Here is a 288,358-nt window from a genome sequence, read left to right on the forward strand (position 1 = left end):
AAGTTTTTAATTAAAATTAAATTGAACGCATAATTTTATTTCGATTTCAAGAGGTGATCGGTTTCGATCTGTGTGAGGAGCGATCACCTTTTAAAATAAAGAAAATAAATTATTTTATGCGGTGAACACTGTTTTTAATGAAAATTTTTCAAAAGGACTTTGACCACAAAGGTCAAATGTGAGTAATTACGAACATTAACTGGTAAATGACACGCTTGGATTACAATTTGTAGTTTAAGGCTTGACAGCGATAATTACCAAAGGTAATTCACTATTCAGGAACGAAGTGGACTGACTGAACTGTAACGTTTAACCCTTATTAAAAAATTTAAGATGAAACAGTAATGTCATAACGTAAATACAGTGGTTGTTAAGGTATATTCTGTGTCCACCTTTGCATGAACATGACACATCGATTTTACTTCAGGATGCTATTTTTGGCGTAAACACGTGTCCACAACCACTGTTTATGTAGAGACTAGACGAAATTTTAATCGTCCAGCCACAACTGTGTGTTCTTTGAGTGCTCTGGGAGATTTTTAACTACAACAGATGAAATGTTAATTCACTTTATTGCATGAATGTATAAAAACATTTACATAACTTGAGACTGTTGTTTATCACGGGGCAGCGCAGAATATTCACAACTCTCATCGTCTATGAAAGCATCGCCTGATGCATACAATCACAAACTGTTCTCTTGAGGTAGAGTAGTCGACATTTACAGCAGTGCAATTTCCTCTGAAACATTAACAACCCGTTGGTCATTCACTATGATGCTGATTGCCGTATCCGAGTAATCGAAGTGTCCTAAGCTCTTGTATGCTCGACACTCTATTGAACTTAAGTGCGAGAGCGTTGCTACGTTCCGAGGTGAGGAGTGTCTCTCATTGCAGCGATTCTATAACACTATAGTGCGTCACGTGTTATATTAACATACAGTTTATTACCAATTATGGTATTACGACGCAGTTAATGTTACCCTCTGGGAGGATTTTTGTAAATTGACCGTGAATTACCTAATGTGTTAGGCTTAGCGAACCTGTATTTAGTGCTACAGAAGATACCAGAAAGCTAAAGATTGAAATTTGGAAAATGTTTTAAGTAACCAAGTTCACTTAAATGAAATAAAAACGGTCGCCTGCCTAATTAGGCACAGTAATGTGAAACATTACTTTTATATAATTTGCATATAGTTATGATAAAGGAAAGCTACCATTATTTCTTTCTCAAAGAAGTGCAATGAACCCTACCATAATCAGACAAGTGGTACAGTTATGCTAGCAGTTATAAATAGTACATGCAAGTTCTCACAGAAACAGTTAACAGCTTTATCTCTTCTCAACAGTAATACTTTGTCATATATAAATTATCTCATCGTCAAATGTTGTGAAGGACATTACTAAACCAAAAATAAACATGGACATAGTCCTGTTTCAATAGTTACTATTCATACAATACAAATATAATTAAACGCCACTTGCAATAGGGTTTTATACTCATTAAGAATAATATTGTTTCTATTTTTATGGATAAAGCAATTAGAGTAACTTTATTTTCAATGAGCAAAACTGTTGGTGGGGGCTCTCAAACTGACTTTCCAATTTTCATCACACAAGGTACACAAAACTCTAGTTTTACTTCAACTGCAATTAATATATTTATTATTCAAGTAGGTTTATTCATTTTAAGCAACTCAAAATTGGGGGCCATTCAACTGTCCATTACTATAAAGCAAACTAAAAACACTTTTCTGAGACAGTTTGTAAGATGTAATTTTCGGTATTATTCTTACACTAATTTCACTCACCTTGCATGGCTTTTAAAACAGTTAATGCCGGCAATTTTCTCTGTATAATTTTAAGTAAGACTTCAAGTGCATTTACACTCTAACTTCAAGACAACGTGATGTCTTATTGCCTTTAATACAACCAGTAGTTTTCACTAACAGAATTTAATGCAGTTAATCTCTAGAGCACAAACACTATGAAATGAAGCAAATCAATCTCTATAGAGGTTTTCATAAATGCAACACTAACTTCCTCCCTTAACTTCAATTGAAGCCACAGCATCTCTAGATATCTTTTTGAATTCAGAATTATGCAAATAAACAAATATTCATTTTCATCAGTTTTTAATACACACAGTATTTATGTGGAGTGGATCCTAAGAGGTATCTTGAGAGGAACCAAATCAAGGATCGGACCCAAGTTTGACAAAATGTGCCTCATTACTTCCAATTAAATAACACTTACATGTACTGGTTCATACTTTGACATAAATCTGACCGCTTAGATTTGCTGAAGTGATGGCGCAATATTGGTGGCGAGTACCTTGAAACGTCCCCTTTGAACAATTATACAAGACTATGCTTAAACTGACACACAATATTTTTAGCGCAACGCAATCTGACTTTCAAAGATCCCTACAAAAGAATGGCCCTGACTAACATTAACCTATACCTTTCACAAATCACTTACCTCACCAAAAATCTTCGTTACTCGAACTACTGCAATACAGCGAGCGCCACTACTGCCAGCGAAATAAAAGATTCAAACTACTGAAGGCACTAACTACTGATAGGCATAGTTAGCAAATGAAAGATTGTAATAGAGAACAAACAATGTATTTACCTTAATAATCATAATATATATAGCAGTTCATGCCATCCAATCTTACAAATTTCAAATCTCCGCCATTTCTCTCCCCACATCCGCCACTGCTGGCGGCTCACCTCCAACTGCGCAACGCTACGTGCTGTTCACATCCAGCTGCCGCTGCCCAACACTACAATGGCAGACAACAATGCAAACTAGCCACAGGCTGCACACAGCACAGCCAGTGATTTTCATACAGAGCGCTACGTAACGTTGCCAATAAGAAAACATAAACAGCCTACTTACAACCTGGTGGTAACCTCGTCTTTCCTCTGGATGTAATGTGCTCTACTATCTTCTACTTGGTGACGATACTTCCAACATTAGAGCGTTTTTTCATTAACAGAGCACCATTTTATAGCCGTACACACATCCGAGGCCTTTCCATATTACTCCAGGTACTGGATGCCTCCCTTGACACTTGCCCTGTTCACTCACTTGCTGCTCAGACCAGATTGTCCAGTAGCTAGCTGCCGACTGACCCCTATTCCACCTTTTATCCCGCGCCAACCACATTTTGGCGCTCGCTAGCTCACTTCCGTTGCAAATGGGAACTGCTGTTGCTTTCCATTTTATACAACGTAAGTCCCTAGGTATGAACCAACTTATACATAGTTGTAAACAAACATCTTTTAAAAGATCTTAATATTTAAATATATTAACGGGTCGACACAAAAGCGACATAATTATATAAAATTTTCCTCCAATTAATACAAAGAATTGAAATAGTAAAGAGAAAACATTTTACACAACTTTCCACTTCATTACAATAGGTCAAAGACATTACATAGTGAAAAATACATACTTGACATTGAACAGAATTAATCAGTACAAAATATTTTCAGTATTAATTATTGTGTTAAAGTCCTCGCTAGTGTCTGTGGTATCGATTCAAAAAAAAATGGTTCAAATGGCTCTGAGCACTATGGGACTCAACTGCTGAGGTCATTAGTCCCCTAGAACTTAGAACTAGTTAAACCTAACTAACCTAAGGACATCACAAACATCCATGCCCGAGGCAGGATTCGAACCTGCGACCGTAGCGGTCTTGCGGTTCCAGACTGCAGCGCCTTTAACCGCACGGCCACTTCGGCCGGCAGGTATCGATTCATCTTGCCCGCCTGTGGTGTGGTACCTCGATCTCTGCACGACACCACAGTCTGTGGTTTTGTTGTAATATTACGGTCATTTCCATTCTGTAGACATTTATTATCTTAACAGTTTGTTGTTATTACCTTACAGGTGCATTTGTTGCCGGATAGTAGTGCAGGGTAAAGCATTCACTCCAGGTGAACAGTCCTAGTGGTTATAGTTTCGTCATTTATTCAGCTTACCGAGACAGTGGTGCCCAGCAAGAACAAATCGAAAATGACGCAGCAACTTGAGACACGCATTTCATTTAGTAGCAGTTTGTTGAAGTATCGGTACTATAGAAATCAATGAATGCGGCCACAACAAAAGTAGAATCTTCAGAATGTCGTAATCTTTTCCCCTGGTAGAAAAATATACTTTATGGTTCGCATAGTCTAGAAACAGTAGTCTCGCACAGTAGTAAAGAGAGGAAATGCTTGTGCAGTTGCTGAGAAGCGGCTCTTAGAGACCCAGGGCTCATGCATAAGTGATTGGTTTTCCGGCAGAACGAATTTCAAAGGAAGTTTACGGGAGACGCGTCTGGCGGGAGCGGTGGGCGTTCCCACTCGAACGGAGGGCAACTTTTGCGGAGGCGGACTGAGCGGCCCGGCTGCAGCTGCGGCTCGCTGCGGGTTCCCGAGTTTAAACTGTGCAGCGGAACAAATCCAATCTGCGGCGCCGCCTCTCAGTCTGGGCGGGCCAGCCGCGCGCCCGCTACACGAGATTCCGTGCGCGCGCCACCTCGCTCAGCACACCTGACGCTTTTGTCTGGTAGCAGAGGAGGCGCCAGCTACTGGACGGCCTATCGTGCATCTGCACAGAAAAAAAAGAAAAACAAAGACAACCAGAAATATCCGAATTACAAGCGTAAACTTAAAAACTTGTCTCGTCCAGTTGATATTATCGTTTTAATGAAAGAATTGCCCGCCCTCCATAGCTGAGTGGTCAGCGCGACAGACTGTCATTCCTCATGGTCCGGATTCGATTCCCGACTGGGTCGCATATTTTCTCTGTTGTGAATTGGCAGGAGCCAATTCACGGGGTTTGGAGGAAGCCGAAAGGCACGCGTTTAAACTCACGCAGGCTGGCGTGAGGTCTGGAACAGGTCACAGAAATAAGACTAGCAAAACAGGAGGTAACTGGTAGAATACTTAACTTTAATCCACAATTGGTGAACATCTCTCTTGACTGTACATGCTTCACAAGATAAATATCAATTGAATACGGCGCCTTGCTAGGTCGTAGCAAATGACGTAGCTGAAGGCTATGCTAACTATCGTCTCGGCAAATGAGAGCGTAATTTGTCAGTGAACCACTGCTATGAACGTCGGCTGTACAACTGGGGCGAGTGCTAGGAAGTCTCTCTAGACCTGCCGTGTGGGGGCGCTCGGTCTGCGATCACTGACAGTGGCGACACGCGGGTCCGACGTATACTAATGGACCGCGGCCGATTTAAAGGCTACCACCTAGCAAGTGTGGTGTCTGGCGGTGACACCACATTCTCCGCTCAGGGAGTGGCTGTTGTGTTGTCCTAATCATCATCATTTTCATCCCCATCGACGAGCAAGTGGCCGAAGTGGCGTCGAATCGAAAGGCACCCGGCGAACGATGTACCCGACGGGAGGCCCTTGTCATACGACATTTACATTTACGAAAGAAATAATCTTTTCATAGAAGTGCACGCCTGGGTGACCGAGCGGTTCTAGGCGCTACAGTCTGGAACAGCGCGACCATTACGGTCACAGGTTCGAATCCTGCCTGGGGCATGGATGTGTGTGATGTCTTTAGGTTAGTTAGGTTTAAGTATTTCTAAATTCAAGGGACTGATGACCTTAGAAGTTAAGTCCCATAGTGCTCAGAGCCATTTTTCATAGAAGTGTTTACTGACGGGAGTAAAACTGAACGAGGAGTGGGGTTTGGAATAGCAATTTTCATCAACAAGACGCCAACATACCTGGTGAAATACAGTGGTCAAAGTACATGGTTATTCTAAATGGTGGACCCATTTTCAAAAATTCGTACGTATTCAAGTACAAATCCAAAATGAACAAGCTTTATACTAATGAAAAGAATAAGTTTCAAAGCTTTTGGCGGGCGGCGGCGGGCGGGCGGTGATGGTTTCAGAAGCGGCCGGTAGAGTTCGCGCGTCAATAGGGCCGTCATTCCGCTTCACTGTCAGTTGTGAGTAAGGTGGCGACTGTCGAGCACAAGGTTTTCTGCGTTCTTGAGTTTGCGAAATGTGAGTCGGAAATTGCAGTGCAGCGGGCATTTCCTAGCAAATTCGGTATTCAACCACCCACTCTCAAAAGCATTAGCGGTTGGTTTAAGCAATTTAAACAGATTGGGAGTGTGTGCAAAGGAAAAAGCACAGACGGCCGGTGTGGTCGAGCGGTTCTAGGCGCTTCAGTCCGGAATCGCGCAACTGCTACGGTCGCAAGTTCGAATCCTGCATCGGACAAGGATGTGTGTGATGTCCTTAGGTTAGTTAGGTTTAAGTAGTTCTAAGTTCTAGGAGACTGATGACCTCAGATGTTAAGTCCCATAGTGCTCAGAGCCATTTCAACCATTTGAAAAAGCACAGGCCACCGCGTGTGTCAGAGGATGATGTCCGGCGGATTCAAGAAAGTTTTTCGCGCAGTCCTAGTAAATCTACCAATAGAGCCAGTCGAGAACTTTGAGTACCCCAACCAATTGCATGGAAAGTTCTGAGATGGCGTTTGCTGTGCAAGCCCTACCGATTACAGCTTGTGTATGCCCTCAACCCCAATGACAAAGAGAAGCGTCTCGCATTTTGTGGTTATGTGCTAGCAAAGATGGAGGATGACGCATTTCTACAGCGTATAATTTTTAATGTTGAGGCGACGTTCCATCTTAGTGGAAATGTGAACAGACTCAATATTTGCATATGGAGTTTGCAAAATCCACATTCACCATTGCAACACGAAAGAGACTCCCCGAAGATCAACGTGCTCTGTGCTGTATCCCGTAGAAAAGTTTTGGACCATTTTTCTTTGCGTAAAGAACTGTAACGGGAATCACGTACCTGTACATGTTGGACCAATGGCTGTTAACTGAAATTATGGAAGGTTCCCACGACTTCATTTTCCAACAGGGTGGAGCTCCGCCCCATTGGCACCGTGATGTAGGAGGCTTTGTGAATGACTCCCTTCCACAGCTCTGGATCGGTCGCAGGGGACTTGAGGACCTCGCTCTGCACTTCTGGCCGACGATATCTCCTGATCTCACATCCTGCGACTATTTCTTATCGTGTTGTAAGAAGGAAGCTCTTTACGTCCCACAGCTACCAACCACTCTGAACGATCTGCGGAACCAGGTCACTGCTCCCATGCACTCAGTAACTGCAGATACGCTTTCTAGTGTGTGTGACGAGTTTGGCTACCACGTCGATGTTTTCTGAGCAACCAACAGTGGCCACATTGAACATTTATAATGTTATCACGTTTCTAAGTATTAAATAATTATTAAAAACTAATTAAGTACAAATTACTAACTTTACTTTGAAACTTCCTCTTTTCATTGGTATAAAGCTTGTTCATTTTGGGTTTGTCCTTGAATAAATACGAAGTTTTCAGAATGGGTCCATCATTTAGGATAACCGTGCATTTGTTACACATTGCCAAAATTTTGAAACTGAACGTATTCGTCCAGAAACGCTTTGTGGTATCAGTGCATTGGTTTGTTTGTAATGTAATTATAGTGGAAACAGTCCATATTCCTGCCGTCATGGGGCATTACGTGCAGCCTTTGGCAACCGTGTCATCTGCAAACATTGCAGTACTTGTGCTGTGTATCATCATGAGGTGATTCTTGAGTTTCTCCCGGCGTATTTGATAATCAAAATATTCACGAGTGTACTGCCGGTCTACAGTGTCCAACGGGCACAATATTTCGGCGATCATACATGTCGCCATCATCAGGTGAACTGACGGACTGAGCTCCTGTGAACGTGCCGGCACGGAGATCCGTACACTATGGCTGCTCAGGGGGAACTGGGTTCGGTCGCGGCGGCGGCCGATTTAAATACCCTCCGCCCGCGGCGCGCTCACTCCGCCGTCCGCGCCCCGCGCCACGGTCACGCGGTGGAACAGATTGCGACGGCGTCTGAGATGACGTCAGTGTGATGGCTATGTCCGCCGTGGTCGTCACAACTATACATTTGCTCGATTTACTCTTGATTAACCCAATCGCTGGTACCCAAGCCTTGCTAATATTATAGCCACAGTCACGGTTTATGAGGTCGTCATTGGTGCGAATTTCGATGGCCTCTCTAACAACGCTGTCCCAGTATCTTGACGTCTGTACCAGAATCCTCGTGCGTTCATACTCCATAGCGTGATTTTCCGACAAACAATGTTCAGCGACCGCTGACTTGCTCGGATACATCAGTCGAGTGTGCCTCTGGTGTTCACGGCATCGATCCTCGACGGTACGCATCGTCTGACCAATATACGACTTGCCACATTGACACGGAATCTGGTACACGCCGGCCTTCCTCAAACCGAGGTCATCTTTGGCGCTCCCCACCAGTGCACGAGTTTTTTTTTGGAGGACAAAACACAGTTCCGACCCGGTGTTTCTTCAAAATGCGGGCGATTTTCCCTGAGAGTGCGCCTGTATATGGGATAAACGCAGTGCCTACCTCCTCCCTCGTGATTTCATCCATCTCCCACCCCCCAAGTACACTCCGGTCGCAGAAATTGTTAGTGCTGTTGAATAGGTTGCAGCTCGACTCCCGCCTGAATCAGCTGAGGAAATACGTCATGAAGCTTGTCGTGCGTTGACGAAATCCAAGCCGATGAAGTCAAATAGCACTAGCAAAGAGAGGGCGGCCATTCGTGATCTGAGGGAGCGCTCTGTAATTGTTGTCTTACCGGCTGACAAAGGCAATGCTACAGTTGTCTCCCATGAGGACTACACTGATAAGATGCACAGCCTGCTGAATGACGATTCCTACCGGAAGATCAGCGTTGACCCTACAAAGAAGGTGGACAACAAGACGAGGTCGCTTCTCAAGGACGCAGATTTACCGGAGGGTGACGCTAAGAAATTGTTACCCCAAGGTCCGGTACCGCCTAGACTATATGGACTCCCGAAGGTTCACAAAGAGGGGGTACCATTACGCCCCATTGTCAGCAACATCAGGGCACCTACATATTTGTTGGCCAAATACCTGACGGGAATATTAAGTCCTTATGTGGGTAAATGCCCTCATCACATCTGTAATTCCGTGGATTTTGTTAAACGCCTTGATAGCTTCACGTTGGGAGAGTCAGATATCATGGTGAGTTTTGACGTCGTTTCCTTGTTCACGAGGGTACCCCTGCGAGAGTCATTAGAATTGATTAGTCAGAAGTTTGACGAGAAGACCAATGAACTTTTTAGGCATGTCTTGACTTCCACGTATTTTCTTTTTAATGGAGAATACTACGAACAAACGGAGGGAGTCGCCATGGGTAGCCCACTCTCACCGGTGGTAGCGAATTTGTACATGGAGAACTTCGAGGAGGAAGCCCTGTCGTCATCCGAATGGAAACCTACTTGCTTTTTCCGTTACGTGGACGACACGTTCGTCATCTGGCCACATGGTATGGATAAACTCCTTGACTTCCTTACACATCTAAACTCCATACACCCCAACATCAAATTCACTATGGAGACTGAAACGGAGGGTAAACTGCCTTTCCTTGACGTCTTGGTCAAGAGAAGGCCTGACGGCACCCTAGGCCATGGGGTGTATCGGAGGACAACGCACACTGATCTGTATTTGCACGCAGACAGCTGCCATCACCCTTCACAGAGGAAAGGGGTGCTTAAAACTCTAGTACATAGGGCGCGCACTTATCTCTGTCGCAGAGAGTCTACCCCAGGAATTGGAACATCTGAGAACTGTATTTCGAAAAAATGGGTACTCAGAGTGGTAGATTCAACGTGCTCTCCGCCCACCAACTACAGCACAACCTGTGGAGATTGATGAAATCACGAGGGAGGAGGTAGGCACTGCGTTTATCCCATATACAGGCGCACTCTCAGGGAAAATCGCCCGCATTTTGAAGAAACACCGGGTCGGAACTGTGTTTTGTCCTCCGAATAAAACTTGTGCACTAGTGGGGAGCGCCAAAGATGACCTCAGTTTGAGGAAGGCCGGCGTGTACCAGATTCCGTGTCAATGTGGCAAGTCGTATATTGGTCAGACGATGCGTACCGTCGAGGATCGATGCCGTGAACACCAGAGGCACACTCGACTGATGTACCCGAGCAAGTCGGCGGTCGCTGAACATTGTTTGTCGGAAAATCACGCTATGGAGTATGAACGCACGAGGATGCTGGTACAGACGTCGAGATACTGGGACAGCGTTGTTAGAGAGGCCATCGAAATTCGCACCAATGACGACCTCATAAACCGTGACTGTGGCTATAATATTAGCAAGGCTTGGGAACCAGCGATTGGGTTAATCAAGAGTAAATCGAGCAAATGTATAGTTGTGACGATCACGGCGGACAGAGCCATCACACTGACGTCATCTCAGACGCCGTCGCAATCTGTTCCACCGCGCGACCGTGGCGCGGGGCGCGGACGGCGGAGTGAGCGCTCCGCGGGCGGAGGGTATTTAAATCGGCCGCCGCCGTAACCGAACCCAGTTCCCCCTGAGCAGCCATAGTGTACGGATCTCCGTGCCGGCACGTTCACAGGAGCTCAGTCCGTCAGTTCACCTGATGATGGCGACATGTATGATCGCCGAAATATTGTGCCCGTTGGACACTGTAGATCGTCAGTACACCCGTGGATATTTTGATTACCATCATGAGGTTTGTGTTGCTTCGCGATGGTTTGCACAACAATAACGTCAACCAGAAGCTCCGTGTAGTCACAAAAGGGGCAGCGACTGAGATAGGCTGACTTCCTAATGTATGTAGCTGTGACTCAAAGTAATGTCGCTAGAATTTGGAACAAGTTGAGTACCGTCACGTAAGTGACCGAGGAAGAAAAACAATAGACCTTCAGGACCGATATCTGTGTATAACAACAAGTAGACACCCTCAATATAATGCGACACGTCTACAGCGGCAGTTCCAAATAGCTACGGGAGTGCAGGTATCAACACAAATGATACAAAATAGGTTCTGTGAGCAGGTATTACGTGCCAAAAGACCTCTCAGGGCTCCTCTTCTAAATCGGGTTCGAGAGGGGCTTGTGTTGCATGAGCACAAAACGACTATTTTTGGGCTGGCAGCTGTGAGACACAACGCTCTTTTCTGATGAAACCTGCATCAGTCTCCATCCTGACAGTACCGATATTCGTGGTGGAGGCAACGAGGACAACTTTTCCCTCACACCTGTATCGAAGACTGCCAGTCATGTTATGAGGTCGAATCGTGTATGGCCGCAGAAGACTCCATGTGCCAATATATTGCAAGATGACTATTGTGAAGTATCGGGACGACACCCTTGCCACGCACTGTGGCTCCATTGGGTGAACATACTGGGGAGGGATTCACACTGACGGACGACAATCCACGTCCCCATCGTCACAATCGTGTGAACGCCTCTTTTAGTGGTGCATACTAACAGTCGAACTGCATGGCCCCCATATTATCAGACCTTGGGTGCACTGACAATGCGTGGGCGATGCTAAAATGAACAGTTCGCAACAGTCCTGTCACACCAGGGACCGCATAGAGGTCAGAGTGGAGGAATGAGACTGATATCTCACAACTAGGGTTGGGATAGCTTTAAGGAAAACACATGAAAGGGGGACCCATATATTTCGTCATTTGTTGTTTCATGTAGCTCACTTTATTTCTTAACAAAAGTATTATCACTACTATTAGAAAACTTGTCAAAAGAATCAGAATTCTCACAATCAAAACTCGAATAGGCTCAATTCATTAAAAACAAATTTTAACAATTATATCATTAAGAGCAGGGCTTGAAACCAGAAGTATACAGTTCCAAAAACAGGAGAAGGTCACACCAACTGTGCGTGGCTGCAAGAAGGTTCAACAAACAATTTTATCAACCAAATGAATTATAATTACAGCCATTAAATGAACTAATAATTTCCAAGCTTAGCTAACTGTTGCGCAGTTGGACAACATTCATCCAAGTACTGGAAGGACCACAAGTCACGCCACTGGCTGTAGCTGTTGGAAGGCCGTTTAGCAATGTACAAGTCTTCATAAAGGAATCCCTTAAGCAATAAAATACACAGTCCCCCAAAACAGACAAACTGGGAATATATAAAATTTATACATAGATCCTAGCCGGTTCACTCCAACTAAACCTTGAAAATGGCCTTTAATAAATACACAGTTACCCACAATTCAAGATAAGTTGAGACTACATGCATCTAAAACGTACTTCCAACTATTACAAACCAGCAGAAATGTCGACAATAACTTACTGACGGGGAGTCGTTCAATAGGTAATGCCCCAAATCTTTTTCTAGAAACATGTTTATTGTTAAGAGTCAGAATTTTGTGACAATATAAATCAACGTGTCCTGTCAATGTCCAATTTTTCTATGTAGTCTCCATCACATTTTATGGCCGTACGCCAACTTCGTGCAAGAGCATGTATTCCCTACTGGTAAAAGCTCTTGTCCTGCACCTGTAGGGATTTTTTCACTGTATGACTGACACTCCCGTCATCTTCCAGGTGTTTGGGCGTGCAATATCGAGTTGAATCAAGATATCTGCTGGATTAGTGTCCGATCGAACACATCAGAAACGGTTCTTGAGTTCATTCAGAGTCTTCACGTATGCCTCTGAATTGACAGTTGACCCTCTTGGCATCACATCCACGAGAATGACGCCATCACAATCGTAGAAGACTGTCCTTTCAGAAGACTGGCCTTTCTTTGGATCTTGTGGTCCGCTGTGAGCATTCGTGGAACCCACCGTGAACATCTCTTTGAATACCCGAGAGTCTCGATCTCGAGTCGCATGTAGACGCCGTTTTGACGGTGCACTACGGCTCTACCATCTGCCAGAACAGTTCGAAATTTCACCGGCGCACAGAAGAAACTCAGATGTGAAGCATCAACAAGGACATTTGTCTATGTGTGTTAGTGGCTTTTTTTAAAAAATGGGCATTCCTTATTCAACGACCCTAGCACAATTGCCCAAAATTCAAAATAAGTTGAGAGTACATGCAATTGAAATGTATTTCCAACTAATAAAGAAACATTGACAATAACATCTAATAAATATACAAGTGACCAAATTCGAAGTAAGCTGAGAACTAGAGCAGACAGCTATCACAGCTAACAACGGAACGAGTTTCACAATAAGTTTAGTTAGCTAATGATTGTGCACCAAGGTAAACTTCGACAGTTTGCATTGATAAGAAACAGGTCTTAAATTTAACGCTCTAAGAGATACTAATACGAGTGCAACGTTTAAATGACTAGTTAAAGAGATATAATGAAGAAGAACTTCGGGCTTGGCAAACACACCTTAAACCTCCTGAGTTTATTAAAGTCACCTAAGAGAGCAAATTACTGGTTCCCATTTAATTGGCGACGCTCCGCTGTGGCGCGCGTCAAACGATCAACTTGCGTAACTTGACCCACCACGACCAGACTGCTGGCCAACCCAGACGGCGTGCGGCGACGGAAGCGCCGCCGCGGCAAAAAGCAAACACGCCTTTGGTCCGGGCCCAGGGAAGAGGAACGCGTGGTTTGCCGGCAAAGCTACTCTGCCAACACACATCAAAATGGAACAATAATCTGCGCAAATAAGGTTACACACAAATATGCCTAAGGAGTAAAATGTCAACTAATGGCACAAGCGGCTGCCGATACAGGTTACCAGTTTAACAATACTTAAAATTACTATTACTCAGGAGCGAAAATATCGGCGCCTGTTGCTGCAATAACTCACACATACACAAGTACCAGGATTGCTTTGTCTCTCACACAGATTATGTTACAAAATAATTCCTTTCATGGAACTTTCAACAGGAAATACTTGTGCACTTGCACGACACATGGCCTCGAACACAAATTGCGAATAGTAAAACTGACCAACAAGTCCAATTCCATATAACACAGACATGGCCTTACAGTATCAAGCACTCACAGTAAGAAAACAACTCTTAAGTCCACTCAGGTGTGATGGAGCCTTGACTTGCAGGATTCCAGCTGGGATGTTATTGCCTCCAATTCTCACAGGCGACTGTCGAGGTGCCGTTAACATTTAAGCTTACAGAGTGGGCCAGGAACTTGCCGACCAGATTGCACGAAAAGTCCGTAGCTCTTCCCGCAGATGTTGTTGTTGTTGTTGTTGTTGTGGTCTTCAGTCCTGAGACTGGTTTGATGCAGCTCTCCATGCTACTCTATCCTGTGCAAGCTTCTTCATCTCCCAGTACCTACTGCAACCTACATCCTTCTGAATCTGCTTAGTGTATTGATCTCTTGGTCTCCCTCTACGATTTTTACCCTCCACGCTGCCCCCCCAATGCTAAATTTGTGATCCCTTGATGCCTCAAAACATGTCCTACCAACCGATCCTTTCTTCTAGTCAAGTTGTGCCACAAACTTCTCTTCTCCCCAATCTTATTCAATACCTCCTCATTAGTTACGTGATCTACCCACCTTATCTTCAGCATTCTTCTGTAGCACCACATTTCGAAAGCTTCTATTCTCTTCTTGTCCAAACTGGTTGTTGTGTCCAGGTCCTACCGTCCAGACACAACGAGGTAGCTAGGTGCACGCTAACTAACGCAGACGGGCTTGAAGTTCTCGAACATGAGACTTATTAATGAATAAGAAGAAAAGTACATATAGGTTTGTTACTTAACTTTTAATGAGTCCTTGGAATACATCTCTCTTGAATATTAGTACGCTATAAGCACTGATACAAATGGCGCCTTGCTAAGTAGTAGCTATGGACTAAGCTGAAGGCTATTCAATCTGTCTCTCGGCAAATGAGAGGAAAGCTTCGTACGTCTGGTCGCAAGCTATGTAGTCCGTACAACTGGGCGAGGTCTAGTCCGTGTCTTGTGACCTGCCATGTGGTGGCGCTAGGTTTGCGATTACACAGTGGCGACACGCGGGTCCGACATGTACTACAGGACCGCGGCCGATTTAAGTTACCACCTAGCAAGTGTGGTGTCTGGCGGTGACACCACATTCCTCCCCCGCAAATCGGCGAACGGTCGTGAGATAAGGCTTCCGCCCGCCGTGGGGAGGACCCCATGTTGACGTATGCGATGAGGTGGGGAGCCTAACAACAGGCGAGGCTGTGCCACCCGCACCCGGCCATTCGGTCCGAGGGGAGCTAGGAAACGCCTGCAAACCTAGTCCAGGGTGCACGTCAACATGAGGTGTACGCGCACGTAATGAGACAAGAGGGGCCGAAGGGTCGACCTCCATGTGGTCGGAGCACCCGACGGGCGAAGACGACATCTGGTCCGGAGCGGGCAAGAGGTCCATGGCGGAGGACGGCTGGTCACGGGAAGCGAGCGGCGGCGCGTGACCCAGGGAGGCGCCATGCGGTTGCAGCGACGCGTCCACTGCGGGCGGCGCCGACGGCGGCTGCGGCGGCTGCTGCGGCTGCTGCGGCGGCGGCGCGACGCCATGGGGCAAAATGGAAGGCAGCGTCGGTAACACCTGGGGATGAGGCGAGCCAGTAGATGGGTCCCCAAGGCGCTGACCTGACGGCTCCGTCGCTGAAAGCAGACGGGGAGCGGCAGAACCCAGGCGACGACAGAGGCGCAGCTGATTGAGATGCCGATGCACCTCACCAGAGGCCCCCAAAACCAAATACATCGCGCGGCCGAGGCAGCGAAGAATGCGCCCTGCGAGCCAACGCCGTGAACCGCGATAGTTGCGATAATAGACAACGTCGCCAGGAGCAAAAACCGGAGTCTGCCGCTGCACAGGAACCTGATGCGGCGGATGCAGCAAAGACATCAGGGTGCGATGAGATCGACCATGGAGCAATTCAGCCGGCGAGCGACCATCGCGGGGCTGAGAGCGATACGAAGACAAAAAGAGCAATAATGCGTCCTCCCGAGAATGCGACTCTCAATTTCAACATCTGGGACTCGAAAGTCCGGACCAATCGTTCAGCGGCACCGTTTGACTGAGGCGAAAACGGCGCGGATGTCAGATGTTGAATACCATTGGCCTTGCAGAATGACTGAAATTCTGCGGACATGAATTGTGGGCCATTGTCGGAAACAATAGTCTGCGGAAGACCCTCAATGCAAAAGATAGCAGACAAGGCTTGGATTGCGGCAGAAGACGTCGTGGAAGACATCCGGACAACAAAAGGAAAATTACTGAAAGCATCGACCACAACCAACCATCGAGCATTCCAGAATGGACCAGCAAAATCAATGTGCAAGCATAGCCAAGGGGAAGTGGCTTTCGGCCATGCAAAGAATTTCCGCGGCGGTGCGGATTGTTGTTCGGCACACGCCACGCAAGAGGAGCACATATTCGTAATCGCAGCATCGATTCCGAACCAAGTACAGTGCTGACGAGCAAGTTGTTTCGTTCGCACTATACCCCAATGTCCTTGGTGAAGAAGCTTTAAGACAGAGGACTGTAACGATCGTGGGACCACGACTCGGGATTGATCATTATCGGAACGCAACAACAAAACACCACGTCGTACAAAAAGTCTCTCCTTGTGAGCAAAAAAACGGCGAACCAAAGGATCCTCGATCCGTGACTTTGACAAGGGCCAATGCGTAGCAACAAAACGCAAAACAGTAGCAAGGACAGGGTCAGCAGCTGTGGCTGTAGCGACACGACGAAAATCAATCGGAAACGATTCGACCACGTCATCGGTTTCCGAATCAATGAACATGCAAGCAAGTTCGGAAGAATCGAATGCTTTATCCTCAGCAACAGGCAAACGGGACAACGCATCAGCGTTTCCGTGCTGAGCAGTGGACCGATACAAGATCTCGTAGCGGTACTGCGAGAGAAAAAGTGACCAGCGAATGAATTTCTGCGCTGTACGTGGAGGTACAGGCTTGTTCGGATGAAAAAGCGATGTCAACGGTTTGTGGTCTGTGATGATGGTAAAGTGACGACCATACAAGAAATCATGGAACTTGGTAACACCAAACACAAGAGCTAAAGCTTCTTTCTCTATTTGTGAATAATTTCTTTGCGCAGATGAGAGCAATTTTGACGCAAAGGCAATAGGGCGATCATGCGAGCCATCTTTGTGCGCAAGCACAGCACCGATCCCGAAATCCGATGCATCTACCATCAACAAAAGGGGTTTTCGGGGATCGAATGGCGTAAGGCAAGTATTTGAAAGTAACGCCGATTTCAACTGGCGAAAGGCGCGTTCGCATCCCGTCGTCCAGACGAACGGAACACCTTTACGGCGTAAGCGATGAAGCGGAGCTGAAATGGAAGAAGCATTTCGCAGAAATTTGTTATAATAATTAATTTTACCCAGCACACTCTGTAGCTGTTTCAAATTCTGCGGAGCAGGTAATTCCTGTATGGCACGGAGGTGCTCTGGACTCGGATGTATACCTTGGGCATTTATGACATGCCCCAGGTAGGGTAAGTCACGAGCAAAAAACACACATTTGTCCTTCCTCAAGCGAAGACCATTCTGACGCAAGACCTGAAATAATGTTCGGAGATTTTGCAAATGTTCTGCTTCCGTCTGTCCTGAGATCACAATATCGTCCAGATAGTTCGCAGCAGTAGGGACCGACGCACACACAGTTTGTAAATATTGCTGAAACAAAGCAGGGGCGGATGCACACCCGAATGGCAGTCTTTTGAAGCGATACAAGCCAAGATGCGTGTTTACCACTAAGACGCGCTGGGATTCTTCGTCCACAGGTAGTTGCAAGTACGCAGCTGCTAGGTCCAATTTTGAAAAATATTTTCCCGGGCACAGTTTGTCAAAAAGATCTTCCGGGTGGGGCAAAGGAAAAGTAGCAGTCACAAGTTGAGGATTCACAGTTGCCTTGAAGTCCACACAAAGTCTCAGTTTACCGGAAGGTTTTGGCAAAATTACTAAGGGTGAGGCCCAGAGAGAAGCCTGCACTCGTTCAATTACACCTTGAGATTCTAAATCGTGTAATGTTCTGGCGACCTCATCACGCAATGCGTGGGGAACATTGCGTGCTCTGAAAAATTTCGGTTGCGCGTTGTCTTTCAGTTCCAAATGTGCTGCATAGTTCTTAGCGCAACCAAGGCCCGGTGCAAAAATGTCTGCAAATTCTTCACAAAGACTGGAAACACTGGCGGAAGGCACAGTCTGATTCACTGATAGGACCGGATTTACTATAGACAAATTAAACAATTGAAACAAATCTAAACCAAATAAGTTCACTGCACTAGAAGTAGAACGAAGAACGTAAAATGACACAAGTTTCGTTTGTCCCTTGTATGTGGCAAGAAGGCTGCACTGTCCTAACACAGGGATCGGCTGTCCTGAGTAACTAGTTAACTTAACATTTGCGGCACGCAATGGCGGTTGGCCCAGTTGTTTGTACGTGTCGTGATGAAGCAATGAAACTGCAGCTCCGGTATCGAGCTGGAATGGTATCACTTTGCCTGCAAAGTCTAAGTCCACAAAAAGTTTATTGTCCTGCTGACGACAAGAGCGACTGTCACGTGCAATTTGAACTGATACAGGTACAGAAGCACTTGCGACTTTACGGGATTTCCGGCGACGTCGACGCACACTTTCGGTGGGACGAACACAGTCACTGATAGCTAAAGTGTCACTGGACGGGTGGGAATGAACTACATGAATGTCCATGGGTGAAGGTCCACGAGCCTGATTGTCCTGGGTTCGATTCCGGCGCGAAGCAAAAGGCCTGGAATTTGTGTGATTGTCTGATCTAAGCTTTTTCTGGCAAACACTTTGAACATGTCCTGTCTTTCGACAGTAAAAGCAAATAGCTTGGCGTGACGGGCAATTTTCACGCGAATGTCTAGTTGCACACCGCGGGCATGATTTCACTGCATTTGCTGGCTTACGCGGCGCACGTGTTTGCAAGGTAGGCTGCCGCTGCTGTGCGGACGGGCGCGAGGGCCGCCTAGCGTCCCGTGCAGCGGGCCCGGCGGGCCGGTGAATGTGACACACTGCTGGCGAAGTTTCAAAAGATGCCTGAGCAAAGTCAAGTGTGTCTTGCCTATCCAATATGTCTATCACTTGTTGAAGGGAGGGATTAACTAGTTTCAAAATCTGTTCCCTTATGCGAACATCAGAAACGTTCTGTGCTATTGCATCACGCACCATAGTGTCTGAATACGGGAGGCCACAGTCACATTCAAAGGCACACTCCCTAGTAAGTCCTTGCAAAGTTGCTACCCACTCCCTATTAGTCTGACCGGCCATACGTTTTGTACGAAAGAACGTATACCGTTTTGCAACCACATTAACTGTTTCTTTGAAATAGGCATCTAAAGCAGACAAAATTTCTTCGTAGGACAGAGTGGCTACGTCGCGTCGGGGAAACAATTTCACTATCACACGGTAGGTAGACACACCGACACAAGAAAGCAAAAACAGCTGCCGCTCATTACCTTGAATTCTGTAGGCTGCGAGATGAAAGTTGAACTGGCGAGACCACTCTTGCCAGGTCTCGTCGGCCGCCACGTATGGCCGAAAGGGAGGTGCAACAGCGTTTTGTGGCAGCGGTAGCGAAGAAGCGGCGGCTGCCGCATCGTTTTGCAGCGCACGTTGACCCTGGACGAGCTGTCCAAGGGCTTCCAATAAAGCCTGCGTCTGCTGATTCTGCAAGCGAAAAAATTCGGACAGTACATCTGGAGATTGTGGCGAAGCCATGACACAAACGAATTAATACATCCCATCCTCGTTGCCAAATAATGTTGTGTCCAGGTCCTACCGTCCAGACACAACGAGGTAGCTAGGTGCACGCTAACTAACGCAGACGGGCTTGAAGTTCTGGAACATGAGACTTATTAATGAATAAGAAGAAAAGTACATATAGGTTTGTTACTTAACTTTTAATGAGTCCTTGGAATACATCTCTCTTGAATATTAGTACGCTATAAGCACTGATACAAATGGCGCCTTGCTAAGTAGTAGCTATGGACTAAGCTGAAGGCTATTCAATCTGTCTCTCGGCAAATGAGAGGAAAGCTTCGTACGTCTGGTCGCAAGCTATGTAGTCCGTACAACTGGGCGAGGTCTAGTCCGTGTCTTGTGACCTGCCATGTGGTGGCGCTAGGTTTGCGATTACACAGTGGCGACACGCGGGTCCGACATGTACTACAGGACCGCGGCCGATTTAAGTTACCACCTAGCAAGTGTGGTGTCTGGCGGTGACACCACACTGGTTATCGTCCATGTTTACTTCCATACATGGCTACACTCCATACAAATACTTTCAGAAACGACTTCCTGACACTTAAATCTATACTCGATGTTAACAAATTTCTCTTCTTCAGAAACGATTTCCTTGCATTGCCTGTCTACATTTTATATCCTCTCTAGTTCGACCATCATCAGTTATTTTACTCCCTAAATAGCAAAACTCCTTTACTACTTTAAGTGTCTCATTTCCTAATCTAATCCCCTCAGCATCACCCGATTTAATTTGACTACATTCCATTATCCTCGTTTTGCTTTTGTTGATGTTCATCTTACATCCTCCTTTCAAGACACTGTCCATTCCGTTCAACTGCTCTTCCAAGTCCTTTGCTGTCTCTGACAGAATTACAATGTCATCGGCGAACCTCAAAGTTTTTACTTCTTCTCCATGAATTTTAATACCTACTCCGAATTTTTCTTTTGTTTCCTTTACTGCTTGCTCAATATACAGATTGAATAACATCGGGGAGAGGCTACAACCCTGTCTCACTCCTTTCCCAACCACTGCTTCCCTTTCATGCCCCTCGACTCTTATAACTGCCATCTGGTTTCTGTACAAATTGTAAATAGCCTTTCGCTCCCTGTATTTTACCCCTGCCACCTTCAGAATTTGAAAGAGAGTATTCCAGTTAACGTTGTCGAAAGCTTTCTCTAAGTCTACAAATGCTAGAAACGTAGGTTTGCCTTTTCTTAATCTTTCTTCTAAGATAAGTCGTAAGGTTAGTATTGCCTCACGTGTTCCAACATTTCTACGGAATCCAAACTGATCTTCCCCGAGGTCCGCTTCTACCAGTTTTTCCATTCGTCTGTAAAGAATTCGCGTTAGTATTTTGCAGCTGTGACTTATTAAACTGATAGTTCGGTAATTTTCACATCTGTCAACACCTGCTTTCTTTGGGATTGGAATTATTATATTCTTCTTGAAGTCTGTGGGTATTTCGCCTGTCTCATACATCTTGCTCACCAGATGGTAGAGTTTTGTCATGACTGGCTCTCCCAAGGCCGTCAGTAGTTCTAATGGAATGTTGTCTACTCCCGGGGCCTTGTTTCGACTGGGGTCTTTCAGTGCTCTGTCAAACTCTTCACACAGTATCGTATCTCCCATTTCATCTTCATCTACATCCTCTTCCATTTCCATAATATTGTCCTCAAGTACATCGCCCTTGTATAAACCCTCTATATACTCCTTCCACCTCTCTGCCTTCCCTTCTTTGCTTAGAACTGGGTTGCCATCTGAGCTCTTGATATTCATACAAGTGGTTCTCTTCTCTCCAAAGGTCTCTTTAATTTTCCTGTAGGCAGTATCTATCTTACCCCTAGTGAGACAAGCCTCTACATCCTTACATTTGTCCTCTAGCCATCCATGCTTAGCCATTTTGCACTTCCTGTCGATCTCATTTTTGAGACGTTTGTATTCCTTTTTGCCTGCTTCATTTACTGCATTTTTATATTTTCTCCTTTCATCAATTAAATTCAACATTTCTTCTGTTACCCAAGGATTTCTATTAGTCCTCGCATTTTTACCTACTTGATCCTCTGCTGCCTTCACTACTTCATCCCTCAGAGCTACCCATTCTTCTTCTACTGTATTTCTTCCCCCATTCCTGTCAATTGTTCCCTTGTGCTCTCCCTGAAACTCTCTACAACCTCTGGTTCTTTCAGTTTATCCATGTCCCATCTCCTTAAATTCCCACCTTTTTGCAGTTTCTTCAGTTTCAATCTGCAGTTCATAACCAATAGATTGTGGTCAGAATCCACATCTGCCCCTGGAAATGTCTTACAATTTAAAACCTGGTTCCTAAATCTCTGTCTTACCATTATATAATCTATCTGATACCTTTTAGTATCTCCAGGATTCTTCCAGGTATACAACCTTCGTTTATGATTCTTGAAACAAGTGTTAGCTATGATTAAGTTATGCTCTGTGCAAAATTCTACAAGGCGGCTTCCTCTTTCATTTCTTCCCCCCAATCCATATTCACCTACTATGTTTCCTTCTCTCCCTTTTCCTACTGACGAATTCCAGTCACCCATGACTATTAAATTTTCGTCTCCCTTCACTACCTGAATAATTTCTTTTATCTCGTCATACATTTCATCAATTTCTTCATCATCTGCAGAGCTAGTTGGCATATAAACTTGTACTACTGTGGTAGGCATGGGCTTTGTGTCTATCTTGACCACAATAATGCGTTCACTATGCTGTTTGTAGTAGCTAACCTGCACTCCTATTTTTTTTATTCATTATTAAACCTACTCCTACGAATCCTTGAACGACCCGGTAAGGACTGCCCCCCTACCGATATAACCTTTCGCGGCTTCTCGAGACCCGCGCCGGATAGCCGGAGTCCCCCAACAGCAACAACTTCCCATCCAAGTTACCTCCAGCCCCATATCCCTTTTCAGGCCCCGCCAAACCAACTACGCACACACACACACACACACACACACACACACACACACACACGCACGCACACACTCAAAAACACCTCGACCAAAGACCTTAACTCGCGACAAACTATCGAATCGATATCGGCAACCAGAGCAGTTAGTGGCGCCAGTGGAACGTCATACAGACAAGATTAGAGCAGCTGAATAAATAATGTACCCAACCGCTTTCCAATGTAACCAGTTGCACACAGACACACACTCGCAAACACGTCTACCAAAGACCTTAACTCGCGACACACTATCGAATCGATATTGGCAACCAGAGCAGTCAGTGGCGCCAGTGGAACGCCATACAGACAATATTAGAGCAGCTGAGTAAATAATGTACCCAACCGCTTTCCAATGTAACCAGTTGCACACAGACACACACTCGCAAACACATCTACCAAAGACCTTAACTCGCGACACACTATCGAATCGATATCGGCAACCAGAGCAGTTAGTGGCACCAGTGGAACGCCTTACAGACAAGTTTAGAACCTCACAAGTTAGGGAATACATCCCACAAGCTTATCTCGGTAGCTGAGTAAAGAATGTACCCAACCGCTTTCCAATGTAACCAGTTGCAAGCAGAGCCAATTGGTTCATAAATAATGTGTTATATAAAACGACAGTGAGGAGAAACTGTAAGAGAGATCTTTTGTAAGGTTTTGTTTTATGTGCATGTCCTCGGTTTCTCGTGGCCGTATCTGACAGAACGAAACCAGTTTTGTTTCCTATTATGTTCAGTATTGACAAAAAAGCAATAAGCAACATATATTTTGACCACTGTATGAACTGGGAAACAAACAGTTTGAGTGCTCTTCTCGAAAAGTTAAACACATTAGAACGCTTAAAAAATGGCACTAATACACAAAGAAAATGAAACGACATATTTTGAAATTTATCTGTCTCAATTCTTATAGCTTCGAGGTATTCTTTCATTCATCCATTACTTGACCGAGTCGTCGATTTAGGTGTTGGAACAGCGTTGCTGATATACTGCACTACCGCTTTGCTTCACCCTCTGGTTAATCTCTATTACTGGTGTCAACTCTTCGTCCCTAAAATGCTTTCCACTGACGGCAAGGTAAATATACAAGCACTGAAGAGAAATTACAGACGAGGCTATGTACATTATACACTATAAGCTACTATCAAAATGGGCGTAGGATGTAGCGTAAACGCTCAATCCATCCAAAATCCAAGTGGTCCTGGTTGGTCATTCCAGATTCATTAGCCCAAGAAATCGGGAATCCATACAATCTTTAACCCGAAAAGGGACAAATATCAACTTCTCTCTCAGCAAATATTCGAGGAGTAATAATAAAAAAAAATTAAATTGGACCAACCCATAATTGGAATGCGCAAGAAAGTATGAACATACCTCTATGACGTACAAAAATATAAAAAGCTATTCCCTCTGAACCTGAAGAAGAAACTTGTACAAATACTTCTAGTTATTGATTACAGCAATAATATCCTGCAAGGACTTTTTCAGGAAAGCTTATGGCGCCTGGAGCTGTTTATGAATGCCTCTATTCGTTGTATCTGTGATGTTCGACTCTTTGATCACATTTTACCATCATATGCGCAGCTATCCTGGCTGCGTGCAGACAAGCGCAGATATTAACATACGTTCTGTCCTCTCCTGTCTTATCAACGAACATTGTCCCTCAAATCTCTCATCGACCTTAATGCTATCATCTGAACAATGTGTCAGAAACAGCCGTTCGCATCAGAGCAAAATCCTTTTGTCACTCTTCATCGTTCAGCCATTTTCTCTAAATCCTTCTCAGTAACATGAATCAGACTCGGGATGACCTCCCGCATCATATTAGAGAACTGAATAACATTCGCAGCTTCAGAAGATAGCTAATGATAAATATGCTGAAATAACAATAATGACTGCCGTTGCCCCTTTATATCCTAAATCAAATGCGTCAAATGGCTCTAAGCACTATGGGACTTAACATCTGAGATCATCAGTCCCCTAGACTTAGAACTACTTAAACCTAACTAACCCAAGGACATCACAAACATCCATGCCCGAGGCACGATTCGAACCTGCTACCGCAGCAGCAGCGCGGTTCCAAACTGAAGCGCCTAGAACCTCTCGGCCACAGCAGCCGGTCTTTATACCCTACTTTCCAACCACATCTTCCTCTTCTCCCAGTATTCTTAGCCGGTGTAGTCTTCTTAAATTTCATTTTCCTAGAACTCGCTACATCAGAATACATCTTTTGTACACCATCATATTCGTCTTATATCTGCCACTATCATTATTGTTATTATTATTATTATCATTATTATTATTACTACTATTAGTGGCAGCGGCAGTAGTAGGACAAGTACTGCCAGTATTATCTCTGTTAGTTCATAATCAGTATTATTCACTCACTCTATTACTTCAGACACTCAACTCATTTTAATACTGTTTGTCACAGTCAAACCTTTATTTTTTAGTAAACCATGATGTAAAATGCTATTGTCTGCGTGAAATCCTAGTCCGATGTAAGAGAGTGCCTGATGGACCTAATCAGATCAGGTTAAATAAATAAAAACTTATAGTCTGAAGTTGTCAACAACAAAAATAGAAACAACGAACTTTTTAGGAAAATAGCCCATAAGGACCAAGATAATGATAATAATAGAACAGGTGTCTCATTTATGTTACCTAGGACGTGACGCAGCTTTTGAAGAAGAGAAACCCATAAATAAAACAGGGTATAACGAGAAAAGAACCCAAATGAAATTTTACGAAGTCGTGGCGCTACCAGTAGTATTACGAGGAGAAAGTTGGATGTTAAGATCGAGAGACCTAAGACAATCTGAAACATCAGAAACGAAGTCCCCACATCAGTGAAAGGCTTCACAACGGAAGACAAAATAAGAAATGAAGATAGAAGAAAGAATTGGGGTTAGCCATTAACTGGAAACGTAACCCAAGGAAAGCAGAATTGGAAAGAGTATGTACTACGTATGTCGTCTCAGAAAATCCGTCGAGATGCGATGAAATAGAATCCCATTTGGAATAAGGTGTGTGGAGAGGCCGAGAAAAGGATGCTGAGGCGAGAAGGCCATAAGACCTAATCTTGGACTGTTAGTAGAAGAATCCAAACCATTACAACAGCGTAATTGAAGAAACAGGAAATAACATTAGAATATTGCCATAGAGGAGCTGGATTTTAGATGTTACATGGATTAAAGCTCACACCAGCAGCCGGCCGTTGTGGCCGTGCGGTTAAAGGCGCTTCAGTCTGGAACCGCGTGACCGCTACGGTCGCAGGTTCGAATCCTGCCTCGGGCATGGATGTGTGTGATGTCCTTAGGTTAGTTAGGTTTAAGTAGTTCTAAGTTCTAGGCGACTGATGATTTCAGAAGTTAAGTCGCATAGTGCTCAGAGCCATTTGAACCATTTTCACACCAGCATTCATGGGAAGGCATTTTCAGATCATATCAGACCAGCTGGCCAAAGAGGCATCCTGATCACGAGAGGAAGGTCAGTCTTCAGATTGATTTGATACGGCGCATCGCGAATTCCTCTTCTTCACCACCCTCTTCATTTTAGAGTAGCGCTTGCAACTTACGTCCTTAATTGTGTGTTGGATTTATTCCTATCTCTGTCTTTCCCTACAGTTTTTAACATCTATGGTTCCTTCTAGTACCATGGAGATGGTGTTCCTATCATCCTGTCCCTTCTTCTTGTCAGTGTTTTCCATATGTTCCTTTCTTCGCCGATTTTGCGGAGAAAATTTTCATTCTCTATCTTGTCCACAAAATTTTCCACATTCTACAGTAGCACCTCATCTCAAATGGTTAGATTCCCTTCTGTTCTGGTTTCCCATTGTCCATGATTCACTACCGTACAATGCTGTTCTCTAAACGTAAACTCTCAGAAATTTCTTCGTCAAATTTGCTTCCAAGGTAGCAGAATTCCTTACCTTTGATGCTAATATCGCGAGTCTTATTTCTGCTACTTCTCATTACTTTTGTCTTTTTCTAGTTTACTCTCAATCCACATTCTGTATTCAAACAGTTCATTCCATTCAACAGATCCTGAAATTCTTACTCACTTTCACTGAGGATAGCAATGTCATTAGCGAATCTTATCATTGGTATCCTTTCACCTCGAATTTTAATTTCACCTTGAATCTTTTTTTTATTTCCGTCATTGCTTCTTCGGTGTATAGACTGAACAGTAGGGGCGATAGATTTCATCCCTGTTTTAATCCCGTTTTAATCCAAGCCATTCGTTCTTGGTATTCCAGTATTATTTTTTCCTCTCGGTTCTTGTACATATTGCATATCAGCCATCTTGTTCTACACTCCGTCCGAACAGACCTGGAAAGGCCCAACGGTACTGACGGACCTCCGTGTCATCCTCAGCCCACAGGCGTCACCGGATGCGGATATGGAGGGGAATGTGTTCAGCACACGGCTCTCCCGGCCCAATGTCAGTTTACGGAACCGGAGCCGCTGCTTCTCAGTGAAGTAGCTCCTCAGTATGCCTCACAAGGGCTGAGTGCACCCTACTTGCCAACAGCGCTCGGCAGACCGCATGGTCACCCATCCAAGTGCCAACCCAGCCCGACAGCCCGTATCTTCGGTGATCTGACGGGAACCGGTGTTACCACTGCGGCAAGGCTCTTGGCCGTCTTTTTCTATACCTTACTCCTATTTTCCTCGAAATTTCGAACATCTTGAACCATTCCATACTGTCAAACTCTTTTTCTAGACCGGAAAATCCTATGAGCTTATCTTGATTTTTCATAAATCTTCCTTCCATTACCAAGTCCAATGACGAAACTACCTTTCTGGTACCACTGCCTTTCCTAAAGCCAAACTGACCGTCATCTAGCAGATCATCAATTTTCTTTTCCATTCTTCTGTATATAACTCTTGCCAGCAGCATGGATGCTTGAGCTGCTGAGAATTCTCCCGGGTTGTATGGCCGTGTCCATGGAATTCTTCCATCCCTGACGTTTCGTCCAAGGCTACGTTGGACATCTTCGGAGGTGCTTCTGGTTGTGCAAGACTCAGCACAACCAGGAGCACCTCCGAAGATGTCCAACGTAGCCTTGGACGAAACGTCAGGGATAGAAGAATTCCATGGACACGGCCATACAACCCAGAAGAATTCTCAGCAGCTGAAACATTCGGTCATGAAAGCCTTCATTGTATGATTGGATGCATGAAATGTGAAGCTGGGGTGTGATATTTTTCACACATATCTGTGCTTGCTATCTTCGAAATTGTGTGGAATATATTTTTCTGGATGTCTGATGGTACTTCGCCAGTTTTGTGGATTCTACACACCAACTTGAATGGTATCGTTGTTATTTGCCATAATAATTTTAGAAATTCCGTTGGGCTGTTATCAGTCCCTTCTGCTACACTTGATCTCAAGTTCTCTAGAGCTCTTTTAAATTCTGATTTTAATAATGGATCCCCTATGTTTTCCTTATTGACTCCAATTTCTTCTCCCACCAAGTCATCAGACAAGTCTTCCCCCCCCCCCCCCCCTCATTGAGGCCTTCTGTGTCCTCTTTTCACATTTCCGCTCTTTCCTTTGCGTTTAACAGTGGAACTAACCTTTCACTCTTAATGTTACCAATCTTGCTTTTAATTTCACCAAAGGTTTTTCTCATTTTTCTATATACTGAGTTAATCCTTCCAGTGATCATTTCCTTTCCGATCTCTTCGCGTCTTTCCTGCAGCCATTTCACTTTGGCTGCCCTGCACTTCCTGTTTCTTTTACTCCTAAGCAATTTGTATTGCTGTATTCCTATATTCCCTTCAACTTTTATGTGCTTCCTTCTTTCGTAGATCAATTGAAGTATTTCTTCCGTTACCCAAGGTTTCTTCCTTTTACCTCGGTCTGACTGCCTAACATCTGTGATTGGCCTTTTTAGAGATCATCCCTCTTCAAATTAACTGCCTACTCTTCTATTTCTTACTGTAATATCCACATTCTTAGCGAACTACAAACGTTTCTCATGATTCCTAAGTGCATCACCAACCCACTTCCTTCTACATTGATTCTTCCCTCCGATTCTTTTAAACTTCAGTCTTCTCTTCATCTTTACTATATTACGATCTATGTCTACATCTACACCTCAGTACGCCTTACAGTGCATTATTAAATTTTAGAATCTCTGTCTGACCATGATGTAATCCACCTTGGATCTTCCTGTGTTTCTAGACCTTTTCCTAGCACACTTCTCCCTCTTGTGAGTCTTGAAAAGACTTCTAACGTCTAGACGATATTCTCCTGTAGCCCTTTCTTCTGTTCCTTCCCGTATAACTGCGTTCCAATCCCACATGATTATTAGATTTTCATCTCCCTTACATACTGAATTACCCATTTAATATTCTCATATATTTTCTCTAAGCCTACATCTTCTGCTCGTGATGTCACTATGTACACCTGAACCATCGTTGTCGGCGTTGGTTTACTGTCGAATCTGATGAAAATAGCCCTGTTACTGAACTGTCCACAGTGGCTCACTCTCTGCTCTGCTTCCCTGTTCATAATGAATCCTACTCCCGTTATGCAATTTTATGCTACTGCCGGTATTACCCTGTATTTTTCTCATCAGAAATCCTTGTCTTATTCCCATTTCACTTTGGCATATCTACTTTGAACCTCTGCAGTCCCTTATCTGATTTTCTGACAATTCATTCTGCTACTCGTAGAATGTTGTCCCTTCAATGGTTATTCCCTCTTTTCTCACGGTAACCTCCCCCTTGGCATTCACCTGTCAGAGATCCGAATGGAGGACTAACAGGAATCTTTCGTCAATGGAGAGATCATCATAACGCTTTATCAATTACAGGCCCTGTGGATACACGTCATGTCTCTTTAATACATTTATTTCCATTTCCTTCCTTATATCGTTGATTATTGGTGATTCTTCCGCGTGTTATGGGAAATTGCCCACGCCAAGGGCAGGGGAGTGCCCTGAACATCTGTCTGTTCCTCGCCCTCTTTGACAAGGCCGTTGGCAGAGCGAGGGCCATTTCTCATGCTGAAAGTCTTTGGCCGCCATTGCTGACGATTTTTATTCAAAATGTAAGGAGTGACCGAGTTCGGACCCTGGGCCCATGGCTTTTTGATCACTACTTAAAAATGCTATTCCTGTACCAAGGTCTTAGATTAGTACTTGCTGCATAAAAGGTCTTAAAACCGTCGTAAAGCAAATGTCACGAAAAACAGCTCTGAAGGAAGAAATAATGGCAACAAATTACAAAAGGAATAATTACAGAAGAATTTTTTCAATGGTACGCCAAAGGCTGGTGATCGGATTACCAATATCCCCTAATTCCGCAGCGATATTAACCGGACATAAAAAACTGAAGACTTGCCTCAATCTATTCGAACCAATCTATGTGTCCATACTTGGACAGGCACAGAAATGTACTGCCGAAAAGTGTAATAGTGAATGGTGGAAAATGGCCATCTAATAAGAATGATCTGGGAAAACTCCGTTTAAAAGACGTCTATAAATTCTGTAATTCAGTAGAATTTCCGAAAGTGTGAATTGCACTCATAAATTCCAAAACAAATACTGTACTAAATTTAAGGCAGTAACCATTGAAAGGGAAATCAAGCAATATTTAATAAGGCTTTTTCAGGTCTACTTACTTCAAGACACAACAATCGTTACACTGAATGTCGCCAATTTTCTGTAGTATATATACTAATATCTACTTTTCCCTGCAGTTTTGCTCCGTCTTCCATCATGGAAGTTTTGCTCCCTATAGCGCCATGGAAGTTATTACGTAATGTCATGACACCTGTTCTACTGTGATGTCTCCACCTATGAGTGCGGTTGGTGGGTAGAGGAAGAGAGGAGAATGACGTAAGGCAATCAGTCCAGGTACATGTAACATGTTCGCTACCATCCTAGTGGAATCTTTTCCATTTCATGACTCTTTGGCAGGTTGCATGTCACTTTCGCTGCTTATTTTATCAGTTATCTTCTCGTTTTGGCTCATGAGGTGAGTGGGCATCTGTCCAGACCATATATACCACAGAAAAATCAGAGGTGGTCATCAGGACTCAATCTCTGGTCCTCCTATTAACCTGCAAGTGAAGCTGATTACTAGACTGTGAAGGATATCTTGTTTTCCTAGTTTTGTTGTGGACATCCTGTAAGGATTGTAAACTATTCTCGATCAAAAACATTTTAAAAAACAACTGGATAAATGCTTCTGCTCTGACTGTGTCACTGCATGGACGCAAAAATGATGGAAAACGTGCCATTTCTGTACTTAGAAGAATAAAATTACTTTGATGAGTTATTTAGCTAATGTGATGATTTTTATTGAAATGTCATTTAATTATTACCTGCATTTTAGAGGATTTTCAGTTAGCGCCGATTTCTGGAGACCTTTATCACCCAGCCACTGACAAGGGAAAAAAATTTTTTTTGCCTTGTAAGAGACATCAAACTATCATGCTATCCCTTCTAGCTGTTATTATTTTTCATATCTTCATTTCCTCAGAAATTCTGTGGAGAACCCATTTCTTACCTTTACATTCTACATAATGGTCAACAGCCTTCTGTGACACTTGCAAGGTGACAGTCCATTTCTATCACCTTCCATGAGCCACAGATAAAGTGATAGTGCAGTTTACCATCTTCCACGGTCATCTCCTCGACGAGACGATTCGAATGATATGTCACGTCCCATACTTTGGGCATAACAGACTTAATTTGCGTATCAAATGGCAATGAAAGTGTACTTGGCTGACAGGAATACGTTAGTAAGTAATCGCTTTTCCCATTTGGAGGAACATACATTTTGATAGCAACGCAGACCTGCAACGGAGAGTAGGCGACGAGCCCCTGCACAACATTTTCCTTTAAAAGCCACTTTGCAAACCCGTCTTGAAGGATAGGGATGGGTCATAAATATCACGGCCGCAACGGATGCATTGTGGGTCTCGACAGATTCGCCTAGCTTATTTCGCCACAGGGGACCAAAGGCGCGTTTACTTCCTCAGGTATCCCAAGGGAGAGGCGACTGTGCAGTTAAAACTAATTGAATGGGCTCCATTTTCAGAGACAGAGAAGGAAATATGTAGCTAAAACAGCAAGCGGAACTCACGTGAACAGTTCATGATATCTACATAGGGAAGGGAAACTGCACCCTCTACGTCATTTCCCTACAGAGGTGGAGTTAGAGGATAGGACGACTGAAAGTAATATTTTGAGAGTGAGAGAAATAATTCCTGTACACAGCAGTTTGGTTGGTAGACTCCAGTTTCGGAGGAAGCCAATGTTCTTCACAGGAATAGGAGACGTAGCTCGATATACGCAATTTGCAGACAAGAAAGGAATCTTTCTCCGAAACGTTGTGTTGACACATGGGGTGCTTAACTCTCCGTGGGATGTGGCGAGAGATTTATTCTGTGGTGACTTTGATCGAAATGGACTCTAAATAGATCAGCGTTAAACATGCTGAGAGTATTGTATATTCTCCAAGTGGAGAGATCGAGAAGAGTCGTGTTAGTTAATAAGTCCTTGCAAGAACTGCTCGGGCACCATTGTGTATGTTACCCCACCAACCAGGCGAGTGTACACAGCCGTTATAGACATACGAGGGACAAACAGTCTTCTGCTTCACGGAAGAACTCGGTTAGAGTATACAACTGACACTTCAGTCCAGAACAAGCAGTTTTATAGGTTGACAGGCAGCACGGGACAGATGCAGTCACCTGACGTCTTGCACATCCACGACACACCATGCAGCAAAGGTAAATGAAGCATTGCAGTCGTGCAGGAAGAACATCAAATACAAGTATGATACTGTCACAAGCGTGCCTCCCCGTCCAGTTTGATTTGGAGTATTACACTAAACCCTCCTTCGTGTTATTTATAGCCATGTAAGATCGTAATGTAGAACGCCAGTTAGGAACGGTTGTCCAACTACATTAATTGACATTCTTGAAGTATAATATATTGCAGAATCGATTTCTGCAGAGTTTCCTTTATTCTTACGTGTTTGTTTTAACTTATCGGGTAGCACAGCGTCGTCATCTACACTGAAGGACCAAATAAACTGGTACAACTGCCTAATATCGAGTAAGGCCCCGCAAGCACACAGAAGTGCCACAGTATGACGTGGCATGGACTCAACTAATCTCTGAAGTAGTGCTGGGAGGAACTGACACCATGAATCCTACAGGGCAGTCCATAAATCCATAAGACTACGAAGGGGGTGGAGATCTCTTCTGTCGTGTCCTAACATAGGTGGGAGAGGGAGAAGGGGTTACTGGTCAGTCTGCGCTCCAGAGCGGTACAGAGCAGAAGGCAGAAGGAAAATTCACAGTGAAGGCATTTGATTGTTTTCTTCTATCTGAGCCAACACTGGTACAGGCATTTACTAGAAATGCAGTTGGTGAGACTTGGTAGGGAACTCGTTGTGGAGACTCTTGGACAAACAGGGTTCTGAAATAGTTGTTTATTCCAGCAGCAACACTGAAGGCTAGTTCTAGGGTTATAAAAAGCATGAATAACACTGTTACAACAGAAGCCAGTGCAGAAGTCTCAGGGGTGGATGATAACCACAGTAGCAAACACTAGCAGCATCTTAAGGCAACAACTTAGTTGCAAAACAAAACATACTGAATGTGACACTGTTCAAACAGGCACTCCAAGTGAGAGAGCAGACTTACGTGGAGCTGGACCGAGGCTGGAGTCGACGGACGTGAATTCGGCGCCCAGATCGTCTGACTGAGAACTCCGCCAAAATGCGGAATCTAGGGGTTTTAAAGAGTCGCGTGGGGGCACTGTTTTTCCCACATAAAGCCACCTAGCCAATCCCGCAGGTCTCTTGAAGGCACCTGCCAATCACGGTTTAGTTAGGTCCCCTATACTGCTCCTAAGGCAGTTGCACTAACTAAGTCAGTATTTGGTATCAACACTGTTCAGCTGAAAGCTAAACTTAACTGTTCTGCCAAATAAGGCTTACAAAATTATTGTTATACGTCATTTAGCCCCCCCTTCTCAGGCTCCCCGGAGTAGGGACTGCTAGGTCAACAGTTTTTTGGCGTTTTCGCTCTCTTTCTAACCATTGTGAGCCTACTCACGTCACTGTTCTCAGGGCTGGTATCAAGTTGGCTTTATACGCTAATACGTGCCTGCTGGTTACAAAGTTATGCGGTGACAACCTACCACAGCGTCTAGACGACATATGAAGTTACATGCTAATTCCTTGAAGAGTAACTAGCGCCCTGGGACCGCGTCTGGAGGTGTCTGCATTTTCGCAAGGCTCTCCCCTTACGGTTTACTTCATGTAACAATATCTCTCCTAGTTTCGTCTGCCCTCAGCATCGTCTCTGCTTCCGTGCCTTGGAGCGCCTGTCCTCCTTTCTCACAGCTTCAAGATAACACTATAGTAGCAAGGAACAATTAATATATTACACTTATGAACAGCGCGTTGCAAGGCATCCCAGACATGCTCAATAATGTTCACGTCTGGGGAGTTTGGTGGCCAGCGGAAGTGTTTACATTCAGAAGAGTGTTGCTGGAGCCACTCTGTAGCAATTCTGGACGTGTGGTGTGTCGCATTGTCCTCCTGGAACTGCTGAAGTCCGTCGGAATGCACAATGGACATGGATGGAAGCAGGTGATCAGACACCTGGCAGAGTCGTTTCTAGACGTGTCAGGGGTCCCATATCACTCCAGCTGCACACGTCCCACACCATTACAGAGCCTCCACCAGCTGACATGCAAGGTCCATGTATTCGTGAGGTTGTCTCCATAACCATACACGCCCTTCCGCTCGATACTCGCCCGACCAGGCAACTTGTTTCCAGTCATCAACAGTCCAATGTCGGTGTTGACGGGCCCAGCCGAGACGTAAATCTTTGTGTTGTGCAGTCAGCAAGAGTACACAAGTGGACCTTCTGCTCCGAAAACCTATATCGATGATGTTTCGTTGAATGGTTCTCACGCTAACACTTGTTGATGGCCCAGCACTGAAATCTGCAGCAATTTGCGGAAGGGTGTCACTTCTGCCAGGTTGAACGATTCCCTTCAGTCGTCGCTGGTCCCGTTCTTGAACGATCTTTTTCCGGCCGCAGGGATGTCGGAGATTTGGTGTTTCAGCGGATTCCTGATATTCACGGTACACTCGTGAAATGGTCGTATGAGAAAATCCCCACTTCATCGCTACCTCGGAGATGCTGTGTCCCATCGCTCGTGCGCCAACTATAATAGCACGTTCAAACTCACTTAAATATTGATAACCTGCCATTGTAGCAGCAGTAACCGATCTAACAACTGCGCCAGACAGTTGTTGTCTTGTATAAGTGGTGCAGATCGCAGCACCGTATGCTGCCAGTTTACATATCTCTGTATTTGAATACGCATGCCTATACCAGTTTGTTTGGCGTTTCAGTGTATAACTATCTGATACTTGCATCAAGATTCGTGTGTCCTTTTCTCAGTTTAATTATCAGTAAACCATTTCTATTCTGAATCATTTTGGAAACAACCTGATAATAAAAACAGTATTTCACAATATAAAACAGTAGGAAACAGGTTATTTGTCCTAAAAGTGGGTTACCTACTCTCGTTAAATTAAATTCCGTGATCGAGGAACTCTTTCAGGAATCCACAGGTAACAGTTCTTCTGATGTCTAATCAGTTCCGCGATTCATGCTCCCTACCTGGAAGGACCAGAACAGAAACACTTCTATATACACTCAAAGCGATCCTTGCATGTCAGGTGGTGGGGAGCAGACTGTAAGAATCGCCAGTACGATTACACTGTATTGCAAACACTTGGATGTTCTTATTTTCCAGTTTTCTGAAGTCCATGATTCACTTCCAAACACTGCGGTGCTACAGACGCACATTCTTAGAAACATGATTCTCAACCTTAAGTCTTACGTTTGTTATTAGTAACTTCTTTCGGCAAGGAGTTTCCCTGTGTGTGCATTGACCAAATATTCAAGGTTAAAGCACAGCAGTCAGTCGCAAAATCAATCATTTATTGAAGCAGATCTACATTTCGTCTACTATGTAGTCATCATCAGTGTAATTACTTATATACATATACCTCCAGAACAAATAGTATCAACTATACGTTGCAACTGCTACTCTGTTTGAGGTGCTAAACTGTTAGATATAAGAGAACATAATATTTGAATCCAGTTCCCCCTTCTATATGCGAAAGCAAGACTAGTGTTATATTAGCAGAGTATTTTTCAAAGAATGTACGCGAATGCTATTCTGAAATGTATTTTAGAAGTAGTGTTTGAATGGTATCCCAGACTCTGGAGAACCAAGAAGCTCTTAACACATTCCATCATAAGACGTACAAACTTTCATCTGAGCTACTCATCGCGTGGACTGGCAGAATACTATGACGGACGCGGTGTATGATGGAAGTTGCGGGTAGACCATACTGTTTTTCCTTTCGTAAAACTAAACAACATTTTACCTTACAGGAGTAAACACTAGATGTGTACCAGATATCAGTGAAACTGAGTGACAGCGATGACAAGCATGTACCGTCTCATCAAAACAACTCAACATATCCTTCACAGAAATCTGGAGAATGTTTTTTCTTGCGTTTCTAGAAAGCGAAGTTTTTTTCACAATAAGTGCCTTGAACAAAGTCTCAAGTTGGTGAATTTTTAAGATACCTGCAATACTGAAAAAAGAACTAATACAAATTTGACAGTTTTCCTGGCAGACAAATGGAAAGAATACACCGAAAATTCATTCAAAATGGTATGTTTTATTCATATTTTGTTCTGTATTCAGTCACCAAAATATTCATAATGATGAAAAGTGCGATTTAAACAACAATAATTGGTGTACAGAACCACAAATTGTCACTGACGGCAGGTTGTTAAAAAGGGATATTTTTCCTCCAGAAATCCATACGCTTCTTTGCCGGGTCAAGTTTCAAGGAGAATCTGCTGCCCATGTGGAGGTAGTTGTGCATCCAACGCGTGTATGGCATCCAGAGTGTCGGGAATCCAAGCGTGGAAGGTCGTCTGAAACAATGAAGGACAATAGTTTTCAACAGGTGCTGCCCCACAGCTCGTAAGTATTTGAAAAAAAAAATATTTATTTCAGAACAGCCAAGAGCTGCTGATAAAATAATTCTTTAATAAATATCGGTTTCTAACATCCGATAACCCTCAGGTAACACAAAATTATTTATAACAGACTACATGGCTACGCCATTACTGTAGCGTCCTACTGGGAAAAAAAACTTCCTGCGTCACTTTTGTCAACAGTGAAATGCTGTTTATAGTGTCATTATATTTTACTGAATTTTTGCCCTGCTTTTCTTTAAATCTTGTCTACTTTTTATTCATCCTATATGGTATAGGTCCCGGACTAGGGAACAGTACCCAAGTTTCACCAAATGATGTACGAGTGGTGTTCAGTAAGCAATGAAACACATTTTTTTTTCTCAAATCAGGTTATTTTATTCCGGATTTCAATACATCATCTTATTCCTCACTCTTTTGGTTACAAAACGCTGTTTTCAACGCAATTTCTGTTCAATGCGATGGCTTTCGCCACTCTACTTGTCAATGGCTTGCTGTATCAGCAACCTCATCAGCATCCACGTACTGTTTCCTGCGGAGTGCATCGCTCATTGGGCCAAACAAATGGAAGTCGAAAGGTGCTAGATACGGCTACACACATTTGAGTACCCCATCTGGTGTTTGAGCGTTACCAACACAGACTTCCATTTGTGCAGCGAGTTGTGATCAGCTGGAATGTGTGTACACACATTGTAACACTGCAGGCTTCACAGCTGTGTGCGGCCAGCTGGCACGCTGGAGATCGAAAAGGTTTCCGCAACCTTGTTGCTGTGATGACAGACGCATCTCTCAACGACTCGCCGTGTTTTTGTTCACTGCCAGGTCTCTGTGTGCATTCTGCATGCGCGTATGAATATCTGTGAGGCTGTGGTTTCCTGCCAAAAGATACTCAATGGCAGTTCTGTGCTTGGAACGCATCTCTGTCACAGACGCCATTTTGAAGGCAACGTGCAGCGCCGCCACCTGTCGGAACTTATTGAAACTACAGGGGCTCAATCGCGAATATTCCATGATGTCTCACAACGAATTCTGCGTTTCTTCAACCGAAATCGACCGAGAAAAAAAAGTGTTTCATGTCGTGTGGCTTCCTGAGATGTAAGGGGCAACAATTAATATGATAATATTTCTGGAATCTACGCTCTTGGAATTTTAATAGAAAACATCTCTGTGATGTACAGTCCCTCCCTTCTATCACATGTCATTATTATTTATTATTTATTCGAGGCAGAAACAAATACAATATAAAATCTAGTAGGCGCTCTATGGTCAACGCTTCTCAACACTCACAGTTGATAGTATCCACAGGGAAGTGTCATTTCTGGAAATTATTCCTCAATCTTCCATGTCCAGAACGAAGACACTTGGGTGAACTCCACACAATCAAACTCTGTTCTGTCTAGGTAGGACGGTTTCCGAAGGAGTTGGCCAGGTAGAGTTACTCGCAAGTCGAGAAACCCACAAGTGTTTCCCAGCTGTAGCTGCTCTTCTTTGAAAGACTCAAGTGGTCTTAAGGAAACTTCTTTTGGACCTCATCATTGGGGCTGCCGGAAAGTGCCATGTAATGGATGGTTTTCCTGATGAGCTTAATTTGTTCTCTCCGCGTTGACAGCTACTTCGTAACGAATATCTGGTGGAGCCATCTCCACCAAATGGTAGAGTTTTACAAGTGCTGTAGATTTCATACAACCTGTAACAAGCCTACGCGCTTCGTTGAGTGAATTATTAACTAAGTTTGGGTGGGTTCATTTGTAGCACAAGGAGCACACATTCTCTGCACCACTGTAACATGTTGTTATGCCATCGTTCTCAGAGCTTGAGGGCGAGATCTCCAAGTGCTAACAGTGAGCTTACAAGGATATTATTTCTGGGTTCGTCCTTCATTCTCGTATTCTCGCAGTGCTATTTGTACGTCAGAGTACGTTCCAGAAATGACGCCCAGATGTTTACTAATTGTATCCTTTGGCGTATGATGTTAAGTTTGCAACATGCCTCATTGTGCTAAAGATAAAACCTATGTATAAAACCTATATACGTGGGTTTTAGCTGGGTTTGCACGAAGCTGATAGAGAAAGACACTCAACTCTCTGAATCCATCTGTCGGGTGAACTTCAACTTCTGCAAAAGATTTGCCCTTAACACACTAATGCCATATCACTGGTATCTAGGAAATTCCTTGTGTTCGCTGAAAGTGGTAGATCAGTAGTACAGATGTTAACACTGGTGAAAAATCTCTTCCTTGGACAAGTCATTTCTTTGAAATCTCCATCGATAACGCTGACCCTGGAAGTTCCATGAAATCTGTTTTGCAGTGAACTTTCATTAACTATGGTAAAACCATACTCCTTCGTTACCCCGTAGATCCTTGATGACAATGCGCGGTGATTCACAGTGCCATAAGCAGCCGTCACGCCGATAAAAGCTAGTTCTATAATTTAGTGGGATTAAAAGCTTCCTCAGTAAATTGCGTGAAACTGACGACCTGAGAGGTACAGCTCTTCTCTGGTCTGAAACCTGCTTCTCCTTGTATTAGAACTGGGTCTATAGCGAGCATCAAATGATTGAACAACATTCGCTCGAAGATTTTGTGCATATGGCACATCAAGGATATAATCACACGTTGTTGAAAAGTGCCAAAATCCACTTTCTCACTTGACCGTCGAAATATCTGATCTGCTCCGTGGTGAAAATCGATAACCATTTTCATGAGACTAGTTTATTTAGTAAACATGAACAAAATGCTCTGCTCTCCTTTCGATCTTCCCTGTTCCTCAATCGATGCTGTCTGATAAGGTCCCAGACTGCCGAGCAGTATCCAAGAACTGGTCGAACTACGATTTCGTTAGCTACTTTCATCTACATCTACATCTACATGATTACTCTGCTATTCACAATAAAGTGCCTGGGAGGGAGTTCAATGAACCACCTTCATGCTGTCTCTCTACCGTTCCACCCTCGAACGGCACGCGGGAAAAACGAGCACTTAAATTTTTCCGTGCGAGCCCTGATTTATCTTATTTTATCGTGATGATCATTTCTCCCTATGCAGGTGGGTGCCAACAGAATGTTTTCGCAATCGGAGGAGAAAACTGGTGATTGAAATTTCATGAGAAGATCCCGTAGCAACGAAAAACGCCTTTGTTTTAATGATTGCCACTCCAATTCACGTATCATGTCTGTGACACCATCTCCCCTATTTCACGATAATACAAAACGAGCTGCCCTTCTTTGTACTTTTTCGATGTCATCCGTCAGTCCCACCTGATGCGGATTCCACACCGCACACCAGTACTCCAGAATAGGGCGGACAAGCGTAGTGTAAGCAGTCTCTTTCTTCGTGGGAGACTTACATTTCCTTAGGAGTGTTTCAATGAATCCCTGAATCCCATCTTTGTGTCTGTCTGTACAGCTAGTTCTATTTGGTAGCTGTTTCCAGTGACTGACCGCTAAACGTGTTAACAAACAATGGCAAGTCTTCCCATCACAACACGTGTCATTTGCCTATGTAGAGAGTTAACTGCCAGCCCCTCCACCGAGCAGTGACGTTCTGCAGATCGCCCAGTATTTCGCTACAATTTTCTAACTTTACGACTCCTGTACATACAACCGCTTCATTCGTGAACAGTCCATGGAGCTTCTGATGATATCCGTTATGTATTTTTGTACACTGTGGATATTAACGAATCTAAAGTAATAATTTCAGACAATATGGCCCCGATAAGAAATAAGTGCTGCTCACACACCAAACCATTCAGCACAGAATCCTCAAAAATTTCTGCAGGTTTGTCAATGGACTTAATATTCGCCATCTGTAAATTTTATTGCGTTCGACTGAACAAATATCAGAATTCTCGGCCCCACAAAACAAATCGCACTTCAAGGAGAAGCTTGTTCTGGGACTATGAAGATGTGAACATTAATAAAAATCGACAAACTGCAAGGACGTATTCCTGACTGCAGATGAAAGAAAAAAGATCCTACGAACATGCGTCCGGAAATGCATCGTTGCCACGGTAGGTGGATCTGATGAATGTCAGTTCCTCTGACCACATGCCGTGTGCTGCAGGCTGTGTGACTGATGCAGCGTATGTAAGCAGCAGAATGGTCCGGCGTTCATGCCGCGAACAAGCCAAGATCGTGTTTGTGTATGGCCAAGCAGATGGAAAAAGTCGCGAGATAGCACGGCTATAATAAAACAAGCACCCTCACAGACGCCAACTGCGTCACTCAACATTTCGAGTGCTTTTTGGGCATTTGTGTGATCATGGGTCCTCTCAGACAGACGAACGAGCAGGGAGGACCCGGACTGTGTGTACGCCAGATCTGGATGACCGGATTCTACAGGATATCGACACGAACCCAAATACAAGCACTGGGCAGGTGGTACGCCAACATGATGTAAGGCAGAGTACGGTTATGTGTGTCTTGCATGACAACGGCTACTATCCCTATTACCTGCAATCCCGTGGAGGCCACTTTGAACATCGGTTGCCACATGGATGCGATGTGACTCTGTACTTCGTCGCGAGAGGATTTATTGTCGTTGCACGCACACCGTCCACTTCCAGAGACAAGTTCATAGGACGTTATTTGCTCCATTTACAGTCAGGAATCCGTCCCTGCAGTTCGTCGGTGTTATTAATGTTCACCCTGCGTAAGAAAGTTTATTACCCCTTTCGAAAATTTTCGCTATGAAGAAAATTCAGTACCCAGATTTTGCGAAGTTTGTCCAGAGTTTCACCAGCAGTTGCCTCGTCCTGCCGTCCTTCGTCTTGATGTCCCAGCTGGGGCCAGTGTAGTTGGCGTTGAACAGGTAGTAAATTTCAATGCAGTGAGGTGCACCTGAAACATACGATAAGTTAGCAGCTTACAGAAAGACAGTATATAAACACGCATATATCTTTTCTGTTAACTTCAGTTTTCAGTCTCATTTATTTATTTCCGAAATACATTTATTGACCAGTGATTAATGATATGGGATATCTGAAAACTCTCAAGTCAGTTGTATATTTGTGGAAATTCTTCAACATGATAAACCAATGTACACTGACGGAAAAAAATCGCATCACCAAAAAGTAATTAATGTAGAGTAATGAAATTTCTGGAAAACATTTGTCTAGGTAATATACTCCAGTGATTAACATTGCAGGATGATAGGTTAATGTAAGCGCGCAATAAGCCATTACAAATGTGAAATGCTTGTACATGAATAACCGGCGAATGACATACTGTAGACGATGTTTGTTTACAACAGCGGTATGTGGGCGAGTGTTATCCAGTTGAAAAAAAAAATTCTGGAATTCTGTCCATGATTGGCAGCACATCAGGTCGAAACACCAGACTTACGTACAAATTCGCAGTAAGTGTGAGTGGGATAGCCAAGAGGGAACTCCGGCTGTCATACGAAATCGCACCCCAGACCATAACTCCAGTTGTCGGTCCAGCGTGTTTAGCACGCAGACAGGTTGGTTGCGAGCCATCAACTGTCTTCTTTCTAACTCACACTCGACCATCACTGGCACCGAGACAGAACCAGCTTTCAACAGAAAACACAATAGACTTCCACCCTGCCCACAAAGAGCTCTCGGTTCACTTCACTGAAGTCGCAGAAGGCGGTGATTTGGGGTCAGCGGAATGGGAGTTGCAGGGCCTCTGGCATGGAGCTGTCCCAAAAGTAACCTATTTGTAGCAGTTCTTTATGTCACTGTCGTGGCAATTGCTTCTGCAGATAATATAGTACAATGCGCCAGAGTCATACGCCGAACACAATAGTTTTGCTTCCAGGTAGTGCGACGTGGCTGTCCGGAGCGCAGTCTTCTTGCCACCGTACATTATCGTGGCTGCATCTGCCAGCGATCATATACAGTGACTATATTCCTGCCAAGTCTCTCTGCTGTATCGCAAAGCCGGCCGGTGTGGCCGAGCGGTTCTAGGCACTTCAGTCTGGAACCGCGCGACCGCTATGGTGTCAGGTTCGAATCCTGCCTCGGGCATGGATGTGTGTGATGTCCTTAGGTTAGTTAGGTTTAAGTTGTTCTAAGTTCTAGGGGACTGATGACCTCAGATGTTAAGTCCCATAGTGCTCAGAGCCATTTGAACCATTTTGTATCGCAAAAGGAACATCCAGCTTCTCGTATCCCTATTACCGAACTCGTGCAAATTTAGTGAGGTGCTGATAGAGGCGTCTTTGTTGCTTTAAAGACATTCTTGACTAACATCAACTCACCACGTCCAGACTCAACGTAACTAACGCTCACGACCTTTACAGCGTGCATTTAAAGCAAACCTGATTCGGATCCCCATTTCTGAGCTACTAGCCACACTCTTATACGAATGGTGCGAAATTTGAATAAACATCATCTTTCAGTTGTAGAAACACGCCCACCAACTTCGCACAACCCCTTCTTGGTGTTGCGATTTTTTCCCATCAGTGTATAAATTATGCATAAAATGTGCCACATATTTTAGTGCAAGCTTTTGCATGTAGATACATTTAGGCGTATGACAGGGCCATGACTAAAACGTTTGACGACCACTGCAATTTCCCTTCATCTGGAGGACCATAACCTCGTAACTATGACAGAGGTCGCCCAGAGTACTGCATGAACGAACGCACTTTATAAATTATTCTCCAATGGCTCTACTTCATCTAGCAATACGCCTGAAAGTACTACCCTAAAGAGCACTTACTTGGATTGTTATTCTCTTTCTTAGAGTGATAGATTCCATGACCCTGTTTGATGTTTCATCCCTTCCAAACTTAGTAGCATATTGACGAGCTAGAAACTTTCGGTTGTTAAAGAGCTTCCATAAGATGGGTGCAACTTTATGTAGTTGGGTCACTAGCAGCCTTCTCCAATTAGATGCAAAAATCCCTATTTTATAATCCGTTGGTCGAAGGTTTCTTAAATAAGCGTCTTCAATGGCGTAATTCAGATGGCAGAATCCAGGTGTATCAGGTACAAATTCTGAGTCCATGTTTCTCTGACACGCACTCTGAATTTAAAGACAACTTGCATGAATATTTTAATAGGAGCCGCTTCAGTGTCAACGACATTTATCAGTATTGGCCGAAGATATATGACGTTATATTGTTACAAGTGTGTGAACTGCAGTTTTAAGGTCATCGACTTTTGCTTGTCGTTTAGCATTTAGCAACGTTTCAGAGAACTTGAACGGTCAAAATCAACGGTTCCAGTGTGCGCGAGCAACTCCATATTGTCCCAGTTTATTATTCATCAGATTATTATTCTATAATTTGAATGAGACTTTAGATGTCAAAAATAGCCTTCGATGAGAATATGTCATCAAACTGCTATGTTCAAGAATCATAGGGAAGATTACTCATAGTGTTTTTGCTTCGTCACTCAGTTCCCGCAAGCACACATCAAAGCATAACCAGGAATATAATTAAATGTAAAAATGTATAAAATTTTTGAAGTGTCTGTTCTACCAGTCGTATATTTATACTTTTATTTACTTATTTAAATTTTGTAAACTTAAAAAGAAATTACAATTATTGTTGCACTGGAGGACATAAGATTTGTAAGTATTCATACATTGAAGAGCCAAAGAAACTGCTACACCTACCTAATATGGTGTAAGACCCACGTTAGCAAGCGGAACTGTCGCAACACGACGTGGCATGGACTCGATTCATGTCTGAAGTAGTGCTGGAGGTAACTGACATCGTGAATCCTGTATGGCTGTCCATTAATCCGTAAGAGTACGAGGGGGTGGTGGTCTCTTCTGAACAGAACTTCGCAAGGCATCCCAGATATGCTCAGTAATGTTCCTCTCTGGGGAGTTTCGGCGCCAGCGGAAATGTTTAAACTCAGAAGCCACCCTGTAGCAATTCTGGACATGTGGAGTGTCGCTTTGTCCTGCTGGAATTGCCCACGTCCGTCGGATTGCACAATGGATAATGAATGGACGCAGGTGATCAGACAGGAAGTTTACGTACATGTCACCCGTCGTCAGAATCGTATCTAGACGTGTCAGGGGTCCCATATCACTCCCACTGCACACGCCCCACACCATTACAGAGCCTCCACCAGCTTGAACAGTCCCCTGCTGCCACGCAGGGTCCATGGATTCATGAGGTTGTCTCCATACCCGTACATGTCCATCCGCTCGATACAGTTTGAAACGAGACTCGTCCGACCAGGTAACATGTTTCCAGTCATCAAGAGTCCAATGTCGGAACTGGCGGGCCCAGGTGAGGCGTAAAGCTTTGAGTCGAGCAGTCATCAAGAGCACACGAGTGGGCCTTCGGCTCCTAAAGCCCATATCGATGATGTTACGTTGAATGGTTCGCACGCTGACACTTTTTGATGGCCTAGCGTTGAAATATGCAGCATTTTGCGGAAGGTTTGCTCTTTTGTCTGTTCAGTCGTCGCTGGTCCCGTTCTTGCAGGATATTTTTCTGGCCGCAGCGATGTCGGAGATTTTATGTTTTGGCGGATTTCTGATATTCACGTTACACTCGTGAAATGGTTGTGTGGGAAAATCCCCACTTCATCGTTACCTCGGAGGTGCTGTGTCCCATCGCTCGTGCGCCGACTATAACACCACGTCCAAACTCACTTAATTCATGATAACCTAACATTGTAGCAGCAGTAATCGATCTACCATCTGCACCAGACACTTGTTGTCCTACATAGGAGGATGCCAATCGCAGCGCCGTATTCTGCCTATTTACATATCTCTGTATTTTATTACGCATGACTTTATCAGTTTCTTTGGTGTTTCAGTGAATATTCCATATTACTACAAACTGCAAGGCTTGACAGGAGTAAAAACATATTTGATAACTGTGTATTGTTACTAATAATTATACATTCTGAAGATGGGCAATGTCGGGTGATATTGGTTACGATTAAAACCTTGTTATGTGATTGTGTCTAAAATGAATAAAAAGGAAGAGTCATTGACTTTTGTCTTCCAAAAACAAGATACGTATTAGGTCAAGCAATTAGTCGGTTGAAAACAAAACAATACATACCGTATTCTGTGTATCCCCAGCCGTCGTAGTCGTAATGGTAGTAGTAGACAGGCGCTGAGCTCACCTTCACCAAAGCCTGGACGAAGGCTTCGCAGGGCTCGATGTAGTAGATGTCCGATATCATCTGCAAAAACAATATCCAGTAGTAGTGCGTCAGTCTACTAAAGCTTCATCACTGGAACGCTGTAAAACTGTACAACTTAGCAGGCCGGAGTGGCCGAGCGGCTCTAGGCGCTACAGTCTGGAACCGCGCTGCTGCTACGGTCGCAGGTTCGAATCCTGCCTCGGGCATGGATGTGTGTGATGTCCTTAGGTTAATTACGTTTAAGTAGTTCTAAGTTCTAGGGGACTGATGACCTCAGAAGTTAAGTCCCATAGTGCTCAGAGCCATTTGAACCATTTTTGTACAACTTACACTGAGATGATAACAGTCATGGGGTAGCTCTTTGCACTTACACGGATGCCGACAGTATCACGTACGCAAGGTATACAATGGTAGTGCTATGGCGGAGCTGTCATTTGTACACAGGTGATTCATATGAAAAAGTTTCCGGCGTAATTACAGCCGTACTACGGGAATTAACAGATTTTGAATTCAGAATGATAATTGGAGCAAGACTCATGGGACATCCCATTTCGAAAATTTTTATGGAACACAATATTCCGAGATTCACGATGTCAAGAGTATGCCGAGAATATCAAATTTCAGGCATTACCTCTCACTATGGATAATGCAGTCGCCGCCGGCCTCCACTTAACGACCAAGAACAGCACCAGCTGGGCAGAGTTGTCAGTGCTAATAGACGAGCAGCACTGCTTGTAATAACCGCAGAAGTCACTGTGAGCGTACGACGAACTTTTGTCAGCTCAGTGTATATTACGTGTGAACCGTGTCGGCTCCGTTTCCTTTCTCTAATTGCCCGCCTCGTCCACATGAGTTCGCAGCCGCGGAATAGAGCGCGCTGTTCATATAGGGAGGGCGCGGGTGGGGTGGTGGTGTCGCCATAGGGGAAGCGAGGCGTGGCCACGGCGAGTAGTAAGCTGGGAATGGTGGTGGTTGTGCGGCAACGTCCTCCTCCCTCGGTGCCAAGGAGGTCACAGGGTTCGAATTTGTGCTAATCGTACTGACTTTGTGCATTGCGAAGTTCGTGTGTGTACAACGATTTTCTGAGGTCAGGCCCTTTCTTAGTGTATAGCTCACTCAAGTCTTCCTGAATTGATTAATTTGCCGGGTGGTAATCTACTTGCGCTTGGTAGCTGATCCGTGGCTGCGGACTTAAGCCAGTTTACTGATTGTTCGCCTAGAGTGAATTTTGGCTCCGAGAAACCCACTTCTTGAAACTTCCTGGCAGATTAAAACTGTGTGCCGGACCGAGACTCGAACTCGGGACCTCGCCTTTCGCGGACAAGTGCTCTACCAACTGAGCTACCCAAGCATTCTGAAACCCACTTCTTGTCTGAAAGGGTAGATAGAACTTTTACAAGTGAGCCTGATAGTTCCGGCAGCGTAAGAGTCTTACTGCCCCGCCCCTCTCTTTCCTGGTGCCTTCGTGAAAAAGCGAGGAGCCGAGTTGAGCTGCAAATTTCTGGCTTTTTAGGTTTCTCAGTTCATGTACGGCAGTACCTCTGGAATTATTTTTCTATTCTACCATCTTGTTTTGTGATATCCGAGGTGTGTGTGTAATATAACACGTTATCCTTTTCGTTGAGCGCTTGTAGCTGCGGCAGTGTTGAGCGTGCAGTGATGGCCCGGACTTAGACTGCTCATTCTTTTGGCTTAGTAGTTTATTTAATCTGGCAGACCTCCCCCCCCCCTCCCCCATCCTTTCTTTTAGTCCCGGGGACTGTAACGGGACTGGCTTTTGGGGACCTCGTGCTTGGTTTGGCACAGCTGGCTGTATTTTTCCTTATTTTGTCAGGTCATCGTCCTATTGGGTTCTATTTATTTTGTTTGTCGTTACCAGTCAAATCTTGTAAGGGGAAAAGCATATAATCCGTATGGCGTAGCTTAAACCTCTTGCTTAAGGGATTAATCTCCGCCTCATTCTTCACTATGACCGAATTTAAAAAGAAAATTAAATTTTTTCTTCACTCATTTAATTTCAAGGTTAGATATGACGCCAGAATTTGCCTTTGTTTCTTGCTGGAGATATAGAGGCAGCGCCTAGTTCTATTTCATATTTGTTTTTGTTTCTTTATTTTTTTTTTATTCTAAAATTCAGGTCGTTTAGTATCATGGTTGTTTAAATGTTGAGTCAGCTCACTGGGGCAAGTTTGTGATGATCTTATCATGGGATAAAGAAAATTGTTGTCAACCTTCTCGTATTTGCGCCCGTTCCTGTTCTCCAAAGCCTTGCCCTCTGTTAAAATACGACTCTGCAGTTTGAATGTTAATAACATTTGGTTGCAATTTGACATTAAAGTTTTCCAGTTTATGGGCTTTTTCCCTTTTTAGTTTCTGTTTTATGTAATTGTTGCTGATGTCAGAAATTGTATCTATTAGTGTATATAGTGTTTTTGTTAATGGTAATATAGTTTGTCAAATGGTGAAAGATGTCTACTTAAAACCCTGGTCCAGCCCTTTCATGTCTCCGATTTTGGTAAAGCCGCACTGTGAAAGATGACAATCCAACTTGCAAACATCTAGTCCTTAACAAACACTGCGTTTATGAAGTTCATGGCGAAACATATAACATATAATTGCGACTTGCAAGAATCGAAGCCGTACACTGTACCTGTTTGTACAAATGCCTAATTTTTTTTTTAAAAATCTGTATGTGGCCCGTACGCGGACTGTACTAACTAAAATAACCTGCTGCATCGGTCCCCCTTTAAGTCGATCCACAAAGTGTTGACACGATTACATATGCCGATACCAAGTGTATTTCTCAGTCTTTTACCTCGGGAATAATATTACTGTGATGCATATGAAGTGACCCAGTCTTTTATACCACTAGAAAGTGAGACAGGATTTGACATAAAGTCTACGATGGGATCACTAGAAATAGGGTATTGGTTCAGCCGAATAAAGCTGGAGCGGAAAAATCAGACGCAGCCTTTTCAAAGAGCTCGCCCACCATTTGCCGTTATTAACGGTATTCTATATGAGTGTGGCCTGATGGGGATTTCAAACCCGCTCTTCCCGAATATGTTTCAATCACCGCTCCACTTCGCTCGGTTCGTTGACTGCCAAAGAACTTATCACGTACATTGTCTGGTAGGGCGCCCGCCAGAGGAGATGGGCTTAGAAGGCTGTTAGAGGGCACTAGGGCCCCCCTGCACAGCGCATTACTCGCACGGCGAGAGCGTCGCTGTCTTGGGCCACGTGAATACGGCGGCCAATAGCGTTCCACGGCTGTATAAGTGGCCGCCCATCGCACAGGTGGTCAGTTCGGTGTTCACCATTGATATTGTTGGATGTATCTTCGCTATACTATGACTGCTTGATAACTACCTTGCCTGTCCCCGTTTACTTTGTTTGGTCGCATCTTGGATTTGTGTCTCCGCCGCACCTCGCTTTTCTGTCACGGTTGTGACGTAGGTTTCTATTAGCGCCTCGTTGTCTTATAGGTTGTTTGTTCTTATCCTGGTCTGTTGTCTTCTCTGCAATCTGTCTGTCGCGTTTTGGTTCAAATGGCTCTGAGCACTATGGGACTTAACATCTGAGGTCATCAGTCCCCTAGAACTTAGAACTACTTAAACCTAACTAACCTAAGAACATCACACACATCCATGCCCGAGGCAGGATTCGAACCTGCGACCGTAGCAGCAGCGCGGCTCCAGACTGAAGCGCCTAGAACCGCTCGGCCACTGTCGCGTTTTGCTCGTCTAATGTTAATCTGGGTTACTCTTCACAGGCAGATGTCCCGCCTGGCTGCTTCCTCTGTTTCTCTATTTTCTTCTGGAGCTCCGGCGTGCGCACCGATAACCAGCTATCCGTGGGTACAACAAATTGCGTTTACACGTTTCGTGGGTTAAGACAAATAAGTGTGAGTGATACACAGTTCTTTTTTCCACCAGTCCTCTAACTGGTTTGACGAGGACCGAGAAAACTTCCTGTCCTGTGCCAAGTATTGCGAGGTATCGTCTAAGATTAGCAGTTTTACCCAACGGCCTCAGTTTTATTGTTGGAAGTCTCCCTAGTGTACCATGAGTATTCATCCCTGACTTAACACATGTCCTGTCATCCTGCCCCAAATTTTGGCTACGTTTCCCACATACTTATATCCTTTCCTGTTTCGCAGACAGAACCTCCCCATTTCTTATCAGTTCACCTAGTTTTCAGCAACCTTATATTGCTCCACATCTAGAACACTTCGGTTCTTTCCTTTTCTGCTTTCCCCCGCAGTCGATGATTCATTTCCGTCTTATGGGTAACACGCAATTCTGTGCTCTACACACACTGTTCCAGAAATACATGGGGGTCCGGGCTAGAGGCAATCAAAAACACTTGTTTATATTTCAGTAGGCGTACCTCTTAAGGTCTATAACAGTATTTATCCAACATTGTACACAGGGGCTCAAACATTTTTATGCACGTTGGTATAGTTCACTGTGGGCACCATTTGTAGCTCAACAGATTTCGAAACGGTATTCCACTTGTAGCCACACGTTCATACGCATGGCAAGTCTCATGACCTTCTACTGCGGCATAGATCCGTTCCCTCAGAGCTGCCAGATCTCGAACCCTTGTTCTGTAACTAATGTCCTCGATAAGTCTCCATGCACTGAAATCCAGTGGAGTCAGATCGAGGCCAGACAATACGACCCCTACTTCCGATCCACCTCGCAGGAAACGTCTCTTGGAGAAATGAGGTAACATCCCCATGATAGTAGTGTGGGCCACCATCCTCGAGGAAAATGGCCTACAGAGGTACGTATGAAATTGCATAGTTCGCCAACATGTCGAGAGAGGTAAGTTGTGTCACTGTAGACTCCTCAAAAACTAGTCTAGTGATATACCATCAAACTTTCGGGAAAACATCCACACAGTTCCCAAGACTGCAAGAGTCTAGAAGTGCGAAAATTATCACACAATCAGCTCATGCAACCAGATTGCTGACAAGAATAACAACAGAAAAATGGAAAACAAAATTGAGGTGATCAGGTTGGCTTTGGGAAACGTAAAGGCACCAGAGAGGCAGTTGTGGTTGATAACGGAAGCAAGACTGAAGAAAAATCAAGACACTTCACATAATATGTCGACTTGGAAAAACTGTTCGACAGTGTAAAATGTGCAAAATGTTTGCAATTCTGAGAAAAATAGGGGTAAGGTATAGGGAAAGACGATAATATGCAATTTATACAAGAACCAAGAAGGAACAGTATGAGTGGAAGACCAACGAGAAAATGCTCGGATTAAATAGGGTGTTAGACAGGGATGCAGTCTTTCTCCCATGCTGTTCAATCTATCCGTCGAAGAAGCAATGGCGGAAATAAAAGAAAAGTTCAAGAGTGGCATTAAAATTCACAGTAAAGGGTATGAATACTAAGATTCGCTGAAGTTATTGCTATACTCAGGGAAAGTGAAAAAGAATGAAATGAACAGTGTAATAATTACAGAATATGTATTGACAGTAAATCGAAGAAAGACGGAAGTAATGAGAAGTAGCAGAAATGAGAACCACTAAAAAATTAACATCAGGATTGGTGGTAACGAAATAGACGAATTTAAGGAATTCTTCTACCTCGGCGTAGAATAACACATGACGGTCGGGGCAACGAGAACATAAAAATGAGATTAGCACTGACAAATGGAGCACTCCTAGCCAAGAAAAGTCTACTATTATCAAACATACGTCTTAATTTTAGGCAGAAATGTTCGAGAGTAGCACAACATTGTATAGCAGTGAGTCCTGGACTGTGGGAAAACCTGAACTGAAGGGAATAGAAGCATCTGAGGTGTGCCACTACAGAATAATCTTGATAATTATATATGAACTAAGGTAAGGAATGAGGAGGTTCTCCGCAGAATCTGTGAGGAAAGGAATACATGGGAAACACTGACTAGAGGAAGAGACAGGATCATACATCAGGGAATGACTTCCATGGTACTAGAGGGAGCTGTAGAGGGTAAAAACTGTAGAGACAGATAGAGACCGCGATACGTCCAGCAAATAAATGAGGACATTGGTTGCAACTGCTACTCTTGAGATGAGGAGACTGGCTAATGAGAGGAATACGTTGCGAGGTGCATCAAACAAGTAAGAATATTGATGACTCAAAAAAAAAAAAAAAGTAAGGAAACAAAAGTAAAAGCGTCCGTGTGTGGCGTGCCGGCCGAGCTTGTTTGTGTCCCAGCATAGCTGGTCAAGGGTCTGTGCGGTGATAGCGACCCTTTGTAGACAGAGGATGGGGTGGCCGCTGTCGTCATCAGAGGGAGCCACGGCAGAGCAAAGGCAGTTGGAAGATAGCGAGCTAGGAGCAACAAATCTATTAACTTCTCTGGAGAACAGCCGGCTTCATGTAGCCAAGCAGGAATTCTTAAAGCAAAGCAATGTTGCAGTTTGATGAACTTGCATTCACATCACTCTTTTGTGGAGCAGTGGATGGTACTCGGCTTCGAGGACGCAGGGAACACAGAATGACCAGGAGTGTAGTGTTGTTAGCTGCAGTAGGCTTCCACCTGTCAAAGTGAAAAGAAAATTTACTGCTTGTGATCAGTGCAGTCTCCTAGAACAGAATAATGTGGTTGGTTGGACAAATAAAAATAGCAAGAGATTACAGTTTTCAGCTACAGTGGGGCTGCTGTGCGCCTAGTGTATTAAGGCTGGAAGCTGTTATGTTATTGTTGTTGTGTTCAACGCAATTGTAATCTCTTCTTGCTGCTGGTGTTCACTGTTCTGTTGTTCTCACTGATTGTGCCCAAAAGTGGTTTCGTATTGGTTAGCGTGTCATCTTTGTTGGGTATACTTTAGTCTTTGGTATTCTGGGCTAAGATTTATTATTGTTTTGTTTTCTTGTTCTTCTTTTACTGTTGTGTAATTACTTTTGGTATAATATTGTATCCTTTGTTATAAAGGTGGTGAAATACAAAGAGGCAGATTATTATTATTGTGTGTCTATTGTATCAGACATTAATTTGTACAGTTTGGTATACTGAACACTGAATACCTTACTTGTGTCATCTTGTGTATGCACTCACAGTTGTTGAATTTGATTAATAAATATATTTAAGTATTTTTATGCGCTTACACTCACACAGTCCCTAGCCTCTTTACACTCCCACCATTTTTTGCGCTGCAGTTGGTAGCAGAATGTGGTTGTGTGTTGTGTTGGCATGGTGTTAGTAGGTAAGTGCTGTGCCCTTGCAGCCTTTTGCTGTCATGTTGTAGGAATGGTGGCTAGGGACGTTACTGATATGAACCGGTTCAGGAAGGACGACTTGGCCTAAGAGGCTCTCATTTGTAGGCAGCCATTTGAGTTGAGCAGCAGCTTCGCAAGGTAGTGGTGGATCAGGCAGTAGAAGGATGAGAGCAGCGGATCTGCTCCTATCCAGTCAGCTTTGATTGATATCAAAATGTTACGAAATTTATGTGAGATGAGGCGTGCTCCCACTCATAGCTAAAACGGTTTCAGGCTAGGATAACTCAGTACTTGAAACGGTTGAATTATTTGTCAAATAGGGACGGGGTAAACCTTGACATGTTAGCAGGGTTACAAGCAAAGTCTGAGCGGGTAGAACAGACACTAAATGATATGCTCTTAGCTATTTCGGTGTACGGCAGCTGGATGAATTTAGATGTGGTGCACGTGGCAATAGGGAGATCATCATGACACTTTTTTTGTCAGTTACAGGCTACACGTTAAGTGCCTTTAATGCAGTGATTCATTACCTTCTGCATTCTGATGCCGTTGATCATTGCTGATTCTACCTCTACACATAGGTGAAAGACAATATAATGTAGGAATATTTACGCTAATCTTTGATTACAAGGGCCTTTTTATTTCATTTGATAGTTTAAATCGACAATGTTCGTTCAGATCAGTCTAGAATACATAAAAAGAATGGGTATCTAATTGTAAGTGAATATAGTGAAACGATTAGAAATTATTGACAGTGAAATCTAAATACAACTCCTCCGTAGCTGGCCCCAAGATCAGTTCATAAAGGATGATGATGTTTGGTTTGTGGGGAGCTCAACTGCACAATTATCAGCGCCCGTACAAATTCCCAACCTTTGCTCAGTCCAATCTCGTCACTTTCAAGGATGATGATGAAAGGACGAGTACAAAATAAACAGCCAGTCATCTCGAGGCAGGTGAAAAACCCTGACCCCGCTGGGAACCGAACCCAGGACTCAGTGCTCGGGAAGCGAGAATGCGACCACGAGACCACGAGCTTCGGTCAGTTGATAAAGGAGTGGGAGGAGTGACACATCGTTAAAAAAACAAAGGTTCCCTTGCCCGGGATGAAAGTACTTTGTGAGTAAATAATCTCGTTCATGTTGAGCACTACTGTTGACACTAATGTTAACGATTAATGAAAACCATATCGACTATATTATTATAAATTTATTGTGTTACAGCCGATTTCGTTGGTTGAACACCTTCCAGTTGCCGAATTGTGCTACAGCCAAGACACAACCAGAAAATCTGTATCATGACTTTAGCAAAAATCGGCAGCCTGAAGATTGCCAACGAATGAAACCGCGTGTAACCCAGTAAAAGTGTAACAATACAGCTGAGGTGGTTTTCATTAATCATTTCCATGTGAGAATGTATCATTAATGTCTATACTAAAATTAAGTCTACAACCACAGAAAACACAAGATCCGTCAACGAGAGCGTGAGCAGCAACACTCTTCACTGGAATGCGATTCTTCTTGTCTCCAGATGTTGTGGCGAACTCGATGTTCTCGATCGTTTTATAAACTGTCTTTTTAAAAACGGCGACGAAATCTCCTGTAAGGCATCGTGGCGGCATTCAGTGCTAATGGGATTTGACCCACTTACATGTAAATTTAAATGAGTTACCGTTTCAGCAGCTGATTTTCATATGATTTTATAGTGTTGTGTGTTAAGAAATAAATACATATTCGCATATTCTAATACTACTCAAAATGGTTCAAATGGCTCTGAGCACTATGGGACTTAACATCTGAGGTCATCAGTCCCCTATACTTAGAACTACTTAAACCTAACTACCCTAAGGACATCACACACATCCATGCCCGAGGCAGGATTTGAACCTGCGACCGCAGCAGCAGCGCGGTTCCGGACTGAAGCGTCTAGAACCGCTCTTCCACAGCGGCCGGCTGTAAACGTTAAGCATCAAATAAATCTTGTTTTCGAGAAAACAAACGTTGTCATCAACCTAGCTTTGCGTAGTTTTCCACAGGCTTCACTAGACCCTGACGTTAGACTTCGATGCAATAGATACCATGAACTGGAACTTCAAACTAGTGCAAGTGCCTACTGTAGCAAGAAACGAAGTGTAAGACCTAACTTTCTTGCCACTAGTATAGCTTCTCTTTGTTTTCTAATTTTCATCGCAATCAGTTGCTCAAGAAGGTGAAACATTACTTGAAAATAATGAGTACAGTCATTAAAAAGAATACTTCTGGCCACTTCTAGCTTTTCCACTGCGGTCATAAATACATTATACAAAAGGTATTAATTATCGAAGTACTCGGGCTTCTTCCTACAACTTCGTCTTTGTCTCAAAATATACCTATGGCAGCTACATGTGCTGCTAGTAGTGGACACCTTAACCATTGGAATAGCTTGCGCGGTTCTTTGCAGGTGTCAACGAAATCACACATGTCCACTTGTTCCCAAAGAGACACCCACTTACAAGCATGCCTCTTCTTGCGTGTGAGGCATGGCGACTAGGCGCAAGGCGGATAGGTACAATGGCATCTTTAAGCAGTATGCCTGGTCTATGTAGGCTAATTAATGTTTACTCGAACCTTGACGGATACAAAACGCTTTTTCAGTGAGATACCGTGGTTCAGTTTCTCTTTTTTTATTGCTTTATAATCGCTCACGTCTTTGGCTCCAAACTTCACCTACCTTAGAGCAACCATGGTGGATAATCATAACATCTTTTCAAGTAATTGCAGTAACTTCTGCACTCACATCATAGACTGCTTGCGGGTCCTCGAGACTGAAGCCTTTGCCTTTGAAGTAGAAGTCCTGCAGCTTGGCGGCCGCTTCGGCCCTCTGCTGCTCTGTCGGCAGGTGCAGGTGCTGGCCCACCAGAGTCGTGAAGTTCTCCCGCACGTCCGCCACCAGCTTTGGGTTGTTGAAGAGATCGGTCGCTGTGAAGGAACGAAACAGCGGTAAAAATATCGTCTGTGCTAATTCGATATACAGGGAAGTACGGGAACGCAAACACTATAACTTGCAATGTGGTACCAAGCAATATGCTGCAAGATAATAAAACAACCATACAAACAATTCTCTAGTCAGACCTTTCACAACAATGAAAATCTCGATTTTCATTTCACCCTCCTCTAGTTTGACCAATGGACTGGTTCCGCCAGAGTGGAACAAGTAACTAAAAACAAGTTTGACCATATTTTTAGTGTTTTGCGTGTCTGGTGATCACTTCGTGATATATTCTGTGAAAGACAAAAAAACAGATCGGGCCATTTTTTGTAACAGAAAGCCCTAATAAACAACTTTACAGCGCTTCAGTGTTCTGTCGGTACACAAAAAATACTGTCCATATTGGAAGAGCAAGTTTTGTCAGACAGCAAACGTCTTCGATTATTTCAATAGTTATTCCGCGAATTCATCTTGACTTTGTTGTTAGAATACTTAGCCTCCGCTACATATTTTCAAAGAAGTTCATAAGCACGTTAAACATACTGTAAATAGTGAAATAGCGCTTCAGGAAAGCTGAGTAACAGACAAAACTGAACAAGTGTATTAACCTAACCTAACAGTTACTGTGGCGAATTCTAAGCGATCCAAGACGGTGTAGAGTCATCGCAAGTTCATTATCCGTTTTTACCACAAATACACGATTTGCCACAGTCCGGCTCTGACGTCATTCGAGGCAGAGCGCGAGCCGACGTTTAACAGACGTGGATCTTACAGTCGCTGAGTGCGAAGTGAACATTCTTACTGCCTCTCGGGCTGTATTTATATAGGTGCCGCAGGGGACGACCGAGGGAAAATCTGTTTTCTACTGCTTTAACACACGGCAGCAGCCTCAGAAGGACTGCTTTCTCGGACACATAATCTTTAATATCATAGTTATTAATTAATTCAGAAGCTTATTAATTTTTAGATGTATTCAGATAGGTTATTTGAAAGCCCAGAAAAAGTTTCAGCACGCTTGAATAAAATGTTTACCTTCTAGAATTTTTATAGTGGAACTAACGGTAGATCGTTACACAATTACAGGTACTTAATCTACTATAATTACGTATATTTTAATTCCAAATCTGGTTTTTACTTAATTACTCAAAAATTATAAGAGGTAGCTTAATGCGGTCTCTTAGTTATGATTTTCAGGATCAACTGAAGCATAAATCAAGTTTTTACGTTTCTAAGTCCCATATTTAGCGTCTTCCATTTTTCCTAAAAACGTGGATTCCGGTGTTAATTTTTGTTTTTTAGCTTTGAAACTTGCACCACTTGTTTAAGATCTCCATAGGCACATTCTGATCAAATTCTGGCTTTCTAGTTTTATTATTTAGCGCCACTAATTTTTCTCTTAAAACTGTATTTTTACGGAAACTAACAAATCTAGGTACATAAAGACTTGATATTTGTAACATTATTATACTAAACTATTTTTTAAGAAAGTTTCAAACATAAATTTTGACTTTTAATTTTATATTCAATTGTGGTGCTACTGTGTACATAGTTCCGCGTAGTCAGCACGTACACAACTTTCCCACTAGAGCGCGCCCCGCTAAGCACAACAGCGCAGGCGCAGCGCTCGTTCGTCTCCACACTACGAGATGGCGATGCCATAGAGACGGACCAAATTCTGCTTCCGCCGATCCGCGTATTAATATGTAACGCAGCCAATGAGATTGCTGCTAACGTAGAACCTTTTCTCCTCGCGGATCACATTCGCGCAGTGATACATGAACGTGCGAGGTATTATAACGAGTGTACAGACCTCCGATTACTGAGTCAGCATTTGTCTACACCAGTTTGTACCAGTCTATAGTCAAATTTCAGTCTGCGCCCAACAAGATTACCATATTCCGTACATAGCCATGAAGATAAATGTATAGACACTTTTGTCAAGTATCAGAGGTATATGTGAGAATAAGATTAACGTACCAGTACCAAAGGAACTTCAGATTGTCAATTGTAAATAGCATCCGGAACCAAGTTAAGTAATTTTTATGCTTGTTATTATTTTAATAATTGTGTGTGAAAATTAATCAAGTTCTGTTTAAAGTTAGTCACCGTCAATCTGCTACTCTAAGCGTGCAAGTGGCATTTCTATCGTCTGACCTAACGGCAGAAGATAAACGCGCCACGATAAGACCACGAGACATATTGCTGACACTCGTCTACTTCGTTAGAGCGACAAGTCAAATAATCTGATGGTGTGTGTACTGAAGGTCTTACAGTACGCACACAACAGGTGCAATACTTGTGCGCTACGCACAGACGCGTATTGTGAACTGGTGCAAGTCCAGCAGACTCGCTCGCCTCTGTATCTCACAAACGATACAGCGCTTGTTTTACTTCACTCACTAAAGTGAATAGGAAGGGCGCGTCCAGTCAACCGAGGGGTGGCGTCAGACAGTGTCGTTAGCCGGATTCCAGCATTGGAGAAAACTATAATAAATCTTTGCTGTCGGATCCCGCGTCACCGGTATAACCCCCAACATACAGCTGTGCTCCACGAAAAACGCCCTAATATGTGATAGCGAGGGCGATAAACGTCCAACGAGTACCGTTGGTCACAGCGTGTGTGGCGCCACCTCTGCTACCAGGATGACAGGAAGATTGTCTGTTACTGAAAGCCAGAGTCGGCGCATTGAGCGAAGGTGCAGCGTCAACGCTCTGTGCTTGACGTGAGTGAGTCCAACATCTCCTTTGTGGAAGGGTAAAGTAAGAGTATAAATACGGATCTTAAAAACTGCACCAGCGTTCACCACGTGTTCGAACACTGCCCGTATCCTGGAAGCCATCGCGTCTGTCATCAGTAATACGAGGGCGTAATGGTTAAGTTGAGAAGTCATGTACTCATTGAGGTACTGAGCGCGTTGCGAAACGTTCAACGATCTCAATTTGTTGAGGCGAGCCTCTATGCGGAGTCGCCGTAAGACCGTGGATACGTAAGGGCCGCCGTACGTAGTATTTGTCGATGGAGCGTCCTAAACATTTGAGCATTGGGACCTTTGTCAGGGGTGCATCTAGTTCTGTAGGCATGCCTTGTTCCACCTCCACGTAGCGTGATTCCGGAGGTTGATCACACTGCCTGCCACCGCCCACACTGTTGGAGCCAGGGAAGCGCCGTTGGTATTTCGTCACCAGTTTGTGCTAAAAACATCACATCATCGGCGTATGCGCCACATCGAAAGGTCACAGAGCGGAGGCTAAGACCTTCCAAGTGTCTCCGCAGTCCGTGAAGAGCTGGTTCGAGGGCAATGGGGAATAACATGTCAAAAAGAGGACAAACCTGTCTGACGAACCTGTCGATACGGACGGGGGCGGACAAATAGCCGTTTACCATAAATCTCGTCACCGCGCCATGGATCAAACGAAGCACAACAGATGTCGTCATGCGTGGGATGCGATGTGTTCCATTACTACACGCAGAAAACCATGTTCGGCGCAATCGAAAGCGTGGTCAAAATCGAGCGCAATAAGAGCGCCGTGGAGGCGGCATGTTTGCATCAGAGCCACCATGCCTCTATACGTGCTCAAATTCGTAAACACATTAGTGTTGCAAAAATGGTTCAAACGGCTCTGAGCACTATGGGACTTAACTTCTGAGGTCATCAGTCCCCTAAACTTCGAACTACTTAAACCTAAGTAACCAAAGGGCATCACACACATCCATGCCCGAGGCAGGATTCGAACCTGCGACGGCATTAGTGTTGCCTCCGAGGCAGGTTTGATCAGTGTGAATGGCCGCCATTACCGTAGATCTGAGCCTCTCGCGGAGGATGCGTGTCAACTGTTTGCAGTCGGTGTTTAGCATTGTCAATGGTCGAAAATCAGGTGGGCTACAGCCTCATCCGGGTTTGGGCACCGGAATGAAGAGGCCCTCAGTGCATTCAGATGGTGCTTGAAAATCGGGGTTCAGGAGTTCTCTGTACATTTTGACCCACATTGGGTCCATGAGATCAAAAATCTTTTGTAAAATTCAAGAGAAAGTTCGTCAGGGCCTGCCGTTGTGTTGGGAACACCGCGCAATACAGCCTGTCGTAGTTCTTCCAAAGTCACCACCGACAAGAGCGTAGCATCATCTTGCGGGTTCCGAGAGACTGGTAGGTCGAATAGGACTTCCATGACTACTACATCCATGTTGTATTCTCGCTCGGAGAGAAGTGAGCTGGCTCTTGCGTCTTCTCCTATCTTGAATTATTTGATGGAGGGAAGGTCGTTCTCCTCCAACATCATCATTACTTGTCCTCGCCCGTACCCGCACACCCGCGAGACGTACGGGGGAGATACGTAGCAACTGTGCCTTGACGTGGTGTTCTGCCGATTGTCGTTCCGGCAACGGCGATTGTGCAGCCAATTTGCGGAGCGCAGTGTAGTAGAAATCAGTGGTCGCGGTATACCAGCGCGCTCTATCTCGTCCATAGCTGGCCAATGTTCGGCACAAGGTGGGCTTGACACACCGTAACCACCGTTCAAATATGGAACCTTAGGCGGGTAATCGCCGGTGGCATCTGCTCCATGTGGACTCAACTTTGCGTTTGCAATTTACGTCATCAGGAAGGGCTACATTGAGGCTCCACGAACATCTACTTCGTCGGACCCGTTAGAGGGAGAGGGTGAGAGTACACACATACGCTAAGTGTTCCGTGAATGCAGCCGGTCGCATCTCAGCGTCGACAACTGCCGATCGCAGGCGAGTGGGCCGTAAGCTCGATTCAAACGGCTCGCGGAATGACTAGTAAAGTAGGTGTATGCCTTTCGGTCGCCGTGTTGTATGACCCATGTGTCGGACAAAGTTAAGTCCTTCAAAAGCGCCTGCAGTGCTGGGCCGGATGGTATATTGCGGCATCTGGTTGGATGGTCTGCGCACACAATTGAAATCTCCGCCTACTTCCAAGTGGTCGGCATTGCCCTGGAAGAGCTGTCGTATGTCTTCAGCAAGAAAGGTGCGGCGTTCTCTCCTTCTGTCTGTGCCTGCAGGAGCATAGAGGTTTACCAGACGAACTGTACCAACCGTGAGTGTGACCCCCCGGGCCGACGGTAAATAGGATAAATCCGTTGCCATAATCCCTTCCCTCAGCAGAATAGCCTTACCTCCTCCGCCAGCATCTGACGGCATAGCGTAGGTGTCATACCCGTCGGTATCAATCGGACTTCTTGAAGGAAAACACCATCCAGATCCGCAGCTTGTAACGTATGTTGCAACATGAGAACAGAAGTAACGCCGTTGACATTGTTCGAGGCGAGGCGGCATGCCTGTTCCATCAAGTCGTGGGGGCTGTCCTTGGCATTACAGGTGGGCAGTAGCCGCGGTGTGGAGCGTCTTCAGGGCGTAGAGATAGGAAGCGACGTGTGTGTGTTATGCCGACCTAGGCGTCTGTCGCCGTCAACGTAGACGTTGCCAACGGCATCGGTCTATCGTCAGGGTCCTTAAATGCATCCTGAATCCATCGCCTGCGCCCAGTCTCCGAGGGAGGTCGACACCGCTGTATCTCGAAAGACATAGTCGTGGGTGCATCCCCGGGGGCAGGGCTTCGGTGATCTGCATCCCCACAGTGCGCGGTCCCACTGGTAGTGGGAGAAGACAGCGAACCGAGTGATACTTTGGTTTCGGCCGTGTCGGATCTGTTTATCTTCCGACGCACCTCATCATCCATCATTGCTTCCTCAGGCCGTTCTACTGCGTCTGTCGTTATGCGCCGTTTCTTAAGGCGCTTCGACGATTTCTGATTATTCTGTCTCGCCTCTGTATCCGGCGCAGGGCAGGGGGTGGACGCGCCATCCTGTTCTTCAACTTCCACCGCACCATCGGCTTGTAGCGATCCGCCTGGGTTCGACGAGAGGGCAACAGAGGCATCGGCGCTGGAAGGCGCAGCGGGCACCTCAGGAACTGTTGCAGGGGCCTCCAAGGCTTGCACCAATATAGAAGGGTCGTCATAAACAGCTGGCGTCTCCTGCCTCGCCGCTGCAACATACGTAATCGACGTAGAGGTTGCTATCGATGGTCGAATCTGATCGGCTGAGGGCCTCTGCACGAGACAGCGTTGCAGGCATTCGGTACGAACATGTCCTGCCTGTCCACATCCGGAACAGGTCCTCGGCTGACCGTCGTAAATAATTAAGATATTGCAGTGCCTATGTTATCGCATTGACAAGTCCAAAAGTAAACTCGAGACCTTCGTTATACGTGAAGCATATGTATATAATACTTCAGTACGAAAGAACTGTCTTCAGGGACAGACTACGAACGAAAATAACACCGACTATCTTTAGGGACAGGTTCCTCACACCAAATTAAAAAAAAAAAAGGTCCAGGAAACATATGGTCTGAAATGCATACTTTAAGAGCTATAAGCACTTGTTCATCTTCGCTAGTGTCAAACACACCTCTTCTACTGAATAAACACACATTGCTTTCAAGGTATGTGGTTCAGAGTCCATATTTACTAGACAACTGTTCTGGTTTCAGTTCATGCTACTTCATCCCAAAATGTGGAAAGCAAAGAGCATATATATAAGTTCTAGGGGTTTTCTTTATGCTGGTATATATCGAATCGTGTCATTTATAGTGAGTGGAGCTGTGGACGCTAGAAAATGGAGTGCCAAGTGGAGAAATCGTAACGTTTTCGACATATTCTTCTGTTTGAGTTCAATATAGGGCTTATAGCAGCGGAGACAGCCAGAAATATTTGCGCCGTGTATGAGAATAGTGATAGTGGACAGAGCACAGCAAGAAAATATTTTTGTCGTTTTGAAAAGCATCGTTTTGACATTAGTGATTCTCAACGTTCAGGAAGACCTTCGTAGTTTGACGAAGATCATTTAGACACTTAATCCACAATTATGCACGTCAGTATATTCGAGAACTGGGAAATGTGATGAACTATGATCTTTCCACCATAGTGCATTTGTTCGCAATATGGGAGGCTCAAAAATCGGGTGTATGCTACCGCATGCTCTAAGCCAAAATCATAAAAATCAGCGACTGGCCATATATTCATCTCTGCTTGATCGTCATTGATTGGCTCGTGAACAACACAGACTGTTCCTATCCCGTATCGTTACTGGTGACGTGTAATGTTGTCCTTATGCTAATATACGGAAAAGAAGGGAGTGGTTGAGCCCAAACAAAGAAGTAACTCCCCGTAAAATGACCTACAAGAACTAATGCTGTGCGTCTGGAGGAACAGCGACGGTGTGATGTACTACGAATTGTTTCCCCGAGGTGCAACCATCACTGCTGACATTTATTGCCAACAGCTGAGACGTGCTGCAGACGCAGTCCAAGAACAACGACCAGGAAGACAGCGTGTAGCGATGCTACTCCAGGATAACGCCCGCCTGCATTCTGCAAGACTGACAATGGACACTATACAGGCGTTGGTTTGGGAAGTTATCCCACATCCATCTTATTCACTTGATCATGCGCCAGCTCTCTATTGTACAACTTTTAAGGGATTTCCTTTCCAGGTGAAAATGCGCTGCGAATATGGCTCGTCGACTTCTTCGCTTCAAAACCACGTGATTTCTACGGTCGCGGAATCGAAACGTTACTACAGCGTTGGCAGACTCTTGTAAAGTGAGGGAAAATATGTTACTGATGGATAAAGTAGCCGTTGTGCGTATCTGTTGTGTTTATTACACTTACGGAAAATCTCTACGGTCTTATACACCAACCCAATATCTGTGTGTGTGTGTGTGTGTGTGTGTGTGTGTGTGTGTGTGTGAGTGTGTGTCAGAACAGCAAGTGAGAGAGCTGTCAAAAAACATCTGCCAGTACTTACTCTGCACGAGGACGGAGCCATCAGCGGAGTCCACGCCAGTCATGACGGGCACTTGGTGGAAGCGACCTTCCTTCAGCACCAGAGCTGGATCCTCGACAATTATGGCCGTTGGCGAAGGTGGTTCTACCACCGGCACGAATGCCAGTGCGTTCAAACTCCGTAGCTCCTGTAAGATCCAATCACTCTCTTCGTGACCCAAGGTCGTGGTAACAGAGCACCAGCACACACCTCAGCAGTTGTGGTCGCAAAATTATTGGAAATAGGATTCCAACTCATTTCTCATGCCCCCTATTCCCCAAATTTGGGTCCCTCGGACTACTATTTGTTACCCAATTTGAAGAAATGGCTGGAGAGACAAAGATTTTATTCAAACGAGGAGGTGATTGCAGAAACTAATAGCTATTTTCCAGACTTGGACAGTTCCTATTATTCGAAAGGGATCAACAAATTGGAACAGCGTTGGTTGAATTATGTAAGTCTTAAAGGAGACTATGTCGAAAAATAAAAAAGTTTTACCCCATACACGTAAGTAGTTTTTATTTTTGCACGGATTTTTCAAACGACCCTCGTAATGGTGAGCCGTCAAGGATCTTACAATGGTTCTCTACTTCACAAGATTCAAGAACGGCAGACTGTTACTCGTTCCACAAACACGTGGGAAGTTCCCGTAAGTGAACGCGGCTTTAAAAGGGCTTGTAAGATCCGGGATTATGTCATTGATTGTCGGGGTAAACTAAATATAGGAGATTAAGGATAACGTCACTTTACGTGCATGTGGTGGAGTTATTCAGCCACCTAGAACTGGTAGAATGTGAATCTGCATGTGCGACTGACTGCTAGCCAGTAGGCCGAGGGAAGGCCGCGGCCGGTCCAGCAAAGGCCCAGGTACAAAGGCCCAGGGACAAAGACCAACAGCTCAAATGGCTCAAATGGCTCTGAGCACTATCGGACTTAACTTCTGAGGTCATCAGTCCCCTAGAACTTAGAACTACTTAAACCTAACTAACCTAAGGACATCACACACAGCCATGCCCGAGGCAGGATTCGAACCTGCAACCGTAGCGGTCGCGCGGTTCCAGACTGTAGCGCCTAGAACCGCTCGGCCACCCAGGCCGGCAAAGGCCAACAGCGCTTAGCCGAAAATGGGTAAAACCCAACGCAGGGAATTTTTATGACAGTTGCTCGCTTGGCTGGAGAACAGACAATGCAGCAGAAATGACAGAGTGTAAGACAGTCCGGAAAATAGCTACTTACGGCTCTTCGAAAATCTGTAAGAAATCTTTGTTAAATAAAAGAGCAAATTTAAATACATCGGCAATATCAGGAAAATGAGGTGGATCACAGAAACAATAATAACTTCAGTAAGTATGTACACTGAATCGCCAAAGAAATAGGTATACGCATACGTATTAAAATACAGGGATATGTAAACAGGCAGAATACGACGCTGCTGTCGGAAATGCCTATGTATGACAAATAGTGTATGGCGCAGTTGTTAGATCGGTTACTGCAGCTACAATGGTTGTCAAAATTTAAGTGAGGTTGAACGTGGTGTTATAGTCGGCGCACGAGCGATGGGACACAGCATCTTCGAGGTAGCGATGTAGTGACGATTTTCCCTTACGGTCACTTCACAACTGTATCGTGAATATCAGGAATCAGGTAAAACATCAAATCTCCGACATCGCTGTGGCTGGAAAAAGATCCTGCAAGAACGGGACTGATGACGACTGAAGAAAATCGTTCAGCGCGACAGAAGTGTAACCCTTCCGCACATCGCTGCAAATTTCAGTGCTGCGCCACCAAAAAGTGTCAGCGTGCGAACCATTCAACGAAACATCATCGATGTGGGCTATAGGAGGCGAAGGCCCTCTCGCGTGCCCTTAATGACTGCACGACAAAAAGCTTTACGCCTCGCCTGGGCCCGTCAATTCCGACATTGGACTGTTGATGACTGGAAACATGTTGCCCGCTCGGACAAGTCCCGTTTCAAATTGTATCGAGCGGATGGACGCGTACGGCTATGGTGACAACCTCATGAATCCATGGACCCTACATGTCAGCAGGGAACTGATCAAGCTTGTGGAGGCTCTGTAAGGGTGTGGGGCGTGTGCAGTTGGTGTGATATGGGACCACTCATACGTCTAGATATGACTCCGACAGGTGACATGTACGTAAGCACCCTTTCTGATCACCTGCGTCCATCCAAGTCCATTGTGCATTCCGACGGACTTGGGCAATTCCAGCAGGACAATGCGACACCACACACGTCCAGAATTGCTGCAGGGTGGCTCCAGGAACACTCTTCTGAGTTTAAACACTCCGCTGGCTACCAAACTCCCCAGACGTGAACATTATTGAGCATATCTGGTATGCCTTGCAACGTGCTGTTCAGAAGAGACCACCACCTCCTCGTATTCTTACGGATGAATGGACAGCCCTGCAGGATTCATGTTGTCAGTTAGCTCCAGCACTACTTCAGACTTTAATCGAGTCCATGCTGCATCGTTCTGCGGCACTTCTGCATGCTCTCGGGGGCGCTACATGATTTTAGGCTGATGTAATAGTTTCTTTAGCTCTTCAGTGTATAATAAATCCCAGTTAAATAATAGAGCGAATTTAAATACATCGGCAATCTCAGGAAAATGAGGTGCATCAAAGAAACAATAATAGCCTCAGTAACTTGTAAAATTTGGTGATTAATGTTTTGCAGTAACTATATATTTTTACATTGAACCTTAGAATTAAGAACTTTTAAATATTTCATATTATTTCAACAAATGATACCTCAGAGGATAGCGTTGCACTACAGCTATCGTCTCTGAAAGCTACAAAACTGTACCTATTTCATTTATTGATTTATTACATTTTATATCTTTTTCATAATGCAAACATTTGTAAGAACATCATATCCTCCACAACAACACAGCAAGAGAGTGCAGCATGAATGCTTCATATCTTCTCATATTTGTTTAATTATTTAAGGAGTATGTTACTATGTTTAGCAACAATTTTATTTATACATCATGACAATCGATACTCCAGAACCATGGTAGTTCAATAAGTGGTCAATTACATATGTTAGCTGACATTACCATCGAAAAGAGTGCCAAAAGACGCTTCTATCAAGCAAACATAAATATTTGTTTAAAGAATATTTAACGACATTTTACTGTAATTTAACCTGAGCACACTTGTACAAAAATACTAGCTTCTTCACTTATGAATAAATTATTGTTTATATTTATTGTAAATGATCTGAGTGTGACAGAATCTTTATAACATTCTTTATTTAAATATTGTTATAATATATTAGATCAGCGTGGAAAGCGATCACGTTGAGTCGAATCGTGTCTGTAGGACATCGACACGAAATATTTTTGGTGGGGATGATCTTCAGCCAATTAGAGTTCGACAGCGGCGGAACACTGCTGGAGTCAAGTTGAGACTGGAACTTTTGAGTGGTGTGCTCAGGGAACGATCCTGGATACTTTTATGTTAGAGTTGGTGGAGGGCGGACCAGGCTGTGGTAACGAGTGTTACTTGGTCCTGTAAGTGATTGGTTCTGTGTGGTGAATGGTTGTTGAAGTACTTTAACTTCTGAAGGGTCGACTACTTTTGCCATGACTGGGTGGGCTCCAGTTCAGAAATTTGACTTTCCGCTTGCATTCTGGCATTGACAATAGACAGATTATCAGTTTCCACTCGTCATCTCTCGAGTGTTATTGTGTAAGTTTCTATACCGAACTCTGAATTAGTGTGAGCTGACGAAAATTTCGTGTCTTGTGATCAAGAAGTGGACTCATTTTTCGAGCTTCACTGATGACTATTAAGCTTTGGTACTTTGCTAGTATTCTAGTAATGCTCTGAGCGGAACTTTACTCAGTTTAATTAGGTTATTCTCTGTCTGTATAACTGAGATATACCTCCTTGAATTAATATTATTCAAAAAGTTCTCTGGTATGATTTACATCAAATACTGAGGTTAAAATATAACTTCTTTGATTGATTCTTCATTTATCTTTTATTCAATATTTCTGTTTATTTTATTAATTCACGATTCTAGCCAATGCACAGACTATATGACTGCAGGGTCACAGCTTCAGGTTATTATTTGAAGCAAGTTAGCTGCTTGGCGACAAGCAGGTGTCGCTGCTTGACTCTACGATATTACCGAGATAGTCCTTTTAAACACAGCCGTGCATAGTCCTGTTACAAGCTACATTAGGTAAAGACGCCGTTGGTTTGCTCGTATGGGATGCTGGTCAGATTGAAAGGGTACAGTACCGCCCGACATTGAAAATAGGTACAACATACGTCATTATTTTTGTCAGAACAACACATATTTTTTGTAAAATAACTCAGTTTCAATTAATACAGCGAAGCCGGATACCAGCGTGGGAAAGAATGACAATTTATTTATTTAATTGATCACATGTGCACTCCCACAAAGTAAATCCCTACATAGAGTTTGGTGAGATCTGTGAAATGAATGAATGTATGGTCGTTTGCTAACCGCAGATAGTTCAAAAATGGCTCTGAGCACTATGGGACTCAACTGCTGTGGTTATCAGTCCCCTAGAACTTAGAACTACTTAAACCTAACTAACCTATGGACATCACACACATCCATGCCCGAGGCAGGATTCGAACCTGCGACCGTAGCAGTCCCACGGTTCCGGACTGCGCGCCTAGAACCGCGAGACCACCGCGGCCGGCCCGCAGATAGTGAATGTGAATATATGATCATCTTTGAGACGATCCTTTGGCCAAGAACGTGCTTGGTAGTTGCAAATTGTGCCAGAAGGCAAAATCGTTAACTGTCTCATGCAAAGCACCGCTTTTTCCGATAGTGCCAGGTAGATTGAGGGAATTCGGAGAAACAGATTTGTTTGGCCCGCTACCTAAGTCAGTGCAGGGATATAGATATGTTTTAGTAGCAGTGGAACTGGTGTCAAAGTATGTGACTTTTACCGCATTGAAACGTGCGACGGGAAGGACAGTGGCAGCAGCGATCGTTAAAAACTTTTTGCGAGAAGTAGGAACTGTAGAAAAGTTCATAGCTGACAATGGACCACAATATAGATCCAGACAATGGCTAACCACACTGAAGAGAAGAAGGATAAAACCGATGTTCATATCCCGATACTATGCTGCAAGTAACCCCAGTGAAAGAGTGGTAAAAGAACTGGGAAAATTGTGTAAGATCTATTGCCATAGGCAACACAGAAGTTGGAGTATTTTTCTCAAAGATTTTCAGGACATCCTCAATGAGCTACCACATGGAGCAACTGGTTTATCACCAATTACGGTACTAAAGAATGAACCACCACCAGATCGGGTCAGGGAGCTGGTAGATTTTCCGCGATCAGGAAAGCAGAGGCACACAGAAATTGTCAAGGTTGCGATAGAGCGTAATTAGAGAGCAGCTAAGGATAGGCAGGAGAAGCAGAAAGGAAAGATCCGTAAGATCGAATTGGCAGTAGGAGACAAGGTTCTAATTAAAAACTCATCGATTATCAAAGAAGCACAGATTCCTAACTAACAAATTCTTTACGGGGTATAGTGGACCATTCAGAGTGAGGCGGATTGTCCATGAAAATGCTGTACTGATTGAGACGATCAAGGGAAAACAATCTCGTGGGCTTCATCACATTTCTAACATCAAATTATGGAAAAGTTAAGGATAGATCGAAAGTAGGCAATTTATGGTAGATAGTCAGTGTATTTATTTGTGGTGTGTAACGTTGTGCAGGGTCAAATCCAACATAACAATTTTCAGGCGGGATGTCAGGAAGTATGACGGAATAGACTGGTCGAATGAGTCATGAACAGGAGTCGACAGAGTGGTGTATGTACGTATTTTTTGTCATATGAATAAGGATCAAGCAGAAACGACGTGATGATTAATGAGAGGATAAAGATGGTAGATAGAGAAGCGACGTGATAAATAGTAGTGGACAAAGGTAATATTTAAGGAGAGAAGCGACGAGAAGCAGTGTGATTAATAAAGAGAGATTCGACGTGATGAAACAGTGGTAAATAAAGGTGAGTAGAATTAATAATGTGGAGATGTCTTAGATGTATGTTACAGAGAGGCCGGTGTATGCTGCAACCGAGATAGATGCGAATGGCGAAGGAAGACCAGGAAATGATGGAGTAATGGACGGACGGAGAGCCGAAATACGAATGAAGAGATGAGGACAACTGCACAACGTGAAAGGACATCAAGGGAGTATGAGATCCAGATGGTGAACGTTGTGGAATACTGACGTAAGATGTAATATAAGTGTAAATCTAATTCTTACCATAACAGTTGCTATGTGAAAAAAATAATTTTTGTTGTTGTTGTTGTTGAAGCCTGGTACCAGTATAACTAACCAAAACGGTACCAAGAATGTGTACAGTTATTTTGCAGGATGAATAATTTGTGTATTTTTTGTTCTTAGATGAAATGTCGCAATTCTAAGTTGATATTTAGCAGGATGAATAGTCGGTAAAGTGAATGCAGAGGTAAGCCGAAAGAGAGAGGTGTCAGAGTGAAAGGACGAATTCGGAGACTGGAAAGCTATCTCCGAAACAGCTTTATGTGTTATGTGGTTGAGTATAAGGGACCAAAGGTATGGTATGTTGTCGTGAGTGTGGTGGTGTTAAGGTTAGCTGACTTCTAGACCTATTCTGTTAGTGTATTAATGGGTTGAATGAGAAGGATGGTCTCGCGGTAGCGTTCTCGCTTCCCGAGCACGGGGTCCCGGGTTCGATTCCCGGCGGGGTCAGGGATTTTCTCTGCCTCGTGATGACTGGGTGTTGTGTGTTGTCCTTAGGTTAGTTAGGTTTAAGTAGTTCTAAGTTCTAGGGAACTGATGACCATAGCTGTTAAGTCCCATAGTGCTCAGAGCCATTTGAGAAGGAAAATGTGATGTCTGGTGAGTGAGAGTCGTAGAGTAGTGTGATCAATGCGCACACTCCTGTAAAGGGGATGCTACCGATCCATAACGAAAACATTATTGTGTTATTGTTTGATTTGGATGAACCTCGATGGCAGGTCAGGATCTGACATCATGTGGATGGTTCATACATGTCCTAGAAATGTTGTTATATATAATAAAAAGGTAAAATATATAAAAAGATACTAATTTCAGTCTGTCACAAGCACAAAGGTGCATTGTACGTTGTAGATTTAGAGTCAACAGTTTCTAAAATGTTTATTGTGTTAGGATGTTAAAGTAGTTTACTATTTAACAACATGTGGTAGGTAATTGTGAGCTGTGGAGATTATTTCTTATTTTTTTGTTAGAACACTTTCAAGGGGTATTAATTTCAGTCTGTCACAAGCACAAAGGTTCACTGTATATTGTAGTTTTAGAATAAACAGTTTCTAATATTTTCACTGTGATAGGATGTTAGAGTAGCCTACTATTTGATATTGTAATTATGAGCTGTATAGATTGTTTATTATTCCTTTTGTTTTTTTTTATACTTTCATTTTTTGTATGAGGGACGACAGGTACAATCAATAGCACAAGTGTGGGCTGTATATAGAAAAGGGGTAAGTGTTGATGTTGTATGTGTAGAAAACTAGGGCGTATGATTTTATGTTTTTTTTAGAACACAGATTCTTTTATTACCAATGTATCTAATAGATCATACATGTAATCAATGAGTATTTAAATACTGTAAGAATATCCTTTTGTCTGTAATGTTGCGAGATGCACAGAAGGGTCTGACTGATTCGGTGTCGTAGCGCTGAAGGGCTACGCCGAACGCGCCCGTACCACATAAGCCAAGCAGACGTCGGCAACAGAGCCGGTGCACTCCCCACTCCACTGCCGGTCGGGGTACACTCCACACGCCCGCTACAGCAGGTCAACGGCCTGGGGCGACACGCACGTACCACTGGCCATTCATAAGTTCCGCCACCCTTACGACTGGGGAAAGTATACCGCGGAGGCAACAGCGGGTGGTTTCTTCTGCTCAACGGCGGAGCGATGGCAGAATGAACGACGCGCGGCAGAGTCCGGCGGGCATTTTTTACCAGCAGCTATTAACTAGTACTGGACTGTGGAGCCGTGAAACAAGATGACTGCTCGTATGTCTCCATAAGGTGGAAAGTGAAGGACTGGTGTTTCCACGTTGTAAGTGGTGGAAAAGATTTTGTCTTTAGCAGCCAGGACGATCGTTTTGTTTTGTCTTGACCACTGAATGGTGGGATCAATAAACTTTTGGCAGTGACTTGTTAAGTGTGCTTTGTGAATTGCATGTGGGACGCTTGGTATACTTAAAGAGGACAGTTGTCGTTTGGTGACTAATTATTGTATGAATGCAAGAAACTAAAGTGGGACGTTGACATTTGCGTCTGTAGTAGGAGACATTTCTTGAATTGGTGCGGGAATAAGTGCTGTTTGTTGGAACTTACGACTTTTAATTACACCATGAACTGAAAGGACAGAACCGTGGGTAATAGTAGTTGTAGGGCCATTTCTGGACGACCAGATTCGTGTGGATGGTACGCTGAGAGTGACTATGACATTTGTGTTTAATGTGAGATACAGTTTACTGTTCAGTGCGTGTTCAAAATGCCGATTTGAGTGACTTAAAGACTTTCGTCCGGGTAACCATGGGAGAGCTTTGACACCGAGACAGTGTTTCTAGGGAACATGTCAGCAACTTTTTAGACCCCAAGAAAATCACAGAATGAAATGATTCCGTGTGACTCGCAAGATAGGGAATAATGTATTTGTACTTGTAATTGTGTAAATTTTTTTATATATTTCATTCCTGAAGGGACAGCAAGTGTGATTGTATTTCATTAACATTTGTGTTTAGAATAGTTAGTGTTTTTTTTTGTTTGTTTGTTCTGGGTTATCAAGTTCACGTAGCATGTTTATTAGAATATTTGGTACAATGATGCTTTAATTATTAGCCGGTGGCGTAATGCTAACGTAGCGGCTCTTGTTGCATTGGTCAGTAAGGTTGTCACAGGGGACAAGAGTTTGCATTGCACAACAAATATCGGAATTAATTGATGCATTTTGATGTCGTGGACAGCAATGATCTTGTTGGTGTGTTGACTGAAGCCACTTATTTTCATAATCACAGTGGTGATATTTCACATTAAAGTGTAACGAAGGCTAGTCGAAATGCAAGTTCTTGTCGTCTAAATGTGTAACAACAGAGAAATGAGCAGTAGAGTAAGATACGAGAGCTACTGGTGGATTCAAGCACTTATTGCTAAACTATTTACTGCGTGTATTGATCAAAGTTGATGGACTGACTGGCTCAGCAGCAGGTATTTGTACTGGTGGACAAGGATAAGGTTAAACTCACAGTCGAGTAGTGGTGGCAATTGCTTAGGTGATGATAGTTAATGAGGTATGACATGATGTCTTAGACGAACTATATTACGTAACCAGTATGTAACTTGTGGTATATTTCATTGTTTTTCTTCTCAGTTTTATTTCTCTGTAGGTTTGATGTATATTTTAGAGTAATGGTATGGAGCCTGACATTCTACATGTAACTAGTGTACACAATGTTTTTCTTTTGTTGATTTTGTTTTGTATTTAGACTTTGCTGTGTAAAGGGTTTTACCCTGCAATTTATGAATGTCAGATTACTTGCTCTGTGTTTGGACGGTGAGCTATTTAAAATTTCATGAGTACAATTAGTATTTTTTATTTGTTTTAGAATTATTGAAGTTAGGATTACTCCTAAAAATAACGGAGATCCCGGTAACTAAGCCAATTTTTATCTCACCATTATTTTTTATTTGTATGATGTGATGTTTTATTTGTCATTTGGATTGTTGTAAATATGTATGTGTACATTACTCCGGATTGTGGAGAGTACAATAATGCAACAACTGTGTCAATAATTTGGTAAAGTAACAGCATTTGGTCGTCTATTTGAGGTCACCAGGGGCTAAGGTCGCCTCCTGGTTATTTTGATGACTTGCTACGTTTGTTCTAATACAGTTTTCTTAAAAAAAATGTTCGGAACTACCCTCGCATTGCAAGGATAGTACCGTGCCATTTTTTTCTGCATGGGTAGCCGGTGGTGAAAGGGTACAGTACCGCCCGACATTGAAAATAGGCTCAACATACGTCATTATTTTTGTCAGAACACATTTTTTTTGTAAAATAACTCAATTTCAATTAATGCAGCGAAGCCGGATACCAGTGTGGGAAAGAATGACAATTTATTTATTTAATTGATCACATGTGCACTCCCACAAAGTAAATCCCTACATCCAGTTTGGTGAGATCTGTGAAATGAATGAATGTATGGTCGTCTGCTAACTGCAGATAGTGAATGTGAATATATGATCATCTTTGAGACGATCCTTGGCCACCTTTGGTGGGACCAAAGAGATGAAATTTACCTGAGCTTTGAGCGCCTGAAATGTGGCTGACCAATACGGTAGCAAGGTGCTCCCCCACTTCGACAGAGGTGTGAGAGGACCTCGAGAACGGCCATGTTTCAGCACTCTGCCGCTGGACCTTGTGCTGTTAAGACCTTTTTTAGTTGTGCTCCGTAATGACAAAAGAGTGGAGATATGGTATGCATGTGGAATATTTAAGAGTAGTTTGAAATAATAATTTCTCTATTTCAGGAACTTTTGTGGGGAGAATTAAATGTCAGGCAGGTAATATTAATGGGATTGTAGTAATCTTCGGAAGTGACCAACGGTCACAATGAAACCACGTGTAGCAATAAGTTGAAATACTTCCGTGTGCTTAAGTTAAGCTGAATTACTAGCGTGTGTACAATAAGTTGAAATATTTAAGAAATAGCGTGTGTACCATAAGTTGAAATATTTAAGAAATGGCGTGTGCAGGACTTGAAATTAGAGACGAGTACTTCCACGTGGTGAGTACTGTGTGAGTCTCAATCTGTGTATGAGACAAAGGATAAAGAGAAGTACTCGTCCATAGTATCAGTTGAGGACTCGCGTGTGTGATGAATATGTTCTTAATATTACTTTGCGTGATATGATTCTGTGTGACGCTAGATTCAAACTCTGAGAGAGAAGCAAGGTGAGTCGGCCATCTATACAGCAACGCCACTTGGCTTGCATTGCACAGGAAGACGTGCAAATATCTCCAGAGTTCATAGTAGGAAAGTAGAATTACAAAGTGGGGCAGTGTCGTGTGAAACTGGGATAAATACTAATTGAAGTGGGAAAGCTGAAAGTGATAGTGTTGTGACTATTTAGTGTTTTGTATTCCATGTCGTAGTGTGGTGTATGTCATGTAATTTGAGTATGTGTGGTTTGCATGGGAGAGTAGCAAGATAGTTTCAAAAGATTAGTGGGTTTGCTTGTTCCTTCTGTACCGCTCGATCTGGAGGAAAGTTTCGTGATGATGATTGTGAGAGTCGAAGTGTGAGGTATAATAAAAGATCCACCATCCTATCCAGAAAGTGCACTGTAACGTTAAATAATTACGACACCATGATATAGAGTTTCACCAATGTAAAGCCATGCCCACTGGGCGGAATTTCTCATGTGTTATTGTTGTAGGTTATAGAATTTGTGTGTTTAGGTTAGAGAATTTATCGGAATAAATAAGATAGTCAAAAGAAAAAGATTGGTGGACTTTTCCTTCGAATTGCATGTTGTCATGATGTCCCGAATTTATAATGTGTGCGCCATTCATATTCAGTGCGGTGGCCACGTGTTGATAAAAGCCGTTAAATAAAAGACAAAAAAGAAAATGTGGTATTGCCAGTGCGTAGTGAACAGTCAGAGTTCTGTAAATCACTGATAGTCAGATGTGCGTTTCCGTTGCGTATTATTCATACAGGAGGTTGATTAGTGACTTAATTGTGAATACGAGAGTTCATGTTACTCGATAAATTAAGAATGAATCCACTCGCTTGGCAGACCACTCATCTTGCAGGCCTGACTGCTTGATGCCACAGTATGAGCAAGGCATGTGGGTGCCTCCCAAGATAAGCTGCTACAAAGCAGCATATCGATTATGTAACATCACAGTAGTCTCTAAAATGTTAACAGCCGCAGCTCCAAGTATTCCAGATGGGACATGTTGACGTAAATTGAATGCCACTGAAAGAATTACTTAATGTAAAATACACCATATTTATTGCACTTGCAAGACGTTCGACCAAGATGAACGCCCAGGGAGAGGTTTGCTGAATATTAATGGACGAGAGTGCTAAACATCAGTGACTAGCTGATTTTTGAAGTTTAGTAATCGTGCTATCCAAATCGCCTAGGTTTCCTATTCTGAGCACTCGTCTCGAGCCAGCGCAGTGTCTATATCTTCGCTGCTTCAATAGCGGCCAATTTGGCTGCCACCACTCGACGTATGTTAATCGGTTCCAGTCGTTAAGAATCCAGCCAGTGTAACAGAACTGAAGTAACTAGGCACAGCAGACCACAAATATTCAAATACTAGAGACATATTAGCCAGACTGCAGGATATTTTAAATGCAGTTTTATTATCCTTGCATCGTTCATAAATGTTGTTTATGTTCAAGTTCACCTACTGATCTACTGATATTGCATTAAGTCTAGCATCAGAAATAAACTATAACGTTCCCTCAGTTTAGACTCAGTCATAATCAGTACATCAGTAAAGATGGTGATTCGCATTCTTTCCACCTTAACACATTTTTCTATTTAATTTAAGGGGACATTTCAATTGATTTAATGATTAAAAATGGCACTGAATGCCTACTTGTGTTGCCGTTATGTGATGTGGCAAATTATTTACAGGACAATTACAATCTGTACACAGATATCTATTCTGAGGCCAGAACATTACCCCGATCTAAGGTCCGCTGTCAACGAATTCTGTAATCTCTGTCAAGTGTATCATTATTATTTTCTTTTATCTGACATTCGCCATTGTTAGTAAACGGAAGATTTTTAAATATTATGCAAACGCATTCCGGTTCATTTATTTTCGAACCACGCTTAGCTACCTGTAATACGTGCCTGAAATGAATATGTACATGCATAGAGTGCTTCTGGTATTACAGTTGTATTGTAGTGCCTAAATTTGGTCTGTCTTGAACTATTTCTTTTATTGTATTGTCTCCACGTCAGTTCATCCGCTTTCTGAAGTTTTTCTGTTGTTTCTGTGTTAAATGTCTTATTTGATCCCCGTATTTGTATCCTTCCTCAAGATATTTCAATTTTTTCACTCTCTTACCCTTTCCGTATTTTGTTTACGTGGCTTGGTTGTTGTTATTCTTTCTTTCCATGTATTTAGTTTTCTCATATGATATCTGTAGACCTATTTTGGCAGAGACTTCATGTAAGTATTTCAGTGCTTCTTGTGCTACTTGTCTATTGTTGCTGAGTATTGCCAAGTCATCTGCAAACGTTAGACACTTAGATCGTGTTGTTTGCACATGTTATTCCTAAATGAATTCCTTTTGCTCTTACTTTTTCTTCCCATTATTTGATAATTTTGTCCGAGATCATGTTAATAAAAGCGGTGAGAGATGATCTTCTTGTCTGACCCCTGTATGTATCTCGAAAGGTCTGAGATTTCTTCCATAAATTTTATTTTGTTTGTGGTCTGTGTAAGTGTCTGTTGTACGAGTGTCCTAGTTTCTTCTAGTGTGTCAAAGAGAGTCTGCCTGTCTATGGAGTCACAGACCTTCTTAAAGTCCACGAGAGTGACTACAGTGTCGTTCGTCTGTCTGACTTTCAGGAGCGTTCGCAGATTCCAAATCTGGTCAATACAGGACCTTCCTTTTCTGAAACCTGCCTGGTATTCACCTATCTTTTTACCAGCTTGTGGTTCTAGTCTGTTGAGTAACGCCTTGGAAAGAATTTTGATAGGTTGATAGGTTTGGAGGTTGATAACCCTTTATATTTCCATAAATATTCTGTAGAAATTTCTCGTGTTATTTCTCTGTATCTCTCTCTCTCTCTCTCTCTCTATATATATATATATATATATATATATATATATATATATATATAGCCATTATCGGATTCTCGGAAACGAAAATCTCAATGATTTTTGCCTGTTTTCGATCTAGTTACTGGCAAGGTATCGGTCCTTGGAATTCCAAGACAATATCAAAATATCAACAGTAGTTCCTCATACTGGACCGGTCACTAAAACATAGGCGAACAGGGGACGTAAGTTTATATATGTAGATATAGAAGATTTAATAAAACATTTTATTTACTTACTAAAACGTGACTATATCTTAAATTTTATGTTTTCATGTATCGATGTTCGTCTATTATACTTTTGACGGATGATAAATGCAATGTATGTTCTAATCGCAAAAAGAGATTTTTATGTGATATGACTACAATTTAATAATTTTCAATTTTTTTTACTTGTACTACGAAACCTTTCTTCTTGCCAAGTTTCATGATTCTACGTCAACTTGAAGTACCCTATTGGTTTTGATAACGAATTTTCAAGTATCAAAATAATGACATAAATGACCAAATCTGTTGATTGCATTGACTTAGAAGTTTAAATTTCATACACCACCAAGGGAGCATAGACTTCAGTATCAGATGTAAATTTGAACTTGATACGCCAATCTGTTCATGAAAAAAAGGGTCGTAGCCAACGGAGAGAAAAACGAACTGACAGATAACAAATAACAAAAGCGCTATATCTATGTGCAGCACTCGCTCCTGGATACCTGATGACGGATAAATTCCAAAACACATCGTCTGAGCAATAAGTTCATTCCTAGCCTGATGTTTGACTTATATTATTGTGGTCCAGTCAACCTGAACGCACAACTACTGACTGTTTTAATTTCAAGCTTGACATCGTGTTATATAACTGTAAATTTTCTATTTTTTTTCCTTTGCTGTACTGTGAAACGTTGCTTCTTGCCAGTTTTCATTGATTCGAGGTCAACTGGAAGCACCCCATAGGTTTTGATGCGTGAGTTTTCGAGCATCAAAATGTGACATTAATGCCCATATCTTGACTTAGTAGCTTAAAATTTTTGTACTACCAAGGGACTATCGACCTTAATATGTTACATAAATTAGAACTCGATACTTTTACCCTTTCCTGACAGTCAGACAGACAGGTAGAAAGACAGACAATAAACCGATCTTATAAGGGTTCCGTTTTTACAGCCAAACACACGGAATACTAAAAATGCTAGTAATCTCAACTACCGATCTTCCGAAACCACAAATAAAAATCGCTCTGCACTGCTGGCTTCGACATTTATTATTTGTGTGTTAATTCTGGGCATGGATGGGAAACCAGTCATATTCATCTAAATGCGTGAGGGCAATCCCACAAAAACCACGACTTTGCTGGCAGTAATACTAGATCAATAATCCTTAATTCGACGCATGGATTCCATCATAGTGTAGCCCACATCCTTGTTTTGTAGGTTACAGCTCCACTCATTATGTTGCACTAGCAACACAGTAGTACTAACAGTTAAATTAGTATAAATATTCACCCTCGAGTGCCCCCGCCGTAGCAAGCATTGTGTTAATCTAATTTTTCGGAGTTCTGGTACTGATAATAGCAACAGAAAGACGAATGAAGAACTCACAATGTCAGAAAGACCGCGCGAGTCATTCGCGGTGAGCTCCAACGCGTCGGCCGCCTTGAGGAACTGCGTCAGCTCCTGCAGGTCGTCCGTCTCGAAGCCCATGGAAGCGGCCAAGCGGAAGGCCTTCTCTCGTGGGTTCCTCTCCAGCCCCCAGGGAGCTATGGCCTCGCCGCTCTGGATGATAACTTGCTGGAACAGCCCTGTGTGAGAACCACAGGTCGTAGACAGGTGTTGTTAAGGTCGCATTGATGTCAGAACACAACCTGCTTGTTGAAGCTCAAGATATGTTTTGACACAAAAGGCCAGCTGATTTGATTATTTTCCGTACGTCATCATTCCTGCTGTATTTTACAAACGGCATTTTCCGCCTGACTTGTTAGTAAAGATACACTGATCAGCCAGAACATTATGACCACCTATCTAATTGCCGGTATGTCCATCTTTGGCACGGATAACAGCAGCGATGCGAAGTGACACGGAAACAATGAGGCCTTGGCAGGTCGCTGGAGGAAGCTGGCACCACATCTTCAGACACAAGTCACCTATTCTAGAAAATTACTGGAAGGGGGGCGATGAGCTCTGACCGTTCAGTCACATCCAGATGTGTTCGATTGGGTTCTGATCAGGCCTATTGGGAGGCCAGCACATCAAATGGAACTCGCCGCTGTGTTCCTCTAACCACTCCATCATATTCCTAGTGTTGCGACATGGCGCGTTATCTTGTTGAAAAATGCCGCTGCCGTCAGGAAGCACGATAGTCACGAAGGGGTGTACGTGGTCTGCAACCAGTACGATACTCCTTGGCTGTTATGGTGCCTTGCACGAGCTCCACTGGACCCATAGATGGCCAAGCGAATGGTTTCCAGAGGATAATGGATCCGCTGCCAGCATGGCTCTGTCCCACAGTACAGGTATCAAGGAGCTGTTCGCCTGGAAGACGAGGGACTCGCGCACTCCCTTCGTGTGATGAAGAAGGTATTGGGATTCATTCGACCACGCAACGCTCTGTCACTGCGTCAACGTACAATGCCCATTTCAGTCGTATTTGCTATGTTGTGATGTTAACATTGGCACATGCATGAGTCGTCAGCTGACGAGGACCATCGTTAAGGGCGTTCGGTGCGCTGTATGTTCATTCATTTGTACTCTGCCAAGCATTAAAGCCTGATGTTAGTTCTACCACAGTTCGTCGCCTGTCCTGTTTACAGTCTGACCAGCCTACGACGTCCGACGTCCGTAACGAGGAGTGGCCGCCTAACCCCACGACGTCTGGACGTGGTTTAGCCTTGGTTTCGCCACGTGTTGAAGACAGTCGTCACAGCACTCCTCGAACATCCTAAAAGTCGTGCAGTCTCTGAAAAGCTCGTGCAAAGCCGCTGGCGCATCACAAACTGCCCTCGTTGAAACACAGATAGAACGCGCGCCTTCCCTAATCCATATACACAGACAGCACGCTCGCTAATACTGTATGCACCGTGCGTGTGTCTGACTAGCAGTCGTTCCTCATCAGGTGAGCTGCTATCGACTGGAGGGGTTTATATCGATACTATATCGGTGGTCGTAATATTCTGATTGATCAGTGAATTTATTTACGATCGTGATTTCGGCTGTTGTGTCACTCTCAAGTAATAGCTGTAACAACACTGTAAGCGCCATTTTAATCCTCCAACAACTTACACAAACAATCTTTGACGAGGTAATTTTAAGTGGATGTAAGACCCTCCCCGTGGGTATCACGACGATGTCAGAGATGGAGTCAGGATGTCGATCATTATATGTAACATGAAAGAAAACACACGGCACTTGTGAAATATTCTAGAATATTTATTACTTAACTAACTCGTTACTGGCTGTTAGACCATCATCAAGTTGAACGACAAATACGTGTGAATGTGGATTTTGTGAGATCAATGACTTTAAACCAGGTGCATCCAAAGAGACTCTCAATTGCCTGTCAATGGTGACTTTTGTTAATGTGGTGTATAAGACCAAAGCGAGAAGAATTATTTTGAAAAAAATGTGAAGGCTGTTCAGCTTGGACAAATACATGAAACGTTGAGTTTAACTAACAACACGACAAATGACAAAATTGTTCAGAGAAGAAAAAACCGGGCAAAACACAATAAACATAAGTGACATGTTTCAAGGGTATGACTCAACAACGTAGTATTATCTTAAACAAGTTGATATTATAAACAAGTACGATAGTATTAATACTAGTGACACACTTGATGTGCTTATCTGTTAATGAAGCATTTGTAATCGTTATGTAAATAATAGGGCAAGTGAAACCCCAGTAACTGAAATAACGCAAAAGATAGGGCACATAAGTAGAAGTGGTAATTTACAAAGTAGTCTGGATGGGTTTATTTGTAGAGTCTGCTTTTAGAAGTGATGAATAAGTGATATGTGTCTAATGACACAGACCTATATCATTGACGTCGGTTTGCAGTAGGGTTTTTGAGCATATACTGTATTCAAACATTATGAATCACCTCGAAGGGAACGATCTATTGATACGTAATCAGCATGGTTTCAGAAAACATCGTTCTTGTGCAACACAGCTAGCTCTTTATTCGCACGAAGTAATGGCCGCTATCGACAGGGGATCTCAAGTTGATTCCGTATTTCTACATTTCCGGAAAGCTTTTGACACTGTTCCCCACAAGCGACTTCTAATCAAGCTGCGGGCCTGTGGGGTATCGTCGCAGTTGTGCGATTGGATTCGTCATTTCCTGTCAGGAAGGTCGCAGTTCATAGTAATAGACGGCAAATCATCGAGTAAAATTGAAGTGACATCAGGTTTTCCCCAGGGAAGCGTCCTGGGACCTCTGCTGTTCCTGATCTATATAAATGACCTGGGTGACAATCTGAGCAGTTCTATTAGGTTGTTCGCAGATGATGCTGTAATTCACCGTCTAGTAAGGTCATCCGAAGACCACTATCAGTTGCAAAGCGATTTAGAAAAGATTGCTGTATGGTGTGGCAGGTGGAAGTTGACGCTGTATAACGAAAAGTGTGAGGTGATGCACATGAGTTCCAAAAGAAATGCGTTGGAATTCGATTACGCGATAAATAGTACAGTTCTCAAGGCTGTCAATTCAACTAAGTACCTGGGTGTTAAAATTACGAACAACTTCAGTTGGAAAGACCACATAGATAATATTGTGGGGAAAGCGAGCCAAAGGTTGCGTTTCATTGGCAGGACACGTAGAAGATGCAATAAGTCCACTAAAGAGACAGCTTCACTACACTCGCTCATCCTCTGTTAGAATATTGCTGCGCGGTGTGGGATCCTTACCAGGTGAGATTGACGGAGGACATCGAAAGGGTGCAAAAAAGGACAGCTCGTTTTGTATTATCACGTAGTAGGGGAGAGAGTGTGGCAGATATGATACGCGAGTTGGGATGGAAGTCATTAAATCAAAGACGTTTTTCGTCGCGGCGAGATCTATTTACGAAATTTCAGTCACCAACTTTCTCTTCCGAATGCGAAAATAATTTGTTGAGCCCAACCTACATAGGTAGGAATGATCATAACAATAAAATAAGAGAAATCAGAGCTCGAACAGTAAGGTTTAGGTGTTCGTTTTTCCCGCGCGTTGTTCGGGAGTGGAATGGTAGAGAGATAGTATGATTTTGGTTCGATGAACACTCTGCCAAGCACTTAAATGTGAACTGCAGAGTAATCACGTAGATGTAGATGTAGATGACTCAGTACCAAGTTTGGGAAAATAGCATATTTTTATCAATTTTCATTATTTTCGAGATGGTTCATCTTCCTCTCTTAGTGGATGTCGTATAGGACTTCATGTTGCACCTTGTAGCTGTGGCCTTCATAAAGGACTGATGACCTTAGCAGTTAAGTCCCATAAGATTTCACACACATTTCACACCTTCATAAAGCAGGTGCTCATTCTTCTCTGAACAATAGTTATAATTTGTAATGTAGTCGATGAAGTCAGTGTGCCACATACTTTATCCAAGCTAACAAGTTTTTTCTTCATATTTTACCATAATACGTCTTCTCGCTTAATCTTATACCAAATATTAATAATAGTCATTTTTGACAACCAGTTTAGAAACTCTTTAGATGCATCTAATTAAAATTCACAGCTACATATATTTTTGAACGTAATTATGATCCAACAGCTGAAAACTGGTTCGTTAAATAATAAAGATTCTAGAATTTTAACAATAAACAAGTGTTGTGCGCTTTTAATTCATGACGTATTACATGTTCTACCATGAACCAACGTACAGTCAATTAAAGCAATTACTTCATTTAATACTAGGCTGACACTCTGAGTAATGTGTTGCTTGATTTCCAGTATTTCCAGTAGAATACCGATTTTAAATCTAAGTTTGGTATCAAAAATTCTAGGCTCTTGTTGATAAAATTAAAGTTATGCAACTCCCACACAGTTCTAAAGCAATATGGTTCAATGTCACTAGCTTATTTACAAATAATGCTACTGATGAATCTATAAACACAGTAACATATCTCTCGCAAATCCAGAGTAAATCGTATAGAATTATATGACATACTCGACACAACTCAAATGAGTTTAAAACTGAGTTATTTCCAGTTTCAGAATGAGTATTATAGTCAGTCTGATGGCCTAGCTATGGGTTTGTAAGAAGCCTGTTTATGTGTCTGTATGTTGGCAGTGCGATAGACTGCACTGATAACTCTGACAGTGCTGTGCGCACTCTGTAAGAGACTCTGTGGCTGGCTGGACTTGCAGTTGGAAGTTAACAGACAGCGGTGATGGCACTTGGAGGTAAACAGCCAGCAGTGACGGAGGTTGGAGGTGAGTAGTTAGCGTTGATGGAGGTTAGATGTTTGAAGTGTTAGCGAAAGCGGACGATCTGGGCGTGTCCGACTTGGAGATTCAGTATTATTCGTGATTACATAATTTTTGGAACTGGATGTCACGGACGATTGTATGTTTTCTTGTCCTGGATGTCACATTATTAAGGTAAAAATACATTATTTGCTCTGCAACAAAATCTTTCCTTTGCTAACCACATGCCTATTAGTAGTTAGAGCCTTCAGTAGTTACAATCTTTTATTTAGCTGGCTGTATTGGCACTTGCTGTTTCGCAGTAGCTCGTGTAATGAAAATTTTTGTGGGGTAGGTGACTTACGAAATGAATAGCCTTGTCTCACTAAGGGTAAGATAGATACTGCCTACAGGAAAATTAAAGAGACCTTTGGAGAGAAGAGAACCACTTGTATGAATATGAAGAGCTCAGATGGCAACCCAGTTCTAAGCAAAGAAGGGAAGGCAGAAAGGTGGAAGGAGTATATAGAGGGTTTATACAAGGGCGATGAACTTGAAGACAATATTATGGAAATGGAAGAGGATGTAGATGAAGATGAAATGGGAGATACGATACTGCGTGAAGAGTTTGACAGAGCACTGAAAGACCTGAGTCGAAACAAGGCCCCGGGAGTAGACAACATTCCATTAGAACTACTGACAGCTTTGGGAGAGCCAGTCCTGACAAAACTCTACCATCTGGTGAGCAAGATGTATGAGACAGGCGAAATACCCACAGACTTCAAGAAGAATACAATAATTCCAATCCCAAAGAAAGCAGGTGTTGACAGATGTGAAAATTACCGAACTATCAGTTTAATAAGTCACAGCTGCAAAATACTAACGCGAATTCTTTACGGACGAATGGAAAAACTGGTAGAAGCGGACCTCGGGGAAGATCAGTTTGGATTCCGTAGAAATGTTGGAACACGTGAGGCAAACCTACGTTTCTAGCATTTGTAGACTTAGAGAAAGCTTTTGACAATGTTAACTGGAATACTCTCTTTCAAATTCTGAAGTTGACAGGGGTAAAATACAGGGAGCGAAAGGCTATTTACAATTTGTACAGAAACCAGATGGCAGTTATAAGAGTCGAGGGGCATGAAAGGGAAGCAGTGGTTGGGAAAGGAGTGAGACAGGGTTGTAGCCTCTCCCCGATGTTATTCAATCTGTATATTGAGCAAGCAGTAAAGGAAACAAAAGAAAAATTCGGAGTAGGTATTAAAATTCATGGAGTAGAAGTAAAAACTTTGAGGTTCGCCGATGACATTGTAATTCTGTCAGAGACAGCAAAGGACTTGGAATAGCAGTTGAACGGAATGGACAGTGTCTTGAAAGGAGGATATAAGATGAACATCAACAAAAGCAAAACGAGGATAATGGAATGTAGTCAAATTAAATCGGGTGATGCTGAGGGAATTAGGAAATGAGACACTTAAAGTAGTAAAGGAGTTTTGCTATTTAGGGAGTAAAATAACTGATGATGGTCGAAGTAGAGAGCATATAAAATGTAGACTGGCAATGGCAAGGAAATCGTTTCTGAAGAAGAGAAATTTGTTAACATCGAGTATAGATTTAAGTGTCAGGAAGTCGTTTCTGAAAGCATTTGTATGGAGTGTAGCCATGTATGGAAGTGAAACATGGACGATAACCAGTTTGGACAAGAAGAGAATAGAAGCTTTCGAAATGTGGTGCTACAGAAGAATGCTGAAGATAAGGTGGGTAGATCACGTAACTAATGAGGAGGTATTGAATAGGATTGGGGAGAAGGGATCGGTTGGTAGGACATGTTTTGAGGCATCAAGGGATCACAAATTTAGCATTGAAGGGCAGCGTGGAGGGTAAAAATCGTAGAGGGAGACCAAGAGATGAATACACTAAGCAGATTCAGAAGGATGTAGGTTGCAGTAGGTACTGGGAGATGAAGAAGCTTGCACAGGATAGAGTAGCATGGAGAGCTGCATCAAACCAGTCTCAGGACTGAAGACCACAACAACAACAACAGGTTATTGTTAGGATTTCTGCTAATTCAGGGCCATTCTTTTTTATTAATTATTTGAAGTCAGGTTATCATTTTTGAGCAGTCAGATTGCGTTGCGCTAGGATATTGTGGGTCAGTGTTGAAACGATGAAATATGAAAGAGACAGTATGGACAATTTCACTCAGCAATGTAAGTAAAAATTGTATAAAGAAGTTTCTGGGTCACTTCTTAGTCCCAAGCTATGCGAAATTTTCATGGACAGTTTCGAACAAATTTTCCTACAGAAAGAAGCACTGGGCTGCTGAATCAAGTATTGGTTTAGATATATCGATGATATGCTGTGTTTGTGGACCGGTACCACGTTAGTACAGTATATCGCTGCTCATCGGAGCTGAATTCGAAGCGGCACTTATCACTGAAGACAGTTCTACTCCAGCCAATGAATTCCAGGCTGAAGACGTGTCTGGAGATGCCCAGGACACCGGTGGGATACCAACTTCACTGTCGCCCGTCATACGGACTGACACTCAGGAGTGAGTGTATAACGGTACTTTGCGGGCAGGCGTGTCAATTAGCGTCATATTAATTAAAATCGGGGAAGAATTAAAAAGGTGAAAGTAATACGAAACTTCAATAACTGAACAGTATTACTAAGAAGCAATATAATGAAAAGTAATAAAAAGCAAAGTAGCAAAGACCAAGCGGGACAGAAAGATATAGGGGCGCGTTTTTTTTAAATGCATATATGAGTAAAAGAACATGTAACACATTATTGAGCTCTCTACCTTCAGTTATCGCGATCGGGCTAGTCGATGAAAAAGTGGTACGCGACTGCGAAATTCGTTAAGGAGATTATTTAAACACTCTTCAAGCATGTTTAAAATACATTACATGTGACGAAGTGATCAGAGGCGTTTACTGTCGGGTGAGGTGAAAATGATTCCGACAACATAATTCGAACTTTGTGTTAGCTGGAAAAAATACTCTTGGGAAGCTATTATGGTTGTGGAATCCACGAAAGTTGTACGCAACGGAAAGCTATGGTTTACGTAATTCTGCATTTTTTAAAATTTGAAACGCGTGTGCGCGGAACATTAATAGAAACTTATCCTTGGACGGTTGCGGGGGTAACTGATACATACAATGCGCCAGCATGAAAATAGTTCGCTTATTTATTACCAGATATTAATTACCGGGAACCTAAAATACTAAAAACAGTGCATACACCGTTAAATTGAACCCTGCGTGTGAAAGACAATCACATCGAATATTTCGAGAGCGAAGAATAGGCAGTTAAGTGCCGAATTGATAGCCTGGGTCGTGTCGATATTTGGACATTATATGACATGCGTTATTCAGAACACGATATCGACCATTTTAATACTGGAAAGAAGGATAGGATCATCACCCCCAATCCCGATTCATATTTCATATTTAGTTAGTGAGAAGAAAACTACGTTTCAATTTTATCCACGATTTTGGCTTCATTAGGGCAACGGCCTTGCCGCAGTGGCTACACCGGTTCCCGTGAGATCACCGAAGTTAAGCGCTGTCGGGCGTGGCCGGCGCTTGGATGGGTCACCATCCTGCCGCCATGTGCTGTTGCCATTTTTCGGGGTGCACTCAGCCTCGTGATGCCAATTGAGGAGCTACTCGACCGATTAGTAGCGGCTTCGGTCAAAGAATACCGTCCTAACGGTCGGGAGTGCGGTGTGCTGACCACACGCCCCTCCTTATCCGCATCCTCCTCGGAAGATGACACGGCGGCCGGACGGTCCCGGAAGGGCCACTTGTGGCCTAAAGACGGAGCTTACATTTTGGCTTCATTACGTAGTCTTGAATACATGATAAACAATATCTGTGGAAGTTGTATACAACGTATCGTCATAATATTTAGCCAGCCAATATTGTGGGACACCAAAAATGTAAATGCATGAAATTTTTCTTACAGCGGATGTATAATGTGTGAGTGCGACGAACTATATTGAGAAACTGAACATCCATTACGTACTTGCATGTTTATCTGCGAAAATGATCATTGTCGGTACATCAGCACAGAGTTCGAATAGAATCGCTGGAACATTGCAAACCATTCAGATTAATCGAACATCTAAATACGCATAATGCTGGTATCACCAGGATGTGTTCTTTCTCCTCACCCCCGTGGCAGTAATTGAATTAAGAGTCAGCCGGGAATAACATTTAAATCAATTGACGACCATTGAGCTAGCGTCACGAATTTTCAAACGTCCACTGCCATGTATGAAGGCGAGTGACACCACGAGTGCTAACGTCGATCGAGGGGTGTCGTCGTGATCGTATTCAATGACATTGAGCGGTCGCAAGTGTCAGGGGTGCCATTTCTTTCCGTAGTAAGACCCCTTTTGTTGTCAGCCACGTCACGCATAGAGCACAGGCATACGTCGACGATATTCTACGCCCTGTTTTGTTTCCCTTCATTGAAAGCCCACACACAGAGAGAGTTTCTATTACTTGTCTTTGTGCTTGCCAAACCATACACCGACCAGCAAGGTCGCCGGACCTGTCCCCAATTCACAACGCTTGGAGAATTATGGGCTGGGCCATCCAAAGAGCGCGTCGCCCCAGTTAGACAGAATTTGGCACGATATCCCTCAGCAATGCATAGAACAATTCTTATCAATTACTGCCGAGACGAGTAATTGCTTGCATAAGGGTCAGAGGTGAATCAACGCATTATTGGCTTCCTCAATTTGTAAAGCTCTTTCTCTTGAATGAATCACGCAATTTTTCTGAAACTGTAATCGTTTGTCTGTCTGTACATGATGTACATCACTGATCTACTGATTTCCGTCCCATTTGGATAGTTCCTTTGTGGTGGTTTTTTTTTTCTGCCGGTAAGGGTATACAGGGTGAAAAGTATTTAAACCGACTAACTCTGGGAGGTTGTAGGGGACATCAAAACAAATATTTTCCCCTAATGTCATTTTTTCCTATGAGGAGTATTTAAACCGGTAGAGGAAGATTTCTCTGGCGGGAAATTAACTAAACCAACAAACACTTTTCCATATTTTATGACCAAGAGACAACACATTAACACAGCCCACTTTCAATTACAATAGATTTTCAAAAGTGCCTCCATTGACACGGAAACAAAGGTTACACTGTCGGATCATGTTCTGTCTGACACGGGCAAAAACCCCAGGAATATCCTGAATTGTTCCTGCTGCTGCTACTATCCGGGCAACCAGATCCTCTCCTGATGCAACAAGAGTTGCGTAAACAAGGTTGCGCATCTCTCCCCACACAAAAAAGTCCAGAGGGGACATATCTTGGGATCGAGCAGGCCATGGAACAGGACCACCTCTGCCAATCCACGTTTTTGGGAACCGTCGGTCCAGGAATCGACGCACACGGCGACTGAAATGTGCCGGCGCCCCGTCATGTTGAAACCACATGCGTTGTCTTGTAGGGAGCGGGACGTCTTCCAGCAATTCTGGCAATGCTCTGGCGAGAAAATTGTAATAGTTCCTGCCATTATATGGCCTAGGTAGCAGATACGGCCCAATTAAACAGTCCCCAACAGCACCGACCCACACATTAACGAAGAAACGCACTGGATGAGCGCTAGCAACTGTAGAATGTGGGTTATCTTCACTCCAAACAGGCGAATTGTGCATGTTGAAGACTCCATCACGCCCGAACATTGCTTCATCGGTAAAAAACACAGAGGATGGAAATGTAGGATGGATTTCACACTGTCGTAGGTACCACTGCGGAAACTGTGCTCTGGGTTCAATCTGGTTCCAGGTTGTAGGCACGCTGTAAGTGAAATGGACGTGACAATTGCTCTCGAAGGACTGTTCTTGCATTCGTCTGATTCGTCCCCATGTTACGTGCAATTCCACGAGTGCGGACTGAAGGCTCCCGCTCCACATGCTGCAAGACAGCTTCCTCAAATTGCAGCGTTCTTACCGTGCGACGGCGTCCCTGTCCAGGTAATCTGCTAAATGACCCGGTCTCACGTAGACTTTGGTACACAGCAGCAAAGGTCGTATGATGCTGGATACGGCGATTAGGATATTGTTGTTGATAAACCTGCTGTGCAGCACGTCCGTTGTGGTGCGCTACGTAGTACACACCAACCATATCAGTGTACTCACTCCAGACGTATCGCTCCATTAGTAAACAGAGACAATGCGCTACTACACTGGTGGACAGCCAACAACTGAAGATCGTAATACGGCCTCTAACAAATGAAGAGCGTAATACGGCCTCCACCGTTTTAAATAATCCTCATAGGAAAAAATGACATTAGGGGAAAATATTTGTTTAGATGTCCCCTACAACCTCCCAGAGTTTGTCGGTTTTAATACTTTTCACCCTGTATAATACTCTTGCTTCCTTGACATTTCTTTTTGATGACGATTGCGAGATTCGGGTTGTCAATGTTTCAAGAGTATTACGTATTTTTGATAAACACACATAAACTACTGCTACAAAAGCCTCTGTTCTTAATCGATGTTATCGCACAAAATACGGATAATCGCGCTGCTGCCGTGGCCCCGGGCAAACAAGAGAGTGCTAATCTGGCGCGATGACACGCGCCGAGTGATTTACGCCGCTGTCTGTGGAAGGTGCGCGGGATTAGCAGAGAGGGGCGTGGCCCGCAGCCTACCTGGCGTGGCCGGCGACAGCAGCAGGTGGGACACGGAGCAGCCGCCGGAGCTGGCGCCGAACAGCGTGACGCGGCGCGCGTCGCCCCCGAAGGCCGCGCCGTTGCGCTGCACCCAGCGCAGGGCGGCCACCGCGTCCTTGAGGCCCGCGTTGCCGGGGATCTCCTCCGTCTGCAGGCTCAGGTACCCTGCAACCACCAGCAAGCAGCTCCCGAAGTCTAGAGCCGGCAAGGGAAACTGTTCCTTACGGATACACATCATTCTGATCATTTCGTAGTATCTACAGGTAAACACAGTTTATAGCGTGTACAGTAACTAGGTTACTAGACGAACTGAAAGTTGCGACAGCACAATTTTATTGGCTCCATCCGAGGACTGATTTCCTACACAGGATCTGTCACATAAATGTAAAGTACACTTATCCCAGATTTATTTATTTATTCTTTTTTTTAATGAGCGACGTGGCTCAGTGGTTAGCACACTGGACTCGCATTCTGGAGGACGGACGACTATTCAAACCCCGTCCGGCCATCTTGATTTAAGATTTCCGTGATTTCCCTAAATCGCTTCAGGCAAATTCTGGGATGGTGCCTTTGAAAGGGCACGGCCGACTTCCTTCCTCATCCATCCCCATCCCTATGGGACCGATGACCTAGCTGTTTGGACCCTTCTCCCAAATCAACCAACCAAAGCAACCAGATTCTTTTTACTACTTAGATTTCTCATTAATTGATTATTTCTCAACTCTTTGAGATTAGGGAACCTCTTCGATATCCAACTTCAGGCGCTAGAGCAGGGCTGGGATGATGGTGCCGAATTTTGTGACAGGTACATCTGTAACGTGCTCAACAAAGTTGCGTGGGGGGCACCGAAATGGGTGCTCTTCGCCATTTTATTCACGCACGTGTTAATGGTGCACTCCAACGTGATCACGACACAGGAGGGCGCAAAACAGCAGGATTGGAAAAGGGTAAGTACCCTTTGATGCTTCGGATCACGTTCAGATTTCGTTAGATGGTTTTGAACGGTCCTTAGTGGTTTCAGCGTGCACACGAGAGCAAAAATTGAGGTGACGCTGCACTTCAAAGGGATTCTGTCGCGTCCAATGAGAATGCATCCCCACAAAGTCCTTGAAGCGTCTCTGATCAAAGATTGCCCGGAACATCTTCCTGTTGCTCACCGCAATGCCAAGCGTCCTTTTCGATCGTGAAATTTGTGGGAATCAACGCCTCATGAGAAGGGGCGGTTTCATTGACACCCTTTATACCACCCTCTGAGGCCTTTACGTGGCGATTCTCAGCGGCAGCGAGTGTGCAGTGCTTTTTCGATCAACCACAAGAAAACCGCGTGATTTCAGCGCTGCGTGTCGCGGTTCTGACCTCCATCGCAGAGACGTCCAAAGAAGGGGCGAAATGTGGGTAAGAGGAGGTGTGACAACCATCTCATAGTGTGCCATGGTCTGCGATGGCGGTGGGCAGAACTGTGGTGGAATTTGGTGGCAATGTGGTTCACATGAACTGTTAAGCTGTGGCCTTTCTTTCGCATGCGTTGACACCTTGCAGTTTGAAACGTCGCCGACCGCGCAGATGGGCGTTGCAGGGCACCATGCTTTTGCACCATTACAGAGGAAGTTTTAGCCAAATTTCAAACTTCTGCGTCGCAATAGGGAAAACCTACGGGGTTTCGCAGAAGTGATTCTTTAATTCTCTTATTCGCTGTGTTTATGAATTTTCGCTTTGCTAATTGTACACAAATGTAATCGCTATACTAGTTAATGTGTCTCCATGTCTCGAATTCTGTAAGTAGTATTGGTCATTGTTTCACACCAAGATGATGGTTTGTAAACGAAACCAGTAGTAATAATAAATGAATACAGTACATCTTTGTGTCACATATTTTTCAAAACAATTTTAAAGTTAGTAAAAAACAGTCTCGATTTCATAGTCATTTATTACAAATATAATAGGTTTCGACCTCTAGTAGGCCATCTTCAGATAACGCACCATCCGACAGACGATGATGTCGCTTGGAACAGTTGTGCTGACCCCAGTGGCGAAACTCTTGCGACTGGGGTCAGAACAGCTGTTCCAAGTGTCATCGTCAGTCGGATGGTGCTTTATCTGAAGGTGGTCAACTTCTAGAGGTCCAAACCGGTCATATTTTTAATAAAAGACTGTGCAATCCAGACTATTTTTTACTGATTTTACGTGACTGATAGACCGCTGTTAAATCCCAATAATGTTATCTAAGATAATTTTAAACATAGGGTCTATGGAACCTCGAACTGATCAAGAGAAAACAATATTGACACAATTGACACACACTAATTTTCCTTTCTCAGTTCTGGTTAAACATTGTCAAGGTCCCAAAGTGATAAGCCAGTGCTGGAAGCAGAGTTGCAGCCTTGGTTTTTTTTTTTTTTTGTTTTTGTTTTTGTTTTTGTTTTTTTCTATCAGTCTTCAGACTGGTTTGACGCGACACGGCACGAACTTCTCTCTTGTGCCAACCTTTCCATCTCAGAGTAGTACTTACAACATTCGTCCTCAATTATTTGCTGAGTGTGTTCCATTCTCTATTCCACCCAAACTTTTTATCCTCTACAGCATCTTATAGTACCGTCGAAGTTGTTCCCCGATGTCTAAACACATGTCCTGTCATCCCGTCCCTTCTTCTTGCCCATATTTTCCTTTCCTTCTGTAATAGGTTTTTCTCGGCTAGTGCTCTCTTCATTTGTGCTGTTCTGCTATTCATGTCCTTACTTCGTCTATCACGCGTTATTTTCTTTCCAAGGTAGTAGAATTCCTTAACTTGTCTTCTTTGTGGTCATCTAGTTTTATGTTGTCACTAATCTCATTTCTGCTGCTCCTCATTACTTTCGCTTTCTTCGGTTTCCCCCCAATCCATATTCTATACTTATTGGTCTGTTCATTCCATTCAGCAGGTCCTGCAATTCTTCGTGATTTTAACAGAAAACAGCAATTCCATCACCGAAACTTATCCTTTCCACTCCAGAAACTTTCTTTTACTTCCGTGACTGCTTCTTCACTGTATAAACCGATATGTAGTGGGGAAAGCTACTTCCCTTTCTGATTCGCGCACTTCGTTCTTAGTCCTTTTTGTCTTTTTTTTGTTTTTGTTTACCCTGCATATTAGCAGTCTTTCACAACATCCTACTGTTTTCTCCTCAGAATTTTGACTTACACCATCATACATTGTCCAAAACTTTTTCTGCTCCATAAATCCTATAGACGTGTCTTGATTGTTCTTAACTCTGGATTTTATTACCAAGCGCGACGTCAAAACTGTCTCCTCTGGTGCCTTTGCCTTCCCGAAAGCCTAAAAGATCGTCATTTAAGAGATTCTCAATTTTCTTTCCGTTTCTTCTGTGTATTGATCTTGTCATGAGCCGTTAAGATGATTGTGCGAAAGTTCTCGCACTTATTTGCCTTTGTTATGTTCGGGATATGTGGTTGGTGCTTCTCCAGAAGTCTGGTAGTATCTCCAGATACGTAGATTCTACGTACCAAGTTCAATAATCGTTTGTTTGCCACTTTTCCCAATTACATTAGAAATTTCGAACGAATTTTGTGAAGGGCGTTTAGTAATGCAGCACATTTTTTTTCTGAAAGCAGATTGGTTTTATTCAAGATTCCAATACACCACATTATTCCCACTCTTTTGTTTATAAAACCGTATTTTTACACACAATCTTGGTTCAATGCGGCGGCCTTTCGCCACCTTACTGGAAGTGCCATGGAGAAGGAGAAGTTTTAAACAGGACGTTAACTATTTCATTATCTGCAAAATCGATATCAAAACAAAACTGTATGATTGTAGATTGCACTGTATATGCCTTAAAGTAAAAGCCAAAACGAGTCTGGAACAAATAGAATATAGTGCAGCAAGAAAATGGCACTTGTGGTCTTCACTCCTGAGACTGGTTGGATGCAGAATGCATGCCCTCGGGAAAAATTACGGCCGTAGTTTCCCCTTACTTTCAGCTGTTCGCAGCACCAGCACAGCAAGGCCGGTTTGGTTATTGTTACAAGGCCAGATCAGTCAATCATCCAGACTGTTGCCCCTGCAACTACTGAAAAGGCTGCTGCCCCTCTTCAGGAACCACACGTTTGTCTGGCCTCTCAACAGATACCCCTCCGTTGTGGTTGTACCTACGGTACGGCTATCTGTATCGCTGAGGCACGCAAGCCTCCCCACCAACGGCAAGGTCCATGGTTCATGGGGGGACTTTGTACGTACAAAACAAATATTTCTGTGCTGCTTGTGGATGACGGCCGTACAAACAAACTTCTTAAGGAGTTCGTTCAAGTTTTTGTGGCGACGAACACTCTGAACTCGTTTCTTTCGTTTCCTGAGGGTAACGCAATACGCTTCAGAGATGATCGTTGCACCATGGGGGAGGACATCAAACAGAATAACCCCTTCAGACTCTCAGAAGTTCGTCGCCATGACTTTACTGGCTGAGAGTGCGTCTCTGAACGTCTTCTTCGGAGGAGAGGTGGTGTGGCGCCAATCCGTGGCAATGCCGTTTTGTTTCCGGCTAGTAGTGATGAACCTGTAGTTCATCGCCAGAGACGATGTTCGACAAAAAACTGTCACGATCAGCCTCGTATTGCGCAAGCAATTTCGAACAGATGGTGCTTCGTTGCTCTTTATGGTCTTTCGTTAGGCAGCAAAGAACCCAGAAAGCACTCACCTCCTTTTTGAGTACACCACCAACTGGTGGACGAGCGTGTCAGCACCGCCACCAGGGACGTCCAGTAGGGCATCATGGGGATACAGATGTATTAAGCAGGAATGGTTTTTCCCTTCTCTCTTCTCTCTCTTCTTTTTCTTTTTTTTTTTTTTTTTAATCATCATTCCCTGATGTCTTAACAATACTTCTAAGCAGGAACAATAGCAGTGCTGAAAATTCTTGATCATGGTCTTGTGGAATGGCAGACAGCACAGTGCGCTAACAGTGACTGTAAACAGTATAAGATGCAGTCATGGTATGGTACATGTGACAGGGTGTTGTGCAAGAAAATGAGGTTAGGGCCACAGGTAGCAGTACCAGTGAAGTTTAAGGAGGATATTCTAAATGAAGCACATGGTCAGAGTATCTAATCATGAGGGGTGCGGAGCAACAAACTGTACAGTGGCTGACAGATATGGGTGGAGAGGAAGGCAAGCGGCTGTGGATCAATATGTGAGGAACTGCGTACGGAGTGCCCTGTGAGCTGATCTGAATCGTAAGCGAGTGCCATTGTAGAGGCTACTGGAAGCATCAAAACCATTTGAAATGCGTGTAATTGACGTATTAGGACCGTTCGCTCGTACGCTTGTGGGAAACGGATTCATATTAAAAATAATAGATAGCTTTTCGCCGACCGCTGTGACCGAGCTGTTCAAGACGCTTCAGTCCGGCACCGCGCTACTGCTACGGTCACAGGTTCGAATCCTGCCTCGGGCATGGATGTGTGTGATGTCCTTAGGTTAGTAAGGTTTAAGTAGTTCTAAGTTCTAGGGACTGATGACCACAGATGTTAATTGCCATAGTGCTTAGAGCCATATGAACCATTATTATTTGATAACTTTTCGCCGTACATGGAGATGGTTGCTATGTCGAACCAAGAGGCAGCGACAGTCGCACAGGCTATGGTTAGCAGCTGTTAGATACGATAATTACGGAGCAGCATACGAACTTATGTTGGACATTTTGAAGGAACTGTGTCAGATGTTGCAAGTGACACATCTAAGAACTAATCTTCTTCATCCACAGGCCAGTGGCAAAACGGAACGCGTACATAGAAGAATTGGGAAAATGTTAAGTTATGATGTGAATGCACGTCACAGTCACTATGACTCATATCTAATGTTTGTTATGTCAGTGTGTAATTCAAGAGTACTCACGAATGCTGGGTTATGAGGTGGTGTATGGTCGGAAAATGCCATAACCATTCGATATGATACAGGCAAAGAAAGGTGAAGTATGGAAACGAGTACAGAAGGTGAACATTAAGGATTTAGAGACGCAGGAGGAATCAGAGTGCACCATACGCAAGTTTACCACAGTATACATTACCGCAATGTATAATGTTATCGAGTCCTTACACATCAAAAGGGAAGTTCATCGCAAGGGATCAGGGACCCTATCAGGTAGTGGAGATTACTTTCCCAGTCAACATGAAGCTTCAGTTGCCAACAAGAACGACGACAGTACACGTTGGGCATCTAAGACTTTTCGAGGCAGTCTGGAGTCGATTCCAGGAGTTTGAAACGTGGAGCCAGAGAAGAAAACAGGAAGAAGAAAACGGGAAGATCAAGAAGATGAGGAGTGTCTGTCAAGGATTTTCTGTATATATTCGCGTTTGTACAGAATTGTAGTGAATAAGTTACATTAGTGTGGATATCTTTTCTTTTATTTAGTATTACTTTTGCCACCTGAACAGTACTGGTTGGAGTTACAGGAAGCATAGAGAGAGTTACCACCTGATTTAAGCCTGATTGTGGAACCCAGCATGACAAAACCTGCCCTTCTACGAGAATACAGTACCAGTGGAAGTAAAAACTGACTGAACACCATTGGATATTCTAATTTGATTCCAAGTAACAGGAAGACATGCACAGTTAGAGTGTAACGCCATTCACATATACCCAGTGAAATGGGGATCCGTGGGATATTACATTCGGAGGATGGTAGCAGGCATGCAACAATGACGGAGAAGGAGTTAATGTCAAAGGGGGAATGTCGCAGTGTGTCCAATCAGGTTTATACCAACCAGCCAGAAGACATGTGCGGTACAGTTGTTCGTACCCACACAGAAGGGACTAGTTTGTTCGAGAGACATCGTTGAATTTCTAGCAAGCATGGTTTCATTGAATTTACTCCACTTATAATGGTATGGTAGTACTGGTGAGTTGTTGCAACCAGGGGAAGTTCATGGAGGCCAGACTGATTGAACTGAATGAAAGTGGGTTATTAATCAGCAGGACCGCATGCAACACAACAGGACCAACCTTCCATCTACCAGCCACGATTACTGGAGTCACGCAACTGAACATCTCACAACTGCAGTTATATTGGCCATAATGTACCTTTTAAATCATTGAAAGAGCCGAATATAACATTTCTAAACAAAAGTTTAGAAACCGGTCTAATTCATTTCCTGGATCGATTCATTACCACGTATGATGGATGCATTTAAGCCGAGCAGTTAATGCAGCTTTTAGAGCAGTTCAGATTAGAACGACGATCCATGATGGTGACTTTGAGTGTCGTAATATCATATGCCACAGTGCCTCTCATTCTGCTGTGCGTGGCTTTGATGTGGAGGCCTGAACATCAGCACAAACCACCGATAGTCCAGATTCCATTAGACCAGATCCCTAGAGCATAAGATACAGAGTGTAACGTTGTGGTGCGGAATAGACGTAAATTTAAGGTTAAGAGAAAAGGATGCAGTGGGACAAGCCATGAAGGTTACAACTGCCAGATGCGCAAGTATGATGAATAGACTCATAAGTAAGGTGGTCCAAGATGCTACTCCAGGCGGGTGTAAAATGACTGTGCGCAATGGAAAATAATAAACACTAAAATGATGATTTGGACCTGTCTGACGACCCCCTGAAGCAGATCTTAGGATCTCTTCATTCTCTTTTTATATATAAATTACAATCTAAACATAAATGTATGATGAAGGCACCTAATACTACTAAATGATAAACGTTGTTGTTCAATATATATTTATTATAGATTAAAATAAACCCTTTAAGTACAATTGTCTATATTTCCTAAATAAAATTATTAATCAATTGCCCAACTCTGCCCCTAATAACAATAACGCGAAATGACTGACATCATCTACGTACTAAACACTAGAAGACACTACTTTCAAAGATGATCTACGGTGGTGTGGAACCTCCGTGGAAATGAACTAGCGTGATCACAGCTGTTTAGCTTTTATAGCCCTAATAAGCCGAAGCAGTTGGCGATATCACTGTATGCACTGCGTCCACTGAGTCGAAGTGATGGTTCTCGTACTCGTCTGCGACGATGGAAGAGCTCCAGCCAAAAATAAAATCTTTCAAACAGTAGGACGGCAGAAGGCGGTCCTCTGACTAATATACTCTAATACTGTCTTCCCCTCTCTGTGTTCTACAGACGAGAAACGCGAACTCCTAGCCACAACGATGGAGCTCAGATAACGTCTCAATGTACTCGTAAGTATAGGCAGAGGAAGTGCTCTCAGTTACTGAACACTGCGTACTCAACGACGACTTCCAACCCGGAGGTGAAGTCTAGAATCGTATTTGTTCGCAACAGTACAGTTCCTAACTGTTCTAACTATAAACTCTCCTGAGAGCAAAGAGAGCAAGTCCGTCTGTACCAACAAAGTTGATACCGAGCGACTGTCACACACGGGCGCTCACAATGGAAGACTTCGTATCTCCACCACTGGCTTCCCAGCAAGGCACGGCTCCACGCCCTTGTAATTTCGAAAACGAATCATATTCCCGAAACCACGGAAAATTCTCCCTCTCTACGGATTCTTCCGAACGCCGGCCAACCATATTTTAGTCTTTTGTCGTCCAGCGCAGAAAGTTTGCGAGGAAAAACCTATACTTGTACAATGGTACACTTCTGAGTAAAAATCCTTGGAAATAACCCAGCCTGCGTGGTTTCCGAGGTGCCACTTCTTCGTTCCTCTCACCTGCGTCCAAGATTTGCAGAGTTCCCGGTTATCCTTCCGGTCCTGCTACAGTAGCGGCCGGCCATCACCCTATTGTGCTCGAGGGCTCAGGTGCCATGACATCAATCTAGCTACTTCTTGTTTTTAAGCAGGACCAACACCTGTGCGGGCCTTCCACCCAGAGCTTGAGTTCTGCCTGCCGTTTCATCTCCACTGGCGTTGCAACCTCTACCAGTATAGGCAATCATTCATTACGCAAATTCTGTTAGCACAGACACTCCGTCACCTTTAATACAATAAGCGTTAACAATTATTTACAAGGCGAATGTGACAATGTCAGTCTCCTCTATATATTCATATATGAGATGTACAACCTATCAAATGACACCTGATTGTGGTTGTAGTTCACGGCAAAGTATGTGGATGAGTTCTTGTAAGGTGCGAAATCATAGCCACCTTACTGTGGCAATAAGCATTATAGTTGGAAGCCTGGACTCGGTACCTAATCATGTGGGCAAGCCGCTAGTTGTTTTAACCATAATTTTTCCCTGTATTTTGCACGAACTTGTAGTATAAGATGAAACTGGTTTCAATGTAGATCTGGGGGACTGGGCCTTTTTCATAGAGCGGGTAATGTGGTGTGCGCCAGAACAGTGTATTGTAGCAGAACTGGCAGCAGGCAAGCGCAGGATGTTGCCACTGTAATAATTCAACAAGGCTGACGCAATGTTGCGAGGCAGTGCTGAAACAGCAAACTCAGCGGTACTACACAGACTCATTCACCAAGGGGCAAGGCACATTTGCGCACGAACAGCGGCAGTGGTCTGTTAGGATACGTGACTGGTAATGGCGCCCATGCTCAATTAGTGTGCTGCGGCCGACTAAAACCTCTGGAATTTTGTAACGAAACTATTCTCAAGACGATAGGGCTGTGCCAGGTGAGGTCGTCACATCCATCTTCCAGCAGAAGACATCGGCTCAGGGTCATGGTAGGGCAACAGCTCTATGCTCTAAGCCTCTCCCAGAATTAGTGCCACAGCCATCTCAGATCTGCTTCAGCAGCATGACGAACTTGTGCCCAGTGGGCAGTGGATTACTCATCGTGTACAATAGCCGTCTACCGTCATCGAACGAGGGTGCCTCATCCCTGTGGGCACCCCCCGCCGTGACGCAGCTGAGTTGTAGTATATATGGCATCATTGAGGATTTACGCCATTGGAAAGGGAGTCACATGGCTGGCTTACATAATCTGATGCTGCCGCACCATAGACACACCGCGTCAGCATCATACGTTGTGCATGGTGCCATCCCAGCCGAATCCAGTGGCCAGTTGTCTACTGACTCGGTGTACTACAAGACGCAGATGTTTCAATAATGAACCTGTTACCTTTACAGGAGCCTTCCTCTGGAGCCTTCTAGATTCCCACCTCGTTTCCCACGTCCTCTCGCACCGTCCTGACTCATAGTCGCCCCTCCCTGCACTGGGTCCACTACAATCTCTACAGTTTATACCGGCAGATGATCAAGGGACCAAAAAAGAAAAGATATAATTAAAAACGGAGAGTAAGTGTAAGGATAGAATCTATATCAACACCAGGACTAGTTCAGTTGAGAGCAGATTCAAAAGAGAAGCTGAGTGTGAACTCGCTTGCATTGTGTATCACATACCCAGGACGCCGCTGCGGTAGTTAAAGGTGACGAGTATAACCCCGTGGTCGACGATGAAATCTGGACCATACAGATTGGTGGAACTGGAGCCGCCCTGGAAGGCGCCACCGTAAATCATGAGCATGATGGGCAGATCGACACCGCCGGCGGGCGCATACACGTTGAGGTACAGGCAGTCCTCCGAGCTCTCCCCTGGCCACATCTGTGGGCACTGCAGTGGCTCCGACAGCGCGTCGCGCACGCCGCTCCAGTTGGATGGTGGCTGAGGCGCCTGCAACAGCGGCAACCCACGTCTGCTTGATGCGTCCAAACGCTACACTACACTTATCCTCACCCCAATCAAGATCTTTCATCACATCAATGTGCAAAACTAAATTATCGATTCTTCACTCATAACTTTTGGGCTGATAGGTCGTGGTCGATGTATGAAACTCTCCCCCGACGTTTCGGGAGGCATCCTTCGAGGTAAAGCGCTTTACCTCGGAGTATGTCTCCCGCAGTCGGAGACGAAACGTCAGGGGAGAGTTTTATACATCGACTACGACCTATCAGCCCAAAAGCTGTAAGTGAAGATAATACCGGCCGTGAAAGCCTACATTGTATGATTAAATTATCAAAAAAAATGGTTCAAATGGCTCTGAACACTATGGGACTTAACATCTATGGTCATCAGTCCCCTAGAACTTAGAACTACTTAAACCTAACTAACCTAAGGACATCACACACATCGATGCCCGAGGCAGGATTCGAACCTGCGACCGTAGCGGTCGCGCGGTTCCAGACTGAAGCGCCTAGAACCGCTCGGCCAATCCGACCGGCTATCGACTGCCAACTTTAGAACCATCATCACCACGGCAGAAAGAGGACGCCTGTTAGATGCCTCCACATCCGGGCCTCTTACATACTGTCGATCAAAACTTGGCAGCCCGTGTTGTCAGTAACCAAAAGTTGGAGCAAACGGTTGTAGGAGACCAGTGGAACTTCCAGTGAGCAGTACTCCACTCTCAGCAGAGCACGCATTTCTTGTACAGCTAATAACAAAAAGGCGAGAAACACGAGCTGAACACACTCTAGGAAACGATCATAACATTAAGTTTAACGACCCTTCTGTGTAGCTCGTATTAACGGCTTATGGGATAATGTAATTTAAGAAGTTATTGAAATAAAGATTACTGTTAACACTCTCAGCATAGGCAGAGGCCTCCAGCTCAGTGTGATGTGGGGATCCAGAGGTTGCGAAATTGAAACAGGCACATTGAACACGGGGTCAATGTATGGCTATATATGATAACACTGCTGGCGCCAGTGACGTCACAACCGGCATCTAGTGTATAAGGCCGTACCAGCAGCCCACCAGCAACCAACTCAGTTGACAATGGCTAGTGAGGACGTGGTCTAAATTTCGTGACATTTTAAGCACTTGACACCACTGGAAGCCTGAGACCTTTTTATTCAAAGTATATGGTGCACCCTGTACAGTAAGAACGAAGCAGTAAGGATATGTTCAGAGTGTAATGATTTTGACTGTACCTCGAATGTGGCTATGCATTTGCCATTGTTTGTGGCTTTATCTTAACGACACGCTTAACACAGTTACGCTGATAGAGTTCCTTTCAAAGTGTGGCGGTCTCTTCATTTTATGTGGAGGCAGTTCATCGATAAGTTCAGTCAAATAACTACAGATTTATTTTTGAAGTAAAATTTGTATAGACAGCTATTATACGTGTAGCATCTCGTAGCATCCAAAGGCCAGTAATTGCTGATTTTTAATTACTTTTTTATATTACTAATTTTATAAAATTAGTTTCGATAAATCCAAATTATTGTAATAATTATATAAAAAAGAAGACTTGAAACGAACATTATTTTACTTACCGACTCACGGAAATGGGACTGAATTATATTTGTACATAAATTATATATTTTATTTACTGTGTACCGATAGTTTTGGAGGGAGAGGTTGTATTACAGTTGTACAAGGGAAAGTGATAACGTAAAGTTGTGACTGAGCAAGCAGAGTGCAAGGATGTGCTACAATTAAGTTATACAATTTCTGGTGTTATTTGCCAAAAAAATTCAGAATAAATGGAAGTACTATTATAAATCACTGGTGCCACAATTTATATACAAAATCCAAAGAATCAAGGTATATATCGGATCAAAAATCGTACAGAGCATCGATCCAAAAAGATAAGTAAAAGATGGGTTTCACTTCCAGCTCTTGTGTAACTATAAACACTCTACAACGAACTCGTTATTTTGGAGTAAGCTGAAAACACAGTTAAAATCTGCGTAGGTTCTGTAGTCGAGAACTATGAGAGAAGAAGCGCTAACGCGACACCCTATCATTATTTCTAATTGGACCTTTTTAATTATACATATGACGGAATGAAATTTTCACTCTGTAGCCGAGTTTGTGCTAATATGAAACAATCAGGCAGACTTATGAATTCTTCTCGGGTTATCAGCCGAGTGGTGGCGTCGTCTTGTCGCAACGTTTCAATGAGTTTCGTATCCATCATCTTCTGGCGAAATGTCGGGATGCTGTGTTCTGCTACTTGGCCGTCATCCGCTACTGTAGGCCGGCCAGTCACGTTTCTCCGGAAGGGGCTACCGCGTCGGTAGTGGGGGACCGGCGTCGAGACCCGGTGGCTATCCAACCTGTCTACGGACGCCGCTGCCTTCAGATCGGAGCGTTCCTGACGCAGATTAAAACTGTGTGGCGACCGAGACTCGAACTCGGGACGCTTGTATTTCGAGGGCAAGTGCTCTACCACGGCATTTTAACCACTTGACACCGCTGGAAGCCTGACAAGGGTGCAATACGTGAGCCCGTGTATAGGAAGTTGTTTACGCAGTGCTTGTCTCCTTCAGTTCCCACCCTCCAACCACTGGCGCTATGCAGTGAACTCACAGTTAGCCAATGTCAGCCAGTGTACAGTTGTCTCCCTATTGTGCATTACATAATGTTGTTAAGTTATGACGACATAGAAATCTTGCTGATATTCATCTGTATTGTGACGTAGCTCGCGGGAATGCCAATGGAACTCGTTGGTCGTACACAGGAAGGTACCCGACCAGACGACTTTCTAGTATTCCATGCTCTCTTAGTCGTGTGGTGGCTCGCCGCCGGATGCAAGTCTTTTCACGTGACGGCATTTAGGTGACTTGCTCATCGTTGATCATGAAATGATGATGAGGAAAACACTGTACTCAATCTCAGAGTGGAGAAAATCTCGAACCCGGACGTCAATCGAACCCGAGCCCCTTCGGTTGGCATTCAGCCAAGCTGACCGTGGAGCCACCGAAGCGGAGAGCGTCCCATTACTCATCAACGTTTGTGTGGGCGAATTCCTAAGGGATCAAACTGCTGACGTCATCGGTCCCTAGACTTACACACTGCTTAAACTAACCAAAACTGACATGCTAAGAACAACACACACACACCTATGCCCGAGGGAGGACTCGAATCTCCGGCGGGAGGGGCCGCGCAGTCTGTGACATGGCGCGTCAAACAGTGCAGCCATTCCACACAGTTATTCATCAATGTCGACCGTGGAACCATGCCCGCTGATACACATTCTTCAGGTGCAAGCAGGAGGACATGAACCCCTGAATTTAAAGAAGACGTGGAAATGTGGTTGCCAATCCAAGAAAAAGCACGCGTCCAATTGCTCACTCAGCGCTCGTAAATAACCTGAGTGTCTAGCGGGTTTTGTGCGGTGGGCGCTTACATCCATTTCATGATCAACAGTTAAGACTATGGGTCAGCCTGATTTTGAACCACGACAACAATTCCCAGAGCCATTTCTTCGTCAACTTGCTGCTGTCCCCAATTTTCCAGACCTAGTGCTGTTTACTGATGAGTCAGCTTTTACAGGGGAGGGTACTTTAAACTCCCTCAATAGTCACTAATGGGCTGTTGAAATCCACGCACTATTCTGTAAGAAGTTACCGGGTGATATTCAAAGTAAACATTTCGGGTAAAATTCTTGCAGATCATCTTATTGGATCACACATCTTACCAGATCATTTTGAAAGATGCATGGTATTTGAACTTTCTGGAGAACGCCTTTCCTGAACTTGTGGGGTCGTTTGCTTGCAATTGTGCGCTAGTTTGTGATTTCAGCACGACGTTGCTCCGGCGCAATTAAATCGTTGGACCAGGGCATGTCTCACAGACAACTTTGAGACAGAGAGTAATTGAAGGGAGATATCCAGTCCATTGGTCTGCATGCTCCCCTGACTCTCACTACTTGACTTTTTCCTCTGGGGTTCATTGTGTGCTGAACAACCGTAGGAACAGTACTTGAGCTTAGTGAGCGCATCTTTACATCATTTGGTACCATCAAAGGAGAGTGTGAAACGTTACAGAGAATCAGACAAAACATGGTCTGTCATTGCACATTATGCAACAAAGATGGTGGTCGTCACACTGAACATCTATTATAAAGTAGCGATGCTACAGCCTAGTTTTAGAGTATTTGAAACTCTATTCCATTTTTCAATAAGTTTTCCAAATTACAGTACTCTGATGTTTCATTTAGCCTTACCGAACGATTAGAAAATGCATAGTGTTCTAGAAAATTTGTTTCACATATCCGGCTGTAGCTATACCCTCCTTATTGCAAAATGTTACGAATTACATCCTCTACAATTCATATATTTTAAAGTCATTGTACCGAACGAGGTGGCGCAGTGGCTAGCACACTGGACTCGCATTCGGTAGGACGGTTCAATCCTGCGTCCGGCCATCCTGATTTAGGTTTTCCGTTATTTCCCTGAATCGCTCCAGGCAAATGCCGGGGTGGTTCCTTTGAAAGGACACGGCCGACTTCCTTCCCCGTCCTTCCCTAATCCGATGAGACCGATGACCTCGCTGTCTGGTCTCCTCCCCCAAACAACCCAACCAACCCAACCAAAAGTCATTGTGCAACATCCCCCATTTGTTTTCATAGAATTTTGACAGCCCAGCAGCCATTGACTAGTACTTGAAAATAGCCTAGCGTTTAAATTGTACAGCAGTGCATCAAAAATCCAAAACTGAGCAGCTGAAAGTGGCATACATTCTAGATTTTCTATGATGATCTAAGTAATAAACTGAGTTTTTCAATTATATAAGAATGTCAGTAAGATCACTCAGGTTCAAGACACAAATGTCAGCCATTCATTGACCGATTGACTATCCAGTAATAAATGACAATAAAACATCTGGAATTACAGCACAGGGTAATTTTGACAGGAATTTTTTTGCTGTTTTCATCATGGAAGAAGGTAGACTATAATGGCAACAAATTGCTGGATAAAGTAATTTCATCTTCTCCCACTGGTACCAATATAGCACGTCGTATTTTTCAGTTAATTTGTTAAAACTGTATTATTCGGCAGATGTTGTCAGTTTTAATATTTTATCAGAACTGTTGTAGAGAGGTGAAACAGTGAAGACTATTACAAGGAGAATGTTGTCATGAAACAGCAAAGAAGTGTTACTAACAGTTTAAGGTAAAGTAGTTACGCTATTTGTAGTGGATGAATCAGAAAAAAATTAGGTGTAACTATTGAACAAAAATTTATTCTAAATCGAAGTCGTTGTTTACCTACTTCTCTTTTCTCTTTATCGCTCAGTTCTTTAGGCTCAAAGATATCATATATTTCCATCAACTGACGTTTACTCACCTCGCGAATTGAAAGTTCGGTGGAGCAGACGTCCCATACTGGCTAATGATGTCCAGTTCCGGTGACAGAGCTGTCTGTATCAAACTTAATGTCCTGAAAACAACTCACAAACACTCGGGTCGTGTTCTGGTCGCTAAACTCACACTAGGGTTGCTTCCCGGCACCCCATTTATGGCCAGGCTCCAGTTCCTTGGTCATAGCGACTAGCTGATTTCGGAAATCAGGTGCTTACACCAAGCGTTCGTCCCTTCATGTCTCCTGGTTGCTGTTGACTTGGTAGCTGGCAATCTGTCCACAGTGCGTGGTCAGAAGAAAAAGGTGCACTTCGAACTTTGTCAGTTAGCAGTATTTTACCGACCACACTTGAGTGGATTCCAAACAGCTATTAACATTTCAGTGGACCATGTTTTATGAAACCATCTACAGTCTACAAACCAGTGTGAGGAGCGGGACTCAGTGCGCTTGTAAAGCCCCTCTCTCGTTACTGAAGTCTTTTTATACTCATTCTGGGGCTGTCGGACCATCGGGCTCAAGTACGGTAGCTTTACGCAAGGAACACGTTTCGTCACGAAATGAAGATCACCATGTGCCTAATACAAATAAGTGCCTCTCTTACCTTTCAAATATTAAAGTTACTCTGCTAAAGAATGAAACATGTCCCTCTGAAATAATAACAGTACAAGTGAAACTTCTTTATTTTATTGTCCCTTTTGGCTGCAACACACTTTTCTAAAATGCCAACGCTCATCCAGTCTCGTTTAGCAGTTGTGTTTGATTCATGTTCAACTGAAGTAATCATTGCCACGTTGCGTTTCCACTGAGCCATATCGGCTAGTTTTCCGAGCTATTACACACTATGTGATCAAAAGTAACCGGACACATGGCTGAAAATGACTTACAAGTTCGTGGCGCCCTCCATCGGTAATGCTGGAATTAAATATGGTGTTGGCCCACGCTTAGCCTCGATGACAGCTTTGTCTCTCGCACGCATACGTTCCGTCAGGCGCTTGAAGGTTTCTTGGGGAATGGCAGCCCATTCTTCACGGACTGCTGCACTGAGGAGAGGGTATCTACGTCGGTCGGTGAGGCCTCGCACGAAGTCGGCGTTCCAAAACATCCCAAAGGAGTTCTATAGGATTCAGGTCACGACTCTGTGTAGGCCATTCCATTACAGGGATGTTATTGTCATGTAACTAGTCCGCCAAAGGCCGTACATTATGAACAGGTGCTCGATCGTTTTGAAAGATGCACTCGCCATCCGCGAATTGTTCTTCAGCTGTGGGAAGCAAGAAGGTGCTTAAAACATCAATGTAGGACTGTGCTGTGATATTGCCACGCAAAACAAAAGGAGTGTAAGCCCCTCCATGGAAAACACGACCACACCATAACACCACCATCTCCGAATTTTACTGTTGGCACTGCGCACGCTGGCAGATTACGTTCACCGGGCATTCGCCATACCCACACCCTGCCATCTGATCGCCACATTGTGTAGCGTGATTCGTCATGCCACACAACGTTTTTCAACTGTTCAATAGTCCAATGTTCACGCTCCTTACACCAAGCGAGGTGTCGTTTGGCATTTACCGACATGATGTGTAGCTTATGAGCAGCCGCTCGACCGTGAAATCCAAGTTTCTCACCTTCCGCCTAACTGTCGTAGTACTTGTAGTGGATCCTGATGCACTTTGGAATTCCTGTGTGATGGTCTGGATAGATGTTTGCCTATTACACATTACGACCCTCTTCAACTGTCGGCGTCCGCAGCTCGTGGTCGTGTGGTAGCGTTCTCGCTTCCCGCGCCCGGGTTCCCGGGTTCGATTCCCGGCGGGGTCAGGGATTTTCTCTGCCTCGTGATGACTGGGTGTTGTGTGATGTCCTTAGGTTAGTTAGGTTTAAGTAGTTCCAAGTTCTAGGGACTGATGACCATAGATGTTAAGTCCCATAGTGCTCAGAGCCATTTGAACCATTTGAACTGTCGGCGGTATCTGTCAGTCAACAGACGATGTCGGCCTGTACGCTTTTCTGCTGTACGTGTCCCTTCACGTTTCCACTTCACTATCACATCGGAAACAGTGGACCTAGGGATGTTTAGGAGCGTGGAGATCTCGCGTACAGACGTATGACACAAGTGACACCCAATCACCTGACCACGTTCTAAGTCCGTGAGTTCCGCGGTGCGCCCCATTCTGCTGTCTCATGGTGTCTAGTGTTTAGTGGGGTCGCTAGTATGGAGTACCTGGCAGTAGGTGGCAGCACGATGTACGTAATATGAAAAACGTATGTTTTTGGAGGGTGTCCGGATACTTTTGATCACATAGTGTATCTTTGCTTACTGGCGTAATCCTTTTTCCTGTCACGCCACCGGGTGGCACTTCGATCTTCTTGTAGTTGGCTCTTTGATTAGAGGGGATTGGAAGCTTGTTGCCGGCCGCTGTGGCCGAGCGGTTATAGGCGCTTCAATCCGGAAGCGCGCGACTGCTACGGTCGCAGGTTCGAGTCCTGCCTCGGACGTGGATGTGTGTGATGTCATTAGGTTAGTTAGGTTTAAGTAGTTGTAAGTTCTAGGGGACTGATGACCTCAGATGTTAAGTCCCATAGTGCTCAGAGCCATTTGAACCATTTGAAGCAGGTTGTTGGCAAACAATGGGGCAGTGAGAGAGAGGAATGTGTGACCAACGGTGAAGCGTGCGATTACGGTGCCTTATCAGCGATCGCTCGTGCAACTGGCGGCTACTTCTACAGGGCCGTGTTGGTGTGGAGTGTTGGATTCTACGCTGTAGCGCCCGAGTGACTATCTGGATTTGGCAGTGACCGTGGGCATCGTGATCATGTCGATTTTCTCTGGTAATCGCCCGTCCTACTCTACTTTTAGCTGAGATATGTTTATGGATTTTGGAACACGTGCTCTGGTGCTAGACTTGCTCGCGTCAGGCTGGTTTGCCCGCTGTTCTCCGTCACTCGGTACTGAGGCGACAAAATTCGCTCCCCTCTCTGTGTGAACTCATCTTATGGTTCACATACTTGAGCGTATTTAAACTGTTTTCCTTTTTATTGCAAATAGTTCAGCATTTCGGTGATCTTAGTCATTATTGCTTGGGTGCGAAGTTAGTTTGGTTGTAATATGTAATATGATCTAGGGCATCACATATATTAGTGACCACTGAGGTCGAATATCAAGCCTCACCTTCAAGGTGGCAAGTTCTTACTTGCCCGACTTATGAATCAATTGTAACATCGTGAGCCACCCCGGGCCGAGCGGTTCTAGGCGCTTCGGTCCGTAACCGCGCGACTGCTACGTTCGCAGGTTCGAATCCTGCTTCGGGCATGGATGTGTGTGCTGTATTTAGGTGAATTAGGTTTAAGTAGATCTAGGGGACTGATGACCTCAGATGTTAAGTCCCATAGTGCTCAGAGCCATATGAACCATAAACATTCGGCCGATTCAGTGGTCTTCCTTTACAGAAATGCCCATCATACTATTCCGTCACGAATGCGAAACAGGCCGCGAGAATTTTCTAAGTTAAACCAGAATATTTCACACGCGGTTATGTTTCACATGGAAGCGCATAAAATTACCAAACGTCCACTAAATTGCGTCCCACTCAAGGCGTTTTCTGTTAGCGACAACCGAAACTAATTTACGTCTCCAATTCTTCATTTACATACTATTTGCGAAGAGTGAACTAAGGTGTGTGCGGTACAATGGTTCGGAAGCGACTCTGTTACGCAGTGTTCTCGCTCAAATAGCACCCCTCTCTGCACACGAGAGCCTCTCACTTCTGACTGGCTGTTGATATGAATGACCAGTCAGAACCATTCTTCCCAGATGATTCAAGGGGCAAAATCCTCTTCCAAGCCTTCAGTATATTACATTAGATTTAATTATAAACCAAATAAAGTATGAAATAATTCGAAAATTAAATAACAAACTTATTCCGTTCTTAATTTCTTTTCTGGCTGCCTTTTACAAAATCATGCTCAGTCAGACATATGCCACATGACTCGTGGTTCTTCCCCGGAATTTTTCCCACGGTTTAGATTTCATATAGATCTTCACAAAATAAAATATTTCGAATATTCGAATGTCCCTCATTCTCTCTCTCAATCACTCCCACGCACTTACACAGCAAAATGTAACTGAATATTAATTTTTAAAAGGTTCCATTAATACGTCATTATACGTTGTGAAATGAAAGACTGTAGTTAGTTGATTTCTAGGAGCTGAAATTTTCGTACCAGCTCCATATGATATTGAAAGTTAATCTCTTGCGGTTACTAGATCAGTTCTGAAGTACCAGAATGTTTTTTTTTGTGGTTTCAGGTAAAATTATCATCTTTGAAACAATGGTAAGAAACTAAATGAGATTTGAACACTGTCATTTTAGAAATAACAGAAGCAATGTGTTAAGTCTGAAAAAATAGGAGAATAACTGATGTAGTTTATACAGATTAATAGGGAGTATAAATATTCATAGCGTTCTACTGGCAGGCTGTCACTGCCACAGGCGGCATCTGATGTATTCGTATATGTGTCAGCTGCATTCTAACTGAAGAAAAGAAAACGAACGAAACTGCTGCAGCTACTGGACAGGAGGCGCACAAGGCTCCATACTTTACCGCAGCTATGATAGCACGGAATAACTTGCTATGTTACACACTATTTCAACCACAAAAAATGGTTCAAATGGCTCTGAGCATTATGGGACTTAACTTCTGAAGTCATCAGTCCCTTAGAACTTAGAACTACCTAACCTAACTAACCTCAGGACATCACACACATCCATGCCCGAGGCAGGATTCGAACCTGCGACCGTAGCGCCTAGAACCGCTCGGCTACTTCGACCGGCTTTCAACCACAAATTTCATAATTAATCCAGTGCGCATCTCTGCGAAATCACCGAATTACTAAAATATGTTTCTTTTACGAACCGACGGCAACACTTTCAGCTATTAATTCCACCTTTTACCAAATTCTTTCTTCTACTTATCCTTGACACGACTGCGAGTGACCGCTCCGTGCGGGAGACCAACGCCGGCCGTTCTTCACACATCGAGACGGCGCGTGACGACTAGTCCAGGGGCACTTTTGTTGTTATACGAAAGACAGTTCCCTCAGACAAGAGGCGCGGTGGGCTCCTAAAGTTCTAGAGTCCTGGAATAAGCAAGGAGTACAATACCGATACGTTGTAACATCAACTGCTTGCACACTTCGCAATTAATCTTGCCCTCGTGGTCCCTATGGGAATGATACGTAGAGCACTAAAACTGATTCCTGAAACTCTGTAAGTAGACTTTAAAGAAATAGCTGGCGTTTGTCTTGAAGTGTCGGCCAGTTCGGTGTTTTCAGCATTTCCTAGACGCTTTCCCTTGGGCCAAACAAACCTGTGTCCATTCGTGCTGTCCTTATTTACAAGTTCAGTATGTTAATATCTCCTTGTTGTCCTATCTGGTATGAGCCTCACTCACTCGAGTGTTCTATGAAATCTCGCACGACTGTTGAGGAATCGATCTCTTTTGTACACTGATTGTATTCAACATCGCGTTGCCTGCCAGCCGCTTTACCTGTAGGACAGCTCATCAGTTACAGCGTCATACATACTGGGCAGTCACTACTCTAACACCAAGTTTGCAAGGATAAATACATGTCGATCACTGACCCCTACCAATCACCCCCACCCCTCTCACTGCTCGTGTTCCTGCCAGGGAAAATAAGTTCCTAGTTATACTGGTTCGTCCATAGTAGCTGACTCTTGCGGCTCATCCAGAGTCTTTCTGTTGCCAGTTGTTTGTGAGGTTACTGCTGAGCCATCGGCATACCCACATGTGATTTATACCTGGTGACCTTACCGATAAACTGATCGCTACCCACAGGGTCACGTCAATTTAATTATAAGCCTCGAGTGAAAGATAATTTGATGAATTACTGGACTTCAAATTGAGCAGACGTGCACAAAGACAGGAAGCCGTTATGTCCATTGAATAGTAACACGGTGTACAATGGAATTAAAATAACAATACCTTGGCTAAGATTGGCTAATGAGATTGAGGTAAATACGTTAAAGTCAACGCAACGTTTGGGAAAACAACTAAGTTCGCGAAAATTGTATCGTGATTTGCCGAATGTTAATCAGAGAGGAACGAAAGAACTATAGAAAGAATCATGCATACACCCACTATCCTGACAGAGTACATACTGAGCCGCGAGCAGTGACCGCGCGGGTTTGACGCGACATGTCACGGACTGTGCGGCCCCTCCCGCCGGAGATTCAAGTCCTCCCTCGGGTATGGGTGTGTGTGTTGTTCTTAGCATAAGTTAGTTTAAGTAGTGTGTAAGACTAGGGAGCGATGACCTCAGCAGTTTGGTCCCTTAGGAATTCACACACATTTGAATATTTTTAGCACATATTGAGCTCAAGATTTCTAATAAATATACTTGATTAATGAGAAAGTCCTAATGCCAGTCGAAAATCTTCACACATCACGTAACTCGGTTTGTGAACTTTGCAGTTGCTCACCATACTTAGTATTACCGGCGCCCACGAGAAGCTGTTGCAGTGACTGAAAAATTCGACACGTGACCTGCACCGAAGGCTGCTCTCCCTCGGACTCCGGAATTGAAGTCGGTCTTTTGGTTGAAGCACTCCCTCGCGAATCTCGGATGGAAGTAGTTCTACAGAGCGGTCCCAACAAGAAGTGAACTTTTATCTTTTTGAGTGTGAGACATTTGCATGACTTATATCATCAATGACAGTGATTCTTAGGAGTTTCAACCAATCAGATACATTCTAACGAGGCAACAGTCCCCCTTCCACACTCAGTTTGAACGCGGTTCATCAGTCACGCGGGTTTTTAGTGCTGAAGCTCAGAAACAGGTAACTTCAGACTCCCACTATCCGTCCTATTTTGCGTTTCAGCCAGTAAGGGCATCTCCAAGTGTGTACACGTGAGTTCTGTTCCGCCACTCCAGAATTTGTGTTAGCCAATGGTAGCTCCTCTTGCTTTTCTTAGCAGAGTCAACAACAATGCAATTAACTTGGCACAAGCCTGACAGCTGCAGGTGCCGTGTTTTTAAGTACAGAACAACCGGATGGTCTCTCCTCTCTCTTCTCTCTCCATTTTGCAGATCTTATCTTCGCACCAGTCTGGGCCTAGCGGTTCCATAATACGGGCGTCCTCCAGGGCACTGGGCATAACGATACTGCGCTCCCCATCGCTGTTACCTCGCGACATTCTCCCTTGGCGCTTGTGGACACGCCGCGTTAAGAACAGTACACAATGGCCAGTACACAATGGCTTTCCGTTGTTTAGGATGCAAACAAGATGGCGTCCACCTGGCGGAGCTTGGCCTACTCGCAATATGCCAGCCACAGTGCTTCTACCTCACTTCCCCTTCTCCCCCGTCATCATGGCGGTGCCTGTCTTTTGAATGGCCCGACACTGCCTTGTTCTCCCTTGTTTGCTGGCCTGTGCTGAACATCTGTTCCATAGGATTCAAAAAATATACATTGAAACAATCCTCAAAAATAAGAAATTAATGTGGAAATTAAATAGTTTGATATGTCAGTCACTAACTTTAACCATATTAGTACTCTCACTTATAGCTGAGAATGGATTTAGAGTAGACAAGTTTATCTAGGTAATAGAGTTTTATTATGCTACATGGCAGTTTTGACAAACACGATCACTTACTATACCCTTTTAGAGGTTTCCAATTCCCTTTTGATTTATTGTTGCAGCCGTGCATATGGAACACACGAAATGATTACACTTACATATCGACAGCAGAAGCAGTTCTGAGGTACCAAGTATCGACCCATTTTGAAACACCCACGCACAAACTGCTATCATTTGTGTGCAGACAGAATTTGCTTTCATTGTTTAAAACCATGGCACGCCATTCCAAGTGATCCTTTGACGGCACCAGTCGAGCCGTGCACAACGATGCAGTGGTGTGTGTGAAAATGGTATAGAGCTGCGCGTTCCAGTAGCCCCACTGCTGATAACCGGTTCGCAACGGTTCGTATTGGCACGTCCGGGTTCAAAAGCCATTTTATCTGTACTCTCATGACTGCATGATCTGCCACTGCTGCCCTTACAATACAACGATCCCGAGGCATGTCTGTGTTGCACGGACGTCCAGAACCTCATCTGCAGGTGTGTGGGTATGTGTGTGTTCTCCGTGACCACTCATACTAGCATCGTTGTACAACCGGCGCGATATGTCTAACTTAGGTGACGATTCTCCAAAAGAACCATCCCGTCACTCAGAAGGCCACAATTTGACCACTTTGTAACTCACTCAGGTGGCTGTAGGAAGCACGAGTGCGTCTCCGTGAGATGGTTGCCTGCTTGTTTCACATGTTTCCACCACAATGAGCATTCTGACTGTGAGCATTCCCCATTAAACGGTAGACACAGATGACACTCTAGCAGCTACGCCACCACGCTATCTGTTGGCAGACGACATTGAAACTATTATCAGTAGATTTACTATCCCCCCATGTGGAATTTGCCATCATCGGATCAAAACTGACGCCATCACTCCCGGTATACTAGTTTTTTCTCGCAGTATGTATAATCCAACTCTTTTATGAAGATGGTTATTGTACAGGGAAGCATGTCAAGATATACACAGTTACTTACACATTATTATAACTGTGTGCTAGCCACAACTGTAAAAATCGTAGAGAAAAGTTGCTAGTGTGTCAGTCACCTTAGTCACATACCCACTAACTTTTATCTGTATTTGTTCTCATAATAGTAGCACAAAAGCTTCCGACTGTTCTCCAACATGTGTAACTGCCAACAGGCAGGTTGGTAGAGTTGATATCTATCGTCTACTAACCATATATTTTCAGCTCACTCTCATTCAATTCATTCATAATGTAATGACTAGCAAAAGTATGTTACAGTCACTCCCACTGCCCACGACTGGATGCCGCTGCATGCTGAAACCTGCATCTCAAAACATAACTACAGCTCCCATCTTAGTTATTTGTTTCTGAAGTATTATGAGGTATATCTCAAGTCACTATCCTGTAGAAACGATTCTCTGCTGCATAACTGTCTTAACTAAGTCATCAGCACTCAATACACGTCTGGATCTGCGTCGCTTTTCCTCGTTAAATTCCACATGAGTGTTCTGTTTCATTCTGTGCCGATGCTGGTTTTCAAGCTTTAACTTTCTAGGCAAACATTGACAACTGCTCTCAATAATCTGAAGAAATTAACCTATCAGTTAATCTGGAATTACGAATATTTACAGTGTTCTGGTAAATTGCAGTCTTATCGTACCAGTTCGCATCAAACCTGTGAGATATTTACCATCTGTTTATACTCTTCCAGACGCATTCTCCTCCCAGGGGGCTCGCCACTCTTTGGCGAGTTCGTGCTTGGCTACCGCAGGCCTCCAGCTTCTCCAGCGTTTTTTCCCTTCTGTGCTGCACGTGTATCCTCTTGCTATCCTTTTCCCCTCACTTGGGGAACATGTCTGGGATGTTATTGGAAATATTCTGGATTGTCTGTCGCTAACATAAGAACAGTCTCACCTTTACCTTTGGCTCCCTTTTCCTTTCTTTGTTTCCCTTCTCCTCTCGTTCCTCCGCTTTGGCGTTTGAGGTTCCTCTTCTTCTTCTTCTTCTTCTTCCTCTCTGTGCGCTCCTGAAGGCCGGTCCATGAGTCTGACGTCTAACAGTTGACTGGGTAACGCATAATTCCCAGCCCCGGGTCGACAGGTAGGGTTCGCACGTACCCCATGGTACATGCCAGGCCCAGGAAGGAATGATTGCCTGAGCTGCAACCTTCCCAAATTGCCGATTGGTCCCTCTGTCAGGTGTTCGGGAGGTGTGACCTGAGGTGTGAACAGTCACCTAAGGTACGTGCACACCCTTGTGAAGGGGGCCCCCAGTTGGGAGGAGCGCGGCATCGGAGACGCTGGCAATCATGGGGTATTTTCTCGCAATGAGTCAATCATCTTCCCAATCAACGTCTACGAAACGTAAAAGTAATGAGGCTAATGATTCAAAGACCCTTCCCGCTGCACCACGGTTCCTCGTGGTTTCACGTACTGAAGACGGTCAGTCCTTCACCACGGTAAATCCGTTTATTATTCAGAAAGGTGTTGATGCAAAATTGCCGGCCCTATGAAATCCTGCTGTCGTTTACGGAATGACACTTCTCATTCTCAAGCACAACAGCTGCTTGCTGCCTCGCATCTCCACTGCTACCCTGTTCGTGTCGAGGGCCGTAGAACTTTGAATTCTTCCCGTGGTATAATTTACAACAGACTGGTCGACGATCTAACCAAGGCCGAAATCCAATCTTACGTCTCTGATCAGGACGTCATTGCCGTCCCTCGTGTAATGAAAAAGGTAGATTCCACTCTTTTTCTCACCTTTGATACAGTGGTGCTTCCGTTCAAGATCAAAGCAGGCTATGAAATTATCACGGTCCGGCCGCATATTTTGAACCCGATGCGCTACTATCAGTGTCATCGTTTCAACTACACAAGAACGTCTTGTCGACACCCAGCCAAATGTGTCATCTGTGGTAGGGATGCGCACGAGGGCGATTGTCCACCTCCTTCTCCCCACTGTATCAACTGCAATGGCGGCCATGCCGCCTCCTCTCTGGATTGTCCTGTGTATCTTCATGAGCAGGCTGTCCAAGACATCAGGGTAAAAGGAAAAGTGCCTTACCCAATAGCTCGCAAGTTACTGGCTAATCGCAAACCCGGCATTCTCCCTTCTGGCAGCTATACTTTTGTTCTTGTTAGCCATCGCTCCATGAAGGACATAGCCACGCAGACGTGCGACCTCAAATTCAGCTCTGAGTTTGTGAAAGCGCCCAGTGTCAAGGTAGAAACGCCATCCCCCGTCCAGCTGTGCAGCAAGCCGGCAGACTCTCGCCTCAAGGGGTGAAGCCACCAGCTACACAACCGGTAGGCCGAAGGACAGAACGAGTACTTCCGTGAAGACTTCCTCTGTCCCTCCACCCAAGCAACACCCGAGTCTTCCTCTAACCGGAAAGGCTCGAAGAAGTCCACCAAAAGGGAAACGGTCTTCTCCTTCACCAACTCGAAGAGCCTCTTCGACCATGTCGCCACGTGCTACTTTATCCCGTCCAGCCTCCGTGTCGCCAGTGCACACCATCAACCGTTTTTTATCGTTGGACTCCACAACCCGACCGCACAAGCAAGCTGATGCTTCTGTGGACCCCATGGAGCAGGATCCTCCTGCTTCTGTGTCCTATAGTTGTGACTCTTCACCGGATGTCACTCGGCAGCTGCCGAGGTGACACCCCTACATCTCTTTCTCATTGTGACTCTCCTCCAATGGAGCGTTCACAGCCTTTGGTCCCACAAAGAGGATTTATGGCTGCTTTTAGCATCGCAGCATCCCCTTGTACTCTGCCTTCACGAAACGAAACTACGGCCTCACGACTGCTCTGAGCTTTCACGTTTCCTGCCGATTCATTTTGACTTTCCCCCTGAGGTCGGCGTTCTATCTCATGGGGCCGTCATGCTGCTCATACGGGATGACATTCACAGTCAGCACATCTCCCAGAGTACCCATCTTCCAGCTGTTGCAGTTCGCCTTTTCCTTCCCCACCTGACTTTTTTCCTCTGTACCATTTATGTCCCTCCATCATTTGATGTCAGAAGAGGAGGCTTCCTTCAGCTTATTGTGACTTAAATGCACATCATCCCCTTTGGTATTTTTCCAGGACTGTCAGAGAGGTGCCCTCTTGGCTGATTTTCTTAAACAAGTTAACCTCTTCTGCCTTAACACTGGATATCCACTTTCCTTTCCGACTCCTCGCATACATATTCCCGTCTGGACCTATCCTTCTGCACTGCCCAGCTTACATATCTTCTTGAGTGGTCCGTTCCTTCTGACACCTACTCGATTGACCATTTCCCATGTGCTATCCATTTGCTGACTCCTACCCCATCCCCCAAATGGCAGTTTACTAAGGCTGACTGGAAGCTTTACTCCTACCTGGTGACTTTCAAAGAAGAAGATTTCCCCAGCTGTGATAACCAGATAGAATATCTCACAAACATTATCCTTACTGCTGCAGAACGTTCCATTCCTCGCACTTCCTCTTTACCACGTCGTGTCCCAGTCCCTTGGTGGACTGAGGCATGCCACGACGCAATTCGCGCACGGAGACGTGCTCTCCGCGTTTTTAACTGTCATCCTACGATGGCGAACTGCATTCAATATAAACAGATGCGTGCAAAGTGTCGTCGCGTTCTTCTAGACAGCAAAAAAGCTAGCTGGATTTCATTCACTGTTTGTTTTAACAGTTCAACCCCTTCCTCTATCGTGTGGGCCAACCTCCGGCGGCTCTCTGGGACCAAGATCCATTCCCCAATTTCCGGCCTGACAGTAGCGGAAATTGTCCTCATGGACCCTATCGCTATCTGCAACACCTTGGGCCGCCATTTTGCGGGAGTTTCGAGCTCTTCGCACTATCACCCAGCCTTTCTCCATTGGAAACTAGCAGAGGAGGCTCGGGCGATACCCTTCTCCGAATCGTGAGGGCTACAATGCCGCCTTTACTATGAGGGAGCTACATCAAGCTCTCAGTGCATCCCAATCCTCCGCCCCTGGGCCAGACGCCATCCACATTCAGATGTTGCAGCACCTTTCTCTTGCAGGCGAGCACTTTCTGCTTAACACGTACAACTGCCACATCTGGGCAGAGGCCACATTTCCCAGATGCTGGCGTGAAGCCGCCGTCATACCCAAACCTAAGCCCAGTAAGGACAAAAGCCTTCCTCCTAGCTACCGCCCCCCCCTCTCTTACCAGATGGTTCAAATGGCTCTGAGCACTATGGGACTTAACTTCTGAGGTCATCAGTCCCCTAGAACTTAGAACTACTTAAACCTAATTAACCTAAGGACATCACACACATCCATGCCCGAGGCAGGATTCGAACCTGCGACCGTAGCGGTCGCGCGGTTCCAGACTGAAGCGCCTAGAACCGCTCGGCCACCAGCGACCGGCGTTAAGTAGTGTGTAAGCTTAGGGACTGATGACCTTAGCAGTTAAGTCCCATAAGATTTCACACATTGGAACATTTTTGAAACTCGACTATGGGTGCTTTGTTTATGTGTCTGCACATCCATCCATCTTACGCCGTCTCAACACTATCCACCATCGTGCCATCTGTTTGGTCATGGGTGCCTTTTACACTAACACGGTTGACAGTCTGTATGCTGAAGCTGCTGAACTACCACTGTCCTACCGCCGTGATTTTCTTCTCAGCAGGTATGCATGCCGTTTGTCCGCCATGCGTGGCCACCCACCCTATGCCTCCTTATTCGATGATTCCTTTGATCGCCAGTATGGGGCGCGTCCCTCTTCTCTGTTACTTCCTGGAGTCCACTTTCAGCAATTGATACGGCGGCTTAACTTCACACTACCTGCAACTTTCCCGGTGGGTGTGAACCCTTCACGACCTTGAATTTGTGAAGCGGCCATGTTAATCTTTTCCTTCATTCTTTCCTAAGAACACTACTACAGCCTCGGTCTGTCGCCTTCAGTTCCACGACCTTCGCACGGAACTTCGCGATAGTACCTCTGGATACACTGATGGCTCTCGGACTGTGGGGTCGGGTGTGCCTTCGTCATTGGCACTTGTGTCCTTCGATATCGGCTTCCAGCACACTGCTCAGTATTTACAGCCGAGCTCTTCGCCATGTATCAGGCCACGGAGTATATCCGGCGACACAGCCTTTTCGATTGTGTCCTCTTCCTATACTCACTCGGCGCCCTTCAAAGCCTATGTGCGTTGTACACCGCTCATCCTTTAGTGCGGCGGGTCCAGGAAAATTATCACTTGCTCACTCTTGGTGGAGCCAGTGTGATGTTTCTGTGGGTTACTGGCCATGTTGGTCTGCCAGGAAACGAGGCTGCTGACGCTGCTGCCGAGCCTGCAGTCCTCGTACCTCAGCCCGCGAGCTCCTGTATTCCCTCTGACGATCTCTGTGTTGCCGTCAGTCAGGAGGTGGTGTCCTTTTGGCATCGCCAATGGTCCTCGCTTCACAGGAATAAGCTCCGGCTTATTAAGCCTCTCCCAGTGACTTGTACGATCTCCTCTCTGCCCTCCCGCCAGGATGAGGTCATTTTATGTAGGCTGCGTATTGGGCACTGCATTTTTAGCCATCGTCATTTAATAAGTGGCGCTATCCTACCACTTTGCACACATTGCGCCCAAGTTTTAACTGTGCGCCACTTGCTGACGGACAGCCCATAAAAAGGGCTCTGAGCACTATGGGACTCAACATTTTAGGTCATAAGTCCCCTAGAACTTAGAACTACTTAAACCTAACTAACCTAAGGACATCACACACACCCATGCCCGAGGCAGGATTCGAACCTGCGACAGCCCATATTTTTACCGTTTACGTTCCCGCTTGGGTTTGCCGTCTGAGTTATCGACCGTTTCAGCAAATGACGCTCGGGCTGTCGACCGCGTTTTACTCTTTATCCGCCAAAGTAATATGGCGAAGGCTATTTAATTTTTAGTTTTGGATCTCCGTTTCTGTATGGTGTTCTTTTTCGTAGCCTTTTTTCCATGCCGTATTTTTAGCCGTCTTCTATTATGTCCATTGGGATTAACGTATAGTCGTTTTCTAACTCCTCTCTGTCAGTTAGACCGTCAGCGAGAGCGCATCGCTAGCTCCTGCTACTACTAAGGCGAGTACACCGTTTGCTTCTTACATATTTTACAAACAGCAGCGACTTATTTTCAGTTATCTGTGTAATTACTAGTTTATTTTTGTAATTTCTTGCGTGTTCGAGTGCTTACTAGGTAGAACCTTTTATTTCAATAACAGTGTTTTTGTACTTATTTGCTGCGCTTAGCTTTTAAATAGTTTTTCTGGGAAAACCTAGCGTAGTTTTCGCGTCTCGTATTTCAGTGAGTGTTTCTTGATTATCAGAGTAGCTCATCAGAAGATTATCTTGGGAATTTGTCACCGTATAGAGTAGGGTAAACATAGTCATGTGTAGGGACTGTGGTTGTTGTGAGCGGACGCAAGGAGAATTGGCCACTCTTCGGGGACAGGTGGACGCTTTGTCTGTTAGGCTCATCGAGCTCGAGGCGCAGGCGTCGGCTCGTAGTGGCGTTGGGGCAACTGTGGTGAGACCTATGCCTACTTCGGTGGCCTTGGAATCACATGGAACCCCTGATGTCGCTGCGTCTTCCGGCAGTGAGCATCTTACCGGTCAGCCATCACTCCAGGGTGAATGGCGGACAGTGGTGGGCTCGCGCGTGCCTGGCCGAAAGGCGAAGGTGGGATCTGGCCGCGTGGCGGCTGCCTTACCCCTTTCCAACAGGTACGGGGTGCTTCCTAGTGGTGATGACATCGTTTCCGAGCCACCACAGGATGCCTCGCCTGTTGGGCCAGTGGCCGATTCTCCGGCAAGGTCCCGACAGTCACAGAGGGCGGGCCTATTAGTTATAGGGAGCTCCAACGTTAGGCGGGTTATGGAGCCCCTCAGGAAAATAGCGGGTAGGTCGGGGAAGAATGCCAGTGTGCACTCGGTGTGCTTGCCGGGGGGTCTCGTCCGTAATGTGGAGGAGGCCCTTCCGGCAGCTATTGAACGCACTGGGTGTGACCGGCTGCAGATAGTAGCACATGTCGGAACGAATGACGCCTGCCGCTTGGGTTCTGAGGCCATCCTTGGTTCCTTCCGGCGGCTGGCTGATTTGGTGAAGACAACCAGCATCGCACGCGGAGTGCAAGCTGAGCTTAATATCTGCAGCATAGTGCCCAGAGTCGATCGCGGTCCTCTGGTTTGGAGCCGTGTGGAGGGTCTAAACCAGAGGCTCAGACGACTCTGCGACTATAATGGTTCCAAATTCATCGACCTCCGTTATTGGGTGGAGAACTGTAGGGCCCCCCTAGACAGGTCAGGCGTGCACTACACACCGGAAGCAGCTACTAGGGTAGCAGAGTACGTGTGGCGTGCACACGGGGGTTTTTTAGGTTAGAGGGACCCCCCCTTGGGCGAAACGATAAAATACCTGACGGCTTACCAGAGAGAACATTATCATCGTTGATAAAGAACGTCCGTCCTCAGAGACCAAAAACAGGAAAAGTTAACGTAATATTGGTAAACTGCAGGAGTATCCAGGGCAAGGTTCCTGAATTAGTATCTCTTATTGAAGGAAATAGTGCGCATATAGTATTAGGAACGGAAAGTTGGTTAAAACCGGAAGTGAACAGTAACGAAATCCTAGACACAGAATGGAATATATACCGCAAGGATAGGATAAACGCCAATGGTGGAGGAGTATTTATAGCAGTAAAGAATTCAATAATATCCAGTGAAGTTATTAGCGAATGCGAATGTGAAATAATCTGGGTTAAGTTAAGTATCAAAGGTGGGTCAGATATGATAGTCGGATGCTTCTATAGGCCACCTGCATCAGCAACCGTAGTAGTTGAGCGCCTCAGAGAGAACCTGCAGAACGTCGTGAAGAAGTTTCGTGATCATACTATTGTAATAGGGGGAGACTTCAATCTACCAGGTATAGAATGGGATAGTCACACAATCAGAACTGGAGCCAGGGACAGAGACTCTTGTGACATTATCCTGACTGCCTTGTCCGAGAATTACTTCGAGCAGATAGTTAGAGAACCAACTCGTGAAGCTAACGTTTTAGACCTCATAGCAACAAATAGACCGGAACTTTTCGACTCCGTGAATGTAGAAGAGGGTATCAGTGATCATAAGTCAGTGGTTGCATCAATGACTACAAGTGTAATAAGAAATGCCAAGAAAGGAAGGAAAATCTATTTGCTTAACAAGAGTGATAGGGCACAAATCGCAGAATATCTGAGTGACCACCATCAAACGTTCATTTCTGAGGAAGAGGATGTGGAACAAAAATGGAAAAAATTCAGAAACATCGTCCAGTACGCCTTAGATAAGTTCGTACCGACTAAGGTCCAAAGCGAGGGGAAAGATCCACCGTGGTATAACAATCATGTACGAAAGGTACTACGGAAACAAAGAAAGCTTCACCATAGGTTTAAGAGTAGTCGAATCATAGCTGATAAGGAAAAGCTGAACGAAGCGAAAAAGAGCGTAAAGAGAGCAATGAGAGAAGCATTCAACGAATTCGAACATAAAACATTGGCAAACAATCTAAACAAGAACCCTAAAAAGTTTTGGTCATATGTAAAATCGGTAAGCGGATCTAAATCCCCTATTCAGTCACTCGTTGACCACGATGGCACCGAAACAGAGGACGACCGAAGAAAGGCAGAAATACTGAATTCAGTGTTCCGAAACTGTTTCACTGCGGAAAATCGTAACACGGTCCCTGACTTCAGCCGTCGCACGGACGCCAAAATGGAAAATATTGAAATAAACGATATCGGAATTGAAAAACAACTGCTATCACTTAGTAGCGGAAAAGCATCCGGACCAGACGAGATACCCTTAAGATTCTACAGTGATTATGCTAAAGAACTTGCCCCCTTTCTATCAGCAATTTATCGTAGATCTCTGGAAGAACGTAAAGTACCTAGCGACTGGAAGAAAGCACAGGTCGTTCCCATTTTCAAGAAGGGTCATAAATCAGATGCGAATAATTATAGGCCTATTTCACTTACGTCAATCTGTTGTAGAATAATGGAACATGTTTTGTGTTCTCGTATTATGACGTTCTTAGATAATACAAATCTCCTTCATCATAACCAACATGGATTCCGCAAACAGAGATCATGTGAAACCCAGCTCGCCCTATTTGCCCAAGAAATTCACAGTGCCGTAGACACTGGCGAGCAGATTGATGCCGTATTCCTGGACTTCAGGAAGGCATTTGATACGGTTCCGCACTTACGTTTAGTGAAAAAAATACGTGCTTACGGAATATCGGACCAGGTTTGTGATTGGATTCAGGATTTCCTAGAAGAAAGAACACAACATGTCATTCTTAACGGTTCAAAATCTGCAGATGTAGAGGTAATTTCGGGAGTACCGCAAGGAAGCGTGATAGGACCTTTATTGTTTACAATATACATAAATGACTTAGTTGACAACATCGGTAGCTCCGTGAGGCTATTTGCAGATGACACGGTTGTCTACAAGAAAGTAGCAACATCAGAAGACTCGTACGTACTCCAGGAAGACCTGCAGAGGATTAATGAATGGTGCGACAGCTGGCAGCTTTCCCTAAATGTAGATAAATGTAATATAATGCGCATACATAGGGGCAGAAATCCATTCCAGTACGATTATGCCATAGGTGGTAAATCATTGGAAGCGGTAACGACCGTAAAATACTTAGGAGTTACTATCCGGAGCGATCTGAAGTGGAATGATCACATAAAACAAATAGTGGGAAAAGCAGGCGCCAGGTTGAGATTCATAGGAAGAATTCTAAGAAAATGTGACTCATCGACGAAAGAAGTAGCTTACAAAACGCTTGTTCGTCCGATTCTTGAGTATTGCTCATCAGTATGGGACCCTTACCAGGTTGGATTAATAGAAGAGATAGACATGATCCAGCGAAAAGCAGCGCGATTCGTCATGGGGACATTTAGTCAGCGCGAGAGCGTTACGGAGATGCTGAACAAGCTCCAGTGGCGGACACTTCAAGAAAGGCGTTACGCAATACGGAGAGGTTTATTATCGAAATTACGAGAGAGCACATTCCGGGAAGAGATGGGCAACATATTACTACCGCCCACATATATCTCGCGTAATGATCACAACGAAAAGATCCGAGAAATTAGAGCAAATACGGAGACTTACAAGCAGTCGTTCTTCCCACGCACAATTCGTGAATGGAACAGGGAAGGGGGGATCAGATAGTGGTACAATAAGTACCCTCCGCCACACACCGTAAGGTGGCTGGCGGAGTATAGATGTAGATGTAGATGTCTTCGTGCTCTGTAGTTTTGACTTGGGCGCGTATGACCCCAGTTGTTTTTTGCTCCCTAAAGCAAATCGAAACCAAACCAGCCGCATTCTGTACCGATTGTTAATCTACAAAAATGATAGGTAATAAAAACCCAGTTGGTATTACAAATCTATCTGCATACGATATCAGTTACTATATGAAAAGTCTTCAATGTCAAAGACGCTTTGGTGGTATGTGCTCTTGTGTTGTCTCACTGAAACATCCAAAAGTTTTTTCGTTAGCCATTACTTCTCTGAAGAAAGGTTGCAGAATTTTGAAGTAAATTCGTAACTTCTACGGGCGATGTCAGTCTCATTAAATTTTTTAAGTGTACTTCAGCGTTTTCTCATAAAATACCAACATTCCAAAATAATAAAAACAACCGACGTGTCGATCGGGTTGCAGCTGCCGTCCTGAGGGTGTAAACTCGTAATCCGCAGTATAATTCACAGTGTAATTACGACTCATAGTGGTTGCGTCCAGTGCTGCGAGATGTAGTGCGATGGTGGTGAGTGAAGCCGGTTAGACTTGGGTGGTGGCAGGGGAGGGTAAGGCAGTATCGGACACCGGACTGTATTGGACAAAAGCCGTTTCCAAGCTCTAGCACTAATGACAGCACCTGTTGCGCCACTGCAGTATCACTTGTGGAGTCACAAGACCTCACGCGATTTTGAATCAAAATAACAATGCATTTCGGAGTGACAATATGTTATCTATTCCTAGTGAATTTTTCGGTGCATTAACTTAAATTTGCAGAGTTGTTTTTTATTCACAAGTATGTAATATTACATTTTTAACTTAAATTTTCAGTGTTGTTTATTGTTCACAAGTATGTAATATTACATTTTTATTGCATCTTTAGGTACAACTCATATTCTTTATATTGCAGACTAAGGCACTGTCTAGTCCAGGGTCGACCAAGAATTCCGCTCACGAGCCACACCCTGCCATGCGTGCCATAATGTGCGACCTCATTGCACACTGCCCCAATTCACACGCCACACAGTCTGAGCGTAAAGAAGAGAGAGGGGGGAGGGAGACTGCAAACGCGTCGCATTTAAAGGGCAGTGCAGTCATATATTCCCCATTTCTCAACAACATAAATGACAAACAAAACAAAGTTTCACTATTATTTAATTATTTTGGCCCGCTAAAGACGTAATATACTTTTTCTCCGGTACAAACTGTCATAAGGACAGACGCAGACAAACCCGCAGACTCTCTCACTCAGGTTGCCACGTAATCCGTGCTTCACACAGATATATCGATAGGCATATTATATTACTTTTGCTTCCTCATTATGGAGACGTGAAAACTCTTCCTGTAGGCGTCCTGGACAGTTTAAAAGTAAAAGGATTTGTCATTAAAATGGGAATTACTTTGCAGATCAGTCTGCTCCATGCACAGGGGCGCTTTCAACTGAAACGGCAAATAGTCTCGAAAACAGACGTAAGGCAGTGTCCCCAAAATGTTTAGAGGACTATTCTCGCAATTCTTTAAAGGCCACTTAAAATGGTCAAGTCCACTTAAAATGCAAGGTCTACAATCCATTGCAGGTGTTCTATGTTTCGTACTTCTACTCCTTTTTCCTTCATAGATTTGACAATAGCGAGTTCTAAATCGAAAAATCGTTTCAGGCATGCCCTTTGACTTAAACACCGTGCATTGCAGTAATACATAGGGGTCCAAAAAAATTTATCCACTGTTTAAAAGTTCATAACTGGCAAACTAATTGACGGAGTTGTCTCATCTTTGGTAGTGTAATAGTTTGTAATTCCGGCAATCGCCACACAAGCGTTGATTTGCGTTGTTTTGTTTTGTCAGATGACAGTCGCCAGATAGTCAGTGTTTTGTTCTTAGTTGCACCTAGTTACTCGAGTAAACATGGCTGGCGCAAGACTTACATTCGATGAAAGGAAGTCAGTTTTGAAGTGGAATTTTAAGTACGAAAACATTAATGATGTTTAACGGCAATGACGAAATGAGTATCAAACCGAGCCACCGACACGTTTAACGATTCGTCGCATTCGAGACAAATTTGAAGCCGAAGGCTGTGTTAAAGATGTACACAAACAACGACCTACACGATCTGTAACGGTAACAAGTCCAGATAACTCCCGTCGTGTGTTGCAACAATTGACTCGCTAACCGCAGAAGTCTGTGAGACAGTGTGCCCGTGAAACTGGAATGAGTCGCTCAAGTGTTCGGCGAATTTTGAAGACAGCAAAGTGGAAGTGCTACATCCCACGATTGCTACACGCAATGAACAAGGACGACCCAGAACGTAGAATGGAGTATTGCGAGTGGTTTACTAACATGGTGCGCAACGATGAAGAGTTTGCAGAGATGATTGTGTGGTCTGATGAGGCACAGTTCAAACTTAATGGTACAGTAAATCGCCACAATTGCATCTACTGTGCCGTCGAAAATCCAAACGTCCATGTAGACAAAGCCGTGAATTTGTTGTGTGGGTTGTCTTACCGGGGCTTCATTGGGCCATTCTTCTTTGACGGCACAGTTACCGGCGAGGTGTACCTTCAGAAGCTTCAGACATCCATTTTACCTGCCATCTGAGACTTGTATGGAGACGGAAGAGTTTACTTTCAACAAGATGGTGCCTCGGCCCACTACCAAAATCGTGTTAGGGCGTATCTTGACGAAAATCTACCAGGAAGATGGATAGGCTGTAGAGGTGCTGTGGAGTATCCACCACGTTCCCCAGACCTAGCTCCTCTGGACTTTTACCTGAGGGGAACACTAAAGGACGTCTTTTATCGACAAAAGCCACGCACATTGGATGAACTTCGAGAATCCATCGTACATTCATGTGCAAATATCCAACTGAACACGTTGCAGTCAGTAGTTCGTGCTGCAGTTCAGCGGCATCGTTTGTGTGTGGATGTTAATGGTGACCTTTTCGAACACCTACAGTGATATCTTTAAGCTGGACTTAAAGCTACACGTTCACCACAAATGAGACACCTCCGTCAATTAGTTTGCAAGTTATGGACTTTTAAACAGTGGATACCTTGTTTTGGACCCCTCCGTATATAAGGTCTCCAGTTCTTCACTAACTGCATGCCTGTAACTTCAGCACAAAGCCCTTCATGATGTTTAGAACAACTAATCAAATGGCTCTGAGCACTATGGGACTTAACATCTATGGTCATCAGTCCCCTAGAACTTAGAATTACTTAAACCTAACTAACCTAAGGACATCACACAACACCCAGCCATCACGAGGCAGAGAAAATCCCTGACCCCGCCGGGAATCGAACCCGGGAACCCGGGCGTGGGAAGCGAGAACGCTACCGCACGGCCACGAGATGCGGGCCAACTAATCCCGACTGTCGCTCGTTGTAATTTTTTGGGCTTTCACTGTCAACTAAATCTTGTCATTCCCAATCATTTCTAAAGTTTTGTGACGATAAATCGCTAGACTGCCTGTTTTTGTTGACACAGCCTCTGAACCTGTGAGTGACCTTCATACCACAAACAAAAAGCGAAGGCTAAACACCACCCACATCACGATTCTGCCGAACTGAAGAGAGTTGTGCAGACCAAAAAGTGTCTGCACCGCAATAGTATATAAGATGCCGCGCTGTATCGAGTTGGCTACTTGCAGGAAGGAACAAGCAAAGCACACACAGGCCGAACCATGGTCGGCACGTAGCCCGCACACCTGGCGTGCATGAAATTCGGCACGCGTGTGGTTGGCCCTGTTCTAGCCCATATAAGAACACTGAGAATGACAACTACCAGCGGTTATCTCTGCTTTTATAGGATGATTTCGTGCTGTACTAGACAGAACAAATAGTACAAAAAAGTTAAATTTTTACGCTTCCTCCCTACCAAGCAGAGGGGGAGAAATAAGGACATAAATGGGATGAATTAACTTGAAAGAAGTCGTAGGAAAAGCCTGATTTACCATTTCTTAAAACGAGAATCAGAATTGTGAGTGTGGAGTATTCAGAACCAATACTCAGTTCCAAGATGTTTTAATGGAAAACAAACATGTGACCATGAAACCTGATGAGAAGAAAACAATATTGTCCGATCGTGTTAAAAATTTAGGTAGTCATCTTTCCTAAATCTAGTGTAAAAATTTGCAGAGCAACTGAAAATAAGGTCTCGGTTAAGCAAGTCAAAAATGAAATGAGGTAAAGACTTTCACTATGATTTTATGGAAAGATGTAGTGAAATTACGTGTTTATGGAATATCGTCTCAATTATGCGACTGGATTTGTGATTTCCTGTCAGAGAGGTCACAGTTCGTAGTAATTGACGGAAAGTCATCGAGTAAAACAGAAGTGATTCCTGGCGTTCCCCAAGGTAGTGTTATAGGTCCTTTGCTGTTCCTTATCTATATAAACGATTTTGGAGACAATCTGAGCAGCCGTCTTCGGTTGTTTGCAGATGACGCTGTCGTTTATCGACTAATAAAGTCATCAGAAGATCAAAACAAACTGCAAAACGATTTAGAAAAGTGGCAGTTAACCCTAAATAACGAAAAGTGTGAGGACATCCACTTGAGTGCTAAAAGGAACTCGTTAAACTTCGGTTACACGATAAATCAGTCTAATCTAAAAGCTATAAACTGAACTAAATACCTAGGTATTACAATTTCGAACAACTTCAGTTGGAAGGAACACATACAAAATGTTGTGGGGAAGGCGAACCAAAGACTGCGTTTTATTGAAAGGACACTTAGAAAATGTAACAGACCTACTAAGGAGACTGCCTACACTACGCTTGTCCGTCCTCTTTTTAGAATACTGCTGCGCGGTGTGGGATCCTTACCAGATAGGACTGGCGGAGTACATGGAAAAAGTTCAAAGAAAGGCAGCACGTTTTGCATTATCGCGAAATATGGGAGAGAGTGTCACAGAAATGATACAGGATTTGGGCTGGATATCATTAAAAGAAAGGCGTTTTTCGTTGCGACGGAATCTTCTTACGTAATTCCAATCACCAACTTTCTTCTCCGAATGCGAAAATATTTTGTTGACACCGACCTACATAGGGAGGAACGATCACCAAGATAAAATAAGGGAAATCAGAGATCGTACGGAAAGATATAGGTGTTCATTCTTTCCGCGCGCTATACGAGAATTGTGAAGGTGGTTCGATGAACCCTCTGCCAGGCACTTAAATGTGATTTGCAGAGTATCCATGTAGATGTAGATGTAACACTTACTTTAGAATGGGTAAGCAATATTCGCAATATGGTGCAATAAGTGAAGGAAACGAATCTCCACAGTCGTATCATTAACAAACTTTATTTCGAACAACTAGTTTCAGCGCAATACTCACGCCATCTTCAGGTTCATTATAATCAAAAGAATGGTTTAATTCCTTGGCCCGGGTATCGTATAACCCATATAATGCTAATTCTTGTGAACTGCATACACTAAGTGTGTATACACGGGCCAAAATCAAAGTACTCTTTTGTTTTATAGTGGACCTGAAGATGGCGTAAGTGTTGCGCGTAAACTAAACATTTGAAATAAATTTCTTTGATTATACGGCTGTGGTGGTTCGTTTTCTTGTGGCGTTTCGCTGACGTATCGCAGTGTCACCCACCTGGTAACAGCGTCCTCGTTTGCTATTTGCTAATTAGAGCTTCACCATATATAGCAGCAAGAAATTTCCTTTGTTGTGATTGGCTAAAACACTCGTGCTGGAAGCTACCTTGCATCGCTAGAGAACTCCAGTTTCATTGATAGTACTCCCAATCTAATGGAGATAGCCACGGTGATGGGTGTGTATGACTACTCACGGTGTAGAAATTAACAATTGTGAAGTAAATTAATTGTTTATTAAAGAGGACATCGGGTGACGCACGAAGTAATCGACTACGATTGTGATGGCAGTGGCCATTTGTTACGGAAAATCATATTATTAAACGTGTCGTGATCGGACGCGAATGTGACTACGAAGCTAATTTGAGCCGCGCAGAATAAATTTTAAGCACTGCCACGGACGTTCAAATTTCTGTATAAACCTGGTGATAAGTGTGACTGTAATCAAAGAGAGCAGAAATAATTTTGTTTGAACGCGGTGCTGTGGCAAGATTTACAGGTCGTAATAAAACATGGGATCCCAGAAAATACATGATGTTTTCTTTTCTGCATTTAAATCCTCACTTTCCAACTGTTTTCATCGAACAGCGCTACAATAACTCCGAGGCCACCATCCGGTGCCATCGTCTGCTGCGTCTTGAGAAGATACCAGGTAGAAGTCGTCTAAAGAAACTTTGTGTGAGGTGTGACAGGCTTGCGAATCTCCAGTCACAGTCCTCGCGTGTGCGATCTGTCTGTTACAGCCAGACAACAGGAGCACGTAACTTGTTAATACAAGGGGAGTGTTGAGAAATCGTGAAGACTTAATGTCGAACACAACTGAATCGACGAGTTTGCAGCGAGACGCAGGTTTCAGCAAGGAATAATCTGACAGATCTTTTGATATATTAGGTGAGGTGATGGCGAAGTTCAAGTATATAATCATTTACGATCCACGCAAAACATTTTTGCAACGAAAATAGCTCTTCTACACATTACTAAAGTTTTAAACGACCAAAAAGAAATGGTGAAGAAAATATAAATAAAGCAACGAACATATACTCTTAAGACACCGAATTTTATAATCTTATTAAATAACGTATAAAAATAATATAATTTCGAAATCTTTCGTGCCTGGAACTACTCGATCTTCCTCTAAGTGGCGGGTTGAAGTTTGGGATCGAATATCTCTAAGATGTTATACACTGTGATTGGAGATGTGACAAAATCTGCTGAATCCTAATGAGTACTCAGCTGTCTGAAGCTGATTTCTACTTCCTCTTCCAGCAAGGTTTCTGATGCGTAAAGCATCCTTTACATGATCCAGATCGTGATGAAATTCGAACTGGAGATTTGCTGATTAGTGCATATTTACTGGACGACACTAGTTCAATCAAGCCTAGACGTTCAATACCGCGGTTCGATCGCTTCCGCTTTGTTACTTTGTGCCAGGAAAGGCTCTCAACAAGGGAAGTGTCCAGGCGTCTCGGAGTGAACCAAAGCGATGTTGTTCGGACATGGAGGAGATATGGAGAGACAGGAACTGTCGATTACATGCCTCGCTCAGGCCGCCCAAGGGCTACTACTGCAATGGATGACAGCTACCAACGGATTATGGCTCGGAGGAACCCAGACAGCAACGCCACCATGTTGAGTAATGCTTTTCGTGCTGTACAGGACGTCGTGTCACGACTCAAACTGTGTGCAATAAGCTGCATGATGCGCAACTTCACTCCCGACGTCCATGGCGATGAGTGTCGCATATGCCTTCAACCAGACAATCGTCAGAGACGTGTTTGGAGGCAACCCGGTCAGGCTGAACGCCTTAGACACACTGTCCAGCGAGTGCAGCAAGGTGGAGGTTCTCTGCTGTTTTGGGGTGGCATTATGTGGGGCCGACGTACGCCGCTGGCCATGGAAGGCGTCGTAGCGGCTGTACTATACGTGAATGACATTACCGACGGATAGCGCAACCATATCGGCAGCATATTGGCGAGGCATTCCTCATGGACGACAATTCGCACCCCCATCGTGCACATCTTATGAAAGACTTCCTTCAGGGTGACGACATCGCTCGGCTAGAGTGGCCAGCGTGTTCTCCTGGCATGAAGCCTATCGAACATCCCTGTGATAGATTGAAAATAGCAGTTTATGGACGACGTTACCACCAACCACTCTGAGGAATCTACGCTGAATCGCCGTTGAGGGCCGCGCAGGGTAGTTGCGCGGTCTACGGCGCCTTGTCACGGTCCGTGTGGCTCCCCCCCCCCCTCCCCCCGTCGGAGGTTCGAGTCCTCCCTCGGGCATGGGTGTATGTGTGTCGTCCTTAGCGTAAGTTAGTTTAAGTTAGATTGAATAGAGCGTAAGCTTAGCGACCGATGAACTCCGCAGTTTGGTCTCATAAGACCTTACCACAAATTTCCAATTTCGCCGTTGAGGAGTGGGACAATCTGGACCAACAGTGCCTTGATGAGCTTGTGGATAGTATGCCACAATGAATATAGGCATGCATCAATGCAAGAGGACGTGCCACTGGGTATTAGAGATACTGGTGTGTACAGCAATCTGGACTGCCACCTCTGAAGGTCTCGCTGTATGGTGGTACAACATGAAATGTGAGGTTTTCATGAGCAATAAAAATGATTTTTATGTTGATCTCTATTCCAATTTTCTGTAGAGGTTCCGAAACTCTCGGAACCTAGGTGATGCAAAAATTTATTTTATGTGTGTTATGTAACGTGAAAGTAAGAAAAAACTCGTAAGACGACTACAGAATAAACGAACTAATGGTTATCCTGAGCTGTCGTTCTTGAACCCTCGTGAAGGTCCTGCGCCGCACCAAGACAGATTCTCTTGTTTCACGAAACTTCGGGTGAAATGCTTCGGAACTTCGGGCGATGCGCTGTCCTGGCTTTTTAAGCAAAACCCCTCGTCAATCGATTGCTCTCTGTATGCTGAGATGACGTAATCTTCTCTACGTCAACAAACTATCACTGTGGCTTAAAACGGCTCCTCTGAGCGCGAATATAAGCCGTATGTTAGCTTAAACATTGACCTAAGGCACTTCTTTCACGCTTCCATTCATTCTGCGCGTAAATAAATTAAACATACTGCATATGTAATAATCTGTCGTGATTGCTCTTGTAATGTATAAAATTTACAATTTTATGCGTTTCGGCTACTGAGTCACGGACACTGGCTGTGTATTGATGTCCTCGTAAAATGATTCTGAAGATGGTTTGATGCTGAGAGCGCAAAAAATAATAAAATTTATGTAATTAAAAAGCGATCAGGACGTAGTATCGCATTATCTAGAGCAATTATTATCGCAGACACATTTAATTATTATATGCCATTGATTGACAAAATATAGACATATAAGTTTCAGCCGTATTTCAGAACGACGCCTGTCACAGATTATGCATTCATTAATCATTCAGTTTTCCAAGTATTTTCAAATACCTAAGACTAAACAGTTAAATTACTTTTGCAGTACTCACCCGAAAGCGGAGGTCTCCGACCGGTGGCGCAGCATAAGGCACCCCGAAGAATCTGTTGTACTCTGTTCCTAGGATACTAGTAGTACGGACACCTCTCAGGAGACCTTGTTCCACCTTTGCAAACACATCTGTCGCCTGAGAAACAACATAAAGGGCTGTTATTATCTATTGTCTGTTTGCTCAGCTATAATGAATACGTTTTACTTGGTGACTAAACGACTGAATCAGTTTCATCACTTAATTACTACGTACACGAAGATTTTGCCTCAACTCTGCTGTTCAGTGGTTTACAAAAAAAAGCATTAACGTCACACATTTCCTGCGTTCCCTACGAGTACTATTTCTTTCAGCGTCCGATCGGTCACGAAATTAAAACCATAGTGAAAATTCAGCGAAGCCATGTGCATTTGTGTTGCACGATGCCTCTATTATGCTTGTCTATCGCGTCACGTCGCGTATTTCAGTTCTGATCACACACGTACGTGAAGATGGCCAGCGTCTCCTGCCAAGTGTGAAGTTCTCCGAAGGGTTTCGCCTGATTTCAAGCAGTCTGTTTAATAAGTGTCATACGTTTCCCTCATCACGACAAATCTGCAAACTGCAAGTGCAGCAAAGATGCTCTTGCAGCGTTTCCGATGAGAAGTTTTTGATAACCCGCCGAAAAATCTGGACTTGGATCCCTCTGATTTTCATCTCTTCGCTCACATGGACAGCACACATGAGGACAGCATTTACGCACAGACACCGAGCTCCAGACCAGCGCAGGGAATCGAGTAAAATCACAGGCGACTGCTTTCTATGGCGAGGATATTGGAAAGTTGGAACCATGCTACGAAAAGTGTCTAGGTCTGAGCAGCGACTATGGAAGGTGTAGTTAAAACTTTTTTTTTTTATTTTCACTGTGGTTTCCATTTCGTGACGGATCGGAAGTTGAAAAAAAAAAAAGATAGCCCTCGTATTTCGTGCGTAGGGTCGTTTGGATACATGATGCGACTATTATCAGTCGTCATCGATGCAAAAACTTCCTGGCAGATTAAAACGGTGTGCCGGACCGAGACTCGAACTCGGGACCTTTGCCTTTCGGGGACAAGTGCTCTACCAACTGAGCTACCCAAGCACGACTCACGCCCCGTCCTCACAGCTTTAATTCCGCCAGAGAATTTCTAGAACCATCATCGATGCATTTTTCTAACCGATACATGGGCATGTATCGGTTCGAAAATTGCACCGATGAGACTGATATCAGTCGAAACCGATTTGCAACAAGATAAATAAATTATTTTTCTGCGACTGATTGCTGCATTATTTATAATTTTAAGCCGTTATTTTGGTTTTACTTGTTAGGCAGCCAGTTTCGGCATTAAATTATGTCGTCTTCAGGCCTGCGTATATCGAGTAACCCTTGTATTAGAAACCAATTCAGCACTGTTAACTGGTATCGTGAACTATTTGACAGTTGCTGACAGCTGTCCAAGGAGCGCACTTGCCCGTGGGACAAAAATCTTCACGATTCCAGTTGACAGTGCTGCATTGGTTTCTAACTCGAGGGTTACTCGATATACGCAGGCCTGAAGATGGTATAACGTAATGTCGAAACTGGTTGCCTAACAAATAAAACAAAAATAACGGCTGTTGGTATTTTCTTATTGGAAATCGACCAGCCGAAGCCTCGCACTCCAGACATGGGATGGAGTTACATTTACAGAATATTTTTCTTCCAGTGCAGTGCTTCGGTGATTTTTTTTCCCTATAAGACTTTCACCATTCTGTAATGTATGTCTTAAAATGTATGTATTGTCCACCTTTAATTTTTTTAAATTTAAAATAGTTAATCACTCCTCATGTTCCTTATCTCATTCTTGTTATATTTTTAAAAATCCTCTTTGCTTAAGAGCGGAGTATTGTACCGGTGACATTCCCCCCGCCCAATATGGGTCGACGGAGATGAAATTAACAATAAGGAAATAAATCTTCGTACCATACTGCAGACGCACGTTATCCATCATGATGGTACAATTGTCATTAGTAGTAGTGTAAATTCCTAAGAGAAACCTCATTCTTCAGTTTCTTTTTTTCTTGTAAAAAAATATTCCAAAATGTATAACGGTTCAAAAGAAAAATGTGGGTACTCAGGTTTCACTTTGCTGAAAAAAAAATCTACATAATGCGTAAGTTCTATGAGGAAAGGATTTGGCAGTGCTTTTACATAAGTATATTTGAGAGCAGAGGTATAGATTTCATCGACAGAAACCTGTGCTCATTAACTTAAATCTGCGATCGAGGAGTAGAATAAAAAACCTTTCCAGTAGTTTATATGTACTATGTGTATTGTGTCGCTGTCTGCGATGGAGTGTTGCTAGTATTGATGCCGATGTGGTTGGAAACCAAGAAACTTATGAATGGCGTCACCATGACGTTTATCGATTGAGTATTACATATTAAGGACCACTAACTGATGAATGTGTTTGAGAATATTTTTTATCGAAAATTGTGTTCTTTACTACGAAACTTTGTTACTGAGAATTGGTGGCACAATTTTTCTATTTTTGGTAGTTACAGTCATGTAGAATAGTCTGAAACGTAACACTTTCGCCATTTCATTGTTCTTGTACATGCTTTCGACACTTTCTACAGCCATTTTCAAGTGCTACGTTATATCCTACGGCAATTCGCCGCATTACATGCTGTAGCACGGCATTCAGTATGGCTATTTACAGTAGGATAGTAATGAAACCCTTGAGAGCTATTACTGGTAGCTGAATCTTAAACACTGTCCAACGAAATGTAAGAGGTCAAGTGGCAGAATCGTTGTCATTTAGAAAAATGTGGAATTCTGCGTGGGAGAACGCAATTGGTACCCCTTTTTGTCCCTCGCCCCACCATTTGACATCATTAACACGCAGCGTGGTTCACTACATCACATTATAACAGCGCCAAGCATCCGCGGTGCAAAAGAGTAGAGAGGAATGGTGTATGTTATTACAGGGTCCAGTGAGACCACCGCCCATTTTCGACATCGACGTGCAATAAACACTCACAGACTGCAGTTTGCAGCACTAGCCACTAGCAGTGGAGGATATACAATATAATGCGTGTCGGGGATGCGGAAAATGGTACTGTCGTTGTCGTAATGCGAAAACGGAGCGATTTATCTTACGTCCAAAAGGTTATGAACAATGGCTTTCGGACCAAGTATGGAAGCATTTCCGAAAACAGCCCAGACTGTAAACTTTTCGCGTGCCGCAGTGATCAAAGTACACCGTGCGTAGCAAAATCACGCTACCCAAATCCGGCGCCGAGGCAACTGTACCGCACCACGGGCCATAGATGACTGGGGTGAGCGACGGCTGATGTGTGAGGGCGAATAGACATGAAACTATATGTCAATTGAAGGTGGAGAAGGGAAGAAAGGAAAGGGAATGGGAGAGATAACTGCTGTCAGCTGCACTGGGACATTACGCGGAATCAGCGGCGACGAGTGAAAATGTGTATCGGTTGGGGATTCGAACCCGCGATCTCCTGTTTTCTAGGCAGGTGCGGTAACCACTGGGCCATCCGGGACACAGTGTTATCGCAACTGCACGGACTACCTTGGCTCACATCACGGGTGACCCACACTCCCTCTGAGCGCCACCTATCGCAGCCCCTGTCCATTTCCTCCATATTCGCTCTTCCGAGACTCCCACCGGAGGTCGGACGTGTTTGTGCATCTGCGCTGAAGATGATGGATTCATTCCCCAGCTAGGCCTATCACATTATATGAATGAGTGGTGTCTGTTCTTTCGGGCATGTGCGAAAGAACAGACACCACACATTCGTGTAAGACGTGCAGTTGTTGAGCAACTGATCGTCCAGATGAACCAAGGTGTAGCCAACGTTCGTTCAGCGAACGATACTGCGTGTATGCTACGCAGTAGGTGCCTGCTTCATGCACCCATGCTGACTGTTGTTCACCGGCGACGGAGACTGGAATTTGCACGTACCAGTACCGGAAATGGAAGCCACTGAGGGCGACAGATGTCCTTTTCGGATGAATCGTACACGTGTGCGTTGTCGTGTACGGCGTGAAACTTCTGAAAGCACACCCTGGAACAGAATTCGGAAGGTTCCAGGCCGGAGCAGTGAGCATTATGGTCTGAGGAATATTTTAGTGGTTTCGTCATTCTGGAAAGCACGGTGGATCAACACAAGTGTCCATCTATCCTCGCGGACCGTGTTCATATCTACAAGGAGTTTTTTTTCCTCTGCACGATGGCATCTACCGCCGGCCGAAGTGGCCGTGCGGTTAAAGGCGCTGCAGTCTGGAACCGCAAGACCGCTACGGTTGCAGGTTCGAATCCTGCCTCGGGCATGGATGTTTGTGATGTCCTTAGGTTAGTTAGGTTTAACTAGTTCTAAGTTCTAGGGGACTAATGACCTCAGCAGTTGAGTCCCATAGTGCTCAGAGCCATTTTTTTGATGGCATCTACCAACAGCACAATGCAACGTGTCAAACAGAATTCGGAAGGTTCCAGGCCGGAGCAGTGAGCATTATGGTCTGAGGAATATTTTAGTGGTTTCGTCATTCTGGAAAGCACGGTGGATCAACACAAGTGTCCATCTATCCTCGCGGACCGTGTTCATATCTACAGGCAGTTTTTTATTCCTCTGCACGATGGCATCTACCAACAGCACAATGCAACGTGTCAAACAGAATTCGGAAGGTTCCAGGCCGGAGCAGTGAGCATTATGGTCTGAGGAATATTTTAGTGGTTTCGTCATTCTGGAAAGCACGGTGGATCAACACAAGTGTCCATCTATCCTCGCGGACCGTGTTCATATCTACAAGCAGTTTTTTTTCCTCTGCACGATGGCATCTACCAACAGCACAATGCAACGTGTCAAACAGAATTTGGAAGGTTCCAGTCCGGAGCAGTGAGCATTATGGTCTGAGGAATATTTTAGTGGTTTCGTCATTCTGGAAAGCACGGTGGATCAACACAAGTGTCCATCTATCCTTGCGGACCGTGTTCATATCTACAAGCAGTTTTTTTTTTTCCTCTGCACGATGGCATCTACCAACATCACAATGCAACGTGTCATAAGTCTCGCTGTGTATGTCTGTGATTCGAAGAGAACTAGGACGAGTTTACTGTACTCCCCTGACTACCAAACTCACCGGATATTAACCCAATCGAGAATCTGTGGGACTGGCTCCATCTCACTGTTCACCCCATGGATCCTCAGGCGAGAAACCTAGTGCAGCTAGCTACGTCACCGGAGCCGGCACAGCTCCACATCGCTGTCGGTACCCAACAGAACCTGACTGACTCTCTTACAGCGCGTCTCGCAGCGTTGTGCGCTACAGAAGGTGATTATTAAGCCTTTTGGCAGGAGTCACATTAATGTGACTGGACAGTATATGTACCTGGTCATAATTTAGTGATCGTGCGGTGGAATTATTTACCTTTCTACGATAAATAATGAGCGCCTTGTATAGCAGAAACATCGCGCTGATTCGCGGGCATGCAGATAAATAAGCCGGCCAGGGTGGCCGAGCGGTTCTAAGCGCTTCAGTCTGGAACCACGCGACCGCAACGGTCGCAGGTTCGAAACCTGCGACCGCTACGGTCGCAGTTTCGAAGCCTGCCTCGGGTATGGATGTGTGTGATGTCCTTAGGTTAGTTAGGTTTAATTAGTTCTAAGTTCTAGGGGACTGATGACCTCAGATGTTAGGTCCCATAGTGCTCAGAGCCATTTGAACCATTTTGCAGATAAATAACATGTTTCAGGTAGTGTAGCTAGAGTTTGATGGTCCACTGAATTAAGTAAGTGTAGACCAGATATGGCTCAAATTCAAAGATATGGTATCGACAGCAATAGATAGATTCACACCGCATAAGTTAATAAGCGACGGGACTGATCCACCACGGTACACAAAACGCGTCAGAACACTGTTGCAGAAGCAACGAAAAAAGCATGCCAAATTCAGAAGAACGCAAAATCTCCAAGACTGCGTAAGTTTCACGGAAGCACGAAATTTAGTGCGGACGTCAATGCGACATGCTTTTAATGGTTTCCACAATGAAACATTGTCTCAAAATACGGTAGAAAACCCAAAGAGATTCTGGTCGTATGTAAAGTACACCAGTGGCAAAAAACAGTCAATACCGTCACTGCGCGATATCGATGGAAATGTTAGCGATGATGGTGCCACTGAAGCGGAGTTACTGAATACAGTTTTCCGTAGTTCCTTCACGAAAGAAAACGAAGTAAATATTCCAAAATTCGAAACCAGAACAGCTGTTAGCATGAGTGACATAAAAGTAGGTATCTTATGTGTTGCGAATCAACTCAAATTACTTAAGAAAGGCAAGTCTTCCGGTCCAGATGGTATAACAATCAGGTTCCTCTCAGAGTATGCAGACACAATAGCGCCTTTCTTAGCGATCATATACAACTGCTCACTTGGCGAAACATCTGTTCCTAAAGACTGGAAAGTAGCACAGGCCACACCAATATTCGAGAAAGGAAATAGGAGTAACCCATTGAATTACATATCCATATCACTGACCTCAATTTGCAGTAGCATTTTGGAGCATATACTGTACTAGAACATTATGTATCACCTTGAAGAAAATGACTTATTGATACATGACCAACACGGATTCAGAAAATATCGTTCTTGTGCAACGCAGCTAGCTCTTTATTCCCATGAAGTAATGAGTGCTGTCGACAAGGGATCTCAGATCGATTCCATATTCCTAGATTTCCAGAAGGCTTTTGATACCGTTCCTCACAAGCGACTGTTAATCAATGTGCGTGCATATCGTCTCAGTTGTGTGACTGGATTCGCGATTTCCTCTCAGAGAGGTCAGAGTTCGTTGTGAAAGACGGTAAATCGTCGAGTAGAACAGAAGTGATATCTGACGTTCCGCAAGGTAGCATCATAGGCCCTCTGCTGTTCCTCATTTACGTAAACGATCTAGGTGATAATCTGAGCAGCCCCCTTAGATTGTTTGCAGATGACGCTGTAATTTACCGTCTAGTAAAATCATCAGACGATCAATTCCAATTACAAAATGATCTAGAGAGAATTTCTGTATGGTGTGGAAAGTGGCAGTTGGCACAAAACAAAGAAAAGTGCGGGGTCATCCACATGGGTACTAAAAGAAATCCGATAAATTTAGGGTATACGATAAATCGCACAAATCTAAGGGCTGTCAATTCGACTAAATACCTAGGAATTACAATTACGAGCAACTCAAATGGAAAAGACCACATAGATAATATCGTGGTGAAGGCGAAACAAATACTGCGTTTTGTTGGCAGAACACTTAGAAGATGCGACAAACCAACTAAAGAGACAGTCTACATTACACTTGTCCGTCCTCTACTGGAATATTGCTGCGCAGTGTGGGATGCTTACCAGGTAGGATTGACGGAGGACATCGGAACAGTGCAAAGGAGGGCAGCTCGTTTCGTGTTATTGTGCAATAGGGGTGAGAATGTCACTGATATGATACGCGAGTTGGGGTGGCAGTCACTGAAACCTAGTGCAGTTGGCCATGTGGCCCGAATCGGCGAGATCTATGTACGAAATTTCAATCACCAACTTTCTCTTCCGAATGCGAAAATATTTTGTTGATACCCACCTACGTAGGGAGAAATGATCATCATAATGAAATAAGAGAAATCAGAGCTCGAACGGAAAGATTTAGGTGTTCCTTTTTCCCACGCGCCATTCGAGAGTGGAATGGTAGAGAAGTAGTATGAAAATGATTCGATGAACCCTCTGCCAGACACTTAAGTGTGATTTGCATAGTAACCATGTAGATGTAGATGTAGATGTGGATAATTTTTGGTCTAACAGTTCAGCTTCATTCCATGTTGCTTAAGTCAATTTTTTTCCACCTTCCAAATTCAATTTTCCTGTGATTTCACAAAATCTCTTAAGGTGGGTGCTGGAAAAATGTCACAGCCAAATCTCTTTCTTAGCTTCGTGCTGCGAAAAAATTCTTAATGAAAAGCAATTTGGCTCTATAAAGGGTAAGTGAAACGGAGAACCACTTCTCACGTTCCACTTATTAATGGAAGGAAGAATACAGTAAAAACCGTAGATCTTAACGCCAACTAACAATTCCTTCAACAATGAGTTGAGAAATGAAGTGTCTGAATTCCTCAAACTAATGATAATAAAATGCAAAAAGACGTCAAGCAGTAATTATAATAAAATTGGAAAAACATTAAAGACAAATTCCTGTGAAGAAAGATGAGGCAGGCTTGGAGCTTATCACTGCACTCTTTCAACTTAGGCAAGCTGGGCAAAGTAATGGATATGTAAGCAGTTGACTGGCACAGCTGAAGATGCAGTTTTCAACAACAATATTATACTGCTATGGAGGACGAAAGGTGTAACAGATATGTAGAGACGAAAAAAGTAGGATAAGATGTAACGGCATGGAGAACGGCATAAAAGCAGTGGAAAGAAAAGAAGTCTTACAAATATCTACACTACTTAACGGAATGATGCCTAGACTACCAAACGCTAAAAATACGTTGCTCATGATACCGTGTCAGGGCTGGTCCTTTGTTAGTTGTTGTCATGTGTACAAACATAAACATAAACATGTGTAAGTTTGACGCTTAATAAGACAGGCAAAATACGACACATGTAAGAGAATTTCTCGTGGGCTGCGGTTGTTAACATACCTCACTTGTTGAAACGAGAGCCACACAGATTAGTAGCCCAAAAAAGTAGGAAGGGCTTTCCATGGTAAGTCCACAGGGTAGACTGTCGCTAGCCTTAGGGTGCAGCCGTCTGCTGCAAGACTGACACTCACAGATCGAACCTTGGGGATATAAATGACGATCGGTGTACGGCAGATAATGAGTCTCCAACGCGCTAACTTGGAAAAGCATGACTATGTGAAAAAAGCACTGTTCTGACTTGCTCCGTTTCGTGACTGCTTATCGTAATCCTAGTATTATGAGTCCTCATTGATATACAACGGGCCATAATCCATCGATAATGCTACCTCCACGAACTACGGCCTTGTCTGGGTGGGATGACTGGCTTGCCTCTGCGATGTGGATAGCCTTAATGTAGGTGCAATTACTTCCGAGGGCTACCTGTGGAGAGGGCAGACGAACACGTAGTTCCTGAAGCAGCAGCCGCAGCATTTTCATTAGTTGGTGCAACAGCCTGCATGATGTAACATCAGGAAAGAAATGCTTCTTTTGTTAGCACTGCGAGCGGCTACAGTCGTTATTTTTCCTGAGAACATACAATTCCACTGTATGACAATTGTGTTGCTAGCCTCTTGCGTAAAATATTCCAGGGATAAGAGTCCTCCATTTGAAAAGAGAAATTCGTATGTTGAAGTTACATATAGTGGGTATTAGTGAAATCTCCTGCAGGAAGAAATTAATTTCTAGTCAGGTGAGTACAGGATTAACTACACAAATGCTGGATTAGGATTAATAATGAATAAAACAGGAAAGTGTAGGAACGCATGTGAGGTGCAATGAACAACACAGTAAATGCTTTAAGCTAGTGAAGACAGATGTAAGGCAGACACCCACTACAGAATTACATATTTATATGCCGAATAACTCGACAGATGGTCGAGGGATGAGATGATGTATGATAAGATAAAACAACCGAATGAGATAACTGAGGGAGACGAAAATTTAATTGTGTTGGGAGACTAGAACAGTCGGAGAATATGGATTGGGATAAAGGGGATGGCGCCTGATAGAATTTTTCGCACAGCCCAATTTAACCATTGCTATTGTAATACTTTAAGATTCGTGAAAGAAAGGTGTATACGTGGAAGAGCCATGAAGACGCCGGAAGGTTTCAAATAGATTATATAATGGTAGGACGTCATATTGTTAAAGTTCAAAAATTTCCAGATGCAGATGTCGATTCTGACCATACTTTATCAGTTATAAAATGCGGAGTAAAATTGTAGAGAGGTGGGAAGTTTAGGAGATGAGATCTCGATAAACTGAAAGAACCTCGAGTTCTTACGACTTCAAAAAGGAGCGTTAGAAATAACTGATTGAAACAGGGGAAAAGAGTAAAGAGAAGACGAATGGGTAGCTTTCAGTGGTGGAACAGTGAAGGCGACAGAGGATGAAATAGGCAGAAAGAGAGAGCCCAGAAAAAAGCCTGGATAATACACGAGATATTAAATTTAATTCGTAAAAGGAGAAAACATTAAAATACAGCAAGTGAAGTAGTCAAGAAAGAATGCAGAAAAAATTAGATCGACAGAAAGTGAGGAATTGTGAAGCAGGAATTACTTGGAAGAAAAATTAGTCTACAAAAGCATAAATGACTATGAGAAAGATAGAGGTCGCCCATAGGCAGATTAAAGACATATTTGGAGAAAAGAGAAACGTCGGTATCGGTACTAAGAACCAATAATAAGGAAGGGATGCAGAAAAGTGGAAGGAATATGTAAAATGGCCGTACAAAGGAAACGAATTAACGTTATGGAAAGTGAAGCAAGTAGATGAAGATGAGAGGGGATGTATGATACTGCAAGAAGAATTTGATGGAGCGCTGGAAGACCTAAATCGAAACAATACACCTGAAGTAGACGTCGTTCTCTCAGAACCGTTGGGTCACCGTGAAATTCCCTCAACATCAATAATAATGTAATCAGTCTAGTAAGATCCCTACACTAACAAAAACTTACCAAGACTCTGTTCAATAACCGTTTTATTGCTACATCCACCTTGACTGAGTTGTAGTTTCTTTGGATTCTCTAACGAACCTCCCTAGCGTCTGTCTTACTTACAATCTGTTTTACGTGATCATACAGCTTTACTACATTCCAAATGCATACGCTGATATATTGAACGGTTTTTGCTGTTTCCTGTGGCTTATCGCCAATAATATAATGTAAAAGTAACGGAAATTTCCGTCACTTTATGTGTAATACATTACCTTTTTACGGTGAGGTTTGGCTGCAAATCTCTGTATGTCTTCCTAAAAGTCGCTGCTGTTTTATGTTGACCTCATATAACCTGGAGCAGTTTCAGATATCGTAATTCCGCTTTTGTGGAGATGAGTTGAAATAAAGTTCTCACTAAACGGCCGACATACTCTTGTAGTATCTCTAATAATGACAGAGATATTCGAGTCAGTTCTTTCCTTCGAAAGGAACTACAGTAATTAATTAAATTATGTTGTGGATGGGGCACCGTGATACAGAGGAAATTCAGGACACTGTGTTCCACTAAAAGTTTTAAAGCACGCGCCTGACAAATTTTTAAGCTAAGCCATTTAACAATTTTAAAGTATTGGACTGTACAGTTTTTATAATGGCAATAGGTCCTTTTTCCTCGAGAAACTTTTTTAAATCTAATTGACTTTGTAATATTTCTGGCTTAGTCAGCCATCATATTAGGCTCCAAGAAGCTGTCCCCAGAGCAGTGGAGATGCAATAAGTATGTAGATGAGAAAATGTGGTGTGAGGTACCTGTGACGGATGTTAGATTCGGTACCATTCCCGTGAGAAAGACCGCCTGCATAATGCTACTGCTCTGTGACTGGCTGCTGTGTTCGGGGCAAGGGCGCCAAAACGTTAAAGTATAGTTATTATTATTAGTTAAACTACTGATTGGAATGACTTCACTTTTTTAATATAAATATCTCTCAACAGCTGACTATCAATCAGTCATTTTAAAATTATTAAAAACAATTTAAATCAAAAACAAAAGACTGACGAAATTGCAGACGAAGCACTTCGGAAGCGTTCGGGTCACGCCTTTTCTGGTGTGGCGCGCGAAGTGTTTCGGGCTGTTCGTCACTCTGGATTAGGCAGTCGAGAAGAACAGATATGTTGTCTATCGTAGGATTTGTTTCCAATTTTTAATTAAGTTGCTGTTCGTCACTCTGGATTATGCACTCGAGAAGAACAGACATGTTGTCTGTCGTAGGATGTGTTTCCAATTTTTATTTAATTTCCTGTTCGTCTCTCTGGATTAGGCAGTCGAGAAGAACAGACATGTTGTCTATCGTAGATGTGTTTGCCAGTATTCAGTATTAAAAGATTCGCTCCGGTAGTCATGAGGCACAGACACGTGCCACAAATAGTGCAAAGATATATTTTCGTAAACATTGTGTTTGATCATGTACTTTGCTGTATCAGAAGGTTTTGTGTTAAGATCATGTAGTCTTCTCGTGTGGCTATATTAAAATACGCGAGTGACATCCCAAAGAACCTCGCTAAAAGTCAGTTTCAGCCTCAAGACACAGAACCTACGACCTGCGTGCTGTTTTCTGCGCTGGGGACATCAACTTTAAGACAGCAGGTTAGTGAACTATAACAGAACCTTCGTATTCCACACAGTGCAGTGGAAACAACTAGGCGCCTCACGTGTACTGCATGCACGGAACAAATGTGCTCAGTGACACGTCATTTGCAGCAATGCAGATGAGGTAAAGGAGGATGATCGTTATTAAAACCTACAATCCAATCATTCTTCCTTTCTTGACGTAACTTCTACTGTTTTTATCATTTGAAGTTGCTTTTCTACAGCATAACGTAAGTCTTTTATCACTTCTGCACTTCTGCTATACATATATAAGCTTTATCTCTCATCTCCTGTTACACCAAAAAAAAAAACACACAAATACCTGTATGCCCATCACATTATGTATTAACATTTGGCAGATTCAGATGCAATTCCTCCTTCTCCATGACAACGGAGGGCCTAACACAAGTCTGTGCACTCGGGAGGAGCTCACAAAACTTCATTGGGCTCTTCTCACTCTTCCTGCAGCCCGGACCTCGCACTCTCCGGCTTCCATCTGTTTGGTCCAATGAAGTTCACACTCCGCGGGGAAAAGTATGTGGATGATGGGGAGGTTATTGATGATGGTGGGGTGGTAACTGAAGCAGCAAGGCGTTGGCCTCAGCGTCAACCAGCATAGAGTGGTACCACGAGGGCATACATGCCTTCCCAGTAAGGTGGTGTATAGCCGTCGCACTGAAAGCAGATGATGTTGAAAAATGGGGTTTTGTACCCGACAGAGTGAGAAATAATATGATGTACTGAAATCCTGAAGAAACCTAGTTTCAGAAAAAAACGTTACACTAGTTAATTAACGTCCCTCATAACCTGTCTCGCGCGCTGCACATCAAGACGGTGTCCTACGTGAGCGAACAGTTGCGAACGTGGCGCGACGACGCGACTTCACGACGATATCAAACATTCTCGATCAGTGCTGTCCAAGAATGTTGTTCACATCTACATCCATACTCTTCAATCTATTGTGAAGTGCATGACAGAGGGTACGTTCCACTGTACCATTTATTAGGGATTTTGCGTTCCACTCACGTATTTCGTGCAGGGTAGCTTTATCTGCTAACTTCAAATATCATGCAAGCATATACAGGCCGATCGGAGGGGGCGCTAAGTTCATACGAAACTATTTTTAACTGTTATCTGTCCCTGGAATGGAAGTTAATCAATAGTATATTTTGTATTTTGACAACTAAGTGGTGAATCTAGCAATGTTTCATCACAACTGAAGTAGCACGTTAAAACCAATTACGACTCGACAAACTACTAATCAGTCTTTCATCAGTATCTGTATAGTTCCACAGGGCGTGGGAATTCTGAATATTTTAACAGGCAGTTACACCTGGTACTTGGCATCTGTGCTTCCGCCTAAAGACCAAAAAAATGGTTCAAATGGCTCTGAGCAGTATGGGACTCAACTTCTTAGGTCATTAGTCCCCTAGAACTAGTTAAACCTAACTAACCTAAGGACATCACACACATCCATGCCCGAGGCAGGATTCGAACCTGCGTCCGTAGCGGCCTTGCGGTTCCAGACTGCAGCGCCTAGAACCGCACGGCCACTTCGGCCGGCCCTAAAGACCATTTCACTAGCAATGTTGTGGAGAGTACTTGCCCAACTGATATCATGACATATAGTTTTAAAGCATTTTGAATGTTATAAATAAAGAAAAGATGTTGACGCAAACTGAAATAATTAAAATATGTAGTTATTTAGCGATTACATCTTGTGACATAACAACAAACAAGTTCTGATTAAAGCCAAGTAGCGCACATTGGATATCATAGACAATAAATTAACGTGTCCAATGCCACAGTTTACTTTTTGACGAGATACTGATTTCTGTTAAAGAAAGTGAACCGGTAGGAAGCTAGAATCTGGGAGTAGTAGGGTACTGAGAGTAAACAAAATGATTTTGAAATATTATTTATCTAGCCGGCCGGGGTGGCCGAGCGGTTCTAGGCGCTACGGTCTGGAACCGCGCTGCTGCTACGGTCGCAGGTTCAAATCCTGCCTCGGGCATGGATGTGTGTGATGTCCTTAGGTTAGTTAGGTTTAAGTAGTTCTAAGTTCTAGGGGACTGATGACCTCAGATGTTAAGTGCCATAGTGCTCAGAGCGATTTGAACTAAATTATTTATTTACCACAGAGGGCTATCTTTCAGGTATCAAAAGAAGTAAAATAGGGTGGCCAGAATGTGCAAACGTTTGATCGAAGGAATCAGCAAATTGAAAACAAATCTTTAGATTCTGATAAATCTAAAATAATTTGAGAACGATTTTAGTAATTGTACCTGTAGTAAACAGTAACAGATAGCTGATATTTGAAGTGCTTGAATCAGACTGTAAAACTATAAATGAAAAATAATTTTTAAAGACAACAAATTGCACATGTCTGTGAAGCAGACGAAACAGTACGTTCAAAATTTGTCAAAGCAAATGAGTGAAACTCTTAAACGTTTTTAAAGGAGGACATTCTGTACAAGTTTGTGAAGCAAGGTAGAATGTTTTGTGTTCAATATTAAAACAAACCCGTAATAGAGTCAAACGTTTAAAAAGAAAACAAACATACACGTATCTGAAGCAGACGGAGCAGAATGTTGGTTAAAATATTTTAAAGCAAACTAAGTTACACATGTCCTTGAAGCAGGCTGAGCAAAAAACTGTAATTATTAACAAGAGCTTTACTTTCAGTAATCTAGGTGGTTGTTCGATTGAGAACAGATACTAGAACTACAGAACACGATTTAGATTTACATGGCACGCAAATGGCATACACTAGACGGGCCCTTTAGACACAACAGTGGCATGCGAACATGCAGCAGAAGCATTTTTCCACATTTACTAATCCAGAACTTAAAATCAGTGAAGATGATTTTTAAATTACAAAATACATGCACTAATGGCTCAAATTTCAGTGAAACAAAATTCTGACTTGTTGTAAATAGCCAGAAGAGATTGTTACACTAGATTATAAACTTGCGAATTACTAAAAGGCCTTACTGCCTGCTTTCATCAACAAAGTACAGAACCAGTACGTATTACAAAACATATATTCAGAAAGCAAATCAGAGAGCATACGTAAGATTCCAAAGGCCTCCTCCTAAACATTACGGAAATAGAGCACAAGTGATAAAATTGAGAACGAGTGCTTAACTTCAGGAATACAAAGTACTTAAATTTACAAATGCAACCGACAGTGAGTTTTGTTGTCAGTCAGTTGCAACAGACACACAGTCTAAGATCAGAGAGGGTACTTGTTGTCCACATTATATTTTGCTGCACAGAAGCTGAGCGTGCCTTGAGGTACCATATTGTATGGATAATAACAATAGCACGGTCTGCGGTTTGAGAATGGGCGTGCCAGCCCGAATCCGGTAACCACTGCAGCAGAATTTTACATCTATGCACATGAGTCAGATGGACGATGAAGGTAGCCGCAACCAACAGCCAAGGCAGCAGGGAACTCGCTAAAACGAACTGCACTGTGTGGCGTCGTCGCCTCAAACACAGAGTAAGCCTCAACTTTTCGGTAGGCAAAGGCATGATGCGCAAAGTAAACACCAGCAATCTAAAGAAAGGAGCAACCCACCAGGAAACCATGGCAGAAGCTACGATTCCAACACGACTCCAACCAGCACCCAACTCCCCACTGGCCTCCAGCAGAGGGGGCCCCCTGAGTAGACAGCCAAGTGACGAGCTTTTCACGTGCTTAAATCATCCTCTTGTTGCTGCAAGAGGAGACGCCCAAAAAGCCACTACTTAGCAATGCGACCAAAGAGGTTCAACGAGTACCAGAACCAGTACTGTGGCGTGTGCACGGTTCAAAAGGTTCATTTTTCCATCAAACAGAACTATAGTTACTTCCATATTTCGATAGCTAAAAAAGTTTCGAGTGCTAATCGTATATGGAAAAACACGAATCTCTTTACATGTTGACATTTGAAAAAAAAAAAAACTTTCTTCGATATGTTGAACCACTTATGAAATATGACATACGTTACTACCACATGATTCATGTTGTGCACAGTCAGACCTGGGTTCATTCCCTGTGACCGTCATGTAGACTTGAGAGCAGGGATATATATCGATGTGCTCTCAATTTTAAATACAATTTCGACATGTATATTGCTTACACAGCAATGTATGATCTACAATGAACCATATGCAAAGTCTAAACAATATGCTTTGCCTCCGAAAACTATTAAAATTTCATGTAGTACATTTCTTAATTTAATCCAGCACATTAACAATGATGAGTAATTGAAATAAATTCTGTTCTTCTTCAAACTAAGGTAAGAGGCACCCCTAAAATGTAGAAGAATTAAATTTTTTCACAAAATAATTTTCTTAAAATTGGACGATAAGTATTCTATAGCCGCTGTTACACTGCACACGCAGGACAAAGTAACATCACACCGCTTCACATCGGACTGCTTGGATATTCGCGCCGTCCTGCAGTGTGGTGTGTCCGCATTGGATCACTCATGTAGGATGAGGTGCGTTTCGGAACACCTTCAACAACACACAGTCCACCGTAAGTTTTGTTCAGCACCATCACCAGCTAAAAATCGACTGGGATGTTCATGCGAGGCATGTTGTTGCTCACAGACTTCCTCCGAAAGTATCTGTTGCAGCAAAAGTGACTTTATATGAACACAGTAGTTCACTTTCTATGGAAACGAAAGATGGCTTCATTAACAGCTCCACACACTGCTGTGTGTTGTGACGCCTCGTACTGATTCTTCTTGCAGAGTATGTAATGCCACAACGAAACATAGCCAAGGCGCAGCAGTTGAATAAGTGAACGCTCATGCCATCTGTTGGATAGTTGCGCAAGGAAAAGCACAGGTGCTTCCGCCTGGTGGCAGTCAAATGAAATAGCGTTACGAGTAAGACAGTATCTGAATAGCGCTGCGCTCGGACGACGAAATAAAGAAGCATTAAACTAGGATAATATTATTACATATAGTAAAAATATAAATTTAATATTAGTTTAATATATATATATAATGATTGTAATTGAATATGGTAATGTTATGTTATGTCCATTTGTAAATAGAGAACTTGGCATAGTGTAAATTAATGTTTAAATGTGAGGGAAATCCCCGAGAACGCGGACAATGCAGGTTGGCACGTGAGTTTGGCAGTAGAGAGAGATGTGTTCTGGAACTGTTCAGATGCAGAAAAGAGATACGCGGCGCGAAAGTGACGGTTTAAGTACGGTATGGTAACGTTGCTTATAGACAGTTAAAAGTGAGCTTACAACAAACAAGAACTGGATTTATGGTGTGTCAGCAAGTAAAATGGACAATAAGGCTCACAGGATGCAACATTTCGACGGAGACGGCTCGTGAGCGATACAGTCGCTGTTCCCACTCAAAAAGCACATGGCACGCCTTGTGGAAGTCTGCGTAATTTACGACGGACTGCAGCGACCAGCAGCAACGTATGAAGTGACCAGTGTCTGTAGCTAATGTTGCAATGTGATCTTACTACCATATGAGATCCATTGATGGAATCACGCCAGCACAAACAATGAACTAGTAGTTATCGTACGACAGTATTTTTATGAATAGTGCATTTTATACCGTCGCCATACCAAGTACATTTATCCGTAGCGAACCAGTTTATGTATTTATCAAGTCAAGTTCTCTACAGTGTAATGTTTGAGTGAAATAATAAGTTTGTGATTCAAAGTGCATTCCACGAGTGTCATCAATTATTTACAGAAAATAGTTCATTATTATCCCAAATCCGTCACTGTGTGTGCATCAATACCAGTAAAAAGGCTATATTATGTGAGTATCGGCGTATTAATGCAACAAGAGGATATAATCGGAGTTAACGCCGAAAATTTCCAACAAACGCCGGATTATACAACTGACAGAAGACGCCAGGTACTGTGCCACATTAATTACAGTTCAACTCGATGTGGTGGCTTTTCAGTATATTATCAACGTAAAAACTAATTCAGTTTCATTAGAACGAAATGATTCTAAATTAATGTTTTTAACATCTCTAGTAACCATCAGTTCTGTAGTGTTCATTGATTATTCAATTACAGAATTTATTGCCACCACAGTACTCATTGTACCTTCAGTACAATGCAAATTCAGTAACATTAAAATCGTTACTGACAGTTGGTGTAGATCAATCTAACTTACAGCAAGTTCAAGTGTTTATCATATGTGTGTGTTTATTGTGTTATGTAAATGTTGTTTGCCTGCTAGGCGTGATTAACGTACACCAGTTAGTGCATTCTGTTCAGTCACTTCAAAGAGGTTATTTTTGTTAATGAAAATCAGAATTCATTTAACATTCGATTTCTTGTACGCCATCGCCAATATTTATTCAGTAATTCCGTGTAGTAGTCCGAACTACATAGCAAAGCTATTCAGGCTTATTACACGCGATAGCCGCTTTCTAGATGTCCGATGCCGCATGGTCTAAAAAATATTACAGTACATTCGGATAGTGGCATCGCAAGTACCAGACTGACAATTCTAAGTACTAACACGAATCGTTTGTTTCTACAAGCAATCCCGTAGCCTGTGGCTAAGGAATTTCTCCGCAACACGCTTGCTTCCAAAAGTGCTAATCTCCCAAAGTATGCAGGAAAGCTCGTATGGAGTTTGGAAGGTAGGCGGAGAGGTACCGACAGAAGTAAGGCTGTGAGGGGAGGCAACCATTTCAGCACTTGTCTGTGAAAAGCAAAACGTTCTCGGTTTGTACCCAGTCTTACATGCAGTTTTAATTTGCCAATCTCTCAAGTAGTTTCGTAAACCATTTGCTACCCCACCAAGAACCATGGACCTTGCCGTTGGTGGGGAGGCTTGCGTGCCTCAGCGATGCAGATAGCCGTACCGTAGGTGCAACCACAACGGAGGGGTATCTGTTGTGAGGCCAGACAAACGTGTGGTTCCTGAAGAGGGGCAGCAGCCTTTTCAGCAGTTGCAGGGGCAACGGTCTGGATGATTGACTGATCTGGCCTTGCAACACTAATCAAAACGGCCTTGCTGTGCTGGTACTGCGAACGGCTGAAAGCAAGGGGAAACTACAGCCGTAATTTTTCCCGAGGTCATACAGCTTTAGTGTATGATTAAATGATGATGGCGTCCTCTTGGGTAAAATATTCCGGAGGTAAAATAGTCCCCATTCGGATCTCCGGGCGGGGACTACTCAAGAGAATGTCGTTATCAGGAGAAAGAAAACTGGCGTTCTACGGATCGGAGCGTACAATGTCAGATCCCTTAATCGGGCAGGTAGGTTAGAAAATTTAAAAAGGGAAATGGATAGGTTAAAGTTAGATATAGTGGGAATTAGTGAAGTTCGGTGGCAGCAGGAACAAGACTTCTGATCAGGTGAATACAGAGTTATAAATACTAAATCAAATAGGGGTCATGCAGGAGTCGGTTTAATAATGAATAACAAAATAGGAGTGCGGGTAAGCTACAACAAACAGCATAGTGAATACATTATTCTGGCCAACATAGACACGAAGCCAACGCCTACTACAGTAGTACAAGTTTATATGCCAACTAGCTCTGCAGATGACGAAGAAATTGAAGAAATGTATGATGAGATAAAAGAAATTATTCAGATAGTGAAGGGAGACGAACATTTAATAGTCATGGGTGATTGGAATTCGACAGTAGGAAAAGGGAGAGAAGGAAACGTAGTAGGTGAATATGGCTTGGGGCTAAGAAATGAAAGAGGAAGCCGCCTGATAGAATTTTGCACAAAGCACAACTTAATCATAGCTAACACTTGGTTCAAGAATCATAAAAGAAGCCTGGAGATACTGACAGTTTTCAGATAGATTACATAACGGTAAGACAGAGATTTAGGATCCAGGTTTTAAATTGTAAGACATTTCCAGGGGCAGATGTGGTCTCTGATCACAATCTATTGGTTATGAACTGTACATTAAAACTGAAGAAACTGCAAAAAGGTGGGAATTTAAGGAGATGGGACCTGGATAAACTGACTAAACCAGAGGTAGTACAGAGTTTCAGGGAGAGCATAAGGGCACAATTAACAGGAATGGGGGAAAGAAATACAGTAGAAGAAGAATAGGTAGCTTTGAGAGATGAAGTAGTGAAGGCAGCAGAGGACCTAGTAGGTAAAAAGACAAGGGCTAGTAGAAACCCTTGGGTAACAGAAGAAATACTGAATTTAATTGATGAAAGGAGAAAATATAAAAATGCAGTAAATGAAGCAGGCAAAAAGGAATACAAACGTCTCAAAAACGAGATCGACAGGAAGTGCAAAATGGCTAAGCAGGGATGGCTAGAGGACAAATGTAAGGATGTAGAGGGTTATCTCACTAGGGGTAAGATAGATACTGCCTACAGGAAAATTAAAGAGACCTTTGGAGAAAAGAGAACCACTTGTATGAATATCAAGAGCTCAGATGGCAACCCATTTGTAAGCAATGAAGGGAAATCAGAAAGGTGGAGGGAGTATAAAGAGGGCCTATACAAGGGCAATGTACTTGAGGGCAATATTATGGAAATGGAAGAGGAGGTAGATGACGATGAAATGGGAGATAAGATACTGCGTGAAGAGTTTGACAGAGCACTGAAAGACCTGAGTCGAAACAAGGCCCCGGGAGTAGACAACATTCCATTAAAACTACTAACGGCCTTGGGAGAGCCAGTCCTGACAAAACTCTACCATCTGGTGAGCAAGATGTATGAGACAGGCGAAATACCCTCAGACTTCAAGAAGAATATAATAATTCCGATCCCAAAAAAAGCAGGTGTTGACAGATGTGAAAACTACCGAACAATCAGTTTAATAAGTCACGGATGCAAAATACTAACGCGTATTCTCTACAGACGAATGGAAAAACTGGTAGAAGCTGATCTCGGGGAAGACCAGTTTGGATTCCGTAGAAATATTGGAACACGTGAGACAATACTGACCCTACGACTTATCTTAGAAGCTAGATTAAGGAAAGGCAAACCTACGTCTAGCATTTGTAGACTTAGAGAAAGCTTTTGACAATGTTGACTGGAATACTGTCCTTCAAATTCTGAAGGTGGCAGGGGTAAAATACAGGGAGCGAAAGGCCATTTACAATTTGTACAGAAACCAGATGGCAGTTATAAGAGTCGAGGGGCATGAAAGGGAAGCAGTGGTTGGGAAAGGAGTGAGACAGGGTTGTAGCCTCTCCCCGATGTTATTCAATCTGTATATTGAGCAAGCAGTAAAGGAAACAAAAGAAAAATTCAGAGTAGGTATTAAAATCCATGGAGAAGATATAAAAACTTTGAGGTTCGCCGATGACATTGTAATTCTGTCAGAGACAGCAAAGGACTTGGAAGAGCAGTTGAACGGAATGGACAGTGTCTTGAAAGGAGGGTATAAAATGAACATCAACAAAATCAAAACGAGGATAATGGAATGTAGTCGAATTAAGTTGGGTGATGCTGAGGGAATTAGATTAGGAAATGAGACACTTAAAGTAGTAAAGGAGTTTTGCTATTTGGGGAGCAAAATAACTGATGATGGTCGAAGTGGAGAGGATATAAAATGTAGACTGGCAATGGCAAGGAAAGCGTTTCTGAAGAAGAGAAATTTGTTAACATCGAGTATTGATTTAAGTGTCAGGAAGTCGTTTCTGAAAGTATTTGTATGGAGCGTAGCCATGTATGGAAGTGAAACATGGTCGATAACTAGTTTGGACAAGAAGAGAATAGAAAAAATGGTTCAAATGGCTCTGAGCACTATGGGACTCAACATCTGAGGTCATAAGTCCCCTAGAACTTAGAACTACTTAAACCTAACTAACCTAAGGACATCACACACACCCATGCCCGAGGCAGGATTCGAACCTGCGACCGTAGCAGTCCCGCGGTTCCGGAATGCAGCGCCAGAACCGCTAGACCACCGCGGCCGGCCGAAGAGAATAGAAGCTTTCGAAATGTGGTGCTACAGAAGAATGCTGAAGATTAGATGGGTAGATCATATAACTAATGAGGAGGTATTGAATAGGATTGGGGAGAAGAGAAATTTGTGGCACAACTTAAGTAGAAGAAGGGATCGGTTGGTACGACTCGTTCTGAGGCATCAAGGAGGGCAGCGTGGAGGGTAAAAATCGTAGAGGGAGACCAAGAGATGAATACACTAAACAGATTCAGAAGGATGTAGGTTGCAGTAGGTACTGGGAGATGAAGAAGCTTGCACAGGATAGAGTAGCATGGAGAGCTGCATCAAACCAGTCTCAGGACTGAAGACCACAACAACAACATTGCTACTGACCAGATATTTTACTTATGTCCGATGCTGTAGTCTACAAGTTGGGTTACCTTCATAATTTTCGACGTACCATGTTTTCAGTAATGGTAATTTATGTGAATTTTCTTTATTATATGGTAATCAGTGTACATAGTTTAAATTTTTAGTCCAATCCTGCATTTAGTAATAATCTAATCTTATGCCTAGGTGTAAAATTAGCTGTACGTTAAAAGTACAAATATGTTCGAAGTAATGTAAGCAGCACCAACAGTAGAAATGTTTTGGAAGAAAACATGTTCTTGCGCCCTCAACAGTGAGTGCTGGTTTCACCTGCTGAAGCGAGGAAAGTCTGCATTTGCATCTACATCTAGATACAAATTCTACAAACCACAGTACAATGCACGGCGGAGGATACCTCGTACCACTACTGCATTTCCTTTTCTGTTCCATTCGCAAATAAAGCGAGGGCAAAATGACTTTCTATAAACCTCCGTACGTGCCTCAATTTCTCACATCTTATCTCCGTGGTACTTTCACGAAATGTACACAGGTTCGAATCCTGCCTTGGGCATGGATGTGTGTGATGTCCTTAGGTTAGTTAGGTTTAAGTAGTTCTAAGTCTAGGGGACTGATGATCTCAGATGTTGTAGTTCTAAGTCTAGGGGACTGATGATCTCAGATGTCAAGTCCCATAGTGCTCATAGGCATTTGAACCATTCTAAATGTACGTTGGCGGCAGTAGAAGCCATCTGCTGTCGGCCTCAGATGCCAGTTCTCTAAATTTCCTCAATAGTGTCTTGCGAAAAGAGCGTCGCCTTTCCTTAGGGGATTCCCACTTCAGTTCATGAAGCATTTCGATAATACCTGCAAGCTCATAAAATCTACCGGTAACAAATATAGCAACACGATTGTGAACTGATTCGATGTCTACTACAGCTACATCTATACGATTGCTGTGTAAACCACAATTGTCAGGCAAAGGCTTCGTCGAATCATCTCCGAGCTATTTCTCTACTGTTCCACTCTCGAACAGCGCGCGGGAAAAACGCACACTTAAATCTTCACGTGCTTCTTTTATTCTGATGATCATTTCTCCCTATGTAGGTGACGTCACCAAAATACGTTTACACTCAGAGGAGAAAGTTCCTGATCATAGTTTCGTGAGAACATCCTGCGGCAACGAAAGGCGCCTTTGTTTAATGACTGCCACTCCAATTCGTGTATCATATTCGTAGCACTGTTTTCCTTATTTTGCGGTGATACAAAACAAGCTCTCCCTCCCCGAACTTTTTTGATGTCCTCCGTCAATCCTATCTGATGCGGATCCCACACCGCATAGAGCAATACTCCAGAAGAGAGCGGACAAGAGTACTGAAAACAGTCTCCTTTATCCTTTAACCCGAATAGGTAGGGATCCCAAACACTCGATAAGTACTCAGTAATGGGTCGCACAAGCACTCGATACGCCATCTCCTTTATACACTCCTGGAAATTGAAATAAGAACACCGTGAATTCATTGTCCCAGGAAGGGGAAACTTTATTGACATATTCCTGGGGTCAGATACATCACATGATCACACTGACAGAACCACAGGCACATAGACACAAGCAACAGAGCATGCACAATGTCGGCACTAGTACAGTGTATATCCACCTTTCGCAGCAATGCAGGCTGCTATTCTCCCATGGAGACGATCGTAGAGATGCTGGATGTAGTCCTGTGGAACGGCTTGCCATGCCATTTCCACCTGGCGCCTCAGTTGGACCAGCGTTCGTGCTGGACGTGCAGACCGCGTGAGACGACGCTTCATCCAGTCCCAAACATGCTCAATGGGGGACAGATCCGGAGATCTTGCTGGCCAGGGTAGTTGACTTACACCTTCTAGAGCACGTTGGGTGGCACGGGATACATGCGGACGTGCATTGTCCTGTTGGAACAGCAAGTTCCATTGCCGGTCTAGGAATGGTAGAACGATGGGTTCGATGACGGTTTGGATGTACCGTGCACTACTCAGTGTCCCCTCGACGATCACCAGTGGTGTACGGCCAGTGTAGGAGATCGCTCCCCACACCATGATGCCGGGTGTTGGCCCTGTGTGCCTCGGTCGTATGCAGTCCTGATTGTGGCGCTCACCTGCACGGCGCCAAACACGCATACGACCATCATTGGCACCAAGGCAGAAGCGACTCTCATCGCTGAAGACGACACGTCTCCATTCGTCCCTCCATTCACGCCTGTCGCGACACCACTGGAGGCGGGCTGCACGATGTTGGGGTGTGAGCGGAAGACGGCCTAACGGTGTGCGGGACCGTAGCCCAGCTTCATGGAGACGGTTGCGAATGGTCCTCGCCGATACCCCAGGAGCAACAGTGTCCTTAATTTGCTGGGAAGTGGCGGTGCGGTCCCCTACGGCACTGCGTAGGATCCTACGGTCTTTGCGTGCATCCGTGCGTCGCTGCGGTCCGGTCCCAGGTCGACGGGCACGTGCACCTTCCGCCGACCACTGGCGACAACATCGATGTACTGTGGAGACCTCACGCCCCACGTGTTGAGCAATTCGGCGGTACGTCCACCCGGCCTCCCGCATGCCCACTATACGCCCTCGCTCAAAGTCCGTCAACTGCACATACGGTTCACGTCCACGCTGTCGCGGCATGCTACCAGTGTTAAAGACTGCGATGAGCTCCGTATGCCACGGCAAACTGGCTGACACTGACGGTGGCGGTGCACAAATGCTGCGCAGCTAGCGCCATTCGACGGCCAACACCGCGGTTCCTGGTGTGTCCGCTGTGCCGTGCGTGTGATCATTGCTTGTACAGCCCTCTCGCAGTGTCCGGAGCAAGTATGGTGGGTCTGACACACCGGTGTCAATGTGTTCTTTTTTCCATTTCCAGGAGTGTAGATGAGCTGCATTTTCCCAGAATTCTCCCCATAAAACGAAATCGATCATACGCCTCCCCTACCAACACCCAGAAGTGCTCATTCCATTTTTTGTTACGCTACGCCTGTATATTTAACCGACGCGACTCTCTCAAGCAGGACACTGATACTGCTATATTCGAACGTTAAAGGATTGTATCCCTACTCACTTACAATTTTCTACATTTAGAGCTAGCTGCCTTTCATCACACCAACTATAAATTCTGTCTAAGTCACCTTGTATCATCCTATAATCACTCAACGACGTCACTTTCCCGTACACCACAGTGTCATCGGCAAACAGCCGCAAATTGATATTCACCCTTTCCGTCAGATCATTTACGTATATAGAGAATAACAGGTTTCCAATCACACTTCTGTGGGGCACTCATGACGACAACCTTGTTGTAATGAGCACTGGTCGTCGGGGAAACATGCTGTATTCTGCTACTTAAAAAGTCTTCGAGCCACAGACTTGTTTGGGAACCTGATATGTATGCTCAGACAATCGTCAACAGTATTTAGTGGGGCACCATATCAAACAATTTCAGGCAATCTAGGAATATGGAATCTGGCTTTTGCCTTCCATCCATGGTTTGTAGGACGTCATGCGAGAAAGGGGCAAGCTGAGTTTCGCACGAGCGAAGGTTTCTAAATCCTCGGTGATCTGTGGACAGAAGCTTTACATAAAATACCAACTGCACGTGCAGAGCATGTAATTTCAGCTTTATTAAGTACAGTTATATGAATACTAGAGGAATAAGAACATGGTACGTGAGGAACTGATTGTAGTACCCGTAACAGTCATCCAACTCAGTTCGACTCGATTCCGATTCAGGTAAGAGCCGTAGGTGTTGCCAAAATAAAACTTTTATTTGTCCTTCCTGGAGTTGTAATTTCAGTGGCTAGCTGTGTGTATGAATCAGTGTATACGAAACAGCAAATATTAACTGCGCTGTTGCGTTTTTCGAATCACTGTTTGCACCCACAGAGGTATGCAGGGTTTTCTTGATAACAGTGACAAAGGAAATTGTTTGAGAAAGGCTTCACTTGAATTGCAATAGTGGAAAGTTATTAGAATGGAATATTGTGTGTCTATTGAATCTCTCGACGTCCTTCCATGCCCCTCTCTCGGTTTACCACGGAATTACAATGCGGTCTGTGTCTGCTGCGAAATTCCCTCTCGAATGATTCTGTTATCAAATAGCATAGTGTTGTTTACGACTTCGATAATTTTCTCTTTACATTCAGGGTGGCGACTGTAGATGCATTATTACGAAAGCGAACGTAGCGGAACGAGTTTGAATCTAATTCAATGTTGCCTCGTTCGCGCTGCACTCGCTTCTTAATTGGAATTGCAGACGTGTTGTTCCCCTCCTGGCGGGTCTACATGAAAATCCCGGCCAACTGCGCGGTATTTGAGCGCCAGCCGAGTCTGCTCTTCGTACAATCAGAAACTGTTTGTCTTTGTTCCTAACGGAATATACCTGCATACCACACAGACACTTCCGCTATCTCCTTCAGAAATCATGTTTGAGAATTTGCTTGAAGAAATTAACTGCTAGGAAGACTGAACATGTAACGAGGCACGACGAAGACAAGCCGTAAAAGATTCAGTCCGTGAGCCTTCTCCATTTGAGTTTCTAAAACTCGTTCAGTTTAGAAAACTACGAAAGGAATGCATTTTTACAAATTCGCTGGGCTCTGAACAACAAAATCATATCAGTTTGTAAGTACAACATAGAAATTGGTGTGTTATACTCATCCCTTTCTTGAAGGTCACAGTTCCGAAATTAATGATTTCAGTAGTTACTGTGAAAAAGTAAATGCAGAAACAAAAGAGTTTGTTTAAGATTGGAATAACAACAGATAGAAACTGTAATTTCTCGAAGTACATCTTCAAGATGCCTTACTTAAAGCGAACTATCATAAACTTCCTGAATTGTTAATGTATCAAAACTATGTTTCCATTAAATACTAATTTACTCAATATGATTAGCGTTTGTATGGATGGATGAATAGATCCAAACAAGTACTGTAATGGCATGGTATATTGTTATCATCAGTGTATGGGAATGTCTGAATACATAAATGGACTTACGTCACACTGGCCAGTATTCTCAAAGAAGAGATTCACGACGAAGTTTTTAAGCCGATTTATTAACTTTAGATAGAATTATTATACTACTATTTTATAGATTTGTTAGTCTGAAGACAAGGAGAACAGTAAATATAATTCACTTAATGCGGATACATGTACACCGTCTTGGGAAACCTAGTGAGGTGGCACTATGGCAAGACACTCGACTCGTCTTCGGGAGGGCACCTGTTCAAATCATCAGGCCATCCAGATGTATGCTTCCATTGGTTTCCCTATGCGGGCTTTCAGAAAAAAAATATGAACTGGTGGTGTCGGTGGCCCTCACCTACGTACCCTCCTACTCAGTTGCAATCCTTAAAGTTTTGGCTGCTTTCGTTCTCTAGGGGCTGGGATACATAGTTGCCGCATTACAGGCCAAATACTGCTGAGGCTACAGTATACGACAAGAATACACACATGATTCGAATGGTGGAAGGTTTCTATCACTCGGCAATTGCGAATTATGAATGTAACATATAAATTTATAAATGAAAGATTGCAATTAAATAAAATCTGCAGGTACTATCTTACCGATTTTGAATGCTGAGTAGAATAGTAGAAGTACTTTTGAGAATGAAGTATATTTCTGCAAAACACTTATTGGTGTCGATGGTCCAGCAGTTAAATAAAATATAAGTTGCATAACAGGGAAACAATAGATTCCAACTGCGTGTAATTAGTTATGAACGACAACATAGCTCGCGAGATATTCACTTCTAAACGCATACTACATCTTCACTGTAGAAACCTCGGAAATCTCACAAGTTCACAAGTCCGCACGCTGAAGTATTTCTGTCTCTCGCGACCACGCGCAAACCGCTCCACACTCCCCGCCTCTCTCGCGACCGTGCGTCCCTCGCGCCGTACTGTCCCAGACTCCCGTGTCCTCTCCCGTACTCTCCAGAACTTCCACTTCCATTCACGAGCGCTGTGATTGGCTAGAGAAGCCGGCCGGAGTGGCCGAGCGGTCCTAGACGCATCAGTCTGGAACCGCTCGACCGCTACGGTCGCAGGTTCCATTCCTGCCTCGGGCATGGATGTGTGTGATTCCTTAGGTTAGTTAGGTTTAAGTAGTTCTAAGTTCTAGGGGACTGATGACCTCAGAAGTTAAGTCCCATAGTGCTCAGAGCCATTGGCTAGAGCGCTCTCGCCATGTCATCAAGCCAACGCACACTCACAAACATAAAACACTTTCGAAATACTGGATTTACATTTAAATACCTTGAAATTAAATAAATATTCCTACGGATGGACCATAAACACGCTCTAACACCTGCTAGCAGCAGGAAAAAAGCAGTTTTATTCACAAAACAAGTATTTATATGCTTGCTGCGGAGGACGGCCACACAAACAAACTTGTTATATATCAAAGAAATAGCAAGCAAAAGTAGGCCAGTAGCCTAATATCTCTGTGCTTTCTAAAACATAGTAAATATTTAACCAATTTCGTCATGAATAGGATATATCGGATATAAACAAAGACATAGAAGTGTGCTACTACCGTTTTTTCGTGTGACTGTAGAGTACTTATGGCCTGTCGCGATCGATAGTAATTGGCCACTTTTACCTCCAGTAACTCATGTACTATTGAAGTTACATGCCTGTAATTCATACCAATTTTGGTTTACACTAATAGCTTTCTAAAGACATGTCGATCGACGAAATTGGATGAAGCGTTTAAATTTTGGAAATTCGTTGCTGGGTGTTACTTGCATAATTTAGTCAGATACTAAACTTTAAACTAATAAAGATATTGAAACTCTGATTACACCATCAGAATCGTCGTGCTGATGAACCACGTGGTTCGGCCGTGGTGCAGCCGCCAGCGAGCTTCGACGCGCCGAGAGGCCCCAGCGCAGCCACGCCAACACCGAACTTAGAATATTTCCAGAGTGCCACAGATCACCCGTTATCTCACACCTACACCGCTCAAGGGGAACATCAATGAAAAACACAATCTATTTAAATTACGCACCAAATCCGCAATTTTGGAGATACAGCAATTAAATTTTGTGCCATGCTTAACATGAAATCCATTTACTGTTGAGTTCATTGGATTATACACTGAAGCGCCAAAGAAAACGGTATAGGAATGCGTATTCAAATACAGTGATATGTAAACTGCGGTCGGCATTGCCTGTATGAGACAATAAGTGTCTGGTGCTGTTGTTAGCTCGGTTACTGCTGCTACAGTAGCAGGTTTTTTTTTTTTTTTTTTTTTTTTTTTTTTTTGTCATGAGTCTACTGACTGGTTTGATGCGGCCCGCCACGAATTCCTTTCCTCTGCTAACCTCTTCATCTCAGAGTAGCACTTGCAACCTACGTCTTCAATTATTTGCTTGACGTATTCCAATCTATGCCTTCCTCTACAGTTTTTGCCCTCTACAGCTCCCTCTAGTACCATGGAAGTCATTCCCTCATGTCTTAGCAGATGTCCTATCATCCTGTCCCTTCTCCTTATCAGTGTTTTCCACATATTCCTTTCCTCTCCGATTCTGTGTAGAACCTCCTCATTCCTTACCTCATCAGTCCACCTAATTTTCAACATTCGTCTACAGCACCACATCTCAAATGCTTCGATTCTATTCTGTTCCGGTTTTCCCACAGTCCATATTTCACTACCATACAATGCTGTACTCCAGACGTACATCCTCAGAAATTTCTTCCTCAAATTAAGGCCGGTATTTGATATTAGTAGACTTCTCTTGTCCAGAAATGCCTTTTTTGCCATAGCGAGGTCTGCTTTTGATGTCCTCCTTGCTCCGTCCGTCATTGGTTATTTTACTGCCTAGGTAGCAGAATTCCTTAACTTCATTGACTTCGTGACCATCAATCCTGATGTTAATTTTCTCGCGGTTCTCATTTCTACTACTTCTCATTACCTTCGTCTTTCTCCGATTTACTCTCAAACCATACTGTGTACTCATTAGACTGTTCATTCCGTTCAGCAGATCATTTAATTCTTCTTCACTTTCACTCAGGATAGCAATGTCATCAGCGAATCGAATCATTGATATCCTTTCACCTTGTATTTTAATTCCACTCCTGAACCTTTCTTTTATTTCCATCATTGCTTCCTCGATGTACAGATTGAAGAGTAGGGGCGAAAGGCTACAGCCTTGTCTTACACCCTTCTTAATACGAGCACTTCGTTCTTGATCGTCCACTCTTCTTATTCCCTCTTGGTTGTTGTACATATTGTATATGACCCGTCTCTCCCTATAGCTTACCCCTACTTTTTTCAGAATCTCGAACAGCTTGCACCATTTTATATTGTCGAACGCTTTTTCCAGGTCGACAAATCCCATGAAAGTGTCTTGATTTTTCTTTAGCCTTGCTTCCATTATTAGCCGTAACGTCAGTAGCAGGTTATCAAGATTTAAATGAGTTTCAACGTGGTATTAGGGTCGGCGCACCACACAGTATCTCCCGTACGATGATTTCACGAGTGTATCGTGAATATCAGGAATCTGGTAAGATATCATATCTCCAACATCGTTGTGGCCGGAAAAAGATCATGCAAGTACGGGACCAACGACGATTGAAGAGAATCGTTCAGCGTGACAGAACTGCAACCCTTCCGCGAATTGCTGCTGATTTCAACGCTGGGCCATCAACAAGTGTCAGCGTGCGAACCATTCAACGGATCATTGTCGAAAGTGACTATGGCGCCGAAGGCCCACTCGTGTACCCTTGATGATTGCGCGGCACAAAGCTTTACGCCTCGCCTGGGCCCGTCAACAACAACATTGGACTGTTGTACCAGTTTCTTTCGATCTTCAGTGTGTATATATAACTTTTCTATGGAATTTAAAAACTTTATTTAAAAAAAATAATATATGTACCTTTATCTCAGAAATTGTTAAAGAGATTTCTAAAAAATTTTCTCTGTTTAATCTCTTTGCATACAGAAAGCTTCTCTTAAGAGATTTTTTGAATGTATCGAATAGGAAAATATTAATAATTTTTAATTGTAATTCTATAAGTATACTGCAAAATTAATGTGATAAAATCTAACTTTTTGCCTCATACCTCAGCTTACACTCAGAATTTCAAAATTTTCTCTTTAGACAACATTTATTAGGTATATAGAAATAAGTGCACAAAATTTCATAATTCTAGCCGTTATAAATTCTCAGAAAAAGTTACATAAGCTTTAAAAAGATAATTTTCAGGAAATGCAATTTAAAGTTAAATCAAACGTTTTTTTATTATGTCGCTTCTTCAGACGACCCCAGATTTGTACTCAGGTCCTCTTTTCTTTCAAGGCGTCTCTTCTGATTTCTTCTTTTCCGCCTTCTCTCCTTTACCAGAGCATCAACTGACTTTCCAGATGCAGAGAGGCGCTGTAAATATATTTTTCTCGAGATGTCTTGAATAAAATTTCCTGTCTTAAAGCCCGTTCTCTCTAAAGCCTTCATTCTCCCTACGTTCCCATAATTACATAGAAGAACTGAATCATAAGTTACTATTCTGACAACTATAGCGAATGAAAATGTGCTTTTAGGGCGTTGTTCTCATAGGAGAGAATTTAGAGTCTCTTTTGGATTCTGAGTTTCGCCATAAACACACTGTTTTAATAGTTCAGGATAGCCAGAAACCTGTTAGTGAGCTTTAGCAACGAGGATACAATTTGGAATCCTCTCTTTGTGGATGTAGGGGCTGTTATCCCTCTGAACCGTAGATATTAGAGTGCTGATTCAAAAAAGTGGACGTGGCAGCAAGGTCGCGTCACACATTTAATTTCTTTTCAGGCTCTTCGGATGCGGTTTCATCACTGTAACTTTGGAAACTTATTGTCCATGAGCTCTACAAATAAATAAAAACTAAAACTGAAAGTTGATATTTGCGGTTGTCCAAGGTCCAACAGCGGCCTGCGGCTGCAACTGGGCAGTCCGCAGCTACAGTGGCTGCCTGGTCGCGCATGCGCAGTTTGAGTTTGTGCTGCAACGTGCGTCTGGTGCGGCTGCAGCCGCATCACTGCACCAGCTGCGACGGAAGTTCTACGACGGAGACCTTCTAGGTCAGAGATCGGCAACAGGCGGAGGTCGAACCTCGGACCGCCAACTATTCTTAAATACAGTCCGACTTCCAACTAAGAATCCCGGCGCCTCGTTCGAACTAGGCTAGTAATTTAGTCGAGTACTGAGTAATTTAGTAACTAAAAAATAAAAATTTTGTCGAGTAAATTAGCAAATCATTTAGTCGAGTCGATCCATTTTATTCTATTTTTCTCGGCGAGTAGCGCCTCCCACCACGCGTCACTGCTTACTCGTTCATTTGTTAAACAAGGCCGAACCTGTCGTTTTAGTCAAAGAGAGTACAGTGGGCGGTCGGTCTTCGTTTCGTCAGTCGTACGCAGGCCGAAGAGCAATTATTCATTTGTTTTACAATTTCTCGTGTGAAAAACCTTTTGGGTACAAACATACCTACGTTAATAATGGGTTTTAAAAAGCGAAAAGTGGACACTGAAAATAGGAGATTTTTGACTGAATGGACTGAACAATATTGTTTTACGATAAAATTTAAATTTAAACTACAGGAATATCTCACTTCTTGCGAAAAAAGCACGAAATTGCTGGTTCGCTGCATGAGTGAGCATTAGAAATCGGCAGAAGCAGCGTTATGTGTGTGCTGGACACTTAGTAAACACCGAAAACCATTTTCAGATTCTGAAATAATGAAAGAATGTATGTTGGAAGTAGCCTCGGCACTTTTTGAAGAAAAAAAGGATGTTGTCGCTGCAATTGAAAGTATTCCAATGTCGGCAAGAAGTAATACAAGAAGAACGGAAATTTTAGCTACTAATATCAAATGCACTCTGCTTGAACTTTTGGAAACGGCACCATACTACGCCATTGCACTTGGCGAATCGTGTGACATTGTTGATGATGAACAAATATCTATTTTCGTGAGATTTTTCGACATTGAAAATAAGATATTCAGGGAAGAATTGCTCGCAATATTGCCTTTGAAAGGTAACACTCGAGGAGAAGATTTATTCAAAGCTATTGACGATTTATTAATAATTCCAACATTCGTTATGATAAAATAGTGTCGCTTTCAACTGACGGCGCACCAGAGATGATTGGCAAAGAAAAAGGTGTAGTAAAGAAAATCAGGAATCAGAATCCAGGTCTAATATCGTATCAGTGTATAATTCATCAGACTGCCCTTTGTGGAAAACTCAGTGCTACATTGAAAGAAGTAATGGACAGCTTGGTGCAGTTGATTACTTTTATGTGATCTCATTCTTCTCTTCAACACCGAAAGTTCAAGAAGTTTCTTTCAGAATGTGATGCAGCGTATTCCGACTTATTGCAATAGAACAATGTACGTTGGTTAAGTAAAGGTGAAGTTGTTGAACGTTTCTGGCTAATAAAGGAAGAAGTAACCTCCTTCTTGCAAATCTTGGATACGCAGGGAGCAAAGAAGCACTTAGAGTTCATTCTGAAATATTTAAATGTGCTCAACATAGAATTATAAGGGAATGGGAAATTAATATGTGATCTGATACAAAGAGTGCCTGCTTTTCGTCGTAAGCTGGATATTTTTGAAAAAGATATTGCAAGGCACGAATTTATTCATTTCCAACAATTCTTGAGCATAAAAAACAGAACTCTGAAGAAGACATTGCAGTGTTTGTAAGATTTCTGTCCGATCTAAGGGACGAATTTGCTACAAGATTTTAAGACTTTCCAGAAATTGGAAAGCTGTCTCAATTCCTAAAATTTCCTTATGAAGTTGATGCATCGGCAGAATGGACTGATGTGGCTGCCAAGTTGTTCAGCGTTTCAGAGTCTTCACTTCAAGTGGAGATAATCGACTTGCAAGAAGATATTTCTTCGCAAATTGTAAGTAGGCTGTTTAGGTTTTTTATTGGTAACGCCACCTCTGTATGAAAATCACTGGCTGTGCTGTGTGCAGTCTGTGGCTGCTTTGCATTGTTGTAATACTCGCCATTGTAGTGTTAGGCAGCTGGCTGTGAACAGCGCGTAGCGTTGCGCAGTTGGAGGTGAGCCGCCAGCAGTGGTGGATGTGGGGAGAGAGATGGCGGAGTTTTGAAATTTGTCATGAACTGCTACATATATTATGACTATTGAGGTAAATACATTGGTTGTTCTCTATCAAAATCTTTCATTTGCTAACTATGCCTATCAGTAGTTAGTGCCTTCAGTAGTTTGAATCTTTTATTTAGCTAGCAGTAGTGGCGCTCGCTGTATTGCAGTAGCTTGAGTAGCGAAGATTTTTGTGAGGTAAGTAATTTGTGAAAGGCATAGGGATTTTTTTGAAAGTCAGATTGCGTTGCGCTAAAAATATTGTGTGTCAGTTTAAGCACAGTCGTGTATAAATTGCTAAAAAGGGGACTTTCATATGGCGACCCTGCCAGGATACCTCACTGGAATCTTCTGATTTTTTTCTTGTAGTTTGTGTAATTAGTGTAGCTTTTGTTTATTGCTACCGCATAATTATAGAGAGAATTTCCTTTGTAGTTGCAGCCTTTCATTGTTGTACAGTAAAACAGTTGTGGCATGCATGTAGATTTGCACCAAGTATTTCGCAGCTGCAATTAACTAGATATTATTTTCAGTGCTATGTTAATATGTTCTCTTATTTTTGCTCTTCAAATTGTGCTTTTCTGTGTTATCGTGTGAAATATTGTGACAATAATGGCGTGTGAAAAACGTAACACTAGGCTCCAAAGTAAACTGAGAAATAATAGTGACGACGTGTGTAACTTGCCAGCACCACTGTGTAATGAAGTAACAGACGTTCAAAGTAGTAATTTGGTAACTGTGCATAGGGAAATGGAGCGGGCTGCAAACAATGGCGTAGACAGTGAAACAATTAGTGAAGAGGGAAGCATTATCGATCGATCGGTCGGCAACAGCTCGTCTCAGGAATCGGGAATGACAGAACACAATATTGCAACTACTGTAGACTCAGGTTTTGGGTTCTCACCGTTTTCACAAATGAGTCAAGACACATTTTCCGCTTGTCAAAATGTGAATGTTGCCGGTGCAAATTCACTGCCGAAAAGCACTGAGGAACATGTTTCAGACACCAGTGCATTGTTATTACAGTTAATGCAACAAATGGGACAAAAGCTTGAAAAGTTAGACACAATGGAACAAAATCAGAGGCAAACACAGCAACAGTTAGACACAATGGAACAAAATCAGAGACAAACACAGCAAAAGCTTCAAAAGTTAGACACCACACTTGAACAAACACGTGAAGATTTAACTACTGAGTTACGTAACATTGAATCGAAATGTCAAAAAGTCTGTAATGACGTAAAAACACAAATTTGTGAGCATTTTCAACCCATTTTTTCGCGGCATGAAAATGCATTACAACCATGCACATGCGGAAAAGTTTATGTCGGGATGACTGGACGATCCATTAACACCAGGATCAAGGAGCATAAGCGACATTGGAGGTTGGGGCAGGTGGAGAAATCGGCCGTGGCAGAACACGCACTGAATGAGACCGACCACGTAATAAAATTCGCCGACACGGAAGTTCTGGCTGTAGAGAACCACTATCACACGCGCTTGTTCAGAGAAGCTGTAGAAATACAAAAACACGCGAACAGTTTGAACAAGAAAGAGGAAAGCCTTAAGGTCAACGGATCCTGGCTTCCCGTACTGCAGCGAACGACCGTCGCAGGTAGCAAGAGGAGAACCGCACCGGAAATGACCGCGGAGAAGCCCTCGGACGTTGGCGCGCCAGGTACATATAGTCTGCGCCCGCGAGCTCGGCTCCAGTTCACCACCGGCAATGGAGGGTGAAGCTTTGACAATGCCAGCCACTCGTGCTGGCGAAACGTCAGAAAAATCATTAGATGAACGTCGGCCGAAGAACCCGAGACAGAAGCCAATAGGCAGTTTGTCAACAAGTGGCCACGAAAGCCTCAACAATTGTGTATTACGCCTCTACGGGGAGGAGATTTGCAGATTGTACCGACGCCTTGACCAACGACGGAAGAAGAAAGCGCGACTGATGTCCTCTCTCGCCTTTCTGTCACGGTGCCGAGATGAATGTGCTACAGCGAAGTTCTTGAGATGCAAGCGCCTCTTCACCACCGCCCAAGCACATCGTATCTACGACAGAATGGAACGAGCTTTTCTTCGTGAGCGAATACATACAACACGAAGAGACTTGGCAAGAACGGATCAGGAACTTCTGGACATTTTCTATCAACTAAGTAGCAGAATGCATCGAGACGACTGGGACAAGATCGACAGCATCACTCACAGGAGCATGCAGAACGAACTCGAGCGCTGCACCGAGCGACAGAAGAAAAAGTTTGAAAGATGCCGGAAGCAGACCGACAAGGCGACTCCCGACATGTCACACACAGTGGTCAACCTCACTGAACGACAATTGACCGAAGCGGAAGTGTCTGTTCTTCAAAAAGGAGGGAATTTCGCTATCATCCCGAGAACCATACCTATGGAGGACATCATTGCCAACACCGAAGCAGCCATTCGTGCCCTTCCTTGTGAAAGGGCAGAGGAAATACGCACGGAAACAGCCAGGATACTGCGCCGAGCAAAACCGCCAGCTTGCAACCTGAAGAAAGAAGAGGTACAAGCCATTAAGAATCTCAACGCCGACAAGAGTATATTGGTACTGCCTGCCGATAAGGGGAATGCGACCGTCGTAATGAAGACCGAAGATCATGAGCAAAAGATCCGAGACCTATTAGATCCGACGACGTACCGAAAACTAAGCGCAGATCCGACGCAACGTATCACACGGAATACGAATCGATTGATCAAGGCGTCTTCTCATCCGGCGGACATACAGAGAAACCTGCGCAACACAGAAGCCCTACCACCTCGGCTGTATGGATTACCCAAGATCCATAAGAACAACGTTCCACTGAGACCGATCGTTAGCGCTCCTGGATCACCGACATATAAGCTGGCAAAACACTTGGCCTCTCTGCTCCAACCACACGTGGGGAAGACCGACACATACATTAAGGACTCAGGACATTTCATTGAGAAGCTGAAGAAACTGAAACTTGCACCAAACGACATCCTGGTCAGCTTTGATGTTGTTTCGTTATTTACGAAAGTGCCACTCAGTGACGCTCTGGAGCACATCGGTTCCATTTTCCCGCTAGACATCAGAAAGCTCTTCCATGCATGTCTCACCACGAGCTATTTCACGTGGAATGGCGACTTCTACGAACAGCTGGAAGGCGTCGCCATGGGTAGTCCTCTCAGTCCAGTGGTGGCCAACTTCTTCATGGAACAATTCGAAGCACAGGCACTGGACTCGGCCACTTGCAAACCTAAGGTGTGGTACAGGTACGTCGATGATACTTTCGTGGTGTGGAGCCATAGTGAAGAACAGCTCGGTGACTTCCTAAGACACTTGAACAGCCTCCATGCCAACATAACATTTACCATGGAAGTAGAAAAGGACATGAAACTGCCATTTCTAGATGTGCTGGTCACAAGGGACGGCGAAAACCTGGGACACAGCGTGTATCGAAAACCGACTCACACGGACCGATACCTGCACAAACTGTCAAACCACCACCCGAGCCAGAAAAGGGGCATGATTAGTACGCTCGTAACGAGAGCAGGACGAATATGTGAGCCGCAACACCTCAAACGAGAAATGCAACACCTGGAAACAGTCCTGAGGAGCAATGGGTACTCCACAAATTATATTAGAAGTGTAACTGAGCCAAACACTCGGCGAAGTAAGGAACCAGAAAAAGAAATGTCGGGTACGGCCTTTCTGCCATACATTCCCAGAGTGACGGACAGAATCGGCCGTATATTGCGCAAACATGGCGTAAAGTCGATCTTCAAACCGACAAGGAAGATCAAAGAGTGTCTTAGATCGGCGAAGGAGAAAAGAGACCCACTTTCAATGTCGGGAATATACCGCATACCATGCACATGAGGAAAAGTTTATGTCGGGATGACTGGACGATCCATTAACACCAGGATCAAGGAGCACAAGCGACATTGCTGGTTGGGGCAGGTGGAGAAATCGGCCGTGGCAGAACACGCACTGAATGAGACCGACCACGTAATAAAATTCGCCGACACGGAAGTTCTGGCTGTAGAGAACCACTATCACACGCGCTTGTTCAGAGAAGCTGTAGAAATACAAAAACACGCGAACAGTTTGAACAAGAAAGAGGAAAGCCTTAAGGTCAACGGATCCTGGCTTCCCGTACTGCAGCGAACGACCGTCGCAGGTAGCAAGAGGAGAACCGCACCGGAAATGACCGCGGAGAAGCCCTCGAACGTTGGCGCGCCAGGTACATATAGTCTGCGCCCGCGAGCTCGGCTCCAGTTCACCACCGGCAATGGAGGGTGAAGCTTTGACAATGCCAGCCACTCGTGCTGGCGAAACGTCAGAAAAATCATTAGATGAACGTCGGCCGAAGAACCCGAGACAGAAGCCAATAGGCAGTTTGTCAACAAGTGGCCACGAAAGCCTCAACAATTGTGTAAATACGGAAAAGCCGCAAAATAATAACACAGGGCATTTCGGAAGTTATGAAAGAAATTGGCAATGTGCACCGAATTTTGAGATGGAATGGCCGACATGATGATTTTGACTATAAGCTGTTCATTACTACACGTAAATTCAAAACATTTAAGAATTCTGGCAACGACATTCATCCACAAGCGTGGCTTCATCAATTCTCTCATTGTTTTGCTCCCAACTGGTCATTGCAGCACAGATTAGAATTTATGTGTGGCTACTTGGAGAATGAACCAGCTGTAAGAATGCGATCGGTCATTCACGATTGCCACAGTGAAGGAGAATTTTACCATGCCTTCCTCTCAGCATATTGGTCTCAAGCCACACAAGACCGAGTAAAACATGGCATCATAATGATGAAACATTTCGAACAATCTGATTTCTCCAGTCTTGTGAAATATTTTGAAGACATGTTGCATAAGAATCAGTATCTTTCAAACCCATACAGCCCCTCAGAACTCATCCGCATTTGCTTAATCAAATTACCTGAACATTTACGACATATTATTTTAGCAGGACGTTGCAAAGACGACATTGAAGCTTTTCAGGGACTGTTACAAGAACTGGAAATTGACACTGACAATCGCGGAACGCGAGAACAGGAGCACAACAATTACAGGTCACATCTGTCACAATTCCGCGATGACAGAAATAATACACGACAAGGCTATTCTTATAACGTAAATCGTGACCAAAACAGACACCACCCGTATGACAACCGTTGGCAGAGTAATAATAGTTACAGAGAAAGATCACATTTCCGTAGCAATGAATATGACAGAGATTACCATAGAAACAGACAATATGGGTACCAAAACAATTATTATCAAGGGAGACAGAATAACGTTAGACGCAACAGTCCAGCGCGCAGTTACGATTCAGGGAGAAATTCTCCACCACGTGACCGACAAGGAAGAAACTATGGAAACTACCGACATGAGGACAGACGATATATTCGTAACGACAGACCTGAATTGCATCAGAACTGGCGGGATTTAAACAGGGCAGGGCCTTCTCGGCAAGGTGAATTTGTAGAAGTTAGGTCTCCTAATCCCAATAACGACGCGCGCCAACAAAGGGACAGACAATGACTCGCACCGCAGGCAGCGGCGTGCGCCAGCTGGCTCAGAGAAAAATAACATAGACGCTAACCTTGAGAAAAATTCCAGTATTCTTTACCAAGGTATACCACTTGACAATTGCGTTAAAGTTGAAACTGTGCACTAGGGAGAGTAAAGGGTTACACCACATTTCACATGTAAAACCGTTTATTGAAAAATAATCTGCTTTTTAACTTTGTCATTGCCATAAAACTTTTCACTTCACATTTCTAGTATGCATTGTCAGACTTAGAAACCGTTACCATGCAACAATGTTTGAAGTTAAATATCCAATCAAGAACCAAGAGAACTTATTTAAACAGAAATTACGAATTCATTGTTATAGTGAACAGACGACACAGTGTTATTGTGTGTGTGCATTCTTGCTTGTTTGTTGCACGATTACGTAACGACTATAAGGCTCACATACTTAGGACATTTACCAGTACTGCTAATGAGATTTTAATGCAACATTTTGGTTTATTTGAAAATACATTCCGAATTTAAAGTGCTTTCTGAGAGATACCAGATGACACAGAGGTTAGTTTATGTGACAGCTACACGATTTTTACCACGACGCTACTAATGAGTGACAATTTACAATGTTGCTTTTGCGGTGTATCTGTTTTATATCTGCACAGTTTTCTGAATTCTTCTGGAAAGAAAAACATGTTTTAGTAGTAACTTTTGTTTTATAGCTACAATGAGACAGCCTTTTCCATAGCACAACAATATGTTACAGCACAGTACTTTCTTCATCATGGCAATAAGCGTAATAACTAAGATATCTATTCGCAAAGCATTTCATTTTTGTGTATCGTGAGGTAAGTACATTGACTTCTGCAGAACTTAGCTTTCGGAGGACGATAACTACGACACTTCCACAGAGATTATCTTACAACAAGACCCACAGTTTAGCGCTACAGTACACGCATTTGAGTGATTAATTTTGTACTTAAAACATTTATTTTTAAAGATATTTGAAGTACAATGATACAAAGGTATTCCGTGATACATTTCATTCCATTGCTGTAATCTGTAACACCTGAGGGTATTATTCATTTATCCTCAGGGGGGTACACGCTTACTTTGTGTATCATGTGTTTGGCAAGCACAAGGAGCCCTAGCTAATATGGTATTTGCTTACACAACTTTACACATCGGTACCATATTTCTCTAACACAGAATTACACAGCTATCTGATTATTTAACAGAGAAACAAACATTTCTTTACTACATCAGTGACAGATGTTTACGTAATTACACAGTTGTATAACTTCACACATATGAAATTGTATTTTGTCAGTACTTTGTGAACTCTTCATTTTTTTTTCAGAACCATTGTGATACTATGAGAGCTTTGAATGATGTATTTGGTATGGGATCATGATTTTTAAGGTACGTTTCAGGCAGATGACACTTTTGACATGAGCAGAGAATTTTTTTTAGGTTTTGAAATTATTGGAGGAAGCTACGACGATTTTGAGAGTTGACTGAGGTGTTATGATGTTATTATTACGATGACTATGTGTATTATGCTGTTGCGGTATGTTTTATGATCAGTAAGCTGATGCTATATGAGTTATTTGAGTATGTTACGTATCTGTTATCATAAAATATTGAAGAAGTGTCGAAGAATAAGGTAAGGAATAATGAGTAGTGGTTAGGGACGCTGATTTGTGAAAAAGGTTGTTGGAAACCAAGAATCGTACTTTAAGAGTTATGAAATGTATGTAAATGCGTGAATGTATTACAATGCCGACGAAAACTTTTTGGACACTGTTATATCAATAGGATTTTGTTTCTACAGATTTGTAACGCAAATTCTTGATCTGTGAAATATTTTTATATGAGACTGCCACTGTAGCGGAAACTGTTGTCGTAAATATTTCGGTATGAAAGGTAAGTGACCTTGACGTAATGCGTCTTGAGCGGCCACCTGTGCCAGCCACCTGGAGAAACAGCCATTAGGTGAAAAAAAAAGAGGCCATTAACCTCGCTATTGACATTCCTTTGTAGAAAGCATCGCAAATACGACACGCTCATTACTTGGAAACATATGATTACTCGTATTTTGTGCTACTTATTGAAATGCTTATGAATTGATGGGAAATATTCGTACAACTGCACACCTGATTAGGACAAGTGTCTTTCTACGAGAGTTGAAAGAATTTCTGCTAACTTATGAAATGTCACATGACTATTGAATGATATTTTTATGCTTTGCTTTTCATAGTTGCTTATTTCATTTGATATCTAGTTTCCAGCTGTGTTGCAGCATTAGTTTTATAAAATAAACTTAGATGCATTTGCTAATGTGAACACTTTCTGTCAACAGATCTATTAAATAATTATTTTATGATCCACATTCTTCGAAAAAGGAGCTCTTGGAATGGAAAGAACAATAAGAAGGGACTGATAACAATAACTGCATATATAATTTTCTTTTCAAGTACTTGGTAATTTTTTGTAGAATTAGTTTTTGTGGTGCACCACTTTAATTACATAGACGTTAATATGTGAATAGATATTTCCCTTGTCTGCATTGTTGTCTTTAGTGTAATATTTTTTCTGCTTGATCTTTGCCATGCATAGTGCTACTAAATTTCACTTTGTATTACTCTGTGAAGCTGGTTTTACTACTGATTTATTTTTCTTGTTTGCTGCACATTGCCTTATATTAGTGTAATATTGCAATTGGTTGGCCTATTTAAATTTTTTGTCATTGATGTTTGTGTTAATTGTTTTGTGCTGCTGCATTGCCTCGTCCCTTAGTTTAGCATCTGAGCTCAGTAGATTTAAGTCAGCTTAAGAGGGGGTAGCCTATAAGAGAATGAGTTGCGATGAATTTGAAGAAATGCACTGAGAGGCTATACGAGAAAAGTACAGAAAGCAGGTATTGATAGGACTTTTGGAAATAATGAGGAACGAAGGGAGATCTCCGAGAAGTAAATAAAGTTTTGTTTGCAAAATACTGCAGTAAAAGAAACCCTGTCCTTTCCTTGTGTTATCCCAATATGTGTTTGTGTTCCCTTGTGTATTTATGTTCTTCCTGTCTTTATATGTTTATCTGATAAGACTTACGTTGTAGAATTTTCTAATACTCAGCTACATGAATAGTGAGGAATACTGTTATCCTCAAATATAATTGGCACTAATAATATGTTATTTACCTTGTAAATATGCTTAGACATTATTTATTCTGTTTTGTTTTAATGCTCATGTGTGACGTTGATGTTTCGAAAGTTATTCTGATGTTTTATGTATTTCCTTATGTCATAATTCCTGTGACACTGATGTATATGTTTATTTCTATTCTTTTGTAAAGCCCCTATTACTACAAATGTTATCTGTATTGTTATTTTCTTTAATAATGTATTTTGTACCTTTGTAATTGTATTATTATGTTGTAAATTTATAATTGTATAGACACCAGTTCATCATATTATTAACTTGTAAGTTACATTTCACTGCACACGTTTTTGTTGGTCATAATATATGCACAGTAGGTGAGCAGTTGGGACTGTTAGTGTTTGCACGTGTGTTAATAATTCAGCAAGGGACTGCATAACAGCATTGCTGGTTCTAAGGACAATTCCAAAAACTTTGTGAGTGCACAAGCGGTGATTATGGACTTGCTATATTGTCTGCAAGACTCTTCGATGCTGATTGTGCACCTGCACAGTCGCAGCAGATGGCTGCTGGCCATCTCTACAAGGACTACAGTGGGTCTACACCTTTGATGATCCACCAATACCATTATTTCTACAAGGACTACAGTGGGTCTACACCTTTGATGATCCACCAATACCATTATTTCTACAAGGACTGCAGTGGGTCTGCACCTCTGGTGGCCCACCAATACCGTAATCTCTACCAGGACTACAGTGGGTCTGCTCTGTGATGACCTACCTACCAATAATCTTCAACACTTCGACTGACTCTGCTGTGGGTTTGCTCTGTTGTGGCCCATTACTTGTCTGCATGTCAAGAGTCAGCATTGTCTTTTCGTTGGAAGGACAACACTACTTCTTCAAGACTGCATGGAAATCCACTACTTCGTGTGCATTTTCTTTTACTGCTCAGACTTTGAGAAAAACACTGATATTTTACTGTGATAAACGATTAGGACTGTCTTTATGGACTGTGAGAAAGTTTAGCTTTTGACCAACATTGTATCAATAAGTGTGTGCATTTGATTTCTTTGTTATTGTAATTGTGAAAAAAATTTTAACAAATACGAGGGCTATTCCGAAAGTAAGGTCCGATCGGTCACGAAATGGAAACGACTATGAAAATCCGATAAAGCTTTGCACAGATGTGTTGGGTAGTGTCTCTAGTATAACCCCAGTTAGCATCACGTCGCTCTTCTCATTTCTGAGCTCGCAGTGAGTGCGTAAAGATGTCTAGAAAATAGTGTCTGCCGCCAAGTACGGGGGCCTGGTGAGAAATTTCCCCTGAAGCTATGCAGCTAACATTACATAACTGTCGTGCTGTTTCGTCTTCAAGACAATTCTCAGCCGCATTCTGCAGGGGCAATGAAGATGCTCCTGCATCGTTTTCAAATGGAAATGTGAGAGTACCCACAATACAGCCCGTAATTGTCTCCCTCTGAGTTTCAGCTCTGGTCACATGAACCGCTGGTTATGAAGACAACATTTCGGCACAAGACAACGAGCCGTAGGCCAGCGTAGAGAATTGGCGGAGAGCAGTGGCGGCTGCCTTCTATAGCGAGGGTATGGGAAAGTTGGTACAACGCTACGATACACGTCTAAGTCGGGTCGGCGACTATGGAGATAAGTAGCTGCAAGGTGTATCTAACTGTTGCAAATAAAACATTTTTGATTTTTACCGTGGTTTCCATTTCGCGACCTATCGGACCTTACTTTCGGAATAGCCCTCGTATGTATTGGCCTGTGCCCAAAAAAATTTGTAAAATTTTTTGTGGGTAGCATGGGGGCTATGTAAGTAGGCTGTTTAGGTTTTTTATTGGTAACGCCACCTCTGTATGAAAATCACTGGCTGTGCTGTGTGCAGTCTGTGGCTGCTTTGCATTGTTGTAATACTCGCCATTGTAGTGTTAGGCAGCTGGCTGTGAACAGCGCGTAGCGTTGCGCAGTTGGAGGTGAGCCGCCAGCAGTGGTGGATGTGGGGAGAGAGATGGCGGAGTTTTGAAATTTGTCATGAACTGCTACATATATTATGACTATTGAGGTAAATACATTAGTTGTTCTCCATCAAAATCTTTCATTTGCTAACTATGCCTATCAGTAGTTAGTGCCTTCAGTAGTTTGAATCTTTTATTTAGCTGGCAGTAGTGGCGCTCGCTGTATTGCAGTAGCTTGAGTAGCGAAGATTTTTGTGAGGTAAGTGATTTGTGAAAGGTATAGGTTAATGTTAGTCAGGGCCATTCTTTCGTAGGGATTTTTTTGAAAGTCAGATTGCGTTGCGCTAAAAATATTGTGTGTCAGTTTAAGCACAGTCGTGTATAAATTGCTAAAAAGGGGACTTTCAAAATGTATAAAACTGTATCCACTGAAGAATTTTGGGGTAAACATGTTTCAGAAAAATATGAAAATTGTAAGAAAGTAGCTATCAATCTGTCATTCTCGAAAATGAATTTTTCGAAGAAGATACATCGGTCAAGGCTGACGGACGCCCACCTCGAAGACATACTTCGCATTTGCTGTACCCCTCGTACACCGATCTTAAAAAAACTGGCTCAAGACCGTCGATGTAATTTCGCACATTGAATATATTACAATATTAACTGAAAACTACTTGTTTTACTTGGTTTACCCTTTTTTTGGAAAGAAACTCGGCTTGAAAACAAAATAAAAAACCGTGCCTTTTAATTATTAGTTTTTTTCTGGACCTCCATAAAAACTTTTACACCGAAACCGGACCCCACTGAAAACTACTTGCCGATCCCTGTTCTAGGTAGTGCTGTTGCATGACGTCCAGCCAAAGAAAACTAAAAGGAGACAACCATAGGAAGTAATACTCAGTGAGTCAGTCTCTCAACATCGCTGTCTCGATGATTCAAAACATCATCTGTACTAGGAAATTTTTTCCAGCACCGTCATAGTTGAATAACTGCCGTTTCGTCGTAAATCTCAATTGTGTTCCAAAGGTTTTCTACCGAGTGAACTGATAAATAAATCTGAGAAAGTTTGTAGACAAATGCAATCAGTACTTCTTAAACACTTCTACAGACGTGTCCTGTAGAGATTCGGAATGAAAATACTAGAGTTGCAAAGAACCTGTGTGGCGCCTCTTTATAAACCACTTAATATTTTAAGAAAGAGTTCCGTTTTTTAAAGTAAATCTACGTGTGTATCGTGAAAATGAATGTAGCCTGAAGAGATATGATTTTTACAGGGTGCTCTAAAAATCCCCTTACAAACTTCTAGAACCTATAACGGGGACTGGGTAGTCAATATTTTGAATTAGAACCAATGTCCGGCTACGTACCATTTCCGTGCTACAGCCGTTTGTAAAAATGTTTGTTAGGTAGGTATGCAGCGAGGTAGTCATGGTGGCGGGTGCTTACGTCGGATCGGCTGGTGTCATTTGACGCCTAACCTACCTTTCTGACCTGGTTCGAGCCTCATTCACGTTCCGTGAATCTTAGAGCAGCACGACTGAATACTCGTTTGCAGAATACACCGACATGATCCTTCTGTATGCCGATGTTCACGTCCGCAGCTCGTGGTCGTGCGGTAGCGTTCTCGCTTCCCACGCCCGGGTTCCCGGGTTCGATTCCCGGCGGAGTCAGGGATTTTCTCTGCCTCGTGATGACTGGGTGTTGTGTGATGTCCTTCGGTTAGTTAGGTTTAAGTAGTTCTAATTTCTAGGGGATTGATGACCATAGATGTTAAGTCCCAGAGTGCTCATAGCCATTTGAACCATTTTGAACCGATGTTCACAGCAACGGAAGAACTGCTCGTCGCGGTTATCAAGATCGTTCTCCACAACGTCCGATTCCATCGCATACCCTTTTCGCCAAAATTATGCACCGGCTTCAAGAAAGGGTACCTTCACCTTCATCAGGAGTGACGATGACACTCCAAGGAGACACCGCGCACCCAAACTGGAAAAGGCCGTACTGCATCACGTTGAAGAGAATCCGCCAACGACTGCACAACCAATTGTGCGTGCAAAGGATGTGGTTCCCAGCACCGTCTGGTATGTTCTGCGTAATCAACAACTATATCAGAATGCTAACTCTCCTCTGAAAATGGCAAAAACGGTTAAAATGTAACTGTGAACAAATGTTTCTGAAAACTGATTAAGTTTCCTTTTCGTTTCTTTGGTTATTAATGGACGGAATTGTGAAACAAGTTATGTACTAAGTCACGCCTAATTAATTACTTGTAAAACCTATCGCTTTACCAAATCGTTTTAAATGGTTGTAGCACGGAAACGGTACTTACCCGCACAGGGGTACCAGTTAAAAATATATCTACTCAGTCCCATCTACAAGTCCTAGAAGCTATTTAAGGGGAATTTCAGAGTATTCTGTATACAGCTCCATTTTCGTCTAAGAGTAACAACACAGTAAGGATCAGCAGTCCTGGTTTCTTTCATTTTTCATCCTGTGTATAACTAGTTACGACAATGAATCGTTCACTGCTGCCTTTTTTCTGATCGAGATTACATATGAAAGCATTTATGTATTACTGGATGTAAATTTATTGTTCTAATTGGAACAATAATAATCAAAAGAAACTTATTTAGCCTTCTTTACGTAGTTTCCCGCCCTTTCATTATCCTACAGAATTGAAGTTAAGTGTGGCCACTGTAATTGTTCTAGTGGAAGCCAAAGTGGATTTAGTGTTAAATTATTTATACTTTAATAGCAATTTCGTGTGTCTGCTGTTTACCAGAACCTGTACATAGTTTTCTTGCTTTGAAGTACGATGTTTTTATTTGGTAACGTGGTCTAAATTAATTTTCGATAAATATATTTTGCAGACACAACCACACAGGCCGAAGCTACTCAGCAACTTTATCACGAGCTGAAAAGCAGTGCGCTTTCAGAAAGGGAAGTATTACATCAATATAAGAGTGAACAAATTTCTTATATGCAGTCTTTGCTAATAATTCATTGCTTAAGTCAGAGATATCATTTAATTCAGGCAATCATTATCTCAGCTGCAACTAATTTATAACTGATTCTCACGAAGTATTACGGCAACCAAATAAAACAACAATTTCGTTACCTTCTTGTTGGAAAAAGTCAAATATCGACACAGGTCATTTGTTCCTGGAAAAAATGTGATTAAGCAAGTATGCTTTTATTTTTAATGAACTCATAGTGAAGTTTTCAAGACCATGTGGAGAAACAATCGGAAAACGGAATCGAAAGGAAGTTTGCAACAGGATCAAATGTCTCAGCGAAACCAAAGAAATGTGTTCTGTATGATAATTTGGCTTCCCGGGCTAGACTTCAACACCAAAGGCAATAAGTAAATTTTACTCCGTTGCTGATATATTTAACGTATTACAACCAGAAATATTTTGTCGCAGATCTGTGTCCACTATTCGACTCTGGTTCGGAAGAAAAGACCGATAGCATTGTTTCAAAAATTGTGACTGATTCCAGAGGCAATACGGAACTTGGATCTATCTCACTTCATCTGGAAGGGCCTGAAATAAGAGATGCAAGCTTCATCAAATGTTTCACACGAACGTACAATTTCCATGCAGAAAGGGAAAAGTCCTGACGCCAGAGGCACATATTTACGTAAGAGGAAGAAGATGATTCCTGAAGCATGTGCTTGCTAGAAAAAGATAGACTGAAAGGGAGAAACCACTTGCAGAATTGAAAATAAAATACGTAGAGCCGCGCGGGATTAGACGAGCGGTCTCAGGCGCTGCAGTCATGGATTGTGCGGCTGGTCCCGGCGGAGGTTCGAGTCCTCCCTCGGGCATGGGTGTGTGTGTTTGTCGTTAGGATAATTTAGGTTGAGTAGTGTGTAAGCTTAGGGGCTGATGACCTTAGCAGTTAAGTCCCAAAAGATTTCACACACATTTGAACATTTTTTTGAACATTTTTGAAAACACGTAGAGTCAACAGCGAAGGAAGATGATGTACGATGGGCGTTCAGTTTTTCTCAGCCAATTTTGGTTAAAAATGTGGAATTTGTTGTGAGACGTCGGGGGATATTCCCGTTTCAGCCCGTGTAGTTCCATGAAGTTTCAGTGGGTGACTGCGCTATACACAGCCTTCAAAATGGCTCTGTAAATGAGGTTCGTTGCAAAGAGAGAACTACCATTGAGTTTCTTTTGGCGGAAACAGAGCATCGCAGATATTCACAGGCTCTTGCAGAATGTCTACGGAGACCTGGCAGTGAACAAAAGCACGGTGATTCGATGGGAGAAGCGTCTATCATCATCTCAATAAAATCGCGCAAACCTGTCCGACCTCTCACGTGCCGGCCGGCCGCACACAGCTTCAGAAAATTAAAGGAACTGCTTAAGCTTGTTCACCGCCACAAAAATACAAAACTTCATTGAACTGTTCTTCCTCATACACCCTACAGCCCGGATCTCGCACCTTTCGACGTCCATGTGTTTGGTCCAATGAAGAATACTCCGCCAGAAGCTGTACTTGATGATAGGGAGGTTATTAATGGATCGTGATGTTGGCTCCGACGTTGACCAGTGGAGTGGTAGCATGCGGGCACAGGGGTCCTCCCAGTAAGATGGCGTACGGCCGTCGCACTGAGAGAAGATTGTTTTCAAAAACAGGGTTTTGTGGCCAAAAAATGGGGAATGATATGATGCATTGGTATCATGAATAAAACGAACCTGCTTGCAGAAAAAAGTATTGTATTACTTATTGAACTCCCCTCGTAAATTTATTTCTCCTGAGCATGGGTATGACTTCTGAGGTCATCCGACACAACTATTTTAGATCAGTAAAAGAAAGAAGTCTGTCCAATTTAGTGATGGAAATACAACAAAATGAGAAATCTAAGAGATTGTCTGAATATACTGTTATTAATTGCGAGTCTTAATGGTAGGAACATAGTTGTTTCCTTTCAATGTAAAGTTAAAGTGTAGTAAAATTTCTAAGTAGTTAAAAGTCAAATCGAATGCGGCCATGAATCTCTCCATCCCACTGCCGACTATCGGCTACGGCTGAAGCCACCCACACCTTGTGAAACAGTGGCGCCTGCAGCCTGTTCGCGTTCGCGTTGCTGTATACCTGCGCGACATAACGCGGGCAGACCCAGCTACAGTTCCAGGCAAGAGCCACACCTTGGACAACGCACCTTTCAGCCAACCTCCCAGATGGTTTCTTTGAATCAGGGTTTCGCTCCATTTCTAATGTTCCCCTCGTCAACGGGGCGTTAAACCACAGTCTTACTTCCTCCGGTTTAGTGAAACTAGTAAATTAAATCCACGTGCTGGACGGTCTCTCGAATGTGCAGCCTCTGTTTTGTGGCCAATGATCTAAGCGACTTATCCAGGGATGGATCACCTTTTGTAAGTTTTGACAGTATGATCCCCGTATCACACAATAGAGGTTACCTTATATAACTTGATGAACTAGTATCCTGAGGTATAAAGAGCACAGATCGGTTTTTCGTTTGCTTTTGTACAGTTTGTGTTCTACACTGTCCACCGCGATTTACCTTTGTAATGGTGTCAGAGAGAATGGAGCGGATGCAGGCGTAGATCGTGAAGGTAGCGAAATGTAATCAAAGTTCGTTGCTATTAACCATTAAAGACGAAGTGCAGCATGCATGCAGTAAGCATACGGCAGGCGATGGGTGTTGCATCTTGCATCCAGGCGTGCCAGGCGCGACACGCCACCGTGAAGTGCTTCCGTGAAGGCTGATAGTGAGTGGCCGGATGTCGGCTGTTGCCGACGAGGGAACATTTACAGGTGAAAAAAAAAAAACGGTCTTGATAAAATTTGGCCAATATTTAGAGCAGTTAAAACAGTGCAATTCGTATTTTTTTCGTTTTTGTTTAATTCCACTTATTTGGTTAGAGTGACTATCTTCGATACCACGAATCGTGCGGTAGCGTTCTCGCTTCCCGCGCCCGGGTTCTCGGGTTCGATTCCCGGCGGGGTCAGGGACTTTCTCTGCCTCGTGATGACTGGGTGTTGTGTGATGTCCTTAGGTTAGTTAGGTTCAAGTAGTTCTAAGTTCTAGGGGACTGATGACCATAGATGTTAAGTCCCATAGTGCTCAGAGCCATTTGAACCATTTTGATACCACGAAATATAAAAAATACGTTTCATATAAAAGTTGAAATGTAATTAAAGTTCGAAACTGTATAATCAAGTTTTGTAGTAATTGAAATTTTGCTAAATACTCCGCCACCACTATTTAATTTTGCAAAATGAAAGCTTTGGACGTAAATTAAAGAAGCTTTCTCGCCACGTCCATCCATGTGTAATAAGGTTGGTATCTGAAATGCCGTTTTTGGAAAACTAGTTGTACACAACGTGCTGTTGGATTATTTTCGACATACCTAATAAAAATATCCAAACATTCAGTATTGTTCTAATTATTTGTTTCGGATATTTTTGTTTCATGTTTTAAATTCATGCTTCTTTTGTTTTTAGTGACCGTGAGTATTTTGTCAATTTTCAATAATAAGTAACTCATTATTACGACACAAAATCATCACAGTAATAATAATCTATAAAGAAATGCTTAAAACATAACTTTTTTACACCATGCAGGTAAAACGAACGAAATTTCTTCACTTATACACACGATGGACAACACAATATAAAACAGAATTGAGCAGGATTCTTCATAACGAAGAATATGGACGGAGAATTCGAAAATTTCTTTATGAAGCGTCATATGTTCTTGTGATGGCATCTAAATTCGGTAAACTATTGTCTGACGACATCAAAAATTATTTGACAGAACTATTCTTTCTCAGTGCTGGAGAAAATTCTGTATTATTATTAGATTCTTGGGATACTCAGTGTGGAAGAACCGTTTTGAACGTCGTATCTGACGACAAAGTAATTGTTCATCTGGTGATCCCAAAAGGTTCGACGGTACAGGTACAGTCGTGGTCGTATACAGATTTCCGTTTTGGAAGATCTTTGTGAGACGATTTTCAGATCTAGTTCTGCTGAATAGCTATGTTGTCGGTCTCTACTTGAGGTACAATATAATGGAACTTCTATCACTAGTAGATAATCAATTCTCTTCACCAAGATTTTCGAATGTACTGAAATAATGTATGCTTGGTACAAATCAGGATGTTCAGAGGTCCTTCTACCAATATTTGAGAAACCTGCTAAATTTTATTTTATATTGTGTTGTCCAAAGTGTGTATTATATGAAGAAATTTGGTTCGCATGGTATAAAAAAGTTATGTTTTAATCTTTTATTTACAGATTATCATACTGTAATGGCTTTGTATGATAGTAATGACTTTCTTATAATTTTCAATTAATAAAATGCACGTATTTAAAACGATAAACTAAAAAACAAAAAGACCTGAATATAAAACATAAAACAACGACTTTAAAACATAAAACAAAAACAAGTAAAATATACAAGGAAAATAACAACAAACGTTTGGATATTTTAATTAGGTATTTCGAAAATACTCCTCCAACACATTGTGTGGAGGCTGTTTTGCAAAAACGGAGTTTCAGAAACCAATTTTATTAGGCATGGATGGATGTGATGTGACGGCTTCTGTAATTTTTGTAGTAACAAAAGATTTCATTTTTCAAAATTAAAAATGGTGGTAAGGTGTTTTGCAAAATTTCAGATAATTACAAAAGATCATTACACAATTTTCGAGAACGTTAAATTACATTTCAACTTCTAAATGAAACACAATTTCTTTATAGTTAATGTTTTCGAAGTTATTACCGCTTACCCTAATATGTCAAATTCTTTTTCGAGGTGTGTTTTACACCTTAAAAGTGAAAATGGGCGGAAAACGAAGAAATACATATTGCACTTTTTACTCCTCTACATACCCTACAAGTTTCACCGTAATCGTTTATTTACACTTGGGAATGTTCCTTCGCCAGTCAGGATTGTGTAACAGCGGGTGGTCGAATCGAAGCAGAATTGGCCAGCCTAGCTGATGACGACGCCTGGGTGACGAACCCTCGACCCATATCTAGGACGCTGCGTCCGGATTAGTCAGGCCCCAGCGGTGCAAAGCTGGGAGGATCTCAGTTCGTACCCCAGTCGACGACGGAGCGTCAGGATTCCTGGCTGGAACTCTCGTAGAGACGGCTGCAGGGCGAAAGCGACCTGACAGTCAGGCCGTCCGGCAGCGGTCATTGGTTTGACAGCCCAGTTGCTTGGATGATAGCTACGTCAGAAGGGTGTCGGCGATCCCACGGCAGATATTGACACACGGCAGGAGTCGATGCAGAGCCCTGCTGTGCTAATGGCCCGCTTGGCTGATACAGTGCTATACACGGGGGTTGCACAAAAATGTGGTTCAAATGGTCAAATGGCTCTGAGCACTATGAGACTCAACTTCTGAGGTCATTAGTCCCCTAGAACGTAGAACTACTTAAACCTAAGGACATCACACACATCCATGCCCGAGGCAGGATTTGAACCTGCGGCCGTAGCGGTCGCGCGGTTCCAGACTGGAGCTCCTAGAACCGCTCGGCCACTTCACCTGGCAACGCATTGTCAATGCGTGTGCGAACATTACGGAAGGCGAACTACTCGTTGTTGGGAGGAATGTCGTTACACGTATTGCCAAATGCATTGAGGTTGACGGACATCATTTTGAGCATTTATTGCATTAATGTGGTATTTATAGGTAATCACGCTGTAACAGCATGCGTTCTCAGAAATGATAAGTTCACAAAGGTACATGTATCACATTGGAACAACTTGTCGGGTACAGCTAAACTGGTGGCTGTCCGACTTTTGCTTGACGTGATTCGGAAGAATGAAGACCTTCAGTTGAGTAATAATAACTTTATTGCGGCGCGTATCTGACGACGCCCGGCATGTGTGGACAGTTCGGGGCTATAAAATTTTGCTTCCGATCTATACAGAGGATCCTCAATCCTCGGGAACTTCTGTAGTTAGGAGAGAAAATAGTATCCGTCCACACAAGTCAGGAGACAAGGAACTACTAACTAACTCTAAAAAACAAGGAATAATAATCATAAGAAACAGAACGTATATAAAAGTTATAAAACACAGCGCCTCTAGAGGCTGGGCGCGGAACTACACAGCGTCGCTACATCACTGTACTGACACACGCGCACAGCACACACACACACACACTGGCGAGCTTGAATTAGCGCGCGGCAGCGTCGCTACAAACCGAAATAAAATGTTCAAACGTACCTACGTCTTGTATTTTAATTTAAAAAACCTACCTGTTAAAATTATGAGCCATATGTTTATGACTATTACAGTGCCATCTATCACAAAGCGAAAAAAGTGGTCCAACTAAAACATTCATATTTCTTTACGTACTACACGAATATGTAATAAAAATGGGGGTTCCTATTTTATAAAACGCAATTGATACCCGTTAGACCTATGGCAGCGCCATCTAGCGGGCCAACGATAGCGCCATCTGGTTTCCCCCTTCCAGCTAGACAAGTTTCGTTCTTTGTAGTTTTTTCGTTTGACGCTTATTTCGTGAGATATTTGACCCGGTCACGATCAATGGACCACCCTGAATCCCGCTCCGGCTACTGCCGGATCTAGGTCCTGATGAGTCCTCTCCATTTGGCTCGGTCCTCCCACCACTTTTCTTCCCCCACTTGCTGCCAGGTCACGCCTCTCCTTTCTACAGATATTCTCACTCCCATTTTCCACCGTCTTCTTGGGCGCCCTCTAGGTCTTTTCCCATCCATCTTTAGTTCTTCCATAATTTTGGGGAGTCTCTGCCCATGCATCCTCTTAACACGCACATACCATCTTAATCTCTTTCTTTCAATTTCTTCTCTCATACTTTCTTGTTTAAGGTCCTTTCTAATCTCTACATTCCTTACTCTGTCCATTCTTGTTTTTCCCTTAACTGGTCTGAGAAATTTCATTTCCCCTGCTTGCAGTCTGCTCCAGTCCCTTTCTGTCATTGTCCATGTTTCTCCACCATAGGTGACAATAGGGATGTAATAATTCTTATACATAAGGAGTTTTGCTCTTTCTGAAACTTCATTATTCCAAATCAGGTGTTTTATTGTTTGGTAGAAATTGCCTCCCTTCTGTAACTTCCTATTAATTTCGTTAGTTCTTCTTCCATCCCTAGATATTTCACTCCCTAAAGAAGTGAAACTTTCTACCACTTTGAGGGGTTCTCCATTCAAGGTAACATTTCCGTTGATCCCTTTCTCTCTTCCAAATACCATTACTTCACTCTTATCTTTATTTATTTTTAATCCATACATTTTCATTATTTCCTTCCACGCATCAGGCTGTAACTGTACATCCACCTCTTTATCACCCCATATTACCATATCGTCTGCAAAAATCATCTTTTTGTCTTTTTCTTTTACTATATCTTTAACTGCCCTATTCATTCCCTCCATCACAACATTAAAAAGTGCAGGAGATAGAATACTTCCTTGCTTAAGTCCCTATCTTATTTCGAAGTATTCAGAGTTTCCCAGTACATTGCCCTTATAACATTAATGTATCCATCTTAAATATCTATCTTCTTCATTTCTTCCCAGAGTCTTTCCCTGTCAACTGAGTCATATGCCTTTTCTATGTCTATAAAAACCATTATCACCCTTTTGTTATACTCCCAATTTTTTTCCATCAGTTGACGGATAGAAAATATCAGGTCGATCGTGCTTCTTCCTTTCCTAAACCCATGCTGGTCTTCACTCAGCTCCTTTTCTATCTTTTCACTTATTCGATTTAGTAAAATTCTTTCAAAAATCTTGGCTGTATGACTCATAAGGGGTATTCCTCTGTAGTTTTTACGAAGTCTTTTATTGCCTTTCTTGAAGATGGGAACAATGTCTCCTGTTCTCCAGTCGTCAGGTATTGTACTATTTCCCCACACGCTTGATAGTACTCTATACAGCCACTGCATTCCCACTGGACCTGCTGCTCTTATCATGTCCACTGATACTTCATCAGGTCCTGGGGATTTCCCCCCATTCATCTTCTTCACAGCTTTTTCCATTTCTTCCCGTGTAATTTGTCCTAATTCTGCTTCCCAACTTCTCTCAATTTCTCCATTATTTTTTGTTCCCTCATGTACCTGCTCCTCAGCGTTTAACAGCTTCTTAAAATGTTCTTTCCAGAGATCTTTTATATTCCCTGGATCTTCAATAATGGTACCGTCCTCTGTTTCCATCTTTACTGGTACTTCAGAAGCCTTCCTTTTATTTTTCATCATTTTATAGAACATTTTCTTATTGCTCTTCACATCTTCTTCAAATTTTTTTGTAAACTCTTCCTATGCCTTTTTCTTTGCTGTTTCCAGTATTTCTTTGCACTTCTTCTTTTCCTCTATATATCTTTTATGGTCTTCGTCATTTTTAGTTTTCCACCACTTTCTCCATGCTCCATTTTTTCTTCTAACTGCTTGGATTGTGGTATCATCCCACCAACTTGTGTGTCTAAATTTTTCCTTTCCAGGTGTTCTGCCACACACTTTTTGTGCTGCTCAGACTAAAGTGTCTTTGAATAAACTCCATTCTTTTTCTACATCGCAGAAAACTTCTTTTGGAAATTTTTGTGTGCTTAATTCTCTGTACTTCTCAGCACATTCGCTCTCCTTCAGTTTCCAATCCCGTATCCTCATAACTTTCTTCTGTTTTCTATTTTTCACACACTGATTCATTTTCCATTGTCCCATCAGTATTCTCTGGTCTCCATCTGCACTCACACTTGGAATTACCTTCACGTTCGTTACTTTCTCTCCCCATTTCCTATCTACTGGAATATAATCAATTACACTCTTGGTTCTTCCATCCAAACTGTATCTGGTGATAACATGACTTTCTCTCTTCATAAACCAGCTGTTTGCTATTTTCATTCCATTCCTCTGGCACAAATCCAGGAGTCTTTCCCCTTCTTCAATTCTGCCTCCATATCCAAAACATCCCAATACTTGCTCAAATTCCTTTCTGTCTTTGCCTACCTGTGCATTAAAATCTCCCATCACTATATTAGCACTCTCTATATGGTTTTCTAACACATTTTCAAAGTCCATCTTCTCTTCTTCGCTACATCCCACTTGAGGTGCATAAATCTGGATTACTTTTAGTGTTTCTTTTTGGAATCTCAGGTTTAAGATTATGATCCTGTCTGATATATATCCCACATTTTCAGTACAGCTTTGAACATTCTTATTCACCATCACTGCCACACCATTTCTTCCAGACCTGTTGCTCCCACTCCAGTACAGTTTTCCTCCTCCTCTCAAATCATTCTCACCTTTTCCCTTCCACTTTGTTTCGCTTAATCTCAATATATCTAACTTCCTCTCTGTTAGTACATCTGTCATTTCTTCCATTTTTCCATTGAGGGTTAATATATTAAGGGTGCCAAATTAAGTTTATTTTTTTAGTCCAGTTGGTTTCATCTTCTTGTATTGATGAATATCATCAGGTCTCCCATCATTTGCACCAGTGCTTGAAGAAGCAGTGGGGTCAAATCCTGAGTGGTTCGCTCCGAGGCTCGTCTGTGTTTTGCAAGCAATATATGAAGACTTCCCTACTGGCTTGCTAGGCCTAACGCAAGAAAGGACTTTCTGTTGGGGTTGTCTCCCTTAGCCTTTGGAGTTTTCCTCCACCACAAGGCAGTGGTTCCCTTCTCATTTAATCCCCAGAAAGGACGGTTTGCTTCATCTGCCAGAAACGCCGTTCCGAAGTCTTCCTTCTCCGCCGTCGCTGCCATTTAGGTCTTCACCCGTAACCCTGGGCATGGGTTCCGTGTTGTACCCCACGGGATTGGGTCCCTGCCTGAACTCAGCCATCCTAGCACTCCGGCCTACTGAAGTGTGGGATGCCCACCCCCACGACGTGGACGCGCCAGACAGGAATTACCCCAGTGGAGGAATAGGGAAGGGCACCCTACCTCCCTGGATCGGGTTAATGATTGTGTATGGTGCCACAATCAAAGGCATATATATGTCTGCAATAAATAAGCCAGCGTAATCCAATGAGAACAAATTCTCCACTGTATATAAAATATCGTTGTCACGTGGATCACTTCATGCTGGGTAATGAAAGTACCACAGCAATGGATGCTGTCACCTGTTTCAGTGGTGGTGTAATTAGCAAGACAAAACTAATGGAGAAATTAGGCACCCAGCCAAGAAATCATATGATAGCTGTGTTGAATGCCAAAGCAAGTAGTTGAAGCTGAAAGGGTTGCTAAATTCAGCACTAAGGGACCAGAGTAAGGAAATGATTCCTGAAAAGTCTACAGAGGATGAAGAAGCAGCTGGTCAGCAAGAATAATGCAGGCAGAATGTTCTGAAAGAGACATACGGTGAGTCAAAAACACTGAGAACAATCTTTTCTCATTTCCTCGGAACTACATTTTCAGGACATTAGGTATATATATCTTCACAATCATCTGGGCTACTTTCACCAAATTCCTCCAAAGTGAACCGTCTATTAAACAGAATGTCGTATTTCTTAAGTTATAAGAGATAATTAAATAACTTTCCTTCTACAGCTTTAGTTAGTGTCATTCAATGTTCGTACAAATCCGCAACTTTCTTCGCATTACAGATCAAGAGTAACACGCGATGAAAGAGAGGCGTACATATGCAGCCCGATGAACTCCAGATGCCCTTAAAACGAAATATACAGGATTCATAAATATAAGCGAAAATAACCTTTCAATTTTCAGTATAATACACACTCCATTGATAATATCGAGAGAAATTTCACTACTTTACAGATGTCTTCAAAGGCCAATTGATGGACATGCTGGAAGAAATACCTGTACAAATCTACATTGGGCGCTAAACACTACACTGTTGAGCGCCAGTAACACCATATCCATCCATCCACAAATCTACATTCACACGACTAAGCTCTCAGAACAAATGTTAAATCAACAAACAGAATCGGAGAGCAGAAAAATCCAGAAAATTTCCATACCACCTAATCAGCACATGAAAGGCACTCCACCGTGCATTAATCTTTAAATTGGCGATTACAAACGATTCATAGAAATCTACAATAGTACCTCAATCAGCATATGAATCGCAATCTATACAGTGAGAGTTATAACAGAAGAATATTATTGTATGTAGATTTCATTGAATACAAATTAAACAATATGTTTACCTTCAAACAGTGCTGAAAGGAAATGAAATATTTATTGTACAACTGTGATGTTGTGGAACACTGTCTTACATTGATCTTAATACAGTCGCGAAGTAAGTTGAATACATCAAAGATTATAGCCGGCCGTTGTGGCCGAGCGTTTCTAGGCGCTTCAGTCCGGAACCGCGCTACTGCTACGGTCGCAGGTTCGAATCCTGCTTCGGGCATGGATGTGTGTGATGTCCTTAGGTTAGTTAGGTTCAAGTAGTTCTAGGTCTAGGGGACTGATGACCTCAGATGTTAAGTCCCATAGTGCTCAGAGCCATTTAAACTATTTGGAAGATTATATAAGACATAATAAAATTCGTTGCATCAACATCTGCCAAAATTGTGATAATATGTACGATAAATAAGCCAGCGTGACGCACAGTATAGTTAATTGAGGAACTTCTCCATTGCATATAAAATATCGTTGTCACGTGAATCACATCATGCAGGTTAATGAAGGTACAACATTGAAGTAAAATATATATTATGCAGATATGTTAACATAATACAGTAACGTGTAACTACAATTGTGACATTTTAACGCAGATCTGAGATCATCATCATCATCATCTTGGACAGTTTCCAGCCTCTGGCCGCGTCTGTATGGAACATAGGCCTCTCCATCGCCTTCTGTCTTTCCACCATCTCTCCGTCTTTATCTTGGTCCAGTCTTCTCCTTTCTTCTGAACGCATTCCTCTACTCCTTTTAGCTCTCTGTCTCTCGGTCTTCCTCTTGGTCTCTTTCCTTCCAGTTTCATCACGTGTATCCTCCTGGGTATCCTCTTCTCCTACATTCTCTTAACGTGTCCATACCATCTCAGCCTTGATTTCTCTATCTCTTCCTGTAATGGTTCCACCTTCATTAACTCTCTGATCCTCTGATTTCTTAACGTGTCTATCTTTGTCACCCCAATAATGTTTCTCAAGAATTTCATCTCACTAGCTTCTACTTTGCTTCTCTCTCTTCCTTTCATAACCTAGGTTTCTAATGCATATGTCAGGATCGGGACATAGTATGACTGGTATATAACCTTTTCACTGATTTGGGGTGCATCCTTGCTCTATATCAGGCTTCTGACACTTTTCCGAAATGCTTCTCCTTTTTTTCCCCGCTCGTTTATTTCTCTGTCGTTTTTTCCATCTTCCTGTATCAGGCTTCCTAGGTACTTGAAACTCTCCACTCTCCTCAATCATTCCCCACCAACTGTTATTCCCGTTGTTCCTCTCTCCTTCTTTCTTGTTGTGATAATCATCTCACTCTTACTTCTACAAAATTTCATCCCATATTCTTGTACTCTTCGTTCCCACACGTCCAACTGCTCTTGTAGTTCCTCCTCCTCATTCCCCCAAATCATCAGATCATCTGCAAACACCATAGCTTTCATCTTTCTTTCACCAATTACTTGTGCTACTGTGCTCATTATATCATCCATCACTACAATGAAAAGTAATGGTGAAAGTGCACTTCCCTGCATCAGGTCATTCTTCTGTTCAATCCAAGCAGATCTCTCTCCCCCCCACTTTCACACAGCTCACACTCCCATGGTGCATTTCCCTTATCCTCCAAATAATCTGTTTTACTACTCCTCTGTTTTCCAGGGCTTTCTCCACTTTTCTTCTATGTACACTATCATATGCTTTTCAAATGTCCAGAAAGGTCATTAGTAGATATATTCCATATTCATACGAGGTGCGGCTAGAAAAAAACCGGACTGATGCTGGAAAAAACATTTATTTACAATTATTTACAATTTCATGTTATCTCCTTCAATGTACTCTCCTCCTTGGTCTCTACACCGCTCCATACGAATTTTCCACTGTTCATAGCAATGCTGCAGATCATTTTCGGTAAGTCCATACATTACTTCCGTCGCTTTTTCTTTTACTGCTTCAACAGTCTCAAATCTAGTTCCTCTCAAAGCTGACTTGACTTTAGGGAAAAGAAAAAAGTCACAGGGGGCCAAATCAGGTGAGTAGGGTGGATGATCTAAGATGGGAATGTTGTGTTTTGCCAAAAACGTCTTCACTGACAACGCACTGTGAGCTGGGGTATTGTCTTGGTGAAGGATCCATGACTTTTTTCTCCACAAATCGTTCCGTTTTCTCCGTACTCGCTCACGTAGGGTAGCCAGGACGCTAATGTGGTAATGCTGATTCACTGTTTGTCCCTCTGGTACCCAATCAATGTGCACAATCCCTTTGATGTCAAAAAAAAAAAAACAATCATCATTGCCTTGAATTTCGATTTTGACATTCGTGCTTTTTTTTGTCGTGGAGAACCAGGAGTTTTCCAATGCATCGATTGGCGTTTAGTTTCGGGATCGTAAGTAAAAAACCACGATTCATCGCAAGTAATAACATTTTGTAAGAAGGTGGGATCACTTTCAATGTTTTCCAGGATGTCAGAACAAATCATTCTTCGGCGTTCCTTCTGTTCAATTGTGAGACACTTTGGAACCATTTTTGAACACACTTTGTTCATGTTGAAACTTTCATGAAGAATCTGCCTAACACTTTCCTTGTCAACTCCTGTTAACTCAGACACTGCTCTGATTGTTAAACGGCGATCTTGTCGAACAAGTTTACCGATTTTTTCAATGTTTGCATCAGTTTTTGCTGACAATGGTCTGCCAGTGCGAGTGTCATCACTGGTGTCTTCGCGGCCATCTTTAAATCGTTTAAACCACTCAAACACTTGTGTTCGCCATAAACAATCATCGCCGTACACTTGTTGTAACATTACAAACGTTTCACTTGCAGATTTTCCTAGTTTGAAACAAAATTTGATGTTAACACGCTGTTCTTTCTGTACACTCAACATTTTCCGACGCACAGACAAAACGTCAACTACTTAAAACAGACGCCACGGGCAGACTGAGTGTAGGAGGCAGATGAAACTCGAGCAGTAGGCGGAGCGAGAGTCACGTGACAGGCCACGCGACTTTCAGCCTTATTGCATTCGTTTTATTGTTTCACCAGTACTAGTCCGGTTTTTTTCTAGCCACTCCTCGTAGTGCTGTTCCTGCAGTTGTCTTACAGCAAAAATTAGATACACCGTGGACCTTCCTGTTCTGAAGCCATATTGCTCTTCTCTTATTCTTCCTTCTAATTTTGCCCGAATTCGTGCTTCCAAAATTTCCCCAAAAACCTTTGCACAATGACTCATCAATGTTATCCCCAGATAGTTCTTGCACTATTTTCTATTTCCCTTCTTAAAGATCGGGATAATTATTCTCTTCTTCCAGTCTTCTGGGATCATCTTCTGTCTCCACACAGATCAGAGATACATTTAAGTATTATGACATAAATACAACTGTCCACACCAAACAAATCCTAAATACAAAATACGTAAGTAGTTACCTTATGAACCACACTGATACATTTATGACCCACATTCGACGCATCGACTCATTACAAATTTTATTCTCTGTAACAGGTGGCATCTGAAAATAGGCAAAGCCCGAAACTAGTCATTCAACACTAAATACCTAGCAGCTCTGGTGTAAACTTTTAAAAATGTATTTCTTTCAGCTCTTGAAAGAGGAATTTAAGACATCTGCTTCAGCCTCCACTAGCCGAAAACTGAACGGTTGTAACTCGTATACAGTAGATAATAGGACGAATTACTTTTAAATTATATATTCGAAATCGGATTTCAGCATTCTGTAAAAGGTGTGTTCCCAGTATCAGTTACCAAGCTAAATTTTCGGAAGCAGTTCGCCTGCTTTAAAGAAGAACGCATCCATGATGACCTATTTCTTTTATTCTTGCTAATTTTTTTCCTTGTAGAATGCAAATGTAGGAGAGCTTCACTCACATCCACAATCTTGCTTTTGTTCATTACGCTGCCATGGTGTGGCTCATGTAAACACATTTGGCCCGTAAATGTTTTGCTGCAAACATTGCCGGAAAACAGTGGCCGGCAAATATTGCCGTACATTTGGCTGTAATTCGTGTAGCCGTGATATTGCCAGAAAACACTGCTGGCGTATATTGTCAGAAATATCCAATTTTTACAATCTGTGTAAACGTGCAATATTGGCCATTAAAATTGCTACAACACGAAGATGAAGCGCTACAGACTCGAAAATTAACCGACAGGAAGAAGATGCTGTGATATGCAAATGATTAGCTTTTCAGAGCATTCACACAAGGTTGGCGCCGGTGGCGACACCTACAACATGCTGTCATGAGGAAAGTTTCCAACCGATTTCTCATACACAAACAGCAGTTGACCGGCGTTGCCTGGTGAAACGTTGTTGTGATACCTCGTGTAAGGAGGAGAAATGCGTACCACCACGCTTCCGACTTTGATAAAGGTCGGATTGTAGCTTATCGCGATTGAGGTTTATCGTATCGCGACATTGATACTCGCGTTGGTCGAGATCCAATGACTGTTAGCAGAATAAGGAATCGGTGGGTTTAGGAGGGTAATACGGAACTCCGTGCTGGATCCCAACGGCCTCGTATCACTAGCAGTCGAGATGACAGGCATCTTATCCGCATGGCTGTAATGGATCTTGCAGCCACGTCATGATCCCTGAGTCAACAGATGGGGACGTTTGCAAGACAACAACTATCTGCACGAACAGTTCGACGACGTTTGCAGCAGCATGGACTATCAACTCGGAGACCATGTCTACGGTTACCCTTGACAGGAGCGCCTGCGATGGTGTACTCAACGACGAACCTGGGTGCACGAATGGCAAAATGTCATTTTTTCGGATGAAAAAAAAAATGGTTCAAATGGCTCTGAGCACAATGGGACTTAACATCTGTGGTCATCAGTCCCCTAGAACTTAGAACTACTTAAACCTAACTAACCTAAGGACATCACACACATCCTTGCCCGAGGCCGTAGTGGTCACGCGGTTCCAGACTGAAGCTCCTAGAACCGCAAGGCCACACCGGCCGGCTTTTCGGATGAATCCAGGTTCTGTTTACAGCATCATGATGGTCGCATCCGTGTTTGGTGACATCGCGGTGAACGCTCATTGGAAGCGTATCAACCGGCGTGACGGTATGGGGTGCCATTGATTACAGGTCTCGGTCACCTCTTGTTCGCATTGACGGCACTTTGAACAGTGGACGTTACATTTCAGATGTGTTACGTCCTGTGGCTCTACCCTTCATTCGACCCCTGCGAAACCCTACATTTCAGCAGGATAATGCACGACCGCATGTTGCTGGTCCTGTAGGAGCCTTTCTGGATACAGAAAATGTTCGTCTGCTGCCCTGACCAGAACATTCTCCAGATCTCTCACCAATTGAAAACGTCTGCTCAATGGTGGCCGAGTAACTGGCTCCTTACAATACGCCAGTCACTACTCTTGATGAACTGTGTTATCGTGTTCAAGCTGCATGGGCAGCTGTGCCTGTACACGCCATCCAAGCTATGTTTGACTCAAAGCCCAGGCGTATCAAGGCCGTTATTACGGCCAGAGGTGGTTGTTCTGGGTACTGATTTCTCAGGATCTATGCACCCAAATTGCGTGAAAATGTAATCACATGTCAGTTAGAGTATAATAAATTTGTCCAATGAATACCCGTTTATCATCTGCATTTCTTCTTGGTGCAGCAATTTTAATGGCCAGATCATTTTTTGTGCTAGATGATTTTTACTTAGTACTGTATCTTCAGAGACTACAATCGAAAACAGAAAAACAAATTTAAGAAAAACAGAGTTTAAAGATATAATCACTTCTATTTCACAAAGAATACTTTAAAATAAACAAAGTAAAATATGGTCATCAGCCGTGGATCAGTATGTGGTACATGTAATGTATCTAAGGCGCGTTGTGATACTAACTAAAAGTCTGGGGTTAGGCACGAATGTAGGAGAAATTAGCTATACACGGCTTCTCACGTTAAACCTAGCGCTACATACGCGCAGCCCTTGTACGGGGTGCCTTCATGTTCGCATATTATGCAACAAGCCTGTTATGTACTTTGTATTAAATATACATGATATACGATCCGTAGTATGAGCTATACTTTACTTTATGTTTATTTTAAAGCAGGCTTTTGACAAGTAGAAGAGATACGATTTTTAAATTATATGTTTGTAATTTTATATACATGTTTTACATTGTTTCTGGAAATGGACGATGTTGGCCGGTACAGGCCATATGTGAAAAGTTTCTGATTGCGTCAGAGAGAAAATAAACAAAAATATCAAACAGTCAGTCATGATACTCCATAGACGAAACGTCGTTTCTGACAGGAAGTGATAATGTTGAGTCTATCGATTTTTCGTAACAAACAGACTCCCACCACACTTTATCCCGGCTTTGGACTGGATAAATGGCAAGAGCAAACTGTCCTTTACGCATGTTTAAAATCTTTTTTGTATTTAATTTTTTAAATTTTATATTTTATTTTTAAATTTGTAAGTTACTATGAGCTTTTACATTTTGTACATTCTTCTCATACACTCCTGGAAATGGAAAAAAGAACACATTGACACCGGTGTGTCAGACCCACCATACTTGCTCCGGACACTGCGAGAGGGCTGTACAAGCAATGATCACACGCACGGCACAGCGGACACACCAGGAACCGCGGTGTTGGCCGTCGAATGGCGCTAGCTGCGCAGCATTTGTGCACCGCCGCCGTCAGTGTCAGCCAGTTTGCCGTGGCATACGGAGCTCCATCGCAGTCTTTAACACTGGTAGCATGCCGCGACAGCGTGGACGTGAACCGTATTTGCAGTTGACGGACTTTGAGCGAGGGCGTATAGTGGGCATGCGGGAGGCCGGGTGGACGTACCGCCGAATTGCTCAACACGTGGGGCGTGAGGTCTCAACAGTACATCGATGTTGTCGCCAGTGGTCGGCGGAAGGTGCACGTGCCCGTCGACCTGGGACCGGACCGCAGCGACGCACGGATGCACGCCAAGACCGTAGGATCCTACGCAGTGCCGTAGGGGATCGCACCGCCACTTCCCAGCAAATTAGGGACACTGTTGCTCCTGGGGTATCGGCGAGGACCATTCGCAACCGTCTCCATGAAGCTGGGCTACGGTCCCGCACACCGTTAGGCCGTCTTCCGCTCACGCCCCAACATCGTGCAGCCCGCCTCCAGTGGTGTCGCAACAGGCGTGAATGGAGGGACGAATGGAGACGTGTCGTCTTCAGCGATGAGAGTCACTTCTGCCTTGGTGCCAATGATGGTCGTATGCGTGTTTGGCGCCGTGCAGGTTCAAAAATGGCTCTGAGCACTATGGGACTCAACTGCTGAGGTCATTAGTCCCCTAGAACTTAGAACTAGTTAAACCTAACTAACCTAAGGACATCACAAACATCCATGCCCGAGGCAGGATTCGAACCTGCGACCGTAGCGGTCTCGCGGTTCCAGACTGCAGCGCCTTTAACCGCACGGCCACTTCGGCCGGCGCCGTGCAGGTGAGCGCCACAATCAGGACTGCATACGACCGAGGCACACAGGGCCAACACCCGGCATCATGGTGTGGGGAGCGATCTCCTACACTGGCCGTACACCACTGGTGATCGTCGAGGGGACACTGAATAGTGCACGGTACATCCAAACCGTCATCGAACCCATCGTTCTACCATTCCTAGACCGGCAAGGGAACTTGCTGTTCCAACAGGACAATGCACGTCCGCATGTATCCCGTGCCACCCAACGTGCTCTATAAGGTGTACGTCAACTACCCTGGCCAGCAAGATCTCCGGATCTGTCCCCCATTGAGCATGTTTGGGACTGGATGAAGCGTCTTCTCACGCGGTCTGCACGTCCAGCACGAACGCTGGTCCAACTGAGGCGCCAGGTGGAAATGGCATGGCAAGCCGTTCCACAGGACTACATCCAGCATCTCTACGATCGTCTCCATGGGAGAATAGCAGCCTGCATTGCTGCGAAAGGTGGATATACACTGTACTAGTGCCGACATTGTGCATGCTCTGTTGCCTGTGTCTGCCTGTGGTTCTGTCAGTGTGATCATGTGATGTATCTGACCCCAGGAATGTGTCAATAAAGTTTCCCCTTCCTGGGACAATGAATTCACGGTGTTCTTATTTCAATTTCCAGGAGTGTATATATCGCCCAACACTAACATATGGCTTCATTCAAATTTTTCGACATAAGAGATTGCTTTCAGACAAGTCCTGATGTCACACTGTCACAATCCTTTTCATACTTTATTACTATTTTTTTCAGCCTTTCATCAAGTTTCACATCAGTTGTTTTCTTTCGTTTGCAGGGCAGTCGTCATGTACGATGGCCAGCCGCGCACCTGTTCAGGTTGTGGCGAGGAAGGCGATGTCCGTTCTGAATGTCTCCGACGCAGACTGGTTCAGACGCAGATCGGAGAAGCCGCTCTTCCTGTGTTACCTCTGTGTTACGCGTCTGCGGCGGTGCTGCCTGATACGCCCCCTCTAAATCAGTCGGTACCAGTGTCGGCTCCTCTCGCCGCAGCGATGGACGTTTCACCTGTCTCTCCCACATCCCTGCCGGAGACAATACAAATGAACGACTAACGTCAGCAGACACAAACTACCTGTCCCGACTCCATGGTTGTTGTTGATCATGGATCTGTACCCACCTCCGCTTTTCTGCTCTCTGGCCACATGTCTGACTATAGCCGCCCGCCATCCGACACGGAACACAAAGTTAGGAACCAACGGTCGCCTAGGATACGGAAGAGACAACGCCGTACCCCTTCTGATGACTGCGTCCATCGGAAGTTTGCACAGGATGACGACCCTGCTACTGATGGTGCACTGACGCTCTGACATTTGACGACGCGCCATCCTTCCCAATCTCCATCTCCAGTCAGTGTCCACCTCGGGACACCAATCTTCCCCCGCCGGATTCTGATGAGGTTGCCTCCCTTTCTGTGTCTGACGTTACCTGAGGGCGCACCTCTGATAATGTTCCACTGAACCGACCTGATGACACGTCTGTCTCCTGGGCGGACGACGTCGACGCTGACAGTGGGCCTTTTGGAGGTGTGCAGAACGATGGACCCCCCCCCTTTGCAGAGGTCGGCTCCCTCCCCATCGGGCCTAACAGGGAGTTCCCTGTGCTTCCCCCGAGTTTGAATCGCCTGTCCTCCTGTCGATGGTAGCTTTCTAGACTTATCGAAGACCCACTGTCAATGTCAACACCATTCGCGTACACCACAAACTACCTTTACTCCATGACATGCTGTATGTCGCGGACGTTGATGTTGCTCTCCTTCAGGAGGTGCATGTTGCAACTTTCTGAGCTCCCCATGGTTTTACAGCATATGTCTCTTATGCTTCCCCTACCGGTAGTGGGGTGGCGATTCTCTTACCCTGACGGTATCCTTGCTGATGCAGTTGCCTATCTCTCTTATGCAAGAGGAACGGCTGTCACGTTTAGCGGCGTCAGGATCTTCAATGTCTATGCGCCATCCGGTTCCTGTCGCCGCTGTGAACGTTTCGCCTTCTACTCAGAGGCAGTCACAGCTCTCTTCCTGGGTCGCATTGATCATGGGAGTCGATTTCAACTGCACCCAGGCACCCAAAGACCAACTACCACGTCATTCCCCGTGAGTGGCGAGAGTAACTATTCTCTAGCAGCTCAGCCTAGTGGATTCTTGGGCGCATGTTCATGGCGATCGTCCGGGGTTTACGCATATCACTAGCCACTCATCCAGCCGACTCGATCGTGTTTACATCTCCCCCGAAACAGTCAGTGGAGTACAGGCCGCTGAAGTCTGACCCACTGAGGTGTGTGACCGTGATGCATATATCTGCGTCATCACTCTCTGCCAACAGAGGGCGTGGCGCGGCCGTGGACAATGGAAACTGAACACGATCTACATTACTTCACCCGGCTGCCGGCAGCTCATCGAGATCACGTGGTCAGCTTGTCGTCCACGCCGTGATGCCTATCACTCTGCCCTGTCTTGGTGCGTGCTCTGTGCAAAGCCTAGTCTCCTGCCTAGTCTTTGGTTACAGAAAGGACGTTGCGGCGATAGACTCAGGAATTCTATTTCACCATTCTCCAGGAGTGTACTATGAGGCCGTCAAGGCACAGCTCACCGCCCTCCCTCGCCGCCACATTGGAGGAGCTATGGTCAGAGCTGCCACACACGGTGGGTTAGTGTAAGAGCGTCCATCTAAGTATCTCGTCATAGCGGAGCGACGCCACCGTCGGAGGAATTTGATTAATGACGGGCAGCGTTTTGCTACCCAATGGTATATAGGGTCTGCCCTCCGTGCGCGTAATGTTACGCTGCACTCTGAACAGCATCACCGTCCCGCCAACATTGCGGCGGTCTACAGACTCTCCTTTGGCTTGGTTCCCGTGGATGTGAAGATGGAACTGATTGCTAACGTTATGATGGACGAAGTCCATGACGTTATCGAGGCAGGTTCTACGAACAGGTAGTTTGGCCCTGAAGGCCTACCAATGGAGTTTTTTTTCGGACATTTCGTCACCTTCTGGCACCAGTGTGGACGGAAATTTGTCTCGACCTTATGTCACCTTTCGTGCCGATTCCATACGGTTTGGCCGGCCGCGGTGGTCTAGCGGTTCTAGGCGCTCAGTCCGGAACCACGCGACTGCTACGGTCGCAGGTTCGAATCCTGCCTCGGGCATGGATGTTTGTGATGTCCTTAGGTTAGTTAGGTTTAAGTAGTTCTAAGTTCTAGGGGACTGATGACCACAGATGTTAAGTCCCATAGTGCTCAGAGCCATTTGAACCATTTGAACCCATTCCATACGGTTTCCTCGATGGTCTCCTCATTCTCATCCACAATCCTTGGGGTACCTCACGGATATGCGACTACGGCCCCTTGCAGTTACTCAACAGCGATACAAAGATCTTTGCCTGGCTGCTGGCTGCACTGCTTAAACGGACAGCCCGGTACTTGGTTTCCCCTGATCAAACTTCTTTTAGAGATGCCAATAACATCCTCACTGCCCTCTGCCCCTCTCCTCACTCTCTCGTCATATGCCGGGACTTTTGGCAGCTCTTGTATTCAGCCAGGCGTTCGATCGAGTCGATCATGACTTCCTGGAAGGGGTGCTCCGCAATATGGTCTACCCTGATACTACCGTCGATGTCGTAATGCGTCTCCTTCGTGGAGCTACGTCTTATGTACTCCTCCCATCTCGATCCGTCGATCAGTGCTCTCTGCACTGTTGTTAGCATTCTCCATGGAACCGTTGCTATGCAGCCTCCATCAATGCCTCTCTGGAATGCCTCTCGGTGACCATGTATTCAGCTGCACTGCTTATGCAGACGATCTCGTCATCATTCTTCGCACCGGTGCTGAGGTCAGGGAGTCACTGGCGTGGGCTAAGCGATGTCAAAGTTAGCGTAAGGAGGGCTATGCGAGAAGCGTTCAGTGAATTCGAAAGTAAAATTCTATGCACAGACTTGACAGAAAATCCTAGGAAGTTCTGGTCTTACGTTAAATTAGTAAGTGGCTCGAAACAGCATATCCAGACACTCCGGGATGATGATGGCATTGAAACAGAGGACGACACGCGTAAAGCTGAAATACTAAACACCTTTTTCCAAAGCTGTTTCACAGAGGAAGACCGCACTGCAGTTCCTTCTCTAAATCCTCGCACGAACGAAAAAATGGCTGACATCGAAATAAGTGTCCAAGGAATAGAAAAGCAACTGGAATCACTCAACAGAGGAAAGTCCACTGGACCTGACGGGATACCAATTCGATTCTACACAGAGTACGCGAAAGAACTTGCCCCCCTTCTAACAGCCGTGTACCGCAAGTCTCTAGAGGAACGGAGGGTTCCAAATGATTGGAAAAGAGCACAGGTAGTCCCAGTCTTCAAGAAGGGTCGTCGAGCAGATGCGCAAAACTATAGACCTATATCTCTGACGTCGATCTGTTGTAGAATTTTAGAACATGTTTTTTGCTCGAGTATCATGTCGTTTTTGGAAACCCAGAATCTACTATGTAGGAATCAACATGGATTCCGGAAACAGCGATCGTGTGAGACCCAACTCGCGTTATTTGTTCATGAGACCCAGAAAATATTAGATACAGGCTCCCAGGTAGATGCTATTTTTCTTGACTTCCGGAAGGCGTTCGATACAGTTCCGCACTGTCGCCTGATAAACAAAGTAAGAGCCTATGGAATATCAAACCAGCTGTGTGGCTGGATTGAAGAGTTTTTAGCAAACAGAACACAGCATGTTGTTATCAATGGAGAGACATCTACAGACGTTAAAGTAACCTCTGGCGTGTCACAGGGGAGTGTGAGAGGTGGCATGAGCCCCCTCTCATATTTCTATCTTACGATTCTCCTCTCTAGTTGCATGCGGTGGAGGGTTGCTTTTCCTTAACACGCGTACTTCCCACGCAGCGTCTCTCGTCACCCGGGTGGGCCGGTGACAGGCGGGCTCAGTGGAACTGGAGAGAGTTAAGCCGACGTGTGTGAGGCAGTCGAGTGAATGCTTTTCAGACGCCGACATTGTCAAGAGACACGCCCGCTGGGGTGTGAAGTAGCGGCTGGGCTAGAGGTTCCGTTACTTCAGAGAAACTTTGCGAAAACACTTTCTGGCGGGCTACCAGCGAGGCGTGGGAATGACTTGTGTACCCACGCAGTTGTGGCGGGAAAATTCCCGCACTTTCTGCAAAATCAGCACAGAAATTGGCGCCAAGAATCTCCATTGGTGGAATGGTAGTGCTCCGGCAATGGAGTGGAATTTCCGCCGGTTTTCGAGTTGCTGATTGGAACGTAACCACGGCCACTGTCGTGGGGGCGGGAATGTTCGGTGTTCGGCCTGTACGGGTGCTCTGAGTAGTCGGCAGTCGCCTTTCGGTCGAGGTCGTCGGAGCAACCAGCCCTCGCCTGCGGTACGCCAGATCGTGTTCTGGGAGATAAGAAGACTGTTGGTAATGTACGTCCGCAGCACCGGCAGATAGGGATTTTCCTAGGTGATAATCAGAGCTCAGCAGAGCGCGCCTGTTCATCCTTTTCTAACTTTGTTCAGTTTCGAGTAGCAGCAATTACTATTGGGTTAGCTGTGTGTCTCTCTTGAGATTTGAGTGGAAAGGAATTGGCTCCACATACCACTTCGTCTTAAACCTCACGATCTAAGTTAGGGACAACTTCACCTTTACTGTGTTTGTATGAATCTCCAATTTTAGCCAATTTGATGTTTTATATTTCCTGTGTCTCTTTTACTATTCTGCGTTTAATCTTAATAAACCATATTGTTATTTTGGACAGAACTTTCTTTCTGTTAATCAATAGAGCAACCCTATCATTCCTCACTATGCTAATGAAACCTTTGTTTATTTAACTTATTTATCAAATTAAATTATTGCAGGTGCCAAACTCTCTTCTACTCCACTAGCAGGGTTGATTAGAGTCAGTTCGCGTGTTTGTTTTATCCTTGTGCAACAGCAAAAGTCGGAGTTAGAATAGGGGGGGGCTTAGAGCATGATTTACACATGTGGATTCTAGTAGAATTTAGTGATAAATACACTACTAGCCCCGGCACCTCGCATAATATGGCGACCCTTAGCCTCGGATCTTTCCTGCGAATCTTCTGATAAGCAAGCAGTAATATTAGTAGGGACACTCAGAATTTTTTTTGCTTAATTTTTATTGATTAATACGCAAGTTTTTTCTGGTAGTTCCGCATTTAGTTTTCAAGTAGCGGCGCATGTTTACTGTTTTTGTTTTCAGCGTATATATTTGTTTGTTTGTTCATTGTTTTATATGTTTCTTTGATGTGGTGTCCGTACCACTTCACACTTTGTCGAATTTGTGTGCGGTTTCTGTACCACAACAAATCGTGCGTATAATTACAGCGTTGGAGCGGCGTTGTTGAAATTTTATGTTTATGTGTAAAAATATATGGAGTAGATTAATTTTATTGTGCATTTTAGATAAATTTGTTTTTCATGAATGATAACGAGAAGTAAGGCACGACTATTATCGAGCGCAGCTAAAACAAAAGAGGATAGCATAATGGATAAGGGGCAGCTTACTGACGGGGATAGGTTCGGAGATGAGATGGGCACATTTTTAGCAGGGCAGGACGCCAGGGTCATTGATGAGAAAGGTGATTTGGACGCGATCTCAGAGCAGCGTTGCGGCCGTGATTATGATAGTGAAGTAGAGGATGAAACAGAGACAGGCACACAGGTCGAGACGGTAGCAGAAATTTATAATCAAACGAACGAGAGCAGACAGGGGCTAGCTCGGCCACGTCAGAGCTCTAGCGCCCAGGTGTCCAGAGTTACATCTCCCACGTTTGAAGAGGATCAAAAAGATGACGTAAACCCAATACTGAGCTTCCTACGATCCATGAAAGAAGAAGATGAGAAACAGCGTAAGAAGGACACTCAGACTATAATTTCGCATATAGGGGAAATTCGTGGGGAATTACTAACAATAAAGAAAGAATGTGGAGAAGCAAAACAAATGTCAATAGCTGCACAAAAAGTAGCAGGCCTGGCCAAAACGGCAGCAATAGGGGCAATGAAAGTCGCGGAAGCAACTTCTAAACTCGCAGGGCGCTTGCGACGTACAACACAATCCCACTCAAAATCCCTAGCATTCTTAAAAACTCAAGGTAATATCGCGGTTGCAAACACCACGAAACGAATGGAAGAAGTAGAGAGTCGGATAGCAAAACTAGAGCAAAACGGGCACACGAGCACTGTGCGTTCGGATACCAATGATGGAATACACAGAATTGTGTCTCCGAGGAAAAGCCCGCCGTGCTCTAGCCCAGTGACAGAGTGCGGAACTAACAATGCACACGCAGAAACAGCGAGTAATAGCTCCAATAATTATAGCCCACCTAGGAGAGTGAATTCTGAGAGCCACTTCCACTGTGATACAGAGGTAGCACATCACAGTTATCAGCAAGATAGAGCAGGACACTCAGCAGACGTGCAAGTATCGGAAACGAGTGACAACACCAGTGCGAGGATCAGACAGGATTTTGATCACAATCACTTCCTGTCGATACTAAAATTCCAGAAGTTCAAAGAAAATGGAGGGTCGATGCATCCGAAGAGCTGGGTGATGCAGTTTACAAATTCATTACCGGCATCATGGCCAACCCAGGCAAAATTAGAATTCATGTGTGGACACATCGAAGGCCAAGCCGCGGAAAAGATGCGGGGTGTGGCAGTGACGTGTCGGACTTATCAGGAATTTGTTGGTGCATTCCTGCGGACCTACTGGTCAAAGGAAACGCAAGACAGGATTAAAGAGGAAATAATATTTTGTCCTGAACTGGAAGTGTCCGGGCATAGGAGCGCAACAAAATTTCTTGATGATTTACTCAAGAAGAATCAATTTTTAGATAGTCCATATAGCAACGGAGAAATCATTAAATTTTGCTTTTCCAAATTGCCAGTTAGGTACCAACAGACACTTGTCGGCAAGTGTGGATCTGACATAGAAGCATTCAAGAGTCTATTGCGCGAACTCGAAGTAGTCTTTGATAAACAAGACGCAAAGGACAGGAAGAAGGGGCAAAGTAACAAATACCACGGGCCAGGAAGGGAAGACGACAACAGATCGCATAATCGCACTGGTCAGTTAGGAAACCAGGGTTACGGAAGTCAAGGTTACGCTATTCAAGGTTATGGAAACCAAAGACACGGAAACCAGAACGTCAGGGAGCAGGGTCAATCTAGACAAGGAATCTGGGATAGGAGGAATAACGAACGGCAAAGCGACCGTAATTGGAGAGAGCGAAACCAAGGACAACAGTGGAACCAGGAGATTGAAACTAGACCCGCTAATCCTAATGCACGTCAGAGGAGGGGGAGCTTAACAAGGGATTGACGCCAGACTAGTGCGAACACAGGCCGCCGGAATTTCGCACGTAATCTCGGACCTGGCCAACTACGGATGATACATTACGAAGATTTATCAGAAATCCTGCTCGAGGAACATAAAGCAACTCCTCGACAAGATCGGCAGCCTCTTATCACAGTAACAATAGCTGAAAAGAGTATGAATGCGATAATAGATAGTGGAAGCTACATAACAGCAATATCTGAGGCAGCATACAAGAGGTGCTCTCAGGAGATGGACTGGCCTGTTCTATCGGTTAAGAAAACAAAAATAAAAGGGGCATTAGCGGGTAAATGTACGGAGGTCACCCAACAAACAAGACTGGAATTCTCCTGCCAAGGACACAAAATAGAGTCTAACTTCTGGATCGTGCCAAATCTGGCGATCGACATGATAATAGGAACGGACTTCCTAAATAAACATGAAGCGATAGTTGATCTAGGACGAGGTGAAGTGGTTTTGAGGAAAGGGAATCCCGTCCACATTAAGTTCGACGACCAGCTGATCCCAGCTCAACTACCGTCTAACTGTGTACGGATAAACTATGCGTGTCTGAAAGACAGAAAGGAAGAACAGGTCGACGTTGCGGGTAAGGGAGAGGACACAGATGAGAATGAAGTCGGAATAATGGGAGAAATAAAGGAGAAAATAGGAGAAAAAGTGGAAGCAATAAAGAATATAAGGAGTGACCACCGCAAAGAACTTCATAAATTACTAGTAGAACATGCGGAGGTCTTTCTTCCCAAGACAGGATCAATAAAGAACTTCCAATATGAATTTCGTGTTCGTCCGCACAACCAGTTTCGTGTGCCACCCTATCCAATCCCCTTGGCATATCGACAGAAAGTAGCAGCTGAAATTACGCGAATGCTGAGTGAAGGAATAATTGAACCTACGGCTTCAGCCTATAATAACCCGTTAAGAGTAGTCGAGAAGGCAGATGGTAGTATTCGTTTAGTCTTGGACTCGCGACAAATTAATACCATAATAGAACCCGAAACAGACAGACCGGAACGATTAGAGGAACTATTACAAAACTTCCATGGAATATCAATCTTCTCATCAGTTGATCTAAAATCGAGTTTCTGGCAGATCGAGCTCCATCCAAATTGCAGACAGTACACAGCCTTTTTAGCATTTGGAAGATGTTACCGGTTTCGTCGTCTACCATTTGGTTTGAACGTTTCATCTGCCGCATTCATTCGGGGGCTGGACGGCATACTAAGCGATAATTTGAAACGTCATGTCACCAGCTATGTGGACGATTTGCTGATCGCGGAGAAATCTTGGGGAGAGCACAATGCGGTCCTCGGTGAACTCCTTGCGACATTCAAGGATTACGGAGTGACTATCAATATTGAAAAATCGAATTTTGGGACGTCCTCTGTCAAATTTCTGGGACACATCATCACGGGTGAGGGCATTGCGCCAAAGCCCGAAAAGATCGAAGCGATTGAAAAGTTTCCCATCCCTACGACAAAGAAGCAGTTAAGGGGGTTCTTGGGGATCATAAATTTTTACAACCGCTTTATACATGTCAAAACTCAGAGCAGTCCTAGGTTGCATCAACTTACAGGAAAGAAGATTCCTTGGGAATGGGATGAGGCAGCCGAATCCGAATGGAAAGCATTAAAATTCGCATTATTACAAGCACCCATCCTATCACACCCTAATTTAGCAGAAGAGCTTTGCATAGTAACGGACAGTTCATACTCCGGTCTGGGTGTCATGGTGTTCCAAGACTATGTACATGACGGAAACAGGGTGTGGAAGACAATTGCGTTTGCTAGCAGAGTACTAGCCAAGAGTGAGAGGAATTACTCAGTAACCGAGTTAGAGGCGCTGGCTATTGTATGGGCGTTTGAAAAATTCAGATACCTTCTGTTTGGTCGCCAGACGAAAGTCTACACAGACCACAAGGCACTCGAGTTCTTGATGACTGCAAAGCTTAATCACAGGCGGCTCATTAGGTGGGCATCATATCTACAGCAGTACAACTTTTCGATAGAATATATCCCCGGCAGTCAGAACATTATTGCAGACGCCTTATCACGGTCACCGATCGGATTTGAGCACAACATGGAAGAAGATCTAGAGGAAAATCACTACTGCCTTTACTATATGCAGAAAGTAGCCTTTGAGAATTTTATTACCTGTAGTATGCAGGACATCAAGAAGGAGCAAGACAAGGACCCTGCCCTAGTGTTATTGAAGCAGAAATGGATAGACAGAAGACACGCCACCATCAGGCAGTTCTACCTCTTGCGTAAAGGCATAATTTTCCACCGAAATTATACCAATGACACTGAATGGGGGGTATGCATCCCTGAACACCTAATAAACAAGGTTATATGGCATACTCACCTTAGCTATGGACACTTCGGACCACGCAAGTGCAATCTCAAGCTAAGGACCATGTGTTACTTTCGAAACATGGAGCGTCGAATTCGGAGGGTACTGTCGGTGTGTAAAGACTGCCAAAAGGCTAAGCACACCACTGTGAGCATGCAGGCACCATTATACCCAATCGTACCGACCAAATTAAGACAATTAGCAGCAACAGATTTGATGGGACCTTTGCCAAGAACAAGAAGAGGATATACTTACGTATTAGTGTTTGTTGAACTAACGTCCAAATACGTTACCTTTACGCCACTGAAGAGGGCGACAGGACGAACTGTATCACGAGCCCTCATCCGGGATTTCCTACCACAGGTTGGTCATGTGAGTAGAATCATTTCTGATAACGGGCCACAGTTTAAGTCAAAAACATGGAAGGAGACGTTGCGTCGATGTAAAATTGATCCCATTTTTATATCTTCACACCATCCGAGCTCGAATGCTGCAGAACGGGTTATTAAAGAACTCGGAAACTTGTGCCGGTTGTACTGTAACAAACAGCACACGACATGGGACGTTTTCCTTAAAGACTTCCAGGAGGTGATCAATGAGGCACCCCATGGGATAACAAAATTGGCACCCATTACAGTACTAAAAAACTGGATTCCTAAGGACTTGATAACCAAGGTCGTAAACTTCCCACCAAGGGCGCGAACGCAGCACCAAGCCATAGTGGATTTGGCTCTCAAGAGGATACGGGCTGCAGCAGAGGTCAGGAAGAGACGTGCCGACAGGGGAGCTCGTCTACGACACTTCCAAGTTGGACAAAAGGTGCTCGTTAAGTCTTTCCGACTTTCGAACAAACAAAAAATGAAATGCCAAAAATTCTATTCTGTTTACAACGGCCCGTACCGTATAAGGAGAGCAGCTCACCACAATGCTTATGAATTGGAGACGCTGAAAGGAAAGAAGTCCATAGGACTCCACCACATATCTCACATAAAGGAGTTCGTAGAATAGTAGTAGTGTAAGAAATGTACATAGTAGAATAGGCAAATATATGAACCTTTGTTCGGGGAACAATAATCGTTACATTAATAGATTAAGATTGCTAAAGTATTAACACGCTGCGTTGTCTTGCATAAGAATTTACTGCTGCTATCCTCTTTTTGTTTATGTTTGCGATCTCCAATGTCGATGGAGTAGGAGACACTACCTTTTCATGAGCAATGTTTTTGTCCTTTCCTATCTGGTGTCCATGTTAAGGGATAAGGATGAGTGACGAGACGTCGCACAAACGGGCGCATACAAGAACGTGCTCTTAGAAGCGTTCTGAGAGGTCGTGATACGCTCCATAGCGGCCACAACCAGTTCGTGAGACGTTCATACCAATGCTTGCAGGCACGCGTCAGTGCACTGCACGATTGTGGTATATTGCGCGATTTCGAGGGTGAATATGGGCAGTATAGTTTTTGCAGAGCTGCGCCGGTATCGTTGTCTTGCAAGTCGGGGTGAACCTGTGAGCATTTGACTCTAATGGTGCCCTAGACGAGAGAAATGAGGGCATAAAAGCCTACCATGCTAATGTGCTGGTTGGGGATTTAGCGTGCTGCTCGTTTTAGTCACAGATGAATCACCAAGGAATTGTACTTGGATATTCGTGACATACTGTGTAGCTGGCGTGTGTTGGGTGTCTGAATCCTCAACAGGAACCAGTCCTGGCTTGGTCATATTACATTGCTTCTGGAAAGGTGTACTTCGATCGCGAAAACCGCTTCACATAGAGAAGGAAGTTGCAACTATAAATTTATTGTCGTGTATAGCCATGGCTAACCCAGTCTCTGGAGTTTCAGTGAGGCGTAATGAAAACTCGGAGGTCATGTCGTACGGCGCGCACATCACTGTCGTCAATAGCGGCGAGCAGCAAGACATCTCAGCGTAACAGGAACTATGTAAGGGTATTGTATAAGGTAAATAAAAAAAATAAATAAAAAAATAAATAAATAAATAAATAAAATAAAATAAATAAATAAAAGGGAAAGTACGATACTAGGATAAGTTAAACTGTAGGATTTAACAATAACTAGATTAATATTGTGGGGGTTTTCTACCACAAGTGTGGCGCGCGCCTGTTGAGTTGCTATTTTTCAGGTCACCAAACCACAGACCCGAGATGGAGGGACGACGGGCGAGCGAAAGTAGCGTAGTTGCATGTTCTTTATAGCACAGTAAAACTTAGACCTGCATAACAACATAATTTAATTAAAAGACGTAGAATGTAGATCGTTGGGATATGGTAGTTAATTCTTGAAGCATGTCTACTGTCGATCTATATAATTAATAGTAATATTAGTGCGGGCCCGCACATTTAGTTGTTCATCCATTACAAAGCATCAGTTATCACACACCATGTACATACTGAGATCGGTCTCTACACATATATCAAAATAAATTATTTCCATGTCTAGATTAGATGTTATAATGATTGCCATAGATTAATAACTATAAAAGTAAAATAAGAGTGTCTGAAATGACAGACCATCAATGTTTCATTATGTAAATTTATTATAACATAGAAGGTCATGGGAAAAAGTTAGGCATAAGACTTTTGTAAGAATTGTACAGATGACGAGGAACGTGGCAATGCAGAGGCCAGCCAGCGCAAAAACAAGAGGTCTTCGGCTACCTGCTAGAGGGCGAGCGTCCCGTCCTACACGCTGACAGTCACCCGGCTGCCTACCTGAGGGATTACACTGGACCCTCGCCCCGCCACAAGCGAAAGTGGGGCTGGCCGTTGACCCTGACACGCGACAGCCTGCTAGCTCTCCGGACGCGGCAGCCGCTTGGAGGGATTCCCTGCGGCAGACCATGTTGTCGTGAGTACACGAAGAACATCACATATCGTGTCAGAACCTGCGCCTCATGTGCCTCAGGACAGAAAGGGACGCTCTATACTCACCTGTTTGGGTTTTTACAACTCACTAGCATTGGCCGATCTGCATACACAAAGCAGTATCGTGCCACACTAACAAATGTATGGTCTCATGTCTTACTTCTCCTCTCTATTAGAGAGCAGTTTTTAACAATAGTCGCTCCTAGTTCGATCCTGTATGGATGACCTCACACACTTGTGGAGTCACTCCACGTGCCATCATCCCTCGTCGAACTGCAATATTGGGAAACATAAAGTTCTGTCCAGCGAGAGAAGAGACCTAGACTAGTGATGTATCCCAACGAGTAGACCTCAGAGACAATTAATCGACGTGAGGAGAGCCTATCACTGTGTCTTCCTACCATACGGCCGTGATCATATGCGTGGGTCTGACTACAATCTCAACAGCGTACTGCAGACACTCCAGAACTCCCTATTGCTGTTGCCACAACGTAGCAACTACAACCGACGTTTAGCCTTATGTGATGTCAGTACAGTGGAATCAGTGAAGTGCCACGGATATTTCTAACAATGTGATTTAGTGCCTCATTCTCAGCACAGTCGTGAACTTTGTGCAATGTGCACGCACAATTTGATGCCCCATGAACCTTGTTTTTTTTGTTTTTCTTAAATTTCTTTCTCTTATGTTGTTTCTGTAATGTATGTTATACCTTGTATGCGTTTGTGTTTTACACTGTAATTCTTATTACAGATTACTGTATTGTTCTCCACATCATGTTTTTTTTGTATTTTGTGTTTATTGTTGTGTGTATGCTAACAGTGTGCCTGAAGTCCCCATAAACTGAAGCAGATACCACCACTGTCATTGTGAATGGACCATCAGTTCAGGGAACATTTTGTAAAGGTTATTCTTGCTGCAGGGAGACAGAATGAATCGGAGGTTGTAACTAGATTCTGAAAACTCACAAAGAGATTGTTAACTTAAATATTATCATGTGTGAGTGAGGTCAGGTTAGTTTAATGATTAAAATTGTTGTAACATCTTGGGCATTTAATTGCGGAGCACTCCAACTCTGATTGTAAAGAATAAACTGCTCCATATTTGGCTCAGATGCCCGGGCCATGTTTAGAGCGTGAATGTCTGCGTGAATCGGTGTTTGGAAGGGGCTCCCTGGGTATGGATGTGTGATGTGAGTGTTAGTGTTCCATATTAAGAAGGTGAAGTTGGCTACATCATAAATAATCCTCCCTCTATGAGTTGCATTTTTCAGTTGCAATGATCTTTTTTATAGAGTGCGGTATGTGGAGTCACTTTGTAAGATTGTTCTTGGGCGATTGACTCACTACCTTGCTCCTAAGTGAGCCAACCGCTCACCAATTACAATCTAAAATGGCGTAGGGGCAATGAGAGGTGGCATGAGCCCCCTCTCATATTTCTATCTTACGATTCTCCTCTCTAGTTGCATGCGGTGGAGGGTTGCTTTTCCTTAACACGCGTACTTCCCACGCAGCGTCTCTCGTCACCCGGGTGGGCCGGTGACAGGCGGGCTCAGTGGAACTGGAGAGAGTTAAGCCGACGTGTGTGAGGCAGTCGAGTGAATGCTTTTCAGACGCCGACATTGTCAAGAGACACGCCCGCTGGGGTGTGAAGTAGCGGCTGGGCTAGAGGTTCCGTTACTTCAGAGAAACTTTGCGAAAACACTTTCTGGCGGGCTACCAGCGAGGCGTGGGAATGACTTGTGTACCCACGCAGTTGTGGCGGGAAAATTCCCGCACTTTCTGCAAAATCAGCACAGAAATTGGCGCCAAGAATCTCCATTGGTGGAATGGTAGTGCTCCGGCAATGGAGTGGAATTTCCGCCGGTTTTCGAGTTGCTGATTGGAACGTAACCACGGCCACTGTCGTGGGGGCGGGAATGTTCGGTGTTCGGCCTGTACGGGTGCTCTGAGTAGTCGGCAGTCGCCTTTCGGTCGAGGTCGTCGGAGCAACCAGCCCTCGCCTGCGGTACGCCAGATCGTGTTCTGGGAGATAAGAAGACTGTTGGTAATGTACGTCCGCAGCACCGGCAGATAGGGATTTTCCTAGGTGATAATCAGAGCTCAGCAGAGCGCGCCTGTTCATCCTTTTCTAACTTTGTTCAGTTTCGAGTAGCAGCAATTACTATTGGGTTAGCTGTGTGTCTCTCTTGAGATTTGAGTGGAAAGGAATTGGCTCCACATACCACTTCGTCTTAAACCTCACGATCTAAGTTAGGGACAACTTCACCTTTACTGTGTTTGTATGAATCTCCAATTTTAGCCAATTTGATGTTTTATATTTCCTGTGTCTCTTTTACTATTCTGCGTTTAATCTTAATAAATCATATTGTTATTTTGGACAGAACTTTCTTTCTGTTAATCAATAGAGCAACCCTATCATTCCTCACTATGCTAATGAAACCTTTGTTTATTTAACTTATTTATCAAATTAAATTATTGCAGGTGCCAAACTCTCTTCTACTCCACTAGCAGGGTTGATTAGAGTCAGTTCGCGTGTTTGTTTTATCCTTGTGCAACAGCAAAAGTCGGAGTTAGAATAGGGGGGGCTTAGAGCATGATTTACACATGTGGATTCTAGTAGAATTTAGTGATAAATACACTACTAGCCCCGGCACCTCGCAAGTGTTATGGGACCATTGCTTTTCACAATATATATAAATGACCTAGTAGATAGTGTCGGAAGTTTCATGCGGCTTTTCGCGGATGATGCTGTAGTATACAGAGAAGTTGCAGCATTAGAAAATTTCAGCGAAATGCAGAAAGATCTGCAGCGGATAGGCACTTGGTGCAGGGAGTGGCAACTGTCCCTTAACATAGACAAATGTAATGTATTGCGAATACATAGAAAGAAGGATCCTTTATTGTATGATTATATGATAGCGGAACAAACACTGGTAGCAGTTACTTCTGTAAAATATCTGGGAGTATGCGTGCGGAACGATTTGAAGTGGAATGATCATATAAAATTAATTGTTGGTAAGGCGGGTGCCAGGTTGAGATTCATTGGGAGAGTGCTTAGAAAATGTAGTCCATCAACAAAGGAGGTGGCTTACAAAACACTCGTTCGACCTATACTTGAGTATTGCTCATCAGTGTGGGATCCGTACCAGGTCGGGTTGACAGAGGAGATAGAGAAGATCCAAAGAAGAGCGGCGCGTTTCGTCACAGGGTTATTTGGCAACCGTGATAGCGTTACGGAGATGTTTAGCAAACTCGAGTGGCAGACTCTGGAAGAGAGGCGCTCTGCATCGCGGTGTGGCTTGCTCGCCAGGTTTCGAGAGGGTGCGTTTCTGGATGAGGTATCGAGTATATTGCTTCCCCCTACTTATACCTCCCGAGGAGATCACGAATGTAAAATTAGAGAGATTAGAGCGCGCACGGAGGCTTTCAGACAGTCGTTCTTCCCGCGAACCATACGCGACTGGAACAGGAAAGGGAGGTAATGACAGTGGCACGTAAAGTGCCCTCCGCCGCACACCGTTGGGTGGCTTGCGGAGTATGAATGTAGATGTAGATGTAGATGTAGACAATGAATCTTCTGGTAGCTTCCTTAACGTCCGCAAATCGAACACCATGGTTATAGCTGCGGGGCTTCCTCTGCGGACAGTGGTGCTCCTTTGCGTGTAGCTGATACTCTCCAATGCTTAGGACTCAATTTCGCATGTGATCTGCGGTGGACAGTTGCCCTCAACTGTCGATGACTACTTTTCCAATTACGATATGAGCTCTTAGATTACCACTTAAGAGCGCTCGATCTTCTGCAACGCACACAACACGTAAAAGTATATTTGTCGTCACATATCCCCCATGTGGCAAAGACAGTGCCTGTTCCGCCATCCATGGCCCGCCGCATGCTAGCGGCATTAAGTTTGTTTGCCACGGCGTTGCAGGGGCGGTTTATGTCTGTATGATGTGCCTGACATAGCCGTAGCCCTTTTCATTGGTTCTCACATGACGTTGTGGCGCCGTAGTCTGACGTGCCTTACCATCCTATTGCTGGAGGCCCTTGCACCACACTATCTCTCAGCACCTAACCAGCTTTCGAAAGCCCCGCCGCCCTTCTTTTACTTCCGCAACTTTTTCCTTGAACTAAGCTACGTCCGCCGGCCGGTGTGGCCGAGCGGTTCTAGGCGCTTCAGTCTGGAACCGCGCGATCGCTACGGTCGCTGGATCGAATCCTGCCTTGGGCATGGATGTGTGTGATGTCCTTAGGTTAGTTAGGTTTAAGTAGTTATAAGTTCTAGGGGACTGATGACCTCATATGTTAAGTCCCATAGTGCTCAGAGCCATTTGAACCATTTTTTTAAGCTACGTCCGTACTGTGATACTGCCGGCGCGTTTGACGTCTACAAAGGCGACATATGGTTTCCATCAATAGCGCAGGTCACCGCATGTGGTGATCGGCAATCGGTATGCTCACCTTATCGTGACACTGTCATCCACTCTGCATGGTACTTTACTGTCAATGGGAAGCAAGTATGCCGGTCACGCCTTCACAGGATTCACCTCGCAGACATCCCGTTGTGTATCGACAGGTGTCTGGTTCTTGGTGCGATGAATGTTGTCCCTAATTTCCCGTACGACTCCCCATCAGATACCTACTCAACTGCTCCTCTTTCCGGACGCGGGATACTTCCTGCAAGCGAAGACGAACTCTGTGAGGTGAATTTGTGGACACGCAGCACACTACTTGTTTGCTGATGGCGAGAAAAGTATCCTTAATTTTTGACAGTTCCTTAATGAACACCAATGTGCAGTTGTCCGCAATCCAAATTACCGACGATTTGTTTCCAATTTCTTTTGCAGTGTCTCCCTTGACCCACCCCAGAGCTGGGATGTTCCTGTCATGAAAAGTTGATCCCTGCCTCTTCCACACTTAGAACCGATATGTTCACTTTTCATCGATCATCAATGACGTATTGCTGCGCCCTTGACCCACCCCAGAGCTGGGATGTTCCTGTCATGAAAAGTTGATCCCTGCCTCTTCCACACTTAGAACCGATATGTTCACTTTTCATCGATCATCAATGACGTATTGCTGCGCCCTCCTTTTCGCGTGATGCTGGTTTCCTGATATTCTCGGTGGTATAAAAATGTGGTGTCACAGCCAGACACCACACGTGCTAGGTGGTAGCTTAAATCGGCCGCGGTCCTGTAGTACATGTCGGACCCGCGTGTCGCCACTGTGTGATCGCAAACCTAGCGCCACCACAAGGCAGGTCTCGAGAGACTGACTCGAACTCAGCCCCAGTTGTACGGACGACAGAGCTAGCGACTAGACGTACGAAGCCTTTCTCTCTCATTAGCCGAGAGACAGAATAGCCTTCAGCTAAGTTAATGGCTACGAACTAGCAAGGCGCCATTAGCCTTACAGTGATTGTAATTAAAGTCTCCTTTGTGCGATGTACCACAATGATTGATTAAAGATAAGTATTATACCAGCTACGTACTTTTCTTCATAGCATTAATTACGTATCCTGTTCCAGTACTTCACGCCCGTCTGCGTTAGTCTAGCGTGCCTTTTAAGCCACCTCTATCTACAAGGTGTTGGCCCAGCTGCCGACACATCAAAAAGACTAAAATAATTAAATAAATAAAAATAAAAAAGGACGAAAAAGAAAATAAGAAAATAAAACGATGTTCATTGTACCTCTACTCCACGTTCCCTACGCTTTCCTTGGTTCCTGGAAGGTGGGAGCAGGACATGGTGGCCAGGCCTCGAGTTGCAATCCCTGCCCACTTTGCCCCCAGCACCCCTTTGGGTGCCGGGAAGGTTCCATAAAAATAATGGTAGAGCACTTTTCTGCGAAAGGCAAAGGTCCCGAGTTCGAGTCTCGCTGCTTCTTCAGAAGAGTGGTTCGTTAATTATTTATATGCCATTAACTAGTAAATAAACAACTGCAAACAGAGAGACATTAGATTTGTTTTTGCCCTTGTATGACAAGTCATAGGTAAATATCAACGAATAAATCAATAAAAATTGAAATAATAAGTCGTTTTAAATTTACCAAAAATATTTAAATAAGATCCGTCGCCACAATTTCACTGCATTGTTTTATCGCTCTGAGACTGCTTCACAAGACAAGTGAAGGATAACATATGCCTATCATTATTTTCATTTCAAAAATCTCTCGTTTTTGCGACGAGCTTGCCCATTTGTAGGCGCTCACCTCAAGTGATATACGATTCTCTTTGGTTGGAAGTGGGCAGTCAAATTCTCAAGGCTTATTTCGCATTCACTGCTTTGGAGGTAGTGTGTTCTTCCCGTCTCCAGTATTAAGACGCGGGGCCAGTTACGTGAGTACCTGGTGTGTTTAATGAGACTCCACATTTTACAAATTCGATGAGTATTGATACACATATCTTAAACCAGATTAACGTCTAAACAGAAGACCACCTCGTATTTTCTGGTCGTGTATGCTAGTGATGAAATGAACAGTTGTCGGCTCCCTTTGCAGTATGACATTATTGGAAACCAGTTTAACCTGCTTTTAAGTAAACAACAAAAAGTATGGAAAATTCTGTTTGCTTGAACTTCGAAAAACACAGATACGTTGACAGATGTAATAACTTCTTTCCGGCGATATCTTGCAACACAAGGTGGCATTGTCTTTTGATTTACGAGAGGACTATCGATGATGTGATAAAATGCAGATTTCAAAGTTATACTGAGCATCTCCCGTATAAAATTGTCACTGACGACTGTGATGGACTCTTACACTAAAATACGTAACATGACATCTTACTTTTGACTTGTAGCAGACAAGAACCAAAGAAAGAAATGAAACATCATTTTTTGCGTACATTTTCGTTATACTTCCTTCATAAATTGACTCTATCCCACTTCTCTCAATGAGTTACATGTTCATTTAATTTTGTATTATAGAATTCTAAGCTGTGAACTACAGCAAAATTCCAGCACTTGCAGGGATGCGTGGTTGGAAGTGGTATTACACCTCAGATTACGTACATCACAATTCGACTAAAGGACACGAAACAAGCAGTTCTGACATTAAGCTTGATAGTGGATGAAAGATTTAAGAAAAATTAAGACAACCTCATAAGTTTTTCGATCTATGAAAAATACTAGAAGATGTTTATAATTCTCAGAAAAATACGCAGAAGCCAATAACCCAATAAGACGAGCATACAGGGTACATTTAAGAACCGAGAGGGATGAATAAGAATGTGAAATTACGAGAAACGTGCTCGAATTGAGAAGGGGTCAGGCAGGCACTCGTGTTTCGCCTCTACTGTTCAACCTGTACACCGAGGATGCAGTGACGAAAATAAAAGAAACGTTCGTAAGTGGAGTTAGAATTCAGGACGAGAGGATATCAATGATTAGATTCCTGATGACGCTGCTATTTTCAGTGAAAATGAGAAATAATTGCATTACCTGAATGAGCAGTCTAGCGACGTACGATATGGATTAAGAATCAATTAAAGAAAGATAAATGTAGTGAGTAGTTGCAGAAATGAGATTAGTAGGCTAATAAACCTGTCAATACTGGGAGCCACGCTGTAGACGAAATGAAGGATTTTTGTTACCTTGCAAGCAAAATAAAGCATGACGGACAAAGTAAGGAGGGAAGCAGGCTAGCGCAGGCAAACGGAGCGTTCCTCACTAAAAGATGTCAAGTATTATCAGACATAGACCTTAATTTGAGGAAGAAATTTCTGAGAATTCAAATTTGGAGCACAGCATCGTATGGAAGTAACCATGGACTTCGGAAAATCAGGAAAAAAGTGAACTGAAATATTCGAGATGTTGTGCTACAGATGAATGCTGTCAAGTATTATAACGAGGAAATGTGTAGGTTCTCTCAAGAATCTGTGAGAAAGAGATGTGTCAAAATATTATCTAGAAGAATAGGTATGATTACAGGAATTGTGCCAAGACAGTAGTAAATAACGTGCATTATAGTAGAGGGAGCCATAGAGGGCAGAAATGTTAGTGGTAGACAGGTATTGGAATGTGCTCAGCAGCAAATCGAAGACTTTGGGAGTAAATGCTACTCTCAAACATTAACTCTAGGTGCATTCGTGGCGGGACGCCAGACTAGTCAGAAGAATGATGTTCTGAAACCAGAGACACTAAATGTCGTGGTATGTAATTGAAAAGGGCATACAAACAATCGCAGGGATTCTCATTCAAGGAAGTTTTGTGTGCCGGTCCACAAAGCAAGGACATATACCTTATTCAGCTGACAATTCATTTTATGCATCGATTTCCACAAGTTAGTTGAAAATCACAACATACATAATATCTCAAAAAAACTTTAATACTTGACATATTGTGTTCAAGATTATATCTCTTAATGAGTCGATTACGACAGCAATTTAAATTTTTTAATTCGATCAGTTATTACATAAAGTACTGAAAATCAAATTTTTGTTATCCTGGAAGCAGTTAGGTAGACAACCTGCAACTGGAACGGGTAACACGAACCGTTTAGTAAAACATTTCCGTTGACGATAAACTGACAACAATAAAGAATTTTTCAACGGCGTTATATTCCAGTTTATTCATCTGTGCGAAATACACACAGCAAAAACCGTATCCACATATCAATCTGATACACGGCTTGAGACATTGGTATCAATACCATCTCTGTGACAGAAATTCCATCCACATATCCTACTTCTATCACATCTCTGACCCCAATTTTTTATGAGTCTGGTAATAAAGCAAGAAAAATCATCTTACTTCTCGGTATAGTGTCCTTTGAGGGATACATACTTGGTCCAGCGACCCTCCAGCTTTTTCATCCCCGCCGAAAAATAGGTTATCTCAACTCTGCAAAATGCTTGTTGAGTCAACTATTACTTCCTTCCAGAATGAAATTTTCACTCTGCAGCGGAGTGTGCGCTGATATGAAACTTCCTGGCAGATTAAAACTGTATGCCCGACCGAGACTCGAACTTCCTTATTTGATTAAAATTTCTTCCTTACAAGCCAAGGTTCAAGTCAGGGGACAGGAAGAAGTCAGTTTGGGATACGTCTGGTGAACAGCGTGGATTAGGAAACAAATGAAAGCCAAATTCATGCAATTTCGCCACTGTTATCGCTGATGTGTGCGGAGTGGTGCATTATACTGGTGAAAGAGCACTTTTTTTGCGCGCCAACCTTGATCTTTATTCATTCAACGCAAGTTACAAAGCCATACATCAATGAAGCATAAAAGGGTCGAATTACAGTTCTGCCTTTTTCTAACAAATCTGTAGGGATTCGTCTTTGGAATCCCAAAATGCAGTGGCCATTACCTTACCAGCTGACAGAATAGTCTTTGCGTTCTTCAGTGCACTTTCACCATTCTTTTTCCATTGGTTTGACTGCCATTTTGATTCTGATATGTAATGACGAATCTAGGTTCCATCAACAGTCACAAATCGGCGCAAAAAGTCTTGTGGATTGAGATTAAACATCCGGTTGAAATACTGTGCCGAATGCGAGTTTGGTCGACTGTGAGCAATCGCTGCACAAACCTAGCACACAGGCTTCTTCATAGGCAATTTTCTGTGCAGTATATCACGCACTTACTCATCATTCGGCGCTTTTGCATTACCGTCTCATGGATTTCGTCAGTGGTTTCCTTTGTGCTGACCTCAATTGGACCGTCGGAGAGCACATCGTCTTCGGTGCTTGTCCGACCACGTTTAAATTCACTAATCCCCAGTCAATGGTCTTCAGTGTAGCTGTAGGGTCCGTGTAAACTTCACCAGTTGTGTTTTTATTAGTACGGGAGTCTCACACTTCAAATGAAAATGCTTAATAATAGCACGAAACGCTTTTCTACATTTTCAGTTCCAGTCGACAAACTGACAATTCAGAAGGCTGCCAACATGAACTGTAAGCTGTACATGGTCGAAATTCTTTATACGATTCTTGGAATAAACAAGCTTACCAACCATGAAAGCACTACAAAAATCCTCCATTATTTCATGTAAATTTACCAGACTTATCAAATCAACCTCGTATTTTGTTAGGACCTGACTAGATAACACCACAATTTTTACAGTATGTCTTTTCGTCGTAGATAGCTGCGCCATCTGTGAAAGGTGAGATCTGCAAGTAATACTGACGCCTAAGACAAAAATATAGTGGTAGACCAATGGCTCCATGTCCTGGGGCACACTCGAAATTACTTCTAATTCTGTGGATGAGTCACCATCGATGTTAGTGTGGCGCGCCGTGGCGGTTAAAAGATGTTAATCTAGTCTAATAACTACACAATATCTGTGCGAACTTACTTTCATTACTAGACGTCGATGTGGCACAGAAGAAAAACTTTTCGAAAATATAGAAACATCAAATTCATCTTCTCACCACTATCAATGGCTGTTAGAAAACGTGTTTGAGTGAAGAGGGCGAGTTGGATTATGCTTGACCAGTACATTCACAATCTATGTTGATTAACATGACTTATATCATTTAGTTCTAAATATGTAGCTACGTTAGAAACAATATGTTTTAGTCTGTATTTTCAACAACCGATTACTCACCTATTCGGGGTTGTACTACGTGGTATTTTTCATCTACGTAATGCATCCCACAAAATTATTTCCCATTCTTTACCTTGTCCCGTCATTCATGTTTCCATGTATGTTAGAAGTATTCAAAGGCTCGAAAAGAATGTGCTATCACGCTCCCCAAAGCATTTAAAGAGTAAATGTCAATTTTTAAACAATCGATTAACGGGAGTAAGTGACTTCAGTTGTTTCAAACATATGGAATCGGAGAGAATATGGCTCAGTCAACTGACCATCACTGTTGTCACTGACCTTTGATATCTGCATTTTATCACATCAAGTATAGTCCTCTTGTAAATCAAAAGACAATGCCACCTCGTGTTGCAAGATAACGTAGGAAAGAAGTTATTAGTCTGTCAACGTACTGTGTTTTTTCAGAGTTTATGACAGACAAAATTTTCCATCCTTTCTGATGTACAAAGTTTCAGTTGAGCATAAGTAACCTTTCTTTTCGCCCGCCTCCGAGTGTATCAGTGGAGGCAAAAAGTAGATACAAATTTTCAAGGATACTTTATTGACATTACATCGCGACGAAAATATTTTCTGTGATGATAGCTTTGCTACATGGCGCATTATAGACGCATACAAATTACAGAAACGCGCAATAAAGTGTACTGGCTGCGGGACACCACATTCTTAATAAACAAATCTTGTTATCTCTCAGTCCTCCAGGATGACTTTTCTTACTCCGCCATTGCAAGCGCAAAGTTACCATGCCATGACAGAAACTATTGTGGTCAAAATGAAATGTTGCATATTGCTATATTGTAAACACTGGACATAATAGGAAACAAGTTGTTCTATCACGTATAATGACAAGAAAACAAAAACAAAGAATATAAACACATTTCCACTTGACAAACACAAAAAACAACCTACAAAACATTTCACTGCAAGCACTGGTTTCTTCTCACTGCCATGTTGCATAACGCATTGTTTATGAATGAACTGAGCCTCCTCGCAAGTGGAGATACTTCTGACAGCGGTTAGGAATAACCTTTAGTATATTTTCGAGATAAATGTGTGGGGTATTGTCCTTTTCATTCACACGGCCTCTGTGATGCCCTGTAAGGTATTTGGTGAAACTGGACGATTGCAAACCACTCGTTGTATTATGGCCCATTCATTCCCCACGGAGTTGGGATCTGGAGATGCTGACTGATTCTATGCTCCACCAGGAAGGTGTTCACAAGATTGTGACGATGGGGGCGTGAAATGTCGTCCATAAGTGCGAATTCTCTCCAGTATGTTCGTTAAATAGAGCGACAATGCATACAAGGGAGTTGTACGTTACACCAGTCACCCCCCCCCCCCTCACGCATTGGTACGAGGGGTGCCTTACAGCCATTCGTGATTCCACCCCAAAACATGACTGAACCGCCTTGTTAAGGGTCAAAGTCTATGATGCAGTTAGAGTGTAAACGTTTTCCTCGTTGTTCCCACACACGAATATCAGTATTGTCTTGGAGGAGGTTGTTACGGGTATCATCAGAAAAGAGGGTTGTGTCCCATTGCTGCCTAGTCCACGAAGTATGGATTCGTGCCCATGCGACAAGAACCCCTCTCCGAACCCGATTTAGAGGAGAAGCCTCGAGAGGTCTTGTGGCATGTTATGGCTGTTCATGGAGCCTATTTTGTATCATTTGTGTTGACACCTGCTCTCCTGTAGCTGGTTGGAACTCCCATTGTAGACCCGTAGCATTGTGCTGAGGGTTTCTGCTTGCACTTATACACCGGTATCGACTGTGCACATCTGTTGTCTTTTCTCCGGAGCCATTTCTGTGACGATCCTCAGCTTATTCTATCACTAGAAACCTGTTCCCCATTCTAGAGACATCGCTTTGACTCACAGCGATATTCGCTGCGACATCTACCTGTCTCATCCCCTGCTCCATTAGTATTTACTATGCGGATCGTCTGATCGTGCATTATTGTTGTCCGGAGCATCCTGAAGCAACACAACTCTGTCAATGACTCACAGCCCAAGTACTGAAATGTTTACAGGTAATACGGTTTCCATAGACAGCACGTACTCCCCCTCATGGCAGAACTGTTTTCGCTAGAATTACATTACAAACAAACCAACCTATTGATATCGTAACGTATTTCTGGATCGCACGTTCAATATTAAAATATCGGCAATACGTAACATTTATTTTAACGACTGTATTTGTCCGTCCAACTGACCTGCTGTGACTTCATCCTCTCTACTTATCACCAAAGCATAACGTATGAATTCTGGTACCACCCTAGAAATTACTCTGCAATTGAACCTAAGAAGCTTTCAGTGCCCACCTCCCGCTGTCTTTAGCGCGTACAACATCAAATAGGCGATTCATTCATCGCATTGACAGTGATATGAATGACGGACAAGGCCGCTGAAGAGAAGTGGATATATGATTAATCTTTAGGAGGATCAGCTACAATAATTGCTGCCACGTTTTGTAGCAGTAATTCGCTCGTTTTCCAGCAGCCGGTTCCAGGAGATTATTCAGGTGAATCAGTGTACTACATTAAATGATATACCTGAGTAGGCTTTATGCGCACTAAAGAATACTTCAGTCATTGAAATGACGCTGACAGTTCATAATCCTACATGCGGATGCTGATCGTACTGACAAAGAAGCATACTCTTTAAGAACACATGGTCCAGTGATTAATATACACGTATGCCCACACTGTAGTGTAAATGGTCTGTGTATGTAAATACGAGTGAATGATCTGTGTGTAGCGTAACTGTAACGTGTTGTATGAAATTGTCTTTTAAACAGATAATGGTTGATTACTTTTATATCACAGATTTTCTTACAATCTTTTAAACTGCAAAAATGTTATCGCAGACTTATTACACCCAGCACTTTGATGTGCTGAATAAGTGATTATAATTATTTCCTTTTATTGAAGTTACGTTAACGTACAGATACCTTATTGCACACCAAAGCAAAAACAACATATGAACATGATCTCTTTTGTTCTCAGGGTTTGAAACTTTAGCGTTCTGTATATATATTTATTTGTAACACACTGGTTTGTTAATTTTAACTGCATAAACCATACCTAGTTATAGCTTTCTCTGTAATGGCGCCTACTCTAAAAACAACGTACTCGATATTTGTGGCCCAATACGACAAAATTTGCATGATAAAATGAAAATAGTGACTGAGATGCTTTACTACTTTCATAAATGCATAAAGTGAATAAGTATGCTCAATAATATCTGGAATACAAGAGCCGTAATTACCAAAAATAGTTCTACCGCTCATAATGGAGGATAACAATAGGGTAAGATCGTAACTAATAAAACTTTCAATAACTGCAGTGAAGCACACAGTTCTACTATAAATAAGATTGTTGCAATAGTAACAAATAACATTTTGTATTCTGAAAACGATTTAGATAGATTAACAACTATTGCACTAGTTACAGACCTCTTAATATGGAACACAGAAAGAGCGCGTCTTGATAGGTCAGCCGTACAACTCGAAAAAGTAGAATGTCTTCTTACATCAGACAAATGAAAATTAACATAGTGTATATTGTCTTCTTTGATCATTGCCTATGCAGATAATAAATCGTGCTAATTGTCTTTGCCCTTTTCATTCCATGCTCTTCACATGAAAAAAGAGTTTTTCAGATATCACAGAAAAATATTACCTCCTTTTCTCAGGTACATTCACAAGCAAAAAACGCCAGGAGACGGCACATAGCCCCCTGGACTGTTGAAGACATTACATGAAATGTTACGGCTTAACAAGCCACATACGTCGAACTGGTACGAGTTCATTTCGTATATTACATATAGTTTCATCAGTTTTCATACATGATTTACAGTTACAGGTTTTACATTACTCGAGGTTGCGAGTTTACATAAAATTCGTATTTCATTTAGTAAAAAACAGCTTTTTGGTCACTGCATAAAATATTTGTATTATTGCTGTGATTATTGGTGGGGTATCTTACTATGATGTGTCGTTCAGGTAGATGTAGTCCGGAAAATTCTTTGTAGACATAACTGGGCTACATTTGTCTTTGCTCTCCCATTTGGGTTACGGGACTGTGTAAAACTGAAAAGTGACTACCTTCCCATCCATATCTGAAATTCCTTCCTCATGTCAACATTCTCTGAAGAGGTCATTTCTAGCTCGAGTTTTTAACTTTCTGGACTTTCCCAGTTCCAGTAGTAAACTGCCCTTTAAAAAATTACTAAAATGAGTTTATTATCTCAGATTAAATTTCACATTAATATATTACCAGATTTGTATCAACGACTAAGGGGAGTAAGCCATTTGTTACAGTTATTTAATAAATGAGTGTCTTTTCATTCACGCAGAGAGTTTGAAAGGCACTCACAGAGCGTCTCTTTTCATCTCTGATCACGTTTATACGAAATGTTTTATCAGTTCATGTACAGATTTGCTCTGAAAACATCGTTCATATACAGTTCATGTTTTGGTCCCCTTCTGTTCTTGATATATGTGAACGACCTCTCTTCCTATCTGAAAGAAGAAGCTGAACTAACGCTGTTTGCTGATGATACAAGCATCATTATCAATCCAGTAGAAGAAAGTCCAATTGAAAATGACACAAATGAGGTATTTGGAAGAGTCATTAATTGGTTTTCTGCAAATGGGCTTGCTCTAAACTTTGAAAAAACACAGTACATCCAATTTTCTGTTGGAAAAAGCACAGTTCCTTCAATAAATATAACACATCAACAGAAGTCAGTTGACAGGGTAGAGCACACTAAGTTTTTGGGTGTACATATAGATTAGAATCTCAATTGGAAAATTCATATTTTGGATCTCCTAAAGCGACTAGGTTCAGCAACTTTTGCGATCAGAATAATTACCAATTTTGAAGATATAGAAATTAGTAACCTAACACTTTGCATACTTTCACACTCTGATGTCATACGGAATAATATTTTGGGGTAACTCAACATTTAGACAAAAAGTATTCACTGCTCAAAAGAAAGTGGTTAGAATAATGTGTCGGGTTCATAGTCGCACATCTTTTAGGCATCTTTTTAAAAGATTGGGAATTCTTACAACAGCCTCACAATACATCTACTCACTAATGAAATTTGTTCTCAACAACATGGAGCAGTTTAAAAACAACAGTGACATTGACAAACTGCCTATTGGCTTCTGTCTCGGGTTCTTCGGCCGACGTTCATCTAATGATTTTTCTGACGTTTCGCCAGCACGAGTGGCTGGCATTGTCAAAGTTTCACCCTCCATTGCCGGTGGTGAACTGGAGCCGAGCTCGCGGCCGCAAACTATATGTACCTGGCGCGCCAACGTCCGAGGGCTTCTCCGCGGTCATTTCCGGTGCGGTTCTCCACTTGCTACCTACGACGGTCGTTCGCTGCAGTACGGGAAGCCAGGATCCGTTTACCTTAAGGCTTTCCTCTTTCTTGTTCAAACTGTTCGCGTGTTTTTGTATTTCTACAGCTTCTCTGAACAAGCGCGTATGATAGTGCTTCTCTACAGCCAGAACTTCCGTGTCGGCGAATTTTATTACGTGGTCGGTCTCATTCAGTGCGTGCTCTGCCACGGCCGATTTCTCCACCTGCCCCAACCTGCAATGACGCTTATGCTCTTTGATCCTGGTGTTAATGGATCGTCCAGTCATTCCGACATAAACTTTTCCGCATGTGCATGGTATACGGTATATTCCCGACATTGCAAGTGGGTCTCTTTTCTCCTTCGCCGATCTAAGACACTCTTTGATCTTCCTTGTCGGTTTGAAAATCGTCTTTACGCCATGTTTGCGCAATATACTGCCGATTCTGTCCGTCACTCTGGGAATGTATGGCAGAAAGGCAGTACCCGACATTTCTTTTTCTGGTTCCTTACTTCGCCGAGTGTTTGGCTCTGTTACACTTCTAATATAATTTGTGGAGTACCCATTGCTCCTCAGGACAGTTTCCAGGTGTTGCATTTCTCGTTTGAGGTGTTGCGGCTCACATATTCGTCCTGCTCTCGTTACGAGCGTACTAATCATGCCTCTTTTCTGGTTCGGGTGGTGGTTTGACAGTTTCTGCAGGTATCGGTCCGTGTGTGTCGGTTTTCGATACACGCTGTGTCCCAGGGTTTCGACGTCCCTTGTGATCAGCACATCTAGAAATGGCAGTTTCTTGTCCTTTTCTACTTCCATGGTAAATGTTATGTTGGCATGGAGGCAGTTCAAGTGTCTTAGGGAGTCACCGAGCTGTTCTTCACCATGGCTCTACACCACGAAAGTATCATCGACGTACCTGTACCACACCTTAGGTTTGCAAGTCGCCGAGTCCAGTGCCTGTGCTTCGAATTGTTCCATGAAGACGTTGGCCACCACTGGACTGAGAGAACTACCCATGGCGACGCCTTTCAGCTGTTCGCCGCCGACACGGAAGTTCTCGCTGTTTAGAAGCACTATCACACGCACTTGTTCAGAGAAGCTGTAGAAATACAAAAACACGCGAACAGTTTGAACAAGAAAGAGGAAAGCCTTAAGGTAAACGGATCCTGGCTTCCCGTACTGCAGCGAACGACCCTCGCAGGTAGCAAGAGGAGAACCGCACCGGAAATGACCGCGGAGAAGCCCTCGGACGTTGGCGCGCCAGGTACATATAGTCTGCGGCCGCGAGCTCGGCTCCAGTTCACCACCGGCAATGGAGGGTGAAGCGTTGACAATGCCAGCCACTTGTGCTGGCGAAACGTCAGAAAAATCATTAGATGAACGTCGGCCGAAGAACCCGAGACAGAAGCCAATAGGCAGTTTGTCAACAAGCGGCCACGAAAGCCTTAACAATTTTGTAACAGTGACATTCATGATTATAATACCAGAAAAAAGAAAGACTTACACTATCCTCTGCTCAACCTATCTTTGGCACAGAAAGCGGTAAAATGTGCTGCTATAAAAATTTTCGACAAATAACCAGATGAAATAAGGTATCTGATAGACAACAGTAATAGCTTCAAAAATAAATTGAAATCATATCTCCTTGACAACTCCTTCTATACCACAGCTGAATTCTTGAATAGGAATAAATAAATATATAAATATGGTATATGCATTTTGTGCGAATTAAGGGATTGGGGTGAATAATAAAAATGTTAATCCTTAACTCTGTCTCCCGAGGCACACCGCACGCCAGAGCTTAGGTCAAGTCTTGGTGTTGACTTAGTACTTATGTACCGCATTTTTAAAATGTGACTACGCCTATTCAGACTGTTTTAGTTTTATTTCTAGACCATGCCCTTTTAGACATATTATAGATTCAGGTACATCTTCTGAAGAAGGCTCAATTACTTGGGCTGAAACCTAGGTAAAGGTTCATTTCATTATCGCAATCGAGGCTTACAGTTTCTTATATATTGTACAATGTTGCTCTCATTCACACGGATTCACACCTGCGGCCTCTGCCTTTGACATGGTAAAAGGAGGACCCATATGCATTTATTTGTATCCTAACGAGAAGTACACACGCGAGCAAAAAGTGTAAAACACGCGATCTTAAACGAGTCTAAACACGACTCAGAGCGACAAGCGAGCAAAAATCGTCCCGAATTGTGTCTCTACAAAATGGTAAACATCGATCGGTACCTGCAAGTCTATGGCACATGAGCCTAACCTATGTGGTATAGATATTCATAGTCATAGTATGATTTCAGTATATTTTCGTCAGATATTCAGGTAATGCGTTTCTTACATAAAACGTTCAAATCATCATACATATACAAAAAATAAGAGTGACATAATTACATACAAAAACAAGTTAGATATTAAGTTCATGAACTGAATGGCTGTGCTTTTACCACAGGAAAAAATATTCATTTAATTAAGGTTCTTTAAAGTTTTCCGCCCTTGAAGAGTGTTCAGTTGCACTTTAGCTTACACCTACTATGCACATAGTAAACATAAAACTTATTTTCTAGCAACAAGAGAGTAATACTAATTACTATTTACATGGATCACAGTGAAGTGTTGGTTATTGAATTACAGATCGCTTTATGTCAGCGTGAGGGTGAAGTCCTTTTATCTTCAATGTGTCTGTATTTGAGAGGACATAACATCTTTTATGTGACATGTTTACTATTTTATATGACCCTGTATACAGTTAGTACCCCTTTTTGTTCTGCCTTTTTGGAAGTGAAGCTTTAGGATGCGATTTCAATAAGACTAAACCTCCTATCTGGTAGAACTGGGGTTTAGAGATATTTCTGTCGTACTTGTTCTTTCTGATACTGGTTTGTTTTGCAAGGGTACTGAGAGCTTGTTCAAACTTAGTGTGCCGTGATACAGGGCCTCTCGGTATCCATGGTAAATGATCTATCCACTCATTTGCCTCACTGTCTTCGACCATCAGTTCAGAAGGTGAGAATCCTGTCGAAGTTGGGGGGCAAATGATTATAGATGGTTTCAAAAGAGCCGACATAATCTATCACTTAGTTTGTTTAGAAGAGGCATATCTTATAGTGAAACGATTGAGTTCCTTGAACATTCTTTCAAAGGGATTAGTTTTTGGATTAAAAAGTGAAATTAATATGTGCTTAATGCCATGCAACTGCATGGAAGCCCTCCATTTCATGCTGGTGAAGTAGGGTGCATTATCGGAAATTATTGAGTCGGATTTACCGACGGACTAACAAAGGTGATTTTGTTCAGAATAGAAGTGAATATTACGGAAATGACAGTATATAATTTAATATGTTTACTACTAATATCGTACAATGCCACAACATACAGGGTGATTCAAAAAGAATACCACAACTTTAAAAATGTGTATTTAATGAAAGAAACATAATATAACCTTCCGTTATACATCATTACAAAGAGTATTTAAAAAGGTTTTTTTTCACTCAAAAACAAGTTCAGAGATGTTCAATATGGCCCCCTCCAGACACTCGAGCAATATCAACCCGATACTCCAACTCGTTCCACACTCTCTGTAGCATATCAGGCGTAACAGTTTGGATAGCTGCTGTTATTTCTCGTTTCAAATCATCAATGGTGGCTGGGAGAGGTGGCCGAAACACCATATCCTTAACATACCCCCATAAGAAAAAATCGCAGGGGGTAAGATCAGGGCTTCTTGGAGGCCAGTGACGAAGTGCTCTGTCACGGGCTGCCTGGCGGCCGATCCATCGCCTCGGGTAGTTGACGTTCAAGTAGTTACGGACAGATAAGTGCCAATGTGGTGGCGCTCCATCCTGCTGAAATATGAATTGTTGTGCTTCTTGTTCGAGCTGAGGGAACAGCCAATTCTCTAACATCTCCAGATACTGTAGTCCAGTTACAGTAGCACCTTCGAAGAAAAAGGGACCAAAAACTTTATTGGCTGAAATGGCACAGAAAACGTTCACCTTAGGCGAGTCACGTTCATACTGAGTTGTTTCCCGCGGATTCTCAGTGCCCCATATACAGACATTGTGACGGTTGACTTTCCCGTTAGTGTGGAAAGTTGCTTCATCACTAAACACAATCTTTGAAACGAAAGATTCATCTGTTTCCATTTGAGCCTAGTCAACAGCGCCTCAAGCGAACAAATGTACAACTAAATGAAACTTTATAGCTCCCTTAATTCGCCGACAGATAGTGCTTAGCTCTGCCTTTTGTCGTTGCAGAGTTTTAAATTCCTAAAGTTGTGGTATTCTTTTTGAATCACCCTGTACTTCACTCTCCCCCCCCCCCCCTCTGGTTGTGGGTAGGGGACCTGTAACATCAAAGGCAGTTAATTGTAAGAGTTTCGTGGGCAGAATACGATATAATTCAGTTTTACACAATAGACAATAGAAACTTAAAGCTTAATGGTCACAAACGACGTTCACATGGCCTCCGTATACATTGTTTTTGAAGACCGACACAACCGCCAACGCTTCTCACATCCTCACAGTACTCTGCTTGCAAACCCGATAACTCGCACTTCCGTCCTGCCTGACGATTCATCAGTCTGGAAAATGCAAGGGCCTAAGCTGCAAGATGAGGCGTCTGTTGCAAAACAAAAATCTTTAGTCATGTCGGGTGGTTGTCAGATGTCAAAATTTACAAGTGGCTTTGTGATTTTATCAGAGATATCTGTAAACACATTCTTCCAACACCAATATACAGTCTTCTTTAGAAGACTCAGTAGTGCGTCACTATTAACTGCGCGGGAACGAAGAGCCTGAAGAAGGAAGCAAGTCCCATAAAAGCTTCGTGTTGTCTCCTGTTCGGCACGAGAGCGTATGTTATCTGTGTCTCCAGGTAGCCGTTTCTGCGAAAAGTTTCCCCAAGACGCTGCAACTCGGTGGGTAGACTCTCACTGTTGCGTATGTCTCGTGCTCTGCGCACAGAGGGGGTGAGCACAGATTTCCGCCGTTGTGCTGGATCGTGGCAGCTACTGGCGTTTAGGTACAGGTCCGTGCGGGTCTTTATTCTGTAGACCGAAAGTCCCAGCGTGCCACCAGTTTTCTTCTTCATCAGGAAAGGTAGGTATCGTTTTCTTCTACCTCCATAGTAAACTTTATATTGTCCTGTACGCTGTTAAGGTTGTCCGTGCTCTCCCCACCACTATCCACAGCACCCCTTCCGGAAACTTACGCTGAGGCCCATCGGCACTTAGCCAACGTCTTCGAGATGCTGCGCTCGGGCGGATACCCTCCAGCGTGTAAACACGCTGAAGTTGTCGTCATCCCAAAGACTGGTAAAGATCCATGCCAGATAACTGGCTACCGACCCATCAGCCTACATCCGTCTCTCTCGAAAGTTTTCGAGAGGCTGTACTCGAAAATGCTGATGGAACATGTCCCCCCCCCCCCCCCTCCAGGAATGTGTCATTCCTGACGCGCACTTCAGTTTTCGAAGCGGCCACTCGACATCTAACCAGCTCCTGCGACTGATAGAGCCGGCCTTGAGAGCACTGTAAACAGGGGAATACCTTGAGGCATGGCCTCCGATTCCATTTGCACGACGGCCTCGTGTACCAGCTTCATGTACTCGGGCTGCCGACGTCGCATGGAGTTCTCCTAACATCGTACCTATCTGAGCGAACCTTCCACGTGAGGGTAGACGATGGTACGTCCACAGATCGGCTGATACGTGAGGGGTGCCGCAGGGGTCGGTACACCTTGCTGTACTCCCTGTGCACTGCTGACATAACACGGGTGACACATTTTGAAATGGAGCTTCATGCCGGTGATACAGCGCTGTTTGCCCGCAGCATAAACGCACACATGGTGAGAGGTCGCCTCCAGCTCGGGTGCGACACTTTGGATTCATGGTCGACGAAGTGACGGCTGAAATTCAATGCAACGAAGAGCAGGGCAGTAATTCTCACCTGAAGAATGAAGCCGCCAGATGTTCCGCCAGTTGAGATCCTGAGAGCACATGTGCCATGAAGCACGACGGCGAAGTACCTGGGGGTTACACTAGACCAAAGACTCTCCTTGGTGCCTCACATTCGTGACTTAAGAGGCAAAGTCATAGGACGCTATAGGACGCCTTCGCTGCTCAACACACAGTCGACGCTCCCACCGCACCACTGCGTCACGCTGGTCCAACCAGTGCTGGAGTACGCAGCCGTGGTGTGAGCAAAGGCCGCAGATTCATTCATCACAACGCTACAACGGGTCCAGAACCGAGCCCTGAAGATTGCTCAGCGTCTTCCAAGGGAATACTCCACCCGTCTGTTACACGAAGACATTAGCATCCTGTTCCTGCAGGACAGATTCGGGATCATCGCCAGATTCTTCTACGAGAATGTGAGACAATCCTGCATACGGCTCGTCCGACAACTGGGCCATCAACTAGACCTCATGCCAACCACACGTTGGCCTGATCTGCTGCGAGAATAATTATTTTCTCATGGCAGACACAGGAAATCATCATCACGTCACCGAAGGCCGATTCATACAGATAAGGTATTGTTTTCTTTCATCCCCACAGTAACTGTATATTTATGCTTACACTTCTCAACAAGCCGATCAAGGAAAAGCTCCCCAGTGGAGCGTGAGCGTCAGCCTGAACCCGACGCTTCGTGTGAAGATGACGAGTAGGAAACTTGTTGAAACGTCGCCACAGACTCGGCTGATACTCGGAGAAGACTTCGTCATTGAGATAAAATTGCTTTCACAAGCTCCCAATCTCATCCTGATCATCACAATCACACTATCTTACACCCTGTACGAAAGCGATAAAAGTGGTCAGATGTTCTAAAACTGTCCATTAAAATGCAGTAAGACGAGATGAAAACTAAAAGACATTCACTGGAATATGTGGTGTACTGATCACTTACAGAGAACACGGATATGCAACCCACCCTGATAACACCTTACAAATTCCCTAAAATCTCGTAGAAGTTCTGACGAAGTGCTGAATATACATGTTAGGCACTGGAAGAGTTGTGATAGTAGCGGTGACACTAGACCAGCATTCCTGAGTTAAGGTTCCAGTAGTTCCTGGAAACCAGTGAGTGCAAATAATGAACTGCTTACGTCACATCTAATGACCTCGATATTAAGGATTAATTAAACACCAAAGAGAGCACTTTCCCTCTCAAACACTAAGAATGTTACTGCCAGATTTACGGAAGCAAAGTACCATGTCGGAGATAGTACAGTATCACGAGTATACTTTTACAGTAAAATGGAAGGTGCTCTAGCTTGCGAGTGAGCCAGGTTTGCCATACTTTAATTGAATGTGGGATCAAGCTTAACGAGCGTTGTCTTGTATAGGCCTATCCTTAGCGAAAGTTTACTTTTTCTTGGTTCCCACTTATTTTTCATCCTAACCTCATAAACACAAGTCTCAAATGGTCAGAAAACGAAAGACGCAGAAAAATACGCACAATTCGCAAGCAGATGGTGTTTACAACATTCTATCCTATCTTACAAGAAGAGATCAGACCATGCAACCTGCCAGTTTCAGCGAACTTCTGTGAAAGGATTTGGGTCATTATGCTGTTGACTTAGCGAAAATCAGAGATCCGTTCTGGACGTGGTGGAATCGTTAGAAAACTCAAAAGCAGAGAAATTTCGTGGAATATATAGAAGGATTATAGAAATGATGGAACTTGGAAACCAAATTCTAGATGGTGTGGAGGAAGCAGATGAAGAGAAGATGAAGGGTATGATATTGCGAGAAAAATTTGACAGAGCACTGAAAGGACTAATGTGAACCAAGGCAACTGCAGTAGACGAAATTTCCTCAGAAGTATTGAGAGCCTATGGAGAACCAACAACCGCAAAACTATCACACCTGTTCTCAAGGAATTACAATGAACATTGTATAGCTAACTCACACGTTGATACATGGCGAAGCTACAAGTCTTTAACGTGTTACCATCAAGGCAATTAATACTGAAGATACTGACGTCTGATGAGGGAAACCACTTGTAAATCAAACAGTGACAGTTTTCCTGTACCTTTACTCCAGAAGCTATGTAAGATACGAGACAGACGAAATACAATCAAACTGCAACAAGAATGCAATAATTCTAATTCCAAAGCAGTAAGGTGCTGACAAGTGTGAATATTACGAAAATATTAGTAAGTCATGGTAGAAAAATAAAGACACTAATCATCTGCACAAGAACGGATTGATTGGTACAAGTCGACCTTGCTGAATATCAGTATAATTTCCGTCGCTATCCAAGAATCAAAGGTATGAGAGGAAGGCGGTAGGTAAGACGGGATTGAGACTTGGTTACAACATATCCCCGATGCTACTCAATCTGTACATTGAGCAGTCAATAAACAAATCCAAGCAGAAAAATGGCAAGGTGATTAAAATAAAGGAAGAAGAACAAAATTTTGAGGTTTACCGATGACATTGCCATTCTGACAGATTGAAAAGGACTTGAAAGATCAGGTGAATGAGACGGAAAGTGTCTTGATAGGAGGTTATCAGATGCACTCCAATAAAAGTAAAAAAGGGATAATGGAATACAGTCAAACTAAATAAGGAGATGCTGAGGGAATTATACTAGAAAATAAGATATTAAAAGAATTGTTATTTGGGGAGCAAATAACTGACGATAGCCGAAGTAGAGAGGATATAAAATACAGACAGATGACATCAAGAAAAAAATTCTGAAAAGCATAAATTTGTTAAAATGGAAACATAAATTTATGTCTTAATAAGTCTTTTGTGACGTTATTTGGAGAGTAAATTTGTTTGGAAGTGCAACGTGGACGATAAACGATAAACAAACCAGCTTTTGAAATGTTATTTCAGAGAATAATTCTGAATATTAGATGAGTAGATCGGAAAATAAATAAGAAGTTAGTGAACAGTACTGGAGAGATAAGGAAATTGTCGCACAACATGACTGACAGAAAAATCAGTTAACAGACACATCATAAGAGATTAAGAAATCGTTAGTTTGGTAATAGAAGCATGAGGGCCTAAAATTGTTCAGGGAGACGAAGACTTGACGGTAGGAAGTTGGCTCAAATGGATGAAGACTTCAGTAGTTTTGCGGAGGTGAACAGCCTTCCACTGAATAGACAAGCGCCGAGAGCTGCATCAGACCAATCTTCGGACTAAAGACCGTAACGACATTTATACGTATCACACCCGTAACCTAAACAAACTTTCCTAGAAGCAGCTGAATTAGCGACTTCGATCTGTTGGAGACATATTTGCATAGGAAAATCCCTCGCAACTGCAAACGAGCAAGTGGCCAAGTCGTATATGGCTTGCTTTCCGATGCAATTAACTCTGTGCATGTATGCATTCAACTCATAATTTTTACAATACGTTTTATTCTTCGGCATGGGAATGGACCACGTGAGTGTCAGTCATTCCTTGCTAGTAGATTATTATTTACGCTAATGATTCTTTTCCTCTTGTAGCAGACCACTTGTCTGCGATTGTTGGCAGCTCTGCGATAGACAACTGGCACTCAGGGTACCTCCATCTGAATCTGTCAATGCTGCGACCTTTGCCTTTGTTTCAGTGGTGTAGTAAGCTCTTACAATCCGTGCTTTCTACAGTTACTAGCAATGACCATCTTCACTTCACCAGAACAGTTCATGTCCAATACACCTACTCCGACTCCCCAAAGAACTACAAATTTCACAGCCTGCAATATATCTGTCCATCATCTATGATTTCAAATATTTTTCTAATCCTTAATAACTTTGTCGCATACACTAATTTGGCCAATTTCCTGAACAAGATCCCATTCCTGCAGCTGTCATCGTAAACGTGGTTTACAAAGAAGCAAGCCGTAACTGCTTCGTAGCTACATCTATACCTACATTAATACTCCCAAAGAGACAGCAAATTGCCTGTTGGAGGATATACTACACTAGTATTATCAGTTTGCTTTCCTATTCCATTCGCGAACGAGGGAAAACGGCCTCCTAGTTGCCTCTGTACGCGTCCTAATTCCTATTATCTTTTGCTGATGACCGTGCGGAGGATATTTGTTGATAGCTGCATAAAGGTCAGACAGTCATCGTCGAATACACATTCTTAAAATTTATTTAATTAAAGAAAGATCGGTCCGATTCCTGATATATTATTTATTAAGACCACGAATGATTTCGATGTTCAGATCCAGGCCTTTTCAAGTGAGCGTGGAACTAGCACATGTTAATGCATAATATAAGGGATATATAAATATAATGCGTTTACAATGGCAGTTCCAGACTCCCTTGAAAATGGCCTGGATAAGAGGTCTGAAATTGGTCGTGGACTTAATAAAATATACACCGGAAATTTCACCGGTCTTTCATCAATTGAGTATACAATTGCTGAACAACAACAATCTATAAACGTGGACAAACTATTAATCTTTTACTTTATCCAACAAGGATTTGTGGGAAACTACATCTTCTGTCTTTCAATATTTCCCGTTTAAGTTTCCCGAGCTTTTCTTTTCGATGTCTTTTGTCATACAAACTTGACTTCAAACACTGGAACAGTATTCTAGACTTGGTCGCACTATTGCCAATAGCATCAAAAAATGATACGACGGAAGTAGTATTTCGTATGAAGATAGGGCAGAAAATAAGTTACGATGAACAGTTCAGTGATAGGGTTGTTCTCATCAAAACCGACGGTAAACCACACCAGCTACAGTAGCACATGAATATCTACATCTACATGTACATCCCTACTCCTTATTCCTTTTGGACACTGTCTTAAGGGGTAAAAGTTGATATTCTTTAGGCAGACGATTTTCATGGGTAGTGCCAGTTGCACCACAGCCTCGGTCTTTAAGGTGAACCAACAATATCTACATCTACATCTACATCCATACTCCGCAAGCCACCTTACGGTGTATGGCGGAGGTTACCTTGAGTACCTCTATCGGTTCTCCCTTCTATTCCAGTCTCGTATTGTTCGTGGAAAGAAAGGTTGTCGGTATGCCTCTGTGTGGGCTCTAATCTGTCTGATTTTATCCTCATGCTCTCTTTGCGAGATATACGTAGGAGGGAGCAATATACTGCTTGACTCCTCGGTGAAGGTATGTTCTCGAAACTTCAATAAAAGTCCGTACCGAGCTACTGAGCGTCTCTCTTGCAGAGTCTTCTACTGGAGTTTTTCTATCATCTCCGTAACGCTTTCACGATTACTAAATGATCCTGTAACGAAGCACGCTGCTCTCCGTTGTATCTTCTCTATCTCTTCTATCAACCCTATCTGGTACGGATCCCACACCTGTGAGCAGTATTCAAGCAGTGGGCGAACAAGTGCACTGTAACCTACTTCCTTTGTTTTCGGACTGCATTTCCTTAGGATTCTTCCAATGAATCTCAGTCTGGCATTTGCTTTAGCGACGATTAATTTTACATGGTCATTCCATTTTAAATCACTCCTAATGCCTACTCCGACATAATTTATGGAATTAACTGCTTCCAGTTGCTGACCTGCTCATTGTAGCTAAATGATAAAGGATCTTTCTTTCTATGTAATCGCAGCACATTACACTTGTCTACATTGAGATTCAACTGCCATTCCCTGCACCATGCGTCAATTCATTGCAGATCCTCCTGCATTTCAGTACAATTTTCCATTGTTACAACCTCTCGATATACTACAGCATCATCCTCAAAAAGCCGCAGAGAACTTCCGATGTTATCCACAAGGTCATTTATATATATTGTGAATAGCAACGGTCCTACGACACTCCCCTGCGGCACATCTGAAATCACTCTTAACTTCGGAAGACGTCTCTCCATTGAGAATGACATGCTGCGTTCTGTTATCTAGGAACTCTTCAATCCAATCACACAATTGTTCTGACAGTCCATATGCTCTCACTTTGTTCATTAAACGACTATAGGGAACTGTATCAAACGCCTTGCGGAAGTCAAGAAACGCGGCATCTACCTGGGAACCTGTGTCTATGACCCTCTGAGTCTCGTGGACGAATAGCGCGAGCTGGGTTTCACACGATTGTCTTTTTCGAAACCCATGCTGATTCCTACAGAGTAGATCTCAGTCTCCAGAAAAGTCATTACACTCGAACATAATACGTGTTCCAAAATTCTACACTGATCGACGTTAGAGATATAAGTCTATAGTTCTGCACATCAGTTCGACGTCCCTTCTTGAAAACGGGGATGACCTGTGCCCTTTTCCAATCTTTTGGAACGCTACGCTCTTCTAGAGACCTACGGTACACCGCTGAAAGAAGGGGGGAAAGTTCCTTCGCGTACTCCGTGTAAACTCCAACTGTTATCCCGTCAGGTCCAGCGGCCTTTCCTATTTTGAGCGATTTTAATTGTTTTTCTATCCCTCTGTCATCTATTTCGATATCTACCATTTTTTCATCTGTGCGACAATCTAGAGAAGGAACTACAGTGCAGTCTTCCTCTGTAAAACAGCTTTAGTAAAAGACATTTAGTATTTCGGCCTTTAGTCTGTCATCCTCTGTTTCAGTACCATTTTGGTCACAGAGTGTCTTCACATTTTGTTTTGATTTTGATCCACGTACCGCTTTGACATAAGACCAAAATTTCTTATGATTTTGTGCCAAGTCAGTACACAGAGCTTCACTTTCGAATTCTTCACGAGTAGAAGAAGCACAAAAAGTATATGAGAATACTGAATGGGTAATTTAGCACGTAAAGGGATCCGATAATCTAATAATGATATGAAGTTTTCCATCTTGGGCTGTGTACTTATTTTCTATTTGTTCTTTGAGTTTTTTTCTTTGTTTTTTTTTTCAAAAACTATAATCTTTATTTTAGGTATCTAAAGAAAGCAGGGAAAAGAACAGAAGAAAGAACGACAGCACAATATGCGCTTGGTAGCAGGAATGAGAGAGGAGAAAAACTGAGTTCTGCAATAAATTTCAGCTACTAATTGTGCCGTTGCTGGTATCAATTGTGCCGCGCGGGATTAGCCGAGCGGTCTGAGGCGCTGCAGTCATGGACTGTGCGGCTGGTCCCGGTGGAGGTTCGAGTCCTCCCTCGGGCATGGGTGCGTGTGTTTGTCCTTAGGATAATTTAGGTTAAGCAGTGTGTAAGCTTAGGGACTGATGACCTTGGCAGTTAAGTCCCATAAGATTTCACACACATTTGAACATTTTTTGGTATCAATTGTGTTTGCGCTATGTTTGCGTCTCACCCGTTGCTGAGGGGCTAGAGGACACGGGGCCGCGGGAATGTGAGCGTGAGCGGCCGCCGACAGGGCATATGCCCGCGCTCGACTTCCTGTAGGAGGGTAATTGGCTCGCAGCAGTGGCAGCTGGAGGTACGTGTTGATTGAGGATGCGTGAGCTCTCCGCGTTGGCCGTACTTCACTGATAAGCGACGCCTCGCCTGTGGAGTGTTATCGGCACCATCTCACTGGTTGGGAACTTGACTATCTTCTTCTGCCTGACCGTTGAAGGAGGCGATACTGCTTAGGGAACTGTTTCCTCCCCGTATTATGAACTATGGTGAGATCCTTTGACAACAGGTATTAATTTTGTACATCTTGACTCCTCTTGCACCTTCCTAATAATTGCGTCATTGCTCCGATCTGATATTGTGGGCTTTGGCCCAAGGCCACTCGTTTGTATCTGATAACCAAGCGCGCCTTCGCGGCTTGTGGCGAACGTGGATAAAATTTGAAAAATTGTTGTCTGCTCGCCACGTTGGTTGCCTGATTTGGGGGAGAGGACCAAACAGCGAGGTCATAGGTCCCATGGGATTAGGTAAGGACGAGGAAGGAAGTCGGCTGTGCCCTTTCAAAGGAACCATCCCGGCATTTGCCTGAAGCGATTTAGGGAAATCACGGAAAACGTAAATCAGGATGGTCGGAGGCGGGTTTGACCGTCGTCCTCCCTATTGCGAGCCCAGTGTGCTAACCACTAAGCCACGGCGCACGGTGCTCGCCATCTCATTGAGCAGTGTGGCTGCTTTTCGGTGTGCGTAAGAGACGCTTTTTGTTTTTCTACTTTTGCAGATTACCTGCCTGAGCTGTGCGCCGAGTTCGAGAGCACCGTCTTTGCCGATTACAGTTTCTTTGGTTTTCTCTCTCTGGTGGCAGAGCTTCCTCAGCATGTTACTTAGGTGGAGATTTCAATTAGCAGATATAGACTGGGACACTCAGATGTTTAGGACGGGTGATAGGGACAGAGCATCGAGTGACATTATACTGAGTGCACTATCCGAAAATTACCTCGAGCAATTAAACAGAGAACCGACTCGTGGAGATAACATCTTGGACCTACTGATAACAAACATACCCGAACCTTTCGACTCTCTAAGCGTAGAACAGGGAATCAGTGATCATAAGGCCGTTGCAGCATCCCTGAATATGGAAGTAAACAGGAATATAAAAAAAAGGGAGGAAGGTTTATCTGTTTAGCAAGAGTAATAGGAGGCAGATTTCAGACTACCTAACAGATCAAAACGAAAATTTCCGTTCCGATAGTGACAATGTTGAGTTTTTATGGAAATAGTTCAAGGCAATCGTAAAATGTGTTTTAGACAGGTAAGTGCCGAGTAAAACTGTGAGGGACGGGAAAAACCCACCATGGTTCAACAACAAAGTTAGGAAACTACTGCGAAAGCAAAGAGAGCTTCACTGCAAATTTAGACGCAGCCAAAACCTCTCAGACGAACAGAAGCCAAACGATGTCAAAGTTAGCGTAAGGAGGGCTATGCGTGAAGTGTTCAGTGAATTCGAAAGTAAAATTCTATGTACCGACTTGACAGAAAATCCTAGGAAGTTCTGGTCTTACGTTAAGTCAGTAAGTGGATCGAAACCGCATATCCAGACACTCCCGGATGATAATGGCACTGAAACAGAGGATGACACGCGTAAAGCTGAAATACTAAACACCTCTTTCCAAAGCTGTTTCACAGAGGAAGACTGCACTGCAGTTCCTTCTCTAAATCCTCCCACGAACGAAAAAATGGCTGACGTCGAAATAAGTGTCCAAGGAATAGAAAAGCAACTGAAATCACTCAACAGAGGAAATTCCACTGGACCTGACGGGATACCAACTCGATTCTACACAGAGTACGCCCCCCATCTAACAGCCATGTACCGCAAGACTCTAGAGGAACGGAAGGTTCCAAATGATTGGAAAAGAGCACAGGTAGTTCCAGTTTTCAAGAAGGGTCGTCGAGCAGATGCGCAAAACTATAGGCCTATATCTCTGACATCGATCAGTTGTAGAATTTTAGAACATGTTTTTTGCTCGCGTATCATGTCATTTCTGGAAACCCAGAATCTACTCTGTAGGAATCAACATGGATTCCGGAAACAGCGATCGTGTGAGACCCAACTCGCTTTATTTGTTCATGAGACCCAGAAAATATTAGATGCAGGCTCCCAGGTAGATGCCATTTTCCTTGACTTCCGGAAGGTTTTCGATACAGTTCCGTACTGTCGCCTACGGAATATCAGACCAGCTGTGTGGCTGGGTTGAAGAGTTTTTAGCAAACAGAACACAGCATGTTGTTCTCAATGGAGAGACGTCTACAGACATTAAATTAACCTCTGGCGTGCCACAGGGGAGTGTTATGGGGCCATTGCTTTTCACAATATATATAAATGACCTAGTAGATAGCGTCGGAAGTTCCATGTGGCTTTTCGCGGATGATGCTGTAGTATACAGAGAAGTTGCAGCATTAGAAAATTTCAGCGAAATGCAGGAAGATCTGCAGCGGATAGGCACTTGGTGAAGGGAGTGGCAACTCACCCTTAACATAGACAAATGTAATGTATTGCGAATACATAGAAAGAAGGATCCTTTAGTGTATGATTATATGATAGCGGAACAAACACTGGTAGCAGTTCCTTATGTAAAATATCTGGGAGTATGCGTACGGAACGATTTGAAGTGGAATGATCATATAAAATTAATTGTTGGTAAGGCGGGTGCCAGGTTGAGATTAATTGGGAGAGTCTTTAGAAAATGTAGTCAAAAAATGGTTCAAATGGCTCTGAGCACTATGGGACTCAACTTAGAACTACTTAAACCTAACTAACCTAAGGACATCACACACATCCATGCCCGAGGCAGGATTCGAACCTGCGACCGTAGTGGTCGTGCGGTTCCAGACTGTAGCGCCTTTAACCGCTCGGCCACTCCGGCCGGCAGAAAATGTAGTCCATCAACGAAGGAGGTGGCTTACAAAACACTCGTTCGACCTATACTTGAGTATTGTCTATCAGTGTGGGACCCGTACCAGGTCGGGTGGACGGAGGAAATAGAGAAGATCCAAAGAAGAGCGGAGCGTTTCGTCACAGGGATATTTGGTAAGCGTGATAGCGTTACGGAGATGTTTAGCAAACTCAAGTGGCAGACTCTGCAAGAGAGGCGCTCTGCATAGCGGTGTAGCTTGCTGTCCAGGTTTCGAGAGGGTGCGTTTCTGGATGAGGTATCGAATATATTGCTTCCCCCTACTTATACCTCCTGAGGAGATCACGAATGTAAAATTAGAGAGATTCGAGCGCGCACGGAGGTTTTCAGACAGTCGTTCTTCCCGCGAACCATACGCGAGTGGAACAGGAAAGGGAGGTAATGACAGTGGCACGTAAAGTGCCCTCCGCCACACACCTTTGGGTGGCTTGCGGAGTATAAATGTAGATGTAGATGTAAATGAATTGGGCAGTTATGGTGAATGGCGTGTCCGGAGGAACGCAGGGGTTTCCTGGAGAGCAATAGGTCAGCATTGCCGGCGTACCGTTTCTCCCGTGTGACCGTAGGCGATCGGCGTTCGTGCAGGCGGTGCGGCTGTTAACGTGCCGTACAGAGCCAGCCTAGTTCTGCCCTGGCTGTATTTGTCCGTACATTACTCGGGTTCCTCCCGGAGAGTTTAGCACAATTCGTCCAAACCCAAGTGTCGTGCCCTCTTCTGCACTAGACTACACGAACGCCATCACCACAGGATTTTGTTAGGCACCGAGTCAACGCACTCTTCGGGTTCCTTGTCCGAGGAAAGAGCCAGGTTCCGCTTCCTTTTGTTTATAAAGACCGTCATTTGTACGTTCTCCAGCGACTTGTTTCCATTTCCTGCTGTTGGCTGCGCTTGAAGCAGCTTGGCACTGATCTTTCGCTTGGTTTTTGTAACCTTTGTTGTGCTGCGCTCTCCCATTTTCTTTTAATGTGATTTTGGAATGGTTTGCGGCACGTGCTCATCTCTTTCCCTTCGAGAATTTAGCTTATGTTTGAAGTAAATCTTTTAAGTAAAGTGCAGACTGTTGTTTTGGTGATTTAATTTTATGTCCCAGAGGCCGGTGCCTAATTCAAAGTCACGTTTTGTCACTGTGTTGGCCTTTAGAAAAGAAATCCGCTTTATTTAGTGGCACTTGCTCATGGCAGTCATTAGTTGTGTGGAGTTTATTATGCAATTTGTGCTTAAAAACAATTGTATGAAGACAGCTGAAGCTCCTAAGTACCTCTAATTTGATCATTAAGGTAATAAATAATAGGTCACTGATACATCATGGATTGTGGATGCAAGATTGTCTGCTTCTCCTATTATTAAGACTGTAGTCATATCGGTTCTACATTTTAAACACTAGTAATTTTGATCGTTGACCGTTAGCAATTCCGGCTTAATTAAGCGTGTATCTTACTCCAGCCTGTTAACTTCAATTGGCATTACGAGGCAAATTAACTTTCAGTTTGCTTCAATCTTAATATTAATTACTGCATTTCTTTTAGAGCCGGGACAAAGGTTTTGGTCTTGTCTAACCCGTTCACTGCTTCAGAGAGCTTTCCTGTTTATGTTGTGGTGCACTATCTACCCTCTCTCTCCTTTTTGTTGCCGAAGGATTGGGTCCGGATGTCTACGTCTGGAGTCTATTTGTCGTATGCAGTTTGTGCCCTGGCCTGACGTGGGTCCGTTCTTTTGCTTAATTTTCAGGTTAAGGCGAGCTACGCCATGACTTTCAATGTAAATGATTAATATTTGATGTTTTGATGAACTGTAATTTTATGTGAAATAAACTTTAAAAGATATATAAACTGTTTCGTTTTTACATTTCACATTTAATGTCTTTTCTTAAGCGTGAAAGCTCAGTTTAATCTTTATTTCTTTAGTTGAGCACTGTATTGTGGTTTAATAAACTGTTATTAGAGTACTTGGTAACAAATTATGTTCAGCAGTTTTCGCCGGCCCTTCCTTTAAGACCTGTTCGTCGGTGTCATGGCGCTTGTTTCATGTGTTACTGCCCTATTCTTTATCTCACGTTTGCCAGTGCTTTAAATTGTTTGCTGCTGTGTTTAAACAGTTTTATAGTCACCCACAATTAGGGTTACTTATAATTTGCCAGGCTCACATTTTATCCAGTGTCCTGAGTTTTACGAAAGTGATGTCTATTTAATTTGTTTTGCTGGTGCTTTCAGTAGTTGTCAAACTTACTTTACAAATTGTCTTTAAATTTATTCCTGTTTAATTCATTGTGCGTGTTGCAGAACATATAGTTTTATTATCAGGGACATCACTGCATGCCCTAGTGTTATGACAGGCACCAAACTGAACTGGTAATACGTTCATTAAAAGAGGTCTATTTTGGTAAGACAGCTTGCCACTTGCGTGCACTAAATCCGTATTAGTTGACATTTGTATTTTTTGAACTGGTCCCACCTTAAGGCATGTATTGGATTGTTCTAGGTCTAATTCCTTGTTAACTGCTTGCACTGCCGGTTCTTGAAACTTTAATGTTTCACTTACTGTGGTTGCCTTGTTGGAGTATTTTCTCACTGCAATATTTTAATTGTTTTCAACAAACTACTGTCCAGAGATACTTTACCTGCGGTCCCAGTACCTTTCTACTCCCCAACCAGCTTCCTACCATTTCAATAATAGCGAAAGCATTGTTCAAGAACCACAAGAGGAGGAGGTATGTTTGGGAAGGCTGAATTATATCATAGTGAGACAAAGATTCCGAAATCAGATTTCGAATTGTAGGACTTATCCAGGAGCAGCTTTAAGCCGAGATAGGTCCGCAGCTCGTGGTCGTGCGGTAGCGTTCTCGCTTCCCACGCCCGGGTTCCCGGGTTCGATTCCCGGCGGGGTCAGGGATTTTCTTGAAATGGCTCTGAGCACTATGGGACATAACATCTATGGTCATCAGTCCCCTAGAACTTAGAACTACTTAAACCTAACTAACCTAAGGACATCACACACATCCATGCCCGAGGCAGGATTCGAACCTGCGACCGTAGCGGTGACGCGGTTCCAGACTGAAGCGCCTAGAACCGCTCGGCCACTCCGGCCGGCTCAGGGATTTTCTCTGCCTCGTGATGACTGGGTGTTGTGCGCTGTCCTTAGGTTAGTTAGGTTTAAGTAGTTCTAAGTTCTAGGTGACTGATGACCATAGATGTTAGGTCCCATAGTGGTGGTGGTGGGTAGTGTTTAACGTCCCGTCGACAACGAGGTCATTAGAGACGGAGCGCAAGCTCGGGTTAGGGAAGGATTGTGAAGGAAATCGGCCGTGCCCTTTCAAAGGAACCATCCCGGCATTTGCCTGAAACGATTTAGGAAAATCACGGAAAACCTAAATCAGGATGGCCGGAGACGGGATTGAACCGTCGTCCTCCCGAATGCGAGTCCAGTGGGTCCCATAGTGCTCAGAGCCATTTGAACCATTTTTTTTAAGCCGAGATCACAATTTAGTAATGATGAAGAGCAGGCTAAAGTTGAAGAGAATCGTCCGGAGGATCAAGGCCCTAAGAACAGGATGCTACAGTACTGAGGAGTGATGAGACGTGTTTGAAATTGAAGATGAATGGACATTTCTATAACGGGCTACCTCTGAGGTTGACTGATAAATAAATGTGCTATGGTTATCAGAAGAAATACTTCAGTTGATAGACAAATTAAGGAAGGACAAAAACGTTAGTGGAAAAACCTGAATAAAACAATATGCGCCATTTAGGAATGTGATAAATAGGACTTGCAGGGAAGCCAAGGCGAAATGGCTGGAGGAAGAATATGAAGAAATCGAAAAAGAAATGGTCGTCGGAAGGACTGATTCAGTATATATACTACTCTGCAAAATTTTGTGCGAGCTGGATGAAGTAACATAACACATTGACTACTATGTGGAAATGAATGAAAGTGCATAATCATGTTACACATGAAGTTGGACGTCACGTGACATGAGGTCAGCGTGACTATGTCGCTAAATGGAGCCGAACCGCAACACGAGGAAGTTGTGGGAACGGGAAAAGGCACTGTGTGTCAGTCAGCAAGCCGCTACGGTGTACTGTAGTAGTGTTCTTCATTGCAATATGGCCCGGAGACCACATTTGGATGACTTCACACAAGGAAAAATCATTGGGAATTGTTATGCCGGAGCCAAGGTAGCCCCTGAGGGCCAGCAATCCATACTACTCCACAGAGGACGGGATTGTCTATGTCCAAGGCGTACCAAAAGCACCATGGTAAACACCGGCTATTTACATACAATATAATGGAAACAGACATTCCGAGCCCTACTTCCTGCAGGGGGAGCTCGAGCCACGGCCTGCAGGAAGTATCACTAAGCCAAAACCTGATTGGCTGGGGACAGCTAAGCTATTTAGGGGCTAGAACCAGCCCCGAAGTTCAGTTCACTCCAGATGCCGACTTCGTAGGCGTCGACCGGTGAAGATTACGTCTTCGTCTCTGAATTGGACTTCTACTAGTGTGTGTGTGTGTGTGTGTGTGTGTGTGTGTGTGTGTGTGCGCGTGCGTGTGTGTGTGTGTGTTACCACGAACCTTTGTGGAAAATTAGAAGTGAACTTTTGTTTGCCTTAATTAGAAGACTTTTGCCAGCATCGTTACTGTTATCTTTCTTTCGTTGTTCAGTCATCCATCTCGTAAACGTACATTACTAAAAGTTGTGTTTGTGAAAAATTGCGAACTGTCAGTCACTACAGGAATCTGGAACAATGACGAAGTGTGGCGAGTGTAGCTCAGGGGTTTGCTGTTGCTCACAGCATTGTTGCGGAGCGTTCCGAACCACAGGCACTGTTATCCGAACCAACTACAGCCGCAGATGACCGCAACCTTGTGCAACTGGCAAGATGGGACCCGCGTCAAATAGCGGGTGGAATTGGAACCACATTTAACAGGACTGCAAGGCACGCAATCTCACTCTCCACAGTGGCAAGGCGACTGCATTGGAATGGTCTGTTTGCCAGACGACCAGTACGTCGACAGACAAGGAGATGAGAGTCTTAAACGTTACTACGTGTACCGACCCCTATTTGATTGCATTTTTTGAAGTTGTGTGCACTCTGTGGTTGCCACCATTTTTTGTGTGCATTTGCCTGGTCTGGGACCAACGGTTCCAGGAGAAAGAATGCGGAGTGGTGATCGATTTATTTACTGGTATACATTCCATCTGATCCGTTGTCCCTTAACCTCCTTTGAATGAATCACGTTTGTGAATGCTTGTGGATGTAGCCACAGATGCATGTCCAGGGTAGATTTATTGAGGACTTAACCTCTTGGGCAGGTCCAGTAAAGAATAGAGATTAGTTGTAGAGGCAAAGACAAAAGCTACTGTCGAACTTCAGCGCGACGTAGTTGGTCAACGACGGTAGGTCAGCACTTTTTTTCCGGGAGCTCCACTAGATGGTAAGTTGCAGTCGGTCTGTGAGCATCCTGCTCGTTTTGCAGTCACATATCAGAATATGCAGCTTAGTGATAAAATCCACTAATCATTTTTCTGGAAGGCTTGTATATGCTAGAGAAGAGTTGCAGCTTCCGGTAATTTTGATTATTTTTCCGAAATTTCCTTGGGAAAGTGAAGTTAGGTGATCGCCATTTGTGTTAGTCTTGTAACCAAGGGGAGGTCCCCAATTCCCATAGACTTTCCGTCTCAGTGACGGATACTCGTGTTGTGTATTAATCGTAAGGCATTTTTTGAGTCAATTTCATTAAATTCAGTGATGATTTTTTTGTTGGAACTTAGAGTAGGTTTATCTGTTAGAACCCTCCACGGGTTCCCAAGCCCAACACTAGCAAGTGTTATTGCTGCAGAATATTAAAATCCTCATTGCGTTTGGAATCTGCTTCGTCTGCCCAGGAGGAATAGTGGCCGTTGTGACGCGCCTGTAATTCCGTTGCTGCATGCATGTGGATATGTACTTAGTGCGCCACGTTATTGCTCCCCCTTTTGTTGTGTCCCTGTCCGAATAAAATCTCTAGCGAGATCGAGAATTCTAGTGAGACTGCTTGATACGCGAATAAGTAACTAACATTCTGTAACCCCTCAACGTTTACCGTCAGTATTTAAGAGGAAAACCAATAAATGAAAGTTATCGTCAAAAGAGTAACTTAGTTGTCAGCCAAGTGATTGCTAACAGCCCCTGAAGCTCAACTAGCCCCCCTCCCGCCCCCTCCTCTATCCCCACCTCACCCTGCTATCCTTCCGCCTAGTATTCGATAATTTATTCCTCATTAAACCTTTGTCGATCAATCCTAATGAAACGTATAGTATGCTTGAGTGGTACTTGCACTGTGTACCTTCACCTGTGTTATCGCCAGTAATTCATTTGTTACCAAGTAACTTCATTTTCGGGTCTTATTTGTTTCAGGTCGAACGCTTAGTGAGACGGAAAGGCGTACGTGGAAGCACGCTTCAGTTGATAAAGTACAGACACGAAATGAGAATGACTCATCCACGGAGACTGATAAGCGTAGTCCACGAAGTCGGTCCCTCCTATCAGGTACCATACCAAGATTAACTAGACATGCACAGCTATTTTTTTAAACCCCCCCCCCCTCACTTTCACGCTGATAGCGCAGTGTTGCTGATCACCAGTCAGTTCGCTACTGTCCTGAGTTATGAGCCATCATTGGATGAATATGTCGAGACCGGTTGCTACGACGGTTCTGTTTCAAAGGAGTAACCCTATGCTCTGGCGCCCGACTGCACCTGCTCTCTTCCCTTTTATCTACAACATAACCACGACTGCACCATTGGCCTATCTCGATCCGACCAGCTGATGGGAATTTCAAGCTGAACAATCTTGAAGAGCTATTTGCAAGGAGACGTCCTTTCCTCTCTCTTCATCAACACTCCCGACATCAAATATAAAAATATTTCTTTAAATTCTATCGCGCTCGTCATAATCCCCAACGCTAAGCAATTACGTTCAAGAAATCACACTCGCACTTCTTCGGAAAAAGACACGAATGTATTATTATTATTATTATTTTGAGCTTTTCCTCATTACAGAGGCTTATCTCCAACATAATAATTTACTTGGAAATTACAATACAAACAATAAACGTTCTTAAACTATATTTTCAAAATATTCCTCCAGGTGTTTCGATCTTGTGTGTCCTCTTCCTCTGCGCCCATTCTCCTCATTGTGTGGTGTACATTCTGGAGCCAGGTGGTCATAGGTCGTCTTCTTCTTCTCCCCTCCGGTTCCCACTCCAGTATCGATTTTGGTATTCTGATTTTCTCCATTAGTCGTACATGCCCGTACCACTGTAATTTCTTCCTATCCATTACGTCATATATTCTTTCTTTTATTTCCATTCTCCTTATTATTTCGGTGTTCCTTATCTTTTCTTTCCTGGAGATTCTTGCCGATCTTCTCCAGAAGTCCATCTCTAGAGCTTGTAATTTTTTTGATTGGCGACTCCATGCTGTGATTATTTTTTATATATTTGACTCCTTGGTATTAACGTTATTATTTTTTATATATTGACTCCTTGGTATTAACGTTTGTTACATAAATTACGAACGTTGTACTTTTGACTTCCCACGCCAGATGAGGGCGTGTCAAGCCCCGTCACACCGAGGTCTGCTGAACAAGTGCAGGTAAACAGCGACCTCAGTCTATGTGATCGCCGTAAGCTTAGTGACAACAGTGCATCCCAATTTAAGTTATACAATATAGCACTGAAGATGGTCACTCAGTGACAGAAAATCGATTTTGCAATAGTAAAAAATATACGACCAATGCTGTCTCTTTTTTCAAGTATACTTGTAATTTTTTAATGTGCTTCATGTTACTTGTCCAGGTCTCCGTTCCATACAGAACCACACTCTCTAATATGGATTTGTATATTAATTTTTTAGTTCTGCTCATTACATTCCTGCTCCATAAGACTGTGTTCAGCGTCCCAATGACCCTCCGTCCGCTACTAATTCTTTTACTGATTTCTGACTCTGATTTTCCCTCGATTTCTAAAATGGATCGCAAATAACAGAAGGTATAGCTCATCTGAATCATTAGTCAAGTATTCTCTTTTTTGGTAATTAATCGTCAACCTCCAAGTTTTGTATGCTACTGCTAGTTGATTGCACATATAGTTAGCGTCCTCCCCATCTTGTGCTACGACTACTTGATCATCAGCAAACAATAAATAATGTAGGTAAACTCCATCTCTTATTTCTTATCCCATACTATTACATTTACGAGACCATGTTCTAAGGCTAATACCATATAGACTGTTTTAATCATATTTTATTTCTTTCTTTACAAGAGTGACAGTAAGTATATTTCAATAGTCGCGGCCACCTTCTTCCACTATCTTTTTTCACCTAAAGTGATGACTCCGTTATCTACAAGACTTGAAACTTAACATCCTCTCCAACTCCTCCCCTTTTCCTTCTTCGTCTCATTACGGCAAGGGGAGAGAGCAGAGGGAAACAAATGTTGGGCATGTCAGAAGCCTCATCGGTCTCGCTCGCGCAGCCGATAGCGTCTGCCCGACTTCCCGCGACCTTCCGCCATTAATTTCCCGCCGCAGCCGGCCCAGCCACTTGTTGGCCTGTTGACCCGCTGTCTCGGTCCCTTCGGCTGCTTTCTCCAGGCTGCCAGGAGAACGGCATTTGCCATGCTGGAAGCTGACGACCTTCTGGCGATAAAATCTGGACGGTCTTTGCGTAATTTTTTGGCGTCATTTCATCCAACTCGACCTAAAGGCGATAGGTCTGACAAGAGGAAGGCCTCATTTCATCCAACTCGACCTAAAGGCGATAGGTCTGACAAGAGGAAGGCCTCAGACACGGCCAACCGATTCGGCTCAGATTTGGCAGGTCGCTTGTGGAAAACCAAAAACGGGGGACCCTAAGATATGTTGGCTCAACACCCTCCCGTTTTTGAGAAAATCACCCCTAGGGTTATGACGAGCAATCGACTCAAAATTGACTGGATCGATAGATAATTGTAAACAGAGCATTTTTCATCATCAGGTTTGGTGTCAACAAAAGCATACTTTTCCAGCAATCGAGGAAAGAAACTTTTACAACTTCCGCTTATGTACCCACTTTGTAAACGCTTTTCGCCGAGAGCGCCGGTAGCGCAACGGCCAAGGTAACTGGCTGCGAAGCGGAGAACCTGGGTTCAGATATCGAGGAAGCCTAGCGTATTATTCTTGTCGTTTGTACTTTTCCATATCTCAATTGATAGGGATAGGAAGGTTAATAAGGTAAGTAAATCAATAAGTAATGATAAAAAGGTAGGCAAATAAATTTCTCAAACCTCTTGGGATAGTAAACAACTAAAAGCTTACTCCTGGTCACTTTACAATGACCCTTCCAGTCACTGTTACGTGTCCCCATATTTTCTTCGAATACCTAGATGGATGGTACTTGTCATATAAATATTTGAAACAAATATACTAGGGGCACCAAGAACACCTAATGAATGCAATCTTTGGCAGCTACACTGTTCCTTCCGAAGAGTCGGCGGAAAACAAACTTGATTTACACGTAAGTATATGTCTTTATTGGGAATTAATTTTGATGCGTACCACGCATACGACGCCATTGCCTAAAAAAATAGGTGCTGAAAGTTGGTAATGAATCTGCTGTGAGTAGTTATTGCATCCGTGCGGTTGTGCAATTCCAGTCCGCTGTTAAAAGCGATGGGGCAAGGAGGTCGTTCCTGTGTTCTTGTGTATGAGATGACGGACGGCGCAGCCATGGCATCACCACTGTCTCCAGCAGTCGCAAATTTCTTCATGGAGCACTCTGAGGAGCAAGCTCTGCAAACTACAACATTACGGCCGTCTTGCTTTCTACGATACGTTGTTGACACCTTCCTGATATGCCCTCATGATGAAGATACACTACAGCAGTTCGTCGATCACATGAATGGTGTCCATCCCAACACTAAATTTACTGTCGAGATGGAGAAGCACGGCAAGCTACCATTGTTGGATGTTTTGGTTGAGCGGAAGGCAGGAGGTCAGCTTGGTCTTTCAGTGTACCAGAAACCAACACACACTGATCGGTACTTGAACGCCAATAGTTTCCACTACCCTGTACACAAGAAAGAGATTCTGAACACGTTGGTTCATAGAACCAAGATTATCTCTGACAACGACCACCTACAGTCTGAACTGCAGAACTTAAAACGTGTTTTCGGGGAAAATGGATACAGCAAAAGAGACATCTCACGCTTTCAAGGGCCGACGACGAAAGACACCTGGTGAATCAGTAGAAGAGGCCAAACGGACTGCATTCCTGCCATATTGTGGAGCAACTAGCAATAAGTTAGGACGTCTGCTGAAGAAACGTGGGCTAAGACCAGTGTTCCGGCGCGCCCCCCAGATACGAGATATGTTGCGCCCTGTTAAAGACATTTCTCTTCGAGTGTCCGGCGTGTATGGTGTACCCTGTGAATGTGGCACCATGTATATCCGACAAACAATTGGCACGGTTGCGGAGTGTTGTACTGAGCACAAGCGCCGTATAAAACAAAGGGAGCTTGACAAGTCGGCCATAGCGGAGCATTGCTAAGAAAACGGACCTAAAAAAACAGTTTGAAAATACAAAACTGTTGGCTCATGCATCTACATAATGGGACTCCGTTACAAAGGAAGTGGCCGAGATTCGTTTAAACAACAATTTCAACAGAGACCAGGGATACACACTGAGCAGGGCATGGGGGCGGGCGTTGGACATCGAAAGAAAGCACAGACAGATGCACGACGCGGGAACGGCAGTTTCAAACGTGGCGCCTGCCCCTGGCGCCACCTGACGTCACTGGTGTGCCACGGGCAATAGCTCCGCTAGCTGCCTGGGTCGACTTACGCCCACTCGTCATATTGGGTCTATCTGATTGGCTACTGATGGTGTCATCATGCCTATATAAGCGAGAAACCGTAGCAGCCCCGGCAGTCAGTGAACTTCTGACGACGATGGCGGAGATGGTCCTCCAAAGCTCGAGGATTTTATTCAAATTGACGCGGCTTGAAAACCGAGAACGTTTCATTCATGTATGCCGTCGCGAAACACTCTGAGGACACAAGCTACATCCCTGTCTCACTCCCTTCCCAACCACTTCATCCCTTTCATGCCCCAACTGGTTGCCGTATAAACTGTAAATAGTCTTTCGCTCCCGGTATTTGACCCCTGCCACCTTCAGAATTTGAAGAGGTTATTCCAGTCAACATTGTCAAAAGCTTTCTCTAAGTGCTAGAAACGTAGGTTTGCCTTTTCTTAATCTGACTTCTAAGATAAGTCGTAGGGTCAGTATTGCCTCACGTGTTCCAACATTTCTAAGGAATCCAAAATGATCTTCCCCGAGGTCGGCTTCTACCAGTTTTTCCATTTGTCTGTAAAGAATTCGTGTTAGTATTTTGCAGCGCGACTTTTTAAACTGATAGTTCAGTAATTTTCACATCTGTCAACACCTGCTTTCTTTGGGATTGGAATTATTATATTCTTCTTGAAGTCTGAGGGTATTTCACCTGTCTCATACATCTTGCTCACCGGATGGTAGAGTTTTGTCAGGGCTGGCTCTCCCAAGGCTATCAGTAGTTTTAATGGAATGCTATCTACTCCTGGGGCCTTGTTTCGACTTAGGTCTTTCAGTGCTCTATCAAACTCTTCACGCAGTATAGTATCCCCGATTTCATCTTCATCTACGTCCTCTTCCATTTCCATAATAATGCCCTCAAGTACATTGTCCTCGTATAGACCCTCTATATACTCCTTCCATCTTTCTGCTTTCCCTTCTGTGCTTAGAGCAGCATTCAGCAGATTAAACGCCTCATAGGGATGCCGATGCACTCGACAGCACGCATCATTTGAAAAGATGCAAAACTGCAAATCGTTGGACCACATAACCCACGTCCAGCAACTTACCGTCCACTTTCAGTGTTGCTTGGTCCTTTGAATACGTGCAGTTTCGCTGTGATCAACGCATTTTTGGGAGGTACCCAACTTCAAATGACCGAAGCGTGCAATTTCCTCCACAACGTTCACTGTAAGACTGATTAGCATGGATCTGCACTCAACCATGTTGGGTGCGAAACCGAATCTTTTTACAACCACTGTTTCTTATACTTTGTTTCATTGTTTCGAGAATACATGTAGAGAGATTTACATAGGTTTGAATAGTAGTTACTGAAATGCGTAATAACGTAATAGCCAAGTGCTTGTGAGTACTTTAGTAATGCTCAGGTAATTCTCAAATTTTTGTGAGATTCATGTTGCCTTCCATATATCTCCCATTTTCAGAGGTTTCACACAGCAACTGCGATGATGAAGCCAGTCTATTAGGATCATGCGCATTTCTAGGTCAGCGAATTATTTCGAGTACTTTTATTATGTTCTTCTGCCCATTTTCGGACCCTTCTAGCAGTGTGCCAAATTACACGACCGTGCTGAAAGTACAGTCTTTGAGATAAAACCTGGCCACCCACCAGCTGCCGCAGAGACTAAGTCGTTTACCTAAAATAAAATTGGCCATCCGCACTGTATAACACAGCAGGATGCCGAACTTTCTGGAGGAAGTGTTGCCTTGTACGATAGTGTTGGACACACATCTTCATGATAAATAGACTTTATACAGAGTACTGCTGAAATAATTACAAATTAGATATAGTCCCAATTAGTGTCATAATGTTTTTCTAATTAACTTAGGCTAACCCCTGCCAAAGAAGCAAGGCCAGTTACAAACAATAGCATCGCTACATCAATTACAATCCATAATAATCCATTGGATGCGTAGATAATAATCCTACAATAAGTGCAACTAGCATAATTTTTTATGTGACTTGTGTATTTACTTTTATTGTCATTCAGTTTATTCCTCACACAAATAACGTCAGTGTGAGCAACCAAAATGAACAATGTGCAGGGGCGCTTGTTTTGAATAGCTTGCTGATCACATAACGTATAATAACCACCGTACTCTAGGTAATATGCACTTTTTAGTAAAGGCAGTAAGACAAGCCACTGGAAGGTATAAGACAGCTCCTGTAAATGTGAGTAGAGCACTGCGCTATAGTGGAGAGAGAGAGTGGGGAGGGCATTTTTGCAGCGTCCAATTTTCGGCGGTAGGTCTGAGGGTCGTGAATGAATCTTCGGGTGCAGATATACTGTGGGAGTCCCTTGTCGTCGGCGAGTTCGAAAGCTCTGTTCTAGGGTGACAGACTTTGTTCGCTGGCTATCATACTTAGAACTTCACAAACGACTATGAAAGGAGATCGGCAATAATGAATCGGAGCAATCCATTCAGTGACGTGCATCGTTACTTACAGTGCTTTTGTAATTTGCATGTATCTCGCATAAGAAGAAACGCAGTTTAAAACTTTAATATTTCAGTGTCAACTACGTCATAGTTCTCATATCAGACTCCTCTTCTGTAGACTAGTTGTCAGTGGAGTATCCAACACAGCATCTCACGACGGAAGGTTTCCAGTTGGACATTTAGTTTTCCCCGGCACAACGTGGAAAGGACAAAGAGTCATGGGCGACGTGGCGAATAGTAGCATTAGGTTTAATACATCGCTGGCGGCTCGTGAACAACAAAGCCAGAACCATTCACTAATGACTTACAGAATGCTTTTTTTGGAGAAATTCAAGTCACGGGAATAATATTACCAGAATACAGATGTGGGTCAGAAGAATTACGTATGGTGTTAATTCCAGAACATCCAGCACAGATATGTTCAAAAAATTTGTATTTTGACATTGCTTCTGGTACATGTATTCACTGAGCTCCTGTGCCATCACCAATATTTCTCGTTTCACAAAAATAGTGAAAACCTTTAACATAACACTAAAAACAACCTCTACAAAGACATCAAGGCGCTAACATTAGTACAGAAAGAAGACAGGTACATGGGTATGCATTTATTAAACAAGTTAACAGAAGATATTAAATGTGATGTAGATATGGTAATGCAGGCACTGGTAGGGGAATTTAAGAGTGAATTATTTTTTATTTTGGGACCAAACTGCTGAGGTCATCGGTCCCTACGCTTACACACTACTTAATCTAACTTAAACTGACTTACGCTAAGGACAACACACACACCTATATCCAAGGGACAGCTCGAACCTCCGACGAGGAAGGGGGGGGGGGGGGAGGCAGCCGCGCTAACCGTGATAGGACACCCAAGACCGCGCGGTGTATTGCATTTCTGAAGTTGCAGGTCGACTGAGGGGTGCACTAAGCGAAACCAAGCATGGTGGTGCAGATGTTAAGGCCCTGAATTCGCATTTAGGTTAATATTCAAGTCACTATTCCGATTTAGTTTCCATGGTTTCCCTGAATCGCCCAAGGCGAATGTCAGGATACTTACTTTAAGAACGACACGATCGATTCCCTGCTTCATGTTTGTCCAGGACGAGCTTAAGCTCCGACTCTAATGATCTATGATGATATTCAACCGGAAGAACAACTGGATGCAGTTGGTAAGATAGTACATATATATCGTACTCAATAATATCCTCATCACGTATGTGAAAGTCGCCCTGTTATCATGTGGGATGTACCGGTTCGTTTGGCTTCTGACGTGCTAGTTACCCTGCCGTCGGCATGCATGACTTACGTCGCTACTCGTCAGTCCAGCCTCCCACTCTCTCCATCACTTCTCCAACTGCAAAAAACCACTTTCATCAGCTTCATTCGCAACCTTCCCCGCAAAGAGATAGATGTGTCAAATCAGTATTAGTTTGAATAACGTCAGTAACTTGTTAGCCGTGGAGCTATTCGTCATTTCGTCAAGAAATCTCTAACATGAGCTGTCCCTCCTCCCCTTGTAAGTAGGCTGTTTAGGTTTTTTTATTGGTAACGCCACCTCAGTATGAAAATCACCGGCTGTGCCGTGTGCAGTCTATGGCTGCTTTGCATTGTTGTAATACTCAACCATTGTAGTCTTAGGCAGCTGGCTGTGAACAGCGCGTAGCGTTGGGCAGTTGGAGGTGAGCCGCCAGCAGTGGTGGATGTGGGGAGAGAGATGGCGGAGTTTTGTAATTTGTCATGATATCAAGGTAAATACATTGTTTGTTCTCTAAAAAAAAAAAAAAAAAAAAAAAAAAAAAGCCATCAGCCTTCCAGCGGCACAGGTAGAAGAAAAAGCCATTAGGGGAAGCCATTATCCTCGCTATTGACGTTCCTTTAAAGAAAGCATCGCAACATTTCACGGCTATTGTCGTGCTAATTGAGAGAAATGCCATATGGCTTGCTTTATGTATTTATTAACTCATTTTGTTTAATATCTAGTTTCTAGCTACAATGCAGCATTGGTTAAAATAAAATTTTATAGATGTACTAATATAAATATTTTCTGTCTACAGATCGAGTAAATAATAATTTTTGTCAAACAAAAAAAAAAAAAAAAAAAAGGAGTGAATGGTGATATTTTTTTTTACAATAAGTTGTTGTGGTGCACCACTTTAATTACATAGACATTAAGATGTGATTATACATTTCCCTTATCTGCATTGTTGTCTTTACTGTAATATTTTTCTGCTTGAGCGTTGTCATGTTTAGATATAATTTATTGCTTTTGCTTCTGCTGTTTACCAGGCATAATGTTACTGAATTTGACTTTGTATTACGCTGTTAAGCCAGTTTTACTAATGATTATTTTATTGTTTGCTGCGCATTGCCTCATATTAGTTGTAATGTTGAATTGCTTGGTAATTTAGATTTACTGTAGCTTGCTTTGCCAGTTTGAAATTTTTGTCATTGATGTTTATTGTTTTATGTGATGCTGCATTGCCTCGTCCCTTGGTATATATATCTGAGCTCAGTAGATTTAAGTTAGCTTAAGAGGGGGTAGACTATATAAGAAACTAACTATGATGAATTGGAAGAAATGCATTGAGAAGCCACAAGAAACAGATAGGGCCAAAATGAGTATTGTACAATGAGAAATAATTATTTTGAAAGAAATATGGTTAGAATACAGAAAAGAGGTACAGATAGGACCATTTGGGAATAATGATGAACGAAGAGAGATCTCCAAGAACAAAAAAGGTTTTGTTCACAAAATACTGCAGTACCAAAAGTTACACTGAAAACGAACCCTGTCCTTTCCATTGTGTTATCCCACTATGTGTTTGTGTACCCTTGTGTATTTGTTTTCTTCCTGTCTTTGTGTAGTTTCATAGAATTTTTTCTTCTTCTAATACTAAGCTACATTCACTATGATGAGGAATACTGTGATCCTCAAATATAATTTGCATTGATAATATGTTATTTACTTTGTAAAGATGTTTAGACATTTATCTGTTCAGTGTTCATGCTTAGGTGTGAAGTTGATGTTTCAAAAGTTATTCTGATCTTTTATGTATGAAATTATGTCATAATTCCTGTAACACTGATGTATATGTTTATTTCTATTCTTTTGTAAAGCCCCTATTACCGCAACTGTTATTTGTATTGTTATGTTCTTGAATGATGTGTTTTGTACCTTTGTTATTGTGTTCTTATGTTATAAAATTGTAATTGACACCAGGTCATCAAATTAAGTAACTTGTAAGTTACATTTCACTGCACACGTTTCTATTGGTCATAGTATATGGACAATATGTGAGAAGTAGGGACTGTTAGTGTTTGCACGTGTGTTAATAATTCAGCAAGGGACTGGATAACAGCATTGCTGGTTCTGAGGACAATTCCAAAAACTTTGTGAGTGCACAAGTGGTGGTTATGGACTTGCTATATTATCCGCAAGACTCTTCAATGGTGATTGTGCACCTGCACAGTCACAACAGATGGCTGCTGGCCATCTCTACAAGGACTACAGTGGGTCTGCATCTTTGATGACCCACCAATACCATTATTTCTACAAGGACTGCAGTGGGTCTGCGCCTCTGGTGGCCCACCAATACCGTAATCTCTACCAGGACTGCAGTGGGTCTGCTCTGTGATGACCTACCAAACGATATTCTTCAAAACTTCGATTGACTCCGCTGTGGGTTTGCTCTGTTGTGGCCCATTACCTGTCAGCATGTCAAGAGTCAGCACTGTCTTTCCGTTGGAAGGACAACGCTACTTCTTCAAGACTGGATGGAAATCCACTACTTCCGTGTGCATTTTCTTTTACTGCTCAGACTTTGAGAAAAACACTGCAATATGATGAATGATCAGGACTGTCTTTATGGACTGTGAGAAAAAATTTTAGCTTTTGACCAACATTGTATCAATAAGTGTGTGCATTTGATTTCTTTGTTATTGTAATTACGATTATGAAAAATTTTAACAAATATGTGTTGCCCACTGCCCAACAAAATTTGTAAAATTTTTTGTGGGGAGCATGGGGGCTATGTAAGTAGGCTGTTTAGGTTTTTTTATTGGTAACGCCACCTCAGTATGAAAATCACCGGCTGTGCCGTGTGCAGTCTGTGGCTGCTTTGCATTGTTGTAATACTCAACCATTGTAGTGTTAGGCAGCTGGCTGTGAACAGCGCGTAGCGTTGGGCAGTTGGAGGTGAGCCGCCAGCAGTGGTGGATGTGGGGAGAGAGATGGCGGAGTTTTGTAATTTGTCATGATATCAAGGTAAATACATTGTTTGTTCTCTATTAATATCTTTCATTTGCTAACTATCCCTATCAGTAGTTAGTGCCTTCCATAGTTTGAATCTTTTATTTAGCTGGCAGTAGTGGCGCTCTCTGTATTGCAGTAGCTTGAGCAGCGAAGATTTTTGTGAGGTAAGTGATTTGTGAAAGGTATAGTTTAATGTTAGTCAGGGCCATTCTCTTGTAGAGAATTTTGAAAGTCAGATTGCGTTGCGCTAACAAAACATTGTGTGTTGAAAGTCAGATTGCGTTGCGCTAAAAAATATTGTGTTTCAGCTTAGGCACAGTCGTGTACAATTTTTCAAAGGGGACGTTTCACCCTTTCAGAAAATGGGTACGTTCATATCACTTTTCGAGTCTCCAGTTGGGGTGCTCTTGAGCTCCCTCGAATGCCGTCGAAGGTTGAGTGTCTCATGCAGTGGACATCTAGACTCCGGACACGCGTCTTCTTCACTCAGTGCTTGGGTATCACGTCGACGGTCAGAGGGAGGTCTGTCGACACGTCGGTCACGTGACACGTGGAACTAGTCCATCAGCAACGACGGCAGAGCGCTTCCTCACTTGCGCAACAGCAATACCTCATTCGACTGCTTTCGATTGCAACTCATGAACTGTTCGCCATGGGTGTCATATCTACGAAGCGTTCATAATAAACTGACTCGGAAATGTACTTTCCAACGTTAGCAATGGCTGTTTCCCATAGTTACTATTCAAACAGTACTGAATACAAAGTTCGATGCTCTACTTGCTGTTCTGCATGAGGGAACAGAAACTCTGAAAAGCTGTAGGCCTGTTCACCTCCACAGGCGGCGTGCTCATTGGGTGCTGTCAGTAGAATAAGTCGCCTACAGGACAGGCCTGAGGCGCAGCTGTTGCTCCCATGCCCCCCCCCCCCCCCCCCATCATCACTCTTGCTGTTGCACCGCCGCCCCATGCGGCGTACAGCCCGAATCAAATTAGTAGCACAGGCCGCGCAGAGGCGGGAATTTCCGATTCTTCGTTATTCACAAAATTCTGCTTTACACTTTAAAATTTATGGGGCAACGCCTCCTCTGAACAACTAGCAATAAGCGCCAAAGTAGCGCCGAAACTTTTCTCTGTTGATAATTAGGCCCAATGGACAACAAAGCAATACTTAAAAGACTGACGTGCTCGATAATTTTGACTAATACAGCTATTAATGATGTTCCTCTTAGTTGTCATTACCCATTGTTTTACACAGACGTTTAGGTGATACAGATTTGGTTTTCGCTAATACTGCCATCTCCATATAGTTGTGTGTTTTTGTTAGTAGCTTTTTGTTTGTGACAGAGACGTACTGTATGCTGATGAGCTGCAGCGTTGTAATTAGGAGACATTAACCGCTTAATTTTGGACGAATATCTGCATCTATATCTACATCTACATCTACATGGTTACTCTGCGATTCACACTTAAGTGCCTGGCAGAGGGTTCATCGAACCATTTTCATACCACTTCTCTACCATTCCACTCTCGAATGGCGCGTGGGAAAAAGGAACACCTAAATCTTTCCGTTCGAGCTCTGATTTATTTTATTATTATGATCATTTCTTACTACGTAGGTGGGTGTCAACAAAACATTTTCGCATTCGGGAGAGAAAGTTGGTGATTGAAATTTCGTGAACAGATCGCGCCGCAACGAAAACCGTCTTTGTTTCAGTGACTGCCACCCCAACTTGCGTATCATATCAGTGACACTTTCACCCCTACTGCGCGATAACAAGAAACGAGTTGCCCTTCTTTGCAGTTTCCCGATTTCCTCTGTCAATCCTACCTGGTAAGGATCCCACACGGCGCAGCAATATTCCAGCAGAGGATGGAAAAGTGTAATGTAGGCTGTCTCTTCAGTGGGTTTGTCGCATCTTCTAAGTGTTCTGCCAACATAGCGCAGTCTTTGTTTCGCCTTCCCAACAATATTATGAATGTGCTCTTTCCAATTTGAGTTGCTCCTAATTATAATTCCTAGGTATTTAGTCGAATTGACAGCCTGTAGGTTTGTGCGATTTATCGTATACCCAAAATTTATCGGATTTCTTTTATTACCCATGTTGATGACTTTTCTTTGTTAAGTGTCAATTGCCACTTTTCGAACCATACAGAAATTCTCTCTAGATCACTTTGTAGTTCGAATTGATCCTCTGATGATTTTACTAGACGGTAAATTACAGCGTCATCTGCAAACAATCCAAGGTGGCTGTTCAGATTATCACCTAGATCATTTATGTAAATCAGAAACAGCAGAGTGCCTATGACACTACCTTGTGGAACGCCAGCTATCACCTCTGTTCTACTCGATGATTTACCGTCTATCACTACGAACTGTGACCTCTCTGAGAGGAAATCACGAATCCACTCACACAATCGAGACGATACTCCATATGCACGCAAATCGATTAATAGTCGCTTGTGAGGAACGGTACCAAAAACCTTCTGGAAATCTAGGATTATGGAATCGATCTGAGACCCCTTGTCGACAGCACTCATTACTTCATGGGAATAAAGAGCTAGCTGCGTTGCCCAAGAACGATATTTTCTGAATCCATGTTGGTTATGCATCATAAGTCATTTTCTTCAAGGTGATTCATTATGTTCGAGTACAGTATATGCTCCACAATCCTACTGCAAAATGAGGTCAGTGACATGGGTCTGTAACTCAATGGGTTACTCCTATTTCCTTCCTTGAATATTGGTGTGACCTGTGCTACTTTCCAGTCTTTAGGAACAGACCTTTCGTCAAGTGAGCGGTTGTATATGATTGCTAAGAAATGCGCTATTGTGTCTGCATACTCTGAGAGGAACCTGACTGGTATACCGTCTGGACCGGAAGACTTGCCTTTCTTAAGTGATTTGAGTTGTTTCGCAACACCTAAGATATCTACTTTTATGTCACACATGCCAACAGCTGTTCTGGTTCCGAATTCTGGAATATTTACTTCGTCTTCTTTCGTGAAGGGAATTACGGAAAACTGTATTTAGTAACTACACTTTAGTGGCACCATCATCGGTAACATTTCCATCGATATCGCACAGTGACGGTATTGACTGTTTTTTGCCACTGGTGTACTTTACATACGACCAGAATCTCTTTGGGTTTTCTATCATATTTTGAGACAATATTTCATTGTGGAAACTATTAGAAGCACCTCGCATTGATGTCCGCACTAAATTTCGAGCTTCCGTGAAACTTAGCCAGTCTTGGGGATTTTGCGTTCTTCTGAATTTGGCATGCTTTTTTCGTTGCTTCTACAACAGTGTTCTGACGTGTTTTGTGTACCATGAAGGATCAGTCCCGTCTCTTATTAACTTATGCGGTATGAATCTATCTATTGCTGTCGAGTCTGTATCTTTGAATTTGAGCCATATCTGTTCTACACTTACATAATTAGCTTGGAAGGAATGGAGACTCTCTCTTAGGAAGGCACCAAGCGAATTTTTATCTGCTGTTTTAGTGGTTTTGGTTGATATGGTTTTGAGCCTCGCTACAATGACCTTGTGTTCACTAATCCCTGTATCTGTCATGACGCTCTCTATTAGATCGGGATTATTTGTGGCTAAGAGGTCAGGTGTGTTTTCGCAACCATTTACTATTCGTGTGGGCTCATGAACTCATTCTTCAAAGTAACTCTCAGAGAAAGCATTTAGTACAATTTCGGAAGATGTTTTCTGGCTACCACCGGCTTTGAACATGTATTTTCGCCAACAAATCGAGGGTAGATCGAAGTCTCCACCAATTGTGTGGGGTACTTATTTGTAATGAGATTCAAGTTTTCTTTGAACCGTTGAGTTATTATATCATCTGAGTCGGGGGGGTCGGTAGAAGGAGCCAATTATTATTTTGGTACGGCTGTTGAGTAGATCGTCTACCCATAGTAATTCGCACGAGCTATTTATTTCACCTTCACTATAAGATAAACTACTACCAACAGACACAAACACACCACCACCTACTTTATTTAATCTATCTTTTCTGAACACGGTTTGCGCCTCTGTAAAAATTTCGGCAGAATTTATCTCCGGCTTTAGCCAGCTTTCTGTTCCTATAACGATTTCAGCTTCAGTGCTTTCTATCAGCGCTTGAAGCTCTGGTACTTTCCCAACACAGCTACGACAATTTACAACTACAATACCGACTGTTGCTTGGTCGATTCTCGTCGTTTCTTTGCCCTGTACCCTTTGAGACAGTAAATACAGGGTGTCCGAAAAGACTTTCCCTGATTACATAAATTGATAACTCAGGCTAGAAGTAAGATACAAATATGAAACTTGTGTCGAATTGTTTACAATTATCAAAGTTTTTTTCTGTTTTATGTTCGCAGTACGTAAGTAGTGGATGAGGTGCAGTGCCCAAGAAGCCATGTTAACCAATCAGGAGAAGGCACAGTGTGCCCTGTGGTACCATGAGACATGATCACCAATCACAGTGCAGAGACACTTCCAGACAACATTTGGAAGGAATCCACCTGATGTCAAGAGCATTAAAGCCTGGTATGAGAAGTTCAAGAACACAGGTTCGGTTGCTGGCCTTCCGAGGTCTGGTCGACCAAGAATCTCAGCAGACAGGGTGGAAGCTGTAAGGCAGTCTTCTCTGCGAAGTCCGAAGAAATCGGTGCGCAGGGCCTCACGTGAATTACAGATGCCAAAAAGCTCTCTCCATGACATTTTACACAAACATTTATTATTTCGTGCATACAAAGTGCAAATCGTTCAGGCCTTGTTGCCAATGACAGTACACGTCGATATGACTTTGATGTCGAAATGCTATCACGTATTGAGGACGATGATGGTTAACTCAGACAAATTGCCTTTTCCGACGAAGCGACCTTTTTTATCAGTGGAGTAGTGAATCGCCATAAAGTGCACATTTTGGGTTCACAACCCCCTGGCGAGGTCATGGAGTGCACCAGAGGCAGTCCAAAGGTGAATGTTTTGTCCACGCTATTGGACGATCGAATTATCGGGCCATTCTTCTTCGCTGAAGCTACCATCACATCTGCAGTGTATCTGGACATATTGCAACTGTATGCTGTTCCTCAGCTGCTTCAATATCACCCCCATATCTTGTTTCAGCAAGACGGTGCACCGCCTCATTGGGGTTTGGACGTCCGTGCCTATCTCGATATGACCTTTCCTGGGCGATGGATTGGTCGTGATGGGCCAGCGGTTTGGCCTCCACGCTCTCCTGACATAACCCCGTTAGAATTCTTTTTATGGGATTATGTCAAGGACGAGGTCTACCGAACACGTGTACCAGATCTTGAAACCCTGCTATTATGAAAGGAAGCGGGGAATATTGTATTGTCACTAGAAAAGCAATAACACTCAGGAGACACTCAGGAGAGAGCACAGTGATTCCGAACTTGCTCAGTCATTGGATCTCGCCAAAGCAACAAATCCATCACGACATTTCAACCCTCCTAAAGCTGCCCAAGTCAACTATTGTGGCGTGTTTGTGAAGTGGAGAAGCAAAGGAACAACTGCAACTAGACCAATACCTGGCAGACCTCATGTTACTGACGTGGAGCATTGCGGAAGATGATTATAAAAAGTCGCATGTAATCAGCGGAAGGAATCACTCACGCAATCCAAAGTGCTATCAGTAGTACAACTAGTACAATGATTTCTCATAGGAAATTGATAAAGTGGTCCAATGGTCGAGTAGCTGGACGTAAGGCACACATTCTCGTAATCAACGCTAAGCAACGCTTGAAGTTGTGTAAAAAACAACGGCAGTAGACAGTCGATGGCCGGAAACGATTGATTTGGAGCGATGAATCACGCTATAGCATGTGGCAATCTGATGGAAAGGTTTGTATTTGGCGAATGCTTGGAAAATGTTACCTGCCACAACGTGAAATACGTAGGAGGTGGTGTTACGGTATGGGTGTGTTTTTCTTTGTCACTGGGTGATCCCCTCACTGTGCTTAGAAAAACGCTGCACGCGGAAGGATATGAACAACTTTTACAGAATTATGTACTGCGTACAGTAGAGGAACTTTTCGGAGTCGATAATTGTTTGTATGAGAAAGACAGTGCACCCTGTCATACAGCAGCATATGTGGGACAATGGTCTGTGGGCAATAACATTCCTGCAATGGACTGGCTTGCACAGAATCCAGACCTGAACCCACCGATCGCTATATATTGACTGAAAAAGTATCAATCGCGTTAATTTACTGTTGTAAGCGGTTTCGTTCAATAGACCCTCACAGGCAAATCTGAGGCAACAGTGACGTGGGAATCGAGGTAATGTCTATCAATTACTGACTAGAGCACTCACAACAGTAAATAAACGCGATTTGTTTACAATCAAAATACGGGCACGTCATTCTATGCGGCTTCAACTCTATGACAGAATTCCTCAAAGGTACTTACGTGTTAGTCTCAAGACCCGCCAGGGTAGCCGAGAGCGCTAACGCGCTGCTTCCTGGACTCGGGTAGGCGCGCCGGCCCCGGATCGAGTCCACCCGCCGGATTCACGACGTGGACCGATGTGCTGGCCAGCCTGGATGTGGTTTTTAGGCGGTTTTCCACATCCCACTAGGTGAATACCGGGCTGTTCCCCATGTTCCGCCTCAGTTACACGGCTCGCAGACATCTGAACACTTTCGCACTATTCCATGGCTTACACTCGACGCAGACAGTTGGGGTACACTAATTCCGTCCCAGGGGGTACGGGGTGGCGGCAGGAAGGGCATCCGGCCACCCCTTTGACATTAACATGCCAAATCCGATTAACGATGGCTGACCCTGCGTAACTGCGGGACAAGGCTCAAGCGATAGAACAGACTGACGTGTTAGTCTCTCAGCACCCTATCACTAGATATTTTAATGGGTGAAACTCTAGAGGATGTGCTGGTCAGGGCAACGTTGGAACATCCTCTATACAGAGGTTGGTCAGGACAGTACGAGCAACATGCTGTCTTGCCTTATTTTGTTAGAAGATAACGTTATGGAGATATCGAAGATGGGGCACAACTAATGACTTGAACACGTCATAAATGTAACAGTCTCTGTCCATATTACCGCATATGAGAACCAGAGGTGATAGTGTTATGCACCCAATGGCATACGATACCTTCACGACAGGTGCTGGACCTGTATGACGCTGATATACGCAATTCCCTGAGCCTTCATACACAGGTAGGTCCATAACGATGGTCAGGACAGTACGAGCAACATGCGGTCTTGCCTTATTTTGTTAGAAGATAACGTCATGGAGATATCGAAGATGGGGCACAACTAATGACTTGAACACGTCATAAAAGTAAGTCTCTGTCTAAATTACCGCATATGAGAACCAGAGGTGATAGTGTTATGCACCCAATGGCATACGATACCTTCACGACAGGTGCTGGATCTGTATGACGCTGATACACGCAATCTATCAGTGGTCGTTTACCCTGAGCCTTCATACACCGGTAAGTCCACAGCGATGTACTATGCAGAATAGAGATCCGGTTAACAAGACGGTATAATACAACTCTTGTGTCCAGAATTGCCGTTGGGCCCAGCACTGCGCACCTCTGCTACCGCTTCAAAGGAAGTCGCAACAAGGGTCGCCGTTCTGGCAGTCCGTGCTAATTCGGATGTCACGGCATTTCAGCGTGTGGATACTTGTTGCAAACTAGTCCATTTCCTGACACAAAATACGTGAGGTAAATTTGGGGGAAGGTCTTATAGGACCAAACTGCTGAGGTCATCGGTCCCTAAGCACACAGTGTTTAATCTAACCTAAACTAACTTAAGCTATGGACAACACACACACCCATGCCCGAGGGACGACTCGAACCTCCGAGGGAGTGGAGCCGCAAGGACCGTGACAAGGCGCCTCAGTGCGTGACGTAACTGTCCGATCCCGCAAAATTGAGCGAATAATGTCCGTCCTCTCAGGTTCTAGTTGCGTGAGGCCATTGAGATGCTGTATGGTGCTTTGGCCCTCTTGGACCCATCCATTCTACATTCCCATGATAGTCGTGGGTTCCTGACGAGAGGATCACGGAGCGATAAACTGTAGTCTCGATGGGCCCCAATCTTGCCGCTGCCTGTTTCCGACATACGCTGGTGGATTTCTGTCCTTCGTACTTGATGCATAGCACGACCCTCTCACAAACAAACAGTGTTAAACTTTAATTTTTGAATGAGAAACCCTCTGCGCAATCTTTTGTGATAACAGAATGTAGAGTAGCCCTCTTTGGTTATTTGCAGATGACACTTGGTGCGAAAAGTGGCAGTTGATGCTAAATAAGGAAAAGTGTGAGGTCATCCACATGAGTGCTAAAAGAAACTCGTTAAACTTCGGTTACACGATGAATCAGTCTAATCTAAAAGCCGTAAATTCAACTAAATACCTAGGTATTACAATTACGAACAACTTAAATTGGAAGGAAAATATAGAAAATGTTGTGGGAAGGCAAACCAAAGACTGCGTTTTATTGGCAGGACATTTAGAAACTGTAACAGACCTACTAAGGAGACTGCCTACACTACCCTTGTCCGTCCTCTTTTAGAATACTGCTGCACGGTGTGGGATCCTTACCAGATAGGACTGACGGAGTACATCGAGAAAGTTCAAGTAAAGGCAGAACGTTTTGTATTATCGCGAGATACGGGAGAGAGTGTCACAGAAATGATACAGGATTTGGGCTGGACATCGTTAAAATAAAGGCGTTTTTCATTGTGACGGAATCTTGTCACGAAATTCCAATCCCCAACCTTTTTCTTCGAATGCGAAAATATTTTGTTGACACCGACCTACATAGGGAGGAACGATCACCACGATAAAATAAGGGAAATCAGAGCTCGTACAGAAAGATAAAGGCGTTCATTCTTTCCGCGCGCTATACGAGATTGGAATAACAGAGAATTGTGAAGGTGGTTCGGTGAACCCTCTGCCAGGCACTTAAATGTGATTTGTAGAGTATCCATGTAGATGTAGATGTAGATGTAGATGGTACGTACTTTGTGCCGTTGTATTTAAATGTTAATCGTTTGCATATCCAAACATTCACGCAAATTTGATATTTGTTGCTTGCCACTCTCATTGTGTTGCAGTTCTAATGGCGAGCAGTGTAGTTGCAGCTGAGATTACGTGGTGGTTTCATAGTCTGCTAGGACTGTGTTTTAAGTAGAGTATCAAAGACTCTTCTAAATTACGGACAGCATGAAATCAGTGAAGTACTAAGTAACCCTGCTGTTAGCAATGCTAACGTGAAGTATGGCCCCATAAGAAGTAATTCGAGAATGGTCGACTGGAAGCTAGGTAAATCAGTGATTTATATAAGCAGACTCAACCAATGAATGAAAATTTATAGCAAGGCAGGGATTCGAACACGAGTCTCCAGTTCACTAGGCAGATATGCTAACTAATACACCTCCCTGGTGCAGTGGCATTGCACAATTACACAGAATACCCTAGCATACCTGCCTCTTTAATCCTAATTCCCATTCACGTCTCAGCACACTTGGTACTCCTCCTACTCTCGAACAGCGTACCACTCTCAAACAGCATACCAAATATGCTGAGGCGTAGATGGGAATTTGGACTGAGGAGCGAGGAATGCTAGGGCGGTCAGTGGCCACTGTGCCAGAGAGGCGTAGTGGTTAGCGCATCTGGCTAGTGGGCAGCAGACCTGGGGCTGAATCCCGGCCTTGGTTCAAGTTTTCAACCATCGCTTCAGTCTGCATATATGCATGGCAGCATTTGGGAATTGATGTCTGTGGAATCACACACACTGGCGGAAAAAAATCACAGCACCAAGAAGGTGCTGTGCGACATAAACAAAAGTTGGTAGGCGTGTTTCTGCATCTGAAAAATGTCTATTCCATTTTCGCGCCACTATCAGCATGCAAATCAGGTTTGCTTTAAATACACGCTGTAGTTACTTTTGAGATTCGGTATGGTGAGTTGATGTTACTGAAGAAAAAGACGACAAGACGCGATTATCAGAACGTCAATGAGCTTGAACGAGATCGTGTAATAGGGCTGCGAGAAGATGCGTGTTCCTCCTGCGATACTGCAGAAAGACTTGGCAGGAATTTACTACTGTACATGACTGCTGGCAGCGTTGCCACGAGAATGCACGGTCGCAAGAAGACCGGGCTCCGTACGGCCACGTGGCGCTGCCGAGAGGGAAGACCATCGTGTTCGGTGTATGGATCTGGCGCATCGCACCGCGTCTTTAGCAGCAATCCGAGGACTACAGTGACATAACGAATTGTTGCAGATCTGTTACTTCAAGGGCAGCTCCGAGCCAGACAACCTGCAGTGTGTATTCCACTGACCCCGAACTACCACCACTTGCGACTTCAGTGGTGTCAAGCGAGAGCTCATTGGAGGACGGTGTGGAGGTCTGTTGTGTTTTCTGATGAAAGCTGGTACTGCTTCAGTACCAGTGATTGCCGTATGTTGCTTAGAAGGAGGCCAGTTGAGGACCTGCTACCAGCCTGTCTGCATGCTAGATACCCTGGACTTACACCTGGAGTTACGGTCTGGGGTGCGATTTCGTATAACAGCACGAGCAGCAGGAGCACTTTCGTTTTTATCCCACGCACCTTAACTGCAAATTTGTACGTCAGTCTGGCGATTCGCCCAGTAGTGCTGCAGTCATGAACTGCAGTCCATGGAGTGTATACCAACAGAATAACTTTCGCCCACATATTGATGTTGTAACCAAACATGCTCGACAGAGTGTCGACATGTTGCCTTGGCTGCTCGATTATCAGAACTGTCTCCAGGCGAGTCAGTATGGGACATCATCGGACTACAATTCCAGTGACATCCACAAACTACATTAACCATGCCTGTTTTGACCGACCACGTGCAACAGATATGGAACTCCACCCCACAAACTGAAATGCTGCACGGCACAACACAATTCATGCACGTTTGCAATGCTTGCTTTCAACATCATGGCGGTTACACCGGTTATTAATGTACCAGCATTTCACATTTGCAACAGCTTTTCTCGCCCTTACATGAATCTATGATCTTGCATTGTTGATCACTTAAATATGTTACCTAGACAAATGTATTACCGAAATATCATTACTCTACGTTAATTATTTTATGGTATTCTTAATTTTTCCGATCGGTGCAATAATAGTAAAAATAATAATAAGAAGAACAATAATAAGTGGCAGATGTAAGAAGAATTATAGACGTACAAAATAGATGTTTTCCGATATAGGGAGTTCTAGGGAAAGGAAATTTACGGAGACTGCAGCAGAAATTACAAGGGTAACGAATGCATACAGGGACATGGTATTCATTATTGTTGCTTTAGTAGATACGTCATTACTTCTGAAGCTGGAAATGTTATTCTGTTCTCTAATACAATGCAGAGGTCATTCAAGAGGCGGATTCTTGCTACTGAGAATGACTTCGAGAAAGTAGCTGAACGCTACAGTGGGACAGTAAGACTTTTGCTCTGACTGGAACAGCTGTTACTGCCGTGTCTTCAGACAAGAGATGAATTAACCAATAACCTAAAACCAAAGCTGTATTAACAGTTCCAACATTCATCAAATAACACAGTTTTAAGGAGAACTGGAAGCGCTAGATTTCACCTTCTAGGCACAGTGCTCGATAGCCACTTGCAGCAAAGAAACAAACGGTTTGACAAAAGAACCAATGAACTCACTCAGCTGTCCCATAAGTAATGATAAAGGCTTGGTGCGATCTTATCTACGCCCAAGCGATTGTGTGCGCACACAAAGAAAGCAGTAGCCACAACAAACTAGCGCAATACAAGAACGTACCTAGATTAAACCCACTGTTTGAGAGCAGTTACTACATACACTAATTACTTCATTCTTGACAACGCGGCGCTAAACACAAATTACATGCGGTGGGTCCGCACTATTAGATTAGTCATATCGTCCAACAACGCCAGGCAAGGTACGATGTTGTTGTTGTTGTGGTCTTCAGTCCTGAGACTGGTTTCATGCAGCTCTCCATGCTACTCTATCCTGTGCAAGCTTCTTCATCTCCCAGTACCTACTGCAACCTACATCCTTCTGAATCTGCTTAGTGTATTGATCTCTTGGTCTCCCTCTACGATTTTTACCCTCCACGCTGCCCCCCAATGCTAAATTTGTGATCCCTTGATGCCTCAAAACATGTCCTACCAACCGATCCCTTCTTCTAGTCAAGTTGTGCCACAAACTTCTCTTCTCCCCAATCCTATTCAATACCTCCTCATTAGTTACGTGATCTACCCACCTTATCTTCAGCATTCTTCTGTAGCACCACATTTCGAAAGCTTATATTCTCTTCTTGTCCAAACTGGTTATCGTCCATGTTTCACTTCCACACATGGCTACACCCCATACAAATACTTTCAGAAACGACTTCCTGACACTTAAATCTATACTAGATGTCAACAAATTTCTCTTCTTCAGAAACGATTTCCTAGCCATTGCCAGTCTACATTTTATATCCTCTCTACTTCGACCATCATCAGTTATTTTACTCCCTAAATAGCAAAACTCCTTTAATACTTTAAGCGTCTCATTTCCTAATCTAATCCCCTCAGCATCACCCGATTTAATTTGACTACATTCCATTATCCTCGTTTTGCTTTTGTTGATGTTCATCTTATATCCTCCTTTCAAGACACTGTCCACTCCGTTCAAGTGCTCTTCCAACTCCTTTGCTGTCTCTGACAGAATTACAATGTCATCGGCGAACCTCAAAGTTTTTACTTCTTCTCCATGAATTTTAATACCTACTCCGAATTTTTCTTTTGTTTCCTTTACTGCTTACTCAATATACAGATTGAATAACATCGGGGAGAGGCTACAACCCTGTCTCACTCCTTTCCCAACCACTGCTTCCCTTTCATGCCCCTCGACTCTTATAACTGCCATCTGGTTTCTGTAAAAATTGTAAATAGCCTTTCGCTCCTTGTATTTTACCCCTGCCACCTTCAGAATTTGTAAGAGAGTATTCCAGTTAACGTTGTCTAAAGCTTTCTCTAAGTCTACAAATGCTAGAAACGTAGGTTTGCCTTTTCTTAATCTTTCTTCTAAGATAAGTCGTAAGGTTAGTATTGCCTCACGTGTTCCAACATTTCTACGGAATCCAAACTGATCTTCCCCGAGGTCCGTTTCTACCAGTTTTTCCATTCGTCTGTAAAGAATTCGCGTTGGTATTTTGCAGCTGTGACTTATTAAACTGATAGTTCGGTAATTTTCACATCTGTCAACACCTGCTTTCTTTGGGATTGGAATTATTATATTCTTCTTGAAGTCTGAGGGTATTTCGCCTGTCTCATACATCAAGCTCACCATATGGTAGAGTTTTGTCATGACTGGCTCTCCCAAAGCTGTCAGTAGTTCTAATGGAAAGTTGTCTACTCCCGGGGCCTTGTTTCGACTCAGGTCTTTCAGTGCTCTGTCAAACTCTTCACGCAGTATCTTATCTCCCATTTCATCTTCATCTACATCCTCTTCCATTTCCATAATATTGTCCTCAAGTACATTGCCCTTGTATAAACCCTCTATATACTCCTTCCACCTTTCTGCCTTCCCTTCTTTGCTTAGAACTGGGTTGCCATCTGAGCTCTTGATATTCATACAAGTGGTTCTCTTCTCTCCAAAGGTCTCTTTAATTTTCCCATAGGCAGTATCTATCTTACCCCTAGTGAGATAAGCCTCTACATCCTTACATTTGTCCTCTAGCCATCCCTGCTTAGCCATTTTGCACTTCCTGTCGATCTCATTTTTGAGACGTTTGTATTCCTTTTTGCCTGCTTCATTTACTGCATTTTTATATTTTCTCCTTTCATCAATTAAATTCAATATTTCTTCTGTTACCCAAGAATTTCTATTAGCCCTCGTCTTTTTACCTACTTGATCCTCTGCTGCCTTCACTACTTCATCCCTCAGAGCTACCCATTCTTCTTCTACTGTATTTCTTTCCCCCATTCCTGTCAATTGTTCCCTTATGCTCTCCCTGAAACTCTCTACAACCTCTGGTTCTCTCAGTTTATCCAGGTCCCATCTCCTTAAATTCCCACCTTTTTGCAGTTTCTTCAGTTTCAATCTGCAGTTCATAACCAATAGATTGTGGTCAGAGTCCACATCTGCCCCTGGAAATGTCTTACAATTTAAAACCTGGTTCCTAAATCTCTGTCTTACCATTATATAATCTATCTGATACCTTTTAGTATCTCCAGGATTCTTCCAGGTATACAACCTTCTTTTATGATTTTTGAACCAAGTGTTAGCTATGATTAAGTTATGCTCTGTGCAAAATTCTACAAGGCGGCTTCCTCTTTCATTTCTTCCCCCCAATCCATATTCACCTACTATGTTTCCTTCTCTCCCTTTTCCTACTGACGAATTCCAGTCACCCATGACTATTAAATTTTCGTCTCCCTTCACTACCTGAATAATTTCTTTTATCTCGTCATACATTTCATCAATTTCTTCATCATCTGCAGAGCTAGTTGGCATATAAACTTGTACTACTGTAGTAGGCATGGGCTTTGTGTCTATCGTGGCCACAATAATGTGTTCACTATGCTGTTTGTAGTAGCTAACCCGCACTCCTATTTTTTTATTCATTATTAAACCCACTCCTGCATTACCCCTATTTGATTTTGTATTTATAACCCTGTAATCCCCTGACCAAAAGTCTTGTTCCTCCTGCCACCGAACTTCACTAATTCCCACTATATCTAACTTTAACCTATCCATTTCCCTTTTTAAATTTTCTAACCTACCTGCCCGATTAAGGGATCTGACATTCCACGCTCCGATCCGTAGAATGCCAGTTTTCTTTCTCCTGATAACGACGTCCTCTTGAGTAGTCCCCGCCCGGAGATCCGAATGGGGGACTATTTTACCTCCGGAATATTTTACCCAAGAGGACGCCATCATCATTTAATCATACAGTAAAGCTGCATGTCCTCGGGAAAAATTACGGCTGTAGTTTCCCCTTGCTTTCAGCCGTTCGCAGTACCAGCACAGCAAGGCCGTTTTGGTTAATGTTACAAGGCCAGATCAGTCAATCATCCAGACTGTTGCCCCTGCAACTACTGAAAAGGCTGCTGCCCCTCTTCAGGAACCACATGTTTGTCTGGCCTCTCAACAGATACCCCTCCGTTGTGGTTGCACCTACGGTACGGCCATCTGTATCGCTGAGGCACGCAAGCCTCCCCACCAACGGCAAGGTCCATGGTTCATGGGGGAAGCAAGGTACGATAAACAGCAGTAATGTTCACCAATAACCTCACACATAATGTTTCCACTGCGTGTCCAGCTGCACTCCCGAATAATTGTGCAGTGTCAGAGCTTTAAATTGTTGACAGCCATCGGGCAAACCATCATCGGATTTCAGTTATATACCCACGAAGAAAAAAAAAGTGACGTACCAATATGAAATTGTTCGAATGGGACGGACACCGGTGGAGGTGATGTACATGCATAGACTAAGAAGTGGACACGATTTCAGAAAAAAAATCGTTGATTTAGTCAAGAGAAAGTGCTTCACAAATTGAACAAATCAATAACGCGTTTATCCATCTCTGTTCCTTATGCAAACAATTATTCGGCTTGGCATTGATTAATAATTCTCCCGGGGATATCGTATCAAATTCTGTTCTGTTTGAGACGTTGCTGTGTCAAAATTCACGTAACTGCTTACTGCTTCTTTAGTCACACTGTCAACCACAAAAGTTCCACCTACCTCAGTACGGCGTCTGGTCACCAACCCGTTTCTCTGCAACGTAGATACTATTCTGACGGTTAAAAGGGGAGTTGAAGAAAAACATCGTCAATACTTAACGTCAGCACAGTCCGCATTAACTCTGTAGCTAAATGTCATGTAAATATCTTATAACAAATTTCGGGTGGAGGGGCTATTGTTTCATATCGTAGAAAAATGTTAAAATTCGGCAAATAGTTGTTTATTTGCTTTAGATGCCAAATCAAAAAGGTGCCATCAGCCCGCATTTAAAACTAACAGCTAATATCACTGTCCTTATCTCACAGCTCATACCATCTAGTATACACGCAAGACAGCCAGAAATGTACCAAATTTCAAACCGACTTGTTACGCGATTTTCACAGTTTATACTCAGCTACAACATGGTTTTTACATTCGATCCTTTCCAGTGGATTTCTTTAAAAGAAGTTGCTGGCCAACTATTACGTAAACGATTACGAAATATGCCACGCGGAATTCTTCACAAAGGCCGAGAGTTCACATGCGTTTATCTCTCCAACTAATTATTTCACAAAGCTCAAATTTTCACAATCTGTCCGTAAATGCATCTGCTTTCACGGCGATATAAACCGAACGCGAAATAACAGTTCAAATTGTTCAAATGGCTGTGAGCACTATGGGACTTAACATCTGAGGTCATCAGTCCCCTAGAACTTAGAACTACTTAAACGTAACTAACCTAAGGAAATCACACACATCCATGCCCGAGGCAGGATTCGAACCTGCAACCGTAGCAGCACGGTGCCGGTCTGAAGCGCCTAGAACCTCTCGGCCACGGCGGCCGGCTCTCTAGGTCGACAGCTTCTTTCTTGACGCTGTGTTCGGCCATGGTTCACCCACTCCTGCCAACATCGTCTAATATTGGCATCGCTCCTATCCAAATGTCAAGCGATTCGCCGAGTAGTTCAACCGGTTTCTTTGTACCCAATTACACATCCTCTCTCGAACGGTGACTTCTGCGTAAATTGTTCTCGCACCTGTCTGCGAGGCACAGTTAATGACCGACTGAGTGCACGAATGAAATTCGCAAAGATTTGAGCCCTGGTATCGACATGCCCCTTGTTCACTGTCCTTGCCAACTGCGTGGTGAAACTGCGCTGCAGCGTCACGCATTCATCCACGTGCTGCAAAAGTTTACGATTCTGCATTTTCCTTCGATACTTGTAAGAATATCAATTTGTGACCAATTTGCTTAGCTCTTTTGAGGTTCGTCATTTTTTTTCTTTTTTTTTTCTTTTTCTTCTCTTAGAGTGTACAATACCTCCAACACGCAGGGCGTACCGTCCATCATCCAACTCCTTACGGTATCCTTTTAACAGCCATCCATCATGACGTGCCAATCGCTGGTGCAAGTCGCTCATGTCATTCTCACAACACCCTGCAAATCATTCTCTGTCGCCGCCACGGCCTTCCGATGGTGCTCGTGAAGGTCAACCCGCACACCGCGAAGCTATGCCAATCTCCCGACACAAGCAAAGATGTGCTAACATATGGCACAGTCAGAATTGGGAAGACGCAGTTCTTGATGATTTGACTATACGCCAGTGAACTGGTCTAGATTCCTGTGGTGTGTGTACTGTGAGACCTTCAGTACAAACACCATCAGATTATTTGACTTGTAGCTCTAACGAAGTAGTCGAGTGTCAGCAATACGTCTCGTGGTCTTATCGGGGCGTGTTTATCTTCTGCCGTTAGGTCAGACGATAGAAATGCCACTTGCATGCGTAGAGTAGCAGATTGACGGTGGCCAACTTTAAACAGAACTTGATTAATTTTCACACACATTTATTAAAATAATAACAAGCATAAAAATTACTTGACTTGGTTCTGGATGCTATTTACAATTGACAATCCGAAGTTCCTTTGGTATTGGTACGTTAATCTTATTCTCACATATCTCTGATGCTTGACAAAAGTGTCTATACATTTATCTTCATGGCTATGTACGGAATATGGTAATCTTATTGGGCGCAGACTGAAATTTGACTATAGACTGGTACAGACAAATGTAGACTGGAACAAACTGGTGCAGACAAATGCAGACTCAGTAATCGGAGGTCTGTACACTCGTTATAATACCTCGCGCGTTCTTGTATCACTGCGCGAGTGTGATCTGCGAGGATAAAAGGTTCTACGTTAGCAGCAGTCTCATTGGCTGCGTTACATAATAATACGCGGAGCGGCGGAAGCAGAATTTGGACCGTCTCTATGGCATCGCAATCTCGTAGTGCGGAGATGGACGACCGCTGCGCCTGCGCTGTTGTGCTTAGCGGGGCGCGCTCTAGTGGGAAAGTTGTGTACGCGCTGACTACGCGGAACTATGTACACAACAATTCCAAACCTCTCTTCAGTGTCACGTGGAATGACGGTATTTGATGCTGTAGACGGGGAACGTCTTTCAGATTGGGACGTTAAATTCGGCTACCCTCTTAGTACTGTTTACGAAGAGAAGCGAAGACTTCGGCACCGGCATCCACCTTCTTTCTTTTCTCATCATGAATAACACAAACACGAAATTACAATATGTTCACACCAGCCATTCCAATCATCTGCACGAGGCACACTTAGGCCACAACTTTTGCAAAGTATCCAAGAGGCATAAAGAATGTGGCTGTTTTACAGTCACCACGCTAGAAGATGCTAGATTATACATTAGGGTATACCCGCGTTGATACATCGACCAAATGTCTGAGAAAGAAAGCTGCAATGCTTGGAAACTGGTAGCAAATGAATTTAGAACAATAAACACGGGGGGGGGGGGGGGGGGAAGAAAGGTAGTAATTAACTGTGGCCTCACAAATGACGAAAGTAAGACAATATCCTATGCACTCCGTACGAAAAAATAATTTGCTTTATCTCAAAGAATTACAATGTCATCGCAATACGTTACGATTTTAATTTCTTCTCCCCAAATTTTAGGCTAATTCCCTTTACAAATATCGGCTAAGTTCCCTTTGCTGCTTGCGCTATGTGCAGTTTGAGTAATTCAGCTACAAGCTCCAAATACTGTACACAAGACGAACACGCTATCAGGTGCGTAGATTCTGTACTCGAATAAAAATAAGTTATTTTGCGCAAAAACTGAAAAGATGTGAGCAGTTTTATCTGAGCATTCATTATCTGTCCAGATTTGAACAGATTTTGAAATTTTTTTTTTATGAGAGTACCTACAGGAAAGTTACTGTAATTCAGTGTTGTGGTTTATTCACTTAATATGGTTCTCTGATGAGGCATACGTAAAATAAAAAGCAATATGCTTGCTACTTAGGAAGAACGAGAATGTGTGATACAAAGAAAATAAGATTAGCTCATTTCATTCACGTGGTTCAAATGGTTCAAATGGCTCTGAGCACTATAGGACTTAACTGCTGAGGTCATCAGTCCCCTAGAACTTAGAACTACTTAAACATAACTAACCTAAGGACATCACACACATCCATGCCCGAGGCAGGATTCGAACCTGCGACCGTAGCGGTCGCGCGGTTCCCGACTGCAGCGCCTAGAACCGCCCGGCCACTCCGACCGGCATTTCATTCACGTATGAAAGAAATGAATTAGTTCTGGTTTTGATTTCTTGTGGATGGTGATGTGACCAATGGAAGACATGACGCTGTCTGCTTCGGTGTAAGACCCTAAAAGCTCTGTTAATGTAGCATTAAATACGATTAAAAGTCATCTGTTGCTTAGTGATATCTGTATTTTTCACAGCATTCGAGGACCTGTCGTAAAACACAAGCAGTATCTTCTTGAGTTGCAAGATATCTCTGGCAGATAACTATAGGTCGTCAGTATCTCGAGATATCAGCAGTTCACTGGAAGTGAAATTTTCCATACTTCTCGAAAGTTGGCCTCTGACGAGAAAAAAACATGTGGCTTGTCTTGGGGTGAGGACCTTACAGAAGCGGACACAGACTCGCTCCTGAACCCCACATTCATTTTCAGATTAAACCGCCATGAGCAGTGTGACACCTCATATAACGTTATTAAGCACTCCATAAAACCTTCGTATAACGCTTTACAGACCAGTTCCAACATTGTTTGCAACTCTCTAAGCGACGTTGTATGTTCCTTCTTGTGATCATTGGCTTTTGGGCGTCAGCGTGACCTTTGACAATCCAGTGCTAACGTTTCTCGCTGGATTTCAGTATCTGAACTTCAACAGAAGTCCCATGTCCACTGGCTTCTACAAGGCACAGGATGTCGGTCGTGTCAAATAATTTTGTATGCCTACGAGATCGATGACTAGGTTCATTTCTTCCTTGATATTTCCATTTTATAATAACACCACTAAAGGTGAGCCTGATCACATCCAGCAGTTATGAAAATTTGACTTCATAGGCTTTCCTATTGTAATAATTTAAGATATTCTCCTGGAGTTTGCTGCTGAATCCTTAAATCAACTTGACATAACACTCTAGCGACCCTCCTGGTCGCGTTATTCAGATGAGACACTGTTGTTGACGGTTTGGCAAAACGACGCAAGAGCGTCACATATGAAGTTGACAACAAGGTGCACCGTCGAAGTGTTATTCCAAGCTGATTTTACGACTCGGCTCAAAACGCAACAAGAATGCCAGGTGTGAAAATATTCTGATAGAATGCCTTAACTTGTCTCCGAAATCAGGGTTCATTCACTCTCGGACAGTAATTATTACCTCGTCAGTCATTATACTCAAACCAAATACGAATAAACTATGACTTGGTGTAAAGTAGCCTGGTAGGCTTAATCTCACATGCACATTAAATATGAATAGGACTTCATATTGTGAAGTAGCTAAACTCATGCTGGCTTCACATTAATTTTTACAAATTTTTGCTACTTTTCCGTGACAATAATTCGAATTGTAATCATTTGTTTACACTAGTACCGTTCACTGTGGCATGAGTTTTGACTCGCTTGATTATTTCTTAATGTTGTTACAATGTTTAGGGGTTTTCGGTCTCAGGCCGATATTTTACACTCGAGTTCAACATTTTTTCTGCAAAAATTATTTTTTCATACAAATCTTTATCAAAAAACGGAAGTACATATCCATGTAAATAATTTTTGGACGGTAAATTGATGATAATATGTAGCACAAAATGGTGGCCAAAATACCTCTCGTGGCTTGTGCGACTAAACGGTTCGCACGATTCCGCATGAAATAAAGGTCTGCAGTCAAAAGTGAACAGATATACACAATCACAATTAAATTATCTACGATGTGAACTTCGAAAATCAAATTTCGTGAGGTGCATTTCAAAACGACGGCCACTTGAAAACGCGGGTGCTGAAAATCGAACTATTTTGTTGCCTAGAAATGTAAATAAATAAGAAACATTACGAAAAGTGTGCTGTGCTGTTTATTGAGGTTCACGCCAAAATTGCAACAGTCAATTTTGTTAACTCCAAAAGGCATACAATCGTACTGACAGAGTATTTTGGAATCAAGGGAGCCAGTTTGAAAATCATCGTCTCTAGAATACGCATTTAAAGCTTTGAATTCGATTTTTGTGTATAGGGGGGGGGGGGGGGGGCGTTTGAAAAGTCCGTGCAAAGTCCGAGAGATGGCACCACCGGCGCGTATCGAGGTCATGTTTAGTTAGTAGCATCTTTGGATAGAACGCACACCAAGTTTCAGCCATATTGGTCTATTTCTTTGTGTTTGACATTCATGTGAATCAAGGAAGTCGAGTGATTGTCAAAAAATGGACGAAAAAGAATTTCGTGTGGTGATTGAACATTATGAGAGGTAAAACGCCTCATGAAACTAAAGAGAAGCTTGATAAACATTACGGTGTCTCTGCACCTTCGATTAGAACAGTTTATAAAGTGGTTTCAAAATTTTCAGAGCGGCCATATGGGCACAAGTGATGCTGATCGTTCTGGAAGTCCTGTGGCGGTTACGACTTCAGAAATCATTAATAAAATCCATGATATGGTGATGGATGACAGAAGAGTTAAGGTGCGTGAGACTGCTAGTGCTGTGGGCATCTCGAATGAATGGGTACATAATATTTTGCATAAACGTTTGGACATGAGAAAGCTATCCGCAAGATGGGTTCCGAGATTGCTCACGCCTGACAAAAAACAGAATCGTGTGAAGTGTTGTTAAGGATTGTTTGCAGCTTTTCAGGAAGAATCCGCAGGACTTCAAGCGTCGTTTTGTCACTGCGGATGAAACATGGATACATTACTATACTACTGAGACCAATCAACAATCTAAACAATTGGTTACCAAGGGAGAATCTACACCAAAAATGGCGAAGACCATTCCTTCGGCCGGAAAGGCTATGGCGACTGTCTTTTGGGATTCACAAGGGATAATCCTTATCGACTACCTGGAAAAGGTTAAAACTATTGCTTGTACATATTATTCATCGTTGTTGGACCGTTTGAAAACTGCAAGAAAAACGCAGGCGATTGGACTGCAAAAAAGTCCTTTTCCATCACGACAATGCACCAACACACACACATCAGCAGTCGTGGTCGCAAAATTAATGAAAATAGGATTGTAACTCATTTCACATCCCCCCTATTCTCCAGACGTGGCTCCCCTGGACTACTGTTCGTTCCCCAATTTGAAGAAATGGCTAGCAGGACAAAGAGTTTATTCAAACGAGGAGGTGATTGCAGTAACTAATAGCTATTTTGCAGACTTGGAAAATTCCTATTATTCGGAAGGGATCAACAAATTAGAACAGCGTTGGACGAAGTGTATAAGTCTAAAAGGAGACTGTGTCGAAAAATAAAAAAAAAGGTTTACCCCAAACACGTAAGTAGTTTTTATTTTAGGACGGACTTTCCAAACGTCCCTCGCGTAACTTTAAAATTTTTCAGCTTATCATTAATATGCTGTTCCTGGACCACACAGCAAACCTTCGTCTTCTTCGAAGACCTCATTACACAAAGGGCGAGTCTCTCTAGGAGCAATTCTAGTCTCGACGCTGTTCTGGAACGAGAGCCGGTTCGAACGCTTGAGGCTTTTCTCGTCCCTCTTCGTAGAGAATGAGCAGCGACTACCACGGCTTTCGTTTTATGGAGGACGCCCTTAATTCCGTCGTTAAAAATGACACAGGCCCTACTATGAGCATTCTGGGCGACTTATACACTCGAAAACATGTGTTTTCGAGCGTAAGTCCAATTTAACGAATTCAGTGTTCCGTTGTTTTTCGTGTAGTCTCAAGGCATCAAACCATAAAATTGTCGTCACTCAGATATTTGTACACGTCAGTAAGAGCTTCAATAACTTCACTCCCCGGTAGTGACTTATGATCAAGAGTATCCAACGTCCCGTTCACCTTCGTCAGCTTTCTTCTATTTGAACCTACTTTCAGGACAATAATCGGGCTGCGGATTGTCAGTCGTTGATCTCCTGTGATAAAGTGCCCCAGTAACCGCTTTTTTCGTCTTACTTTTGTAGAATGCATATACTTGAGACATCTGGTGGGCAATTAAAGTAGCTATATCGATATTTTCTTCGCCCTACAATCTTACAATAGCTTTTACAGACAAGTCCCAAACGCCGAGAGCGACTAAAGTGAACCTATGCGTTCTTTCATTGAAACATGATTTTCGGA

General features: G+C 43.4%; 1 protein-coding gene and 1 non-coding gene across 2 annotated transcripts; both read right to left on the minus strand.

Moving 5' to 3' along the window:
• Positions 1-36,396: 36,396 nt before the first annotated feature.
• Positions 36,397-143,578, minus strand: LOC126235321 (esterase B1-like). The gene is made up of 10 exons (XM_049944047.1): positions 143,471-143,578; positions 134,780-134,914; positions 101,109-101,379; positions 90,753-90,938; positions 79,288-79,487; positions 63,757-63,922; positions 55,739-55,920; positions 45,659-45,782; positions 41,364-41,496; positions 36,397-36,594 (listed from the first exon to the last, which is right to left on the minus strand). The coding sequence occupies exons 1-10, from the start codon at positions 143,531-143,533 to the stop codon at positions 36,447-36,449; spliced, it is 1,608 nt and encodes a 535-aa protein (XP_049800004.1). The 5' UTR covers positions 143,534-143,578; the 3' UTR covers positions 36,397-36,446.
• Trnas-cga (transfer RNA serine (anticodon CGA)) lies at positions 135,823-135,897 on the minus strand. Its single transcript has one exon. It is a non-coding gene; the product is annotated as a tRNA-Ser (tRNA).
• Positions 143,579-288,358: the final 144,780 nt, after the last annotated feature.

The sequence above is a fragment of the Schistocerca nitens genome, chromosome 1 (genome assembly GCF_023898315.1).
Source record: "Schistocerca nitens isolate TAMUIC-IGC-003100 chromosome 1, iqSchNite1.1, whole genome shotgun sequence".
Taxonomy (NCBI): domain Eukaryota; kingdom Metazoa; phylum Arthropoda; class Insecta; order Orthoptera; family Acrididae; genus Schistocerca; species Schistocerca nitens.

Coding starts and splice junctions, on each gene's coding strand:
- LOC126235321 (XM_049944047.1), bottom strand. CDS start 143,533: ATGGAAAGCCCTTCCTACTTTTTTGGGCTACTAATCTGTGTGGCTCTC. Junction 101,380..134,779: donor TCGGAGACCTCCGCTTTCGG/GTGAGTACTGCA, acceptor CCGCTGTTGCAG/GCGCCTCAGCCACCATCCAA. Junction 90,939..101,108: donor CTACCGCAGCGGCGTCCTGG/GTATGTGATACA, acceptor TGGTGGTTGCAG/GGTACCTGAGCCTGCAGACG.